General features: G+C 42.3%; 2 protein-coding genes and 1 long non-coding RNA gene across 17 annotated transcripts; 2 read left to right on the top strand and 1 right to left on the bottom strand.

Annotated features, from left to right (window-relative positions):
- The first annotated feature begins 14,969 nt into the window (after window positions 1-14,969).
- LOC308460014 (uncharacterized protein) lies at window positions 14,970-49,566 on the top strand. Of its 9 annotated transcripts, XR_013978384.1 has the most exons (7): window positions 14,970-15,978; window positions 16,282-16,392; window positions 24,028-24,099; window positions 25,974-26,036; window positions 38,224-38,261; window positions 43,991-44,180; window positions 46,353-49,566. XR_013978384.1 is itself a non-coding variant. In XM_080976038.1 (6 exons), the coding sequence occupies exons 1-6, from the start codon at window positions 15,835-15,837 to the stop codon at window positions 46,534-46,536; spliced, it is 612 nt and encodes a 203-aa protein (XP_080832164.1). In that variant the 5' UTR covers window positions 14,970-15,834; the 3' UTR covers window positions 46,537-49,566. The 9 variants fall into 9 exon arrangements, 5 of the variants coding, with proteins under 5 accessions (XP_080832164.1, XP_080832165.1, XP_080832163.1 ...); XR_013978385.1 differs by lacking the exons at window positions 38,224-38,261; window positions 43,991-44,180; window positions 46,353-49,566 and adding exons at window positions 27,820-27,980; window positions 28,560-28,717; XM_080976038.1 differs by lacking the exon at window positions 43,991-44,180.
- Window positions 37,114-38,216, bottom strand: LOC308460080. Its single transcript, XR_013978461.1, has 2 exons — window positions 37,286-38,216; window positions 37,114-37,255 (listed from the first exon to the last, which is right to left on the bottom strand). It is a non-coding gene; the product is annotated as an uncharacterized lncRNA (long non-coding RNA).
- A 12,385-nt stretch (window positions 49,567-61,951) lies between the features above and the next one.
- On the top strand, window positions 61,952-206,840 carry MYRIP (myosin VIIA and Rab interacting protein). Of its 7 annotated transcripts, none has more exons than XM_080975782.1 (18): window positions 61,952-62,343; window positions 82,566-82,716; window positions 129,153-129,374; window positions 160,990-161,126; window positions 164,935-165,018; window positions 165,809-165,906; window positions 167,022-167,102; window positions 169,578-169,730; window positions 180,142-180,319; window positions 183,002-183,648; window positions 187,734-187,967; window positions 190,153-190,215; window positions 197,431-197,625; window positions 199,791-199,952; window positions 200,368-200,472; window positions 200,802-200,862; window positions 203,605-203,726; window positions 205,125-206,840. In XM_080975782.1, exons 2-18 carry the CDS (start codon window positions 82,607-82,609, stop codon window positions 205,155-205,157), a joined length of 2,685 nt encoding a protein of 894 aa, XP_080831908.1. In that variant the 5' UTR covers window positions 61,952-62,343; window positions 82,566-82,606; the 3' UTR covers window positions 205,158-206,840. The 7 variants fall into 7 exon arrangements, with proteins under 7 accessions (XP_080831908.1, XP_080831913.1, XP_080831907.1 ...); XM_080975781.1 differs by lacking the exon at window positions 61,952-62,343 and adding an exon at window positions 67,190-67,365; XM_080975783.1 differs by lacking the exon at window positions 61,952-62,343 and adding an exon at window positions 67,190-67,417.
- The last annotated feature ends 828 nt before the right edge of the window (window positions 206,841-207,668 follow it).

The raw sequence follows: 207,668 nt of genomic DNA, 5'->3' as shown, positions 1-207,668 counted from the left end.
GCATATCACAGGAAGAAATGTAGTCTGCAGTTGATTTTTGCAGGGAAGTATCTTGACGTAAACATTGCTGTGAACCTTGACGCCTATCCTTTCCATTGGTGATATTTGTTGATTGTTTAAACCTTGCTTGACTTTGAAAATGAATATAACATGTGTTGTTGAAGTTTCTGGTGCGTTATTCAGTTACTGGTAGCGCTCACCATAACGAACGTTTTATAAAGGCTGCAATATTCAAGTTCCAGTTGCAGCAGTGCAGATGGCTTGTCTGAGGTCTTGTCCTGGTGCTTCAGATAAGAAGCTGCTTCCCATGCAGAAATTCTTGAGCTTCAACCCGCCCCCTCCCCCCAGAGCCCATTCTTAATGCTAATAGTTTCTTGGGTACGATAATGTGCACACTAATGACCTACAGCAAAAGACTACGGCTTTAAATGGCTGAACAAAAATTTTAGCTTGGCTTTCAGACAGTGCGATTTCGCCGGAGGGTATTTTTCTAATGAACAAGCCAAACAAATTGCTATTCAGACAGAGTAGCAAGAGGTCGCAAAATGCGGTGCACTTGCTTGAAAATCTGAGAGGAGCTCTGGCAGTAACAGAAGCAGCAAAGGTGGCGGCAGAGGTGTTTGTGTGTGTGTCCTGTCACTGCCCAGTTGGGCACAGCTTAAAATATGGAAATAATCTGTTGAGTGACCCCATGTGGACTTATAGGCAGGTTGATGTACACAGGAGTGTAAAATCAGTGTAGGATGTGGCAAGAATGCAGAATTCAGCCACCAGAGTATCTCAGCTCTCTCTCTCTCTCTCTCTCTCTCTCTCTCTCTCTCTCTCTCTTTCTCTCTCTCTCTCTTTAAATCATGCTTCTATGTAGCTCTGAAGATTTCCTCAAAAGGAACCTCAGGTTTAGTGGCAATATGGTTTCTAGTGGTTTAGGTCCTTCATAGTCACCCTGGGAATTTATTGGAAGCGTGGGTATAAATTCCGAATAATAATCTCCCTATAATGGATGCTTCAGCCTTCCTCCGAGTGGGCGGCTGTTGCAGATACTGGCACTCGCTTGCCATCCCCAGGCAGCTGGAACGGAATGCACATGACCAGCTGGCCACTGGGGGAATTCCCCCTGGCTGCCTGGGTAGCTGGCCGAAGTTCACCTGCCAGCTGTTGGATTACAAATTGGCCAGTGAGTGGCCTCTTCCAGGAGGTGTGCCTTACCAGCTGAAAGGGCATTGGCTCCTCATATGCCCAGGCAGCCAGCAAGGTATAAATTCCTAATGATAATCTCCCTTTAATATATCTATGCTAGTCCATCATTGCATAGCTCCTTTTGGAGGATTTCTAGCACCATGTTGCAATTCCGGATTTGCATAAAGTCAGAGTTCTGGCCCCATCGGAAGGGAAAGGGTGTGAAGGTGAAAATGGAGAACTGCAGTTTTAAAAGAGTATATATTTAAAGCAGATGGATAAATGAGTAAATCAAGTTAATTTGGAATATGCGGGGGGGGGGTTAAAAAAAATTAAGGAACCACAGAATAAGGGAGAAGGAAGTCGAGTTTTGAAATGTTCAAATGATTGTAAAATTACTGAAATGTATAAAACTGAAAATCATTAACAACAACAGCAGCAGCAGCAACAACAACAACAAACCTTTTAGTCCTAAAAAGAAAAGAAGAGAGAGAGAGAGAGAGAGAGAGAGAGAAAGAAAGAAAGAAAGAAAGAAAGAAAGAAAGAAAGAAGTGCAAAGAGGGTTGCAAGAAGCAGGTCCTTTTTTCAGCCAGAACTCACTAGAATGCCATTCCAGCAGCTCTCCAGTGGGTGCCATTGCCATTACAGTGGTACCTTGGGTTACATACGCTTCAGGTTACAGACTCCGCTAACCCAGAAATAGTACCTCAGGTTAAGAACTTTGCTTCAGGATGAGAACAGAAATCATGAGGCGGCAGTGGGAGGCCCCATTAGCTAAAGTGGTGCTTCAGGTTAAGAACAGTTTCAGGTTAAGAACGGACCTTTGGAATGAATTAAGTACTTAACCTGAGGTACCACTGTATAAGAGAACAAGGGAGGCATTCATGGTGAGTTATGGCACCTTTTTTCCTAGGAAAAAAATAGCCCAGGAGAAGGAATGAGTAGAAGTCATGAAAAGAGGTGAAGGAGAAAGTGGGCTTCAGAAGAGAAGGGGATGGTGGCTTCATAACTGGACGGAATGTGAAAAGGGTGCCTAGTAGCTGCTGTGGGGAAGGGGGGAGGGAAGGATGCAGGGATTTGCCATGATGGTTGTCTGTATGCAAGGGGTGCTGCAGAATAGGAAGTGAGAGAAGAGGGCATCAGCGTGGGGGTGAAGGTGAAAACGGGTGCAAAATGGTTCTGCAGAACAGAACAGGGAAGCTGGGGTGATTTCTTGAAACAGAATGTCTTGTAGCTGGTGCAGTTGCAAGTTGGTGGCTGACTGAACAGGGGGGCAGAGCCCCACAAGTAATTACAATATTAATACTAGCACTAACATCTTTCATTGCAGCTGGTGATGTGATTTTATCCATTTCTAAGCTTTCTGGTCACTTTGAAGAGCTGCAAGTGAAGAGCAGTGGGGGAAATTCGCATGTGCCTTTCAGTTGACACGACCTACCTTTGTCTTTAGATCTGCAGAGAATTAAAATAGAGCCTGAGCTAAGGTTCACTGTGTAAGGTTTATACTTCCGTTGTTGTGTATTTCCAAAATGCTTCCAAGATTTATTTTAAAATCAACAATGAGGAGGGGAGGGCAGTTCCCTGTACAGAGCAAGTAAATGATGGAGAATAAATTAAATTCCTCCTTAAAATAGAGGTGCTGTGATAGCTGCAATGCACCTTGAGTGAAAATCAAGAAGGGTGTTCTCCAGGGACAAATGAAAACAAATCTAGTTTCAGGCAATAAAAATAAACAAAGGGAAGTCCTAAACTCTTACCCAGGCACACTATGTGGTCTAACATCATCTTGTAAATTGTGCAACATAGGAAACTCGGCTAAAGCATCCATGAGAGATGGCCATCCAACCTCTGCTTAGAAATCTCCAAGGAAGGGGAGTCAGGAGCCTTCCAAGGGAGATCCATCTTCCATGTACAGTGGTACCTCGGGTTACAGACGCTTCAGGTTACAGACACTACAGGTTACAGACTCCGCTAACCCGGAAGTAGTGCCTCAGTTTAAGAACCTTGCTTCAGGATGAGAACAGAAATCGTGCGGCGGCAGTGGGAGGCCCCATTAGTTAAAGTGGTACCTCAGGTTAAGAACAGTTTCAGGTTAAGAACAGACCTCCAGAATGAATTAAGTTCTTAACCCGAGGTACCACTGTACAGTCATACCTCCGTGAATGTCCACCCCCTTGATCGTCCATTTTGGCGGACGTCCGCGGCAAACCCAAAAGTACCGGAACATGTAGTAGTAGTAGTAGTAGTAGTAGTAGTAATAATAATAATAATAATAATAATAATAATAATAATAATAATTTATTATTTATACCCCGCCCATCTGGCCGGGCTTCCCCAGCCACTCTGGGCGGCTTCCAAAAAATATTAAAATACTGTAATACATCAAACATTAAAAGGTTACTTCAGGGTTTGCCGCTTCGCGCATTCGCAGAAGCGCAAAACCACTCCACATGCATGTGTAGAGCGATGCTCTGTTGAGCGTCCGGGGCTCTGGAACAGATAAAAAGTAAACAATTATTTGACCCCAGTTATTTGACACAGAGGGGAAAACCTGCAGATACAGTCCAAAAGGTGCACAGGGAGTTCTGTATATATGGGAGAATTCTAAAAAGCAAGTGGTCTTCACTGACCTGGTGCAAAAAGATCTTGTCATCCAGAGGAGCCCTGGCTGCCTAGATAAAATACTATCGCCGCCCACGTGCTTTATTTTATTTATTTATTTAGTTTAAAATTATTTTTTTCTTCACTTCTCACATCCCTCTGTGCCCCCCTAGCCTTGTGTTGTTGTTGTTGTTGTTGTTGTTGTTGTTGTTGTTGTTGTGCCCTCAATCTTTCCCAACATCAGGGTCTTTTCCAGGGACGCCTTGTGTTATGACCCCCCCCCCCCCATTTATGCATTTTTCACCTGTGGCCCCCTTGGAATATTGGGAAACACTGCTTTACCTTTATAGCAGTGTTTCCCAATAAAGGTAAGGGTAAAGGTACCCCTAAAGCAATGACAAACCTAGACAGGATTTTAAAAAGCAGAGACATCACCTTGCCAACAAAGGTCCGTATAGTTAAAGCTATGGTTTCCCCAGTACTGATGTATGGAAGTGGGAGCTGGACCATAAAGAAGGCTGATCGCCGAAGAATTGATGCTTCTGAATTATGGTGCTGGAGGAGACTCTTGAGAGTCCCATGGACTGCAAGAAGATCAAACCTCTCCATTCTGAAGGAAATCAGCCCTGAGTGCTCACTGGAAGGACAGATCCTGAAGCTGAGGCTCCAATACTTTGGCCACCTCATGAGAAGAGAAGGATGAGGAGATTTCACCCCTCCCATATCCAAGAATCTCCTGAGGAGTCTGCTGATTCTCCAGAGAGGAGGAGGCGTGTTCTGCTCTCTACTTATTCTGCTCCAGCACAGAGTCAGTCAGTCAATCAGTCAGTGTCGGGGAGAGAGAGAGAGAGAGACTGAGTGTTAGAGATTGTGTGTAGAGATAAGGTTGCTGCTAAGAGCAGCTGCAGACACTCAGTGCAGTGCAGCATTCATTTATGCTTAGACCTATTTAGCTCTGTATATAGTTGTATAATAGTTGTAGATAGAATAAAGAAGATATTCTACAGAGCTGCTCTCCGAGTTGTTTATATACTCTGCTAGACTCTGCTGTACTCTGCTGTGCGACGACTGTCTTCTTGTTGGAGTGAATCCGGTGCTCACAACTCTAAGCTGTGAGTCCACAGCACTTTGACCTGTTCCTGTGCAGAAGGTGGTCTCTGGAAGTGCTACCCAGCTCGCCTAGCCCAGTCAGGGCTGAAGTGGATGAGTCCAGTTGGTGACACTGGCTCAAGGGCGATGCTGACAAAGACTCCCTGGAAAAGACCCTGATGTTGGGAAAGATTGATGGCACAAGGAGAAGGGGACGACAGAGGACGAGATGATTGGACAGTGTTCTCAAAGCTACTAATATGAGTTTGACCAACCTGCAGGAGGCAGTGGAAGACAGGAGTGCCTGACTTGCTCTGGTCCATGGGGTCATGAAGAGTCGGACACAACTAAACGACTAAACAGCAACATTCCATAATAATAATAATAACAACAACAACAATTTTATTATTTATATATTATTTCTATATTTCAGCACATAAATGTTGAATGCTTTACCATTCCAAAACTTAGCCAACAAATATTTTGAAAACTGGTTTGTTTGTTTGTTTGTTTGTTTGTTTTAAAAATCTGACATTCTATTAAATTGCACTGAGATTTCAACAAAGGCTTTAAAACCAATGAATGGGTTGTGTTTTGTGATCCTGCCTATACATCAGCATTTGATTTTGTGGTGCAGTTTTGATCCATGGCTAATTTCCAACATGCTCAGGGAAAATGGCAATTAACTTGCTTAATTGCTTCTATTACACCATAGACATTTGATTCATTCAGCACTTTCTTCTTGGCCTCCAATTTATCAGCACTGATTTTCAGAGTTAGTACTAATTTGTGGCTGTGCTTATGATGAACCAGAACCTCAGGTCTTCTCTGAAACAGTGCTGTTACACAGCTCAGAAGTTAACACCACAAAACTATAAGAACATGCCTTATCTGCTTGAGGTTCCAACATCAGACTTGCTGAGGAAGAGCTACAGAAAAGCTATTATAATCTGCTGCCCCCGTTATTGCAAAATAAAGTAAACAGAAGAAGACAAGTCAATTGCTATGGAGTAAAGGAACGTAACGATAGCTGATACATCAAAGTGCAACTTTTATGAATGGACTGAGCTCCTGGTGGCAATTGTACCTTGAAGCCTGAATCTAGGCAGAATATTCATTTGGGGTCCTTATAAGGAAAGATTTAGAAATGAACCTGTACCCCGTTGCTATGATAAAAGACCTCAACCTCACTTTGCACTGTTTCATTATTCTTTTCAAATACAAACACTCTGTTTCCACTGAAGTGAGAGGATTTATGAACCCATAAACCTCTTGATGAGAAGCAGAGAGAGAAGATTGATTTCTACCAGTAATAGGCCTTACGGGTTACATAACAAAACAACGAAAACAAAAACAAACCAATAACCAATATTCTTTATTAAATATCTAGCCCATACTGCCTCATAAAGGCACCCAGGGCAGCGAAAAACAAAGCAGTAAAAATAACACAGCAAAAGACCCTTAAACACATTAAGAACATTTAAAAATGTCTGAAAACATTTAAAAACAAGGACATACATTCACAGCTAAGAATGTCAAGGTTGCCAGCAACAACCTTGGTGAACAGGAATGTTTTGAAAATCCTCCTAAATGTTAATAATGAACCCACCTCACCAGTGAGGGTGTTCTGCAGCCATGGAGATGCTACTGATAAGGCTCTGTCACAGGTCCGGCCAAGGGTTCAGCACCTAGTAGGCAGCACCCATGTTAATGGGAGACGAACATGGAAATGAACAGGAGGCTTTGAATTAAATTTCTTTGGCAACGTGATTTAATTCCGCATCTTTCCGAGCATTTTTGGTTTTGTTCGTAAGCATGATTACTTAATTGGAGACAGACCCCCCCCCCCATATAATGACTTGTATACACAAACAGTGCTCGTTTCAGCGGCCTAGGACCCACGTACCTATGGGACCGCCTCTCCTGGTATGCCCTGCGGAGGACCTTAAGGTCCACAAATGACAACACTTTGGAGGTCCCAAGTCGCAAGGTGGTTAGATTGGTCTCAACTAGGACCAGGGCCTTTTCAGTACTGGCCCCGACTTGGTAGAACACTCTGTCACAAGAGACTAGGGCCCTGCGGGACTTGACATCTTTCCGCAGGGCCTGCAAGACAGAGCTGTTCTGCCTGGCCTTTGGTTTGGACTCAGTCTGACCCTTACGTTTCCCTCCCCTTATGGTTTTGATCTATGGGCTACTTTTAAAATGAGGCTGCATTTTAATTTGCATTTTAACCTGTATTTTAAATTGTCCCCCCCCATAATGTTTTTCCTGTAATTTTACTGGTGTTAGCCGCCCTGAGCCTGGCTCTGGCCGGGGAGGGCGGGGTATAAATAAAATTTATTATTATTATTATTATTATTATTATTATTATTAACCTCCAAGGAAGGAGAGTCCATCACTTTCTGAGGGAGTCCATTCCACTGTCGTTTCGTTTTCTGAGAACAGCAGATATGATGGCGTGAATCGGAAATCAGTAATCTTCCTTAGAAGCATGTGCTTGAAAGATAATGGCAACCTGTTTGAACAAGTATCAAAATCCATATGATATCCAAAGTGTTACACACCAAAATTACATTGATTGCAGACTTGCATGATCAAGTGCTCCAAAGCAATGCTGAAAGGATTATATTAGATGAGAAGGGGAGAGACAGAGAGAGCGCAGTGCAAAGGTTTTGATAACCATACAGAATGGAATGTGAAACACTTGCCTGAAGTGTCTGCTTATTTTACTATAAATAACAGCAGCTTCAGCACAGTGCAGCAAAATGCTTAGAGAAAACTGAAAGGATAAGCAAGGGTGGCAGCCGGAAGGCAGGAAACATAATCTCCAGTTTGGAAAAGGTTCAAGGTCATGCATCCACCAGTTCACCATCATCACCCCACATTTCATTGGCAAAGTTTGTATAGGGCAGGGGTAGTCAACCTTTTTATACCTACCGCCCACTAATGCATCTTTCTTGATGGTAAAATTTCCTTACCACCCACCAGTGCTCAATGGAAGGAGGATTCAGTTTTTGATGTAGAACCCCCTACCGCCCACCTAGAACCCTGAAATGCCCACAAGTGGGCAGCAAGGACCAGGTTGACAACCTCTGATCTAGTGAGTCTGTAATTGAATTGGCCTCTATAGAGGTTTGACAAGATGTAGACTCCATTGATGTCCATAGTTCACATAGGGTTACCTTCAAACCTTTAACTGTTAACCAGAGATGATGTCAGTGCAGAAGAGATAAAGTTGTGCACCTGGGGCTTTCTGCCGGCTGGGTCATTCATGCAAGCTGAGAGATAGACAAATCCCAAGCAAGTCAGCTAGAAGCTGCTTCTGGGGGAAATGCTCAGTGCCTTCTGCTTACATTTGGGCTTCCAGTGGTGGCAGACAACTTTCTGAATGGGTGGGGATATGTTTCCCCAAGTAAACATGCACTAGTGGCCTTAAGATAAGCCACTATTTCTCAACCTCACCTGAGGGGTAAAGGAATGATCATACTGATGAAGTAATTTGTAGGATTGTTGTAACTAAAAATATGCTCTAATGTATAATTTTTTTTATTAAATTTGCGATCCCTGAGCCAAGGAGATAAGTAACTATACAACCTTTAGAAGAGATCTGAAGGCAGCCTTGTATAGGGAAGTTTTTAAATGTTTTATTATGTTTTTATAAATGTTGGAAGCTACCTCGTCAGACAGGCAGGATGTGGTGGTGGTGGTGGTGGTGGTGATGATGATGATGGAATAGGACGTCCCTATTTTCATCAGAGAAATGTTGCCGGGTATGTAACAAAATAGTTGCATGTGTCTTTCCCCCCACAAGGATTTGAAGTGAGACATGGCATTTCTCTCAGGGCTGTGGGTCTGGGTCTGAGGGCAGAGCGGCAGCGGTGGTGGGGACTCTTCCAACTTTACTATGAACCAGATCTGAAACTAGAGCTTGGTGTAGATTTTGCAAGATTGGATGGTATGGTATAGGTAGGCTGGGGTGGATCTACACACGGGGGGGGGGAACGATAAATAAATCAGAAATTAGATCGTTATAACAAAAGAGAAAAAAACCCCTATCTAAAACTGTGTAGAAAAGTTTTCTGCTCTACAGCACCATCTGGTGTTGCATGTTTATAACCCATTCAAAACACTGTTTGTTTTTACTTATGTAACTGAGTTCCTAGACTGTTTCTCATTCTGTTTTTATTGTGAACAGTTGTTGCACCCATTAGCTACAGGTGGAAACAAACTTGAGATTATCCTACACTCTCTCATGTAGCTATACACTGGAGCTATTCCCTCCCCACTATTTACTTCTGGATCAGCTCTCCCCCCCCCCCCCCATGCAAGATTAAACCTTGTAGAATGTACCTCTGTTCACCGCTACCATTTGCAGATTTCCCCTGCTTTTATTTAATCACCAACCAAATGATCTTTGTAAAAGTTCACAGAAGCTCAGTCACTAAGAAGATGTTCTGAGGCTTTATTATTCTACTGGTTATTGAAGTTTTCCCATTTCTTTTATATATGCATGTAGTGCCTGGGAACTATTGCCAATGGGTCTCCTTAGTAAATAAATTATTGTGATTATTGACTTGCGAGTGAGAAATGCTGGCTGAATTTTTATTGATGGAATATTCATGGTAGGTGGCAATTTTAGCACAGTTTGTGACTGGAATACAAATCAGAGCATTAGCATCCCATGCTCACTTCTGCCAGAAACCTCCTTCACAAACAAGCCTGGGTTTAAACAGCAGTTTGATGCTTCTAGGCAGGTGGAGGATGATGGTTTTATTATGCTGTTTAAAGTAATATGTTCATCAACTCCACCTCCCCATCAAATCTCCCTAAACAACCGTTCTTCTAGATTTCTTATGCAGATGGCAGCAAGAGATGATAAGACATGTGGCCATTGCGTGTGTGCAGGGGGGTATTTTTCAATTTGCTGTACAAAACAGAATGTGTGCATGCAGCAAACTGGTTCTGAGCATTGACCTGTCACAAACTGAAAGTGCCAGTATTTCTGTGATGAGTATTAGGGATTTTCTCATGGAGATTGTGGGCATGCTAGCTATTTGTATCGGTTCAGTATACCTGAAGGAGTGTCTTTACCCCCATTGTTCTGCCCAGACACTGAGGTCCAGTGCTGAGGGCCTTCTGGCAGTTCCCTCGCTGTGAGAAGCCAAGTTACAGGGAACCAGGCAGAGGGCCTTCTCGGTAGTGGCACCTGCCCTGTGGAATGCCCTCCCACCAGATGTCAAAGAGAAAACCAACTACCAGACTTTTAGAAGACATCTGAAGGCAGCCCTGTTTAGGGAAGCTTTTAATTTTAATAGGTCATTGTATTTTAGTGTTTTGTTGGAAGCCACCAAGAGTGGCTGGGGAAACCCAGCCAGATGGGTGGGGTATAAATAATAAATTAGTAGTAGTAGTAGTAGTAGTAGTAGTAGTATTCACTGCATACTGATGTGCATGATGCCCTATGTATTTTTCAGGTCATGCATGGGGGATGTAACAGCTGATGGACTGAATAAATCCCATCCCCTCAACAGTCTTAAGAAGTGGCTGAGAGTGCTTCATCATCCTGGATATTGACCATATTGGAGGTAGGGGTGGGCATTAAAGTCCAAAGAATCTGGAGGGGAAGACCACCTTACAGCTATAACTCAAGTATAGCTTAAATTGCAGGAGGCCAACTTTTCAAGTCCGCAGAACCGGATTATCCTTGGCCATGATGCTCAGAAACAAGACACCAGTTCTGATCTCCTTGGCCAGGCATCTCCAGGCTCATTGGCTTAAGAATCCAGCATCACTGCCAACCATTCTATTGTACTTCTTCAGCACTCCTCCCACTGTTGAAATGGAGAGAGGATGGTGATGACGACGACAACAACAACAACAACAACAGCGTATTATTTATATGCCACCAATATGACTGGGTTGCCTCAGCCACTCTGCTTCTAACAAATTAAAACATCAAACATGGGGTCAGGATGCTGCCAGGGCTCCCAGCTGGTTGCCCAGGAAAGTACAAAGACAAGGGAAAGTTTCTTACTGTCCTTTTTTATTTCAAACTTTACAGAGAGAGGTTATAGAACCCAGCCTCTTGGATAATGGAGTTGTCCCGAGTGAATCCCAACACCTCATCACTCCCACGTCCTCATTCGCCATCCTCATCACCTCCTCTATGGGTGCTGCTATGTGCCCTCTGTCTTTGAGCTCTTTGCTCACCCACTTTCAAGGCTCGCCGGGTTCTGGGAGATGGAAGGTCTGGAATGCTTTCTAATGACAACGTGTCAGCCTGGTATTGCTCTGGCTCTCCCACGATTTCCCAACTTCCCCCCTCATCTGCCTCTGAGCTGCCACTTCCCTCAAATCCCTGTTGTAAATCTATACTATCTTCCTTCTCCTCCTCCCTGGAAGGGTCAGGATGGGGGAGGTGGTCTCCACCATTCCTCCTCTGCCCAGTCCCTGACACACAGGAAAACATCAAATGTTAGAAAACTTCCCTTCAGATGACTTCTAAAAGTCATATAGTTATTTATTTGTTTGACATCTGTGGAGAGGATGTTCCACAGGGATGACACAATTACCGAGAAGGCCCTCTGCTTGGTTCCCTGTAACCTCACTTCTCTCAATGAGGGAACTGCCAGAATTTTATTATTTATACCCCGCCCATCTGGCTGGGTTGCCCCAACCACTCTGGGCAGCTTCCTATATATATATAAACATAATAAAACATCAAACATTAAAAACTTCCCAATTCAGGGCTGCCTTCAGACCCTCTGCCTGGTTCCCTGTAACTTCAGTTCTCTCAGTGAGGGAACCACCAGAAGGCCATTGGAGCTGGACCTCCCATCCCCTCCAACATTTCTCTGATGAAAATAGGGACACTGTATTCCATAATTTTACTCTTTATACCCCACACATCTTACTGGGTTGCCACGCTGGGCAGCTTCATACACACACACACACACACACACACACACACTTAATAAAACATTAAGCATTAAAAAAACCTTCCCCTTACAGGATTGCATTCAGACAGCTGGGGTGTCAGATAACTTCATACCCTCCAACATTTCTCCAATGAAAATAGGGACATCCTAAGGAAAAGTGGGACATTCAGGGATCAAATCAGAAACTGTGATGGCTTCTCTGAATCAAGGACATCCCTGGAAAATAGGGACACTTGGAGGGTCTGACCTCAATGTCCAGGCTGAACAATGGGGGTTGAGATGATCCTTTAGGTGTACAGGGCCAACGCCATTTAGGGCTTTAAAGGTCAGCACCAGCACTTTGAATTGTGCTCATTTAGCACCAGTGTTATATGGTCTCTGCGGCCGCTCCCAATCACCAGGCTAGCTGCTGCATTCTGGATTAGATGTAGTTTCCGAGTCACCTTCAAAGGTAGCCCCACCCAGAGTGCATTGCAGTAGTCCAAGCAGGAGATAACCAGAGCATGTACCACTCAGGTGAGACAGTCTACAGACAAGTAGGGTCTCAGCCAGAGTACCGGATGGAGATGGCAGATAGCTGCCCTGGACACAGCTGCAGAGCCGTCTTTCCCATCAGGCTTAGTGGTGCGTTGCGCCAGAGTGCCAGCCTCTCAGGGGTGCCCCAGCAAGTGGGGGAGCTGCTTGGCTTTGCCAGCGGCCTCCCCTTTCCATGCAGGCCCGCCAGCTGCGCCCCGCCAAGCATATGGCTGGTGGGTGTGCAGCTTGCCTCCCAAACCTCCACAGGAGGAGAGTGATCCCTGCAGAAGCTTAGGATGGAAGCTGCGCCCTGCCAACTATATGGCTGGCAGGCACGTGGCTTCCCTCCCAAGCCTCTGCGGGGATTGCTCTCCCACAACGGCATGGGGGAGAGTTGTGCCCCCCCCCCCATGGCTGGCAGTGTGCAGCTTCTGTTAGAATTCCTGCTTCGTGACTGCAGTCATGGGATTGTGGTCTTTGACATGACGGTATATGTTTTGACTCCACAGAGTGGGAAGTGACAGAGACAGGATGTTTGTGTTACTGTGTTCCGTGAAGTGGGACTGTTATCCTTTGTTCTTTTTCTCTTTGCTGTCTGATGCTAGAGAGAGAGAGGGAGCCATGTTGCAGTGCTCCGTGTGTATTTATATGTAAATAAAGTAGATTAGCCAAAATGCTGAGTTCTGTCACGCGAACTGCGCAGACTCCACAGATCCCTAAGTGTGCCAGTTGGCATCGGTTGCTGTGATATTCGGGCTGAAGAAAGCTTTTGAAGCTCCCGAACAATCAACCAGGAGGGAGAGAACATGCCAGTTGGGCATGTGTCTCTGCCAGGGTCCTATTCAAGTGTAGGCTGAGCTCCTGACAGCTTCGCCTCCCCATCCATGGTTATTTGGGGGCGCTGGGCAGATATTTGCACCCCGGCACCGCATCTGCCAAAGATGGCCCTGCACAGCTGCCTTGGGTAGTCTGCATCTGGATGGGGTACCATTTCTTGTTCCACCTTGGGCATCAACGTGTCATGGGCTGGCCCTGCTTCTCACTCAATATTGTTTTCAATCTCTTTTTCAAATAAAAGCCATTGGGGTGTTGGGGGAAGAATCTCCTTTGAATGGTAATCCAGTGGAACTGCGATAAAGTTCAGAGAATTACAAGTATCTTTAGTTTTATCGCTGAGGATCAAATAAGTTATATCTCTGGGTATACAGAGAGAAATGAGAGCTCAATTTCAAACTCAAAAGATATTAAATCATATTGAGAAGGAAAAAAATATAAAAAGAAAAGATAATTTATTTGAGCAGAGACATTCTTTTTCCTTCAAATATGCCCTAGTGTAAAAGCTCTTCTTTTGAAGTAATTTAAAGTTAAAATTAGCAGTGACACACACCTTTGTCTTTAATCAGTGTTAAAACCTCAAAAATAAAAAGACAGCCAGATAGACAGGGGAAATAATTGTGTAACTGGAGAAAGACCCATTATCTGAAGTAATAATATGGTATTGGGATTTGACAAAGTTTGCATGACTTTAGGTAGCAATGATATAAAAGTATTGCTGCTTTGCAGTCTGCCTGAATGATGGACATCTGGAGAGCTAATGGGCTGGAGGTTTCCCCTCCCATTCAAAAGGAGCAAGTAAAGGTAAAAGTAAAGGACCCCAGGATGGTTAAGTCCAGTCAAAGGCGAGTGTGGAGTTGTGGCACTCATCTCACTTTCAGGCTAAGGGAGCCGGCGTTTGTCCGCAGACAGCTTACCAGGTCATGTGGCCAGCATGACTAAACTGCTTCCGGTGCAACGGGACACCATGATGGAAAACAGAGCGCACGGAAACACTGTTTACCTTCCTGCCGCAGTGGTACCTATTTATCTACTTGCACTGCTGTGCTTTCGAACTGCTAGGTTGGCAGGAGCTGGGACAGAGCAATGGGATGCGGGTGGCCCTGTGGTCTAAACCACAGAGCCTCTTGGGCTTGCTGATTAGAAGGTTGATGGTTCGAATCCCCCTGATGGAGTGAACTCAAAAGGAACACAGTGATCAAGGAATCACAAATGCCTCAGGGCGTAATCCTGCACTCATCACCCACCAGCTGAAGGACGGAATCCCTCTCTCAATGCCAGAAGAACACCAGATACACTGCCACCATAACATGTACACAGGTGGAACTAAGAGGTGGCCATTGTAGCGGAGAGCTCCTCTCTGACAGCAACATCGCTGCCACTGTCAGGAGAGTAGTGGCATGGCAGGGCTCTACCACACTGGCTGCTTCTGAGTGAAATGCCTCATACACACTATCAGAATGGCTGGAAAGGGGTGGACTTATGTCTGGGGCTTGGGCCACACAAGGAAGGAAAACACTTACACTGTAACTCCTTCAAACAATGGCCATACCCTAGTCAGTGGAGTAATTTCATTGAAACTTCAGAACTGAGATTCGTTCAACCTTCAAATTCATTCAAGCTTTAGTGAAAGCATTTCCCTCCTCTTGACTTCTGTTTGTGTCTGTCCTTCTTCCTTCTTGCCTCAGCCGTGTAAAAAGGTAGAGGGACCCCTGACCATTAGGTCCAGTCGTGACTGACTCTGGGGTTGCGGTGCTCATCTCGCTTTATTGGCCGAGGGAGCCAGCGTACAGCTTCCGGGTCATGTGGCCAGCATGACTAAGCCGCTTCTGCTGAACCAGAGCAGCGCACGGAAACGCCGTTTACCTTCCCACCAGAGCGGTACCTATTTATCTACTTGCACTTTGACGTGCTTTCGAACTGCTAGGTTGGCAGGAGCAGGGACAGAGCAACTGGAGCTCACCCCGTCTCGGGGATTCGAACCGCCAACCTTCTGATCGGCAAGTCCTAGGCTCTGTGGGTTAACCCACAGCGCCACCCGCATCCCTCCTCAGCTGTGCATGACCCCTCAAAAAACTTTCCTAGTTTAGGATATACCCTGGGATTCAAATCAGGGACTTTCAGTCTAGCATGTAATATATAAGCCGCCCCTCCAGGCAAGTGTTCCCTGTGTGCGGTTCATGTGCTTCTGGTGCCTAGGACTGGATTTTTGCAGTTGGAAGATGTTGCTTTGCTACATTCACAGCAGTGCAGTCCTGGAGACCAAGGCATCTCTCCAAGCCAGTCTTTAGCCAGCCTGCCCAAGATGGATCTCTCCTTATTCTCCCCCCAAACCTATAACAGCTCTTTTACCCTCACTAATGATATCACCACCAGCCAGGGGAGGCCTAGTCCCTATAGACCAGCTTCTAGATGTTAAGGATAATGGCTTAATTTCCTGAAATGGGAAAGTGTGCTTATGCTGAATTGCTGTATATTTTTGGCATGGGGTTTTTCCTTTGGTAGTAGCTCTCTCATGTGATTGGCTGACTGTGAGTCACATGAGAAAGGCATTCCATTCTGTTGTGACTGTTATTCAAGCAACTGTCGTTTTTAACTGCTTTCTGCTCATGTGTGTGTGAGGGTGAGAGAGTGAGTGAGTGAGAGAGAGAATGGCTACTGAGAGAGGTTTTTCTGGATGCCGCTGAGGCAGTGTGTGTTGGTGTGGTCAGTCTGGGGTGAAGAAGAGGGAGGAAGTTCCCTAAATGTTAATAGGGAGAAACCTGTGCTCTCTATAAGGAACAAAGTGAATAAGCATGAGATTGTAGATATGCTCTTCTCAGTTATGTGTTTATGAAAGTAAAGCTGTTTTGAATATAAAGAGTCTGGACACTGTATAGCATCAAAAATTATTTTTACATATGTACACGACAATGGAAACATCTCCAGCTAGTACCTTCTGTGTCAACTAGTCACTAGAACTCTTTAGACCTGCAAAGAGACAGTTAACAGACTTGGCTTGAGCTATTAGTAAAGAGACTGTGTTGACCACTTTAGCAGTCTCTTTTCATACAAAACCTGTCTCACAGATAAAAAAACAGAGGCCACACCTGGGGAAAGCTGGCCTTTGGTCTAATGTTCATAGGTGCTGACCGACAATCTGAAGACTGCAAAACCGAGGACCCTTGGATTTTTCTGGTTGGACTCTATGTGCATACAGTTGTTGGTTAAGAACGGACCTCTGGAACGAATTACGGTAACCAGAGGTACCACTGTATTCAGAAGCATACTGCCTCCCACCATAGAGCAGAGTATAGCCATTGTAGCTAGTAGCCCCTGCTAGCCTTAACTTCCATAAATATGTGTTATATTCTTATAAAGCCATCACTTTAAGTTGGTGGTCATCATTTCCTTTTGTGGGAATGGATTCCATAGTTTAACTATGTACTCTGTGATGAAGAATTTTTTACACAAGGTGTTTGGCCCACACAAATTCCATTTACAAACTATGTAGGCAAAAATGCAAGTCTTTTATTTTTTGTTTAACAAGATGTCTGTACTGCTTAGTCTGTTCATTTTGATATAAAAGAATATCTATTAACCTCTCTTTGTAATGCTCTAATTAAGCCAAAGACCTTCATATTGATTGCTGATGGCAGATGAGAATGATTCGCCCCATGTAGATTGATTTAACTGGATGGCGCTATTTTGAAACGTTTATTATTTAACTAACCACAGGCTCTGAAACCACTGGTTCAAATAATTAAATCAAATCCAACATAACAAAGACGATCTAGAGGGAGAATCATATGTTCCATTTATCCCAGTGGACGGATGGCAAGCCGTTCTTCTGTACTGATCCGATTTCTGTTCCTGAGCTCTTAAATACATTTAACCTTTTCTTATAAGCTCCTGGATTCCAGAATTAGCATTCAGAACTCAGCAGCTGACACAATGGCTCTGCTAACCAGAAGCAGCATGTTTAGATTTGATCTTATAGCTAAAACAAAAATGTGATTAATTTGGATTTACCCTTCACAGTTGACAGTCCATTGTTGTCCGTTTTTTGCATTCAGGTTCTCACTGTCAAGGAACAGGGGTCCAGGATTGTTGGGTCTCAGTGCTTGGAGGATGCTCATCTACAAATGCCTAAAATGGACTCTTGTTCCAGGATAAATACTCAACCTTCTCCAACATTTCATGTATTTTAACTTGCAATAGCCTTGGACAAACTGTTGAGAACCTTCTGGGTAAAGCAGCTTAATGAATAATGGACAAGTGGAACTCATAACAGGACAGTTTAGTGTGAAAAATTCATGCTCAGGATTCCAGACTGCCTTGAGTCTTGCTGGAAATGTCAGGGACTGGGCAAAGGAGGAATGATAGAGACCACCTCCCCATCCTGACCCTTCCAGGGAGGAGAAAGAGGAAGAGGAAGAGGAAGACAGTATAGATTTACAACAGGGGTTTAAGGGAGGTAGCAGCTCAGAGGCAGATGAGGGGGAAAGGTGGGCAATCATGGGAGAGCCAGAGCAACACCTGGCTGACACGTTGTCATTTGAAAGCATTCCAGACCCTCCATCTCCCAGAACCCGGTGAGCCTTGAAAGTAGGAGAGTAAAGAGCTCAAAGACAGAGGGCACATAGCAGCACCCATAGAAGTGACGGATGAGCTACAATGTGGAAAAGTGGAAAAGTTCCCTCAAGACAAGAGCAGGTCGGAAAAAATGATTGATTATGCTGAATTAGATAGCCTATCCGAAAAATTAAAGAGCAAACCAAGGAAAGAATTCATTTCAAAATGGGAAGTATTTAAAATATATTTGAAAATCAATAATACTGACTTAGAATCCATAGCGGCGTTTGAATAATTCCAGCGATATCATTCACTAGTTATATGATTTAGCATATTTTGAAGTGATTTGAAGTAATCTGTAAAAATTGAAAGAAAAAAAGGACAGTAAGAAACTTTTCCTTGTCTTTATATTTTCCCGGGCAACCAGCCAGGAGCCACTGACAGCACCCTGACAGGAAAGAGCATTGGACAAGATGGATGCCACAACTGGAAAAAAGACAAACCTTTGCCAGAGGCAAAGGCAAGCTTCTTCAGTGGGATGTGAGAAACCAGCATGATAGGAAATGGTGACAAGGTTTGCTTCATTTGGGCTTCCATAGCTGGGAAGAAAGGAACATGCTCTTGCCCCCCAGACCTCTCCCCCTCCTGCCCTCCCTCTATGCAATAGCTGAAGAGTGGGCTGTAATAGACTTGGGTTCTTAGCTATCTAGCTGCTTTATTTCCAAATTAAAATAAAATGTAGCTCTCTGGAACAATCAGCACGCCATCTCTTTCGGTCAATGAGTCCTTAAGCTGTTATTTTCCCTTTGGTTAAGCAGATCAAAAGCTCCTTTGCTAAGTGGAATTAAGTGATATACAAGCCTGCAATATTCAGTGCTTTTTAAAATTGACAGGATTACTCAGTTCCTTAAATCAGAAGTGGGGGGAAAAATTGATATCAAAGGCTGTGTTTCTGCGGCTGAAAGTGTTCAAGGATCACATGAGGGCGGGTAGTGCTGGCAGTGGGTGAGGCCAAAGCTAGCCCTCCTCCCCTGCTCTCAATTCATATATATTTGTAAAATCTAGCCCCCTCTCTGTGCTTGATAGGCCTTGCTGTACCTGCACATTTTTCATACCTATTTGGTAAACTGCAATAAAAATTTAGCAATTTAGCACCTTGTGTGTCTTTCTGTGGGAGTTCCCTGGGAATTTTGTCCTTCCATGTTGGTTTGTACCCTTGGCCAGCACAGGACATTTAGCAAGTGATAGGTGGCAGAAAACTGCTTTGATTTCCTTATTAGTGGATTAGGTGAGAAATTGTTGGAGAAGGGGAAAGGAAGGTAAGGAGGGAGGGGAAGGAGTCTTCCTCTTTGTTTTCCTCTGCCCCCCTCCCCAATAAATTCTTTGGGGTTGAAATGTAAAAGATACAATGGAAAGAGCAGACATTATTTGTGAGCCTATCTCCACCTGAATAATAAAATAATATTCAAAATATATTGTCTTTACGAGTTTTTAATGCCATTTTAGCATGATTTTATGATGCTTGCATTGGCTTTGTGTGCATAGTTGCATTGCTTTTATTGTTTTGATTTCTTTGTTTATATTTGATTTAAAAAATAAAACCACACGGCTGTGTACCACCCAGATGGCATGGTTAATGGGTGGACTATGAATGTCAAGTAAACAATGTTGTTGTTGATGATGATGATGAAATAAATGCATCTCCCTGTTATTATCAAAGAGATCTCCCCTTCCCATCTTTGAACTTCTCTCTCTCTCTCTCTCTCTCTCTCTCTCTCTCCTTCCAAGTCTGAGAGAAAAGTCAGTAAAGGTCACACATATAAAAATGTGACATTTATAAAATCAGACAAGTTGAAAAGGGATTTGCCATTTAAGCAAAGCCCAATTAGTACTGCCCCCTAGTCTGTGAGAGTTTATGGGCCTCATCGGAGCAGACAGAAAATAACTGAGCTTCCCTTTGACAGAAAACTTAACTGTTATGCGCTCAGAGCTTTTAACAAATGGGGCGCCCACAGCCTAGCGTGCCGTTGCTTCTATATGCAACCTGTGGCCATGTAGCAGTTCCATTGTGCATGCACAACTCCACAGAACTTCCTTTTTCTGCTCTGGAGGCAAAGGAAGTCTTCTGATTTGAATGAGAATTAAACAACACAATACCAAGTACTGTAACCCTACAGTCAAGGTATATTTTGTGTTCACATTCGGAAAGGAAATAAAGAAAAGTTTGTTTTTAAAAAGTATTCTGCCTCATGGATGAAAAGCAAAAATCCCTATTTGCCTCAAGCTGTGTTCAGTATGTTTAAGAGAGGCACTGGAATAACTTTATTTCCATTGACCTTTCTCCAGGCTGTGCACATGGTCAGGTGTGTGTTTTAGTGGTTGAGAGTGCTGGGCCAGGACAGAGGGGAAGCCTAGTTTTAAATCCCCACTCAGCCAAGAGACTTAACAGGTGCATTTGAGCCAGACAGTTGGTTTTTTTTTTAGACTAACCTACCTCACAGGGTTGTTGTAGAGATGAATTTTTTTGGCGGGGGTGGGTGGAGCATGATGTGTGCCATGATGTTTCCTCGTTGGGGGGAAAGTGGGGCGTCAGTGAAGCAAATAAGAAGATGCATCCTTGGAAGTGGAAGAATTTTTTTTCCCCCAGCTGGAAGAAAAGGGTAGCAGTTTTTGGAAACCTGCCTTTTCCCAAACGCAATGTTTTCCCTCCCTCCAGAGAGAACAGACAAAAGGCGGCTTGCGAGCCTTTTTGAAATCAGAGGCAGGGATAAGTCTGTGATTCAGCTCGGTGTTTGGGGAAATGGGGAAAGGTGCATGGCTGACATTGGCAGCTGTCATATTGTTTGGAGATTGCGAAGAAGCGTGGCATATTTTCAGAACTGGCAGTGGCTAAAGCCACAAGCTGCCTGCGAAGAAGAGCTCTGGGGAGCCAGTCTCCGCAGCACACAAGCGCTCCAGACATTACTGCACTTTCTGCTGATTAGCTTGCCCTTGCTTGTTCTCTTACACGAATGCTGTGCCGGCACATTATCCCATTTGACAGTTCAGAGGAAGGCTGGGGGTCTGCGGCTGGGGAAGATTTATGCTTCTGGTAGCATCTAGGAACAGAGCACTTCATTAAATATTTACCAAATTGTCTGCTTCTGCATCTCGGTTTAAAATCCAAGGTGCTGCCTTGACATTGGGATGTTCTCTCGTGGAAGGTTGTTTTTCCTTTTCAGGTGTTCCCCATGGGGTCCTACTCACACTACGGTTTAGCAAGCATAAAATGACTCTTGCAGCTTTCTCCCATGTCTGCAGGTGCACTCAGAACATCTTAGTAGGAAGGTGTCAAACACTGATGGCGGGACAGCTCAGTTGGTAGAGCATGTACCTCATAATCTCAGGGTCATTGGGGCAAAAGATTCCTTCATCGCAGGGGGTAGGACTAGATGGCCCTTGTGGCCCCTTCCAACTCTTCAGATTCTATAATTATTCTTGCCCAGAAGAACTAAGCTGGATGTGATGTGGTGGAGGAGGGTCTGTCCTGATGACATAGAAAGTGAGTGGTGGAGCCTCTTTCTGCTTTTGCACAAAATGGACTGTTTGAGAGAAAGGGTGTAAAGCTAGCTCGTCTCTTCCACTTTCCCCAGCAGTGCTTTATTGTTTCAAGCTATGGCCTCCCTCATTCCCAGTATTAGAAATGGGTTGAGTAAACCTTGTTTGAAGCAATAAAGAATAAAGAAAGGAGATGCAGTCTTTCCTCTTCCCTGCTCATTCTATTACAGCCAAACCCTGGTTCCTGAACGCCTCCGTTTTGGAATGTTTCAGCTCCTGAACACCGAAAACCCGGAAGTGACTGCTCCGGTTTTTGAACAATTTTCGGAAGCCGAACGGTCTTCCGGAACATATTAAGTTTGAAAACCGAGGTTCCACTGCACATGTGAAAACTAGACCCCTGCCCTACATTTTATGGTTTTTAAATGGTGAAGGTGTGTGAATATGTAAGCATGGCTGCCTTGTTGCATTTTGTTTGGCGCAGACTCCACATGAATTAACAACCTTCATATTATACTTAATACCTATGACAGTCATTTGATAAACAAAGAGAATCTTCTTCTTCTTCCAATTAATGTATGGTAGTTGGACTGTTTCTCTGGGTGCCTGACACTGCCCACTGTTGGCAACGCTCTTGTGTCTTCATTTTTCCGCAGTTCGGAGAAGGAATCAGTGGACAGTTGCCCCATCTGCTGAACCACTGAACTGCCTTCTCAGTGAAGTTTTCTCAGTCAGCCCCGGACTGACTCTGCCTACCCAAGTTAGCCATTGGCTCCTCCTAGTTAGGTAGAGGTGTACCTGGACTTCATGTTCCAATGGAGCCTTGCTTGAGCAAAAACATCTTCCTTTTTACTGTTGAGTTCTGTATTCTTAGTTGTCTTTGGTCCACAGACTCCTGGCTAGCTCCTCAAACACGCCTCCTGCTTTGGTCTTTCATCCGGACTGCAAGAATGCTTCTCAGCCCCTGGCTCATGTCAGACTCTTGCCAATGGCTGAGCCATTGAAAGATACCTCCAGCTTATGTATCAAGGGTGGTATTCATCTGCTATCATAATCGTCATGTGCCTCTTCCATGAAAGGTCTGGAGGGTGGCAACATGAGAATGTGCCTTTTCTGTGGTGGCTCCCTGCCTGTGGAATGCTCTCCCCAGAGAGGCTCACTTGGCCCCTTCATTACATATCTTAGGCGCCAAGCAAAAAACATTCTTCTTCTCCCAGGCCTTTGGCTAATTAAACAATCTATGGTCTTTTAAGCTGTGGGAGGGATGGTTATTGTTTGTTACTATGGCATATATTTTTGTGTCTCTATATTGTAAACCCCCCTGTGATCCTTAAGTGAAGAGAAGTATAGAAATAATAATTCAACTAAGTTTTACTTAGAGTAAGGTAAAGGGACCCCTGACCATTAGGTCCAGTCGTGGCCGACTCTGGGTTTGCGGTGCTCATCTCGCTTTACTGGCCGAGGGAGCCGGCGTTTGTCCGCAGACAGCTTCCGGGTCATGTGGCCAACATGACTAAGCCGCTTCTGGCGAACAGACCTATGCAAATCAAGAAAGAGGGTATCATTAGGGCCATTAATTTCAGTGAGTCTTCTTTGAGTAAAACTCAGTTGAATACCACCCCCTGAACTTACACTTGAGCCATGATCTTGCAAAAATGCTCGATAGACTTGCTTTTGACACCTGCCCACTTCACAGTTTGCAACTATTAAAGGTAGAAGGTAGAATATTTTGCGTACCCCCCACATCCGCTCTGACAGTTTCCAGCTGAATGGAAAAAGTCTGTTTTTGCATCATTAATGGACATGTTTGGAAGGAAGAAGAGTCACATGGTCCCATGTTGTCCCTCACTTAAGGCGAGGCAACTTAAGTGTGACAGATTGTTTGATGGGCGATGCACATTGATCACGAGGCGGTGCGCCCTAGCAGCAAAATGACAGCATGTGCAAATTCATTACTGGGAACCTTGCCAAAATGTCATTAGAAATGTTGGTCCAGGAAATTAAAGTTGATATACTGTGATGATGGGTGCAAAAATGAGCCAAAGTGTGGAAAACAAGCATTTAGGTTGCAAGATCTGAAGAGCCCCCAGCCTAGTTATCCTGGAGGGTTATTGATTATTAAGTGTGAAGAATTGACATACCTAAATTGTGTCTGACGGTGGACTGTTTCATCTTATAGATGTGTGCATAGATTTGGCACCTGGGGACCAAAGATAGGCAAACCATTTGCAAGAAGGGCCTCATTTTCTCAGATGTGAAGATATCGCAACACGCACAAACACTAAGAGAAGTTTCACAGCTTAGTTGACGGGAGAGAAAATAGCAGAGCAAAGAAAACCTTCTCAGACCCGGAACTTGAAATCACTTGAAATCATGGGATGAACAGAAGTGTGGAAGGGCTCTTAGTTTATCTCCATATGATCCTGGTTTGCAGCAGTTCAGGTTTTCCGTTATTTTTGCTCTTGCTCCACTTCAGTTTGCTGTGGCTTCAGAAAGCTTCAGGTTGTTTTCATTTCATATCGTATCGTATTAAGGAGAAATAGGAATGCCTGTTCCGGTACAATTGCCTGCAATTACCCCCCTGCCCTTAGGGTTATTGCTTTGAATGCTTGTCTTGGTTAATGGAAGGGGGTGGGAATCTTCAAATTTGAAGACTACGAATAATTATGCTGCCCACAGAAGCCCTTCTGAATAAAATGGATGTGGCAGAATTTGGCTGATTTCATCTAGAACATTAATGTAGTCTCAACTTTTCCTCTTTCTTTCTTTTTTTTTTAAGCAAATCAGGTTAGCAATGTTGACTACACTCCTGCTGCACTTCTTACATCATATAAATCAATTGAATTTACTTGTGAGTAGGCATGCACAGCCTTGCACTGTTATAAATCTTTTTTTATGAATGCTTGTTACTTAGTGTCACCAAAGTCATATTTACACTTTTGGGAATTATTTGACCTCCTGTCCCAGGTTATGAGCAGGGGGCAATGACAGAAGGGGTGTGTGTTTGTGTGTGTGTAAAGTTCAAGTAGAAGCACTGTAGAAGTTCTTCCCCTTCTACAGTGGTACCTCGGGTTAAGTACTTAATTTGTTCTGAAGGTCCATACTTAACCTGAAACTGTTCTTAACCTGAAGCACCACTTTAGCTAATGGGGCCTCCTGCTGCCGCTGTGCCGCCAGAGCATGATTTCTGTTCTCAACCTGAAGCAAAGTTCTTAACCTGAAGCACTATTTCTGGGTTAGCGGAGTCTGTAACCTGAAGCGTATGTAACCTGAAGCGTATGTAACCTGAGGTACCACTGTAGAAGTAAACTAGTGCTTATAATGCTTGATCCATCTGCACAGTAAGGAACTGTTCGGAAATATACAAAGATACACAAAGCAGGAAAGTTAGATGCTTTTCAGACTGATATGAAAGTAGCCTAGCCCTTGTGGAAATAACCACCAAGTACAACAGAGTCTTTCAAAATCATCAACAGGAGAAAGAGGTTTGTGAAAGAGCAATTGATTAACTACTCAAACATTTTTGGAGTCATCTCTTCTCCCTGCTGCCCCAAAGCCCTAATTTATTGATTTTCCATGTTATTCTTGACTTTCTATATTCTCTGTCAGCCATTCCTTGAAACCAGTCATAGCTTCCTTCTATGGTGTGCCTTTCTTTTTAAAAGTTATGTCAGCTTTACTCAACCTGCCCCTCCTCCCATATTTTGGACTACAACTGCCATAGTCAGCATGACCAGTGGTGAGAGATGCTGGGAATTGTAGTCAAAATATCCAGAGGGCACCAGGCTGGGAAGGCTAGGCTATATAATTTCATGTAGAGACAAGCAAGCTTTCTCAACAAAAAAGTGAGAGATTTTTTTAAAAAATTTGCTTTGTAAGGTCCTGTGCCACAATCCACCAGAAAGGTTTTCCGAACAAGCCCCATTGAAATGATTGGTAGTTGTGCGAGAACATGGTGTTATTATTCAGTGGAGACTGCTCTGGATAACTTACCGTTTGCTTCTAAATGTGGAAGAGCCTTGGCCAAGCCACATTGTCTCATATTTGAGGATTTCAATCTTTTCAAATTCCTAGATGAAACAACCTGATACTGGACCAATCTGTTGACTGGAACTCAGCTATCCCCCTGGTTTCGCACATCTCTCAATGTTCTTGGCAGTATAAACATATCAAAGCATGCATTTAAACATTGCTTTTGAGAGAAATATAATACATTTTGAGAGGTGTGGTGTTTTTTTTTATAAAAAAAAATACACCTATTAATGTGGAGAAAGAATGAGCAAAAATATGTGAAGCTGCAAAGGATCACCGAAAGACAGATTTCCCTCAATTAACCTTGTGCTCAGTGTGGGCAGTATTTGATCTGCAACATAGGCATATGTTGCAGGCAATCACAATACAGATTGTAAAGGAACTTGTAAATCGAAAGTATTTTATAAAGGATAAATAGAAGAAGCACCACTTTCACTTTATTCATTGAACGCATTGATGTCATTTGGAAGAATCTGGTTTTTCAAGATTGGTGATGGGTCATTACCAATGGTTGTTCATTGTTCATTGGTTCATTGTTTTTTCCTCTATCCCTCCCACCCTCACCTCAGTCCTCTGCTACTTCATATTAAATTGGTAAATTTATTGGCTCTGGTGAAGGACTGCTGTTCCAGTAACTCTGAATAACAGACTGATTCCCTCCCCTCAACCACCTCTTCTCCCTTCTCCCCCTAGACAAATGTGCCCTGCATTGGGAAGAGGAAGGCTATGGCCAGTGCTCACCATGAAGTTGTTACAGTAAGTGTCACACTTTTCAACACCAACCACAACAAAAGAGGTGCCTGCACTGCGTATCCTTGAGTACCCCCTGAAAAAAAAGAGAACTGGTTATGATGAGCCTATCAGAAGCAATGCTACACTGCAGTCTCTGAAGATGCTTTTGCACTTTGGCTTCTGCATCCAAGCTCCCCAAAACAACTGTGCATGGAGTTAGAGCCAGGAGATTTATACTTCAAGACAAAAGGTGAAACAAAAACTCAGCATCAGCAAACTGTTGTGAGCCAGGCAGCAGCCATACCCCCACAGGGGTCTCTTGAAGAGAAACAGTATTCCATCTAAGCTACTGAAGAGCAAAGGCGAAAGGAAGCAAATAGTTCGTTGAAGTTCTGGTGTCCAACAGGGATTGCGATGTGAGCTGTACGCTGACAAAAGTTGAAAGGCTTTATTTTATTTTAATCATACCAATGGGCGATGTTCAACAGTATCATTTTATTTTATTTTACTACCAGTTCAAGAGATACTATAGTCAACATTTTTAAAAAAATCTTACTAGTTTATTAACTGAAACCATTTTGAAGTCCATCTTCTGGGTATGTGCTGAATATACTCTGAATGGTGAATAATCATTTCTGCACCATGGAGCTCTAAATTCTGTGGAAATGGTACTGCAGGGATCACCAGACCACTTGCCTGTGCATGAGTGCGCACACTTTGTTTTTCAATTAAACTGGGTCCTCCTGAATTTGCACGATTTTACACAGGGTCCTTCCACACCCACCCCACCCTCAAACACCACGAAATTAATGCTTGCTTTAGAAGACCGCACAATTAAAATTGTAAATCTGGTGCTTGCCAGCTCCACAAAAATATTGAGCTAAGACATGGATCATCATGGAACTTCATGATTTTTACACAGAATGACAACAAAACCATCAACAAATCACAGAACGCACCTGATGTTTCGAAGGCATCCCTTGTGAAAATTATGAGGATCCATAAGGATCTGTGCCTCAGATCTACGTTTTTGTATCACATCACCACTGGAAAGTGCCAGATCAATGATTTTTTTACAGTTCAGTCAATGGAGACATATGTTATGTGTATTTTGATTGGGGGCAGGGGGAAACCTGTGAAAAAATACACAATTTCAAGAAGTACCATTTTACTGGAACAATGTGCATGCACTTATCTCTCTTTCTCTTTCTTGCACATCATTCTCCACCACTCCCCTGACACCCACAGCTGCCCTTTGTCCACTGTCTTGTTCTCTCTCCCTGCCCCCCAGTCTCCCAGATCACTCCTTTAAACTTCCAGTCTTCTCAGTTGCTCTATTCAGCTGCTCAGGTGCTTATCAGAGCTTTGAAAAGCATAAAGGGCTGCATACAGAGAAGGCACCATTTTTCCAACCTCCTCATTCAGCTCCCCTTTTCAAGAGAAGGAGAAGAAGAAGGGTTTGGATTTGATATCCCGCTTTATCTCAAAGCAGCTAACATTCTCCTTTCCCTTCCTCCCCCACAACAAACACTCTGTGAAGTGAGTGGGGCTGAGAGACTTTAAAGAAGTGTGACTAGCCCAAGGTCACCCAGCAGCTGCATGTGGAGGAGCAGAGACGCAAATCTGGTTCACCAGATTACGAGTCTACTGCTCTTAACCACCCTCACTACTTCATGACAACGTAGACAGTAAATGAAAAGCTCCAGAGGCTTTTCAGGTGAAGTACTCAAGGACATTACAGCAACCACAGGCACCACCTTGACAATCCCATATGTGATGTTTGCTTGGTTTGGTTTTTCTTTTCTAGTTTTAATGCCTGGCTTTTGCTGAAATAGAACAATTGCGCCATGATAGATATAGCAAGGAAGTTGTCCTGTCTTCTCCTGGATTGGAGTCCCAGTGGAGCCCAACTTGAAGCCAGGATACTCATTGGAGGTGTACCATCTCAAAGAGCAGGGAGAGGACAAGGCATGTCCAGTAGTGTAGTTGAATCTAGTGGTAACATCAAACCCATTCATTCGTTCTAGGTAGCTGCTGTCCTATGCAGGGCAGGGCAAAAGATAGCTTGTTCAGGACCCTGGAGAGCTCCCTAGGGCTAGTGTTGCCTTAGCAGCATGCTGGAGCCTTTTTATAGCTGGCTGGTCATATACTTGGGGGTCCACCCCCTGCAAGGAGCTGTCTGTTCATTTAAAAGGTCTGTTCTGCTCTGCAGCACTGGCTCCTAAGCAAGGAGGTAATGATGGGTGCATTGGAGGGGTATCCTCTGAACCAGAGGGGTGTGACTAGACCACATTTTTTGGCTTGGATGGTTTGAGAGAGGGGAGGGTTGATGACTCCACAGGTGATGCCTCCTCTAAATCTGAGGATGCCTTTGAGCCTGATGGAGGATCATGACCAGAAAACATTCCAGAAGTGAGTAATGGTGACAGTCCAGTGACAATGGCAACAAGGCCTAAGATAGATGAAAAGGGGCAGGGAGCTGTGCAGGACGACCTTGATTACTCCTATTTCTTACTCCAGTGCATTCTTAATTTTCTGTGTTCTCAGCAGGCACATTCCAGCAAACTACCAAAGTACACCGATGCCAGAAACTAAAAGGAAGAGTCATGATTTTTCACCAGAATCTATACTGCATAGCGTAAAAACAGAGGACATTCAGTCGCAAGTGGATTTTAACCCATTTAATTAAATGGGTAAAAACAGAAGCCAGATTCACGTGTCCTTCATTTCCTTGCTATTGTCAGCATGTAGCCTTAACCCAAGCTATCTACAATTTGGATTTGTTTATTTGCCACAGGACTCTCTGGCTTCTATTGGAGCTAGCCATCTTTAACCTTGTCTTTATTTTAAGGTACCCCTGCCCGTACGGGCCAGTCGTGTCCGACTCTAGGGTTGTGCGCCCATCTCACTTAAGAGGCCGGGGGCCAGCGCTGTCCGGAGACACTTCCGGGTCACGTGGCCAGCGTGACAAAGCTGCTCTGGCGAGCCAGCACCAGCGCAGCACACGGAAATGCCATTTACCTTCCCGCCGGAGCGGTACCTATTTATCTACTTGCACTTAAGGGTGCTTTCGAACTGCTAGGTGGGCAGGAGCTGGGACCGAAGACGGGAGCTCACCCCGCCGCGGGGATTCGAACCGCCAACCATGCGATCGGCAAGCCCTAGACACTGAGGTTTTACCCACAGCGCCACCCGCCTCCTAACTGCCATCAGTATCCGTGAGCTATGTAGGTGCAGAAATGGCGAGGCTCTGTTGAACTAGGACTCAAGCAAGGGTAGCCAAGTGGTGCCCTCTGGATGTTGTTGAACTACAACTCCCATCACCCCAACTGTTGGCCAGGCTGACAAGGACTGATGGGACTTGGGAGTCCAACAACATCAGGAGGATACCATGCATTGGTGGACTCCAGTATTTTGTGCTTTGTCAAACGATATAAGGGGCTGGTTGGTTCTTGAGGCATGGTGGCTGGGCACTGATGAGTGGATACCAGGAGAAGTGGTGTTGGAGACTGACTTGGAAGAAGGGAACAGTGAACTAGGGGAACCTATAACAGCCAAGAGATGAGAGTCAGAGGCTGGAGAACCTGCAGGATTGGACGGTGTCAGGCTTGGGGAATTCTCTCCTTCCCCCGTAGCATCGAGGATCAAGGAAGAAACAAGAAAGTTTATATTTATGGCTTTATTCAGTTCCTGTGTTGCAAGACAAAGAATCCATTCCTAACTCCATAGCGACGTTGCTCAATCTGAGCTCCTCCCCTCCTTTCCCCAGCAATTGCCCTTGATTCTATGGGGGGCCTCGGGAATCAGTTGTCATTGAGCCCTTTGCTCTTGAATTCTGATTGAGCGACGAGTATGAGGGGATGGTGGTGCTTCTATGCTTTCTTTCCTTTCCAAGGACGTCTCTGCTGGCAGTTCTCCCCCTTCTTCTCCTAACAGCTCATAACTTGGCAGCTCTGCTTTCTGCTGTAATTCAGTCCTGTTTCTCTCTTCTCCTGAAACTACTGGGGAAGGGGGGGCAATTCCCCCCACCCCCTCCTCCTCTGAGGGAAGCAGAGGAGAGGGAGGGGGCGTTCCCCAGCCCTGACAGAGGGTGAATAATAGGTGGAGGAGAAAGGAGAGAGAGGTCTGGCTGGTGTAGAGTCATGGGTTTCCACCACTCCTCCTCCTGTCCTCTTCTCTCCCGGGACCAGGCAAGGATTGAAGTGGAAGGAGCAGGAGCAGGTCACGCACAGACAAAGTCTTAGACTGCTTGCACGCAGCTTGGCTTGGGAAATTACACAAGCTGAGGTCAGAACTTTGTTGCGGCAACCGCCTCCTCTTGTGCACACCTAGGAGAGTAGCTAAGAGACTTTGGTCTTGTGGACAGGCCTTTCTCTAACTTTTAGGTGTACTTTGGCAATAAAAAATCAATTCCTCACTCTGGACATTCTGTGCCTGACAGTCCAGTGAAAAACCACTGGAGAATTCCTGTAACTCTGGTATCTTCGGCCTGGATAAGAAAGAAACCTTGAAAAAAATGATGTTCCTGAAAGAAGACTACAACTTCCATTAGTAAGCAAGGACAACAGCAGAGCTTAGCTCTAATGGCGATAAACTGTTGTTGTTTGTGCTTGACCTTTATTGCTCTGTGCAGCAACTCTTTATACAATAAGTTCATTTATTACTAGAAGAATGCAAACAGTTAGGATTGGATTTATGATTCGGTCTCTTGATACCATGTGGCTAACTTAGTTAAAACCTTGTACAATGGCAGTATATTGAAATGGGATAATGTGGACATGGTTACAGTAGCAAAGACGTCTTTGCGATTTTCTAATGAATTACTGTAGCATGTGATTTAGAAATCCTGCTAAGAATGTGTTCTTGGCAGCATTTGGTGAAACTTGTTTCAGTTATAAATTACAATTTTTAACAGAAAAAGTTTTGTATTGGGTAGAGGGGGTGATTTCTCATTCCATGAAGAGGTTAGTAGAGGGTGAAAGCGATCCTGAAACCTATGCTTTATAATATTTAATGCAGTCTTAAGGAAAACATTTTCTGAGTAAGAGAATGTGAATATATTTCATTTATTTCCTTTAATAGTAAAAAAAAAATTGACATCTTTATTCCTATGCATTAATTATAGTTGAGGTTATATGTAAGAATATTGTTGGGATTCAATTTCTGTTATCAACTGTTTTCTTAAAACCTTTTTCTATCCCTCTACCCCTAGATTACCCAGATCTTTATGAAATGCTTATTTTGATTGTACATCTGTAAATTAGTGTTTTAAATACAAATAGCTGTTGATAAAGAGAGTAGGTGCAGTCTATATAAATCCCAACACATGAAACTGACAGTACAATAACCTGTATCAAATATTCAGCAATCAAATAATCTCCTCATTAAATGAATATATGGACCTGTGTGGCCTTAAAAATCAAATAACCCTCTGGCCTGAACCCCCCCCCCCAAAAAAAATAAGTCATTAAAAGCAGATTCCCCCAGCCTCAAAATTGTAGTAAATGAATGATATATGTCACTTTTCTAAAGTGGCATTTTTGGTAGGTAGGTCTCTGCTAATTTTTATTTAATTTGGCTTAGTAAAGGCCACTTATAACTGTGCAGTCTTTGTATAATATATTGTCCTATCTTGATCTGTGCTACGCTTAGACAGATGGATCATAGTTCCTCTTGTCTTTGTCATTGTCCAAGTCCACTTCTACCACCACATCTTTCAGATCTCTCTCTCTCTCTCTCTCTCTCTCTTTCAGCGTGGTCCATCAGTTTTCACAAACATCATCTCTTTCTGTCTACCTATTATTCTTCAATATCACATGGCTGTCACTTTGAAGTCCCTCAAGGATAAAAATGCCATAGCTGTCACTACACAGAAAAATGCTGTCGTAATCTTGGTGTAGCGGAATGGCTGAAAACGAGGTGGCCGTGCACCTTGCTTTACAGAAGAGAGTCCTCTATTTTGAAGGCATCTACTATTTGAAGAGCTGCGCTGTCCAAGACTGGTACAAAAATAGCAAGGGCCTTGGAACCTGCCCAACTCCAGTTAGCACCTAGACAGCCAGACTGAGCAGTAGCACAAATCACCTAGTCATTAGATAATAGTTTTGCGTGATCTTAGCAAAAGGCCAAGAAGCGGCACAAATTCTCAAGGAAATTGGCATCGTTATTGGCCGTTCACCACTCCTAGACTGCAAATTGTATATTCTTTCTGTTTTCCCAGGAGTTAAGGCTGACTACCCTTTAAAAACTTTGGTGATTTCCCTTTTAGTTGCAGCCAGACTGGTTGCAACACAGGGATGTTCCTGTTATTAATGTGGACTGTTGGTGTAACCCTCCTCCCCCCAAAACCCCCCACCTTTCTCAGAAAAATTAACCCATCATTTTCAGATTTTGAAGGGAACTGCTAAAGCCAGGGGTCAGCAACCTTTTTCAGCAGGGGGCCATTCCACCGTCCCTCAGACCATGTGGTGGGCCGGACTATATTTTGGAAAAAAATATGAACACATTCCTATGCCCCACAAATAACCCAGAGATGCATTTTAAATAAAAGCACACATTCTACTCATGTAAAAACACCAGGCAGGCCCCACAAATAACCCAGAGATGCATTTTAAATAAAAGGACACATTCTACTCATGTGGGCGGGCCGGATTGAGAAGGCGATTGGGCCGCATCTGGCCCCTGGGCCTTAGGTTGCCTACCCCTGTGCTAAACCAATGGACTTTGCTGCCACTTGGAGGGCTTTTGTGATGCACATGAACAAACACAGAAAGCTACTTATCCCTTTTTAAAATATATATATAAATCTTTATTAGTTTAAAATACAATCATACAGTAAATGTAAGTATAACAAAATTAAGCACAAAAGAGAACAAAAGAGAAAAAAAAGGGATTCGTCACCTCAAAAGGTCAAAAAAAGGTTTAAATATGACAAAAAAGAAAAAAAGACAATTAAAAGAACCACATATTTATACAACATCATGTTATACTTACCTTTACTGTATGATTGTATTTTAAACTAATAAAGATTTATATTTAAAAATAAAAAAGGAAGCTACTTATCCCATTGAAGTATCTTTATTTGGCAATGCCTATGAAATACAACACTGACTGATTGGTCCAAATCTTGCCTCTTTCACCCCAGTCTGTTTAACAAGACAACATTCGTCCTCTTCATTTATTGCCTCCTTCTCTGTGTTGTACTAACCTTGGCTTTTCCAAAAAGCCATTCCGGTGACAGTTTTGTATTGCGTTTCTATTTAAATTATAATTTCCAAATTACCAAAATTCCAAGTTATGCAAATTTTATGCAAATCTGCACCCTTGTCTATCCTCTTCCTTGGTGATGCATTTCTTTTTCTTTTTCTTTTTCTTTTTCTTTTTCTTTTTCGTGATGCCTAAGTGTCCTCTCTAGCTAAGAGTATGGAGTAGTATGAGCCAGAAAATCCCTGCTTTGAAACCTCTCAAATGTGGAAAAAAATCACAAGAAAAAAAATCACTTTGGGACTTTTTAAATTTTTGTTTCTTAATCCTGTGCCTTTTTTGTGTCATGGCTGATTTTGCTAGAAATAGTCTACCCGCCTCTAGTTTTTGTCTGGGTTCTCTCAATTCCATCCAACCTATATTAAGTACTGTACTAATAACTCTGTCCATGTATACTATTATTGTGAGGATTTTTTTTTCTGGGGAAAGGGGTAGACTATATATCTGCATCTCTTCTATTTCCTGGGCCCAACAAGGATCCAACTGCTGGAAAAGCCAGACAGGTTTCTTGGTGGTGGCCCCCTAAGTGTAGGTCATTAAAGTAATGAAGTGGCTCTATGGCAGAGAACAAATGGGAAGGCCCTGCTCCCTCAACTGTCTGGTAGAAAGACAAAAACCAGAGCTGAGGTGTGAGAGCTAGAAGCTAGAGGCTAGAAGCAGGCTGGGCAGCTGAGAGACAGAGCCATGCCTGATTTCTGCTGGAATCCAAGAGTGTGGCTCTGGGAGAAACACAACCTTCATGGGGTGTTGATGCTGTAAACCACCCTATCATAGACTCAGATTGTGTATACAGTGAGGAGGGGGAAGTATTTGATTCCCTGCTAAATTTGCCCGTTTGCCCTCTGATGAAGAAGTGAGCAGTCCATAATTTTAATGGTAGGTTTACTGTAGCCGTGGGAGACAGAATAATAACAGGAAAACACCCAGAAGACAAATGTCAGAGATTGATGTGCATTAATAAGTATTTGATCCCTTTGCAAAAGATGACTTAGTACTTGGTGGCAAAACCCTTCTTGGCAATTACAGAGGTCAGACGTTTCTTGTAGGTGGCCACCAGGTTTGCACACATCTCAGGAGGTATTTTGTCCCACTCCTCTTTGCAGATCTTCTCCAAGTCAGTAAGATTTTGAGGCTGATGTGTAGCTACTCAAACCTTCAGCTCCCTCCACAGATTTTCGATGGGATTAAGGTCTGGAGACTGGCTAAGCCACTCCAGGAGCTTAATGTGCTTCTTCTTGAGCCACTCCTTTGTTGCCTTGGCCATGTGTTTTGGGTCATTGTCATGCTGGAATACCCATCCGCGACCCATTTTCAATGCCCTGGCTGAGGGAAGGAGGTGCTCACCCAAAGTTTGACGATACATGGCCCCGTCCATCGTCCCTTCAATGCAATGGTGTCCTGTTCCCTTAGCAGAAAAACACCCCCAAAGCATAATATGTCCCCCTCCATGTTCAACGGTGGGGATGGTATTCTTGGGGTCGTAGGCAGCATTCCTCCTCCTCTAAACACGGCGAGTTGAATTGATGCCAAAGAGCTCAATTTTGGTCTCATCTGACCACAACACTTTCACCCAGTTCTCCTCTGGATCATTCAGATGTGCATTGGCAAACTGCAGACCGGCCTATACATGTACTGTCTTGAGCAAGGGGACCTTGCGGGCTCTGCAAGATATCAGTCCTCAACAGCATAGTGTGTTACCAACTGTTTTCATGGTGACTATGGTCCCAGCTGCCCTGAGATCATTGACAAGTTCCCCCCGTGTAGTTCTGGGCTGCTTCATCACCGTTCTCCTGATCATTGCAACTCCACAAGATGAGATCTTGCATGGAGCCTCAGACCGAGGGAGGTTGACAGTTATTTTGTGTTTCTTCCATTTGTGAATGATTGCACCAGCTGTTGTCACCTTCTCACCAAGCTGCTTGGCAATAGTCTTGTAGCCCAGTCCAGCTTTGTGCAGGTCTAGAATCTTGTCTCTGACATCCTTGGACAGCTCTTTGGTCTTGGTCATGGTGGCTACTTTGGAATCTGCTGGATTGATTGCTTCTGTCGACAGGTGTCTTTTGTAAAGGTGCTGTAACGAGCTGGGATCACAGGTAAGACCTCTCCCTTACAGCAGGTGCTTCTAATCTCAGCTCGTTACATACAGTGAAGATACCAGGTAGCCTGACATCTGACTGGTTGATCAAATACTTTCCCCCTCATGGGCCCTGAGCCCGGCCTTGGCTAGGGAGGGCGGGGTATAAATAAAAAATATTATTATTATTATTAGTAGTAGTAGTAGTAGTAGTAATAGTGTAAATAAACCATAGATTTACACAGTCTCTGCTGTCCCTCATGCTGAGGAAAGCAAACTTTTGGTAAGCACCCAGAACCCCTGGAATCTCATACTGCTGGGAGATTGGCGTGGCATGGAAGAATATTCATAGTATATACATAACTCAATGCAAATATTAACATAGAATATACTGTACAGTTTTGCAAAACTAGGGCAATCCTTGGAGAATTCGAGTTCCTTAAAATGACAAGATTATTTTTTGCATTTGTCGGCAAATGCAATTCTTCATCAAGATAATGCTATTATTGAGTAGGAGGGTTTATTATTGTTATTATAACAACGTAGCTGGTTGAACTGATTGTACAAATGTGAAAAGGGAATTGGAGTGGTTTGTGGCATAAGCTCGCAGGGACGGGCAAAATGAATTCGCAAGTGTTTGCATAGTGCCTAGTACAATGGAGGACTGATTCTAATTAAAGCCTTTGGGAGTTGCTCCAGTAGACATTTCCAATAATATTGCCAGAAAACCTAAAGGCATCTCTCTCTCTCTCTCTCTCTCTCTCTCTCAACATGCTCTGTTATCTGAGCACTATTAAAAGATAAGCAAGAGCGAGAAGTCTTGCTGTGGAACAGTCACAGCTGCTGCTGTTTCACCTGGAAGTTTTTCTCTCCACAGAAGCAAATAGATTTGATGAAGGATTTACTACTTGAGTGATTGTCTAGTGAAATCTAATGCTACTGAAAAAACACTGTACAATTGCTTCCTTTTTGGTAACAAGCCATCAGATGCTTTCAAAAACCCTTTTAAGGGGGAGAATAGAAAAAATGACCTATTTGTGAATCGGTTGTAATTGTTACATGGACTTTCATACCCCTCTCTTTAGTCTGAATTATGTTTGAGTGGCTTCCATCAGGCTAAAAACCCAATAAAAAACGATTCATATCTGCTTCTTTCATTTTATAAGCTCACTGCTGTGACTTTGCAATTGGTAGAATATATATGTGTGTGTGTGTGTTTGCTTTTGCTTTTCACCCTTAACTTTGTTTTTAATTTAATAACATTTCATTTCCACTGAGTTAGAAATGTAACAACTAAATATTTGTATCTTATCTATTTCTCTTCTCACAATTAACTTAAATTGGTAAGCTCTTCAAGCAAACATAACTTTTTCATAAGCTTACAGAGTTGAAGAAGAATCATTTGGTTTATCTCTTCTACTTTTCTGTTTCTTAAAGCTACACTGACTGCTAAGAATGGCTTCCTTTGCTTCTAAATGCTTGGAAAGTGATTGGTTGTCTGTTTCCTGTGTTGTTGTTCTTTATTAAATTTCTATTGCACCTTTAATTTCAAGGACTGCTGGGTGGCCAAAAACAAAGAAAAGGAAAAACAAAAGAAAAAACATTTTAAAAATATCTTCTGCAGCTAAAAATTTAAAGGTCAAATGCCTAGGTCAGAGGTTATCAACCTTTTTGTGTCCATGGCTCCCTTGACCAACTACAGTGGTACCTCGGGTTAAGAACTTAATTCATTCTGGAGGTCCGTTCTTAACCTGAAACTGTTCTTTTTAAAAAAAAAAATTAATTTAATTTTATTAAAATAATTCAACATTAATACATACATATTACGAATATACAGACAAACATACATTTCATACAATCCTTAAATATATTCATACATACCCATACTCAATCCCACACATACTTCCTTTTCCCACCACCATCCCTCACCCCTCACCCCACCCTTGTGTTAGACTTCCAATCTACTCAATTGCAATTTCTTTCCACTTCTATTACTTTCTTTCACACACTTTTAAACCAACTTTCTACTTCTTTTTCTGTTACACATTGTTATCCAACTTATTTAGTATTTCAGTATTTATAATGGAACTTAATTATTCTAATAGGAGTTCTGATTTTTCAATATGATTTTGCAAATACCTTCTCAGCCTGAAACTGTTCTTAACCTGAGGTACCACTTTAGCTAATGGGGCCTCCCACTGCCACCACGTGATTTCTGTTCTCATCCTGAAGCAAAGTTCTTAACCCGAGGTACTATTTCTGGGTTAGTACCAGAAGTCTGTAACCTGAAGCATCTGTAATCTGAAGCGCCTGTAACCCGAGGTACCACTGTATATGCTTTCTGCGGCAGCCCTGTGGGGCTCAGGAGTCCAGTTAGGTCACCCCTTGCTGCAGCTGCTGCCCCTGGTCTCTGAGCTGCCCCCCTGCCCCAAAGAGAGGTGCCTCCTCACACTGCCCCACAGGGGCCTGGGAAACACCCCCTGGCCAGCCCCAGAGGCACCATTCTCCTAGGGAGCTTGTAGCCAGGGCTGCAGCAACAAACAGCTGTGCAAGCCTTTGGGGGCCAGAGACATGAGTGGGCATTAGAGGAGGGAGGGAAGGAAAGAGGGACAGAGGCCAGTGTTGCCCACGGCACCCCTGACCATCATTCAAGGCACCCCAGGGTGTCACGGCACACCTTGAAAACCACTGGCCTATGTGAAAAGGGATGTTTTAGAATTCAGTCTGAATGTTAATAATGAGGCAGACAGAAGCACATTACCTTCTTGTTTCCTTAAAAGTGCAACTCTATGCATGTGCAAGATGATTAATGCTTAGAATTCAATGGGATTTATTGCCAGGTAATGATGTATGTCTACTCTCTTGTCTACGCAGGAATGCATCCCTCTAAATTCAGTGCGGTTTACTTCCAGGTAAGAGGGGCTAGAATTGCAGCCTAACTTCTTTGCTACATTAGGTTAGAATGCTGCAGAAACTTACCTGGGAGTACACCCAGTTGAACTTAATGGACATTACTTCTGAGTAGACACAGATAGGATTGTACTGTTAGCTCCCCCCCCCCTTCCCTTTTAGTTAAGGTCATTACTTCACATGTCTTCTGTTCATTTTAATATTTGTTCACAGAAATAATTTTCGCAATATTGGCAATTCATTTAAACATTTGCTGAGTGTACACATACCCCATTTGTAACACAGACGTCTGCTTTCTAATAAGCAACACAAGACATAATTGATGTTTGTCATGATTACTGAGCGAAGCTATGTGAACATTGCAACCAAATTGCAAAGTCTTATGTTCATTCTCCAGTAAAAATGAAATATCATTGTAGAGCATGTGCTTGAACCATGAAATTAACAACTTGTTTTTAATTGACCTGCTTCGTCTGCAAGCAAATAATTTGTTTACTAATCTGGCTTTTTAACTCTCATTTTGTTTGGTTTTTACAGACTAAAATGCATCACACATAGATATTTATTTCAATAATGGCTTTTATAGAGTTGATATATGTGTGGTGTTTTACACGGTTTTTGAAAACACTCTGTGCAAAAAGTAAAGATAGTCATCTTGTCCCATAATGAAAATTCCAAAATCCACACCAGGGCCATCCAAAAGATCACAAAATAATGTGCATGTTTTCATGGTCTCCAGAACTCTTCCTTCAGGTGGAATAAAATTTTTGACTTGTGGTGACAAGGCCGCGAGCTCATCCACACTTACATTTTGCCCCCCTCTTTCCAGACAGAGGCCCGTCCTTAAAGCTCCATGTCCCAAGTGTGTTTGGTTGGTTGTTTTCCCCCAAGCTTTCCTCGTGAAAATCTGCTCTTTAAAGCAGAATCGGAGTAAACGTCTATTTGGGTTTTCTGTTGATTGACATTTGCTCCAATTGAGCTTTAAAGAGTGGGTTTTTGCAGGGAAAGTTCTGGAGCAAAAAAATAAGGAAATAAAGTTGGGGGTGCTCAGACACAGAGCTTTAAATTGGTTTATGCTTGGAAAGAGCAGAGGAAAAGTAAGTGTGGATAAGCCCCATTAGTATGCATCTGGTAAGAGCCTTAAGGCAAATGTGACAGCAGACATTCAAATGAGGCTCTTAGGTGCTGTGCATAGACCCTCCAAATATCTCTATTTTCTAGGGACATTCCCAGACTTACAGAAGCTGTCCAGTTTCTGATTTGATCACAGAATATCCTGCTTTTCCTTAGATGTCCCTATTTTCATCAGAGAAATGTTGAAAGGTATGGACTTATGCTACCCCCAAGGGCATAAGTAACTATGCAACCTTTAGAAGACATCTGAAAGCAACCCTGTATATGGAAGTTTTACTTAATGTTTAATGTTTTATTAGGTTTTTCAATTTGTTAAGGCAACCCAGTCAGATGGATGGGGTATAAATAATAATAATAATAGAATGGCAGATGAAACTTATGGACTATATGGAATTGGCGGAAATGACTGGCAGAATCCGTGACCAGGGAGAAGAGTCGATGGAGGAAGACTGGAAGAAATTCAAAGACTATCTTCAGAAACACTGCAAAATTAAGGAATGTTAGAGTGATGTTGGATTGAAAATAAGTGGTTTCCAGCTGTACAGGTTAAAGTTAAGGATAGATTAAGATTAAAGATCAAGATTAAAGATGTTTAAAGAAATGGAAATTTGATAATAAAAGGGGAAAATTTAAAGGTATATGACATTAAGAACAAGGATTATGTTTAAAAAAGTTGAAGCTATATATTTTAATATTTTATTAAATTAAAGATTGGGTTTAAAAAAGTGGAAAAGAAACTGCTGGACAAATAATGCAGATTGGAATACAAAAGAGGGAGGTATGAGGAAGTCCAGAAAATAAGTAATTTAAAATTGGGAATGGAAAAGAGAGTTTGTTTTTAATTGTTATGTTTTGTGTTTTTATTGTTAAACTTTGTATTGTTTTTTTTCTGTGTGTTGTTTTTCTTTTTCTTTGTTTAAAACCTTAATAAAAAATTATTTAAAAATAAATAAATAATAATAATAATAATAATAATAATAATCCTCATCATTGAATAGGATGTCCCTATTTTCATCAGATAAATGTTGGAGGGTATGTGTACAGATATCTGGTTGCACCAAGGACTACACAGGGAGGAACAAACATAACAAATGGCTATTTCTATGCCTTCTTTATTTGGCAAATGATGGAACCTATGAATGGCCTATTTCTCTTTGAGGTGGTAAATCTGTGTCTTGGCCACTTCTGACTGCAGGTGTGAAGTGATGCTGCCCAGCTATATCTTCACTGCCTCTCTGAGAAATGGACCTATACAAATAAGATCCAATGTATATGCTGAATTCATATAGACTCAAATAATTACTGAATGGCAGCGGCATGTTTCAAAATTTGGATTTTGTGATGGCATTTTTGTCAGCATCGCCCTAGAGCCAGTGCACCAACTGGACTCTTGCACCTCAACCCCGACTGGGCTAGGCGAGCTGGGTAGCACCGCCAGAGACCTCCTTTCTCACAGGAACAGGTCAAAGTGCTGTGGACTCACAGCTCAGAGCTGAGAGCACCGGATTCACTGTCTCAATAATACAGTCGTTGCGCAGCAGAGTTTTGCAGAGTCTTGCAGAGTATAAACCACTCGGAGAGCAGCTCTGTAGAATATCTTCCTTTTATTCTATAACTACAACTATGATACAAAACTATATACAGAGCTGAATATTCTAAGCATAAATCAATGCTACACTGAGAGTCTGCAGCTGCTCTAACAGCAATCTTATCTCTAGGATCTCTAACACTCTCACTTTCTCCGATACACTGACTGACTGACTCTCTCTCTCACACACACACACAGATATGTTGCTGGGCAGAATAAGTAGATAGGCAGGACACGCCTCCTTCTCTCTGGAGAGTCAGCAGAGACCATCAGGAGATCATCAGGAGATTCTTGGGTATGGGAGGGGTGAAATCTCCTCAATTTTTGTCTACATGTTCTAGCACAGGATAAGGCTAAAAAGGTAAAGGTAAAGGACCCCTGAGAGTTAAGTCCAATTGCGAGCGACTCTGGGGTTGCGGTGCTCATCTCGCTTTCCTGGCCGACAGTTTTTCCGGGTCATATGGCCAGCATGACTAAGCCATTTCCGGCAAAACCAGAGCAGCGCACGCAAATGCCGTTTACCTTCCTGCCAGAGCAGAACCTATTTATCTACCGGTACTTGCACTTTGACATGCTTTTGAACTGCTAGGTTGGCAAGAGCAGGGACCGAGCAACAACTCACTTAAATGGGAACTTTATGCCAGAAAACTGTAATGGGACTCAGACTGGAGTAATTCTTATTTACGTGTGGGATGCGATTTGTCATTCAGCAGCATCCTACTACATCATTTAAAGATTCTGCAGACTCCCAACGGATGTTTCAATGCTTTTCTTTATTTTGCTTTGCTTTGTTTTCATCATTTGCTTATCCCCTCCTTGTATTGAATGAGTTGTGTTGAATGACTGAAAATAGTTACCATAGTTGCATGGTGAATACGAGTGATTGGATTTTGTATCAACATCTTTTAGTATATCTTGTATATAATAAAAATAATAATTTATTATTTATTTTTTTAAAAAAAATAATATTTATTAGTTTTCCAACAAATTAAACACAACACTACAAAACACCAAAAAAGAAAAAACATACAATACAATACAAAAAAAGAAACAAACAAAACAAAACAAAACAAAAACCATTTAAAACACAATCCAATTTCAACATCTTATCTTTCTTTCCCTTATTTCCTCGACCGCCTCACACCTCCCTTTTTGTATTCCACTTCTATTAATTGTTTCAGCAATTCCTTTCCATCTTCCTCTGTTTTCTATCCTATAATTGTCTTAACACATTCTAACCATATTTTCCCCTTTAAAGCTCTATTAATCTAGTTATACTTAATTCCTTGTAACATTTCTACTAAAGCCATATAACTTCATTCCAACATTTTTCTGACATTCATTTATTTTACAGTATTTCTGTAAATAGTCTTTAAACTTTTTCCAGTCTTCTTCCACCGACTCTTCCCCCTGGTCTCGGATTCTGCCAGTCATTTCCGCCAATTCCATGTAGTCCATCAACTTCATCTGCCATTCTTCCCTGGTGGGTAAATCTTGTGTCTTCCAATATTTCGCGATGAGTATTCTTGCTGCTGTTGTTGCATACATAAAAAAAGTTCTATCCTTCTTTAACACCAATTGGCCGACCATGCCCAGGAGAAAGGCAATAATAATTTATTATTTATACCCCGCCCATCTGGCTGGGTTTCCCCAGACACTCTGGGCGGCTTCCAACCAAATATTAAAAACAATACAGCATCAGACATTAAAAACTTCCCTAAACTTCAGATGTCTTCTAAAAGTAAAATAGTTGTTTATTGCCTTGACATCTGCCGGGAGGGTGTTCCACAGGGCAGGCGCCACTACCGAGAAGACCTTCTGCCTGCTTCCCTGTAACCTCACTTCTCGCAGTGAGGGAACCGCCAGAAGGCCCTCGGCGCTGGACCTCAGTGTCCGGGCTAGATGGTGGGGGTGGAGACGCTCCTTCAGATGAACAGGACCGAGGCCGTTTAGGGCTTTAAAGGTCAGCACCAACACTTTGAATTGTGCTCAGAAACGTACTGTATGTCCAAATTATGCATTACACCAACTAAACATTCAATATAGCTGGTACCTTTGCAAGTGCATATTTAACAACAACAACACCATATTATGTTATTGTTTTATTATTTTGCTTTATTGTTTTATTTAGTTTCCCCAGGCACTCTGTGTGGCTTCCAGCACATATAAAAACATAATAACACTTCAAACATCAAAAGCCTCCCAATACAGGGCTGCCTTCAGATGTCTTCTAAAGGTTGTATAGTTCTTTATTTCCTTGACATCTGAAGGGAGGGCATTCCACAGGGCGAGTGCCACTGCCGAGAAGGCCCTCTTGCCTGGTTCCCTGTAACTGCAACTGCATTTGAAATCCTGAAAATTATACTAGGAATGATACGCAGCACAATAGCATGTATCACTTTGTTCTATTTATGAGTTCTTTGAGTGTCAAATAGTTCCCCCCAAAATCCTTTTTGATAGTATCTGTCAGCCAGGTTCAATGGAAATGTGTTAAGATTCTTTAGGCTTGGCAATGTTGTCCCGGACTATCTCTTATTTTGAACTTTGACTTAGCATCTTTGACTGAGCATCTTACACTTGAGACTCTGTTCTATACTTAACACTTTGCTAAGCCAGAGCAACTCTTTGAACATTGGTATGGATGGATCTATCATATTGCATCCTTTATACCTTAGCAGCGAAACAGAACAATGTTTATATCCCAGGCATGAGCAGAAAGCCCTTGTGTGATGCAGCTCTTTCAGTTTTGCAAGAATTATATGGCTATGTAGAGTTAGCTCTATTGCCCTTTATATCTGATATCGTTCAGTTCATATGAGATGTTTAATAGGTTCGAAAACTTATTTCTTCCTGAGCAAGAACAACTAGCTAGAAGTACAAGTTCTTTTGATGGCTCTCTGGGAAAGAAACCCACCCCCTGCTTTCAAACAAATTTGAGGATTTTTAAAAAAACAAATGTTGTTCTAATAGAGGCAAATAATTGATTTTTATACTTTGCCTGCCTTGCAGGTTTTCCAGATTCATTTTCTACCGGGCCATGTTTTGTGTGAACAATGCTGCAACTGAGTATGACTAACCTTTTCCCTAAGAAAATGAGAAAAACGAGATGTTTTACATTTTTGAAACAGGGCTACTAATGCATGAAAAATGCCTCCAGAGATTTTGCACAGAGACAATTTAAGAACAATTGTGTGTGTAGGTAAGGTGTTAGCATCCTGCATATGTAACTTCCATTATTCAAATTCATAAAAGGAAATTTTGCTGTATAGCTTTGTGAATACATTATCCATATTTTCCAAAACAAAAATACCTAGGGTTTAACTTGGAAAGCCAACAAGAAAAATCAATCAACAACGTATCTTGCTGCAGTTTTCAGGGCAGAGAGAAGGAAGCAGTGTGGACCCCCAAGGATATGTATTGGGAATGATCTCAGCAGCCAATTCTGCAGATGATACCAACTTGTTCAGGGTGGTAATATTCAAAGCAGACTGTAAAGAACACCAGAAGGCTTTCTTGGACCTAGGTAGACAGGTCTGTTGATGAGCATTACCCAATATAGCTAAATGGAACCGCCAGATTCAAAGGCAGTATATCTCAGAATACCATTTGCCGGACACCGTGGAAAACAGGATGGTGTACAGATAGACCTTTGAATCTGATTCGGCAGGGCTCTTACGTTTTCAGGCCAACACGAAAAGGAAGTTACCCCTTTGCAGCAGATTCTGGCTAAGGGTTGCATGCTTCGGATTTTGCATGACTCGGTGACAGCTGAAATTACTAACCACACCACAATTTCATTATCAGAGCATGGTGTTCTCAGCATACACATTACGGGAACTTTTGGCAATCTTTCCAAAAAGACTAATCACAATTTCCAATTACTGAATGATGTTTATCTACATGCGTACCAATATTATCGCCAGGAAAAAACCTGAGTAAGCTTTTGTTTGGGCCAGGGAAGCTGGGAAATTAAGGCATTGGAAATTGTGCTTGTGTTCGGTCCTGGAACAAATGAGGATGACATCTCAATATACTTTAAAAGCAAAATGCCTGCAGATGAGGATTAAGGAGTTAAGGGGAGAAACCTACAAGGAAAAAAATGATTATTGGCAAGGAATATGGAGGAAGAGAGTGAACTGGCATTGTGTAAAAGCTCTATAGTGTGCCAGGCATAGGAGGAAGCAAAGGAGATTAGGTGGAGTCATTTAAGAGAACAGGACCTAACAAAGAGATTAAGAGAGCAGTTTGTGACAAAAAGACAAAACTTTTAGATGAATGGTTGTCTCTTTGTACATTTAGTCAAGGATGCCCAGGATTTGGTTCATGATGTGTTTTTTAATCACTCGGGACAGTTCTGTTAAATTCAAGAAGTATGAAAACTTGTCCAGAAAGTCTAACACAGTCATATTTAATTTTCAGGAGAGAAAACTCTTAAAAATCATGATGGGATTAGTTTGAAGGAAGTTGGAAGGGACAGTCAGGAGTCTCAGATATCTTCCGGAAGCTTGGATATTATCAAAGGCTGTGTACACAGTATGTAGGGACGCGGGTGGCACTGTGGTCTAAACCACTGAGCCTCTTGGGCTTGCCAATCAGAAGGTCGGTGGTTTGAATCCCTGTGATGGAGTGAGCTCCCGTTGCTCTGTCCCAGCCCCTGCCAACCTAGCAGTTCAAAAGCACACCAGTGCAAGTAGATAAATAGGTACCACTGCGACAAGAAGGTAAACGGCGTTTCTGTGCACCCTGGTTTTGGTCACTGAGTTCTGTTGTGCCAGAAGTGGTTTAGTCATGCTGGCCACATAATCCGGAAAGCTATTTATGGACAAACGCCGGCTCCCTTGCCCTGAAAGCAGAGATGAGCGCCGCAATCCCATAGTTGCCTTTCTCTGGACGTAACTGTCCACAGGTCCTTTACCTTTTTTTTTTAACACAGTATACATTTAAAGCACATGGCTTAGTCCAAAGAATCCTGGGAACTTTAGTTTACACCTCACAGAGCTATAAATGGCAGCAACTTAAACTACAGTTCCCATGATTTTTTTGAGGGGGCACCATGTGTTTTAAGTGTGTACAGAGCCTTAAACTACTATGATAGAAGCAGAATAATGTTTGTGCCGATTCAGCAGTAAAGAATGGGTTTTCATGGGGGAAGCACTGGGCAAAAGAAAGAAAGAAAGAAAGAAAGAAAGAAAGAAAGAAAGAAAGAACTCCAACATGGCACTTGAAAGCACAGACCTTTGGCCTCTGGCTTTCTAGGCACAGATAAGTGTGGCTCCTCCTAGACCGGAAGGAGGATAAGACTTCCTGCCTCACTGGAGCTTTGCTTGAGAAACAAGTTCTATCTGAGCTCTGCTGTGTTTGGTACTTCCAGGTTTGGTCTTCTGGTTTGCCCTCTTCTTCTGATTTCTGTTTGGTCTTCACCCGCTCCAGACTTCAGCTCAGAGCACAGCCATGGCGAAAAGGTACAAACAAGCCGAAGAACAAACAAGGAAATGAGGAAAGGCAAAAAGCTTCTTGTAAATGGTGGAGGCTTTACCAAAATGAGAAAACTATAAGAGGAGCACAACTCTGTAAAAAGCACAATAATTTGAGGATTATATTGCTTAAAACAAACAGTGCACATTTCTTCAAATGCATTCGAATCAAGAAATTGGCCAGAGAGGCAATTCTAGCGCTAGATGACAAACCTGAGAAAGAATGACTGGGAAATGATAGTGAATCTGCAGAAAAGCTAAATTAATTCCTTGCATCTGTCATCGCTGAAAAGGCTGCTGGAAAGACTATCATGATGGGCCAAGCAATTTTGTACTCCAGTTATGTTGGGTCTGAAGATGCACTACCACTGCTTGAGTGGAAAGGCTGCCATATGCGATACACAGGCGGGAGGAGAGAGGAAACAAGTTGTTTGGGAAATCTGAAAATGGAAGAAAAACACTTACAATTGCCAACTGTGGTAGAGGTGAGGATGATGCCAACCTATCACACACAGAAGGAACTAATCTGTGGAGATTGAGCTGGAGGCATGTCTGTCACGTTGCAATGCTCCCCCAATGCAAGAGACAAAGAGAACCGAGCAGAGGCAGCAGCCACCATCAAGAGAACTCCATGATCTGGTTTGCCAAAGCCCCTAGGCTTCCAAACATATTGCTATGTTTGGAAGAATCAGGGCACAGGGTAAGAAGTTAGAAAGGTGTCTTGAATTTTGCATTCTCTGTCCAGAATTTGGAGAATTCTCTGGACCATTATTCTCACTGTGGTTTGAATAAAAACTGAATAATTTCCATGCACTGCTGTCTTCTTTTGACCTGGAGAACCAGTGTGAACTAGCCACCCCCTGTAAGGTAACAATACCACGCAGGTGGCGCTGTGATCTAAACCACAGTGCCACTTATGCAAACCAGCCTGGCTGGCCGAGCGAAGAGCAAATCTGTTAACATGACAGAAGGGGTTGGTGGGCCATCAGAGAGGGATCCTTTGGCCTGGGGAGACAGATGGTGTCAGGGTAACTGGGTGTGAGGTGCCACAAAAAGGAGTCTTTTAGCAAGGTGTTATGGGGAGAAGAAATACTAGTATCCATCTTGGGCAGGTTGGCTGCAGGCTGGCTGGGAGAGATGCCTTGGACTCTAGGGCTGCACTGCTGTGGCTTACAAGCCCCTCTTGAAAGAACCATGCTGTAAGAGCTGGACTCCCTCCATGCAGGCTGAAGGTGTAAATAGGTGAAAAAACCACATTTCGTAAAACTATTACAATCTCTGTCGTGTCTCAGTTCTCCAAAGGAACACAGACCCTGGGTGAGTGCTTGGAACCCTCTGGGATCTTACTATTGCTTGGCAGAGAGTGGGGGTGGCACCCAACTTTTGCAACAATACACTCCTGGCACTGGCGTGGAAGATTCGGGTCAAAAGCAAAGGCCACAACTGGAGGAAGTAGATGACGATCACAGTTATCAAGCAGAAGCAGCATTGCCAATGAAAAGAATCCTGCTCCCTAGGTTGGGAAGCCCAGAGGTGAAATGAGTGCGCACTCTCTTCCTCAGCTTTTCAGGGGTGTCGTTCTTACATCTCTTGTGGAAATCCAGAACAAACACCTTCCTCCCCACTTTTGCATAACAGGCTTGACAGCCTTGGTCCTTGGCTGCAGTCCAAGAGCAATTTCCTTGTTTAAAGCCACCTACTTGTAGAGCAAGTGTTTTTCTTTGCTCTCTTTCAGTTCCTTTTTCATTTCTTGATCCCTGGGTGGGTGGCCTGGCTGGCTTGTTGTCCACACCTTCTGCAGCTTGTGGAAGGCTTGTGCGGATGCGCAGCCCAAAGTTCAACTGTAGTCAAAGAGAAAAGGCAGAACCAAGAAGCACGGCAAGAGGCAAAGCAAGTTGCAGAGTCAAGAAATGGCCTAACTGCAAAGGGAGTTACCAAGAACAACACCTCTGTCTGGGGAGCTTTACACCTTATGAGGATTGGAATTCACACAATGGCGGCACCAGGTCCTGGAGGGGACAAGCAACTGGGGAGGGTGTTGGCTTTTGTGCCCAAATTGCAGACTTCCTAGAAGCTTTTGGGCTTTCCATCGTCTGCACCCTACTGTAGGCAGGATGCTGGGTTCATCCTTGGCCTGATTCTGCATGGGGTCAGGAAGATGAATGCTACTGAAGAATCACATCCATCTATCCATCATGTGATTTACCATCCTAGTCCACATAGTGACCAGAAGCAGCTATTTACAGAAAAACTGAATTAAGTGGAAATTTGACTCTAGGCCTCAAGTGCATAATAAGTCTGTAAATAGTGTCTGTATTTTTAGGACTGCACATTAAATATTTTAAGCCCTTTAAATATTTATAGGCACGGCTGTTGTATTACTATGTGCCTAGTGATGCAGCAAATTAGTTTTGACCTTTGTTGTTTACAACACAGTGATGCCGATTTGTATTACCATTTGTTACAAACCCGTTTTAGAAATACACATAATAGCACTCCTTGGGTGATCAAAGATCAGGTTGAAGAACTCCCACTCCCAATGGTTGATCATATATTATGAGCGAACAATATTGCTAATGTTCTCCTTTCAAGATGAATCTGCAGGTCACCACATGGACAAACTGGGGAAGAATTGTGAGGATGCTAAGTCCACTGGGAGGCAATTTATTTTGATAAGATATGCCCAGTTAGGCCAAAGGAGAGGAAAGTTATGGGATTTATCATATACTTGAAATGAGGTCAAGAAGAATGGTCTTTCCTGCCTAATGAAACAAGAAGCAGTGGATTTTAGAATTAGGTTGAAATTTTGGATAAACTTTAATGGCTTTGAGTTGGATCCTAACTTTCCTTTCCTGAATGGCAATTCGTATTCATAGAACATGACCGTTCCACGTCATACTTACAGGCTCTGAAGCATCCTGTGCCATTCATAATATGACCTTGGGGATCTTTAAGGAATAGTGTAAGATTAGTGGCTCTAAGTTCTAGTTTCAGAAAGCAAAATGCTAATGGGTCCATAATCCTAGCAGCCACCTTGTCAGCTTACGGGGAGTGGCCCATTAGGCTCTCCTAGGCCTCTGCTGCTGTCATGGAACAAAATACATTGCTCACCAGGCCTAATAATAATAATAATAATAATAATAATTTATTTATATCTAGCCCATCTGGCTGGCTTTTCCCAACTACACTGGGCAGCTTCCAACCGAATATTAAAAACAATACAGCATCAAACATTAAAAGCTTCCCTCTTCCAACAGTCACCTCTATGACTGACTGAGGGCAGGAAGGAGAGAGCACAAAGTACTTTCCTCTCCACATATCATTCTGATGGGCATTTTGCTAGTTTTTAATAAAGGCGGTCTGATGGCAGTTGCTATTTGGGAAATATAGCCAATATTGAGGAATGAAAATAGAATGCTTCAGGTTGAAGATAGCATGCTTTCTTCATAAATCAATATCTTGGGTTCTTTTGCAATTACTACAATGAAGCTCCAGAGAATACTGTTCATTTTATCACTATGGGAGAGTTATGGCCGGACTGTTTGTTACAGCAAATGAAACATAAGTATAGGTCATAACATATGATCGGTCCAAATGCCATGGAAAACAGGTAGCTGTGAGATTTTAAAATAGAAACTTCAACATCTTTAACCTCTTGGCTAGGATTTTCTTTTCTAGAAATATTTGTGGCCGACAGATGCAACTCCCCCCTCCCAGTCTGAGGGATTTTCATGGACATTTGACTGATTTCCACCCGGACACTGCTGCAAACTGCAGTATTCCAGATATGTCCGGGAAATTCTGGACATACGCCAACCCAGTTTTTTCCTTGGTCTTTCATTTCTCTTTTTATATCTAGTATTCATGGCACAATTTTCCAGTAGATTATTCAACATTTAAAATACACTACAGTATGCTTTTGCTTTAAAGAAAAATGGTTGCAAACATTGGGACCTTTGTAACTCCATCACACTCAGCCATGTTTTCCCCATCAGATGTTTCTGAAAAATGGTCAGATTATGAAGTAGACAATTCATGACAAATTTAATAACAATAGGACAGATCTTCTTGATTTCATGATGAATAGAAGTTTTACCACTGGCCAGAGGTTGCAACAAATAAGAAAGCCTATCAAGATTTTCTTTTTTCTAGGTCTTCTGCTGAGAAATATTACAGAACGTCCTGTCCTAAGGAGATATGTTCTCCTCCTGATTCTGTCCTTTTCCTTCTGTCAAGCACTTGACTTTCTCATAAATCTGCCATTTGCTTTGTCTTGTTTCTGTTCTCCCTGCTTGCTCATAATGCAAAGTACGGTAAACATAATAAAGGAGAAGAGAGCTTTGAGATATTAGGGCAGGAGTGCAAACCTCAGTCGTAACTCCAGCTTGCTGTGCAAAGCATTCAGATGCAAGAGCTCCACAGCACAAAATGTGGATCTTCGCCTTCTGCTTGTTACCTAATTAGGTACTATCTGTCCAGCGAGGACTCATTATCCAAAGACACAATGGAGCTTTCAATCAGTTGAAGAAAGAAAATGGAAACTTTGGCTTTTAACTGCTTCCATGAACTTATTGAGTTGCTCAGTTGGTAGAGAATGAGATGGTTGTCACCAATGGAAGCAAAGGCTCAGAAAAAACTCAATATGGAGGCCAAATGGCCGAAGTATTGGGAAATTTTGGAACAAGAGGGTGACAGATTAAAACTGCAGAGTTTTGAAAAATTAAAAAACAGAGTACAAGATTGGCTCCATTATTATCAAATAATGGAGGCGTATAATTTGGATAAAAAAATTGGCTTCCAGATGGAAAAATCAAAGTTGGAAACAGAATTGTTAGACCCTAAAGTTAAGAATTTGTCAAGAATGTATAACTTGCTGTTGAACTGGAATACTCAAGATGAAATGGTGAAATCTGCTATGATTAAATGGGCACAAGATGTTGGACATAATATTATGATGGCTGACTGGGAACAGTTATGGACCACTGGTATGAAGTTTACGGCATGCAATGCCTTAAAAGAGAATTTAATGAAAATGATTTATAGGTGGTACATAACACCAGTCAAGCTTGCAAAAATCTATCATTTGCCCGATAATAAATGTTGGAAATGTAATGAAACTGAAGGTACATTCTTTCACCTTTGGTGGACATGCCCAAAGATTAAGGCATTCTGGGAGATGATCTATAACGAAATGAAAAAGGTATATAAATATACCTTCCTGAAGAAACCAGAGGCCTTTCTCCTGGGCATGGTCGGCCAATTGGTGCCAAAGAAAAATAGAACTTTCTTTATGTACGCTACAACAGCAGCAAGAATACTCATTGCAAAGTATTGGAAGACACAAGACCTACCCACCAGGGAAGAATGGCAGATGAAGCTGATGGACTATATGGAACTGGCGGAAATGGCTGGCAGAATTCGAGACCAGGGAGAAGAGTCGGTGGAAGAAGATTGGAAAAAATTTAAAGTATACTTACAGAAACATTGTAAAATTAATGAGTGTTAGAAGGATGCGGGAATGAAGTTACATGGTTTTAGTAGAAATGCAACAAAGAATTAAGTAAAAGTTGATTGATAATGGGTTAAATTGAAAAAATTCAAGGTTAGACCGTTAAGATAAACTATAGAATAAAAATTGAGAAAGATGGGAAGAACTTGCTGAAATAGTGAATTGAATTAGAATACAAAAAAAGGGAGGTGTGAGGAGGTCGATGAAACAAGTAAAGGAAAGGTAAAGACATGGAATACTGGATGTGTGTTTTAGTTTCTTTAGTTTCTTTTTTGTCTGTCTTTTTTGCTGTATTGATATGTTTTGTTATTGTTCTTTTTCTTTTTTATTGTTATTTTTTTCTTCTTTTTTCTGTAATTTTTAAACTTTTAATAAATATCACTTTAAAAAAAAAAGAGAATGAGACTTCTTACTTTCTGGGTTGTGGGTTTGAGCCCCACATTGGGCAAAATATTCCTGCATTGCAGGGGGTTGGACTAGATGACCCCCAGGGTCCCTTTGAACTCTACAATTCTATGATTCTAAGTTTAAAGACATCTGCATATGAACACACACAACATGAAGGAGCTTTTCTTAGGATCCTGAAGGAATTGAATTGTAACTGTTGGCATTCTATTTGTGTATCATAACTTGATTAAATTTGATATGGTCCACTAAGGGGCCAGATAAAGCTGTTTGGAGGCCTAGAGGCAATCTGTGAGCTACTGTTCCTGACAACTGCTCAACTGAAATTTGAAACAGCAAACAAACAACACATCTTCAGACTAACCCGCCTACCAGCAATTATATTTTTATGTCCGAGACTTGCCACTTGAGCAGATGCGAATGCAGGATGACCTACATAAAAAAAACAAAAAAACCAACCACCCCAAGAATACTGCAATCTCCACAAAATATTTTCCCCACAGCAGGCTCTCAAGTTTGGCTAGAATCTACAACACAGCATAATGGTAAATCTAGCCTGCAGAAGAAGGGTGTTGAAGGTTGTCTCCCACTTTACAGTGATAGCAAGAAAACCAGCGTGAGTCCAATGCACACAGAAGGGAACTTGGGAATTACATTCCTATATACGCTCCTACAGAACTCAGCGGGGCAAACATCTAGGTTAAGTGTGTATAGGACTGTATTCGAAACGATGTCCTATGAGGAGCAGTTGAAAGAGCTGGATGTGTTTAGCCTGGAGAATGAAAGAACGAAAGAATAAGGGGAGACATGATAACGCTCTTAAAATATTTGAAAGCTGTCATGCAGAAGATGGAACAGACTTGTTCTTTGTTTTTTTCAGAATTTTTCAATTTTTCAAAATTGTTTTTTATTGCACATTTATAAAGAAAAAGAAAAGAGAAGAGGGAAAAGGAGGGGAAAGAACTCCCCCTTAGCTCGCATTAACTGTACAATGAACATCACCATATCCATCTTAATGTACACTGTGATGGGACGATGAGCTGCTTGTGTGTAAAATCCTAGTCCCTCAGAGTTTGGTCAAGTTTGCAAACCTCTGTCTGTAACGGAGCCCCTTAAACATGGCTCCGTCAGTCGCTGGCAGATTCCGACAGTGGTTGCTTTCGGAATCGCTTCCAACATAAAAGCTCCTTAACGGAAACACGTCTTCTGGACTCTCTGCGTGACAGTTTCCGGCGAGGAGTGGGTGTCCCTACAGGAGGTCCTGAAACCTCCCCACTGTTTTCGCTGGAAGTGTCTCTGAGCCATCCCTCCAGCTCCCTTTCCCTCAGCTCAGCTCCTCTCCCCCTACTGGTTCCCTCTTCAGCTGCTGAGTCTCTCCCAACCTGTGTGAGCCCTTTCACTTCCCTTCCTTCCGATGGCAGTTCCCTGACATCCACCTCCCCTCCAGGGCCCCCTTCATCCCCTCTCGCCCCCTCCTCTACGGGCGGTGAGGAGGCAAAACCCCGGAATGAACTTCCTTCATCTTCCGATGTCCCGAACACTTCTCTCCACCTGTTGCGGTTCCTGGTCTCGAAGTACTCCTCCTCCTCAGAGTCCATCTCCCCTTCCCCTTCCGATTCCGAGAATCCTTCCAACTCCTCCTCCTCATCGGTGGTCCCAAAGTATTCCCTCCGGAACCTCTCCACAGGCTGAGGTTTCCTTGGGAACCTTTGATGGAACGTTTCTATCAATACCTCGTCATTGATATCTTCTGCCATTACCCAAGTGTTTTCTGACTCCGGTTCTCCTTCCCACGCTACCAAATACTCCACCTGATCCCCCTTCCATCTGGCGTCGAGGATTTCTGCCACATGGCTGCTGCATTCCCTTTCTTCTATGACCGGTCCCCGAGTGGCCATCCCTTCTCGTCCCCCCTCATACGGTGACAGTAACGACCTGTGAAATACTGGGTGCAGTTTCATGTGGTTGGGTAACCGGAGCCTGAAAGCCACTGGGTTGACCTGTTGAATGACCTCAAAGGGACCCAATCTCCTGGGTCTTAATTTCTTACAACCTCCTTTGAACGGCAACCCTTGGGTTGACAGCCACACCCTATCTCCCACCCTTATGGTTTCACCTTCCCTTCGGTTCTTGTCTGCCTGCCTCTTGTATTCTTCCTTCGCCCTTTCTAAGATGAGTTGGAGCTGACAATGGATTGCTTCCATTTCTTCTACAAAATGCTCGGCTGCCGGGACACCCCATCTCTCCCCTTCTCCCCCTGGGAAAGCCCTGGGATGACACCCATAATTAGCCAAGAAGGGGCTCATCCCTGTGGACACATTCTCGGCATTGTTGTAGGCAAATTCCGCCAGCGCCAACTTTTCTACCCAGTCATTCTCTCTGTCATTGACATAACACCTCAGGTATTGCTGGAGGACCCCGTTTGCTCTTTCCGCCTGCCCGTTGGTTTCAGGGTGCCGGGCAGTCGAAAAGTTGACCTCCACCTGCAGTAAGCTCATGAGCTTCCTCCAGAACCTGGAAGTAAATTGTTTTCCTCGGTCTGAGACCACCCTCAATGGCACCCCGTGCAACCTAAAAATGTGTTCTACAAATAACTTCGCTGTCTCTTCCGCCGTGACTGCATGCGAGCAGGCTACAAAGTGGCACATCTTTGTTAGTAGGTCTACCACCACCATGATGGCTGTTTTCCCCTTGGACTTCGGCAGATCAGTCATAAAATCTATCGACACTGCCTCCCAAGGTCGTTCTGGGGTTGGTAAGGGTTCTAATAGCCCCGCCGGTGCCCGCCTCTCCCCTTTGGCTCGCTGGCATTGCTCACACCCTCTTACATACTCCCGTACATCTTCCCTCACCTTAGGCCACCAAAATTCCCTGGTGACCAACCACATGGTTTTGTGTTGTCCAAAATGCCCCGCCGTGGGGCTGTCGTGCAACTGCTTGAGTACCCTCCCCCTTAAGTCTCCTTCAGGGATATACAGTGCCCCTTTGTAATACAAAGCTCCATTTCTTTCCTCGAAACCCCCTGGTTCCTCTCCCTCACCCCTAAGACCTCTGAGCTTATTCTGGGCGTATTCATCATTCTCTGTTTCCTCTACCAGTTCTCTTTGTCCCACCAATGCCGCCCCACACACCCAGCGGTCCTCTGGAATGACATGTCTCTCTTCGGGTGCTCCCTCCCCCTCCAAATATTCAGGTTTGCGTGAGAGAGCGTCCGCCCTAATGTTCTCTGGGCCTGGCACGTAACAAATCTCAAAGTTAAATTTGGAGAACTCCTGGGCCCATCTCACTTGCCGTTGGTTGAGCACTCGTGCCGTCCTCCAATACTCTAGGTTCTTGTGGTCAGTGCACACTTGCACCTTATGTTGTGCGCCAATTAGCAGGTGCCTCCATCTCCGGAACGCCTCATGAATGGCTAGTAGTTCTCGGTCATACACCGTGTAGTTCCTCTCGGATTTGTTCAGCTTTCGCGAAAAAAAGGCACACGGTCTCCACTCTGACTCCTCCTTCCCTGGCTGCAGAAGCACCGCCCCAATAGCTCTGTCTGATGCGTCAGTTTCCACTCTCATCGGTTTTTGTAAATCCACATGCAGGAGTTGTTGTTCCGAGGCGAAGGCCCTTTTTAGTTCCTCAAATGCTCGCTCCGCCTCCTCAGTCCAAACGAACTTCTTCTTACTGCTGAGACAGTCCGTAATGGGCGCCGTCAGGTGGGCAAAGTTTCGGATGAACTTACGATAGAAGTTCCCAAATCCTAGGAACCTCTGCACATCCTTCCTTGTTTTGGGTGTTTTCCATTCCAGCACCGCCTGGACCTTGCCGGGATCCATGGCCAATCCCTTGTCTGACAGGCGATACCCCAGGAATTCCACCTCCTTGGTATGAAACTGACACTTCTCCAGTTTCACCCACAGCTGGTTGGCTTGCAGCCTGCTCAACACTTCTCTGACGTCTCTCACATGCTGCTCCTCATTCTCAGAATACACCAACACGTCGTCTAAGAAGGCCACACAATTCTTGTAAAGCAAAGGCCCCAGGACGTGGTTCATAAACGATTGAAAGCACGCGGAGCCTCCTTGTAGGCCGAAGGGCATAACTAAATATTCAAATGCCCCCAAAGGGGTGAACATGGTGGTTTTCCATTCATCCCCCTTCCTTATTCGTATCAGGTTGTACGCCCCCCTTAGGTCCAGTTTAGTAAAAATCTTTCCCTTCCTGACCCTTGTCAAAATGTCGTCAATCCTGGGCATAGGGAAAGCCACTGGTTCTGACACTGCATTTAAGGCCCTGAAGTCACACACAAGCCTCGGCTTGTTCGTGTTTTTTTTATCCACAAAAAACACTGGGCTGCCCCCCACCGCCCTGGACTCTCTGATGAACCCTCTCTTCAGGTTCTTGTCAATGAACTCTCTTAGCTCCTGCATCTCTCTGTCTGACATGGCGTACAGCTTGCCTACAGGGAGCTGTGCCCCAGGGAGTAAATTGATTTGACAGTCAAAGGGTCTATGCGGGGGTAGTTGGTCAGCTTCCCTTTCGCTGAAGACGTCGCGGAGATCTGCGTATTGTCGTGGTACCTTCACGTTCTCCGTTACTTCAGTCCCTGCTAGGGTGGCTTGGGCCCCTGCCAAACCCTTTCCCTCTTTGCAGTGTTCTAAGCAATGTGCTGAACCAAAAGAAACCACTCTCTGATGCCAGCCCACCAGCGGATCATGTAACGCTAGCCAGCTCATCCCCAATATAATGGGAGCTCCTCCCAAGGTGGCCACATTAAACGCTATCAGTTCGGTGTGCCTTGCCACCTTCATTATCATTGGGACGGTCTGCAAGCTGACTTCTCCTCCCAACAGCTCCCTGCCATCGATCGTGGTCACCTGCAGGGGGTTGCTTAAAGGGATCGTCTGTATCTGGTGTTCAGCTGCAAACTCTTTGCTCATGAAATTGCAGGAGCTGCCTGAGTCCAACAGCGCCTTTATCTTTAGAGGGTGTCCGTTTGGCAGCTCTAGCGCCACTTCTATCACTAGGGCGGGTTTAGGAGGTTCTGGCGTGGGCACTTTCACTGCTCTTTGGCCTGGCTGCTGTGCCCCGACGGTGGCAGCCAGGCGTTGGCTTTTACTTGCTTCGGTATTTCTTCCTCTCTTCCCTCCACAGCTCCTACCATCCCTTGCCATTCCTTCCTCTGGGGGCAGACTCTGGCAAAGTGACCTGGCTGTTGGCAGAGATAGCATTTCCGGGCGCCTTTTCCCTCCTTCTTTCCCCCCTCACTGGGCTTTGAAACTGCGCGCGCGCGCGCTGTTCCGATTTCCATCGGCTCTGCCGGCGGGAAAGTTGGCTCTGGAATGTCTGGAATGCGGAACTCCTTCCAACGTTCCCCCTTCCCTTCCCGCCTCTCCAATGCTCTCGCCTCCTGGCGCGCTCCTATGGTCAGCGCTGATTTGGTCAGCTGGTCCATAGACTCCGCCCTGGGCGCCCGGGAAAGTTCGTCTTTCACAGCCGAAGAAAGCCCTTCTTCAAAGAGCATTTGAATGGGTTCCGCCGATAGATCCCACCCCAATTTATGGATCAACATGGTGAACTCAGTCCAGTACTCACGGACAGATCGGCTCCCCTGTTTGCAAGCCATTAACTGTCTGCGGACCACTCCCTGTTCAATATCGCTGGAAAACATCAGATCCATGGCGCGAAAGAACTTCATCGTGTCCTTTAGGATGTCACTATTCGCTGCCATCAGGGGTCTAACCCAGTCTCTCGCCCCCTTTTCAAGATGCCCAATCACGAAAGCCACTCGTGATTCCTCGTCAGGGAATTCATCAAACTGCAGATTGAGGGCATATTGCATCTCTGTCCGAAAGCCATGATAGTCTTTGGGCTCCCCCCCAAACTTCTGCACCAATCCTGGTACCTTTCTGACGAGCTGGGTGTCTTTCCCCTTTTTGTCTGCATCCTGAGCCCTCCTCTCCTCAAGCCTCGCCGTCTGCAGCGCTAGCTGGACCTCCAACACCCGGTACCTTTCTTCCAGGCTTGGACCCGCTCCAGCTCCTGCTTCTCCGGTTCCGGCTGGGTTGCTCATGATGCCTTCTCCTGCACAAGCTGCTCACGAAGACTGTCGGAATGCTGTGATGGGACGATGAGCTGCTTGTGTGTAAAATCCTAGTCCCTCAGAGTTTGGTCAAGTTTGCAAACCTCTGTCTGTAACGGAGCCCCTTAAACATGGCTCCGTCAGTCGCTGGCAGATTCCGACAGTGGTTGCTTTCGGAATCGCTTCCAACATAAAAGCTCCTTAACGGAAACACGTCTTCTGGACTCTCTGCGTGACAGTTTCCGGCGAGGAGTGGGTGTCCCTACAGGAGGTCCTGAAACCTCCCCACTGTTTTCGCTGGAAGTGTCTCTGAGCCATCCCTCCAGCTCCCTTTCCCTCAGCTCAGCTCCTCTCCCCCTACTGGTTCCCTCTTCAGCTGCTGAGTCTCTCCCAACCTGTGTGAGCCCTTTCACTTCCCTTCCTTCCGATGGCAGTTCCCTGACATCCACATACAAATGAATATGTGCCATTCAAATGTCCGAATAGATATCTAAACAAAATCAATGTTTATAAAAGTATGTTCTAATGTAGCAAGGGCATTGTCTTCATTGCACAATAGAGGGTGAATATTTATGCTTCCAGGCTCAAAGTGTATATGTATCTTAGCAACCATTAAGGCTCATAAAGTCCATTTTTGTTGCCCTGTTTTTAATCGTCATATGACAGGGATATAATTCAAAAGTACTTGGACAGCCACAAATATCAAGGTTTTTGCCAATACAAAATTAATATGGGCAACAAAAGGCGATATCACTGGAAAACCCACATCATGTGCCTCAATGAGCCACTTCCAGCATTACATCTCCAGAATCTATCTAAATTAAACAATGCCGTCATAAAGAGATGTGGAGTCCAGCACACCCAAAGCAACAATTTTTGCTCAACAAATTTTAAATCTAGAAAAACGTTTCATATGGATCCTACAACCACTTCCCATTTTTTAAGGTTGATTAGTACATTCTAACTCCCTGTTCCACTCTTCCCTAATGTGATCTGCTTTACAGGCTTCCCATAAACCTTTAGAAACAATAGTGATGGATTTAGTTTTTTGCAAGGATACAGTTATTCTAGCAATTCAGGAAACGCTGAAGCACTCAGCTAAACCTCCTGCTGCAGTTGCAAGATTCCTGCACTGAACAGGGAGCTGGACTAGCTCCAGGGATCATCTCAACTCTAAAAGTATTAAATTATAATAAATACTTTAGAGTATTTGGTAGCCCACCCTTCAGCCAAAAATGCTCCAAGTGTGGTGGCCTACATACACTTAGAACAAGACAGTCCCTGCCCGCAGGCTTACAATCTAAAAAACCACAACACACGAGGAAAATGGGACGGGGAGAGAGGGGGGAATTAAACTCAAGAACCAATTATTAAAAGTGATTCTACAGGATTTTTTAAAAGGAGTTTTATTATAATAATAAAAAGGAGATGGGGGAAACACAATACAATGGGAAGAGAAAAACACGGGGAAACCCTAGAGAGCATAGCATGTGATTCCCACACTTATGATTCTATGGTTGTATTGTTAATCTGAGAGCTGAGTATTCTAGACCCACTTCTACAGATTCATTTAAAAATAATAATTTCTATTACATTTTCTATTTCACAATTTCAAATAAACATTTTACAAACTTTAAAACATCTAGTGACTTCCCTCCTTCTCTTTCCATGGTTCATTTTGCAATTCTTACATCCCTGCGTATTTTACAATAACCATTCCAATCAGTTTTCCGCTATTACATCCATCAAAAATTATTTACTCTGTTGAATTTATCTTAATGCTGCCAGCATTTTCAGCCCTACAGAGTTATTTTCCATATATTCAATAAAGATTTTTCAGTCTTCTTTAAACGTATGTTCTTCTTGCTCTCTGATTCTGTATGTTAAATCTGCAAGTTGTGCATAGTCTGTCAACTAAAGTTGCCAGTTCTCATTAGCTGGGACCTCGCTCACTTTCCAAATTCTACAGATTCATTTTACAGTTTAGGCAACTGCTTTCTTCCTTGCTCTCTCTTCCCTCCATATTTTGGTATGAAAGCTACACAAAAGCTGTGATGTGCTTTATAAACTAATCATAAGCAGTCCATCCAGCCATTGGCCCCTGGCAAAATATAGTGCCAGACTCTCTTATTTTTGGCCGCTGCAGTTTCATCTTGTCTTCAGCTGAGAATAAAACAAACTTTACAGCACACGATCCATGCCCTTCTTCTTAGAAATCCACAATTCGATTCTAAGCCTTTCAAGAATAAATGTTGCAGGCGCCACCTTCCCCTTCTTTGCAAAGTGTCTCCTTTGCCAACTCTGGTGCTAGGAGTCGGCCCCTAGCCAGCTCCGCTGAATACTAACTTCTCCACAGTCTGCAGTATATTTCGCAAACACTGAAGGTTGAAGATGCAGAAATGCTTCTGGAATGATAAACATAAGCCCTTTGAGTTCTAAAATACAAAAATCAACCACCACTTCCCGCCTCTCTCCTTTTCCTATGTGGAGCACACTGGTTTTACTAATGCTATTACTATATGGCATTTGTTTTGGCGTTTTTAAAAATACCTTTTCTTAATGCTGGACTATAAAACGCACTTGAGCTGTGGGGAAAATAATAAACAATGCAATAAACTGACAAGCCCCCTCTTTCCATGTATCATCTCAGAAAGGGAAAGATGCCGTGGCAGAGGCCTGCATGCAGACGAGAGCCTTTGCCAAGGAAACCCCTTTTCCTAGAACGGGCAAAAATAACAGCAAACTCAAGAGAAACTAAGGGTGAGATGCCCTTTTTCGGACTACTTAAATAAATATTAAGGTATGACAAACTCACACGCAGGATTTGAGCTACGAGAAACAGAAGTAATTAGATTATAATATTGGGGTTATGATTTAATAGGTAGAAGAAGATAGGGTGCGGCAGAAGGGGAGAAACGACGACTCCATGGAAAACGGGGAGGCAAGTCGACAAAAATAAGAGAAAAATCGAAATTGTGCTTGGATCGTGTATGTTAAAAAGGTAGGAACTTAATAAAATATAATTGGAAACCTTTTCCCTGAACCCACATGGGAGCTGGGTGCTCCCTGCGGTCCCCCAGTGCACTCTGCCCATGCTCAAGAGCCCTCTCCTCTATGTTATAACATTCCTACATTCCAAGACTTTTTTTGGGGGGGGGATGTTTTAACTTAAAAGCCCCTCCCTGGCTGCTGCTTTCTGCTGAGGGGCAGCAGCTGCCTCCCTCCCTGCCGCTCCTTTGACGAAACTCCCCTCAACTGCTGCAACGTGGGCGCGCGCCACGGCCGGGCATTCGCAGCGCGCGCAAACGGGGAAGCGGTGCGCGCGCGCGCCTTCCACCCCACCCCAACGGAGAGGCCAGAACAGCTCGTTGGCGAGATCCGGAAAGCGCGGCCGCGGCGCGCGCGCGCGCCCGCGTTCCCTTAACCGCCCGCCTCAGCCTCTCCTCCTCCCTCAGGAGCCGCCGCTTCCCTCTGATTGGCCGCCTGGCGTCCCGGCCAGGTGTCGGCGGCGGGAGGCAGCGGAGAGGGCAACGAGGGCGGGAACGGCTTGGCCGGGGTCGTTGCCGTCGCCGTCGCTGCCGCCGCCGCCGTTACGACCCGACGCTTTGGCTCCGCCGCGGCCGCCCCGTCCGCGCTCTCTGAGGAGAAGGAGGAGCCCCTGTCGGGAGAGCGAGCCGGCGAAGGTGGAAAGCCGTCACTCTCCCGTGACAGCCGGCGGGGTAGCGCCGAGGAAGCAGCAGCAGCAGCGGCAGCGCCGCTCTCTTTCTCGACGGACCGGTCTCCTCATGGGACGCCCGCCTCGCGCCCGGGAGACTCGCGCCTCATAGCTGGACACGCCGCCGACGCCTCTGCGGGTCCGGGATATCGGGGAGCCGCTCGGCGCGCGCAGCTGCCCAGCCTGAAGGTGGGCTTCTTTCCTTCCTTCCTTCCTTCCTTCTCCTTCTGGGCGCGAAAAAGAACCGGCGCCTCAAGGTGTCCCGCACCGTGACAACCTATGCATGCGGGGTGGGGTTAGGGGGGGTGTAATGGGGGGGGGAGACGCGGTTTGAAGGACTTGTGGACCCGCCTTTGGCTCTGGGGACGTCGTTTTTTGGGGGGGACTCTTGCCCGAGATGGGGGTGGGGGTCGGTGGGTGGGTGGGCAGAATCGATGGGGGAAGTTGCCCGCCAGCTTCCATTTTGGTGCATCTCTCTCTGGCGTTCTGCGAGGACTGATAATTGTCCACCTCTTTTTTTCCCCTCCCGGTTTCCTTTATCGCAGTGCTTGCTGCTGCAGGGGAAGGGAGAATGTGTCTGGTGCTGCTGCTGCTGCTCTCAAGGCGATTGCTCGCTTGGACACACGCTGCTAATATGCCCACAATTTCCCAGCTGGGTCATGCGGGGAAGGCAGATCCCGGCTGACTTTGACGTTAGGACGGCGCCAGGGTGGCATAGAGGGAAAACAGGGCTGGGATTCCTTGGGATATATATATTCTTGAAGATCAGCTCTCTCTCCACCCCTTGGCTCCCTGAGTTTGGGCTCCAGTGTGGCGTTTGTGCTGCTCCTTAACTGCCTTTGCAGGTAATTCCAACGCTAGGGGCCGAATGGCACACAACTGGCTTGGCATTAAGTGAAGAGACCGTGTTAAGGGAAAGGGGGCAGGCAGAGGAAGATGGAGCAAGCAGGGAGGATGAACGAAATGGGAAAGGCTGCTATTGCTTTGAATGATGTGAAGCCCCAAGCTATGCATGTTTAGTGGGAAGTAAGTCCCATAGAGATCAACAGGGATTGCTCTCTAGGCTTGTACCCTTCAGCTGATCCCTCTCTGCTAGCCTAGAAGTCAATATGTTGGTACACTGCTTTGAATAAGTTATTGTGTTGCTAGCTACTGTACCCGGCTTTTGGGTTTGTTTGAAAAATAATTTATGATGGCCTTTCTTCTATGCTGGTGAATCAACCAAAGGTGTCTGTGTATATGGGTGTGTGCTACTTGTTCTGTGCCAAAGATAAACTTCTCTTGAGGGCGTAGTAAAAGTTGGTTTTATGTCTGTGTTTGACGTCATTAAAAAGGTGAATTTGTAACAGTCTGGAAATCACAGTTCCATCATACCTGAAATCATCTTTTTAAAAAAAATAATAATGAAAAAAAAGCCCCGAGCAGTGTCAACTGCTTGAAGCCATTGTCCCTTTCTGCTCATTTCATTTATTTACATTAAAACACTAATCAGATTTATTTAGTTTGGATTGGTGGCCAGCTGCTCAAATAACTTGGCAGATTTATTAAAACATCATTATCTGATCACAAATAATTGCTCCTATTATTTCTTATTAGAAAGCAACACAATGTTTTGCTCTGCAGTAACTTCCAATAGATTTTGGAAACCGTAGTGTACAGTATTATACATGCAATATTGTGACTGCATTGTTTCTGCTAGTATATACAGCAGCACCTTTCAAAATCACAGGAAAGAGCATGTGTTACTATAACATTAATGTGAGGACAGCACATTGCAATTATGCAAGAAAATGCCATCTGGTCAAAGTTAACTTGTCTTAAGCAAATTAATTAAAATGATCAGTGCTGTTGTGCTGAGCTGTATTTTTAAATTAATGTAACCAAATTGGAACAAAAAATGAAGCAAAACGCTTTAAAATGTGGCTGTGCTGTTAAGTATATCCTAGGGAATACAACCATGCCTAAGGGAATTATATTGATGAAAATGCTGCATGTGCATTAAAAAGCTTACATATTTTCCTTTTCCAAATTGGCTGTTGGAGCCAAGAACTCTTGATTTCTACAGAAATAGGGGTGCAAGGCTAAAGCTGAGCCCCTTTAACTCCATTAATTATGTGCTTATCTTTAACTAACATTGCAAGGCTTAAAGATGCATAACCTGTCTTGTGTTGGTCAGGCTTCCCATCCCTACTCTTCCTTTGAAAATGCTCTTCCAGATATTGGGAAGAAATTTTGGTTTTTGCACCCAGGAAGATACCTGCTTCTATTAACTGCCAGGAAGTGACTTGTCTAATTATTCCATACTAGGGTCACAGTTCTGTCCATGAGTTTTGCCTGTTGAGGGGCTACAGGGTTTGTCAGGAACTGGTGGAATGAGGGAGATGCCATCACTGTGGTGGCTACACTGACACAACACTACAAATACGCTGGCAGAATGCCTAAAATGAACAGTGTCATGGGAGGGTTGGGGTGGCACAGATTTAGGCCGTAGCGCATGTCATACTTTCACAGTGTCTCCCTTTGCCACAAGTAGGGGAACCATCTTGCAACCAACTCTATGCATATCATGAGGCACAACCATTGACCAGCACTATTGGCCAGGATACTTCCTTTTTTTTTTTTTTTAATGATATTTATTGAATTATTTTTTTTTTTAAAATTACACAAAAAAAGACAGGACAGAAAAATAAAAATAAAAAATAAAACCATCATTCTCGAATTCTCCCCTTTCAATACCTTCTTTCTTTGACCTCCTCCTCCTCCCTTTTCTTGTATCCTGATTAATAATAATCGCAGCAAATCCTTTCCATAATTCATAACATTCTTACCAAATTCTTTAGACATTTTTACAAGAGCCAAGTAATTTCATTTCAACATTTTTCTAGCATTCATCAATTTTATAGAACAATCCTAATGATAATAATAATAATAAAAAGAAATAAACAATCCAATCTTCATCCAGCGTCCCTTCCTCCTGGTCCCGGGTTTTGTCAGTCCTTTTTATCCTATTAATTTAGCACATTAACCTGGTAATCTTATATCTGAGGCCCTCAAGTCTCTTCCATGTCCCTTCCGCAGCTCTTCTTCATATTTTCCTTTCATTCGTGGGAACTCCAGCTTGGTAATATTTTTGACCCTTTTCAACAAACCAGCCCCTTTTCCATAGTCCAGACTAGACTCTATGTGGTATTTAAAAACATGTTTCAGATTCCCTCCAAAATTGAGAGCCCCCACAGCTCCAAACATCTGACGGCCCGTTGCCAGACTCGAAAAGTCCAAATCTCCCTGTATAGGGGGGTCTGTCCAACCCCCCATTTCCAAACCAAACCAAACTTTATCTTTCCATGTCTGGTTTTTTCCAAGTTCATTTGTCAAATCCAAAAATTTATGTTCCTGCTGGGCCGCAGCTCCCTCCGTCTCTGGCGCCCAAGATTCAGCAGCATCCTCTTCTCTCAGCTGTTCTGTCATGGCACACTCCTGTTTTAGCTCCTGGGTGGGCTCCATATAATTTCCCACTACCTGTTCAAAGGTTCTGGCAGCATTAGTCATCAAATCCGTCTTCTGGCTTAACTGATCCAATAGGGCATTTATTTTGCAGAGAGCACCCAACAGTGCTTCTGAAGACATTGTCCTGCAAGGTCACAAATCCTTTCCCACGGTTGTAATCTGTGGCAGCTGCAAGCTCCCAGGAATTAGTTACAATTTCACAGTCCCCCTCTAGGGGGAAATCTTCTGATTGTTCTTTCTTTTAAAAACAATAGCAACAAAGTTTCTTTTTTAAGGTATTTTGTCCATATTTGTTCTTTTTAAAATGCGAAAGGAAACAATGGAATCACTATGTTTCTCTTCTTTTAACTATCTGTCAAAGACATTTGTTTCTGGTCAATGAGCTTCAAACGTCAATTCTGACACCCCGCTCCAGGATCAGGACGGTGGAAAATTACTTTGCTTTAAACTCACTTCTGCAGGTTTAAACAGCCCAAAAAAGATCCCCCTTCTTCTCCTGCTGCCGAAGGGGGGTTCAGCGATTTTAAATGATGAAAACCAATCCTTTGAAAGTGATTTTTAAAGCTCTAGTTTATGTTGTCTTTGCTTTATTCTGGCTACAAGGAAACGGAAGGCTGACTTCCTGTTTAGACCTTACCGTTTCAGTACCAAATTAAGGTAAATTTTTAAGTCCAAATTCCTTTCTATTTCGCCAGTTCTTATTTAAAGTCCAAATGTTCAATGTTCCAGTACTCACGGGTGGTTATTTTAGATGCCAAATTGTCCCAGGAAAAAGGCAGCGCTCTCCGGCAACGGCTATGCGGCTTTGCTCCGCAGAAAAAGCAATTGACTCACAGCACCGCGCCACTTCCCCCTCTTCGCTTCGGAGCCCGTTAGTGGGCTCCTTTGCGGGTTGGGGGGGCGCTAAGGGTGCCCGCCGAGTCCCACGGTCACAGGCTTCATCCGCCTGTGATTTCCAGAAGGGTCCCCCCTTCGCCGTAGCGGAAAAGACCCGTTTCATGCGGAGCTGGTCCCTCCAGTTCAGAGGGAGTCCGCCATTACCGATGGCGCCACCCCGGAAGTCTTGGCCAGGATACTTCCTACTCCTTCTCCTGCTCCCTGTAGACAGGCTACTGTGCCCTGGCAAGCTCCATGGTAGTTATACAACACATGAAGGCATTTTTTGATGTGGAGCTGGTGTCATACAGGACGCTACACCTCCCACCCTGCAAAGCACCTACTGGAGTGACTGGTTGGCAATCCCAGATGTGTGTCATTTCCTTTCGGGGTCTCCTCCATCCCAGAAGATATTCAATAAAATATTTCACACTGCCATATGATTTGTTTTGCTGTTGTTTCTGGGACCTTGCTCCAGCTGACCCCATTGGGATGGAACTCCCGAGACAAGACTGACTTTTCAGGGTCCACAAGTGGGATGGGAGCTAATGTCAGGGTACATGAGGCAGTCATCTGGCATGGTGTGGTGAGGGTAGAACAATGAGGTGTGATGTCATAATAAAGCACCGGTTAGCTCATGTAGGGAGCAGCCTACAGACCCTGTAGTGCCCTTCCTGGTTGGTTTAAGTGGAAAGGTGTACAGTCCCACCTTTACCAGTGTGGGGGCTGTATACTTCCTGAATGTAAGATCTGAGTTGCTCCCCCTGGCAAGGGCTTCTCCTGCAGTCCGGTGCTCCTGGTATAGATGACTTGGTGTGCAGATTGTGGGTAAGAGAAGAGGCGAATGCCCTGTGATGTATCTGCTTCCTGTGGCTGAGTGGTAGGGAACTGCCCTGTGTCATTTGCAGTGTGAGTTTGAGTTTGAGGCAGAGGGCCTTCTCAGTAGTGGTGCCCACCCTGTGAAATGTCCTCCCATCAGATGTCAAGGAAATAAACAACTATCTGACTTTTAGAAGACATCTGAAGGCAACCCTGTATCGGGAAATTTTTAATGTCTAATGCTTTACAATTTTTTATGTGCTGTAAGCTGCCCAGAGTGGCTGGGGAAACCCAGCCAGATGGGTGGGGTAAAATTATTATTATTATTATTATTATTATTATTATTGGGAGTTTCCTGACAGTTGCTCCTCTCAGGGTTTTTGCTTCTGTTATTGTTAGGCTTGCTAAAAGTGAGTGGTGCCAAACTCCCACCTCCAGCTTCCTAACTTTGTCCCCTGTATACAGAGCCACTGGAGGTTGTTGCTGTCACTTTCTGTCTCTGCCACTACTCTGTATTATGAAATCTGGTCCCTCCCTTCTACTTCTTGAACCCTTGCCTTAGGCAGGGTTTTGGTACGCACTGCAAATATCCTGCTCCAAGGATGGGGTGGGGGAGGGCTGTGCTGTGTGAGCTCTCCTGGTGCATTGTGATGTAAAACAGCAGTTGTGAGTAGTATAGGAGCATTAACTGGAGAGATTCCTGGGGACTTGCAGTAATGTATTCCCGAGGCTCTGTCTCTGCAACTGTACATGACTGCTGCTTAGGATTGCTCTGTAAGTGCTGTTGTTATGCATATGACCTTGGTATCAACATTTATTGATAACTGAATAGGAACATATAATTATAACAGAGAAGAATTATGGAACGCACGCACACACGCATGCACGCGCGCGCACACACACACACACACACACACACAAATTTTCCATTAAAAACAATTTAGAGTCCAGGAGTAGTTTTTGCTATCATTGTATTGGACTTTAGTAAAACAGGGTCATTGACCCCTTCTAGGTTGCATGCCTAGAAGTACCTGAAATAATTAGATTCATAAGGTAAAGGTAAAGGTACCCCTGCCCGTACGGGCCAGTCTAGACAGACTCTAGGGTTGTGCGCTCATCTCACTCTAGAGGCCGGGAGCCAGCGCTGTCCGCAGACACTTCTGGGTCACGTGGCCAGCGTGACGAAGCTGCTCTGGTGAGCCGGCACCAGCGCAGCACACGGAAACGCCGTTTACCTTCCCACTATAAAGCGGTACCTATTTATCTACTTGCACTTAAGGGTGCTTTCGAACTGCTAGGTGGGCAGGAGCTGGGACCGAACGACGGGAGCTCACCCCGCCATGGGGATTCGAACCGCCGACCATGCAATCGGCAAGTCCTAGGCGCTGAGGTTTTACCCACAGCGCCACCCACGTCCCTTAATTAGATTCATAGAGGGTTGTAACTGATTGTGAGCACATCTAAACATTAAAGAAACGTTTGGGGAGTTTTGTAGCCCTCTTCATGTGTAGTAGAAAGCAACTTCTATTGCATTAAAGTGGATTTGACTTTGACTTGCATTGACAATAACATGTTGAAAGATCCTGCTTTTGTACACACGCAGCTAGGGAAGCAGTTTCCACACCGTAACAATGTATGAACAAATAAGGATGTTTAAGAAGGCTATGGGATTTGCAGTAGATGAAAAAGGACAGAACAGGCATTCATTACTGATGCTGAAGAAAAGTGTTATGCGCTCAATATATTTTTGTTCAAATAAATCATCATAGGGAAAACCTTGACTTCAAAAAGCACAATTGATGTATAAGTAAAATATAATCGCAGTCACATGAGTATGTATGCTGGTTATTCAAAGTTTGTAAACTACAAGTGTATTTTTTTCTGATGACTGGAAGAAAGAGAACCTTAAGGGTCAAAATACAGACTTGGAGAATCAAAGGTATACAGATTACACGTAATTAGGTAGCTAGTAGAAATCAAAGATAGTTGTTATGTACTCTTCTTAATCAAATATATCATCTGCTTCTATTGACCAATATGGGATATTTTCTTATTATATTTGGGTATTCTCAGACCCAATTGTCATTGTCATTCAGAAAATTTATGAATAAATAATAGATGTCCATTTCTTTTATCTTTAATGTTACAGCAAGTTAAATTTGGCATCCCTCCATTACACCATTCATTAAAATGGTCTAAAATGATCAATGGAATATTATACAAGATAAGAAATTAATCCAAATTTTAAAGGTTTTTTTCCTTCAAGCTGTATCAATGGAAATTCTGTTTAACAAGCAGAAGCAGCAGTGATTGAAACTTTTCAGTGTGTTTTGAGTTTTTGTGTTTGTGTAAAGGTCAACTGTTACTGAAGTATATCTTATGCTAAGAGTACCTGCAAACAAGAACTGCTTAGCATATTAGCAACTGTCAGTCTAAATGCTGGTTTCAGGCACTCTTCACCTGTCTTCCTTTCTTGGTGACTTCATCAAAAGCTTGTTAATTGTTCTGACAGCACCCCTTTCCTATTTAACGTGTGCGTGTGTGTTTCTGTTGGGTTTTGTTTTTGCTGATTTATTTAGTGGTCTTTTGGCTGACGGTTTGCTTTACTATATTCAGGAATGGGAAATCGTTGCTTTTTATTTACCTTGTAAAGTGAGCCTGCTCCTAAGCGTTTGTGCTGGGTTAGCTGCAAGTGACTCTGATGTAATTTCACTGCAGTTCTGGGATAATATGATTTTTATTATGCATACACATTCCAAAAACACAAGCACCGATGCAGACAGTCTTTGGTTGGCATGTGAGAAATGAAAGTCAACCATATGAAGAAAGTTTGTTTACGCTTTAAAGAGCCATGGCACGCTCTTTTGATTTTGGGATGTTCTGCTAATGTTAGCAACAAAATAGTAATCTATTTGGCTTCACAGCTATATTTGATGACAGCACATTTTAAGCCTTACTCTTTACTTGCTATTCTTTAAAAATAGTTTGCAAACTTGATTAGCAAAAGCATTTTCTTTACTCAATTAGTTCTGCACATGCATTTCCAAGAAATTACAGTTTTAGTGCAACAAAGCAATTGTTCTGCAGGCATCCAGAGCCTAGATTCTAGTTGGAGATAGGTTTTTTATACTGAATTGAGAATTAGATATTCTAGAAGAGTCAGAGGAAAAGCTTTGTGATTTTGAAGAAGGGTAAAAGCCATAGAAAAGTTGGTCTTTTACAGTTATCATAACTGATGTGGACAACTTCATGATACCAAAACATTATATTATTATGAAGAATATCCAGTTACAGTACTAAAGTGTGTATATGTGTTATACACACACACACACACACACACACACACGTATATACACACACACACTATATATAAATCTGTGATTTATTAATAAAACAGACTATGCATTATTTGAAAGATATTGCTGGAGTTAAGTCCTACAGAACAGTATCTCAAAGGTCCAACTGCTTCAGCTGCAAGGTGGCATTAAATTAATTGATACTGTTAATCCAACAATTCAATAATTTTAAACCTATGTAACCTATTGGATTTGTTATTGGATTTTTTTGGGGCAGACCAATAGCGGTCGCTTTGCTTTAAGGCCATACCTGGCCAGAATCTGGGATTTGACATTCAACAGCTGTGAGCATTTAAGTGATGTCTCTCAATGGCAGCTAATGGTTTGAAGTTTGCAAAGTAGTCCTACATCAAGAAGCAATGTTCTGAACTTAAAAAAAAATAAAAAATGGAGAAGGGGATATGTGGCTTACCTTCCCCCACACCCCAGTTAAGGATGATGTACCGTATTTTTCGCCCTATAGGACGCACTTTTTCCCCTCCAAAAATGAAGGGGAAATGTGTGTGCGTCCTATGGGGCGAATGCAGGCTTTCGCTGAAGCCTGGAGAGCGAGAGGGGTCGGTGCGCACTGACCCCTCTCGCTCTCCAGGCTTCAGGAAGCTATCCCCCCAGCCCGGCAAGCTCCCAGAGCGATGCCGAAGCTGCGCTCTGGGACCCGTTCTGGGGGCTGGGGTAGGGGGAAGCTCAGGCTCTCCTCGCCCCAGCCCCGCGCCTGGGGAAAAAAATAATTCCCCCCCCTTTATTCCCCCCCCCCAAATCTAGGTGTGTCCTATGGGCCGGTGCGTCCTATAGGGCGAAAAATACGATAATCTATGTCAGTGTGAGAAAAGAAGAAATATATAAACTGCAGTTTTGAGACATGGAGTAAGAGACTAGGAGAGCTATAAGGGAGGGCTGAGCTCAGGCTGTGTAAATATTTTAGGGTACTAGCTGCCTTCCTCTGCATACCTGTTGTGGGGCAGTGGTGTTTGCTGTTGGAGCGTTTAAACTGCATGCTTTGCAATCTCAAATTGTTTATTTTAAATAATCTTAAAATATTACAAAATTCCATAAGCCTCCAACTGCCTCATTTCAAAAGAAACCACATTCCACTAACATTGTACCACCTGGAGAAATGGGGTGAGCATATCGATATATTTCATTTATGACACCTAAACTTTTAATTTATTTATTTAGAAATATACAATGCTTGATTGTAAAAAAAACAACAGCAACCCAAAGTGGTTTACAAAAACATTATGTATGAATAGAGCTAGCAAAACAATGCTGGTATGTGTCTCATGATCAGACGAGTGATTCAATATATTTTACTGCCCTGCGTTAGTTCCTTGAAAGCTTTTAAAAATGGATATAGCTTATTACCAAGGCAAGAGGCCAATTTTACCTTAATGTGTTTCCATAAAGAAATATACAAATAAGTTTGCCAGCTTTCTAGTGATGAAGCACAGCTGATTCAGTGGAAGCCAGTTTGGCACTAAATTAAAATAAGCTTGTAGTTGTGTCCTGCAATTAACTCCTAGTAATAAAATGATTTAGAGAAATCTGTTCAAAGAATTATGGCTATTGATGATGCTTCAATTGTAGGCCAGAAGGCCAGGGAGGGAGTGTTTTCTGGGTATATGATTTAAGTTTTGCTTTTAAACAAACAAACACAAACAAACAAACATTTTATGGGATACCAGGGCCTGCAAGCCCCCCCCCCCCCCCCCCGGCAAGACAAAAGATTCAAAATGATGCTTGAACTTGAGAAGTTTATGCAAAAGTATAACATTTCAAATTCATTTTGGCATCTTGTCTTTTTAGGTCTGAGGCAGCATGCTTTGAATGAATAACAATTTATTTGCCTCTGAAGAATGTGGCACACCAAATCACACAAGCATATATTTTCTAATAAATTTATTTATTTTGAGTATCATTTTGAGGTTTTGGATTTTTGCTTGTAGTCCTTTTGGTGCTGCCCCTTCCTTTTCCTACCACAAGCAAAGATCAGGTGATGAGTGGGTTGGACTTGCATGCATTGCTTAAGGGTGGCTGGGTAGCTCTTTGGTCATGATCTCAAGTTGTTGCCATATTTTATTTTTGGAAGACACACTTTCTCTAGATAAGATTGGGTAAATAAGGTTTGGGTCAGGGATGCCAACTTGAATATTGAGGGAGGGATGTAAGCCCCGCCCCAGATAATTGATCTCATGACACAGTGCACGTACACCATTTGAATGGCAATGCCCATCAACTTTGGGGAGGCCCCTGCCCCCTCATATAATTTATGGGGGGGGCTGTGTGAAGCCCCCAAGCTCCTAAGAGTTGGCGCCTATGGACCAGGTAGTGAAGTAATAACCAATAGTAATTGTGGCTCCAAAATTAGGCAGATCTCTCTCCCGCAACCCCAAACTGTGAATGTCTTTCTTTTACAGTAAGGAAAACTGATTTATTTCTTAGTTGCACTAGCAATGGAAATTTATTGCCATATTTGCGTGCACTATCATGTTTAGCTGCTTTGGGATGCTGTTTCGAGGCTGCAACTAGCAGAGCTGTCAGGAGGGAACAGATTATACTGTGTTCTATTGTTTGTGTATATTTCACAGAGTTTTGTTATATGCCACTCTGATTTACATGGGGGCAGGGAGTGAGATAGAAATAATTTTACACTTGAAAAATTGTGATGTAGTTTAGGCCATGACTATATTCTTCAGTCATCTGGACCACTTGCCCTACAGCCAGCTTCCCTAGCATAGCTTTTCTCACCCTGTGCTATTCTGTATCCTGGACTGCCGCATTTGATCAGATTGGATGGGTCTAGTGAATGGATAGCCTTGCTGTACTTGCAGGTAGCTAAGATAGATGGATTTCTGGAACTCTTTCAGCCCTAGGATGATTATTAGGTAGTTTTGGTAGTGTTTGTATTTTTGGCCCTTTTCCTTCTGCATTTTGGTTGCTACTTTCTCCTTCCCCTCTCTCTGCTTATAACAGTGGACATGCATCTTTATGTGCCAGTCTTGAACTGGAAGTGAGGGACTGGAGCCAATCTAATTTGCCATTGGTCCTTCACACTTTTGTATGAAAAGAAAAGAAAACGAGAGAAAGAAAGGAAAGAGGAAAAAGAAGCCTACAAAAGCCTGTACCTTCCTTAGCTGCTTCTGGCTGAGCACTCCTACATATAAATTCTGCTCATTTGCAATTGCAGACCTTGGCTACCTCCCAAGGTAACCTTTTCACCAGAAAGCTACTCTGCATTGATCTCAGCTTATAAAAATTCTTGTTCCAGCCTGGTTAGTTCTTGACCATGCCTCTCTCTGTGCTGTCCTCAGAAACCTCATCTGGATCTAACTCTTGATTGACTGTCGACTTCTCCTGAACAGTTAGCAGATCATGCTAGAACACTGTCTTGTTCAACCCCCTGCTAAATTAAAGCATGTTTTCTTTTAGACAACTGTCTAAAGTGAGAAAATGGATGGGACTGAGACTAATGTTGTGCTACTGCCAGCCTGGTGTTTGTTGCACATGCAGGAACTGCGATGTTGAGCATCACTGTACACCCCACATTCCAAGCGGCATTGTTGCAGTCAATTTCAGGGCCAGCTTTAATATGCAAATCATGAAGAAATATTACCTTTGAATATCTGCAGAGGGATTCATTACTACTTGGAATGTGGGACTTTAAAATGGCCTTTCAAATCCAGACTACTTCTCTACTCTGGGAACTGATTCCTTAGTACTAAACCATAGACTATTTGTTGGCAAAAGAACTATCTTTAGTATTTGGGGAACCTCTGGAGCAAAGGCAAACACAACAATAAATGTATTAAATTGCTTCAGCAGAATAACTATTTTTAAAAAAGAATAAATAAAAGATGTGAACCAAAGGAGCTAAAATAGTATATTATGGACTCAGCTATACAGCTGCAAATAAAACCTTTTAAATGTTCTGTACAGTGCATTATACAAATGTGGCACTAGATGATGACAGTGAGCTATGCAAAATTCAACGTCTTTTTCAAAACGCTTTTTAAAAAGCATTTTCACAGCGTTTTTTATATGTGTGTAGATTCCACCTATGTCTCAGATTTTATTATTCTTTGAAAATTTCAGCAACAAGAGTAATATTTAGTCTTCATTTGGCACTCTCTCAAGTGCTCAAAGCTTATAATAGCTGGTAAGCAGTCTTTTTACTGCAGGCTGCAGGTGAAGCTGAGAGACAGTAACTTGTCCTGCCCAGAGGTTTATAGCTGAAAACAATATTATAAGAATAATTTATTATTAGGGTATGCGGACTAGGGACTTCTGAGAGCATAGCTGCTGCTCTTAGCTGCTGCATAGCATCACCTGTCTCTAATTCCTATTTTAAAAGGGTCAAATCTGTGCTTATACTTAGGCTGCTGTCCTGTACACATTTACTTGGGCTAAGTATCAGTAAACAAGTGAGGTTTTGCTGCATAAGATCAGGTCACGATTCTGCACACATTTGCCATCATGTGAGTCCTGTTAATGTAAGCGGAGAATACAGATGGGTAATGAATAGTAAATGTCATTATTTAACAGGTGGGATATAAACCAAGACACCCTATAATTAGCCATCAGGATCAATTTTAGTTATCAAAAAAGTAATGTTGACAGGGCTTGATCTACTGTCTCTTTTAAGAACGATTTTTGCCTGTTCCTATGGCACCTGAAAGGTTGTGTTAGAAATATAAAGATGATTTCCCCAAAACCATGAGCAGTCCCAATAAAAATACAACCTGAAGTGTGTTTTCTCCTTAGAAAGAAGCTCTGAAACAATTTTGAGAGTCTCTTTGTTCTGCTAAGGTTAACTCTTCTGTGATTCCCCAGACCTGAACAAAGATATGCACCCTCCTGAGTTGCTCTAGAGATAAGCCAGAATAAATCCAGATTCCAAACTGGTTTGAGGACATGCTCAAAAGGGCAAAGAAACATTGCTTAAACTAAGCAGGTCTAAGTCTGGTTGGGTCACCTTGTAGTTACACAATGAAATAAAGGCAAGCTATGAATGTCATGGTTCAACAAATAAACTTGCTTGTGTTGACTCCACTTTCATGCCCATGGCCCACTCTTTGCTTGTGGTGAATGGGATGGCTGATTTATCATTGCCAAAAGCAGAAAGTGAGCCAGTGTGGTGTAGTGGTTGAGAGCGGTAGTCTTGTAATCTGGGGAACCGGGTTTGCGTCGCCGCTCCTCCACATGCAGCTGCTGGGTGACCTTGGGCCAGTCACACTTCCTTGAAGTCTCTCAGCCCCACTCACCTCACAGAGTGTTTGTTGTGGGGGAGGAAGGGAAAGGAGAATGTTAGCCACTTTGAGATTCCTTAAAGGGAGTGAAAGGCGGGATATCAAATCCAAACTCCTCTTCTTCTTCTTCTAAAGTGAAGTTTTGCAAGTTAACTCCAGGTTTATGTGGTTTATGAATTAGATAACTGGTTTCCCTTGAGAAGGCAAATGCTATGAAAACAGTTGTCACGAGTAGTGTAAGGGACTTGTCTGAAATTGACATCAGTTCTAAACTGGTGGTTTTCCAGCATATATTGAAATGCCAGTTCCATGCTGATTGGTTTGCTTAACAGCCTTTACTGTAGAACTCTTATGTGCTGCAAGAGATCCTGGGCTGCACGTTAAGGTCAGGTAGGATCCTGCTGGTCTTACTAGTTCTCTGTTTGAGCTATGATTTAACCCTAGAACCCAGTCATCCCTCTCCTGTGTCTCTACACTGCTGGAGAAGGTCAGCAAAGTTGGAAAAAATGTGAAGTTTCAATCCAGGTTAATTCTCTGGGTCCATCTTTCTGTACAGAACTACATCAGGGATTTAAAGGGAAGGTACAAATAGTTTTTGATAGCATCGGCATAATTTTGGAGGAATTAAAAATGCAATGGCTTCTGCAAGTTAAAAAAATATCTTTGTGCAAATAATAGGTTTTTAGAACAGTTGTTTGATAACGTTGTCCAACTGTTAAAAAAAAAGTGGTATGGTATGGTTAGCTGATCTCTATAATAAAGAAAATGATGTTGTGTTAATAAGGAACAATATGCTATTTGTTGCTCTCTTTCGCAGGCAGTTCTCAGTGAAAGCACTGTCTCGTGTTTATTTCATGTGACCATTTCAACAGGCACTGTTTCATTCATGTGGCTGCTTAGTTAGATACTGCACATTTTTCTGTCTTGACTGCTAACACTATCAGCTTGTTTTCTTGGATAATTATACTCTTTTGAAAGTTCAGGTCTTAAGGAAAGAATTACAACATTTTCCTGAATTTTGCGTGCCACATTTTGCTGATAAAATAATGTGAGACTGCTACAGTTTGGATCCTATTCAACTCAGTACATAACAGAAACTATTTACCCAATAATTTTATTCATAGCACTTTTCTTAGACTGCACATAAAGGTATGCAATCTTTGTAATAATAAAACTATATGTTGCTTGCGCCTAGCCTCTAAAACAATCCCTGAAATTCGATCAATTGCTAAAATTACTTAGAACTGTTCCTGCCAATCCACTGGTAGTAAATCTAAACAAAGAGTGGCATACGTTTTGGGGGATGGGGAAGCAACAACTGGCATGGATTTCTCAGGACCATCAGTGCTTTTGCAGCATAGTTCATATATCACCAGCAGTTACTTTGCTAGATTGTTTAGAATGAACAGAAATCGTTATGAAGATCACCAAAGCTCCCACCCTATGTGAATTGCAGGTGTTGATGCATCAATTTATGCATCAACTCAATTTAGTACACACCAAATCAATGAATGTCAATTTAAAAAAAAATACATATGAATGTGTATCAATATTTCGGGGCACTGGGCAGGTGCTCCAAGGATTGCCAACTCCCCCTGTGACTGTCAACTGTTTTTGCATTGTGGACATTATATCATTAGGTTCTGGGTTCCAATTCTAGTACAGTGGTACCTTGGGTTACAGACACTTCAGGTTACAGACTCCACTAACCCAGAAATAGTACCTCGGGTTAAGAACTTTGCTTCAGGATGAGAACAGAAATTGCGCGCTGGCGGCACGGCGGCAGCGGGAGGCCCCATTAACTAAAGTGGTACCTCAGGTTAAGAACAGTTTCAGGTTAAGGACGGCCCTCTGGAACGAATTAAGTTCCTAACCCAAGGTACCACTGTACTGTGAAGCTCTAATTCAACCCTTCATAGACGTAAGGAACAATTACTTGGTATTTCTTAAAGGGCTTATTCATTTAAGGGCTGAACTGGAATGAGAGGAAGTGTGGGTGGCCTCATGGTCAACCTGGCAAGAGCAGATAACAGTACTTCCTTTACAAGATGTCTTAATCTTATTGAAAATACGTTGACTTCCTTCAATTATAAATTTGCTTTGACTGAAATTCAGTAGCAACTGTACTCATCATATTTATGGGGTGTTGCCTTAGCTCCAGTAGCTCAGACTTCTGTTCTGTGTCATAGCCATTAATGGCAATCCTGATGATCTGACTTTCCCCAAGTCCATGTATTGATCATCAACTCTTTACTGGCCAAATACTGCACCAGCAGCAGGTTGTTTTGGTAAAGCTTAATGACTATTTGCAGTTGCAAAGTTGTTCCGTGCTGTTCAGAAACCCCTGAGTCAATTACCTGTTTTTAATGTGTCTCTTCCAGTAAATTTGCCATTGCAAAACCTGGGAAACATTCTGCAGAATTAAGTCACAATGGTTTTGAAGCAGAATTAATACCTGTAAACTGTTTTGACATATTGGAATCAAAGGCTAGAAAAGTACATACACCTGTTGTTTTCTGCAAAACTACACTACATTTTATTGTTTTGGCAGATCATGATCTTCTGCAGTGTTCCCCAACCTGATGCTCTCCAGATGTTTTGGCCTGAGTCTGAAACATCTGGAGGGCACCAGATAGGGGAAGTCTTGCCTTGTGGGTGGAGTCCAATGTGAGTTATTCAAGTGCAGCAGCAATAGTAAAGTGGTAGTATTAAGGTAGGAACTGCCTGTTGTCTCTGTGAAGCCATAATGGGTGTATTGGGACAAGTGATTTTTAACTTAGTCAGAAATGATTCAGAGCTAAGGGTGAGCAGAGAAGATAGTCAGATTTGCAAATGACACTAAATCATTCAGGATAGTAAAAACTAAAAGGGATTGCAGAAAGCTCCAAAATAATCTCTCTTGCCTGGGTGAATGAGCATTAACATTTACTTCAATGTAAGTATGTGCAAAGTCAGGACATTCCACCCCCCCAGCTGGAACTCGCTGGGACTCAGTTCCGGCACCTCTCAGGTGGGTGCCATTGCCATTATAAGAGAACAAGGGAGGTGTTCATGGTGAGTTCTGGCACCTCTTTTTCTAGAAAAATAGCACTGTTAAAGTGATGCTTATTGGGGCAAACAAATTACATATAGGATGATGAGGGCTGAACTAGTGGCTGACTGACCAGGAAATGGATCTTGTAGTCATAGTGGATCTCAGTGAAAACATTAACCCAGTGTGTTGCAGCTGTGAAAAAGATAGATTCCTTTGGGGTTCAGAAATAAAACTGCCAGTAGCATAATGCCTTATGGTGCAGTCATACTTGGAATACCATGTACAGTTCTGATTACTGCATCCCAATGAGTATATTGTGGAGCTGGAAAAGGTGCAGAAAAGAACATGTCTAGATTAAAGTTCTGGAGAGTGTTCCTTTAGAGCTTCACTTCAGGAACTGGAGTTGTAGGAGCAAAGCAGCCAGATTAAAAGATTTCGAGAGAATATAAGGGGCAAAGCAGTTATCCAGATTCCATTTCCTTCAGTTACTGGCAGCTAGCAGTGTTTTATAATATTTGAGTTTATCTGCAAACAAACAATTATTTTACAAATATATAGGTAGAGCATAGGTGGTGGAGGCACAGCTTGGAAGAGCAGGCAGCTGAATCCAGTGTCTCACATCAGATCTCCAGAGAGAGGCAGCTCCCTATTAAAATCTTACTGTCCTCCAAATGCTGAGGTCCTGCTTCTGGGCTCCCAATAGGCATTTTGTTGGTCACTGTGAGAACAGGAAGCTGAATTAGGCATGCCTTTGTTCTGATCCAACTGGGCTCTTCTTATGTTTCCTTTTAAGTCTTTCCTCCCAAGCCAGTCCATCCAGCCATCTTCTTGCAGTCCATGGGACTCTCAAGAGTCTCCTCCAGCACCATAATTCAAAAGCATCAATTCTTCAGCGATCAGCCTTCTTTATGGTCCAGCTCTCATTTCCATACATCGTTACTGGGAAAACCATATACTTCCTGTATAGGGAAGTTTTTAAATGTTTAATGTTTTATTGTATTTTTATATATGCTGGAAGCTGCTCAGTGTGGCTGGGGCAACTCAGATGGGTGGGGTATAAATACACTACTACTACTACTACTACTACTACTGTTAAATAGGGTGTGGTTGCAGGTACATGGCCAGTAAGCTAGGAGACTTTTGAAAAAGATGACTCACTTATTCTCCCATATCCTAGCCCAGTGGTTCCCAATTAGCTACGTACTGCAGACCCCCTGTTTTTCAAAAGCCAAACTTCTGAAAATGTTGATACCACTGTGGTAGTTTTTGTTATGTGAATGGTGCCACAGACCCCCTGGGTGGGTTACACAGACCCCCAATTGGGAACCACTGTCCTAGCCTATTAGCCATTTACCTCACATGATCAGCTCTGCATCTCATTATCTTCTGACCCATAAGCAGCTGCATCAGTCCTGGTCTGGCCCTGCAAACATGAGCCGAAGCTGAATAATGTTCATGGAACTTAAATGATGATGGCTGGCAGAACTGTTGACCTAGGTGGACCAAATTATCTGGTCACTCCCATTTTCACCAGCTAAACTTAGTATTTGCGTGATGTGTCTGTTCTTTTGTTTTCATGCTTTTTTGTGTGTAGATCTGATTCACAACAGTGGAACACTGTATTGCCAGTAATACTGAAATCCACCCCCCCCCCCTTTGCTAATTTCACTCATGGTGCCTTCTTCTGTTGGCTATGTACATAAATTAATAGCCAGTACTGTGGGGAAAATAAAAATGGGAACTGAGAATTTGGTTTGGGTTTTTTCCATAGTAATTAAACAACTCATGCCCATTTCCGTGTGTGTGTGTGTGTGTGTGTGTGTGTGCGCGCACACACACACACACACACACATTTTTACTGGAGTTGTGTGTGTGGTTCATTAGTTCTAGCTTTATGGACAGGCTTATTATTGGATTGCCTTGAGGATCAAAGGCTAAGGCAGCACTACTCAAAGTGCTTGAGCAGTCTCAGTTTCTTGTTCAGAATTAAGTAGCTTTGATTACTTCTGTCCTCCAAATCTTGCATGTAATAACTTGCATTTGGCATCTAGAATCTGATTGTAAGGAAATTTCAAAGCCACTTTCCAAATGTAGCATTTCCTGTTTACTAACAGCAAACTCATTCTTTTGAGTGTGGATCTCTTCATAGTTGAAACAGGTCCATCCACCTGCAAGGCGGAGGTCTCAGTAGGCTTGGAGGAACCCCCAAATCGTGCATTTGTTACACTTTAAAACTGCCCTTCATCTCAAAGGATTCAAGGTGGTATACAATTATTCAATAAAACACAACATGCGTAAGTATTTAAACCACATGCTCATAACTAAATAATAATTTCCAACAAAATATATAAGGTTTGCAGCTGGGTAATTTTTTTTTTTAAAGGATTCCCCCCCCCCCCAAAAAAATGAAGACTGAGCATGCTTAGTGAATACAGACTGCTGATTGAGTTGGGTGGTAGTACAGTGGTACCTCGGGTTACATACGCTTCAGGTTACAGACTCTGCTAACCCAGAAATTGTACCTCAGCTTAAGAACTTGGCTTCAGGATGAGAACAGAAATTGTGCTCCGGCGGCGTGGCAGCAGCAGGAGGCCCCATTAACTAAAGTGGTGCTTCAGGTTAAGAACAGTTTCAGGTTAAGAACGGACCTCCGGAACGAGTTAAGTACTTAACCTGAGGTACCACTGTACAGTATAACTGAATATCTTGGGAAATGGTTGCCTATAATCCTGAACATAATCCTAACATACTAGTTTTCTATGTGAAGGTTTTTTGTTTTTGTTTTAGAGGGAGAGAGGAGCATTAGACATTTTGAACTATAACATTTCAGAAACAGATTCAGCAGGGCAGTTCTAGACTGTGCCAGATCTCGGTTTCACAGTTAAAGTGGATTGGGAGCTTTTGCACAGCAAACCCTTTAGGCGAAAAGATTGGACTTTTTAGGATAAGCAGAATGGCAGGAAAATGCACTGGAAAGTGACGGATAACACTCAATGCAATGCCATCTAAGCTCTCTGCAAAAAAACCCAAGATGAATGCTCAATAAACAGGTTGTATGGAAGGGACCTTGGTGAGAACAAAAGAGGTTTAAAAAATATTGTCTTTGCCATACATTTTGCTCCCCACCCCCATGCTGGCACACACTTCAAACTACTTTTTGCTCTTGGTATGAAAAAGGACAGTTATCTGTACCTTTTTACCACACCATGGGGAGAAAAGCAGCTTGAAGGGGTAAGAAAACAAAACTGCAGAGAAAGAGATGAGCATCTACCTGCCATTGCCATGCAAACTTCTCTAAATTGCAGCTCCCTGAAACTGCTTTGAGGTACATTTTGTTTTGTTGATCAATCTGGTGAATATTTTCCTTGAGCTGGAAGTTGACATGCAGTTTGACTTGTAAGAACTGTAGGCCTGAGATGTACATTGATTCTACATATATAAAAAAGATTCACCCTCTTGTGAATTATACCAGTTTTTAAATGAGTATTCTTTTTTTAATTTTTAGGAGCTCAACTGGAGACCTGCAGTGAGTTTTTAGTTTTTACATTCTTTATCTTGTTTCCTTTTGTGGTTTAGGTTCCTTTCGTTAATTGATTGCATTGAAGATAGAACTAACCATGGGGAGGAAGCTAGACTTGTCTGGCTTGACTGATGATGAAGCGGAGCATGTCTTGCAGGTGGTCCAGCGAGATTTCACCCTCCGCAAGAAAGAAGAAGATAGACTGAGGTAAGACCCATGAAAGTGGAACATGCAAGAATTTAGATAAGAAAACTGTTGAGTGCTATACATTTTGCACCATCTGTAATCTGAATTCATTCTATTTTGATGTGATTGAATTAAGAATCCAACACTTTTGTTTTACAAAACTTAAGCAAATTTTTCGTGGCAGGTGAGAATTCTACCACTGAACCACCAATGCAATTTTTTAGTGGAAGGTGAGACTGACTTGGGGCACCTTGCTCTAGTTGGGGGAGGGAGGAGGGTAAGGTACTTGCTAGAGAAATCCCTCTGTAACTTTTTGCATAATGTCTCATTAAGAGTATGGAGGTATATACTTGCCTGAGATGTGGCCAAGGCTATGCATTCTGGTCAAGGTGTGGAAGATATTTGGTAGGCACCTGATACTTAGATTGGGCTATTCTGGATTCCTCTGATTCCTTGTAATAGTAACATTGCTCATTGCCAGAGGCGGAGCTAGTTGCTCCAGCACCCGGAGCGACGCACAGGCTGTGCACCCGGGGGCGGGGCTAACCCCCCCTCAGGGATGACACCCAGGGCGGACCACACCCCCTTGCACCCCACTTCCTCCGCCAGTGCTTATTGCTCAGAGTTGAGACAAAGGGCAAGAGTTCCAGAGAACCGAGGTTACAAATGCCCAGGCCTGTTATAACTATTTTGCTTCAGATAGTTATTTAAGCATAAAGTAATAAGTGAAATGATAGCCGATGAAGAAAAATAAGGCAGGAAACCATAAGTTAAGCGATCTTCTCTATTAGTGGCTGTTAATACTCCTCATTCGCTGTGGATTTCTACCAAGCACCTAGCCTGCCATTCATGTTAACTAAAAATTAAATTATAGTTACTTAATCAGAATTCATCATTTTTTTGTCCAAGTGTGGAAGTCCACCTGAGAGATGAGAGCATTAAACCATACCACCTTAATCTAAAACTCAGTAATTGCCATGCCATTGCTACATACTTTATGCAAGACTATTGCAACACTATCCATCTCCGTGTTAGAGATTGGCAATGAGCAACATTTCATGTATTTCATTTGTTCGGTGGTTTAGAGCTGTGTTGAAAGAGCAAAACGTACTGTTGTCGTAACTGAAATTCCTTTGGTTCTTTTCTGCCAGCAGCACGTGAAAATGTAGCTAAAACTCGGTTGAACTCTGTGATAGGGCAATTTTTCTAAAGCTTGTTTCTCAAGTATGTTGTAAGGTCAGCTTTGGAGTGTTTTGATGAGCTGTCAACAGATTTGGAATATATTAAAACATGTGTTATGTTAATTAATGCAACATTTGAGTTTGGAACTTTAGATGTCACTGATGACATGAATTACTCCCACATGCCTCCTATATAATACTAGTTTATATTCAACCTACAGTAAGAAGCTGAAAGTGTTTCCTTTAAGCACTCCTGCTAGAGAAGGGGTGGGAATATTCCCATGGCTCTGTGTTTACCAAGTGACTCATTTCTGTGTCCATACATAAGACGCTTAATAGACAGAGGTGAGCTCAAAGAGGCTAGGAAAAAATGGACCTGGAACTGTTGTTTTGTACTTCCATTTGATGATAACCTGAAACAACAAGTTAGAATGATGGGCACCTTAACAACTTCACATTGGATGGCAGGATGTGGCAGCTGCTGATTACAATTGAGAGTAATTGCAGTTTTCATCATAATTCAGTGCCTAATCGTATGCCAAAGAATAAGTGATGCACCTAGAAACAAGTCTGACATTATTTCATAGCAGTTCTGGCCTCACTTTTCATCACAACAGTAGTTCTTGGTTCTGGTTCTCACTGAATGGTGAGCTTGCATCTGGCTTCTCCCTCTTCAGACTGGGCAGGGGGAGCTCTCACAACTGAATTATACTCCCCACAAAAAAAAAAAAAGGTATGCTAGAAAATCGGCAAGCCAGGAAGAAGCATTCTTTGATTACAGTTGAAAAATTTGAATTGGGTTTTCCAAGATTGGCCTCTAGAGGTTATCAGATGAATCTGTTGGCGCTTTGAAGTTTATTTGAAGACTATTTCATTGCTGTTGTTTACTGAAATATAAAATATAAATATTTTAATACTGTTGTTCTCCATCTTGAATACTGTATCAGATGGCCATTAAATATTTCTGGAATTTCGATTTTATTTCCACTACGCGCAGCAGAATTCCAGGTATACTATGGAGCATTGATTTGTATTGATCATTCAGATTATAGAATCAAAGATAATTTTAGAGTTGTAAGAGAGTCATCTAGTCCAACCCCCTCCCATGCAGGAATCCTGCCCACAGCCATTTCTGGGTGGGCTCGAACCACCAACCTTCTGCTTAACAGCTAGATGCACTGACCCACTGTGCCATCTGCTCCTGTATAGTATCTACATTATAATCTTATATCTGTGTTCCTGGTTCTTGAGAAAGGTGGGTTCCTGACTGCAGGGGAAAATAGTTGAAAAACAGAAAAAAGGTAAAGAACAGAAAAGGGGTGAATTGGAAGTAGGCAGTAGGTAGCGGGAGACTATTCTATTATTTCACTTATTGGAACATTGTGCATTCAGTACCAGTATAGTATTCTGTCAGGGAAAAAAATCCCATAAAGGCTGAATCAAAACCACATGTTTCTACATGCCCAGAACATCAGGTTGTGTAAACTAATACAATGTTTGCACAAAACATTTTGAAGTTTGTTCTAAGATCTCTTGAGTTAACCTGGTTTAAGTTTGTAGGTCAACACCCTATCCGCTAGACAAATTAATAATTATTGTTTAGCTCACAGGATGTGGCATACTATGAGATAATGAGTAGCTGGAATGTAAAATCAATATTTAATTATGGATATCTTGTGTATTCAGAAGCTGGGCCTGATAGCCTTATAGAAGGAGTATTATTCATTTTCCTAGGCTGGTAACACAAATGAGATTATGTAAAATAAGTTTTCTTGACTTACGCATTGGAGACCTTTGATATAGCATTTTGGAAACAGGATTCCGGGCCAGATGGACCAGGTTCCACTAAAGTTCCTATGTTCCATTTATTCCAATGGGACTTGTTTCCAAAAAACAAAGGAAGAATCATGCCTTGGATTGTAGCCCCTCTCTAACATGGTTTTATTTCTGTGTTTTATGAAGGTCAGGGATATTGTTTGGAGGAGTTTGTTGAGTGCGGTTGTTGCCTTTTTTCTTTTGTATCTTTATTTTAGATTTTGTTGTGATTTATGTGGAAATTTTTCGGTTTGGTTTATATATATATATACAATTAAAAATGTTTAATTTATTGCTTATGACCACTTTTGTTACATTGTAGTGATGTATTTGTTCATGTTGCAAGCTGCCTTGAGTGTGCTTTGAACTGTGGAAAGGCAGCATACAAATAAGATTATTCACATGCATCCTTTAAATAAATAAAATAAATGTTATGCATTAGAGGGCTACAACCAAAGGTTCACATTGCCTTCTTTACCATCACAATTTTTCTTGCCTCCTCAGGCCTCTTCCTTCTGGTGGCCTTTCCCCAACTAATCACCCTGCCATAGCTCTCCCTTGGCTTGCTGCCTTTGAAGGCACTGGCCTCCTCCTCTCATAAACTGGGTTGCAATTTTTTTGTTGCCTACAAGATGTTCCAGATCAAGAAGGGTCAAACCAGATTAGCACAGGACTTAAATGTTTTAAGGAAATGTAGGGCTGCATCAAGGGATTGTTTCTGTTTATGATGCACATTGTGTTCCCATTTAGCATTTTTATGTTGTGAACCACCCTGTGATCTTTGGATTAAGGGCAATATACAAATTTAATAAATAAGGAGCCTGGAAGACGTGGCAACACAACCTTGTATTACATTTTTTTCTGGTGACTGATGAGAGCCGTAACCTTCCTAGTTTCTATAGCAATAAAGAGCTAATCTTGAAGAGGAAGGAAAACCTTTACGAACAAAAATTATGGAAATTCTCATTAATGCTTTTACAGAGCTTTTATTAACATCGCAATCTCTAGGCAGATCTGCATAGGGCAGCTGCAGCTAGGCCTAATTTTGCTTGGATGCTTGTTATAGTCTATAGTGCTCAATAGCAGGTCTGAACAAAAAGGTTCCAGCAATGGTGCTCTGATTTTTGGAGCTCCAAATCCCATTATATCCTGTATTGATGCTTTACTTTTCCACTCTGGCAAACGCTCTTAGCAGGCCAAATTTATGTCTTTGACACGATGCAGCTACATTTCCTTATGCATTGATGCCTATGCTAACTGGGGTCCACGGACTAGGTATCCAAACAGAAACACTCATCAAATCTGTAAACGAACTTCTGAATTGTTTGCATTCTTTATCTTACGAAAAAGCAGAATTATTGAAGACCTATAGCAATCAGCTATATGACATACACTTTTCAGTGAGACAAGCTCCAAAAATTTAAAACGCTATTTTCCCTTTTTAACTTCCCTCCGAGAATCCTCAGTGTAAAATGTTAAGTATTAGACGCATTATTATTGACCCATTTTCTCTGAACCTCCCCTCCTACTGGGGATGCATGACAAGGAGGATCTTATGCAAGAAAAACGTGTTCAGCCCATTTTTCACTCCTATACATTATTAATTGTTGTATAATAAAAAATGGACGTTCCACAAAACAGGATGAATATTTGGGGGGGGGGGGGAATTCAGCATAGTAGAAGACAGCACATCATCATCATCATCATCATTATATTTATTTTAAAAATACATTTTTTATTACATGAGCTGGGCTGCTGGAACAAGGAAGGTGGAAAGGAGGAAAAACCAGGAGGGAGGATACTATAGGCTTGGCCCTTGAATAAACTGAGCTAGCAAGTGTTCAGAGGCAACCTGCTCCTCTGTTCTAAGTGTAAAACGGAAGAACAGATTATAGGGTAGTATTATCTATCTATCTATCTATCTATCTATCTATCTATCTATCTATCTATCCTGTCTTGCACATGGCTTAAAGCCCCAGCACCCTTCTCTTTAAATATGTTAAGCACTGACTGCATCTCCATTGCCAGAAAACGGCTACATTTTTAAAACACACCCTCTGCTTTGCTTCTCACAATGGTTTACATCCGGTTTTCGTATCCTCTTTCCTTCTAGAAAATTTTCCACAAATGGCTCGCACCCCCACATTCCCTTTTTTTGGTCTGTGTAATCTTCCTTCATCCTCCACATGCCAAGGATCACCAGAGTTCAAACCATGAGTCCATTTTCAAAAGCAGGATGGAATCCTGGGATGTATCACATAGTAGTGGGTACCTCTGGATATTGGTCTGGTTGAATTCAATAGGACTTAGGTGTGGGTCGACATGGTTAGGATTGTGCTGTGGGGCCATGAAGGGAGACAAATGGTATGCACAATGAACAAGAGCATATTTTCCATTTCTCTTCCACAGAGTCTATCAGAAATTGTAATCTTCTGTCTGACATCACAATCAGGTGTCCCTTTCTGATAAATGAAGAACTCAGTCTTCTTAATGCAGTTACTTTCATTGGGAAAGGATTCTGCACATACTTATAATGAGTCTATTATTTATTTCTGCTTAAGAATTATTTTCTATAGATGCACTAATTGACCTTAGGCTAGCCGCTGATTGCAGTGCCACAGTGCCCCCCCCCCCCCAGTTTTCAAATGGGACGTATATCGTCAGAATGCATAAACTGGTTCACACATGATGCTATGCCAAACCATGGCTTAGTGGAAATGCATGAGTGTGAGGATTCCAAGGAAGGAGATTGTGGTTTGTGGCATGTGGTTTGCCTCACTCCAGACAAACCATGGATTGCAAACCCCCAACCAAACCTTGCTTACGGCTTGTACTCGCAGCTACAGTTGTGCTGGTAGAGATTCTTTGGGCTGTTTACTTTTGTAGAGGTTAAGTTCAGTAAAGTTTAAGTTGTGTAGAATTGATATTTCTGTTTTTCTGCAACAAGTTCCAGTATGAAAGATACATGAAACAGGTTTGAGACAATAGCTACACCTAGACATCTTTATACAAACTAAAAAGGTTATTGTACTGCTGTTTCCTAAGATCCCATGATCAAAGAATTCCAGGGTGTTTCAGCTTCCATGATTTCTCTTTCCTGACCGTAGATAATACCACTGCTGTTTATCCTGGGGTGAAATGAAATGAGTCAGAAATTCCTAATCTTGCCAAATAAGGTTGTTCCCCATCTCCTGTGAGAAGTACTTTATGTAAGATGTCTGAAATTGAGAAATAAGATCACTAAGAGACCCTGCATGTTCTGAGAAGAGAAGCTAAGAAAACTGCCAATGGTGAAAGTATACAACTTCTGTGTGAGCTTGATAATTTCATGAATGTTGTGCTTGGCTGTAATAACCTTTGCCCCCATGTTTTAAATGCCTAGTTTTCAGTCTGCAAAGCGTTCTTGATCCGTTATAATTAGTTGTTTTCCCCCAAATCTTTCTTAAATCATAATACCCAAAGCATGAGATATTACTTAGTATAAGACCTAAAGAAACCAAGTGAATGAGTTTTCCAGTTAACAATATCACATTTGCATAGAATTCTCTGGAATAGTTCTTCTAGCTCCAGAACTCTAGAAAATTGAATGGCTGTAGTCTTTTCTTTTTTCTTTTTAATCAACTTCACATATAGAAAAGGGCAATACGGAAATGGCACATACTTCATGGGTTTTCTCCCCTGACACAGTTGTTCCTTTTATAGCAAACCTATTAAAAGGAACATAAGGATTCATGCATATCTGTATGTATAGCACATCTCTAAATGCTATTATTTGATATGTTGCACCAAACATGGTGGTGTTTGGAAGCACTGCGTTCTGGAGGTAAATTCTATTTAATTGCATGGCAATGAAACAAAACAAAACAGCAGTTAGAACCAGCATGTTTTTGGTTCCAAGAAAACAAAATTATTTCAGTCACTATCTCTTGAGCCAAATATTATTACATTGCCCTCATATAAACAAACCTACCATTTTGCTCCTTCCTCTTCTGTAATTTTAAATTAGATTAAGCGACATTAGCTGAAGAACAACACATTTTACATGTGTGAAATTAATTTATTTTTGAGTTAGTGCTGTTAATCAGAACGTTATAAAACACTTAACAGAATAAAGCATTAAGTTCTCTCTTCATTGACCATGTCTGGATGTTTGAATCTCAGCTTAATATTTACATCCACCTCACTTGGGCAAATCAGTATTTCTCAGCCTATCCTAATTCACAGGGCTCTTATGAGGCAAAATCTGAAAATCATGGAGGATGGGTAGGAATGGGATAACTTTCAAAGGAGTCTTGAGCAGCTGCTTCAGTACATAATGGGACAATATCTCCCCCACCCCAATTTTCTTCACCCATTGCTGAGCAGAGTACAGCAGAAACATTATCACTGCACAACAGCAAGCTTCAATGGGGGAGATTTATTTTTGTTTGTGAGAATGTCTCCCAAGTGATGAATTACCGTATTTTTCGCTCTATAAGACGCACCAGGCCACAAGACGCACCTAGTTTTTGGAGGAGGAAAACAAGAAAAAAAATATTCCGAATCTCAGAAGCTAGAACAGCAAGAGGGATCTCTGCGCAGTGAAAGCAGCAATCCCTCTTGCTGTTCTGGCTTCTGGGATAGCTGCGCAGCCTGCATTCGCCCCATAAGACGCACACACATTTCCCCTTACTTTTTAGGAGGAAAAAAGTGAGTCTTATAGAGCAAAAAATACGGTAAGTTAGCGGAGTCCCAAGGGGAATGTGTGATTGCCACAGACAGCAGCAGACTCATCAGAATGATGCTGTCAAGCCCCCTGGGTAATTTTAATGCAAGAGTTTGGCAAGATTTCGATCTGTGGCCTGTGACTATTGGGAAGAAGAAGAATAATTTGGTTTTGATATCCCGCTTTATCACTACCCGAAGGAGTCTCAAAGCAGCTAACATTCTCCTTTCCCTTCCTCCCCCACAACAAACACTTTGTGAGGTGAGTGGGGCTGAGAAACTTCAAAGAAGTGTGACTAGCCCAAGGTCACCCAGCAGCTGCATGTGGAGGAGCGGAGACGCGAACCCAGTTCACCAGATTACAAGTCTACCGCTCTTAAACACTACACCACACTGGTTCTCAGGGAAAGAAGGAACTGGCAACAGCAACCAGAACGGAATCTTACTTTTGACTATATATGCAGTGCACAACCTTGTTATTACCAACTCTTTCGACAAAATAAATGAATTAAAAACATAATGGAGGCACCGTCAGTTGAACCACTGGCACCTCTTAAAGGTAAAGGAACCCCTGACCATTAGGTCCAGTCGCGGACGACTCTGGGGTTGCAGCGCTCATCTCGCTTTATTGGCCGAGAGAGCTGGCGTACAGCTTCCGGGTCATGTTGCCAGCATGGCGAACCAGAGGAGCGCATGGAAACGCCGTTTACCTTCCCGCCGGAGCAGTACCTATTTATCTGTTTGCACTTCGATGTGCTTTCAAACTGCTAGGCAGCTCTTAGACTATGTAATTGTCCTAGCTGAATATTGCCGTGATGTGCTCCTTACCAGAGCTATGACGAGTGCCAATGACTGCTGAACAGATCACCGATTAATATGTTCCATGATGGCTGTCAATATTATACCTAAACACACGCTTCAAGGAAGGAAACCAAGGCACAAAATCAACTCTCAAGCCCTTCAAAGATCCTATTAAGCAGGATTGCTTCCAAACAACTCTTAAGGACCATCTGCTTTCGGAGTTCCCTGATAACATCAAGGAATACTGGACCAAGCTAAAAACATCCATTATTGTAGCCTGTGAACAAACTATTGGGTACCAAACCAAGAAACACCAGGACTGGTTTGATGATAATGATAGTGAGATTCAACACATTATTGACAAGAAAAGGAAGGCCTTTCAGATTTGGCAAAGAGATAGAAACTGCACCACTAAGAAAAAAATGTATGCCAATGTTAAGGATGAGCTTCAAAGAAGAACCAGAGAACTAAAGAATACCTAGTGGATAAAAAAGCTCAAGAGATCCAGCACTTAGCCAACACTCAAGATGCAAAGAATTTATTTAAAGTCACAGAGACCATCTATGGGCCAATAAATCATGGCATACGCCCCCTATGCCTAAACAGATGGTAACACACTTCTGTAACATAAAGAAGCTATTGCATTGTGCTGGAAAGAACACTACCAGCATCTCCTTAACCACAACTCCCCCGTAGCTGCTGAGGTCCTCTCATAAATTCTGCAAAAACAAATTAGAAATGAGCTTGCAGTACCCCCAAATCCGGGACAGTTGTGTACAGGAACTTATAAGAACAAACAGTCAGAACATATAAGAAAAAAAGAAGTGTATTAATATTGGAATTAGCCTCATAGGTTATACACTGTACATATGAATCGTTTATGTTGCACATACTGGGCTACACCTTTACGATAGGAAATAACCAGTAAAATTTTCACAGTTATTATCATTCAGCCTGTTGCGCTTTGTGTATGGTGTACTGAATGAAGCATAGATCACCAGTGTTGAAGCAATGATTTTTCAACATCAACTTTGTTGGACTGGTTATTTTATTCAGATACCTGATTATCGTCTTCCAAAGCAAGTAATCTATTCCAAACTTAAAAATGGAAAGTGTAATGCTGGTGGTCAACAAAAGAGGTTAAAAGACTCTCTCAAGGCAAATCCAAAAAAATGTAGTACGTATAAACACTGACAGTTGGGAAACACTGACCTGCAAGTGCTCCAGTTGGAGAACAGGCTTTACCAAAGGTGTCATGGGCTTTGAAGATGCCCATGGCAAAAGGACAAAAGGGAGAAACATGCTAAGAGGAAGGCATGTTTGGCAAACACCATGATCAACTCCCGTCCGGAAACCTATGTTCCCACTGTAGAAGGATGTGTGGATCCAGAATTGGCCTTCACAGTCACCTACAGACACACTGTTAAGACTGTGTTCATGGAAGACAATCTTACTTGGCTACAAGTGATCGCCAAAGAAGAAGAAATCTTGAGGTTTCTTGAGGAAATCTTGAGAAGCAGCTTGAGGTTCTCTTAAAATCCCTGTTCTTTCCTTGCTTCAAACAAAACCAAATGTTTTCATCTCCTTTTGTTTTCAGAGGCCAAAGAAAATGATGAAAGCAGGATGAGTGGAGGCAAGGACAAGTGCAGGGCAGAGAAGGCAGTGCATTAATATGTGAAATAGGGCAGAAGAAATAAAAGAATAGAACTCTGGATGGCCCCTGAAAAAAAAGGGAACAGCTGGACTATGACAGAAAGAAGGGATGGTGAAAACCAAGGGCAATAAGGAATGCTGGTGATGTACAGATATAATTCTGGCCAGAAGCAGGTGCACTTATAACTTGAAATACATAGATATGGCACGACACCCTACACAGCACCTCCTGATTCAGATATAGCTGTGTGTCATTAACTTACTGATTATACCATGCTCCATATCCCAGTGGTTTCGTATAGCTGTAGGAAACAGAATGGACTTTTATAGGACCCCACAGTTCAAAAGCCATGGGATTGAGGAACAGCCCCCTAGTGCTGCTTTCTGGCAATGACCCTGTAGGTAGGAGCAGAGCATTATCTCCCTCCCACCCCAGAGTCCTTCCAGAAGGGCACTATGGCCAATGCTTAGTGCAGTCAGATATAATTTCCACCTTGGGCCCTTCACCTTGGGCCTATATTTGCCTGGACTGGCATTCTGAAACTTGCTTCTCCCGGCTGCACATCACACCCTGGCTCCCATTCTCTGACTCCAGATTGGAGCCAAGCACAGCTTCATTGGCCTGGAAGATCTGGGCCTGTTAGCATAAATATTTTATCTGTTTATTCCAAGTCATTTGGCAAGACTGCGGCATTCAATTCCTAATATCAGCTGTTTAAAATTGTTTAATGGCAATCAGCAAAACACGCACATGCTGCTCTTCCAGGGGATAGGAGAAGGAAACAACTGTGCACAATTCTGTTTTATTTAGTTCTGTTCATAAACAAATACAACTATTGGCCTGATCCAGCAGGTTCTTATGTACTTTTCCATTGCCCTCTGAAGTGAGGCGCCTTCTGCACTCATTTGCCCCCACATGTGTGATTTTGCAAGTGTAGAAAGCCTGAAGGTGGGGCTTTAAAAATTGCTTACTTAACCTAATGTGTAATATGTCTTCTGAATAGCTGCAGGTATCAAGGACATCTGGCAAGACCCCTTTCCGTCTGTGTTATGTGAAAAGCTTTCAGCTTGAAATTCCAGAAGCAACCCATGTACCCCTTCCTACCTGTAGCACATCTGCTTCGCCATTAAGCTATATCTTGTTTGTAAAATAAGTTCTGGGACTCCTGGTATTCCTGAACCGTTTGAATGTTCTATGAGTCTGCTGGTTCCAGTACCCTGTGGTTTTTCCATGGTGTCTTCAGTGTTTCAAATAGTGGACAATATAAGTTTAGGTGTAAAGAAACCCTGTTCAGATCATTGGCATTATTTCGCTTTTCCCATACTTTTATGCAATAGAGGTGCTGTGGTCTAAACCACGGAGCCTAGGGCTTGCCAATCGGAAGGTCGGTGTTTTGAATCCCCGTGATGGGTGAGCTCCTGTTGTTCGGTCCCCACTTCTGTCAACTTAGCAGTTTGAAAGCACGTCAAAGTGCAAGTAGATAAATAGGTACCGCTCCGGCAGGAAGGTAGACGGCGTTTCCATGCGCTGCTCTGGTTCGCCAGAAGCGGCTAAGTCATGCTGGCCACATGACCTGGAAGCTGTACGCCGGCTCCCTCGGCCTATAAAGCGAGATGAGCGCACAACCCCAGAGTCGTCTGCAACTGAACCTAATGGTCAGGTGTACCTTTACCTTTACCTTTGGTTGTCCTTTTCAGTGTTTCTCTCTCAATTTATCTTTGTTTAGAACTATATTTTTCTAGGGCTGAAAGCATTAATCAGATTAATTTCTAGATTAATCAAACCAGTTTATATCAGATCAAAAATGTTGCTTTTAATTGGATTTTTAATTGGCTTTAATGAGCATTGTTTCCCCATGGATGGATGTGTAGCAATGATGGAATTACTATAAATTATCTGTGACAGACACTCCTCCTCACCCCATGGTTGAACCAATTTGAACACCCCTTGGAAAGGGATTTGCACTCCCCCCCCCATTTATTTTCAGGGTACAACCCCTGCCCCTCTATAACACTGCCTAGCCGTTTTAATGATACTTTTTATTGCTGTTTTAAAAGTTAGCGTCTGGTTATATAGCTCCATTCCTCACAGTCGGAGAGCAGATGTACCCTTTAAAAAGAAACAGGCTGAACATGTCAAGGTGATACCCACAGTGCAGCTATTGATCTACTGAAAAACTACACTCACATTTGTGCTGGCACAATATATTGTGAGCAGGAGGGAGAAGTGGGAAATTGATTTGCATTTTACTAAGTGATGTCATCAAGGCTCTTTGTTTGCGGGTCCTGTGTTTTTTAACTAGGCAGATTGGCCTTCTTTAGTGCCTCCTATTAAATCTTAAAGTTTTGGAGGCATTTCCTCTGGAATCTCCCTCGGTATTTATAGCTTATCTGGAACTGAAATTAAACTGCTTGGGATATGACAGTATGGCATTGTTTGTCCCAGACGATAAACCTCCAAGATTCCAAGGTAAAGTTAACATTTCCATGGACAACTTCTATCCTCTAGTAGTAAATTAGGAAATGAGTACAAATGAGTACTTTTTTTTTTACCTGCAAGTGAAAAACAGTACTCTGACAAATTCAGTATGCAGTATACAGATAGTGGGCATTTTAAAAATAGTTTGACAAGTGTCAAGCTGTCTGTTGGGATTAGGATCTGCTCCCCTCCCGCTTTGATGCAAGCTAGGAACATATTTTTTAAAATAAAGAAATAAACCCAATGGTTTTGGCGTCAGTCCCATGTTGCAAAGAAAACAAAGAGTACACTGTGCATCTGATTCCTATATTCACTGAAGTTATAAACTGTTTTATATACAGAGGCTCATCTTGTAAATTCCAGTTCTTTTCTGTCTTGAAGTTTAAATATTTTGTAATTTAAACAAACATAAAGAGAATTACTTGGCTGATGCTCGTTGAACCTCAACAACCTCGAAATTCCTGTTAATTTTTAATCTCATTTTCTTTTAGGACAGTAACATTGTTGCCTGCTGTTGATGGTGGTACTTCTGGGTCTTTTGCTGTCGCTTGGGGCTCAGTGGCCTCAGTGGCGTGGAGTGCCTTCCATCAGCTAGCTTCCTTCCTTCCTTCCTTCCTTCCTTCCTTCCTTCCTTCCTTCCTTCCTTTCTCTAGCTTCTGTTGTCTGTGCTCTGGTAACCTCTAAGTTAGATTACTGCAATGCATTATTCACAGGACTGTCTCTAAAGATGGTTCAGAAACTTCAGCTGGTGCAGAAATCAGTGGCCAGGTTGTTCATCAGGGCAAGAAAGTTCAAGCATATTACACCGATCCAGGTCCAACTGCACTGGCTACAATTAGTTTCCGGGCTCAATTCAAAGTGCTGGTTTTGATGTATGAAGCCTTAAATGGCTCAGGACCTCAATGCCTCTCTCCATATGAACCTACCCGAATCCTGAAATCATCATCTGAGGCCCTTATTCATGTGCTTCTTTGTACTTTTGTCCTTCCGGGCTCTGGTGCTTTTATGCTTTACATTTTTTTTCTTTATTTTACTTCTTTTTATCATGTTTGCACTTTTTAAAAAAATCAGTAAAATATTAAATGTTAAATATATACGTTATCAGATATTATACTGGTTGATCTCCCATAATTCTTCTCTAGCTCACCTCCCTGAGCACCTCCGTAGGATCTTGGCCAGGTCCTGATTGGCACTGCTTTAAGCTACCTCATTGAATATTTGCTTTGAATTTCTTAGAAGCCTGCTGTCACAATCAGCTGTTGCAACCTGTTTTTAAAGTTTTTGTATCTTTAACATAACATAGATTTCAGCCGTGTCTTACAAACTTGATGCAAACAGAGCAAAACGAAACACCGGAGTGACATGCCCACAAACTGATTTTTTTTTTCAAGTAATGAAGTTCTTGCCCTGTTTTCAGTTCATAAATTCTTTTGTGACTTGGCAACACGTTCTGTCTGTGCCCAAAGGATTTCCTCTTTCCTGACTTGCAGCTCTAAAAGAAAAAGGGCCCTTCCATTGTTTTGTATTTGTTTGTTCTAAAACATAGTAACCAGGCAAAAAAGCTTGCAAGAGTACATATACAGGACACTGATATAATTCAATGTGTGTGTATGTGTGTGCTGTGGCGGATGGGGTGGGGATGTCCAAATTATGGACCTGATCAAGTCTCCTTTCATCTGCCTTTCTCCCCTCTTGCAGCTTTCCATGATCCTTTTTTTTTTTTTGTAGTTGCCTCAGGGATTTGAGTTAGCGCTGGCCCCTTCTCCCTGTATCACTTTTATCATTGGGAGATCAGTGCCATGGGTATTATTAGGGGGTGTCCCAGAGTGACCAAGGTCTTTTGCTCAGGCACTTGTTCTTTTGCCTCTTCCCCATTGTTTTTTTTTTTTTGCAGGATGGCTGGGCACACTATAATGCATCGTGCTGGTATCTCAGGTGGACTCTACACACATATTAACAAACGCTGTGAAAATGCTTTATTTTAAAACGTTTTGAAAAAATACATTGACTTTTGCATAGCTCACTTTTGCCCTCTAATGTCACATTTGTATATTGCACTTTACAACACATGTAAAACATTTTATTTGTATCTGATTCCCCAGTCACCCAACGTCTTAATTTGCTTTCCAGTTTCAACACAGATAGTGCTGACTTGTGGTTGCTGGATATTGTGTGAGGATATCATTGACTGGTGACGGGAGTGATGCATGCAGTCGCTGGGTGAGAAAGATGTATGGGGCGAGGGAGAGAGAGGTGGGGGTTACATTAGATGGTGGTGCAAGGTTTGTTTTAGTGTACATAAGCAGCATCTCTTGCCAAAAGATTATGGGTGGGGTGGAGGGACCAATCCACATATCCCGAACATCCTCTTGGCAAACCATAGCCCAGAATAAGTCTTAACAGTAAGAGCCAGCACTTGTTTTTCTCCTCTGAAAGTTGACCTAAATATGCATCATGATATATCAGTGCAGCGCATGCAAATTTATACCATTGCCCTGTGACCTAGTCTTTTAAGTACATAGCTTTGGCCCTGGTGAGTGACTTATGAGAATACATGACAAGTGAGCCATTCTCTTCCATTAGTAATAACAGATATTTTCTAGTAAATAATCAAGCTGATTTAGCTATTGTACTAGTACAGAACCTGCAGTCTTCTAGATGATGTTGGACTACACCTCCTATCATTCCTGCATGGGGGTGATGGGAGTTGGAGTCCAACAACATCTGGAAGGCCACAATCCCCCCCCCCCCCGGGAAGGGCAAAAGGCAGGCAGGAGGGTCTTTCCTCAGAAACTCACTTCTGTTGTGCTAGCTTCAGCATTGGGGGTGGGGAGAAACAGAAGAAATTGTTTTTGTCCATATGAAAATGGAAATCTGAACCCAAGGTAGCGTTTTCCCCCTTCCCAAGCAGGTCTCTATTGCTACATTCACATTTATTTCATCTCTCCTGTGGCTTGATGTGCAGCTGAAACTGGTTCAACAGCTCCGTTGACAAAGTGAGCCAGGAAGTACAGTCTATTTGTCTGAGTGCGCTGTTTTTGCCAAACTGACAGAAGTGAATAAAAATCATATTTGTCATTAAGTTAGTAGCTATGAGTCTGAGTACACGTTCACATGGAGCTAAGCTACTATATAGGATTCTTCTTACAGACGCCCAATTTTTTTAACTGAAAAAGTGGTGCTTCCTGGATGTGTGACATCCTAATATATATTATTCATAAGGGCTATATTGGTTTTCTTAAAAGATAATTGTCTTTAGACAGGAAAGTAAGACTCCTCCATTTATCATGGAAGCGTTTTAAGGATTTTGGAACCATCCTTCTTACTATAGACATGAATAAAATACTGTTGGTGGCATGACCTCTCAGTTGCTTCGATTATATATTTTCCCCTCTTTTGTGGCACATCATACTCTTGTATCCTGTCATACGAAAAATGTATTTTGTATTGCAGAGACATAACTACATAAAAGTTCAAGGACAGCAGCCAGACAGGATAAAAGTGAGCAGATTAATTACTGTGGTGTGTGTTTGCAATGGCAACAGGTCTCAAAGTCAGATACAAAGTGATTTCTCCACTCTGGGGCCATTACTTGTAATGTCCATAAGCTGTCGTCAGGAACGCCATAAAGTGATGTGGAGCCTCTGCAGTATGTGGTGCTACATATTAAGACCCGTGTGCAGAGTTCACAATACAGATTTTATTTGTAGTGGTCCTCTTATGGAGACCATTTTCTGTACAGGGGTCCATAGTGTTGAGTCAGTTCTTAGCCACCTCATGCTATCTTTAAAACTGCTCAGGTTAACAGTGGGTGCCTCCAGTCTGTAAATATTTTGTGGAAGGGATTCAAGCACAGACTGTAAATTTAGGCTTGTGGAATTGAAGTGGATTAAAGCACTAAGCTGCCCTAGCACAATGAATCCACTTTTAAAAAAACAACAGACCTATTGTGTTTTGGAAAATGCATTTAAAAACATGCTATGAACAAATGATTAATGAGAAGACATATACTGTAAACACCCCACCGGTAAGGCAGTATAAACCACCCCACAAAAGAAATCAGAGCAGATGCTCAGTAAAGACAAGACATAGTCTAACCTCCATGTAAGCTTTGTGCAAGCAAATCAGGATGAATGCTCAATATAAACAGGACATCTGGAGAAGGCGGTGTTTTTCTCTTTGCTTTCCGATAGACATTCTTTTTCTCATTACCAAGTAGCTGGGTACCACAATTATGTGCCATCACATTCCACTGACATTATCTCTTAATTAACCTTGCTAGATCTTATTAATGAGTCTTATTTAATATCAAAAATTGGGGATGTGTGCAAGGGTTGTTTTTCTTTTGCCAGTAATAGGTAAGGTCCCTTGACACTTAATTCAATCTCCTTTAATTAAAGTATTGATTTAGTTGTTTGAATTCTTTAAGGCACTTTGCAACCTTTAGATGACATTGAGCTGCATTTCTAATGAGTTTTATAAGAGAGTTGCTTGATAGTTTAACAATTCATCACATCATAGATGTACAGCCATTGCCAGCTTGATTTAAAGCCCTGTTGGGACATATTCACACAATCAAAAGCTGAATCCTGTGCATAACTGAAGGTGCATGGCTTACCAGAAGCTGAATTGGCTAAGACCAAGAAGGTTTTTCCAGTATCTACCACCATAATCATCCTGTCCTCCCCTTCCAATAGATGCTTCATAACTGCACAAGGGTAAATTTGCAATCTTCCTCTGAAAACTCTGTAACAAAAAAAGACTTCATATTTTGCAAGCGTTCTCAGAGAAGGTTCAGGAAAAGCCAACCAAGTATGAGGAGAGTTGGGGAACTATAAAAGGTATGATATCCCCATGCTGTTAATTCTCAAATTCTTGTGATGATCTGCCTATCTAGTGAATCGTTTTTCACGGTTATTAATGATTTCATCAACTTTATCTAATGTGTTTTAACAGAATGCATAATAATAATAATAATTAGTAATAATAATTTATTTATACCCCGCCCATCTAGCTGAGTTTCCCCATCCACTCTGGGTGGCTCCCAACCAAATATTAAAAACACAATACAGCATTAAACATTAAAAACTTCCCTAAACAGGGCTGCCTTCAGTTGTATCTTGCAAAAGGAGTATCTTGTAATTTCTGGAGATTACAAATCATAATTTCTATAAAGATTATATACAGTTCCTGAACTGAAGGGCAGAAATCAAATATTTGCTTAATTCAAATGGCGCTTGTTACAATAATTAATGGATTGTCTAATATTTAAACAGGTGGCTGACTTGTTTTACTTTCTTACATTCATTTTGGCGAGCCTATCCTTTGAATTGTCAGAAGAGGACTGCCTAGCATGCTTGTTTTGCTAAGAGCATGATAAGATATTATGTATGTCTTGCCCTTTGGTAGATATCAGGTTATGCTTTACAACTCTCCCCTCTCCCACCACATCCCTGGGTTTCTCCTTCTTTGCAGAGATCCGCGTTTTCTGTATCTTACAGCCATCATATGGGATTATATCTAAAAGATTTATGAGGTTGAAATCCTCTACACACTTTCCTGGAAGTAAGTTGTATTGAAGTCAGCAGGACTTACTGTGTAGACATGCCTAGGAAAGATGCTGCACTTCTTCCCTTTGGCTACAATCCATGCACACAGGATAGAAAACTCTGCACCCAGTAGAGGAACCAAATGCACTTTGGCTTGCCACCTCCTTTTTAAAAAACCTTTCTATGGAGTCACATAAATGCAAGGCAGCAAGTCCTAATCTTTCTGATTATTTTGAAGATGTTTAAGATATCTGGTATGGTCTTCTTCTTTGGCGATTGCTTGTGGCCAAGTAAGATTGTCTTCCATGAACACGGTATCTGGTATGGTAGACTCTGTTCAAGTATTTCTAAGGTTAAATGGAAATTTCCATAGAAAAGGTCATCTGTGAGGGGTGGGAGAAGAGACTTGGCAATTCTGAGTTGAACACATTTCCCACAGGAACAAAATGGCATGACAAAACCTGTGAGATTTCTTGCACATTCACGGTTCGTTTCTTGGGCATTTAATATGTTTACAGAACTGATCAGAAACAAAGCAGATGCTTTCTGGCTTCTCACAAAGAAGGCAACATATGACCATTTCCACACCTCCTAGTAACTGAATTTGAGATTGCAGTCATTATTAGTAATGGAAAACCCTACTAAAAGGGACATCAAGGAATGTTTGATGCAGGCTTTCTTACTCTCACATTTTGTAAGGCCAAATGTAATTAAAAAGCAAAATTACTTAGAAATCCAGTGTTTCCGATGATGATCCCCCCACTTGACTTTTCTCTTAACTTAATTATAAACAGAATACGTTGCTAATATTATTAATTTATGGTGCTGTTCTTAATTTACAAAATATCCAAAGTAGTGTAAATAAAACTGTGGAAAAATAATTGGCTTAGCATGTCCAAATCAGGGCTCGTGGTTAAGCCCACCATGAACTGTAACCAAGAACAAACCAAGGGAAGAGATAGCTTAACCATGATTCAGTGAGCTCTGGATCAAACAACTTAGCTCAGCATGGAATGGAAGCAGAAAGGACCGAGAAGAAGCAAAGTGACTGCAGGCTTTTCTCTGGGAGCTACATACCATATACCTCCTTTACTAAATTCAAGTGTTAGTAATATCACTGATTTGTTTACAAGGGTTATGTACATCTCTCTGGAGAGCTCCTAGGCTAGATGTTCTTTTCCACCTTTTGTATCTCGTCCCAAACATTTCAACGGTACTAACTCCCACAGTATTGAGTGGGGCTTACTTCCAGATAAATGTTTTTGGGATTTCAGCCTTACATTGTAAGAATTACATTGATTATTAGCTTTTATTTTAAACTGTGCCTTGGGCACTTTGCAAAAAAAGGCAAAATATAGATGTAGTAAGTAAACAAATGACAACAACGTCAAATAAACATCCTGCTTTTCTTTTATTGTATACTCAGTTTTCATGTCAACCCCTTATATGTAAGACATCACATTATGCTGCAGTCAAGCTACTTCCTGAAATATGATATTAAGTAAAAGTGTTATATAGCAAGTCTGAATTGCTTCTGGCTAGTAGAGAATTCTGAGGAACTCAATACATTTTGAATTCTCTTTCATAGTGAGTTCTCATTATCATCATATAAGCCCCAACTTCTTGTTTTCAGTAAAAAAAACCAACATGGTTTTTTTCCTCTCTCTTCTGCCATTGTACCCTAAGAATGTAACTGGTTTAGTAGCCATTCCATCTTGCCTGCGAACCTAGGGGTTTGTAATTCTGCAAAGCAGGATAGGAATAGTTGAAGGAATTTGTGTCACCAATGCCAAACTATAGTTTATCCAACTTTTGGGGGGAAAGCATCATGGTTAAATGGTTATAAAAAGGACAGGATTACGGCAAAGATGAATGCTGTAATGGTGACATCTGCCAAACCTTGTATAGTCAATTCTGGTTTCAAATATTTTAATTTTTTCTTATTGCTAAAGTCCACTTCAGACTTTTCATGGTGGCCCAGTTATATGAATAGATGCACAATGGGAAGGTAAACTTGGCAATAGCTCCCTGGACTTTGTCTACTTTTCTTCACACTTTTTATGTTTCAGACACTACAGTACTTATGCTGCCATGTAAAGGGGGAAAAACCATTTTTCAAAAAATAAAATTGATAAATTGTATCTAAAAATCTGGTTATCAATAGGGCTGCTTTTAGCTTTATATATCTAGGAATGCTTTCATTTTCTATGCTAGTAACCTGCCTTTTCTTTTTACAGTTTTGTTCTTTTTGTCTCTAGGCTGTATTTCACCTTCTGACATTTTCGAACCCTTTGACCTTCTTTTGAATGTGTTTTCTTGGCTGACTTCTTTTTGAAAACAACTTGTGATTACTATTCCCCCCCCCCATGCACTTCCTTCCTGCATTTCTAATACTGCTTTGAAAACTGCAAATGGGAACTTAGGCCCTGCAGATAGCCATAACAGTAGTTAGGCAGAATATACCATGAATGAGATTTAGAGTGGTTGGAGCCTATGGATGATTGTGGTGTCAAATGGTTGTGTGAATCTGGCAGCATGTGTCACTGTAAACATTTAGTGCACTAACATCTAATATTGTACAACCTGATAGTTAACCTAGGAGTTGGGAACCTCTAGTCAACAGGTCAGACTTGGCACACTAGGCCCATTCATTTGGCCCATCAGACCATTTTGAGGCAACCAAACCCACCTGCCCTACACCTGACATCATAAAAAGCTTAGCATGAACCTGTTGTGAGAGAAGGTTGCGGTGGGGGTCTGAATGAAATGCTGGCTGGAGTGAGAGCAAGTGTCAGGCAGAAAGGAACAGAAAAGGATGTGGGGGAAGGAGAATAGAGGTATATGAACGTTTAAATATATTATATTATACAGCCCCACTTGTAACCTTATTGATAAGGGGAGTTGGTTGAATCAAATTCTGCCATAATAATGACAATTTTGAAGCAGAAGTAGGTTTTATAGGTTAAAACCTATTTTTTAGAAAAGCAGTGAAAAAAGCTAATGCTATTCTAGGCTCTATCGGCAGAAGTACAGTGTCTAGATCAAGGGAAGTAATAGTACCAATCTATTCTGCCTTAGACAGACCACACTTGGAATACTTTGTCCAATTCTGGGTGCCACAATTTAAGAAGGATGCTGACAAGCTGGAACGTGTGCAGCGGGGGGCAACCAAGATGATCAAAGGTCTGGAAACCAAGGCTTATGGGGAATGCTTGAAGGAGCTAGGTATGTTTAGCTTGGAAAAGAGGAGACTGAGAGGAGACATGATAGCCGTCTTCAAGTATCTTAAGGGCAGTCACATGGAAGGGAGGGGAACATGCTTGTTTTCTCCTGCTCTGGAAGGTAGGACTCGAACCAATGGCTTCAAGTTGCAAGAAAGGAGATTCTGACAGTAAGAGCTGTTCAGCAGTGGAACAGATTCCCACGAGAGGTCTCTCCTTCCTTGGAGGTTTTTAAACAGGTTGGTTTTGGTTGGTCATCTGTCATGTATGCTTTAGCTGAGATTCCTATATTGCAGGGGGCTGGACTAGATGCCTTCCATCTCTAAGATTCTGTGATTCTGTGATTCTATATAGCTGGAAAATGGCTCAGTGAATTGACTTGAAACTTGGTAGTGTAGAAGGTTTGAGAATAGTTCATGCTAAATGAGGGTAGAAAGGATCAAACAGATTACTTCAGGGACATTAAATGTTTTGACTGGAGACTGGCATATTGACAAGGTATTGTGCATTTTTCTCCCCAAGTTTTTACTGTGGTGGTTTTTCTGGAAAGATTTTTCCATTTGTACTGCGTGTTTTGAGAAATGGGCTGTTGTTCTTGGTCAAGGGGAATGTCTAGTGTGTGATTTTGCCCATGGGTTCTAAAACATGTTTATAGTCTTTATTTAAAATGTTAGCCAATGGACTAGACCTTCAGATGTTTTGAACTTCAAGTTCCATCAGCCATGAGTAGCTTGGCTGGGCTGACTGGGGCAGATGGAAGTTGCAGTCCAGAATAGCTCCTCAGAAAAAGGACCTCATTTGTATTCCGTTTCCATCAGTGGTACTATTTAAGTTGACTATTAAAAACCTTCCCGCTCTCCCGGCACTCTTTAAGACCACCCAAGAAAAATACCCTGTGCATACAATTTGCTGGAGCCATGTGGCAAGAACATATAAAGAGATGTTCTTATTGGCTCTACAGAGTTTGTAGACTCACAAAAATGGAAGGCAAAATATTCCTGCATTGCAGGGGGTTGGACTAGATGACACTTGTGCTCCCTTCCAACTCTGCAGTTCTGTGATTCTATTTGTCCCTCAAAACACTGGAAAAATCACTGGGAAGTCTGCATAGACTTCAGCTGGCTTTGGTGAGTTGGTCTGAGTTGGGATTTAATGTGATATTTTGATACTTCGTAGAGTCAAGTTGTTACAAATTTCTTTTTGCAGCTCTAGTTCTTAAAATGCTGTAACCTTCACTGAGCCTTTTGTATGCTTATGAACAGTGTTCTAGTATATTTTTAGTGTTCAGTGCACCAGCACAGCTTTACGCCTATCCCTAGTTGCAAAGTAATGGAGAGCAAATACAGCTGGGAACATTTACATGCTATTAAGTTGATGTGCGATCAATTATGCTCTGGTGGTTATAAGTTCGATGCGTTCCTGTTTTATGATCACAAGACGCTGACAGCTATTGAGTATGCCTATGGATATTAATGTTTTTATGTATTATACTGTAGATTCTAAAAATACCAGTGTATGCTAAATTGAACCTAATTTAGAATCCTAGGTAGACGAAGAGATTCATTAGCCTGCTGCACGCTACCCCCATCTCTGAGCAGTGTGAGATTCCAGGAGTTTCTGGTGCTTTGTCCTTCTAACTAACTGCGAACTGGAGGAGGGGCCTCACCCATTTGCTGTCTCACACAGAGCCCATTTCTTGGGTTTCCCTTAATGGCCCATCGCCCAGGCTTTCACCTCAACACAGGAAAATTCTATTTTAACCCTTGATGGAACCAGGAATTAGAAGGATCTTACACACAACTTACTTCCCCCCTCTCCCCCACCATAACAAGCCACACTAAGGATCATCAGCTGCTGCTGTTGCCTGTATTTTGTGAAATTGAGCATTAATAGACATTTATAGAAATACTTGTTCGTTAAGAATTAACGTCCTCTGGTTGCATAAATGCCCTCTTTGTCTTATTTATTACGTATTTTATTTACTGAAACAATTTCTATTCTGCTTAACTACAATTGTCTCAAAGCAGTTTACGAAGATGCAATATGGAAAGTAAAAATGAGTTAAACCTATGAAATCAAACTTCAATTAAATGCCTGTTGGAATAAAAAAAGTTTTCAATAGGCAGCAGAAATTCAATAGGGAGATGACCTATGTGAACTCAACTGGAAGGGGAGTTCCATAAAATTGGGCCCACAATATTAAATACACAACTCCTGGTAGATATGAGCTATGCATCCAAGCCATGGAGGACCACTAACAGTGACTCTTCCAAAGTCCAGTGTTCAGGCACGGATACAAGAGATTAGGTGGTCCTTGGGGTATCATGGACACAAATTGTTAAGGGCCTTGTAAATAAATACAAAAACCTTCAATCTAACCCAGCAATGTATGGGCAGCCAGTTCAAGCTTTCGGTTATGTAGTGGTGATGATCTGTCCCTATCAACAGTCTATCCACTGCATTTTGCACCAGCAGGAACCCCCAGACTAGGCTCAAGAGTAGCCCCACACACTGCAGTAATCAGGTCTTGAGGTTACCAATGCATGGATCACCAGGACCAGACTGTCTCTAGCCACTGAATCTACCTGAGCTTCCAGTGACAAAGTTGGATGCAGGAGCACACCCAAACTCTAAAGCTGTTCTTTCAGAGGGAGTGCAAACCCATCCAAAACAGGCGAGTGACCTGTTCTCCCAGTGCATGTGAACCACCAACCCACAGTGCCTCTGTATTCCCAGGATTTGAGCCTGCATCTAGTCCACCACTGCACCTAGACCATGCATAGCCATTTCATGCATAGCCTCCCCTGACTCAGATGTTATGGAGAAGTCGAGCTGTGTGTCATCAGTGTATTGATGACACTTTGCCTCAGAACTCATAATGACCAAACCCCGTGGCTTCATTTAGATGTTGAACAGTGTTAGGGACAAGGTTGTACCTTGTGGTACCCCATACTTTCAAACCCAGCGGAGCTGAAACATAGTCTCCCAACTATACTCTCTCTCGATATGGCCCTCTAGGTAGGAGCAGAACCACAGTAAAAAAGTGTCCCCCAATGTCCATCCCACAGATCAAGTTCAGCAGGATACAGTGGATATTGTGGATGGATCCAGAAGCAGCAGCAAAGTCTCACTTTTCCTGCTGTTGATACAGGTCATACATCGGGGCAACTAAGACTGATTCAGTCCCAAAACCGCATCGGAACCCAAATCGAAATGGTGCCAAGTAATCTATATCCTCCAAGAACGTTGTGTGCTACCTAAAGGCACCTTTGAGCTGGTTTAGGTGTCATGATAAACCATTGTTCGTTGTGCCTGGACCAAGCCACAGTATGGACCTCCAGTGTGACTCCGAGGAAGAGTTGGGAAGCATTTTTCTTCCATCTTTGATTAAATGCAGCTTATTGTTTATCCTGAATCCAGCCACCTATGGCTTATTTGAAGTTGGCTTCTTTCAACAAATATTAATTAAGATTAACCACAACTTCGTGTTAATGTTAGAACTAAATTGTGGTTAATCTAAAGTCGAAGTGGATGCCAGTGTGGTGAAGTTGTTAGGAGTGGTAGACTCGTAATCTGGTGAACCGGGTTTGCGTCCCCGCTCCTCCACATGCAGCTGCTGGGTGACCTTGGGCTAGTCACACTTCTCTGAAGTCTCTCAGCCTCACTCACCTCACAGAGTGTTTGTTGTGGGGGAGGAAGGGAAAGGAGATTGTTAGCCGCCTTGAGACTCCTTAGGGTAGTGATAAAGCAGGATATCAAATCCAAACTCTTCTTCTTCTTCTTTTTCTTCTTCTTCTTCTTACGATCTCCTTGTGGAGAAGAGGAAGCAAGGGCGGGGAGGCTGCACAAAGGCTTGTTGCAGTTTATTCCCACCATGATAAGCCATGGTTTAGTGTGACAGATGGAGCTCACTGCTTAGTAAGTTTTATTTGGATTGCAGCCTAAATCATTTTGCCTGGGAGTTGCCATTCCCTTGCAGTGGTTATACTGGGAAAGGCTTGCAAATTCCAAATCATGAGATCCATCCAGTTTGGCTTAATCTGGAAAATTCTGACTCTGCAGATTGCATTGATTCCCCCCTCCCCAAAAAACAGGCCTTTTGTGTATATTGTACTGCACTTTGAAATGAATCTACCCAATCAAGAGTCCAAAATTTATATTAAACATGGTTTTTCTAGACAGCCACTTACTATCACTTACATCTTTATAAATAATGATGGGGAAAACATAAAAAACATAATAAGTTTAACATTCGTGGCGGGGGGGAGGACTCTTAAACCTGATTCTGATCATGTGTCTTTCATTAGTTTTCAAACTATAATTGCTTGCAATATCATAAATAACACTGGTCAACAACAAATTTGTTGTCTGCGTTTTTTTCAGTTGATTTAGGACGAATCTGATGCGCTGAATCCAAAAATCACATTGGTTTTGCTCAGTCAGGTCAAGTTTTTGAGCTATGGTCACATGTCTTTTTTTACGTTTTTGTTCACATGTACGCTTGTGTGGAGCATTTTAGAAGAAGTTGGTGGGGGTAAAATGCCATGTCGAATAATTGTTTTGATTGGAAATGATTATTTTAATGACAAGAAGTATTCAGGTCCGATAGTTCTGGGTGATTATGTCGAAAAGGGATCAGTTTGAAGTCATAAAACCTCCATTTTTTCTTGGAAGAGAAGGACTTGGTGTACTGTGCAGATATTGCGCAGCTTCTGCTCAAGCTTGGAGTGCCACAGTACGAACCCAAAGACTGGAGACTGTTCATTGACAGCAGCAAGCGATCACTGAAATGTGTTCTGCTACACAACGGCAACCAGTTTGCCTCTATACCCCTGGCTCACTCGAGTACGCTGAAGGAGAACTATGAAGCGGTGAAGTATGTGCTGGAGAAAATTGGTTAGGATCAGCATAAGTGGTTTATTTGTGTTGACCTGAAGATGGTGAACTTTTTGTTGGGACAACAGTCTGGCTTCACCAAGTACCCATGTTTTCTGTGCATGTGGGATAGTAGGGACCGTGCTCAGCATTACACGAAGAAGGGCTAGCCTGTGCGGGAGGAATTGGTGCCTTGCAAAAAAAGGAACGTCATCAACGACCCTCTGGTGGACAGAGAAAGAATACTCTTCCCTCCGCTGCACATCAAGCTCGGCTTAATCAAGCAGTTCACCAAGGCTCTGGACAAGGATGGTGACTGCTTCACTTACTTGTGCCAGGCTTTTCCAAGATTGACCATGGAGAAGTTGAAAGCTGGCATCTTTGACGGTCCTCAGATCCGTCAGCTCATCAGAGATCCAGAGTTCGGAAAGTCAATGAACGAAGTGGAACTGGAAGCGTGGAAGGCATTTGTTCTGGTAGTGAAGAACTTTCTTGGCAACAATAAGGCCAACTACGCAGAACTTGTCAACAACATGCTGACTGCTTTCAGAAACCTGGGCTGCAACATGAGCGTCAAGATGCACTACCTTTTCTCACATATGGACCGGTTTGCTGAGAACCTGGGTTCAATGAGTGACGAGCAGGGGGAGAGATTCCATCAGGACATGAAAGAGATGGAGACCAGGTATCAGGGTCGCTGGGACGCAGTCATGATGGCTGACTACTGTTGGACTCTGAAGAGAGACCTCCCTGCCGCTGAGCATTCCAGGAGTTCCAAGAAACGGATGTTCAAGCCCTGAAGTTTGAAAAATGGTGAAGCAACATGCAATTTACGTGTACTTACCTTTATCAATGCCCACCATTGAGTTTACAGTAAACCTGACCTGATGGAGAGAAACGGATGCCATTTCCTGATTCAGCAGTGCAAAAATACCCTAAATCAGTTGTAGAAATCTAGACAACATTCAAAAAGTAAAAAATTGTTGCCCAGTGTAATGAATGGTGCATTTAGTAATTTTAGTATACATACAATGCTGCCCTCTGGTGGGTGTTGTTTTGGACACTTCTTTCAAGTGGTATTGCCATACATCTGGCTATTGCCTTTTCAAGTCTTGTTTACGTACTGGATATCAGCATCAAGCGTCCAGCTGTAAATATGATTCGTGCTAGCCTGAATTCTGATCTCATGGTGTCATGGTCTTCCATAGAGCATGGAGAGTGAGTTGCTTTATGACTCTTTCTTAATATAGCTAGCTAATAATACAAAAAAGTAGCTGTCGCCCTTTATTATACTAGATTTGTCATCTCATTTGAAAAATCTGTGTAAAATGTTAATCCAACTATAGGAAAATAGCTCAATGCCATTTTTTAATTTCACTTTTCTTTAAAGAAATGCCATAGCAGAGATTGTCTCCTTAAATGTCCTTCTCATCCTCTGTCTCCTTTGGCTTGTTCATGCAAAAATGAAAGCTGACAGTAGAACAGTGTAGCTACTTTACCTGTATCAATCCCTTTTATCTCTTTTCTGCACAGGTACTGCAGCTTCCCTGTAGTGTGGGAAAGCATGCATGGAACAAGAAAGCCACACTCTTGCATTTTATGAAGCTGCAGGGTCTTCCTGCATCATTTGGTTGAGGGAGGAAATATAGATAGACTCAATACAAATTTTCATATAAGTGGGTGGAAATTATGTTGGGGTGTTTGCACATGCACACCTCCCTGTCTACGTGTGTGTGTGTGTGTGTGTGTGTGTGTGTGTGTGTGTGCCTGCCTATTTACACAGGCATTCCTCTGTTCTCTTGACCCGAGTCTCCTTTTTTAGTCACCATTTTAATCAGATAGTGTTATCACATATTTCAGTCATGGATGCTTATATTTTAATATTTAAATGAGATTGTATTATTGCATATTTTAATTATGGTGTATTAAGAACACACATGGTGTTGTGCAGTTTTTGTATGTTGTGCAAACCACTTAGATGCCAGCTGCACATTAAGCAGTATATAAATAAATGAATAATATTTTTTTCGTGTGTATACCTATGAATTTTTTTCCGCATGCATACCTATGAATTTAAACTTTAGCCACAGTCATCACTGGCATGTGGCCCCCAGAGAGTTGGCCAACAGCAAATGAGGCCCTTAGGACAAAAAAGTGGCTCAGCCACCTGCCTTATCCAGTAGCTGCTGCAAAGTGCATAAGAAATTTCTCACGAGCAAGGACTGCCTTACAGCTTCACTTCAGTGTCAGTTAGATATATCCCTCTGCAGAGGTGAAGCTGCAATGGAAGTAAATAGGAAAGCCTTGGTCCCTTGTTTGGGACCAACTTTCTAACTAAATTGTCTGGTGCAGCCACAAACTATTTAATGCATACCACAGCTAGGCCAGTTTCAGAATTAAGGAGGGCACACAAAAATTTTCTCCACTGTGTAATTTTTGAACAGTGTCCTTAGAGTGGATATTCATTTTCAATAAGCCCACACACCTTATCATTATTGGCCCGGAAGGCAGAAACAAAAACCTGCACCTATCTGAGGCTGATGGAGGAGTTTAGCAGCATCCCGACTGCCGTAGCTTATCCATTCCACTTATGCAGAATAACGGCAGTTACAAGGATTGGTGAGGTAATAGCTTTGACCCATTTTAAACGCTGCTGCTGTGTCCCTCTGCATTGGGAGAGAAGGGGGGTTGGATGCAAAGAGACAAAAATATGTCATTAGAGGGCTAATTTGCTACTGTTCTCTTTGTATACAACTGTTGCTGCTGATCTGCGGCTTCTCTGAGTGAGACTTAATCGGATACAAGCCAGTAAAGTTCTAAAAACAAAGCCATTTATACAGAATGTCTAAAGGCAACGTACAAGATTCACTAAAAACAGTTAAAAAATGGTGCAGGAAATAAGAGCAGATAAATTTAAAAGCAATACCATGACGGAGGTCTATTCATTCAGCTGGAAAACCTTGTCAGAAGAAAAAACATGCTGTTTCCAGAAAATGTAGATCAGACATCCTCAACCTGCGGCCCTCCAGATGTTTTGGCCTACAACTCCCATGATCCCTAGCTAACAGGACCAGTGGTCAGGGATGATGGGAATTGTAGTCCAAAACATCTGGAGGGCCGAAGTTTGGGGATGCCTGATGTAGATCATGGGTGCCTGTTGTGTCTTAGCAGGAATGCTCTTTCAGTTATTCCTAATATGACTGAGTTGCACCTCAGGGGTTGTGGGTTCAAGCCCCACATTGGGCAAAAGATTTCTGCATTGCAGGGGGTTGGACTAGATGATCCCTGTGGTCCCTTCCAGCTCTACAACTCTATGATTCTATAAACCTTGTAATGAGCCCATTGACAGAGGTTTCATGTGGTTTTCTATTGGAGGTGTCTGTTTTGCGGAAATCATGTCTGACAACTGTTTTTGTAAAAACTCACTACAAGCTGACTTAATGGTTAATACACTTTGTTTCTGGAGCCTGCGAGAGCAGTGACAAATGTCTCCAGCCAGGGCTTCCGTGTGAGTCACCTCTCCAGGAGCTGCCCTCCTGGGTGATAGCTTTTTCCCAAAGGGGCCATGTGTCAGATATTTAGTTGATAATGCATATGTTTCATTATCTGGGAGGCTTCTCATGCTGCTATGTATTGGGTGTATATCTATGTATCTATCTACAGTGGTACCTCAGTACTTAATTCGTTCCGGAGGTCCGTTCTTAACCTGAAACTGTTCTTAACCTGAAGCACCACTTTAGCTAATGGGGCCTTCAGCTGCTGCCGCGCCACCGGAGCCCGATTTCTGTTCTCATCCTGAAGCAAAGTTCTTAACCTGAAGCACTATTTCTGGGTTAGCGGAGTCTGTAACCTGAAGCGTATGTAACCTGAAGCATATGTAACCCGAGGTACCACTGTATATCTATATCTATATCTATATCTATATCTATATCTATATATCAATGTTTTCCAACCTTTTTTTGGCCATGCCCCGCCTAAGCATTTCTAAAATCCTGATGCCGCCCCCGACATATAATTCTTAGTATTCAAAAAGTGAACTCCTATTCACTTGGAGGAAGCCTAAAAGGCCAATAACTTGGTCTAACTCATTCTTGAATTGCCCCCCTTAAAAATCAAATTGCCCCCTGTGGGGTGTGTGCCCCACGTTGGGAACCACGAATCTATATAGATATATCACAAATATGCTTAGGGCATGCTATTGGGAATGGTGAATATCTGTAAAGTTACTTATTTTTCTCTTTGAAATGTATGAATAGTCGTCAATAAATTATAAAATACTTTAAAGCAAGGGTTGGCAAGGTTTACCTTGCCTGGGCCGGTTCAGTCCAGCGGAGATCTTTTTGTGGGCCGGAGCGCGTGGCCACGATTTCCTTCATCTGCACAATTTCCAGTGTCTGAGCATGCACAGACGCGATTTCCGGCACCACGGAAGTGAGTCCTCACGTCACGCTGTGCCAGTTTAGTGCAGCGCACAGGGACTCGCTGAGCGGGTGGCTTGGTACGGGGGCGGCTTGTGGGCCAGTTAAACGACCCCTGTGGGCTGCTTGTGGCCCATGGGTCTTAGGTTGCCTACTCCTGCTTTAAAGGAATATACCACAAGTTTTGTACATCCCCTTTTCTCAGCTGATATGTTGTGGTACAGATACTTTGGTATCTGTAAGTTTGGAAGATGGACCCAGAAGAGTATTCAGAAAGGTTTTATTATGATTAATATCAATAATGTCACTTTGAAATGATAGTTTTTATTAAAATAGAGGAAATTCTGCCCAAGCATTCATTATTTTCACTATTTGGTCTGTATGAGATGCAGCTGATTATTTATAATGTGCATCAATAATGTGGCTGGTTCATTTTCAGTAGTATTGATATCACTTGACATTTGTAGAACAATTTCCTGACTGGATTAATGAATCATAAATTAGAGTCTGCTTAATAATTTGGATTCTATGAAATTAGAACACAGGTTTTTTAAAGCAGCTATTGGGGACAATGTTGGGAGCAGGCTAGAAGATTGAAGCAATGGTTGTTTATTTACTGTGTTTGATTAAAAAGCAACAACCCCCTTTTGTAATTTTCTACATCAGATCCAGCTATTTAGTTATGATTGCAAATATTTTTAATTTTGTCATTTGAGCCAGTGTTTAAAGGGCTCTAGCTTTCTAACTGTTGAAAATCGGAAGATTGAGTACTGTACATCTTGAGCTCAACCCACCACCAGTTATGAAATGAAATAAAAAATAAGCTACATTTTAATGCTGCGTTAATCCACTCTAATTCATAAATCTTTCTCCCACCAAACAGATGATTGGTAGCATGAATTAGTTTTCCCTCTTGAAGTGGGAGAAGCAAGCGGATCTCCACAAACATAGCAGTGGGGCATGGATATAGCCTTTGATTGTGCTTGGAAATCTTCTAACTAGCAGCACAGGAGAGAGAAGAAATGTCTGGACTGTGTCAAGCAGAGGCAAAAGCAGACTTCCAAGAATGTAGCAGTGAGCACACTTCCTGCTGCTATGCTTGCAGATTGCTGTTGTGTTCATAGATCTGCCCTCTTTCCAACAGAATGGGAACGCAGAGGAGTGCAGCTCCAGGGCGTTTTTCAGAGCAGGAGCAATCCCATCTTCTGTAGCCACGAAACTGGGCCTGAATTTTCTGTTTCCTCCTTCCTTCCTTCCTTTTCTTTTTGTGTCCCGTCTTTCAGAGTGTAAGCCTGATGGCTGTCTTATCCATGACCTTTATAAACCTCTCCGGGAGCCTTTTTTTAAGCTGAAGAGCAGGATAAAAATTCGTTACATAAATAAAATAAAACTATTTGCCTTAGCACCAGGTTAATGGACAGAGCCTCCTGCCTCTCACAACTCAGTGAGGAGATCCTGAGGCTTTCAAGTTTGGTTGTGACGGATTAGCAAGGAGGAAGCCAGAGAATGGAGAAATAGTCTGGCAAAGGGTAGAGAGTTTTTCTTTTCTTAGACCGGGTTCCTACTTCATACTGGTAACACTTCTTTACAAGAAATATATTTTGTTAAATGTCAAGTTGAACCTACGTGGTCTGAAGAAAGAATCACTAAGTAAGCACAACTGGAAGTCACCCATAGCCAACTGTGCATAGAATCTCAGTCATGCTGATCTTCATAAATTAGGCATGTACCATTATGTACAGTATATGCACTGCCGACACTTTTTATTCTCCTGCGACAGGCTGTCCTGATAAGACCAAACTTCAAATTTTCCCTCAGCTCCATTGCTTTCTTCGCACTGTTCAGCAGATAATAGGAAAGAAGAAAGGGGATACCTGATTTGCCCTCCATTGTGGGTGGGAAGAGCATGGAAGGAACCCATTAATGCAGCAGTAAACACCCAGCCTGTAAGGCACTTGCCAATTTCCAGATCAGTGTCCTCTTCATATGCAACCCTAGCCAGTGGAAGATTTCTCCAATCCCACGCAGCCAGAGTCCTGCACACTCACTCAGGTTGTGAGATTACGGGAAGAGCTGAGAAATTGCTGCTTCAAAGAATATGTGAATAAGCTGTGTGACGATGTGAAGACATAATATGCTGTCTAGTGCTTTGAATAGCAGTTTACGTCTATCAACGTACATGTACCTTGGAAAGCCGAGTAGTGAAAAAGTGTGATAATAAAAGGCTAAGTACTTTGGCACAGCACAGGTCTCAATTCTACTTTGGTTGCACAGAACATTTTCTAAAAGCAGTTGCATAATCTGATGAAGTTTCTTTACTAAATTAGTAGAAGATAGGTAATTCTTGTAGGTTACTCCTTTGCAACATTATTTCTGAGAGGCCTGTAAGTAACCTTGACAGAGTTAGGCGCAGAATTAAAATGGAGTGGAACAAGAACTATAGAAAGGTATGACTTGGAATGAAAATTCCAAGGCTACCTTAATGGTTTGCAGTGGGAAAAGAGCATGTGGGTGTTTCCTGAACACCATTAGCTTATCTGCAGCACTTACTGATTGCAAATGCGTGGTAATCTATTTAGTTTTCCAGCATCTACCAGCTGGGTAGAAAGCCACTGCCAGCAGTTCTTCTACTGGGGAATAACCTACAGATAGTCCCAAAATGGGCATTTTAGGGTAGCACTGGGGCTCCAACAGCTTCAGATCTACGGGATCCTTTGGATCTTCAGCCAAAAGATGAAAAGCACACTAAAGTCTATATGCTTAAACATAGCAATAATCTTTTGTGTAAAGGTCTTGAGTACAAAATGCCTCCCCCCCCCCCCCACAGAAAAGAAGACAAATGCTGAAGCTACTGAGTCAGTTGAATTCTATGCATGTCTACTTACAGGGGTGGACCTTGGTAATATAGTGCCCTGTGTGAGAGCATGACTCTCCCCAACCCTCATGGTGCCTTCCCAAAGCTGGTTAAGGGAGGGAAGGAGCCTGAGGTTCCCTATTCTTGATGCATGTGATGATCAACTTATCTGCACAGGAAGTCTCTGCATGTGTGCACCACAGCTACCAGACGGAAGCTACCAGAATCCAGTCTGTGGGAAGGAGAAGTGGATTTCAGATGGCATCCCAAATGTTTGTTGGTATCTGGATGAAGGTTCCGCTGAGCTATTTCCATAATGGCGCTGGATAAGCTCTGCACCTCTAGCTAATAAAAGTTAATAGAATTAATAATTGGAAGCAAATTAAAAAGTAACTTGGATGGGCGACAGTAGCATCTGTGCTTAGAATGTGTGAAAGATCCACGAAAAGCTTCATTTAAATGGTTCTCCACAGAAGGAAGGTTAGCGCATATATATTCAGTTTCATAATAGTGCTTGGATATTTATGCATTTATACTTTGGATACCTGCATTTCTAGAAGAAAATTTTGGGATCGCTCATAAGGGAATGGTGCTACAGAAACTGAGATAGTACCACAGATTAATTGCTGCACTGCATGGGTGTGATGGCCTGGGAATCTGATTCAGAAGCTGAATCTGAGGAGTCGCAGCCTGCACAGGAGTCCCCGCCTCCAGGGCCGTCTGAGCCGGGGCAGGGGCTTGAATCTGAAGGGCCTGCACCTGTGCCGGGTCCTCAGGAGCAGACACCAGATGTATCCACTCTGGCTCGGGAGGTGATTGAGGACCCATTGCCTGCAGGTGCGCCTCTCCCAGCCCTGTCAGGGGAAGGTGAAGCTGCCCCTGGGTCCAGTAACCCTCCAGCCTCTCCTGAGCTGCAGAGGCTCAGGGCAGAGAGGCGGAGGGAACTAAGTGCTCTCAGGAGGAGTGCTCGCCTTAAGGCCAGGAGAGGCGGGTCACCTGTGGGCCGGGACTGCCCCTGGCCTCAGAGGAGATAAAGGTCAGTCAGCCCAGTCCCAGGTTGCGGGAGCAACGACGTTGGAAACCTGTTTCTGCCATCACCCAGACCTGTTTTTCCGGAGTTCCCGACCACGCCCGGCTTCTTGCTTTGGACCCCGCTTCCCCCTTGGTGGACAGTCTCCAGGCCCTCGGCCCAGGACCGGACTTTGACCATGCCTCACGGTAACCCCCCCCCGGACCAGCACAATGGGATTGTAATCTCTTGACCTAATAGAATTGGCAATGGTTTTCAAGGGAGAAACCTTGACTTGCCTTAGTCAATTGTTTCTTATTAAGCATTACTCTTGCAAAAAAATTGCTTTGGTTCTTAATGCCTGTCATTGGCAATTCCGTACTGATCATGGCATCCAGTGGAGTCCAAGAAGAGAGAACTCAGTCCCTGTTTACCATAACAGTTGAAGAAGACTCGTCCCCTTTGCACCCTCTGTGTGTATGTAGGCATAGAGCATTTGGCAGAATGGCACGTCTCTTCCCACCTTCCAAATCTCCACCCAGCACTTCCCTGCTGCCTGATGTAAGTTACTTTTGCTCCAGAGCAAAAACAACTTGTATCTAGACATACATTACTATTTATTCTCCATTAAATTTTGCAGACATTTATTGATTACATTTGCAGATGTCTCCTACATAACTAATACCAGGGTAGTTTGCAGACAATATAGAATATACAAAGGATTAAAACAGAACAATGACAAGACAGAAATCAAGCCATAGCCTATTAAAACCACAACAGCCCACAGACTATCTAAAGCATCACTGATACAAAGACAACCAATACTAAATGCCCATCAGAATTAATAGTCAAACTCTCATACCATTACCATTACAGTATGTAAAGCAGGTCACCTTCCTACCTTCAGTATTTTGAGTTTCTCTTTCTCTGAGGACTCTGAACTTCTCAGGACCCAGAACCTAAGAACTAGGAGAGTGGTGGTGAACCTTTTCAAGACCGAGTGCCCAAACCGCAGCCCAAAACCTCTTTATTTATTGCAAAGTGCCAACACAATGTGCCCAGAGTTGTTGAGCTTTTTTTGGGGGGGGGGGTTCCCCAGGGTTGTTGTTTGGGGGAGACTTCTCATAGGCGCAGCCACCGTTTACTGCGTCCCCACCAGTGAAGCTGAAGACCAGCCCCAGCTAGGGACCACGCTCCAAGCATGCTGCCCAAAGTTCTACCGTGTGGGCCAGCTGGGCTTTTGAGGTATCTCGCTTCCCAGGAGGAGGCCCTGGACCCTGTATAGGCGCCGCTGTTTCGCTGCGGTGGCAAGACGTGGCTCAGGCAAGGGGCTGGGTGGTGCTCCGGTGGGGCCCCGGAACTTGGATGGGAGCCACGTCTTTGCAGCGTCCCAAAGGACAGGTTGTGCTCCAGGCAGGTTCCCAGGCATGGCACAGCCCCACTCTCTGGCTTGCTGCCTCTCAGTAAAGATGGCGCACAGCAGTCAATGGCGCTTCCTGACTTGGCACGGCAGCTGGGGCTGGGGTCGCCGGGGGCCGGCTGCGCGCAGCCTACTTGGGGAGCTGCCCCAAGAGCGCCCAGCTGGTGGAGGAGCGGCCGCGCCGGCAGGAAACAGTGGCGGAGGGGGCAGGGCTCTTCTTTGGCAGTGGCTGCCTCCACCCAGATGTGTCAATAGTGCGTGTGCCACCAGAGAGGGCTCTGTGTGCCCACCCTGGCACATGTGCACATGTGCCATAGGTTCACCACCACTGAACTAGGATAATCAGTTTCCTTGGGCAAAGAACTCCTGGCTAACTAACTTGCAGTGGAATTCTATACATGCCTTCTCAGAAGTAAGCCTCACTGGGGTTAGTGGAGCTAAGTGCCTGAATTGAATTGGCCCTATATTGATATGAATGGGATTGTGTTGTTAATAGTCTCTATATAACCATGGAGGTGTTCACTTGTTTAGAAACTCTTGACACCCCCCAGCACCTCTGCATAACTAAGCTGTTAGCATTTCCTGAGTTTCCTTCCTCTAAGCAGATGTTCAGAATAAGAAACAACAGAAGGTACCTAAAAAGCACAGAGCCTTCTGGAAAATAAACTGCAATTAAGAAGCAGCTTTACCGTTTGTTTTGTTTTATGTTACTTGCTTGGGGCAGTAAAAGGTAGAAGTGTGCAAATCAGTTGCTGTGCTGGTAGAACTCACTTGTGCTTCCACCCAGCTTTTTAAACAGCAGTGGTTTGCTTCCATATTAACTGGCAGTAAAGCCACTGGTGACTTATGTGAAGCAATATCATTGTCACAGTCACCCCAATTCTCAATAGTGAGATTTCACAGGTTCCAGTGCATTCCCAGAGTTCAATTTCCTAGGAATGAATGGCAGTGGAGACTGTGGTGTCTTTAGAATATGTGGTTTTATTTACACATATATACAACCTGAGCATTTTCTATTGTCACATTCCAAAGCACTTTAGATTCAACCAAAGGCTTACACATGCCAATTAAATTGGTTTTTTTTATTGAACATCAGCCCCATCCTCTCTGTGCTGCATAGCAAACTTATTTTGAAACTTTAGGAAGATTTGAAAAACAAAACAAAAAAACACATTTGCTATGCAGATTTTGATTTGAGAAATTAAAGTGTAAAGTACCTTTGGGCAAGAAACTAGCGCAATGTGATTATTTGCATCCTGGTCTACATCTTTTATTTATGTATTTATTTACTTCTTCACCCTTCAAATCATTTCCCGCAGCGACTTTTAATGCACTTCAGAGCGGAATTTACAGCAGTATTGATGGCAACTCTCATTATCCTGCCTTCTTAACTATGTCATTTATATAACTTTGTACTTCTATAAGTTGGTGTAATTTATAAAGTAAAAAAGGCCTGCATATGGTGATGGTCACATATGCTCCAACTATCCCTGTTAGACTACAGGTCATTCTATCCCATTATTGTCTACACTAACTGTAGAGAATATTTTAAGGTGTTGAGACCATGGCAATCTTGACATGTTTAAAGATACTGTTTTGTTTATAAATGTTGGCCAATCTTTGTTTGGGGAAGGGAGAGAAGTATTGTTGTTGTTTATTTTTTTATTTTTTTTAAAAAAACCAATCCTACACATTAAAAAAGTCACCGACTGGCAGTGGCTCTGCAGAGAATATCGCCAGTCCTACCTACAGATGCTGTGGATTAAACCTAGCCAACTACATCAGCGTAACTCTACTTGTTAATAAAATGTGGCGATAGTATTGCAGCTTAGACAAAGCAGAGTGGGACAGGTCTATGCAGCACAATGATAAGAGGTTTGCTGTGTCACTGAGCACCAACTATACTTGGCTGTTACTGTATCTTTTGCAATATGGTCTGCCACCATCACGTCTGCGAGAATAATGATTTGGTAGAGCAAGGTCTTTTTGGTTGTGGCTCTGACCTTGTGAAATGTACTTCCTAATGAAGCTCATGACTGCCTTTCCTGGAATAATTTGGAAAGGCATTCTAGATGAGCAACCACTTCTGAACGTTTTATGGAGGAGTTCTGCTGCAATCCTGTTCTCATTTACTTGGGAGTGAGTTTCATGGTATTCGATGGGTCTTACTACTGGGTAGACATTGTTAAGCTTGCAGCCTTAATCTATTTTATTCCTTCTTGTTAATTCAGTACATTTCCAGTATTACTAAATGTGTGAGCTGCTTTCAATGCGGAGAGAAGGCAGGGGTGATTTTTTAAAAAGAGGTCATTATCACCACAACTGACCATTTAAATGTTGCTATTTTCCTGCATTCATTTTAAGTTCTGCATAATGCCCATTCTTTGTATGGTGATTTCTTTGGTGAGGATGACCACTGGTACCTGTCTTCTAGCCTTGCTTGCATGATGTATAATGTAACTTTCTTGGCATTTCTTGGATGACCTAATTTGTTCGGAGGCTGACCAAGCAGGAAAGCTGGGTTTTTACCTTATTTAGTTCATATCATGTGCCTGTTAATCCCTTTCTGCAGTTCATTTTTTGTTTTGTTTTGTAACAAGCCCAGCATTGAGTTTTGAAAGGAAAAATAGTATTGTATACACTGTCATAATTCAGTGAAAAGTATTAGTCATTAATCCAGGCTTTATATGCTAGTTACTTTGTCTTGCTCAAGTGGAGTTTTGTGTAAGGGGTCAAAATGCAAAACTATCCTATATGTTTAGTGGTTCTGCTGTTGGATTTTCAGCATCTAACAATGTATATCATTTAGCCCCCAAAACTGCTGAAACCTATCCTGCAATGTATTTTCGTTTGTTTCTGTGTCAAGGCACATCTTCAGCCATAAATTGCCAAAGGCCAGGTGAGATCTGAGCTGAAAGGCAGCTGAATGTAAACTGAAATGTCCACTCTTGCATTTGATTGTAGAAGAAATCTCTAAGGCAATTGATGAAAAAGCTTAGCTGAGAATTCCCATAGAACATTTCCACCTCCCCTTAACATTAAGCCATTAGGGTTGCTCATATGGGAGTAGCAGTATGGAATCTGAGAGTGATCTCAAACTTTGATTCCTTAGTAATGTATCTTAGGAGGAAAAGGGTGTCTGCCCATGGTTCCCAAATTGCACCTAGCTCCCCTTCTCTCACTGCACTAATGGCAGTGGGGCTGCTAATAGAGAGGCGTAAAATTGTATTTCTCAAACAAGATAATCCAGTTTGAAACACAAGCGCAGGAAATACATCTAATCATTCACAGCAGAGATGAATATTCCATTAAATACATCACCCTGAGAACTAGTTTGGCATTGTTCAAACCATATGATTAATGTACAGATGTTATTTTCCTTAATTACTCTACAACCAGCTTTGTCTTAGAAGTAGAATATAAACTTTCCAATAAGGATAGTATTAGAGGCCAGAATGTAGCACTCAGAAGAAGTAGATGGTTCTGTTCTGGAGAGTGGAGTTGATTTCAAAAAGAAAACACTTATTTTAGCAGGTATCTTTGCCTGGACTAACATTAATATCAGCTTGGCATATCCAAGTCCCTACAGAATGCATTTTGAACATTAGTGTTAGCATAGTGGGTATCTGTGCTGCATGCCATATACCCTAGTTTATAGGTTTCTAAGGAGCCGTTTGTGGATTAGCTATATACCTCACCAATGTTTCTGGATCAAATACCATAAACCTAGAGATGTCCACCCAAAAGTTGGGGACAGGTTTAAGTCACCCTACCCTACTTCTCTACAGTTCTTATCAGTAGTAGAACTGTGATAAACACTGCAGAAGCCTGCAGCCACTGGGCATAATAGTGACCATTATAGGATCACCTACTTCTGGACTATTTGATTAAGCATTTATCAGGAAGATATATAATGGTTGCACCAAACAAATAATAACTTGGCTTCTTGGAAATCAGTTCTGTGATGAACCTTGGGATTGTAAATCTTGCAGAGGCTCTGATTAGAAATAAGTTACTTGACTTCTGTGCATCAAGAAGAAACTGAATATTTTTATTCTCTTTTCTGGAGGCTGCATTAAAGTTTATCTCTCTCGGTACTGAGCCATATGGAATCTGTAAGGCTTGGCACCTGCCCAGCCAATTTGCTGGTATATTGCACTCAGACTATCAGAGTAGCTCTAGAGATCTCTGTTCCTTTCTATTTGCAAGAAACATGCCAAACCCGAAAGCTATATTTGACAGTGGTTGCTCTCATGTTTCCCCTTCATTTATTTTCAGTTTTAAAGGATGCTTTAATCATTACTCAAATCATGAGATTCACATAATGTCTGTACATTACATAATAAATGCTTTTAGTCTACCACATCACTTGAAATGTTAAACCACTGCTGCAGGGCAATTTTATGCTATGAAATGATATAAAAATTCTTGTGTGGCACATCCACTGTGACTCACTATTGTACCATTGCAAATTATTGGACAAACCTGAACAATTATTGTCCCACCAAATTCACTTATGAATATTTATAGAAATGAATACTTACATAATGCTGCTGGTGGTACCAAGTGTGGCAGCAACCAAACCTGGCTGCAACAGAGGGTGGGTTCTTATCAAATTTTGCACAAGTTGAAAACCCAGGAAAGTTTTGAAAAGCAGTCTTCCCCATTTGCAATATTGGCAGTATTTGCCCAGAGCATTCAGCCTGATTAGTTTGCAGAAGCTTTGTTGGGAGATTATACGATGTCCACTGTCTACTGAGCATTCATTCTGATTTGTTTCTGAGGGGAGGTTGTACAACATCATGTCAAGCAATTGTTATTCCATACTTCCTAGTGCATTCCCAATCATTTTCCTTAATGCAAATAGTCTGATTTTTTATTTTGGAAATAATAATAATAGTTGTTGTTAAACTTATTACAGCAGTCTGCTTCCCCAGTGTGCTCCTTGTGGGTAACATGTTGGTGACTAAGACCCCTGCAGCCACCAATATTGTACCCTCTGCTCATTAGCTGAAAGTCTTCAGCCCAAGCCTGGATCTACCCAAATCTGCCCAATTTGGTTCAGAAGTAAGGCTTTATCTGAATATGGTACACAACCCTATTAGATTACTGTCAAATTTGATTAAAATCAGCACAGTTTTGAAAAGTTCAGCCCACAATCTTGATTCAAAATGGCATCCAGTGCTATCTCAGTCCTTCTCTATCTTTGGAAATTGGCTTATCGATGCCAAATTGGGTGACAATATCTTCAGAGATGTCCAAATCATTAGAGTTTGGAACTGTTCGGTTCGTCATCTTGATTCAAAGTGGTCTCCAACCATTGCCACGTTTCCAAATGTAGACGAAAAATGGCTGCTCCACCTCTGGAACCCTTGTGACAGATTGGATGGCAATATTGTGAAAGGCATTTGGATATCTACATATGGGGAGGCAGATGGGTGGGAATATGGACCAACAGACAAACCCCTTTCCAAAACAGAGTAGATCATGCATTCAGCATACAAAGGAAGAGGCCTAAGGGCTATCATACACCATTATTTCCTAACAATATCCTCTACTTCTATGGAAAAGCACCAGCCAAAGGAAAAAGGAAAAAATGATGGGGAAAGGAACCTTTTGCATATTGAATTCTTCATAGCCCTATCTATCATTGAACAAAGAGATCCTCAAATCAATATTTCAAACCATAACTAGAAATAAGGAGCAGAGAAAGGGAGCAAAGGAGAAAGAGGAAAAGAAGACAAAGAGGAAGAAGAAATCAAAATTCTATAACTTTAATCCAATGATATGTTGGAGGCCACTTAGCACAAATTAACTTCCCATGTGAACTGCACTCTTTCCACGAACCATGTAACGTTTGAGCAGCACACTTGGCTCCGTACATGATGACTGAAAAATCTTTTAACAGAATGAGAGCTGCAGTCTTGTGTGAGATTGAGGCTAGTCTGTAGCCCAGGCATATTGTTGGAAGCCAAACTTGGACCATGAGATATTTTAGCCATGGGCATTCAAATAAAACTATAAATCTAAATAAATACTTGTACTTGATTCCATACTAGATGCTCATGATAAATACCAACATTTTCTAGAAAATGAAGTTGCTGAAGATGTGTGGCTATGGCTTTATTACTTTTTTGAAACTTTTTATTGTATGATAGCAATTTCATTTTCAGCTTTGTATGCTGCCCCGCTGCCAGAGGGTTCCACAAGGCAACGGAAAGCAAACACCAGTTTTGACAGTAAATCATAACGAAATGTTGAGGCTCAAGGGAAAATGCATTAAGAGCTATTTGCTTTTAAAATTGTACATCTAATGGGGCATTTTAAACCAGTTGCTGCCTCATATAAGAAATAGCCCAAAGATTAGATATATTTATTTTCTCATGCATTTTGTCAGACTGTGTACTCTGTGTATGCATACAGTGCCAGCAAATACTACTATTAGGTTCTGTGTGTTAAGGTGAATTGAACCACCCTGTATTTTGCTTATTCCTAACTCTGGGTTCAAGCCCCACAAACAATTCCTGCATTGCAGGGGGTTAAACTAGATGATCCTAGTGGTCCGAGACCTCACAGGCTATATGATTAGTTTTAACTCTTAGTAGTTGCAAACCCTTTTAAATTTAGCCTATTGTTAGTGTGTAGCTTATGAAGTCTGTGTTTATTGATCCCATGTTACATCTTTTAATAAGTATGGTATTTCCCTTTTGATAGGATAAAATTACTTTTGATTTATCTTGGTTGTCACCCTTGAGGTGCCACATTCTGGAGGTTCAAGGTCAAAAGATCTGAAATTGGGTGTCAGGGTTGCATGTGTGAATTACCCACTTTATGAGAACAGGAAATATTTCTCCTGGGAAAACATTCAATCATGCAATTTCCCATCTCCCTTTGAAGTGGAGTCATCCAGGCACAGTTTTAACACCTCATCTGTTGTTTATGTGAACTAGACTTCAGTGTGAATTAATCTCACATGCCATCTCAACATGCAATAAATTACATTAATTTTTGCCCCTGTTGATTTTAAAGGTGAGCTTAATTTAGCAATGTGAAATTAAAAAGCAAACTTTGATCAGTTCATGAAACCAGATGAGACAAATATAAAATCAATATTCGGGGGGGGGGGCATTTTTATTTGTGCAGTCTTTTTAAAACTGAGTAGCGGCAATCACAGTGCGTAATTTGAAATGTTTGTCCAATTTGCATAACTTACCACTTTCCTTGATGCATCTGTTATTCTTTGAACTTTAACAAATATCCCCTCTGTTCTGCTGATTAAATAATAAATCTGGGGAGTTTTAGAAGTAGAGGAAATAAATATTTTATCATTTCAAATGTTGAAGACTTATCTTCTGTTTTATTCCTACAATTCCAACTCTGCACTGTCTAGGGATGTTTTCTAGAAAGTGAGTTTCCACTGTTCATTATTCATTAGAATGCAAGTTGTGTTCCTCTGTTAGAATAAATCCAAATTATGAATAGTGTCATAATGTAACCATAAAACAGCATTGTTATTTCCTTACATTTATTTCCCACCTTTCTTCAGTAGGGAGACCCAAGCACCATACATGTGATTCCATGGCAGTCATCCAAGCACTGAACAGAACTACTTAACTTCTGTTCAGGTGGTAGCTTCTCACTCAGGTGCCTTCAGACTATATTACCTGGGTCCATGAATTCTATTGCTGCTATGCTCAGTGCATCACCAATGCCAGATTTCCTTCCATGTTTTTCTTAGTGCAATTAGTGCCAGAGAGAGATGCAAATAACTTCCGGCTTTTATATTCTCAAAGGGTGCATTGTGTTTTTTTCTCAATTAGCTGGCAACGGAATTAGAACATGGGTTCCTCAGAGTATTTAATACACTGAATTAACAACTAGCAGTGCCCTTGCCAGTTGCAACGATATTTCTGTAAAGCCTACTCACAGAAAAGTTCTATTCAGTAAACGTTTCTGGCACGTTTAATTAAAGTGTATTTCTCTTAGTCTATTTATCCTAAAAGTTTTTTTAGTTTTTTTTAAGTGTAGTTCTTTCAGAATCAGCCGATTCCAAAATCCATATTGGAGCAATACTGTCATTAAGCCAACCAAAATGACACAAAATAATGTGCAAGCTTTTGAGTTATTCAGAACTCTTCATTGGGCTAGATGGTAACCAAAGCGGTGGTAAGGTGGGAGCTGGCTGGACTCTACATCTTGTAAAAGACTTAAGTAGGAATGTGGAAGGAGTTAGCAGACATTCAAATGAGACCATGTAGGTGTTATGCAGCTTCCAGACTACACCAAATCTGCTTGGGAAGAAGAAACAGACAAAATGGCTGATTCCCCATGTCTGGAAACACCAGCCGCAGCTGTTACCCTGGTTTGTATCTTTAGGCAAAAGACACAGGTTCCTTGGTGGGGGCAGGGGGGAGGCTTGCTTAAGTCATGCGGTCTAAGCTTGGAGCATTCATCTTAGACCTCCTTACTGGTAAGGTTCACATGGGTAGAACAAAGGCTTGATAACCCATCCACCCAAGGTGGGGGAGAGAGACATAACTATGCTGGGCACACCAACTTACTCTATGGTCTTAACCCCTTCATGCATTAATTAGAACTTAGCATGTTGGTTATAATGCGGATGGTTTATCTCATATTGATTTGTTATCGCCTCCTGTTTTATGGTATTGTTATGCATTTAAATGTGTTTGTATCCTGGTCTGGAATTTGGCCAAGTGTAGACAGACAGACAGATAGCATTACACTAGAAACTTTTAGGTAAAGATTTGGCAGGATAGCAGGTAGCATTCTCAGACTAGCTCTCTCCCGTTGTTTGTTGACCTAATGCAGCAAATGGTTGAAATGTTCTGAGAAGGAAAGAGCAGAGGTGTGAACAGATTCTGAGGATATGAAGATGAAATCAATAATGTAATCAAGGTCATTAAAAAAGAGTGGATGGGGAAACCCAGCCAGATGGGCGGGGTATAAATAATAAGTTATGATGATGATGATGATGATGATGATGATTACTACTACTACTACTGCTACTACATTAGAGAGACCAGTTGCTACTTTGTCCCCTTACTGCATTACTTTTCTCAGGGCTTCAGGATGCTTGCTTTAGCAGAGAAGACAGTCCTTTGTTAATCAGCAAGGAGGAGAGTGACTGCCATGTGTAACACAGACTGATAGTGTGGTTTATTAGGCTAGTACTGTGGGAAATATAAAATACAAATTTTGGAAATTATAAAAGTAGGGGCCACTCAAATGGAAATGAAGGACACCACTCAAAGGTTCTAGTTAACATTAAACAGAAGAGCAATAATATATGACATTATATAAACATTACATAAACTGGCATTAAACCTTTATAACTTCTTTAGAGAATGTAGTTAGGCTGTTTAAAGTTTAATGGCTCACTGCTCCTAGGCTTCTGGAATCTTCAAAGCACATTGCAGTAGACCTCATTTATCCCTCCTCAAGGCATGGGGTGGGGGAGTGTTGACTAAAAATAACTTTTCAGATGGGCAGCGGACAGCCAGCCTGTTGCCTAGATGGGTAAGCCAACAAGCTTGGGTTGATGAATACTTGGACTAGAACATTCAGGTGAGACAACAATAAGAAGCCTGCGACAGGAAGGGTGATCCTGCCCTTGGGTGGATGGCAGTGCAGCGCAGGAGTGTGGGGCTGCCAAGCAAGCAAAGGAGCAGACATGGCATTGGCAGGGTAGAGAACCTGGGAATGGCCACCAGGGCAGCATGAACTGGAGAGCCCCCTCAATGACAGCTTGCCCCAGGGGTCCCTCAAACCTGCAGTACTCGCAGGGCCGTCTTAACCGTAGGGCCCAGGGGTGCCAGGTGCCAGGCTTTCAGGGGTGCCAGGCCAAGAGTCCAGGGCCCGAGAGTCCGGGGAGGAGCCCGCCCATCGGTCAGAGCACCACGTCAAGCTCTTCTGCTGCAGGCAGCTCTGCGCCGTGAGTTCAGGGGTGAGTGAGTGAGCAAGCAAGGCGCTGAGGTGGCCGGCTAGCTCCGACCTCCTGCGCGCCTGGGATTGGCATAGGGCCATGGAGAGGCCCACCCAGCGCACACTGCTTACACCACGAGGTGCCCGGCTACGCTCAGTTGCCAATGCTGATGCCTCAGGCTGGTTTGTTGAGCTGGGCTCCTTATGTTTCCTGTTTTCTTTTCCTGAGCAGAGATAAGCGTGGTGATTACTACTACTACTCGGGAGCCTCGGGTGGATCTTTGCACCCCGGCAGTGCATATGCTTAACATGGCCCTGAGTACTCATGCCATACCCTCTGATGAAAATAGGGACATCCTAAGGAAAAGCGGGACTTTCCGGGCTCAAATCAGAAATCAGGATGGCTTCTGTTAATCTTAGGAAATAGGGACACTTGGAGGGCCTGTCCCTGTGCTTTTGAAGACTGGTCCGATTGCTGAATGGAAACAGCATTATTTTGATTCTCTCTCTTTCATTTCTTTCTTCTGGGGTTCTAGTGAAATGAAGCAGAAGCTCGATGAAGAGGGTAACAAGTGCAGCATTCTCTCCAAGCAGCAGAGGTTTAACGAGCGCTGCTGCATGCGTTGCTGCTCCCCTTTTACGTTTCTCATCAACACCAAGCGGCAGTGCCAGGATTGCAAATACAACATCTGCAAGAACTGCAGCTCCTATCAAAGGAAGGAGAAAGGTTGGCTCTGCAGTGTTTGCCAGCAAGCTAGGTGAGTGCATTTTGTGATACTAATAAATAACAGGGTTGGTGCCTTCTTCTTACCTTTTTTATTTTAAATTGCAAGCTGTTGACACAGATGAGACAAAGAGAGACAAAAAAATTACTCCCATTAAAACAACATTTTGCTGTGTGACTTGTTAGTCCATTGCTTCTCTGGAGAGTCCTACTCATTCTTCTATTAATCTTGCTTCATTCATGAAACATATGGCTCATCTCCTTTCTTTTCTTTTTACCAAGCTTTGTTTTCAAGTTGCTTTGACCAAATGTCAAATCAGCATAACAGGGTTTTAGAGAGACATATGAAACCTCTGTATTGGCAACTGTGATAAAAAAAAATCCTTCCAGTAGCACCTTAGAGACCAACTAAGTTTGTTATTGGTATGAGCTTTCGTGTGCATGCACACGTCTTCAGATACTTCTTCGTGCAAAGTCCCATACAAGTTCTACAAAGTGTGATGCCCTATGTGCATAATGAACAGGTAGCATTATTTGAATACCTGAAGGAACCGCCTTGACCCATGCTAGCCTGCCTTTGCCAGAGGATCTTTGTTCCAACTACCCTCTTTAGCAGATGTTCACTATATGACTGCATCCGCAATCTGAATCACTACTATTTAACTCTGCCATTCTGGGAACTGGAAGCAGCAAACACAAGGGTTTGGTGTGTGAAGCAAGTTCATGGTTTGTTTCTCTCCAAGCAAACCATGGTCTGAAGCCGAACTTCGGTATTGGCTTCCTGATCATGGTTTAAGCGAATCAAACTGTAAGTATTGTGATTCTCTTCTTCTGGCTCCAGGGTGAAGTGAATCAGGAGCAGTTCAGCAGTGTGTAATAGTATAGTGCTTGTTCACAGTAAAATGTGGTTTTCTGGCTTGCTGTGACATGTGAACTAGGCTTTTACTTTAACAAAGGAAAGAAGTTTTTCACTGTTGCTGCCACAATTTTGGAATTCTCTCCCTAAGGAAGCATGCATGATACCAACATTACGAGTTTTTTAGTACCAATTGAAATCCTTCCTGTTTGCCCAGACATTTAAATTGTAGATTTTTAAAGGGAAATGGTATTATTTCCTGCTTTTAGCTTTGGGGTTTTTTAGGGGGTTTTTTTGTCTTGTATTTTGTTAAGTATATTTGTTGGCTTTAAGTTAGACTTCTGTGTGAATTTTACCTGTGCTGTCATATACCTCCCTGAAATATTTTGATGAAGGGCATTTAAGAAATACCGTATTTTTCGCTCTATAAGACGCACCAGACCACAAGACGCACCTAGTTTTTGGAGGAAGAAAACAAGAAAAAATATATTCTGAATCCCAGAAGCCAGAACAGCAAGAGGGATCGCTCCCTCTTGCTGTTCTGGCTTCTGGGATAGCTGCGCAGCCTGCATTCGCTCCATAAGACGCACACACATTTCCCCTTACTTTTTAGGAGGGAAAAAGTGAGTCTTATAGAGCAAAAAATACGGTACTTTAAATACATTCAAAGGAATACAGTAATGCTATTTCCTCTTTGAGCAGCTTCCCAGTGTCATTCTAAAGCATCCCCACAATCGTACAAATACTTGGAGATAGGAGACCTGTGCTCTGTTAATAGTCAGATCTTCCATCATTCCATTCTGACTTGATGTATCCCTTTTTAAGAGCTGATTCTCACGATCATTTAAAGCATTATTTCTGTGATGTGCTGTGACTGAAGGGAGCCATGAGCGGGTCATTCTGCCATGGCATGCACAGAACACTGTATGCCTATTATCACTGCAGCACCCCTAACACTGTGGTTTGAAGGGTAGTGCTCTCTCTAAAGATGGGGGAAGAGAGAAAAATACAATTAAATATAACTGCATCATTGTGCTTATTGATTTTGGTTATCCAAGCTAATCTTCAGTGCTAACTCAAATCAGCAGAGGCATTGGTGAGGTGAGACTGTCACTTGATGCCTTGTTTCTTTTTGGAACGTAGGACTGAGCCACACCATTGGAAATAGTGGAAAGCGCTAAGGAGCTCAGGCCCATATTAAACTCCTACATTTGTGTAGCTGAAAGATATATTTTTTCAGTTTAGTGAAAGATGTAGTTTGGGTTTATATGTTGATTAAAAAAAAAAAATTAAACCAGATTGCATGCAACTAGAAGCAAACATTCCCAGATGTTTCAAAAACTTTGATGTATTTCTTGCTTTATTTGTCATGACAATGCGTGCACATTCCCTTAAAATGCATGGATTCAATGGGAGGTGCTGGAACTTTGACTGGAAGTCAAGCTTACCTTACTCTCTCGCACAGGGTCCCTTCCTTTTATCCATGCGTGCGTAGAGAGAATGGCTGATATTTCTCAGTGGGGTGAACCATGGCATGGTTAAAGTTACATTTTCTTTTTTAAGTGCTTTAAAAGCAGGGATGCAGCACGTGAAAGCAACCACTTCAGGTGCTGTTGGTGGGGAAGTGGTCTCTCAGTGGTACAGGAAGACTTTTAAAAGCGCTTGACCCTTGCATTTGGGTGCTGCACCGGGCTGCAATGTGCCGTGGTGTGAAAGGGAGGCAACCTCACCTACTCAAAAGATGACGTGCTGTCACTGGTGCAGAGGACTGTCTCTTTGCACAGCTGGCACTCAGCATAAAAATGGGTCTTAAAACACGAACTACCAGCCTCGGGCAAAACACTCTATTCAGTATACCTTCTCACAGCTCCAAGTGCGTTGTCATATGCAGGCATAAATTGTTGTACAGTTGAGTCAAGATTTTTCCATGAAGGATCAACTCTTTGTTATTTTGTGATTTAAAAACAGTTAATTTTTATCTGTTTGCTCAAGACAACATAAATAGAACAAGATAATTTAAATTTCATGAATAATTTCAAGTAATTGTTCCCCTTACTGAATGTTCCATTGCTTCTGACATTTTAGCTGCTTCTTATTACACACAAACCAGAAGGAACCAAGTACTTTAAATACACTGTTCTTCAGACACTGGGCAGAATCTTGGGTAGATGCTTTCTCAGCTCCATCTCTTTTGTTATTTATTAATGTCTTTCTTGATTTGTTTTGCTTGTTCTTTTATACACTTCTCTCACTTGGCTTAAATGGTGTGAACTGGCCTATCAAAAATGAGGAAAAGTTTAGAATGTATTAGAACTGAAACATGACAGCCAGTTGATGAATCTGAGAAGAAGCGATTAATCTCTAGACAAATGACATTTGGATGGGTGTTATTCCCACTCCCATTTTTTAAAAAAATATACTGGGATTAAGTCAGTTACAGTTTGCTGTAATAGAAGCTTCCAGTAAGAAGAGGCACTGCTATTTACTACTGGTTTATTTTGATATAAAACACAACTGAGACCTGGAGACAGTCAGCCTGCCTTATCAATAACACAAAGTGTATCAGTTCTTCTTCCCAGGCTGCCTGTGGAAAGCTTTGTCTTCAGTTATTCACTCTTCGCTCTCCCAGGGACTGTTGTGCACTTAGCACAAAGTCATATGGGGGGAAAAAACAATAGGAAAAAGTTGGCCTCTTGGTGCTTTAGAAAACCTTGTAAATGTACTGCTTGCAGTATTCTCTGCTGAAACTGCACAGTCATTATCCACCTTTATTGTGTCTTGCAAAGTTCTGGAAAAAAATGTTTGAACATATGCAGAATCTGTGTTTAAATTATGCATGTTGCACTGTTACGGTCTTGCAATGGAAGATACATTCATAGACGTTTTGTGATAAGCAGATTGTTTTCTTTCAGATAAGATAATTGTTATTCTCCTTAGCTGCACTCAGTATGTTGTGATCCAGAGTGATTTCGTTTGCTTGTTTTTGCATTGGAGTTGTATTGATTAAGGACTTACCTATGTAAAATAGTTACCTTTCCTTGACTGCCTTTTTCAAATGTTACTTTAATTGCTTAATCCATTAGGTAATCATCTAGATTTGGCTTCAATAATGGAAATTTAAAATGCTTTTCTCTGCTTTCCTCTCAGGCCTTTTCTCCTGCATTGCAGAGGGTTGTAGTTGGGGTCCCTTCCAGCTATAAAATTCTATGATTCTATGATTCGGGGTCATGGCAAATGACCTTTTATTCAAGAGCACCCCTAACATACTTCAATAAAAAAGAAACCCCGATTTACACTAAAACAGCATATAAGATTGAAGTGGGAGAAGCAAAAAGGAGACATTAAAACCAATTTAAAATTGGACTGAAGAAAGCTACTTTTATTAGTTACCTATGTTGCAGTGCAAGTGCACCGATGTCTACCTAGTTCAATGAGACTTACTCTCAAGTTTTTGTGTTTAGGAATTGCAGTCTAAGTGGACTTAGTGCCCTCTTGTCTGCAATGTAATCTACTTCAAATCATCAACGTATTTGTATTATTAGTTCTGAAGCCCTACTCCTAAGTGAAAATAGGAGCTCTTCAAAAATTAGTTGGGAAACTCACTTTGCCTGCTTTAAAAAGAATAAAAAATTAGGAGAAACACGCATTCCACACCTGAAAAGGTGAAAGATTAGTCTCTGGGGATTGAGGCACAATTAAATGGTGACAGAATAAAGCAGAAAGTCTACCTACTGAAAGAGGGTTGTTGTTAGATATGGGGAGGGCAGGGAGAGAAGGTAGCAGAGGCGTATTTAGGGCAGTGCAACGAGTTCCCACCACACTGGACTCTGAGCCTCAGAGGTGCCGCAGGTTGTTGCAACTATGACAGTGAATTGAACAGAACAGAAAGCGGGAGGCAGGGGTGGTGGTGCCAATTTTTTGCCTCGTAAAGGGCAAGAAGAGTCCAAAGTCCACCCTTGAAGGTAGCCTTTTGTTACAAAAGTATTCTGGCACTTCAGGAGGACAGTAGGAGAATGTTCTGTGTGCCGGTTAAAATAAAAGGTCAGAAATAGCACACATGGCTATCACTAATGGTTTCAGAAGTCACCAGTACAAAGATGTGTCACTGTATCCTCTCGTACTTCAGTTTCTCTTCAGATGCTTAAATGATGTATGAAATGTCCTTACATGTAACATTTATAGACAATTCCACTGTATATGTCTAAAAGCAGTAGATGAGAGTATGCCTTATATGGGATTTTTTTTTTAGGTTCCTAGCAATACTTTGCTGCCCAACTGAATAAGCATATTCTCCATATGGCAAAACCATACACTTAAAACAATTAGTATCCCATTAGGTAGCAGGAAGCAATATTTCTGTAACTTCTTTAGACCAAATATTGAGGGCTCGTGTACACTGAATGGATGAAACGTTGAGACTGTGTTAAATTGCTTCCCATGGGGCCTGTGTCTACATGGTGAGCTGTTTATGTGCAACAGCTCGCTAAGTAGATGGAGTGGCTTTTCTCCATGGCCCTGCCTTGAAGCAGCGTGGAGAAAATAGGCCATTCGATGTGATGCACAGCAGTTGCTGGTCACATGCAAACAGCCGCCATGGGCAGAGTAATTTCAAACAGGGTTGGCGCATCCTTGTGCCCTGATACTGTGTGGTGTGCAGATAATATTCTTCTGAAAATGGAAATCATGGGCAGGGAATATTGCAGTCTGATTTCAGAGGGAGCAGGTCAAAACCCACACCTTTTAATATACAAAGCTCTAGTAGTAGTAGAATGCAAAATTAAAACGGCAAAAGATGTTTAGCTTTTAAAATGCAGGTTTAAATGAGGTAGTTTAAAGTAACCTCTAAAGTGAGGGGGCTTATCTCTTCCCTCCCACCGCTCTCTCTGATATATCCCTCATGACTGATTCAAATAACTTCTCTCTGTGTTGCGGCAGTTAGAAATCCACATGGCTGTACTAATTGGCTTCCTGCCCGTGGTGATCTGGGCTTAATCAGGAGCTCCTATAAAGAGAACTTGCCACTGAAAACTGAAAACATAGGTTAGCACTTCGCAGTGATGTGCCAGAAATGTTATTCTGTCCCTTGGTTGTCGAGCAAACTTTGTAGTTCAGCTTTGTGGACACATGGAATGGCCTCTTGTTCCTCAACACACGGCCATCAGACCACAAAGGATGACTTATATCAATTAGTTGCAAAAAACACCCTGCACATGCTCATGAGCACTTACTGTAAATTTCAGTAGGTATGTGGAGGAGCCTATTCAAAGGTTTGTGCTTTTATTTTCATATTTTATTGTCTGTGGCTGAATATTGGCATTATAAATATATCCTGGAGTTAAGGCTTGGTGAATTGTGATCCAGACTAAGGGCTACTTTTACCAATAATAGATTTTTATCCAGCCCTTTCTCACAAAGGAGTTTTTTTAAAATCTATGTCTTCTAAGGTGGTGAATGAAAATGTTCTATTGTGCTCATTTTCTGCTTGCAAGCTTCCTATAAACCTCTGGCTGGCCACTGTGAGAACTTGATGCTGCACCAGGCAGATTTGGTCTGCTCCAACAGTCCCTTGTTATGCTTCCTTTCAAGCCTTTGGTCCAAAACTATATTTATCCTTCTTTAGAAATAAACTGAAATGTTATGACTGGCATTGGTATCTTATTAATGGAGATAATTAACACTGGAAATATTCCAGACTTGGAGACATTGCTGGCTGTGAATAGCAACAGTAAACGAACACCTCCTTTGTTATTAATGTGCTTTAGCAATCAGGGGCAGCAACATCAATTAAAAACTCCTGTTTTTTCCACAGGAATCAAAATGGGCATTTTATATTGTAATTTTGGAGAGTTTAACCACAAACCTCGCTATTTTCTTCCAAACCATTCCTTGTATTTCAGTATATAATGCAGCACAAATGGATTGTGTAACTTGGATGAAAAACAGTGAATCCATGATTGGTACTCTTGGCATGAAACTCTGCATAGGCTCTGGCTAAAATAGAAAATCATTCCCTTTTCCTCCAGCGTCAAGGAAACGAGATCTATGAAGCAACTCAGCTTGCCTTCCTGCCAAGCTTGGTTTTATTTCAGATGAAATAAACTGAGCATATCAGCATATATGTTTCTGTTGGCAGCTGTCTATCTCAGGAGACAATGGAGGAGTGTGCCTTTGGGGGTGAAGTCAAACAGAGACTTACAGAGCCTGCTGTGGCTGCAGAGACCAATATAGGAGAGACATGTTTTGTTGCCAGTGGAGCAGATTAAGGCGTCCGGTTGTGCTGCTACAGGCGCACCATGGCGTTTCATCGCTCTGCAGTCCTCCCGGTGGTCATTTCTCCTCTGGTCACTGCTGTGGATACACAATCTGTCTGTCTCCAGGCGCTGCAGTCATCAGCAAGGGAATACTTAGTACATTTACACCAATGTACTTTCTTTTATAACTGAACATTGCAGAACATTGATGCAGTTTCTTGAAAAACCAGAGGGGGCGTATCTTGAGACAGCATCATGCAGTATTTATGAATTGTGTATATAACCAGGATTAGCTTTTAGTAAAAAATATATTATCAGAACAATGTTTCTTGAGTAAATGGGTACACAGGAGCAATGGTGCAAATTCTCCAATAACAAAATTAAGAAAAGATTCTAATACTTAGGGGCTACTGCCCCTACTTGTTTCTCTTGCCACCCTTCCAAAGCCGCCACTCCTTGCCAAATGACTTTACTTCTGCGCATCCCCGACCCTTACAGCTTTCCACCCCCATTCCCTTTATAGCTTACCAAACTCCTCTGGCTTAGATCAGGGTTTGGGAAACATTTATATGAGCCAGTATGGTGTAGTGGTTAAGAACGATAGACTCGTAATCTGGGGAACCGGGTTTGTGTCTCCGCTCCTCCCAATGCAGCTGCTGGGTGACCTTGAGCTAGTCACACTTCTTTGAAGTCTCTCAGCCCCACTCACCTCGCAGAGTGTTTGTTGTGGGGGAGGAAGGGAAAGGAGAATGTTAGCTGCTTTGAGACTCCTTTGGGTAGTGATAAAGCAGGATATCAAATCCAAACTCCTCCTCTTCTTCTTCTTATATCTGGAGGGCCAGCTCTTTATCTTTCTCCCACCCGAGGCAGACCAAAGTTGACCTGACAATTACCAGATACCGTAGTGATGTTCTATAGGGTCTGCACCCCCTGCTTTGGACATAATGCCAAACTGCGGTCAATTGAAAATGGAAGCAAAAGCTTTCAGTCCCCTGCTGTCCGAAATGTCAAAGTCCCACAGCTCATGCATAGCAGTGGCCCTGTTTGATTGAATTTTTTAATGGAATTTTAAGTAGTAAAAACTAAATAAATGAAGCTCTGTTTATTTTTCAAATAATTCAAAATTATTTATGAGCGTTAATAGCACATAAATAATATCATGAGCTCCAAGATGGGGGGAGGGGAGGGAAGGAAATCAAAAGAGTGAAGCTGCATAATGCAGAAGAAGAAGGTATAAATGGGAAAAAAGGCTGGGCTGCTGGCATTACTACATTCTTATATGCATTCTGTTATCACACATATTATTTGCTACTCTTTTTCTTCAGCAAGGTGCCCACACTTAAAGGAAAGATACTAGTAGACTGAGGTTTATTTCATTTAATGCACTGATATGATATATGCATGCTCTCTCACATGCACTCACTCACACCCCCACAAAATTTGGTAGCGTTATAATAGAGAATGTCCAGTTGCATATACAGTACATTCTAATATGAACTTTTGTGAGAGATTTGACTGAAGAGGAACAGTTATACATTTATACTTCTGCATTAATGAATTAATTCAGGCCCAATTCTTTAATGATGAAGTAAAAGTGACACCCTTGAATGCATGTTGAGGTATCACATGTTTTAACGTCTTCCCACATATTGAAAATCTTTTGCATGTGCAGTGTTATAACCTAATGCTCGAATAAACACAATAAACACAGGAAGCGTTTGATGTCAGGTTGCTTTCAAGCAAGCAATCTCACCTGTGCACCCTTGGAGCAGAGATGGCTCAAGATATTTTGATGCCTGAGATGCAAAACCAAAATCATGTTTTCCCCCTGGTACAGTCGTACCTTGGATCCTGAACGCCTTGCAAGTCAAACATTTTGGCCCCCGAATGCTGCAAACTCGGAAGTGATTGTTCCAGTTTGCAAACGTTCTTTGGAACCTGAACGTCTGACTTCCTGCAGCCAACCAGAAGCCGCGCTTTGGTATCTGAACGTTTTGGAAGTCAAACGGACTCCTGGAACGCATTCCGTTCGATTTCCAAGGTACGACTGTATAACCTAAATAATTGACAATTTTATGCTCTTTAATTGTATTTTAAAATCTGGTGCCCCACCCTACCTAATGATGGAACCAGCCTTACTCTGAGGTGGCATCGTATGCCATGGCTTGCTGAACATTTGGATCAGTTCATCGTGAACATGTGTTATGGGCTACATAAAATATTTTAGTGGTTTCAGAAACATATTGTGCAATTCCCACCTACCTTTATGTCTAGTTTCATACGCAGAAGTTGACATATCCTTTCAAACATATTTAGCATAGAGATACCTTGGCCATGGGGAGTTAAGTTGTTGTGATATTCCTAACACCTACGTTTTGGTTGTAAAGTGTCAACGTAGGAACAAAGAAGCCTTGCACTGTAGAGAAGGTTGAATTTTAAGCATTCTTCATAAGAGATTTCCTATGATCTGACAGGTTTAATGTTTAGAGCATTCATAGCGGTAATTTTAGAGCATTCGTGGCAGTGAATAATAAAATATTTCAGATGTTTTTCCTAGATATACAGGACAGCTGCTTGGCATAAACATGGCATGTGAAAGCACCCCAGTGTCCCAGTTTGCCATTCACTGATTAGACAAAAGGAGGAAAACACAGCTTACATTCTATAAAATCTGCAGGGTTCATGCATGTTGAAAGAATATACATTTTTCAGGGATCATATTAGTAGTATCTCCTGTAGTTTGATTCTGTACCTTACTTGTAAGCACTCTCAAACAACGTGTTTTTTTTCCTTTCCCCTTGATGTCCTTTCCATCCTTCACTCCATAGAATGACATGCAATTGGGAATGTGCAAACTTGCTCCTTTATTTCTGCAGCACTTTTACACAAAAAGCCTAAATATTCTTGCTTTTCAAACAACTTTTGTACAACTGGGTTCCCGCTGCCCCATTCTGAAGCAGTTGCACAAACTAATGTGTATTATATTGTGAACCAAGAGATGCCTGCTGACATTTTGCATTAGGGGTGGAGAAACCCATGGTCCTGGACTTACGGCTCCCCTCATACCTGAACACTGGTCATGCCAGCTGGGCTAATGGGACTTAAGGTCCAACACAGGTTCCTTATCCCTGCTTTACACTATCATATTCACTATCTTAATATGTACTATTACTGGTGTTGCAATTCCCATTCCATTTTGCTGTCTGATAAACAAGTGCATGCACAATGTGAGAAAAGGAGGAAAGCAGAATTAGTTGCATGCCCAGGTGCTGAGTCCCTGCCCCTGGGAGCCCAGCCAGCTAAGGGAAGGGAGGGACACAACAACAATCTGAGATTTAAAATGGCTACAACTTTTATTCGTTTCATATGTAGGTAAGCCTTGGCATAGGCATTGGGCATGTATCTCTCTCAGTCCACTGCCGGGGGTCTGAGGCATGACAGGGTCAATCTTGGGTTCATCACAACACGCAGGTCTACGCAGATGGACCCCCCACCTGCAAGCAGGGGCAGAGGAAGGGGAAGCAGTAGGGGCGGGTCACCCCAGGTGTCATCACTGAGGGGGGTGACATTCGGCCCGCCACCCACCCGCGACTCCTAAGCCTACCCTGAGCCTTCGGGGGAAGGTGCAGAGCTGCGCCGCCTTGCTGGCAGCCTTCCCCCTTTCCCCCTTCATTTTGACAGCTCAGGGGAGGCTTGGGAGTCACGGGTGGGCAGTGTGCCATTGCCCCCCCCCCCACTCCTGGGCTGCTTGGCGGGGGGAGGAGAGGCTCCCCCAAGCTGTCAGAAGGAAGAGGGGAGGGAGGAAGGCTGCTGGCAAAGTGGCGCGGCTCCCTCCCCCACCACCCAGGAAGCAGCTTGCCATGGGTGGCTCACCCTGCCCCCCATGGGATGCTTGCCACGCCCCCCATGGGACGCTCGTCCCGCCACACAGCATATGTGCCACTCCAGGTGCCGGAGCAGCTAGCTTTGCCTCTGCCTCCCAGGTGCCAAGGGAAGGTCTATGGTCTGCTAGCCACATGCTTTGACTCTTTGAACAGAGACTTCCCTCCAGACCCCTCTAATGGAGTACAGTGGTACCTCGGGTTACATACACTTCAGGTTACAGACTCCGCTAACCCAGAAATATTACCTCAGGTTAAGAACTTTGCTTCAGGTTGAGAACAGAAATCGTGCGGCAGCGGCGCAGCAGGAGCAGGAGATCCCATTAGCTAAAGTGGTGCTTCAGGTTAAGAACAGTTTCAGGTTAAGAACGGACCTCCAGAACAAATTAAATACTTAACCTGAGGTACCACTGTACTCTGTTATCACCGCTGAAAGAAGGGGTGTGCGTGTGAGTAACCACTTCACCCCCTGGTAGGTGTTAAACTAAAGGATTCTACCCAAAGCCTAAAGTTGTGATGGGGAAGGCAAAACCTGCAGTGCAGGGGAAATTCCTTCCTGGCTCTGAATATGGCAACCGTTATAAACCATAGCAAAGCCTGCACAATCTGAAAAGGGAAAGATTAGGACATAAAAAAACGCAACCCTATAATAGAGGGAGGGATGGGTGGGTGGCACTCCTGGGCCGACCGAGCTGCAGCATGCAGCGTTGGCCGGCTTTTATGGCCAGGGACCGGACCGGAATGAAGACTGCGGTCTCCAGGTCTGCTCCTGGTGCCCTGCTCCCACCCCCAGGCCACTGCGGATTGGCTTAGAATTCAAAAACGGGTCTGGGGGTAACCCGTGATGCTTTGCAGCAGCTGGGGGAGCAGCAAACAACCTCAAGCAACATGGCGGGGCTCTGGAGGGTGCCAGAGTAGCTGTGCCGGGTCACAACAGCCGATCACCCTTCAGACCAGGTAAGCGGCCATTTTGCTCGTGTTTCAATTTCCGTACACTAAATAGGAGAATTAAGCTATGTAAGTGTGCATGTGTGTATACAAGTGAGTGGAAAAGAAAACTTAGAAAACTCTTTCGAGGAGGAAAAAGCCTTCTTTTTTTTATGGGTGCCCTCTTGTGTATTGAAATTCCCAAAGGAATTTTAGATTGAAATATGCACTATTTCAAAGAGGTGCTCTTTTTGATCTCTCTCTCTCTCTCTCTCTCTCTCTCTCTCTCTCTCTCTCTCTGTGTGTGTGTGTTGCTCTTTAAAAAAACCTCTCTCTACCTTGATAGCACTGTTTTAATATAACTACTCAAAGCATTTCAAAAGACTGAGCTGAAGTAGCTTTTGCACCTACATTTCATGACCTCATTTATTTCGCCTATTCATTTTCAACACTGCATTGCCCCTTTAATTTGGTATTGACTCAGTCAGTTGAGGTGGTTTATTGAACAGTCCTCAGATGTAAAAGAGAGAGGCTTCAGCAGAGTCACTTTACTACCTCCCTTCAATGCTGCCACCTATTTTCTGATTAGCACTTCAGAAATCCTGCAGGATATTCTACAAAAGAGCATGGGGGTGAAGACTCACCCACGCCGTGGTCCTCTTCTAGTGACAATACTTTGCAGGATTGGGGTCATGAAGGAACACAGTTCAGCTTAGTGAGTAGCAGTGCAATCTTAATAATGTCTGTTCAGAAATAAGTCCTATTGAATTCAAGGAAGCTTCCTTCCAGGTAAGAGGGATGAGGACTGCAGCCTTAATCAGCAGGACAATGGAAAGCAAACCAATACAGGGGCAGGTTGATTACAGATGTTAATTAATTTAGTAATCCCTGAGTGTTCAATTTAAACTTTAATATAATCATAACAATCTGCATTTTTGTTTGCATTTCATATTTCCCTCTCTGGCACTTTTTCTTTCCATGTAAGCAAATATATGAGTGGTTAAGATGAGCATGCTATCTCTGTCCCCGTCACCACTGCAGGGTACTGAACAGTACTGGGAGCTTCCACAAGTATAGGAAACTCCCTACTTCACAAGCCTTCAAACATGTGGAGGTCAACAGATGGAACTGGTGCATTCATCTCCATGCCTCCCACCCCATACATGCTTACTTACATGCAAAGAAGTGTTGGGGTGTGTGTACACACACACAAACATACACATGGCTTTTAGACCTTTTAAAATATGCCCTGAGTTCTAAAATTTCACTCTTCCTCTAATGTAGTAAAAGTAACCACACGCTGAGTAAGTTAAAAAAAGAATGGTTTACTTACAAACTCTTCAAAGGTCAGATTCATGTGCTTCAGAAAAGTTGCACAGCCAGTAAAACTCACCGTATTTTTCCGTGTATAAGACTAGGTTTTTCCCCTAAAAAATAATGTCCAACATTTAGGGGCATCTTATATATGGGGGCCATCTCGCCCCATTTTCTTAAATCGGAGTCCCCCCAAATAAGGAGTGTCTTATACATGGGGGCGTCTTATAGACGGAAAAATACGGTACCTCAGTGACTGTGGAGATACAGTTCCCTTCCTCAACCTCGGCCCTCCAGATGTTTTTGGCCTACAACTCCCATGATCCCTAGCTAGCAGGACCAGTGGTCAAGGATGATGGGAATTGTAGTCTCAAAACATCTGGAGGACCAATTTTGAGGAAGCCTGCCTTTAAGGCTAGCTTGTGGGTTTGTGTGGGACGCTGTTAAAGATTCTAGAATGATGAGCTCAAATGCAAATATTCCTCGTTAAGGTCTCAAGGCCAGCCTAGGGAAAACAATAGGCTTGATAACCTATTTCTTCCCAAGGTAAGGGAAGTTACATAGCTAAGCCTTGCAGGACAGCTTACTCTATGGTATTAACCCCTTCATGCATTAATTAAACTTAAGCATATTGGTTATATGAGACTAGTTGTCCCACTACTTTGAAGAGATTGCAAATACTCTGCAACATCGCACCCGTTCACCTAATCTACACCAGAACATCTGCTTCCTGAGACACAGTACAGTATAGGCCAGCCTTTTAAGGCACTGAGAAACAGTATGGTGGACAGCTTTCAAATATTTTCATTGCAGAGCACCCGAAATCATCTTGCTGAATGCTATAGTGCTGCAAAATACAGATGTAATGTATTTCAGTGAACTGCAGGATTCATTGAATTTAATACAGCTAAATATATTCAATTTAGAAGATGTTTCCATGTGGACATTTTTGCACCAAATGAACATTTGCTTTATTTAAACAGAGAGTGTGAATGAAACGGAGAGGTTTCCAAGGCAATAATAATAGGCTTTAGGTTGGGTTTTAAAGTTGTTGGCTTTGTTTTGTTTTTTGCATTTGATAAATTTTTAAAACCAAGCTTAAACATTTTGGGGCAGTATTGAACTCCCAAACAATACCATATTATGCTTTTGGTACCTGGAGCAATCCTGAAAACATGTGAAAACATAAAGCCTTCAGTTGCTATATCATTTTGCCTAATGAAATATCTAAAGCAGGCATAAATGAACAAATAAATGAATGGCATTGCTGGCTTTAGGACCAGTGTTTATTGCACTATTACTAGCAACAGCAATTACAGTGTTCCATGGTGTCTGTTTGTTTCTACAGAGGGTCTTCCCTTCATCTGCTGTAAGCATAGTGCAAACCATGGGCATAGCGGGGGGGGGGAGCTGCCCCCCATCATGTAAATAAATAAAAATACTTACGGTAACTAACTGACCAATTGCATTGCAGATAACTCAGTTCTGCCCCTCCCCCCAACATAAAGCCTGCTCCACCAATAAATCCTGGCTATACTCATGGTGCAAAACCTTTTACAGTGGTACCTCTGGTTACGTACTTAATTCGTTCCGGAGGCCCGTTCTTAACCTGAAACTGTTCTTAACCTGAAGCAACACTTTAGCTAATGGGGCCTCCTGCTGCTGCCGTGCCGCCGGAGCACCATTTCTGTTCTCATCCTGAAGCAAAGTTCTTAACCCGAGGTGCTATTTCTTGGTTAGCGGCATCTGTAACCTGAATCATATGTAACCTGAAGCGTATGTAACCCAAAGTACCACTGTACTTCCTATTTTTGAATGTGACCTGTTTCCACAGTGTGGTGAATATTATGGCTAGGAGCCTGAGCAATAGTTATCAGGTGGGGAATTAGTAATGAGAAGGGGACAGCCTTTTAATTGACCTTTGAATAGCATCTCTTAGTGCCCAAGTGCCATCTTCATTTGTTCTTCTTTTTAGTTTTCCACCAGGCAGCCACCTTTTGCTATTAATGAATTGAAAAATTTCAACCTCAAGAGATCAACAGCAGGCGGGGAAGGAAAAAATTTAAATTGTCCATACATTGGATCCTGTAGCCTAGCTGCTGATCTTCCATAAAATGGTATAGCCAAGTTCCTTTAAACCAGATTTCCCCAGCCTAAATAAATAAACCTAAAATAAACCTTACCCCTCCCCGGCAAGATATTTTGGACTCCAACGCTCATCACTCCCAGCCAGCATGACCAATAATCGGGAATGATGGGGTCTGTAGTCGAAAACTTATTGATGGCCCCAGGTTGAGGAAGCCTGCTTTCAAAAAGTTGTGTTTGTCTTTTTAATTTGTAAGACACACAGTTTAAAACTAACTATATACAACCGTATAATTAAACGAAGACAACATAACAAGTATGTAATGCCTCAATCCTAATTACATGTAGATGAGGGTGAATTCCACCGTACCTTCTGCTGGGTAGAGTAGACGCATACATGCCTCAATTCACAGAGGTAGTAGAGTCTGTGAGCAGGAGCAGAGGACCTGGTGAGCATAAAGTCATCCTGTATCCCTTGCCAGCGCTTTTCTCTCCAGTAGACAAGAAACAAAGTAGAGGGGACTGAACATGTACTGTACTTTTACTCCACACTGGAGTTATTAAATACTTTGGTCACAATGAATATAAGCATGTTCCTTATTATTCAACACCCCCCTCTACTAACTCTTACTTTGAGTAATTAAAAAATGGCAAGTTTAGTGTAGCTGCATTTGCAAAAAGTATGACAAGGTTTTATAGCTGGGGGAATGTTTATTTCCACAATATGTACAAGTGCTTACCTAAGGATTATGTAATGTCTGAATATTTATTCTGCTGGAGGATAAGATCCATTACTGTCCACTTGATGGATTAATTTATATGAAATGTTGATAATCTTATGGATCTCTCCCAAGGCTGTGAGTGAGCTTTTGCTTTTGACTACTGGCTTTTTGCAATGATAAGCTCTAGTTAAGCACTTTGCAGCTGGTTTTCTCAACTACTCATGTATAGAGCTTGAATGAATAATAACGGAGCATAGAATCAATGGGATGCTGACAAAATATTAGCTATCAGATTTGAATTTAATGCTTTCTTTTATTCCTAGTGTAGGGAAGTAAAAGCAGAGGATAGCAACTTTTAACTTACTTGGCTACAGAACCTCTTTATTTCTGATTTCCTTCCATTCCTTTCATGGAACTCATACTCTGCTTTGTATAGTTTCTTTTCTGCTTGTCTTGTGATTTGTTTATGGTAAGCCATTTTGGCAAATATGGAAGTGCCAAATACAGTTTTGGTTATATATTGCCATTTGGGATGTTTAGGTTTTGAAATTCCCTCTCCCATGTTAGAGATTTTTTTAAAAAGACATCAAAGAGAAAAGATTGCAGATTGGAGACCATGGCATGTGGGTAGATGTCAAGCCCACAGCCTCTTTCGTCAGGGAGATTCACCTCTGGAATGAAGTAGGACTTCATTTGCAAGTGACATTCTAAGTTCCTTCCATGCTGCTTTGTAATCTGTCACATATGTGATAGTTTCCCCTTTCAGCAAAGGCAAAGTAACTCCTTAGGAATATAAGTATCCATAAAGCATAGGAAAATGCAAGAAGCTGACACGGAGCAGAAATATTTGCCCAGGAGCACATCGCAAATATCAGAAGCCCCTTCACATAAACTTTAAGCTGGACAGATGTTGAAAAATGGAAACTAGGAGGTGACGAAATCCACATTAAAACTTTAAATATGTTTGTAAATTGAACACAGTCTTCTTGTTTTATTGTCAAGTCTAAACTCCACATTTACAGATTTTTGGAAGACTAGTACTGAAGTAAACCTATGTATGTTAGTTTTGGCACTAGTCGTTCTGCTTATTGTACTATGCATGAGACAAGGACACTTCAAAAGAGAGAATGTGGCTACTTACTAGGAATGCCCATCAATCACATGTTTGGGATCAAAATCACAAAGCAGCCGGCCCTGATCCAAGGCACTTTATAGTCTGCCCAATTTGGTCCAGTTCAGGCTGCACCTGCTTTGTTCCCCACCCCCCACCCCTGCTAATTCAGTATTGAGAAACTTTAAAAGGCAATAACTAATTTCCTTTTGACAGAAATACAGTGGTACCTCTGGATACGCACACCTCTGGTTGCGTATCCTTTGGGTTACACACACGGCAAACCCGGAAGTATTTTTCCGGGTTTCACCGCATGCGCAGAAGCACTCTACTGTTCCGCGTGCATGTGCAGAACAGGCACCTCTGGTTGTGAATTCCTTGGGATCCGACCAGAGCTCCAGAACAGATCCCATGTGCAACTGGAGGTACCACTGTCGATGAAATTTGTAGGCATTATAGCTACACAGTTGTTGCTACAGCCTGCCAGATTACAGGCAAATAGGTGTAGGGTTTGTTGTGATGGGCGCCTTTAAAGTTTGATGATCTTTTTTCTTTTTCTTTTTTTAAGAAAACATTCATAACCTTTCATTTTGGGGCAGAATCTGATGAAGTTCATAGGGAAGGTGTTCCCTGCTGAGAGCATTAACCCTGCTCAATTTCAGAGTTGCAGTGGTTATGGAAAATTGGTTTGAAAATTTCAGACATGAGAGAGTACTCCTGAATAAGAAACCTACCAAATTGCACACAAATAGAATTAGGGGCTTTTATACTAGGCACCTTTAAAGTTGAATTTTAGGGCAGCGGGGAGGAACTAAAATAAATTAAACTAGCCTCCTGCCTTCAAACAAGACTTCAACAGCTAATCTGGTTCACTTGCGTATGTGGAATTGGGGTGCTTGTGCTTCCTCATCCTTTGCCTCAGGCAACAAATGATCATAGCTGTCAACGTTTCCCTTTTTTAAAGGGAAATTCCCTTATTCTGAATAGGATTCCTTGCAAGAAAAGGGAAAAGTTGACAGAAATGCAAATGACTTGAGCCAGCCCTGAGGAAAGCAGTTTGTGTTCTTGTCACAAAAGAAAGCCAGAAATTTGGAATACAATCCGTAGTATTTTCCCCACCCCCTGTAAGTGTCTCTTTGTAGAACACACAGGAAAACACCGCACCCTCTCTGAGGGCCTTTGCAAGCCCACACACCCCATCATAAAAATAACACTTAGGTGCTCTAATATAAAACCTTGTCTCCACCTTACGTTAAGCAAGACTTCCTCTGTGAATGTTGCTTTCTGTCCTTGCATTCTTTACTGCGTTTGAGCTTCAAGTTATCCCAGGCATAGATGTGAATATTGCAGTTCTGTTTATAAACTCTGAGATTTAAGCTAAAAGCTTCAAGCTGGTCACACAACCTAGCCTTCACTGACCACGTGAAGGTATTTTTGATCACATTAGCCAAAAGCATTTTTAAAAACTAAAAATGCAGCCTTAGCAATAAGAGGACAAACAGCAATCTGTGCAGCATCTGTGAGTTTCTGAAAAATAAAAAAGGATAAAATCCTAGCTAGGGAGCAAGCAGGTGTTGCCCAACAGCTCTTTATCTTTTCATAAAAGCAGCAGTCATTAAAAAAAAAAAATCAGCCACACTCCCAGTGTTTTGGCTAGAAGAGTCTAGCTTTTGTACAAAAGGAAAGGATTGCATGAGTTATGTACAATGTTGTGAACAGCTGGTGGTAGAGTAAGGATTTATTGTTTGCCCTACCACTGTTTCAGCTGAATTCAATTTAGCTGAATTAATCGGAATGAATACTAAGTATACTTAATGCAGATTATCACTATATTATATCAAACAGTTCAGCTCTCCTCGTATAGTCAGCTATTTAGAATGCTTGCCTTCATGGCTAACCAAAATATACAAAATCCTTGCATGCGAGTTGTTTACAAGCCCAAACAGATAACATCTCGAATAGATGTATCGCCCAGACCAAAAGGATTCCAGTGTGGTTAACAAGGAGAACCAAGAAACCTATTATTAAAGCTGTACCCCCACCCTTCCTCTTCAAGAGCTCCAATGTGAAAATGCTGATCTTCTAACATAAATGTTTGGCTCTTCTTAAGATTAGCTTCCTTATCTGAGGCTTCAAAAGACATTTAGACCAATTCACGGAGGATAACGCTATCAGTGGCTTCTTGCTATGATGTCTGTGTGTTACCACCAGTGTTGGGAGCAGTACGCTTCTGTATATACCAGTTGCTGGGGCAACCCAGTCAGACGAATAACAAATTGTTGTTGTTATTGTTGTTGTTGTCGCTATTATCACAGGTGGGGAAAGTGCTGTAGCACTCAACTCTTGCTTGCAGGCTTCCCATACGCATGCTGGTCACTGTGGATGCTAGACTAGATAGCCCTTTGGGCTGACCCAAGAGGGCTTTTCTTAAAGTTTTTTAATTTCTTACGTTAGATTTAAGTGAAGATTAAATTTTGGCATAATAATTTACTCCGTTGCTTAATGTCACAGAATTGAACATTAGGGATGTGTTTCCTGCCCCTGGTCCCACTTTGGGTCCTTTAACAACAGCATGACACACCAAAATGTAGCAGATGAGCAAGCATATAACAAAAGTATATGATACATGGGGCTGGTACCCCTGCTCGCTTTGGTCACCAACCCCCCTACCCCCCACCAACCTTGCTCAAAGCCCCCTTTCTCTTACTCTTTGCCCAAACCCCTTACTCCTCCCCAAACCTCCCCAGCTCACCTGTGCTTCTGCCCCTCCCCCTCCCTTAAGTCATCCCACTGGTGCAAGCTCAGCATGCCCCCTTCGCCCTATGATCATGCTACTCTCACTCAACCTCCCCACCACCACCAGCCCAGTTTGCTTACCCAGTTCTCTTCCCAGTTGTTCACATGCTCAACAACCGTCTGAGGTTTGATCATGGCTGATCTGAAATATCTATTTTGCCCATTCTTCTACTGACCTTTCAAGGTAAAGGGACCCCTGACCATTAGGTCCAATTGTGGATGACTCTGGGGTTGCGGCGCTCATCTCGCTTTACTGGCCGAGTAAGCCGGTGTACAGCTTCCGGGTCATGTGGCCAGCATGACTAAGCCGCTTCTGGCGAACCCGAGCAGCGCACGGAAACGCCGTTTACCTTCCCACCAGAGTGATACCTATTTATCTACTTGCACTTTGACGTGCTTTAGAACTGCTAGGTTGGCAGGAACAGGGGCCAAGCACCGGGAGCTCACCCTGTCGCGGGGATTCAAACCACTGACCTTCTGATCGGCAGGCCCTAGGCTCTGTGGTTTAACCCACAGCGCCACCCGCGTCCTTCCTACTGACCTTTAGGATCTGCTTAATTTAGGGGAGAGTGTTCTCGACTGAGTATTTGGCCCAGTTTATACGTATGATAATTGTAAAAGCTTTGTGGTGTGAAATATCTGAAGCGGGGACTTTTTTTTTTTGCAAGAATGCAGTGCCATCATTAGGCAAAGCAGCTCGTAATGTGATGAGCTTATTATGTGTGGACTATTTGTTTAAATTTCCTTGCTGATGTTTTAACTTTGCCCTTTATTGTTTTATTGATTGATGATGGGTTGATATTGTATTTTAACTTTTGGCGCTGTTCTTCAGCAGCACACCATGTACCTTAAATAAAGTCAGCACCTCTCAAAAACTGATGGCAGTAGGAAAGATTTGAGAGTCAGGAAGAGAGTAAAGGGCATGACAAGATGCCACCACACTTTTTTGTAAGCCGGTTGCTTCTTCTGCATTTTGCTGTGACCGTGTGAGGTCTCAGTGGACCTCACCCATAATTAAAACATAAAGAGATTTAACAGGTGGTGCAAGGGGAATTAGTTCTCTGAGGCAAGAAAAAGGTTTCAGCCAAACAGGGCTTTGGAATATTTGGTCTCATGAAGACTCGTATCGAAGTTTTTGTTGGTTTCACTTGTTGGCCAGCCTGGAAATTATGTGAAACATGCTAGATTTGACTGCCATACCTATGCATTGAAACTGAATTATTGTCCATTTCCCATAAATGTGTGTTGAGGGACAAATTAAATTATGATCCAGGGAGGGTGCTGTCCACATTGCCCCCCTAAGTACTGCTTATCCCCTGTTGCTCTCACTATACTGATCTCTGAAAACAGCTGCTGGGAAGAACCTGGCTTGGTTGGTTTGCTTGTTCTTTGGGAGAGGAGAAGTGTGGGTAGTGGAACAGTTTAGTACCCATCTCCTCCTCAGCCATGCCACACTTTAAATGCTCTCCCTTTATAGCAGTGATGGGGAACACGCCTATCACTTGATGTCACAGTCCACTCAGGCAACCTATTTTCCTTTATCTATGTGGTTTGAAATCAAACCACATGAGGAAAGACACAGGGCCTGCAATCCTTGCTTTCAGCAGGCAGCTGCATCCTTACATTACATCAGGTGCAGGAAAGATGGGCGTGGCTTGGCCAAAATGGCTTCCTAGGCCCAATGCCTGCATTCTGACACATGCCGAATGTCAAGTTTGCCCAAAATTTTCAAGGGAAAACAGTGTCATGGTCCGGTTTACAGGCTGTCAAAGTCCTGGCAGAGGATGTCGGGACCGGGGGCAAGACGGCGGGGTGGGAGCAGGAACGGGAGTCCAGAAGCCAAGGGTCCAAGGGTCAGAGAGCTGGGAGTCAAGAAGCCAAGGGTCCGAGGGTCAGGAAACCAGGAGTCAAGGGTCTGAGAGTCAGGAAACCAGGAGTCAAGGGTCCGAGAGTCAGGAAGCAAGTAGTCAAGAAGCCAAATGCAGCAAGGCAGGACGCGTGTTGCTGTGGCAAAGAGCCAAAGGGAAATGCTGACTTTATATCCCTTCCCGGCGCTTGCTGTGAGTTACCAATCGGCCTCACCTGTGCCTTGCCTCTTCAGAACAAACTTAGGAAAGCCCCAGTCCTGCGAAGCCCTACCGGTCACAGGGCTTGGCTCTTGCATGCACTCCTGACAGACAGACTCCAAATTAATGCTGTGCCGGGTAGCTGATAGACTTGTTTGCTTTACAATGTGGTCAGAAGAGCCAGGGAGTGAATTGCAAGTGGCAACGGAAGAGGCTTTGTTTTTCCAAATTCTCCAGTTTTTCAGATACGTGCCTATGGGCATCCAAAACTCATTGGCATTTGTGCTCAGATTTCTAACCCCTTTTGGCTAGGTAAACTTGGATTAAAAATCTCATTTGTATAATGTGTAGATTCTGTTTTTAGAGCGGGGAGTGGTTTCTTCTAATCTCCTAAACTGGCCTCTACCTTTTGGTAGGCTGCTGGACAGCTGGCAAAATTAACATTTCTAGCATCTGGTTCCTGGCTGAACATACTGTATGAACACAGCAGCACTGCTGGAAAAAGATGTGCATTTAAATGCATCACTTTTCCAATTAGTGGCTCATAGGAGGGAAAATAAATAAAGAAGCAAAAGTAACTGTTCCCAGGTGGTTTCAAATCATATTCCGCTTGCAAAGTGCATAAAACATTGAAGGCATTACTTTGCTGTGTTTCCTGGGAGCAAAACCAGAATTACTCTGGCTGCACAGAATGCTTAGATGTTTATTTGCATATAAAATGCATACCATAAAAAGTATAGCAGAATATATAGGCCACATGCAGTAGGAACTCTCCTCAGTCCATTTAAACTACCGTTAGCATTCCCTGGAGAAAGTATAAGGAAACCCATGTTGCTTCTTTAACCAGTCAAGCAAGGCTAGAAGTGGCTTCTAGTGTGTTAAGCAAGTCACATTTCTGCAGCTGTGGCCAGCTCAGATGACCCTGGATAGTAATTGAGGTTTTCTGGGCTATGATAGTATATTAACATATTATACTATGTTATAGTACATTATATAGTACATATATAGTATAAAGTATACTTTCCCATATCCTGGGAATCTTGCCCCAACAAGGCACCTTAGAGGTACCCAAATTCTCTTAAGAACTGCAATGTAACTAGGGGCTGAGACTTGCATTTGTAGAGCTAGTTGTTTATCTGATACCTCCTCTGTCCACACGTATGCAGTATGCTGCCTTGAACAGTTTGCACATCTCCAAATATCCACAGCTTCTCCGAGTGGGAGGATGAAATATGACGTACATGCTTTCTATAAGAAGGCTTCACATCTCTATTTTTTGCAAAGGCTAGACTTCCAGAGTGAAGGATTAACCATTTAGAGATAAAAGTTGAATCTGAGCAGATGTAGTATAAGAAATTCAAGGGGTGGGTGGGTAATAATGGGGTTTGTTAAGAGAGCTTCAAATGAATTTCAATTGCTTTTTTTGTTAATAGCGGTGAGTGCTTTCTTCCTCTCTGTAGCTCGGATTTTCCAGCTGTTTGTTTGCAACGTGTTCTTGAAGTGAGGAGCAGATCTCGGATCAGGTTGTTGACTTTTGCTGTTCGTATTGTAAATAAAAAGCTGTGCACATTTTTAATAATCAGGATTACAGAATTAATTTGCATGGTTCATCCTGTGTTATTTATTTTTTCAAATAGAGATGACCTTGTATCTCTTTTGCGAATATTTTTTATGCTTCAGCAACTGCAGATTTTTGTTCTGCTATTTTTCGAGAATCCTTGGACAGTTGTGAAGCTTGCAGAAACAGAAACCTCCTCTTAGGTAATTTTAAATAACTAATTTATGATTTATACATTGCTTTGTTTGATATCTGCTAGGTATCATAGAATGTTAGGTTTGTCTGTTAAACTGGAATCTTCTGAATGGCATGCAAGTCATTCCAGTTTGACAAAGCAGGATAGAAACACACAGTAACCACATTTCATAACCTTATGTTAGGTTTTGTGTACAGGTTATATTAGGACAAGTGGTATTTATCAATAATCTGCTTTGAAATGCAGCATTGCATGCCATTATTTAATGAAATATTTAATACTGCACAACACAATTCATGTGCTTTTGTACTTCTGTCATTTTTAACAGAAAATTGTTGTCATTTAAAATGTCTCCTGAAACAGATCAATTCAAAAGTTATTATACAGAAAGTCTATTGTGTTTCAGCTGCAGATTTCATATGCTGATACACTCATCAAAGGAACAGCTGCAGAAGTTTTACATTATCTTGCTATTATGATTACAATATTTTTATTTGGAATGTAAATGAACACAAATGGCCAGAAATGCACTGTTTTGATACTTTAACTGTCTATAACTGGTTCTGAGATTGCTATGAGAACATGCTGCATTACTCACATATCAAGAAACATTAAATGTGTCCCCAGGGTCTCATACATAGCCACTGACTCTTCGAACATAACACATGTCCTGCCTACCTGTTGAGTACCTAGCTAACTGTAAAATTTCCCGACTCTGATAGAGATTCCTTTCCTGCCTCATTTGCAATTTAGTAATTAACAGAACACCTACAAGGGCCATGAACAAAACTAGCTTCCTGCTTGGCTGGCCCCAAACTTGCAAATCACAATTCTCGTTCCTGGTTGGCCAACAGTTGCAAAGCAGAAGTCTGTTTCCAAAAGTTTCCCTTTAAAAAAAAAGAGAAAGAGAGAATGTCAGTGTCATAAATCACCCATTCTAGGGAAACACCATGGTTTATGACAACATAAGAGTATGCTAAATCTTAGATAGTTGCTAAGCTAAGTTTTAGAGCTAGTGAGTTATCAAACTTCCAAATAATGCATAGAATATGCATGAATAGATGTGAGAACATTTATCTTTCGGTTTCTTTTCTAAATAATAATAATGTCTTGCAAACAGGAATATATTAAGTAGATCCTTAGACACTAGGGTTTGCCTGGGGTAAGCCTTCTGGGAGCTACCACTGAAAAAGTTCACATCTGCCAGAGGAGACACACAGAGAAGAACCTCTGATAACAAACTCAGGCCCAGGCTGGAGAGGCGCTGGGTTCCTGAGCTGCTGGGTTCCTGAGCTGCATAAGGCTTTATAGATCCAAACCAGCAATGTGAGTTGAGCCTGGAAACCCATCAGTAGTCAGTGGAGCCAGGCCAGAACTGGTGTGACACAGTCAGGCCTTTCCCAAAGAGTGGTGGTGGCGCCCTGACGCAGTGCCTCCCTTGGCCCGCCCCACTGCGCCACGCCATGTTTTGACAGTGCCAGTACCCCCCTTGGCCACCGTAGAGGCTCACAGGTTCCTGCCAAACCGGGCAATTTAAATGGGCCAATCTGCAGCAGCCTGGAGGTGTGGCTTGGGGAATGGACCCAAAGGAAGCAGGCTTCACTCAGGTCCGCCCACCTGGCACTGCTGAGTGTCACCTACCCTGCCCCCTCCCTTCATTAATAGTTGCTTATTGCTTTCACTGTTTCCTTTTCAGCCAGGAGGGCTTTGCTGTGGTCATTGGACGGTTGTCGTATTCAGGGCCGGGAAGGAATTTTCCTTGCGTTGCAGGTTTCGCCTTCCCCATAGTCATAACTTTGGCTGTTTAGGCCTTGGGCAGAATCCTGTATTCTTTCATCCATTCGAGTGGGGGGGTTGAAGTGGAGACTTATTTCCCCCTTTTTTCCTGCGGTGGCAATAACAGGGCCCCCGTTAGAGGGATCTGGAGGGAAGTCTCTGTCCCAAGAGCCAGCTGCTTAGGGCTAGTGGGCCATAGAGCTTCCCTCAGCTTTTGGGGGGCCATCTGCGTAAACCTGTGTTTTGCGATGGACCCACCTCCCAAATAGACCCTGTCATGCCTCAGACCCCCAGGAGGGGGCTGAGAGGGATACATGCCCAATGCCTTTGGCTTCCTACATCTGAAATCAACACAAGTCGTGGTCAATTTAAATCCCAGACAATTGTCGTGTCCATTTGTTTTACCCCTTCCAGATCAGGTGCAGGGGTTCTGCGGCTGGGCATGCAACTGGCATTACACGGTCAGACCTTCTGGTCCCAGTCAGCAGCCTGGCCACTGAATTCTGCACTGGCTACAATTTCTGAACCATCTTCAAAGGCAGCCCCACATACCATGCATTGCAGTCATCTGACTTAGAGGCTACCATAGGATAGACAACAGAAGCTGGATTATCCCTGTCTGGATAGTGTCACTGCTGGGCCACCAGCTGAAGCTGATATGAGGCACTCTGCCTTATATCTCCAGTGAGAGCAGTGGAGCCAGATGTGTATCTGCTCCTTTAGGGTGTGTGCAATCCCATCCAGACAGGTTGAACCCCACTTATCCAGTCTAGGGAACTACCCACTAATAGTGCCTCAGTCTTATCTGCCTTGAGCTTGACTGTATTTGTTTATCCTTTTACTACTGCATGTTTACCAACAAATATGCCCTTGGGTTTAATTGCTCTAAATGAGTGTTATTGAGCAAGATCAGAAATAATTCCATGTGCCTAGAACTCAAGTGCTAGCCAGAAGAAGGACAGGCCCTAGGTGAGATTCAAAAGACAGTTCATAAAAAGGTATGTGTGTGTGTCATAGACCTGTTCCTAGGTTTTTACTCCTCTGTGTAATCCCTGTTTTGGAAGTGGAATAGCCATAGATGTCTAGTGGTAGCAAACTCAGGGCTTACTCACAACTTACCTTTTGCCCCACTCTTTCCAGGCACAGGTCTGCACTTTAAAACTCTGTGTCCAAAGACCTCCCCCCACCTTCCTTTTTGCTCCAGAGCTTTCCCTGCAGAAACCCGCTCTCTAAAGTTGAATCGGAGCAAACTGCTATCTGGGTTTTCTGTGGACTGCCATTTGCTCCAATTCAGCATTTTAGAGTGGGGTTTTTTGGGGGCCGGGGGGGGGAGCTCTGCAGCAAAAACAAAAGGGGGCACTCAGACACAGAGCTTTAAAAAGCTGGCCATGCCTGGAAAGTGTGGAAGAAAGGTAAGTGTGGCTAAGCCCTCACTGCAATAAATCCCAGAGCAGTTTTAGTTACAGTTCACAACACTCTGTGTAAAAGTCAGTAGTCAAAATTCTTCAGGTGAGTTGGTTTTAAGTCATACATATAATTGTAGCAATTGGGGGAGCTGCATATTTTTAGTTTAAAGTGTTTGTGCTAACTAAACAAATATGTGGAAACAGAGACCTGCTAATATTTAATAGTTATTGTGGACAGGTAACCCGAAAGCAATGTTCTCCTTTATTTATTCATGTCTAGTTCATTTTGGGGCGGGTGGGGGCAGGTCAGGCATGCAGAACATATGCCAGCTTTATATTCCAAATAATCTGTCAGATTCCAGATTTTAAATATAGCTGTTTTTCTGGTGTATACTTGCTACAAACATGTGCTACAAAGGTCCCTTAATCAACTTCCCTGCGCAGCAAAACAGAACATATGAGATAGGGCTGGTATATATTGTCTGCTCGCTAAAGCACCATGATGGAGGGGTGTCTCGTTGGGGGGGGGGGTATGTCTCCTGACTGTGTGACATCAAGCACTGAAATGGGAATGGAAGAAAAGTCCTTGGGGGTGTACCCCAAGAGCACTGGGGACCATGGATTAAGTCAAGACAGCATGATATGAATGATTGTTGAGAAGCATTCTGAAAGAGTAGCTGGCAACATCAGTGAAGAGAGGTTTTCACAGGGTTTTATAAGCAAAACGAGGAAAAACTGAACTTGGGAGACTGAAAACCATATATATTTAATTTTCCATTTGAAACCCATTTACTCATTTTGTCTAGAAAGCTGTTCCTTCACAGGTGAGAAAACCATAATGGGCAGATGTGTCTATTTTATGAAACTAATGAAACTGAGGTCTTTTAGCCCCTGGGACAAGACATCTTCCTTCCATCTGGTATCAGCATTAGTTCAGCATCTAGCACTGCACCAGCCAGAGTGGAAAGACTGCAGCTACAATACTGGTTTTCTGGCTTGCTCTTGACAGGTTTTTGCAGTGTTTCCAAAATCAGATGAATTATTGGATCACGGCTAGTGAAATGAATAGGGCTGTATGTTTGTCCTAGAACCTGAATATTCTCAGAATAATAAACTGGTCTTTAAAATGATGAGCTGGGGGAATTAAACTTGTTTTATATTTTGCTATATTTACAAATAAGCTTCTGATATAGGAGCATTTAAGGTTGATTCCACTCACTGCTGTTCTCCAGGTTTCCTCTGTAGGCTTGAGAGCTTAAAGGTTTTAAAAAAGAAACCTGGAATTTTTCAGAGTTTCTAAAGGGTTAGCCCTTGAGTGCTTGCTGCATGCATTCCAAGTGTTTAGCTAGCTTACCTGGTCCAGTCCTTGTTTTCACTTCTATGATAAATCACTGCCCTCATTTTCTCCCCTGTTTTTGCTTTCTGAGGATGCTTCACTAAAATAGTGTTAGTAAGCCATTTCCCGTTCCCAGAGAGATGACGTTGCGGGCTGGGAGCAAGCCCTCCCCACGTGCGCAGGGTGGGATCGCCCCTGCAAACATTGGATGGTCCTCGGCCACGTCATCCTTAGGCCGTCCAATTCGGATGGTCCGGCGGCGTGGCACGGGCTATTTAAACTGCCCACGGCCGAGGACTCGCCCCTGTTTTTCTCCCTACTCGGCTAGTTCTCCTGCCCTCCCTCCCTTAGGTTAGGCTCTTTTATTTCTTGACCTTGCTATGAACCTCGGTTGGTCGCCTTGGTTGTCCAAGGGGTCTGGTAGGAATTTTTCCACTTGGCAAATTGGCACCGGCCATTTGTTTTTTTCTCCTACCTCATAGCAAATCATCACAACTTTGTAAGACTAGGCGGTTAGGCATTGGAGTATTAGGTTGAAGGGGAGGGGCAGTAGTGGCCATCACCTACCCTTCCTAATTCAAGGGTAGTCCGTTAAAGGAATCTGGGGGCGTGGTCTCCGTCCGAAGCCCCAGACAGGGGGGCTAGGGCCATGGCACCACCCCTAGTGGTGACCCTGGGGGAGTCCCTAGTTGATGTGCATCGGCAGGGCTCCCCCTACTGGTGGTTAACCCTTCCAAGACTTCCTGCAGACAGGTAGGAGTCAGATATAGTCGTGTGGTTTCCAATGCCTAAGCCAATACCACTCACATTCTGTAACCAATAAAGTTGTGGCCTTTTTCGCCCACTAACCTAAAATACTATTTCGTGTGTCTTTATTCCACTTCCTGGGAGGGTTTGGGACCTTGCCATGCAATGAGCTGCTAGCATTGTCACTCTTCAGAGTTCCACTCCTTTCTCAGAATCTCTAGATGTTACATTATTGATTGGGTGGATGGATGGATGGATGGATGGATGGATGGATGCATTAAACCTCTAACACACATGCATACGTATTTGTACACTGAGGAATCACACGCTGCAGATGCTGAGATCTGTTTTCGACTGCTGATATAGCCTGGTGTAGGACAAGTATGTGATGGTAGATTTAAAAAAAATAAAAATGCACTACTGTGTTGGGATTTTTCAGTGAGTGGAAAATAGTGGAAGATATCAAAGGGCAAATGAATATAGCAGATGGAACAGAGCACTGAGCAATGTCTGATGCAGAGGGATGGTGCCTGAGCAGTCGTTTTTGAGGGGTGGGAAAGGTGCTATAAGCATATCATCTATTTTAATCTGTGAAATGTTAGAAGCTTGCAAGGAATGTTGCCAGTATCTTCAGATTCTCATGAATATCTTTCTCTGTGAAGGCTGGTCCACTAGGGCAGTTGGGGCACAGCGCTTCCAAGGAGAATGTCAAGCAACTATCACACACACACAAACACACACCACAAATCTCAAAGACACACATTCTTTCCTGTCCCGCACACATATTTTACACTTCTTGCCTGGAATTGCCATCACTCACTTTTTAAGGAGAATCCAGACAATGTTCTTGCCAATACATGTTGCACTCCAGTCTGCCTGTGCCATCCTATGGTCTTTTCCGGAGAAGATTTGGGGCCATTATTAAAATGCAACTGTGGCATCCATTGTGGTGCTGGCAAAGCGCTAAGAAGTCTTTTCAAGGTTTTCATACCTTAAATTAGTTGTTTCTTCATTGCAGCTTCTGCCTCTTTTACTGCTCAGTTTCAAGTGCATGGCTGATGAGTAGCTTCATCAGCCTCTAGAGACCCAGCCTCATATAACCAGAGTGCATGAGTCTAATTCAAGCATGAAGGGGTTAATGCCATAAAGTAAGCTGTCTTGCCAGGCTTAGCCTATGTCACTTCCTCTCACCTTGGAGGGAAATGGGCACCAGGTTCGACCCCACTTCAATTTTGCACCAGGTCATGGGCACCACTCAAGATTTAAGGCCAGGCTTGCTACCTACTGTTCTCATTTCAGAATGAAGAGCTTCTGTGGAAGCATCTTTCTTTCTTTCTTTCTTTCTTTCTTTCTTTCTTTCTTTCTTCCCTTACTTTTCTTGCCTCTACACTCTACTTTTGTGTGATCTCATCAGTTCATGGTTTGTAGTAACACTTTTACATTGGGTTCGTTCATTGAACCAGTCAGTTTTTCAGTACTTGACTATGGACTGAATCATCACATGACACATAATCCTGATACTCAGTCACAATATTGCTTTGTGGATTTTTTTTTTAAACCACCTGTTAATAGGATTTGACTTTACATAACACAATCTATGGCCTTGGGATTTCAGGCTGCAAACAATTAATATGGCTGTCCTTGTAGCACGGAAACTAGAAGAAAATAGCTATAGCCATTTTCCCCTTTAAAATGAGAGTGACAGTGTTCTTTAAATGAGCATTTGTATTTCATGGAGAGAATCGGCATACACTGCAATATAGGTAAGTGAAAGAAAATGATTCTATATATAGATCTGGAGGTAGAGTTTATTCAGTTTTCTACATACATTGAAAGGCTGCATTTGCAGAACACGGTTACTTGTGGTTTCCAAAATGCAGGTCAACATTAAAGGATTCTGAAACAAGCAGACTGTGTCCTTATTTATCTTTTGAATGGGCCCTTTATTGTAATACCTTCTAACAGGGATCACTCCTTCCCCTCCAGATCCTTTCTATACAGTAGGAATCAGGAGGGACATTTGTGACTTAACATAACGCTAAGAGGCTGAAAAGCTTTAGAAGATTCATCACAATCTGTTAGGGAATTCATGCAGAAAAGATACACAGATTTAGACTTCATGGTAGAAATTAATATATCGGACAAATGTCAGATTAAAAACTCACCAGAAGCATAGCAAAGTGAATTTCAAAATTGTTTTTGATCACCAGAGGAAGGGAGGAGGGGCAGGGGAAGATGTGATCAACATACCATGAATCCAATTGTTTGGTGGGTTCCATTGTTATGAAATGATTGTTTTCTCAAAACCTCTGCGAAACAGAGAGAAAAGAAGAATTCAAAGCACCTGAACAATGACTATAATTATTTGCTTGTGCAAACCTAAAACCATAATGTTATCTGTTGTAAGAGCATCAAAATGTGTTCAGTTTGCAGATTAGACAAATTACAACAAACAGCATGATAGAGAGCTGGGCTAAAACCAGGGGTGGTGATTAGAGTTTATATATTTTCCTTATTTTTACCCCAGCCCAGCCTTCCTAAAACTACTGAGAAATTGTTTTAAAAGAAACCCCAGCTTGGTTCTAAATTTTCTGAAATCTGTCTTTCTTCCTTTCTTCCAGACTTTTACGAGCTCAGTCGCTGGAATGGTACTACAATAATGTGAAAAGCCGCTTCAAGCGTTTTGGAAGTGCTAAAGTCCTGAAGAATTTATACAGAAAACATCGGCTGGAGACCGGAGCTTGTTCTGATATACTAGGTATAGAGGCAATGTCTTGTGGCACCTTAAAGGCTAACAGATTTATTGTAGCATAAATGTTCATGGGCACAAGTCCACTTTATCACATCTGTGCATACATGGGTATGGAGGGCAGGAATGCAAAGCATAAATCTGTGAGAATTCTGTGTAAAGCTTATGAATATTTATTTTGCTTTTCTTAACAGCAATAACTGGTGGCATTATCCTCATTTTCTTATGCTAGTTGCTACCTGTAGTGGGATTGTAAACTATTGTCTGCATTCAAGATTAAAGCAAATAGAATAAAAGTTATTGATTAGGTCTGATTTATAAATTTCAAACTGGTGTTTCCATTTGAAATTCCTCTGCTGGAGAATGACAACTTTCAGGTCAGCAATAGGGGTATTCCGGGAGACTGAAATGTTCTTCCGCTGCTGCAGTTTCTGATGTCAGATTTGTGTCCGTTTACAGGCAACGCTTAATTTGCGCTTGTTCGATGCATGCACAACTGTGCGTGCCGTGTTTGACACCGGAAAAGGGTGGGACGAGGCAGGGTGGGATGAGGCTTATGCCCACGATCACCCAGAACATAAATAGGGTGTGGGTGTGTTGCCTGTACTCACATGTGTAGAGACCAGCCTGCTCAGTCTATGCAGAAGAGCTTTGCTTGCAGATGAGAGCATGTATCACGTTGGAAGATGGGTGGAAACCTGGTATTGCAGCTGACTTTAGAACCTGTAATAGTGTTGCATGAGTGTATACAGGGACAGAAAGATGCATCTAGGCTTGTTGCAGGATCTAGCCCAGGGGTTGGGAACGTTTTTTGAGGCTGGGCCGGCCCACTCCCTGGCAGACCTCTCAGTGGGCTGGAGCATGCGCACCTGGGCATGCGCTGAAGCTATTTCCGGCGCTCTTCTGGGTCGGAAGAGCACCAGAAATAGTGTGTGTGCTGGAAATAGCATATATGCCGGAAGTCGGTCCCCGCAGTGAGAAAAAAAATGGCGCTGCGGGAAAAAAGAAGCACCGAATCCCCACGCCGATTCACGGATTCAGGAAGTCATGGGCTGGAACTGGCCCATGGGCCTTAGGTTGCCGACCTCTGATCTAGCCTCTGTGTTTATCTCTCTCTTATGTGTCCTGTTGCTGGTCACCAGCTGTTTTAAATTAGTGGGCTATCTCTAGGCAAAGGTCGGTTTGCTATCCAAGGCCTGTGGGAGAAAAGTGTTATTATCCAGGAAAATTGAAAATGCATTGGAGTGATTTTAGCTGTGAGCAGTATGGGACATGATATAGTATCCTGTCACTTTCTCTTCTGGATCTGTCTTGTAGTAAGTTATTACTGGCTCTTGATCTGTAATGTCTCATGTATATCAAGGCATGAATCTGTGTCCTAACAAAGCTGGGAGAAATGCAGTTGTATCATAAGACTTGGCAATAAACAATGGGCTTTGTGGTGTGTTCTGGGTGGAAGCTAGAATTGTGCAAATATGTGTCAGTGGTTTCTGGTCTAAGCAATGCTTATATATGTCCATTGTGTAGCTGCACAGTAGTGTCCAGAATATGAATGTGCAGAATGAACTAGTTGGGGTGGAAACTTATAGAAGCCTCCTTGCAATTCCTCAAGGATTTACTGCCCATGGGTGCTGATGATGAAGATGTCATCAGTGTGTTTCAGGAAGGGGAGAGGCATTTGACAGCAGAGTTAAGGAAGAAGTGTGCATAATGTGAAGACATGCAGGTGGTGCCCATGGCTGTGCCATTGCCCATAATTAGCACGTACAGAAAAATTGCTATCAATTCTTAAGGGTGCCTCTATTTTAGCTTTGTTCTAATCCAATTAAAATCCTTACATCTAATTTTTAACCGACAATTATTATTATTTTTTGCTTTTTGCAAGTACCATTCTTTATATGTTAGGTCATCTTAGCAAACTTCTGCTGGAACATTTTCCTCCTTTTGTATTAATTCCCATCAGGGAATGTCTTTACGGAGATGGAAAACATTATGTTGGTTAAAAAAAACAAAAAAGCATGGAAAGATCTCTGAGCCGAAGGTGGCAGAAACCTTGCAGTAAGAGGCTACTCATCATCTGTGCTTTCAGACTATAGACTGCCAGCATAATGCAGCCCAGAGGTACCCTTGCTTCCAAGCAACTCCAAGCAGCAGAGAACAGATAGAAATCAGTCTTCTATCCATCATATTTATTAGTACAATTACAACAAAAACAAGGACCTCAGTCTATTGTTTGTCTTTATATGAGCTTCCTCTGTAACCCAGGGGAAACCAATGGGGAGCCCTACAGAGGTTGTTGCAGTACAACTCCCATGATCCTTGATGGTCTGATCCCTGATCCAAAACATATAGAGGGGTACCATGTTGGCTACCCCTGATGTAACCCAATTGGCTGCAGGGGAATCTTACAGGATCCCAGAACTTATAATCGCCAGCATTCACGCCTGAAGCCTGGGCTGTTGGCAAGGAGAACACTAGCATGTCCAGAACCCCCTTTTGCTGCTTCCAAAGCACATTCCAGAATAAGCCTGAGCTGTCATTGCTGAGGAAGTTCTGGCCTCTGACCGCGCTGAACTGCGAAGTATCCTTTGTGTCTGGATAGAGCCCCTTCCAGGAAAGTGATGAACAGAAAAGGGGGACTCAAAGAGAAATAAAACATGAAAGTTTGAAATGATTTGGGGTGATGGATGAGTATCCCTCTTTGGTCAGAGTAATTCAGGAACATCTAAATTGTACCAGCCTTCCTGTGTCATGCCCAGTCTCCCCCTACCACCACCCCATCACCTCCCCAAAACTTCCTTTCAGTATCCTGCTCACAAATCACTCTGAAAAATCCATGTGGATTTCAATCTCTGTGCTGCAGTACCTCCATGGTACTTGTATATTAATAAACTATGGTTATTTCTCTCTCTTGAGTCTGCTGGCTGCCTAACCACTCCTGACTCAAGCCACTGCCTGCAACAGCAGTTTAGGTAGGGAGCTGCAGTTTGGGAAGAAGGGCTTGCAGGGGAAGAGCTACCTTCTCGTCCCAGGAACCAAGCCAATGCTGAGAGAGAAGGAGGAAGGGAATGACAAATGAGCCAAGAGCTGAGCAAGGCTGCCTCTTAGCTGCTTAGCATACTCTCCTCCTCTCCCATCAGGCACGATGGAAACGTTGCTACTAATTCTATTATAATGTCCGTGGCAGAAAACTGGCTTATTAACCATACTGATAAAACATCATTTTACCCCTCAGGGTTTGTGAGAGCTTATATCGGCTTCAGAGAAACAACTCTTCTCTTTTTCCATCACTGGCAACTGATGTTTGTCTCTTTCCACTGTGACTGTGAGATAGTCCTCTTGTTCCATTTGATACAGAAGCAGGATTAATTTTCCTTTTCTTATATGAAATGATGCCCTTTGGAATCCGTGATCTATTTCAAGTCCAAAATGTCACATTCAAAGCAAGTCCTCTGCACTGGCATTCTGTGTGCAATCTCTGCTTATTGTTAACTTCATAGTTCTCTCTCTTACTCCAGCAGCCATTGTCTGAATCCAGGGATTAGCCAGGTGTGATAATTTTTTCTCCTCTGGAAAGAAATATTTTTGAAAAACGAAGCACAATAACTTCTTTTTAAAAAGGATTTATTTTTCAGCCACATGTCTTTTGTGTTAAGGATATTTCACTTCCCCCTCCCCCGTTTGCTTGTTTTTGTAATGGTGGTGCATTTAGAAATAACGGCCACATTCTAGAGGGAACCCTTTTCTTCTGAAGTTATATATGGCATTAGTGAATGGCAGTGACAGTGACGATGACAATGATGTTCTTTTTGAGTAGAAGCAGGAAGCTTCTGTGAGGGAACGATAGAAAATGAAGGAAGCATTTGTGGCAGTGACTCTACTTTCTACAGACAGACAGAAGGTAATTACGTTCAAAAGTGCATGTGTTTTACTATAACTAAATTGTTGCAAATTGAGTTACTGGATGAAATGACCTGGACCATAGATGGATCTCCTCCATATGATAATAGTGCTGAAAGATGAAAAAACTCCACACATCCTGTCTATTGTGCATTCACCCTGATATGCTTTCAGAGTATTTATACATCTTCACACCAATCATTTGTTCATTCCCCACTTTTCACCCCGCACCTTTCCCCATCACTTTCCTAACTTTGTGTATCTTTAAGTATACTTCTTGCACTAGGGCAGGTGTGGGGAACCTCTGGCCCTCCAGCTGTTGCTGATCTGCAGCTCGCATCAGTCCCAGCAAACATCACCAATGGCCAGGGATGATGGGAGTTTTAGCTCAACAACAGTGTCCTACTGGCATATTTGTGGTATTCTATCCTCATATCTGTCTGTCATGTCTGTAACAGGGGTTTTGCCATACCCAACAGCCCTGCAGCTGGAGTAGTTCAGCCGTGGGATTGCTCTTGTAATATATCATATGTAAAGTATTTATTTGCCTTCCTTTGTAATCAATTGGAGTTATTTGCCCTGCAAGCAAATTCTGCTTCCTACCTGAAACACAGTGCAGTCTTAATTGCACAGACTGAGAATTTTTGGAAGGGAAATGGTGAATGGATGTATTTTTCCTAGAAAGAGAGGGGTTCTGGAAAACAGGCATTTCTCGCTGCCGCCCTGCTCCACTTCACTGCTCTCCTCCGTTCCATAAATGCTAAACATGCTTTAATGCATTCTTTGCTTAGGACACAGCATGATGGACACCCTTGCTGTGGCCTTGCGTGTTGCAGAAGAAGCAATAGAAGAAGCTATTTCTAAGGCAGAGATGTACGGAGACAGCTTGGTAAGAATATTGTAATTACATTCATTATTTTGATAATGATATTTCCACCCTCTTCCCCCCCCCCAAAAAAGATAGCTCCTGCTTAATTAGCAGGAGCAGTGTAGTCAGAGAAGACTCTGATCTTCACCATCATAGGATATTTTATTGCATTATTTAAAAGCTCTGCAGTGTAGTTATATCCTCATTATTGCACCAAGAAGGGGACACAAGTAGCATTGTGGTCTAAACCACTGAGCCTCTGGGACTTGCCAATTCGAAGGTTGGTGTTTCGAATCCGCAATGGGGTGAGCTGTTGCTCTGTCCCAGCTTCTGCCAATGTAGCAGTTTGAAAGCACACCAGTGCAAGTAGATAAATAGGTACTCTGGCACTTGTTGTGGTCCTCTATGTGCCAGAAGCAGTTTAGTCATTCTGGTCACATGATCTGGAAAGCTGTCTGTGGACAAACGCCGGCTCCCTCAACCTGAAAAGTGGGATGAGTGACGCACCCCATAGTCGCCTTTGACTGGATTTATCCGTCCAGGGGCCCTTTACCTTTACCTTTTGTTGTACCAAGAATGATGATAATAACTTACTTTTAAGTCTACCCCCAACCCACCCCCCAAGCAACAGATCACCATCTACTGACAACTCTCCCAGCCAACACACCTCTTCAAATGCCACCATAGGCAGCTTGGGTTGGCAAGCCCTGGGCTTGGCATGCCCTAGGCTTGCTTGAGTTTAGGAGATGGCAAAGGTGCTGGAGACTTTCCGCTGGCAACATTTCCTATTGCTTGTTTGGAGGGTTTGTGACTGGTTTGCCAAGTGATAACATAATCTTTGATCAAACCAAAGGCTGATCTAGTCTGTCGTCACCTTTCCTGCGACACCTAGCCAGATACGTTTGGGAAGTCCAGAGTATGAAAGCAGTCAGTCCACTCCCTGTAACCTTTCCAGAGGCTAATAAAATTAGTCCTCCTAAGTTCTAACCACACAGAAATTAATGAAAGGAGCAAAGTAGAAGGGCCATGGTATTTCTGAGCTTTGTGAACAGCTGTCAGTTTTTTTCTTTATTGGCATTCTGTGCATTTTTAGAGTTGCTTTATTCAATACTTACCCGTGCATGCCTTTTGTGCAGGACAAACAGAACGAAGCTTGTTACTTACGGGACCATAAGGAGGAGCTGATAGAAGAGCTTGCTACCACCATTGTCCAGAAGGTATGACTCAAGACTTCGCTACTAGGTGATTTGACTACTAGGAATGATAACGTATAGAAACTTTTGAACAGTTATCGGTATGTTTGTAGAATTTTCTAGCTGTCATGCCAGCATTTATTTTTTTAAAAATGTAATCCTAGGCATGGAAGGTGTAAGTTTTCATCAGGGCAACAATGCATGGGGAAGTGAGTTTTGACACTTGCCTCTCCAGCCATGATCCCAACAAAAAAGCACCCCACCTGTCTAAAGTTAGCTTAGGGGGGCTCCCATTGGCCCTAACTCTAGCTTTGTGGCAACTTTCATTAGGATCACAGCTTCAGAAAGAATGGTTAAGCCACACTCCCCACACGCTGGTGTCTCAGTGAAAATTGCCCCCACCCAACAGGTTGGATTACATTTCTAAAAACCCCTAACATGGCTCCTAGCCATGCAATTAATGTAACTCATAATTTGATCCACAGTGGCAGAATACTTGGGACAAGTCTGACTGAACACAGGCTGGAGCCTACTTGAAGACCTACTCTGTGGCAGTGCGGGCAGCAAAAAAATAAAAATAAAAATCCAACATTTTTCTCTGCCTCCATTGCATCAGCAAGCAGTCATCCAGCAGAGCTGTTTTGAGTGGTCAGGGATCTTTTATACTCTGGAGGAGAAATTTGACTACTCAACAGCCCTCTCTGAACAATTTGCTCAGCACTTTGCTGACAAAATCACTCGGATCCGTTCTGACTTGGATGCAATACTTGACACTGGTCAAGTGGGTGTAACTTTGGCCCCTGCTTGTCCAATGATAATGGATGGGTCCCCCCCAATTTGCATAGCCCAAGGGTGTGGACCAGATCCCTGGAATTATGAGAGCTACCAAAGGCGTGCTAGATCTTTGTCCTTCCTGGCTCATTAAAAAGGCCAGTGGGGGACTGGCTGAGTGGGTTAAGGGGTGGTCCATGCCTCCTTACAGCAAGGTAAGGTTCCAGCAAGCCATGTGGTGGTTCTAGGGGTTGTTTTCCCTGTCGTAAGCCTGACTACTTAAAGCTGCAGTAGTCAGAATAAATAGAATTCTGTTGCAACTCCATAGCTCTCTCTCCTCTAATGGAAATCCCCTTTACATAGTAAACTAAGTGTAAAGAATAGCTTTTGCTCAGAACTTTACAAAACTCAGAAGGAGGGGGTATGTTGTGTTATTTGTTGGGCAAACAAGGGTTTTCCCCACCTCACCCCATTATTCTGCCCAATGGTATGGTGGTGGTGCTTGTGGGTTGTTTTTTTGCATGAGTTGGTGTATCTATTTGATTACTTTCACTCCCGTGTTCTGATAGTAAAAAACCTATTTCCCTCTCTTGTCGTTTACACTGGGGACAACCAGTTTATTTTCGTACTGCAGGATCCCACCGTTCACTAGAACGTATTATTAGTTCAGAGTGTATTTTGCTGTGTTTCCCTAACCTCTTCATGGGCTGTTTGGTTCTATATATGAAATCAGTGCTGCATTGCAGTAAGGGCTTATAGCTGTGTAGATCAACATGCACTTGGATTTAGTAAGGCAGTATAAATGAAACCCAGTGAGAAATGTATCACTCAGCAGAGGGATAAGCCTCTTCGTTGCATGTGAAAACAAGTCTTCTCTTAACAAGAGAAGGCATGGGGAAAATACCAGTTTCTTAAACTGCTTCTTCATTCTCTTTCCCCAGGTAAAATGTAATATGCCATAGAGCACCATGATCTCTATTAAACTGAAGTGCTTAGGTCTGCTAAATTAGGGCCAGAGAAAAGCACTGAACATGCTGTACTAATAGCACTCCCTTATTTATATCATTCATATAACTTCAGTACCTTTAATACATCTTTGAAATGCCTCTACTAGATCTGTTTTAGTGGCTAAGGGCTTGTCCATACTTCTGCTTGTCCCTCTGCTTTCCCCCAGGGAAATCCCTCTCTTTCCTGCTGAATTGGAGCAAACGTTAATTGGGTTTCCCATGGATTGATGTTTGCTCCAATTCAGCAGTAAAGAGCAGGTTTTCCTGGGGAAAGCGGTTGGGCAAACGGAACCCAGACTTTCTAGGCATTGGACAAGTATGGGCAAGCCCTAAGACTGCACAGACATTGCACATAACGAGCACCTAATGTCTTAGCCCACTTCCTAAGTTTTGCTAATTTTCTATATGCACTGTGAGGTTAATTTCTAGAAGGATAAGATTTTTCAATGCAAATAGAAGTACTCGTGTGTGTGTCTGTGTGTACACACACCTTGTTGTTATGATTCACTCTTGGGCTTTTTATAAGTACAGTGAATTCAGATAACAGAACTGCACACAACCTGCCCAAACATCAACCTTTCGGGAGCTAGAGGAAAAGAAGAAGCCATGTTAAGGCTTCTGTCTCACATCTTGATGACTCAGTCCCAAGTCAGCTTGATATGGCTCCCGTGGCAATGCTCTGCACTGAACCCTTCTTTGTTTCCTTTTTGACGTGCTGCAGATCATAAGGAAGCAGAAAACCAAACGTGAACAGGTGGAAGCTGGTTTCGAATGGCCGCAGTCCAGGAGTAGCAGCGGCCTCACATCTGCTACTGTCTCAGATCAGAGCATGCTGACTTTCCCGGGGAGTCGCAGGGGCTCGTACACATTATGGGTGAGCTACCAGATCTGACCCATCACACTTTCTTCAGCTGCTTGAAAACTGATACATAGGAACAAGGAAGGTACATGGATGCTGGGATGTCAAGTAATATAACTATAGGAAGCTGGCATCAGAACTTAAGAGCTGTTTCGTACAAAGGGTAGCGAACTGGGTCCTGATTTTGCTCATAAACCAAGAGTCAAACCACTGGAAACAACAGAATTGGACAGGAGTACTTAATGGCAAGGAAAGTCGGGCAGCATTGGAAGCCTTTGTGTTCGTAGCTGAGGATATAGATTTTTCCTGGCATCAAGCCTCAATTTGGCTTTGAGAACAGTGAGGCTTAGTGTAAAGCACTTCCATTTTGCGAGCTGATGTGTTGTTGCAGTCCCTTTTCTCAGAACTTAAGGTGTCAGTTCAACATTCAATTTAAAATGCTGGCTTTTAAAATTGCTTCTTTGCTGTCTTTCCCCAGGTAAATTTAACAGCCACTTATATATCATGTTATATTTAAGACTGTTCCCACATCCCCTGGGTTCTTTTCTCAGCATAAAGCCTTTATAGCCTGCTAGACTGTTGCAGAAAATCTGACAAACAGCAGTAAAGTGTGATGTGATGCAGGATTGGCAAGGGAAAAGCAAAATAAAAGGAAGTCTTTTGTGGTGTATTTTACGTTGACAAAAAAATAATAATAATGACTGAATACTTTCATGGTTCCTCATGTTTATTTATAAATGACAAAATGTATAACCCATGTTTCCTTCTCCAAACTGAGATTGCAGTTGACCCTTTCTTCAGCAGAGCACAAGTTTGTCTTATAAACTGGTTATACCACAGCAATGCCTCAGAACATTTCAGTAACATTATTATCACTGGCAGATAATTATATAGACTCCGTTGAACATAGCAGGACCAAAGTACAGCTGTTCTGATAACTTCTGCCTCTTTCAGCCATTCATGGCAGGGAGGGGTGAAAAGCAATCTTTCCGCAGAACAGGGAGACTGGTGGAAGAATTTTGGTAAAATGTTCAGAGGGTGGCTCAGAGGGCACTGAAGGCTTATCTTAAGAATAAATGTTAGGGGTGTGGATGTTCTTTCTTTTCACTTTTTATAAAACTAGCATAGGAACATGAAAAGTGCTCTGCTGGCCCAAAGTCCATCTAGTCCAGTATCTTGTTCTCACAGTGTCTAAGCAAGTGCTCGTGGGAAGCCCACAAACAGCATAGGGGTACGACAAAAGTCTCCCCACTTCTGATTTCCAGCAAAAGATCCTAAGCATTTGCTTTTTCTCATGTAAATGGGACTTACTTCCACATAGTTCTACAGAACTTTGTTCCATGCGTGTGAATTTGCACATTCAGTGGCGACTGTTTATTCCTTCTGTCTAGAACCCTCTTGTTAAGTAGCCCATGGTATAAATGTTATGTGGGATAGCTCAGTTGGTTGGACATCTGGATCTCAGGGTTGAGGGTTCGAGCCCCATGTTGGGCAAAACGATCCCTGCATTGCAGGGGGTTGGACTAGATGACCCCCGTAGTCCCTGCCAGCTGTACAATTCCATAAGGAGAAAAATTAAAAGACCCAGTGTAATATAGTGGTAAAGTGTCAGACTAGGACCTGAGAAATCAGGGTTTAAATCCCTACTCAGTTATGAAGTTCACTGGGTGACCTGGGCCTGTCGGTGCCTCTCAGCATATCCTACCTTACAGCGCTGTTGTAGAGATTAAATTAAAAGTGAGAGAATGATGTATACCACCCTGAGCCCCTCCCCTTTTCCCTTTTTTGCTCCACTGCTTTCCTCAGGAAAACTTGCTTTTTAACTCTGAATCGGAACAAATGGCAATTTGGATTTCCTGTGGATTGCTGTTTGCTCCGATTCAGCAGTATAGAACAGGTTTTCACAGGGAAAGTGTTGTGTGGGGTGAGGGAAAGTATGCATCTGTGTCTAGGAATGCGGCACAAAAGGAAGTCTGGATGAGCCCTTAAACCAGGCTTTCCCAAACTTGGGTCTCCAGCTGTTTTTGGACTACAGTTCCCATCATCCCTGACCACTGGTCCTGCTAACTAGGGATGATGGGAGTTGTAGTCCAAAAACAGCTGGAGACCCAAGTTTGAAAAACACTGCCTTAGATGCAACAGCTAATGGAAAGCCAGAAGGTTGTGAAATGGCCGGAACATGGCAGAGAAAAATCAGTGATCTGCAGGGAAAGCCTTGATCTTCATAGGCCAAAAGAAGAAACAAGGCATGTTGTCAGTTTCTCCTACTCAAGCTTCAGTGTGTATTTACTTATTTCCGTGAAACAGCATGTTATCGCCACTCATTGTCAGAGATCTTAAAACTTTTAAGGCTTAATTAAAAATTTGTGATAACTGGAGCCTGCTGTACTGAAGTATTTAGCAAGGTATTTTTAGTTTGGTGCATTTGTGCCGTTGTTCACATTAAAGCATTTTTTATTTTTTATTTTTTAAAAAGGAAGCCTATAGGCTTTTTCTGTCAAAGAAGCAGGGAATATCCTCTGATTAGCTGTGATGGGTGCTGTTCTGAGTGCAACACATCAGGAAGGAGCAAGACTGGAAAGTGAAGGACTTTTAAAAGCACAGCAAGTGAGGAAACAAAAGCAAACCTAGTATTGTTAACAAGGGAAGTGCTGATTTGAAGGATGTGCCGAGCTGGTGTGTGATATCTACCGTATTTTTTGCTCTATAAGACTCACTTTTTCCCTCCTAAAAAGTAAGGGGAAATGTGTGTGCGTCTTATGGAGCGAATGCAGGCTGCGCAGCTATCCCAGAAGCCAGAACAGCAAGAGGGATCACTGCTTTCACTGCGCAGTGATCCCTCTTGTTGTTCTGGATTCTGAGATTCAGAATATTTTTTTTCTTGTTTTCCTCCTCCAAAAACTAGGTGCGTCTTGGGGTCTGGTGCGTCTTGTAGAGCGAAAAATACGGTAGTTTCACTGGAGCAATAGGTCAAGTTTTGGCCTGCTTATAAAGGTGGTACTCCAGTGAACACCTGGTGACAACTACTTTCTGTGAATATGGTATACTGTTATGACTGAGATCAAGTGATCTTAACATCTGTCTTGCCAACCGTGGAACATCCAATTTTTCTGGATTCACCAGTTCAGTCATTATTCCAAATTTTAATTGCCCCATTTACCACTGCAAAATAATTTCAATAACACAGTTCCTCGGTGTTTTGCAAAGCATAACTAATCATCATTAAGAAGCACTTAGCAGTCTTCTGTTGAGAGAGGTTATGTACATAGGTATAAAATGTTGCACACTATTCGCACTGAGAAGTCGTTCCTCTTCAAAACGCTCTGCCAATTAAAGCGTCAAATGTGCTGTTCAGAAACGGAAAACTCCTCAATAAGCCTGCATTTAATTCTGCCCTTGCATCACAATCCACAAATGAGTTCAGCCGAACTACTTGGTTGTAAGCTGATTAATGTCAACAGAGAAGTAGGCTTAAACATCAGCTTAGTTTAATTGCAGGGTGCTCAGATACATTATAGTACATGGGTTTATTGGGGGGCAGGATTTAAAATTAAGCAAATAAGCATTTTCAGATTTGAGTTGTAATACCATATGCATGAGATAATATTATTCAGAAGAACACCTGTCCACCTGCATTTAAAAGCAGAGGCCAGACCTCAAGCAGAAGCTTGTCCATAAACAATGTATTTGTTCCACACATTTATTTTCAATTGGAAACATACCATTAGATTTTTTTCATGAATAATTTTTAGCTTACAAATAAGTACATGCTGAGTTCATTACCAGAACTTTATTAGCATTTGATGTTCAAGCTATATTCATTAGCTGTGACTTCACACATAGGCTCCAGTGCTTCTAACCCTGACATCGCACACTTACTTAGCATGAAAAATTCTGTTGAGTAATAGGTTCATTTACATTAATGGCTATTTTAGTGCCATTGACTATGGAACAGAAACAAATATTCACAGCAAAGCCTGAATTCACAATGTGCATGCTGTGCATTCAGATGTGAATATTTGTAAATAGAAAGTAATATTTCAGTTATATATGCACATTTTAAAAGCATGATTAGTTTCAGCCTTGCTTGGTTTCCATGGAATTAGAATTTTAACCGATGAGATTAAAAGTGGATAAAATGCGGCAAATATGTTGCTTTTAAAATGTATGAAAATAAAATGTTTGTGCCACGTCGAGCTCCTTGGAGGAAACTTGTGATATAAATGCAATATTTTAGTACAGCATTCCAGGCTATTAATTTTTTATCTGATCTATTTACACTAATGCTAAACATTGCTTCCACAGAGTTTATAGATATAGAAAAAGTTAAAAAAAAAAAAAAGAGTATTTTCTAGAAAGGAGTGCTAAACTGCTGCCTGGGAAATTGTTCTTCAGATCTCTTCTCTTTAGTGGAGTCTTCTTTTATAACATTTTCTGTGTCAGAATAGAATGTATTTTGAAATACTTGAAATCAATGTCATTTGGGCTGCAAAGACATAGATCATGAAGAAATGGAATGTATCGTCAGCCTCATCCATGCAATGTGCATTTCATCATTGCCCCAACTCATTCTTTTATTAACAGGGAGATTAATGTGTCTGGGGGTGGTGCTAGTCTCTCCTAAACCACTGAGCCTCTTGGGCTTGCCAATCGGAAGGTCGGCGGTTCGAGTCCCCACAACGGAGTGAGCTCCCATTGCTCGGTCCCCGCTCCTGCCAACCTAGCAGTTCGAAAGCACACCAGTGCAAGTAGATAAATAGGTACCACTGCGGTGGGGAGGTAACTGCTGTTTCTGTGCACTCTGGCACTCGCCATGATCCTCCATGTAGCAGTAGCGGTTTAGTCATGCTGGTCACATGACCTGGAAGGCTGTCTGTGGACAAATGCCGGCTCCCTCGGCCTGAAAGCGAGATGAGTGCTGCATAGTCACCTTTGGCTGGACTTAACTGTCCAGGGGTCCTTTACCTTTTTACCTAGTCTATCCTGCTTTCCTCATAGAAAAAGTGATGCTTACATGCTGCTGGATCCAGACTAAGTTGAGTTTAAGTCTCATCACAATCAAATATTTGAAGTCCAGTGTATTTCAGTGGAAGCTAAGTTGAACTAACAGTCTGTGCCAAAGTGTTTACTCGAGGCTAGGAGGGTTCTACATTCTTGCATTTAAGAGGAATTGCTCATGTTTAACAGTAAAACAGGAAACATATTGCTAAATTTTACCAAAAGAAAAGTATTGATAATAATACATTAGATGTGCATAACGAATTTCGCTCTAATAGCATCATGTTATGCATGTGCCACTTTGTTTCTTGCAGTAATTATATGCATTTGGAGTATCTTGTACCTGTTTAATGAGCTAAAAATATATTGCCTGATTGCCTTGTTGGAAGTCAGATTGAAGTACTGCGATGAGAAATATTTCTTGCAGAGTTAGCTAAAGTGATATCCTCAATATTTATTATCATTATTATTAAAGATGTTGTTAGACTGCAGCTGCCATCAGCTCCTGCCAGCTTTTAGGTACAATGATTCATATTAAAATATGTTACAAGTGCCTGGAAGTATCCTTCAACTTTCATTTTCAGTACCCATAATTTTTGCAGTCATTTGGACCTAGGCTAGTCCTTCTCTGTCTGAAGCCCTCAGTTCTCCTTAGGGGGTAGTGGTGCTATTGATGATTCTCTAATGGAGCTGTGTCATGGCCCAGGAGAAAGTTCCAGCCACTTCTCAGTCACTAGAGCACGAGACTCTTAGTCTCAGGGTCGTGGGTTTGAGCCTCCTGTTGGGCAAAAGAGTCCTACATTGCAGGAGATTGGGCTGAATGACCCTTAGGTTCCCTTCCAAGGCTCTGATTCTATGTACTAATGTACTGATTAATTTTCAGGAGGACTGAATGCAAGATTGGAGAAATGAGAATGAGAGCAAAACCAGAATAGATATTCCATTCCTAAAAGGTAAAGGCAAAGGGACCTCTGACCGTTAGGTCCAGTCGTGGCCAACTCTGGGGTTGCGGCGCTCATCTCGCTTTATTGGCCGACGGAGCCGGCATTTGTCCACAGACAGCTTCGGGGTCATGACTAAGCTGCTTCTGCCGAACCAGAGCAGCACATGGAAACGCCGTTTACCTTCCCGCCAGAGCGGTACCTGTTTATCTACTTGCACTTTGACGTGCTTTCAAACTACTAGGTTGGCAGGAGCAGGAGCAGGGACTGAGCAAAGGGAGCTCACTCGGTCGCAGGGATTCGAACCACCGGCATTCCAATTGGCAAGCCCTAGGCTCTGTGGTTTAACCCACAGCGCCAGCCGCGTCTCATTCCATTCCTAGCAGTAGTCGAATGCACAAATGGTTGCCTAATAATGTTTGTCTACTTGTTTCACCTTATTTCTGTCCAGCAATACTCAAAATATTTTTACTTTCTTTTTCTTTTTTGTCTTGGGCAGGTCCACTGTGACATGGCTGGCTAGATTATAAATAGCTTGCATGGCTGGGTGGTGGGGAGAGTAATTTATTTGCTTCTGCTGCCACCTGCTGAGATAGCTTTTCACTGCAATGAACACTGAAATAAATGAATTGAGAGGAAATTGTTTGCAGAGTAGTTTGTGAGTAGATAATACTTTAGTTTCCTTACAAATTTAGAAAATATTTCCTGCAGATATATAAGTAATCTACTTCCTGACTTTTAAAAAATATGTTCAATTGTAATTCTGCCAAGAATAGCAGTACTGCAGATATAGCAGTAGTTCTCTTTATCGGCTGAAACAGACAAACCAACTGCATCTTACAGTTTGTTATATAAACTATAAAGAGGCTGTGGTTTAGACTGATCTTCAGATAATCTGTTTTTGCTAGATCTTTATTGCACTATGTAGACTTTTATTTGCTTGAAACAATTTTCAAACAACAGGCAAGTAGAACAGGCAAGGAATGTGCCCCTCCCCTCTAGCAGCCCCCCATCACCCCCTTAAAGTCTGTTCCGAAAGGTTGAGAAATAACATGGCAGATCGTGCAGGAAGCTTGTTGGGAGGGGTTGAATTGGCAAAAATAGCCTCCCTCCCCATTCCACCTATGGGAGTCTCCACTAGTTCGTAGAGTCTTTGGCCAGCAGAGGGACACCACTGGATAAAATCCATGATATATACTCAAAACTTGTCAAAAATGAAGCAGGCACACTGGAACCTTAAAATAAATGCTTAATTGTTTCCCCCTGCTGCCAGCTGACAGAGGCCTAATTTTACCATTAGCTTTTCAGCACCAGCCATCCTAATACCTTACGTTTTCAAGCTTAAAAGTTGCCTGTGGGTTACGTGTTCTGTGAGGGCACAGAGAAATGCACCTGTAAGGCTACTTGCACTGAAAATCCCTGGCGGGTTTAGCTGGCTCAAGTTGCAACCTTCTCTGGAGGGCTGCAGAATGAGGTGCGGTGGAGATAATGTTAACTGGCATTTCCTAAATGCAGCATTTAATTGCTCAAGAGCAGCTTCAATTGGCCTGCGCTTTACATTAGGTCACCTCGAGGCAATTTGCTCATGATTGTGTGGCCTCTGGCTATCCAGTGTGTCAGAACTAATAGAAATGTATCTCGGTTACCCTCCAACAATCGTTAACCTCCGTTTCTTTCAAGTTCACCTACTGTCACTATTCACCAACTGCATTTCTGCAGATGTCTTGTAGCTGCCCCAAGCAATCAGGTATCTTTGCAGGGGCCATAGCCACTGGGGTGTGTGTGTGTGGTGTCATTGGAGAATCAGTCTCTCCCAATATTACCCTATGCTTCTTTCCAAAGTGTTCAATTTTAATTAAACAGTGTCTCTGTTCTTTTGGGATGCGGGTGGCGCTGTGGGTTAAACCACAGAGCCTAGGACTTGCTGATCAGAAGGTCGGCTGTTCGAATCCCTGCGACGGGGTGAGCTCCCATTGCTCGGTCCCCGCTCCTGCCAACCTAGCAGTTCGAAAGCACGTCAAAGTGCAAGTAGATAAATAGGTACCACTCCGGTGGGAAGGTAAACGGCGTTTCCGTGTGCTGCTCTGGTTCGCCAGAAGCGGCTTAGTCATGCTGGCCACATGACCCGGAAGGTGTATGCCGGCTCCCTTGGCCAATAAAGCGAGATGAGCGCCGCGACCCCAGAGTCGGTCACGACTGGACCTAATGGTCAGGGGTCTCTTTACCTTTTACCTGTTCTTTTACAGAGGCAGAGGCATTGTTAACGGGAAATGTTATTCAGTAGCTCAGCAAGAACTAACTTCAATGTCAAATGTAACTTTATGCTATCAAAATTGATTAACTTTATTACAGTGCTTTATTGGGTTTAGATATTATATTTATTACTGGTTGTTTTGTTGTTGTTGACTTAACCAAAGCCCACCATTGCCACTACCACCAAAATGTAGCTTCATCACTTTCCCCGCCTTTTTTCACAAACTTATCCTGTGTGTATCTGAAGAAGTGTGCTTGCACACGAAAGCTCATACCAAGAACTAACTTAGTTGGTCTTAAAGGTGCTACTGGAAGAATTTTTTTTAATTTATCCTGTGATCCTGTGCGTGGTTACTCAGAAGTAATTGTCACTAAGCTCATCGAAACTTACTCCCAGCTGTGCACATATAAAATTTCAGGCATACTTATGGGATACGTTTGACCTACCACAAAATGTTGCAGTGGAGGGGTTCGCCCTCTTCAGAGTTCTAGCCACTCCAGTCCATTATACACCTCTTCCTGTCCCATAAGTCGTCTGATACAGTAAGCCTGCAACATACACAGGGGTTAAGTTTCAGGGATCATGCTTAAAGCCAAAATTGTGTATGGTCAAAACCCACTTGGTTCAGTGGCCGGTGGGAGTGGCAACAGCATTCTCCCACCCCCCAAGATAAAATTTGCGTAGGTTCCTCAATGAGCAAACCACCCATTGAATGAGAGCTTCAGATAGTCTTCTGGGCAGAATGAAAGTAATTAGCAGTTAACTGCCTCACATTAAATGATTGTCTGAGTAAGACTTCGAAATAACCGAACCCCCTGCGCTGACAGCAAAAGAGCACTCTCAGAAGTCAAATGTTGTAGCTAAATGCCTACCTTTTAAGAGGTCTGAATGCCTCAAGCTGTAAAGCCTCCCTAGCAAATTCAGCCCTTTCTCCTCCTATTTTCTTCCTACGGTATATTGAACATGATTGATTGCTTTCCTTTATGTCTACTGCTTTCTCACTTACTAGTGCTTGCACCAGTGATTCTGACTTTTAACAATTTCAATTACCCTGTGGGTTATCAGAATAAAACACAATCTGATTATCTAGCCTAAACCCCCAAGCAAAACTGACATCAGCAGTGAGAAATAGCCTTACAAGGGCTTTTTGAGGATGCAATCAGCACCATCTCATCTAAATCTCTCCAGGAACATGGAGTAAATGGAATTGTGGAGAGATTGTGGCGGGGTGGGGAGCGATGTGGGTTGATTTGGCAGGAAAATAATATTCAACTGCTTCTGACAATTTCTTTGCATTCAAATGCTGACATAATCATTTTGAGCATGGCAAATATAATTGCTTTCCTTTCAGTTTTGTATAGCTTCCTTCTTTCTTTTAGAACTTTTACCTACCACAGGGGGGGAGAGTGCTCTTGTGCTGAAATCCAGACCCTACAATTGTCCCTAGGGACAGTTTCAGATTTATAGAACCCATCCCAGTTTCTGATTTGATCCCAGAATGTCCCACTTTTCCTTAGGACGTCCCTATTTTCATCGGGAAAATGTTGGAGGGTATGGAGTTATGTGACCCCCCTCCCCCAAGCCATGGAGATAAGTAACTCTACAACTTTTCGAAGACATCTGAAGGCAGCCCCATATACAGAATTTTTTTTAATACTTAATGTTTTATTATGTTTTAATATGTGTTGAAAGATTTCCAGAGTGGCTGGGGCAACCCAGTCAGATGGATGGGGTATAAATAATAATATAGTTGTTGTTGTTATGGAATAGGAAGTCTCAATTTTATTCACTTTATGGGGATGAAAGGGAAGATAGGAAAAGGTTGTGTATGCTGATTATGATCAGAATGAACAACTACTTCATTAGAAAATACTGAAATAGAAAGCAGCAACACAGAGGCCATGTCAAGGGGAGGGATGTCTTCTATGTGTTTGGAAAAGCATAAAGCAGTACAGTCCTGAAATAAGTTTAGTTATCTTGTTGGTTTGTTTTCTGTTAATTATGTACTATTCCATATATAATGACATGACTTTAGTAATTAACTCACATGCATTTTTGAAAAGGAATTAGCAATGGAAGGATTAAAGCATTTACCTCTTGATATGGAAGTAACAAAATTCTGTTCTCTTTCCCTTCAGTGATTTGCAGTGCTGCTCTTGCAAGTAACTAACATTTAACATCTCCATAGCTGGCTTCTGCTAAATATATCGTTCTCCATATTTCCCCCTAACAGCGGTCTCAGTCTGCATTCTCTCTGACCAACGAAGACGCATCACGCAGAGACAGGGACCGTGCATCTTCTGTGCCCGAATCTCTCTGGAGACAACCCAAAGGCCCGAGTGGAAAGCAGAAAGAGGACAAGCTTTCTGCATTGCCCAGCTGGAAGAGTGCGGACCAACTAAACGAACCAAGTAAAGGACTGTGATGCCTGTATAACATTTCTGTGTTCTGTGTGAAAGTAGCTACTTCTCCCTAAGGTTTTAGGCTGAAACCAAGAAGAAGAACTTCTTAAAGGGGTACAATAAAGGAACAGTCACCCACAAATTGACTGAATGGGCTGTTGCTCTTGAAACTTCTGCTCATAATAACCACCTATCTTTGTTTAGGAAGAAAAAATATAGTAATTTGGCTAAAGATTCTGACTCACTGGCCTATTTCACACGACACAGGAAGCCAAACTTGGCATAGCAAAGACTGTGCAAATATGCAACCACGTGCCAAGGCAAAACCTTAGCTTGGTGTAACAGTAAAAAGAGCTGTAAAAGATGGCCGTGAGCTTTTCTCTGGGAACCTGCACATTTACAAAGCCTTACCAAGGTGTAGCTTGGCCTACCATGTTATATGAACCAATTTTGGACAATCAGAACCTGTAGCCTATATAAGAAGAGGTGTCTGACCTCTTGCCGTAGATGCAAACATATGATTCTAACAAAAAAATCAACAGTAAAATTACATTTCTAAGTACAAAATATATCACAAATCAGTGGATCAGCTTTATACATAAACATAGATGGATCACCCCTCAGCAAAAGACTGAGTGAAGAGATCAGTTTTAAATGCTAATATTATAGGCGCCTGCCTTATGTTTTACACACTTAGCTCCTTATCCAGCTAAGGATAAATCCATGAAAGGCAGTTTCCAAGCATGCATGACCCTGGCTGAATCAGGACAGCTGTAGCTAATGATAGTTTTTCTTAACTGGCTACCTAATGCACTGGTGACAGAAGCCACCAGGCAGAAACCCAAGAAGGTAATTTGTGCACACATTTTGTGTGAGGTCACTTGAATAAGCACTGGCAGATGATGCTTATGTGAACTTCACAAGTGAAGCACTGAATACTTCAAAAGATTCAGTCTTGGGAAAGACCTTGACCTCTTTAGCACGAAGGAATTATCTCCCAAGGCGTTTCACAGTGTCTTTGACATAAGCAGCAATTTGCAAGCATAAATAGGCTGTGGTAATTTAAATAAGAACCTGACAGTTCTGCTTATTCACATTTTGTGCTTTCCCTGCTTTTAGCCCTGTTTTGCTCCATCCGTCCCACAATCATTGCCGCTACTATATTGTAGATTTTATCTATTAATAATATATGTTGTGCTGAACAGATAGTGCTGCAAGTGAAATTATCTCAAGTTTCAGGAACTTATTTATGGTCATTAAACTACTGGGAACCCATGCTTTCACCTAACAAAACATAAAATCGCTACATTTAGCTGAATATGCACATAATAAGGCTATTTAAGGCTTGGACAGATAAAGCTTCTAGCTTTAGTATTTTCAAGGCCATCTAATCTGTCCACTTTGAAAGTCATTTATGGCAATGTGAAACTGCAGCCCAGATGGTTGGTTCTTATAAAGTGACATTATACAATAGATTTTTTTATTATTATTTTTTAATATATTTATTAATTTTATTAAGTACAAATTAGAAAAAATACAAATATTTAAAAAAAAAAAAGAAAATACAAAAGAGAAAGAAAATGCATGTAACCAAGGGAAAATTAGAAAACATTTTACCTCTTCTCATATTTACAGTTATTTACACCTCTATAAAACAATGTTCACAATAAAGAAGAAATGAAAGATAAAATATAAGAGAAAAGAACAAAAAGAAAATAAAGGAATAGAAGGGAAAAAAATCAAGAATAAGAATTTTAAAAGTAGATACGTATTCACTATACATAGCCATTTCCAATCTTTATTTATATTCAATTATGTAATTTCACCTTGTCCTTCTCTATCTTAATTAAAATGTTTTTTTAAAAAAAGACTTCCACCATTTGCCTCACGCGTTTTTAGTAGTCCAGATTTTCATACAGTTTGCTAGAAAGTTTATGTATATTCGGCGTGTTGCTTATTGTACAATGATCTAGCAATGGTCCTCCATGCCTGAAATTAATTTTCTGCACACATAATGCAAATCAGGGGTGCATCCTTTTATGAACTGGCACCTTGCATAGAGTCAGCACTGTCAGCAGGAACAGCTGGGCAAGAAGAAGTGTGAGTGCCAATCACACACATTTGTGATACTTCAAGCACACATTCCGGGAAGCCTTTTTTAAATCACAGATCCCAGCACATGTGCAGTGCTTATATGCACTAAAATGTTTGCTGTCAGCACTAATATAACTTTAAAACTTCAATATGCCACTAACTATATTGATAGATGGGATTTGATCTGCTTATGTCCCTTGCCCTCTAAACCAGGCACCCCCAAACTCGGCCCTCCATATGTTTTGGGACTACAATTCCCATCATCCCTGACCACTGGTCCTGTTAGCTAGGGGTGATGGGAGTTGTAGTTCCAAAACATCTGGAGGGCCGTGTTTGGGGGTGCCTGCTCTAATAAATTTCTAACAAATTCAGATGCATTGGGTCAAATCCTGATTGGTCCACTCCTCATTACCTTATCATGAAACCTTGGATTCAAGCCTCTTGCAAGCGTCTATTATTCCCACCCAAGACCTGTGACATGAAATACTGTGCAAATCTTTTCTTGTGGTGACACAGCAGACCCAGGTATGGTAGAACGCTTTAGGGTAAGGCAACACAATAATGATGGAATTGTATCTTCCTCTTGTGTTTCCTTAGCTTTCCCCCCTGTCTTGGAAAGCACAGATGGAAACTGGGTGGCCCTGCAAAACGTCAACTTGCCTCGCCCGCGAATGCTTGCCAAACCAAAGAGCCAAGTGTTCAAAGCCTTGGAGAGTGAATCCAGCGTTGTATCTGCTTATGATGAGATGGGCTCTGATAGCGAAGACGACTATGACTGGAACGTGGCTTTGAACAAGCTGCGACAGAGACCCAAGCAGCTGTCAAATTATGCTGGCTCTCAGTGCAATGCTGAATGGGAGTGTGGCAATGAACTGTACCAGCCTGTGGCCTCCCCATCATCTGGGCTGTTTACCAACGCGGAGGCAGTGTACTCTGATTCTGAAACATCCTCAGTCAGTTCTTCAAGGGAGGCTAGGGAGCCTAGCTGTCTTCCTTGGATACAGAGGAGAACTTGTAACAGTAAACCCAGAGAGGAAAAAGCACAATTCCAGGAGGAACTAGATGTGAACTTTAACCCACAAGCTACCAGTTTAGACTATTCAGATAGCAGTGAAAGCGAAGAAGCCTATCATGACTTGGAAAAGAGGTCCAGGAGGTGGAAAAAAGGCAAGACTCCATCAGAGGATTTATGCAAAGGCAAAAATCGCACAAAATCGCACATGAAGAAATTGAGCACAAGTCAGGTAATTAGGCTTCAATTAATGCAATGTATTGCCTGCAAGCATCAAATCTATCTCTGTTGTTCAGAGACACAAGAACACAATTTTAATTCTCATTGCTCAGGTTTTATGTCATGGTCAGGATTGTGCCAAAGACAATTGCAGTAAATAAACTAAGTTAACCGGGTACTTTTCCGTACAGGAGGGTTTGTAACCACATGATACATAAATTTCAAGGATGGCCTCCCTAGTAATGAGTACAGTATTTGTAGTCATGCTACATACAATGAATACCATATTTGCAGCCATGCTGCATAACAATGTCCATTTTGGCTTGCATACTTACAGTGATTCTGGCCTTCATTCTCATTCCCAAAATGGCACTCATAGGCTGTGGAAACTACTCTGAAAACAGGATGCCCCCCTGGTTTTGGTAACCTTGATCACAAAGAAGTGACCCATGTTGTCATATGTAACTGACTATGTGGCATATTGTAAAATTCAATGGCTTGGAGAGTGGGAATGTGGGGGTGGGTTTGGATGGCACTGCTTTTTGTTTGGTGAATGGCCAAGCTGATATGCCAATCTTGATATGATTTTCAATGTGTCTTTGTACTTAGCACTCAGGTTTTGTTTAAGGCAGACAGCATGAACTGTGTGTGTTTGTGGGTGACACTTATCAGAATAGCAGCTAATAGGAGGGGGATTCAACCCTTTTGCCCCCTGCTGTGGTCCTGGGGAAAATCCCTGAATCTGGTATTAGCGGCCCTACCTGCAGTGATCCTGATAATTTTCAGCCACTCCCACTGATGAAATGTGGAATTTAAAAACCTGCCTGTAATAGAAATATAGGGGTTGCTCGTGCGTAAGTTGCCGCCACTCCTGGCTATGTTGCCTTGTTAAACCTTTTCTGTCTGGACAGCCCTTCACTTCGTGGCTGCCTCAGTCGTTAGCAGAATCCGTCAGTGGGCGTTTCTTAAACCTTTTCCAGCATAAAAACTGTTTGACCCCAAGTCTCCTCCTACTCTCCCTGCGCGGAAGTCTTCTGCGCAGGGAGGGTATGGGTAGCGGAGGACCCGTGCTCTCCCCGCTGGTCTCCGGTGAGGAGTCCTGGAGCCCCCTCGCCGATTCCCCCATCTGCCCCCCTTTATCCCTGGTGTTACGCTGATTTCCTTCCCCAGCTGATGAGCTGCCTCTCTCCCTGCTGGGCCCTTCTCCAGCATCGCTTGAGAGCCTTGCCTCCGCCTCTGGCTCTGATGTCAGTTCCCTGACACTGCCCTTTAAATTCAATGGCACGTTTAGTTCGGCCCTTTGTAGCCCCTTGAGGCTAAAAGAGGCAGAGGGGATAGCATTACCCATAGAGCCATCATTGAGTGTTTGGCTGGGGGTAAGAACAAGGCTGCTTTAAGTTATTTAAATGTATACTAATTTAAAATAGTCTGCTGCTAACAGTGGAGCAGGGCCAACATATTCCAATGAGCCACCCAGCCACAGGCAAGCATAGTATGGAAAACTGATGTTATTAATACTTCACAGTATTACACCCATTCTGCATTATTATTTTTTACTACAAAGCAAAGTTTCGGTCCATTCTACTATTATTCATAAAAGGCTTGTTATGTTTAAAGAGAGAGAGGAGGGAGCGGGCACACATATTTTAATAATGCTTTTCCTTAGTAAGTAACAATATTGAGCTAATGGCCTCATCAGTTATTTTACACGTTAGCCTATTAGCAAGATTGCTACAATTAGGACACTCAATTTTTTTATTCCCCGGCTTCCACTAGATGGTGCTTTTAGCTAGTATACTGCGGGGAAATCAAATTTTAAACTGCAAGCCAATTCAGAGCTTTTTTCACTTTGTGCTTAGGATGTTGTTATGCTCAAGGCTAAGAGAGCTGCTGGCATCTCTTGCCCTATTGTTATCACATACAGGATGGTTGTTGCAGCGTCTAACAAGCAAGAGCCATTTAGTAAATCAAATGTACATTTTGTCAAAGTTCAGATCACATTTCAAGAGGTAGTTTTTTAAGAAAAAAATTAAACTTTTCATGTGACGATAACTTTAGCTGGTCCAGCTGGGAACAGGTCTATCTTTTCACTTACTAGATTTAAATGAAAGAGAGTGAAATTAGATGATGTAGTTTTGAAAAGTTTTATATGTAGATAAAAACATCACATTAATAGTCATAGGTACCATGAACGGATGCCATTATTGGGTGACTTGATTCTGTCTTGGGGTTTTCCTTTGTGCTCTTCACTACTCAGATCACAACTTTTTATTTCTCTGACTTGTTATTTTTCCTATGAAAGTGCAACTCAGAAGGACTTGAAGCCATGCATGTGGGCTAAATTTTGTGGGATTTCCTTCCACTTGAGGTCAGATAGCCCCTCTCCCTATTGAACTTACTTCCAGTGTTTGCTGAAGATTTTTTTATTCCAACAGGCGTTTTAATTTAATTCTGATTTTATAGTTTCAACTCATTTTTAGTCTTATTGCATTGGGTCTCCCATACACTGCTTAGAGATGGCTGTGATTAAGCAGCATGCAATTTTAAAGAAATAATTAATTAGATATATTCCCTTTGGGCAGTCAAAGAGAATAGATTGCTTTTAATGTTCATATCCCTTCAAACTCTACAATTCTATGATTCTAAGAAATGCACCATTCTATCTCTGGAGGAAAGAAGTTCACAGTTTTACAAAGACAAAAATTGTTTGGGGTGTGTGTGTGTGTGTGTGTGTGTGTGCGTGTGAAAGAGTTTTCTGAAAGAACAGAATATTCAAAACAGCACTGACACGGACAGGTGACATTCCTTGCACTGATGTCAAAAGATGCTATATAAAAAGCATTTCTGACACTAGCACAGCTGCAGTCCACAGGACAATACTTTCCTTTTTCAGAGTAATTTGATTTAGTGCTTGAGCAGAGATTCCCTAGCAGTCTGAACAAACCATGTCTTACCTCTGTCTGCAGTTAACTTGTTGAAAGCTGCTTTAAATTGTGTGTGTGTGTGTAATATCACAATAAGGAAATGTTTCCCATCCTAAGCCCTGGATGTATCCAACAGATTACTCACTGTACAAAATGCATTACACATATCTCAGAGGAGTATACAACATATACACAAATAAAACAATAATGTTCCTGTTCTGTCATGAAAAAATTGATATGTAAGATATCACATCAAGCTGAAAAGCTGTGGTGCAAGATCAAACATGAAGCTGGGGTTTGTTTTATTTATTTTAGAGAATGGATTTGTAGTGAGCACATGCTGTTCAGAAATGAAAACCTATTTCTCCATACAGTGGTACCTTGGTTCTCAAACTTAATCCGTTCCAGAAGTCTGTTCCAAAACCAAAGCATTCCAAAACCAAGGCTTGCTTTCCCATAGAAAGTAATGCAAAATGGATTGATCCATTCCAGATTTTAAAAACAACCCCCTAAAACAGCCATTTAACATGAATTTTACTATCTAACGAGACCATTGATCCATAAAATGAAAGCAATAATCAATGTACTGTACTATAAAATAAATAAGACAGTATTGTAGATGATAAAAATTACAATTATTTTTTTTCCTTACCTGCACTAATGATAGTCAGCCTTTATCCATTTCTGCAGTCACACAATCAATCAATCAATCAATCAATCAGCTAAACTGGATTCCACACAGTCACAAAAACAAATGAACCAAAAAAGCCTCAAAAACAAAAACACAAAATAAATAGCAAAAACAAAAGCGCCAAACTTAATCCATTCCGGAAGACCATTTGACTTCCAAAATGTTCGAAAACCAAGGCACAGCTTCTGATTGGCGCAGGTGCCCCGGAAACAATAGCCGACAGCCGCATCCGAAGTTTGGCTTCCGAAAAACGTTCGAAAACAGGAACACTTACTTTTCAATGTTTGGCAACCAAGGCGTTTGAGAACCAAGGTACCACTATATGTACTTACGTTGTTGTCATCAGAGTGATACGCTTATAGATCTCCTGTGGTATAAACAGCTTTTTTGAACAGCTTTTGTATATATATAACTTTGATTGTCTTCTCTTTGAGATGCTTTTTCTTTGTCCCTCTTTTTTTTAATTAAAAAAATATATTTAAGGCATCTGATGATTTATCAGAAACTGACATAAGCAGTGAAGACCATCAGACCAAGGCAGACCCTATGGAAGAAAAGCTGAAGTCAAGGTTATATGAACTGGCTGCAAAAATGAGTGACAATAGGGAAACCTCTTCAGAGGAACAGGTGTCAGAGCCAAGAACAGAATCTGAGAACCAGAAATCGTGCTTATCTTCAGAAGACAGTGGCAAATGCATTCAGGAGGAGCTAAAGAAGGTAGGTAGTGCCTGGTGGTTGAACGGTTTACAAACACGGGTGAATCTGCTACTGGGGCAGGAGACACGCTGTGTGTGCCTAGAAGCAGCGGTTGCCACAAGTACAAGTTGTGATTTGCCAGCATCCACATCCTAGCCAATGTAAATGCAGTCACCATGTGGCTGGTGGCATTACATTGTTAAGTCTCCACCTCATTTCCTTGTAGCTGCTATGAGTTTCCTTTTTCAGAGTAATTTGATTTAGTGCTTGAGCAGAGATTCCCTAGCAGTCTGAACAAACCATGTCTTACCTCTGTCTGACTGGGTGAGTGACTGCCAGTGTTTTGGGTGACGTCCCCATTTGATGGCAACATTATTCTTCAACTCAAGAAGGCGATTGGGAACATTTGTGTTCAGATTTGTGCTCTTTGTTCATTCTTTTGGATAGAAGCCTTTCTCAAAGATTTGTTTTTAATAGATAGATAGATAGATAGATAGATAGATAGATAGATAAAAACAAATATATTTCTGGTTCATTTTCAATGATCTGGGCAGTACAGTGCTTCAAAGGTATATACAAAAGCACAAGAATCAAATAAGACATAGAACTCCCATTGGTAACATAGATATATTTTAAGTGGTAAATGGTGGTGGTTTTAGAAGTGGTTCATACAGTTAGATGACAGGAGTAAACTCTATGATCTGTAGAAGTTCAAGCTTTGATGAATCATTTGCTGTGATTAAGCAAACAGCATTCAATTGGCTATTAAAGTTTAGTCACTAATTAGTTACCAAGACTGATGACAAGTAACAACTCTGGAACAGATGACTCATAAAGTTCCTGTCATCGTGCAGTGCACACAGATAGATCTGTTTCCTCTTTCCTGCTCCAGAGTTTATGAAACATGAAAATTCTGTTTTTATTCCTGGCTTGTTTGCAAAACTAGCACATGGTTTGCCTTTCAGGTTGGAACGACTGTGGCTTTAAGATACTAATGCTAATCATTTAATTTTTATTATTATTAAAATGTGTAACCCACCTTGCTAGGCAAAATACCAACTCAATGTGACTTTAAATATCTATCTGTCATCTATCAGATAGATAGATCTATCTATCTATCAGATAGATCTATCTATCTATCAGATAGATATCTATCTATCTGTCTGTCTGTCTATCATCTATCGATCTATCTATAATCAAACAAAAAACCAGCAATCAACAGAGGTGAAACGGAAAAGCAAAACCAATGATTTATTTTTTCTCTCAAAAATGCTTGCGAAAATAATAAGATTGTTAGTGCCTGCTTAAAAGTGATCAATGAGGCACCAACCAAACCACTCCGGGGAGGTTGTTTCATAAACTGGGTGCTACAGTGGAAAATCCAGTTACCTCACTCAGCAACTGAAATTCTGACACGTGACAAAAAGGGTCTTAATGACACTCAGACAACTGAAGCAAGCAGTGCTCATTTGAAATTGTGATCTTTTAGGCCTAGTTGTGCTGCAACTCTGCTTAACCTTGAGCTTGTTTATTTGAAAAACCATTTTGGTGTGATGTTGTGATGGAAAGTACTTCACTTTATAAAATTTGATTAACTACAAAGTATCCAAGTTAGGTGTTTCATCCTCGCCATGAATGAGCTTTTGCCTATTACATTTTACGCTTAAGAGAGAAAGTCCTCTTTTGCTGTAGAAACTTCAAAGAACTGCCTTCATAGATAGTGGTTTTTTAATCCAACATAGTCTAGTGATAAATTGTTCAGCTGGTTGAGAGCATTTCATCCACTATAAAAGTTGATTTGCTGTGTTAATGAGTGAACAAGTATTTCAAACAACAGCAGGGGAACCCTTTAAATGATCTTCCATTTTAATTACTTTTATTACTGTAATGGGGCAGCAAGTGACAATGTGAGGGGGGAGGGTAACAAGCAGATGGAGAAGACCCAAAAAACTACTCTACTTCCTGCCCACGATATACCTGCAACTGTGTGGGATAGCTCCATGGTGGAACAGCTCCCATTTCCCCAAACCATGTGCAGCTGAGGGCAGGATAGTAAGCTTTAATGGTAGGTTCAAACTAGTACACATTTTTAAAATCTTTTTATTCTGTCTTCCCTTCACTCCATAGCTCTTGCCCAGTGAATTGTGTCTATCACTATCTAATTTCTCTCTCCTCTTCTTTTCTAAACTGCTTTCCAACTACCTAGGAAAAACAAAAGGCTTTTGATCTCCATCTTAAACTCCAGTTTTTAACCTCAGCACTTCAGCAGGTGAGACTAGACGATTTTATGTGTGCTAGTGAGCTTCATCTGAAATAATCGCTCTTCCATGCATTTACTCGTATTCTGAGGTTTGCAGGCTTTGGATATGATAAAAAGCAATTCTAATAATGCATTTCTAAGTTGCTTCTTAACTGTTCTGCTCACCATTCAGATAAAACCTGTTGTAGCAAAAGAAAACAATAACAAAGGAGTCAAACTTTTGCTTTGTATGCTGCTGATAGTCAACCTGTTCATTTTTCCTAATCATAAAACATGAGCCAGACTTCTGGGCTTGAGGGCAGTCAGGGTCCTGTGTGAGTGTCTTGGGGCGATTGGTGGATGGATGGTGGCTAACAGATTGAGGTTGAATCCTGACAAGACAGAAGTACTGTTTGGCGGGGAGGGACAGGGTATGTGTGGGTGTGGGGGACTCCCTGGTCCTGAATGGGGTAACCTTGCCCCTGAAAGACCAGATGCACACCCTGGGAGTTATTTTGGACTCATAGCTGTCCATGGAGGCACAAGTCAATTCTGTGCCCAGGGCAGCTGTCTATCAGCTCCATCTGGTACGCAGGCTGTGACCCTACCTGCCCACAGACTGTCTCACCAGAGTGGTGCATGCCCTAGTTATCTCCCGCTTGGACTACTGCAATGCACTCCACGTGGGGCTACAACTAATCCAGAATGTGGCAGCTAGACTGGTGACTGAGAGTGGCTGCTGGGACCATATAACACCGGTCTTGAAAGACCTACACTGGCTCCCAGTATGTTTCTGAGCACAGTTCAAAGTGTTGGTGCTGACCTTTAAAGCCCTAAATGGCCTCGGCCCAGTACACCTGAAGGAGCGTCTCCACCCCCAGTGCTCAGCCCAGACACTGAGGTCCTCCCTTTGAGGGTCTTCTGCTGGTTCCCTCACTGCAAGAAGTGAAGTTACAGGGAACCAAACAGAGAGCCTTCTCAGCAGTGGCGCCCTCCCTGTGGAACGCCCTCCCTTTAGACGTCAAGGAGATAAAGAATTACACAACTTTTAGAAGACATCTGAAGGCAGCCCTGTATCGGGAGGTTTTTAATGCTTGATGTTTTATGTTTTTAGATATGCTGTAAGCCACCCAGAGTGGCTGGGGAAGCCCAGCCAGGTGGGTGGGGTATAAATAATAGAATTACTATTACTATTATTCTCCCCCTTCCCAAATATACTGGAATACCATCTTGTCCTTTGCTTTCAGCTAAATGGCTTAGGTCAGCCTGACTTCTGACCTAAGACAGTGACAGTGACAATGTTGGACTCTTCTGGGGGCAGCTTATTCTTGCTCCTACATAGTAAAAATAATATATATATATTTGGCTGGAGAAGAGAAGTGTGACTCCAATTTTAATTTGGAAAAAGTGTGCCTTGCAATCAGAAATTTGGAGAAAACTGCTTAGAACACACAATAATATAGATGTAGGAGGTTGCTTTATCCAAGGGCAGACTATTTGGGGTTCCCTAAAGCCTGTTGATACCTCCCTGTTGTGTTTCGATGGTACAATTTTGGCAGTATAAGCAGTGCTATTTTTCTAGAAAATGCCTCCTTAAACACCTCCTTTGTTCTCTTTGAATGGCAATGGCGCCCACCTGAGAGGCGCCAGAACAGGGTTCCAGTGAGTTCCGGCTGAAAAAATGCCCCAGAGTATTGGAATCAGCACTCAGAAAGTTTACTATTAGTTCTAAGAAACTAGTTGGCACAGCCATTTTTTACTGTGAGACTTAAAAGGAATGCAAATTGAAGGAATGAAAGAGAGTCAAAGGCATGGTATGAAGTACATTTCAGTTCTCCCCCTCAATATTTTTGTGAAGTCTGAAGTGAATTGCGTAACTCCAACAATGATGAATCAATGTACAACCTGTTACCACCCCTTAGATGAAGACAACAGATATTGACTGAAGAACAGCCACACGGCTGTGAGCATGATAAAGCACCTCAATAATGGAGCTTGTAATGTGTGCATGGTGATTTAAGGATGTGGTCAATACTGCCAAGAACCATTAGCGATGGAAAAGATTTTTATGCACTCATTCTGTGTGCCTCATGTTGATTTGACGTTTCCTCAGAGATAGCGTAAGTCACTGCATAAATCACCGTTGAATTCAGAGTCCAAGGTTCCTACTATCTCACTCAGCTATGACCAAACTTTAGAAGTAATGGCCCAGTCAAAGTTAAGCACTTTTCTGTCCAGTTTATTTAAATGGGTTAAATTTAAGCGCAAGTTTATTTCTCCCATTGAAATCAATCAGACTTAAAAGTGACAGCATCACTGACAGGTGCAAATGAAACCAAAAGTCTGTCCTCAGTTTAAATTGGTTTAGGGAGGGGGGAGAGACCATCAGTTTTCGGGAGGGGAGGGTGTTGAGGCCGCCATACTGGGGTGCCCACTATATTGCCATGAGACCGTTGCTTAGCAGTGCAGTGTGTCTAGATAGGAGGCATCCTGGATGTGAGTACAAAATAGTGCACATCTGAATGCGGATGCTGCTTATTCACATTGAATTGGTTTTTCAATGAGATTCACATACAAATGCACACCCCTATCCACATTCTGATACAACTGCATCTTAATTGGAGCTCAAGAACAGCAGCCCAACTGCTTTGGCAACAAAGATCCCCTTCCACTTGTTCCCTTTTTGAGCCTCATCTAAATTAAAAAAAAAAACCTGCTTAAAAGTAGGATATTTGGAGTGGAGCATGGAAATATTCATAGAATTCAAATACCCTTTAAAATCAGGTTCCAGTGCAATAATGTATGATGGAAGTTCAATATCAGGCATGCAAATACAATATACCAGTACCACAACCACTTAAATATTGGTAACTACATAAGTGAGGAAGTTAACAAGAACTAATGTAGGTTTTTAGTACAGAAAAAAAAAGTGCTGGTTTTCCCTTAAACTACCTCTCATATTCTACTTCTGTCCCATTCTTTGCTGGATCTCCTCCTGAATTTACTGGTTGCCATTCACAAATGTTATCACCCCGTAGTTTCAATGGAACCAATTTTAAGGGATCTCAGTGTTCAAATTGGCACCATTAACCTTTCAGCTGGCAAGTAACAAGAACAGACTGGGGGAAAGGATGTATGGGAAAGATCTCAGCCTAATGCAATTTGCTACATTCCTGTATTCATGAGCAGCCTCTTTGTCATTAGTGGAATTACCAGTAGGTAGGAACAGATGAATCGGTTTCTGCCTTCCCCAGGTCAGTTTCTCAATCATAGGGCCAGTCCCTTTTAAGCATAAAAAACCCCATCATTTAAATTGTCTGTGATCAGCAAATTAGGTTAGTTCACTTCAAAATGTCTCCTCCATCCCTACTGGCAGGTCATCAACAGTCGCTGAAGGTCTCCGAGTCAAAGCTAGTTCCAGAGGGGGGAAGGCTCTAGCTCAATGGAAAAGAGAAGGTTACAGGTTTAATCCCTAACTTCTCCAGGAGGGGCTGGAAAATCCCCTGCCTGAAACCCTGGATAGCCACTGCCAGTCAATGTTGACAATACTGAGCTAAATAGACCAATGATGCAAAGACACATTCCCATGTTCCTATCTCTGCAATGACAGCCAGTTCCTAGGACGCCCTCTGCATGGGTTTTAGAAAGATACGTGCTGCCAACCAATCCCCCATCCTGCTTTCCACCATGCTTGATGCTCACAGGGTGCCACAGCTGCCACTTGGATAGGTCGCCAAGCTATTGGCTCTTCGTTCCAGCCTATCAGTGGGCGATGCCAAGAATACTCGCCTTGCCCTGGACACTGGCAACCTATGCTATGCTACTGCAGTTAAATGTTAGTAATTGCCATTTGCTTAAAGTTAATGCTGGCAGAGCTGATGCAGAAGCTTTAGCTAATATTTTGGATTTCGGTTCTCTTTAGCTCTATAACTGCAACAGCACAGCTAGATTGCCTAAATGTCTGTCACTTCCCTAATAGTTGCTCAGCTGAGAAACAGAGTAGATTTGACAGCTATCTTTGAGAATTGCCTATTGTAGGTAAGGATGAGTTTTCAGCAGTATGAAGAGTCAGATACAGTAAATGCCAGTCAAAAGGGCTTTCCCCCCCAGTACCAGTTGTCCACCTGTTTACTTGACCTTTCTTTGTACATTCTTATGACTATAAGGGAACGCCTATTCCACCTAAACATTTCAACATTATTCTGATGGTTAGACCTACTTTATTTATAGTAGGAAAATCAGAGCCAGCCTCCTGATTCAGGGTTCTTCCATTACCTCCAAAAACCCACTTTCTCCTGGTGAGTCAAATCATCCAGGTGATTGAAATTATAGACTGGGCAGTTAGAGGCTGAATATAGGCCATGATTTAAAACAGCAACTCAGAGATATGATAGCACAGAAATCTGTTTGTAAAAGTGCTACAGCTTGATGGTGGTTTGTGGTTCTTGGTTCTCATGGCCATGTGCCCAGTTATTTCTCTTATGCCCTTTATCCCTGCTTTCTGCACAGGGGGCGGGGGGAGGGGGAGAGAGAGAGAGAGTTTGTGTCACTGCTTCCAAAATAGGTCTATCAGATAGAGCTATTCTTCTGGATAACCCTCACTAATGAGTCTCTTCTAATCCACTTTAATGCAATGGATTCTTTTTACAGTAGTTCTAATACTTGCCACAACTGGTGTTCTCATGATAGGAAGCAGTAGTAATTCATGGGAAATCAAATGTAATATTGCTGGTTAAGGAATGAGAGCATCCATGTCGGTAGTTGCCATTGAAGTTTTGCCACTGACCAATGATCCATTGTGGGATGCCCGTGATAGTCATCTTTTTGCTTGAGTCGGGCACTGGTACAGTCGTACTTTGGTTTTTGAACAGCTTAGTTCACGAACAACTCGGAACTCAAACATCACAAACCCGGACGAAGTTGTTCCAGTTTGCGAACTTTGCTTCAGAAGCCGAATGTCTGGCGTGGTTTTTCTACAGTTTCTGATTGGCTGCAGGACGCTCCTGCAGCCAATCGGAAGCCGCGCCTTGGTTTCTGAACGTTTCGGAAGTCAAACGGACTTCTGGAATGCATTCTGTTTGAAAACCAAGATACGATTGTACCTATTTTTGGAAGTGTTTACACAGTCAATAAAGTAAAACCATCATCACTGCTGGTCTATGTAACAACTGGTGATATTCGGGTTGTGTGCATAAGCTCTGAATGTTTCGCATCATTTGTGACCTGTTTATAAAGGATTGCAGCAAGACATAAAGATCTAAGACTTAATAAATATTTTTCAAGTGCTGTCTGGATTATGAAGAAGGAAGAACTCTGGGCACATTTCTTTGAAGACTGGAACATTTGTCAATATGTAGATACTTTGAAGAAAATGTAATAGCTCTGGCAGCTTTTTTTTTAATAAAAAAAATAATTAATGGAATAATGGGGCATGGAAAAGAGGCCAGTGAAAGCAAAATACCTAAAACATCTACCAAGCCCTCTACAGCATTGATTTCTCCCTAAATATTATTGATTTCCTTCAAACTAATTGGCACCTGCAAGAGTAAATGGGAAACTTGGAAACATCATGAGAGGTTGAACAGCTCTTCATGATTCAAGTATCTCCCAGTCTGTGAAGACAGGAAACATTTGGCTGCTTTAATTATCACTGTTATTCTTGCCAGACAGGCCAAAGACCTGATTCTATCTAACCTGCTGCCTGAGTGTCTCTCTAATCATGATGCTTCAACCATATGTTGGAAGATCAATGTATGAAGGCATTGAAAGAGCATTTATTCGGTAAACATCTTACTGACGAACTGGCATGTGAAGAATGTGAACATACAAATCTGCCTTGCGCTGAGTCAGATCACTGGCCTATCTTGCCAGGGCTAATTACTCTGAATGGCAGGAGCTGTCCAAGGTATCGAACTGAGATCTTTTCTAGACCTGCTACATACACACCTTCTGAGATGAAACCGGAAGCCTTCTGTGTACACAGCAAATGCAGTACCACCGAATTATGTCTACTTCCCAAATAGCTAAAGTACAACACTGCTTGTTCTGTGGATAGGAAACCATAACCTGCCAGGAAAGCAATTACAGCGTGGTCAGAGCCAGCAGAGCTTCCTCTTATCTGTACCCTGTTATAGTCTGCAAATAACCAAACTTGAAGCCGACTGTCTCAGGCGGCATGACAAAACGTTTACTTATTGTTGTCCTCGACAATAAGCAAACATTCTGTCATGTCAGTTCTCTTGCAGGAGAGCCAACTTGTTCCCTGTGCAGCTCAAAATACAATGGGATCTGATTCGTTGTAAAAGAATAAACCATTCTTGAAACTATTGGTTTTTATTATTATTTACATCAGATTTTTGTTTGTGAGTGCTGAATAACATTGCCAGTACAGTGGTGCCTCGGGTTACATATGCTTCAGGTTACATACGCTTCAGGTTACAGACTCTGCTAACCCAGAAATAGTGCTTCAGGTTAAGAACTTTGCTTCAGGATGAGAACAGAAATCGTGCTTTGGCGGCGCAGCGGCAGCAGGAGGCCCCATTAGCTAAAGTGGTGCTTCAGGTTAAGAACAGTTTCAGGTTAAGTACAGACCTCCGGAATGAATTAAGTACTTAACCCGAGATACCACTGTATAAACTATGAAGCTCATGCATGAGTAGATAAGGAGAATGGCAACATGTTCAAAAGCGCATTGGAGACCACGGTCTGGATTTGGTGTTTTATACCAACTGGACTGGTGGGAGATACAGATCACTGGTGAGAGTAGATTTCACCATGGCTTTGCCAATCTCCCTGTCTATTCTTCAAACCCCAATCAACTCCAAGACTAGGGAGATGGTGGGTATGATTCAGGATAGATAGATTATTCTATTTCACTCAATTTCACATGTGTTTGATTCATAAGCCCATTATGTTTAGTCGTAATCTGCTTTAAAAAAAAAAAAAAAAAGTCCATATGGAAAAATCTCTGCAACATTCAGCTTCATTATATAGATAGAGGGTGACTTGAAAAAGCAAGAGACCCAAACAGCTTTTTGTTTAGCTAGGCAAAGTGCAGGATGAGAAATAATAATAATAATAATAATTATTATTATTATTATGGTTTACCTGTTGTAAGCAGATTACGTGGCTAAACAGGAGCTTATAAAAAAAGGAAAGCGGGAGCCTTTGTGTATTCATGAAGCAAAACAATTTCACTACATTTGCCTCTTCCTTCTAACAAGAAACTTTCCTGTTTTACAACAGAAATATTCTGCAGTGTCTCTCTGCAACATATCTACTGAGGTCCTAAAAGTCATCAATGCAACAGAGGAGCTCATAGCAGAATCTACAGGTCCTTGTGATTTTGCAGCAGATGTCTCTGACAAAGGCAAAGGAGAATTCCCCCTGGGTGCAGACCCTATCAGACTTGATGAGCAGCTCACCACACTGGAAGAAAATGTAAGAGTGGCAGAAGACTTCATGTTATATCTATCTGTGCTGTGGGTAGTCCTGCTTAGATTACTCTTGTGGGAAAAGAGAGTCGCTGGTTTTGAATTGCAATTGTGTATACAAAAAACCCAAGCAAACTAAAAGACAAAAGCCCTGTTTAGGTATTCTTAATCAGAGCAAAGCCCCCCATTCTTATTGTTATCCCTGTGAAATTTAGAATCAGGGTTCTAAAATGCATCTGGCAGCATAATAATAATAATAATATTTATTTATACCCTGCCCTCCCCAGCCAAGGCCGGGCTCAGGGCGGCTAACAAGCAATAATAAAAACAAGTTGAATGAATACAACTTAAAAACAAGATTAAAATACAACAATTAAAATATTGAAACATTAAAATATTAAAATGCAGCCTCATCACAGGAGGAGAAAGGAAAAAGAAAAAAGAAAGAGGGGGAGGGAATCAAACTGGCTCCAAGCCAAAGGCCAGGCGGAACAACTCTGTCTTACAGGCCCTGCGGAAAGAAATCAGATCCTGCAGGGCCCTGGTCTCATGAAGCAGAGCATTCCACCAGTGTTGAAAAGGCCCTGGCTCTGGTTGAAGCTAATCTAACTTCCTTAGGGCCCGGGACCACTAGGGTGTTGCTATTTGCAGCAGATGTGTCTGACAAAGGCCAAGGAGATATAAGAATGGGATAGCAACAGACACAGAGCAACAGAGACAGAGCTGCGGGTATAGGGCAGCATAATAATAAATAATAATAATAATAATAATAATAATAATAATAATAATAATAAAAAAAAAAAATATCTGTCCCTCTGTGTGAATCACTTCTTTCATGCTTACTTATCTCTGATTCAGGAAAACATATTTATGCAGTAGTAGTAGTAAAGTTGAAGCCAGGTTTGGATGAGCTGTTGGGGCATTTTCCATAGTCAGGGAGAGATGAATGAGGTCTCGAACCAAAGCACGGAACAAGTAGATTAGCGAAGAAAATCAAGCACACACGTACACTCTCTAAGGTTAACTTACAAACAGAGCACGTCTGTGAATTTTCACTAGTCCTCATTAATATTCCAAAATCAATCCATGCATATTGCTTGTTAAATCGGAATGTTCATCTTTTATTCATCCATTTCTGTCTTAAGCTCCTCTGGGGACAAAATGAATGTAAAATCGCCTGGGGGAGGAAAGCATTTTTTAAAGGGCTGTATCCTTGCCAACCTCATGCCGACCTAGCAGTTCAAAAGCACGTCAAAGTGCAAGTAGATAAATAGGTACTGCTCCGGCGGGAAGGTAAACGGCATTTCCGTGCGCTGCTCTGGTTCGCCAGAAGCGGCTTAGTCATGTTGGCCACATGACCCGGAAGCTGTACGCCGGCTCCCTCGGCCAATAAAGCGAGATGAGCGCCGCAACCCCAGTGCCATGACTGGACCTAATGGTCAGGGGTCCCTTTACCTTTACCTTTATCCTTTGAGCTGAGACTTGTCATGTTGAAGATAGCCTCATGATCACACACAGACTCACCACTGTAGTTACATGAATGTAAACCAATTTGGAGTCATTGGCTTGGATCCAAATATACCACTGTGGGAGTGAAGAGCACACCTGCTTCTTGGTGGGGACTCTCAACACGCCCCCATCAAGATTCCTCTGGTATTTCCCTGAAATACTGGCTCTGGAACCACTTTTGGTAATGCAGGACCTGGGGCTAGAGAAGAGGGAAATCACTTCTCCCTTTCCCCACCTGCATGAGCAAAAGTGCCTCTTGCTTGTACAGTATGATCTTTGGCCAAAGCAATGTTTTGCAGACACTGGCATCCCAAATTGCAATGTTTCTACTTACGCATTTGTCTCTAAAGCACCTCTGCCAGACTGTTAGTGTTTTGCAGAAGGGAGGAAATTTAGGTTTGCTTAATTAAAGCGGCTTAAAGCGTGCCCTAGCACAACAAATCCACTTTAAACAAAAAAACAAAAAAAAGAGAAAAGAAACTGCCTTTTGCACTTCCAAATGTGATGGAGAAACACATTAAAATGTGGAATGAATGAATGATTAATGCAGTGTTGGTCAGTAGTGGTCAGTGGGGTGGCAACAGGAACCTCAGGCCCTAGTACTTAAAGAGGCCCCAAAGCTGTAGACTTACCTAACTGGATTCTGGCACATGTACTGCTTAGGTCTACCTAACAGCCGGCAGTGTGTATGGCTTGGAGAGTCAGCTCAATGACCTTGAGGATGCAGCACGCAGAATTAACAGCATTAGTTCAGAATCAGAGTTGGCTGACCTGGAAGACCAAGTGGCAACAGCAGCAGCACAGGTTCATCATGCAGAACTTCAGGTGAGATGAACAGCTAGCTCCCCGGTTGGTACCTGCCAATAATTTCGTATTCTTTCATTGTGTTGAACAACAACCTGTGAGATGGACTCAGCTACATTCATCACAATAGTGTATATAAAGCCCTTAGCAACTTGCAAGCATTTTTCCTGCAAGATTTTCTTTCCCCATACATTCCTGCTTGACCATTTCAATCTGTGGAACTGGTACTGCTACAAATGTCACATAATACTCATTCCACATTTGTAAGAAATCAATCCTTTAGTGTGGCAGCATGGGACTCCCTGCTTTTTGACACCAGGCAGACACCTTCCTACTAAAAACATTTCTGTTTGAACAAGTCTACCCGGATATGTGTTTTCATCTGTTTACAGCTTTATTGCTGATTTTAATTATTGTTTGAATGTTTCTTTTAAAGATTTCAGATATAGAGAGCAGAATTTCAGCGCTAACAGTGGCAGGCTTGAATGTAGCTCCGTGTGTTCATCTGACAAGGAAACGTGACCAACAGCAAACAAACCAGGTGAGAAAAATTAAACCAGTAGCCACCCCACTGATCCAACCAGACCTGTGTAGTGAAGCAGGCACACATCTGTATGGCAAAAGCTGGTATAGATGCCCATTGAAATGTGTGTCAACGTCTGCAACATAATGTTTACCTAGTCCTCATTAAGCTGGCCATGGGTCTGTAAGGCAGGTGGGGATGGATGTCCCTGGTCCACTGTGGTCCAGACTACTTGCCCTTGCATTTGACCAGCTGTATGTAGCCAGAGTTGGACTGGAGCCAGTATTGGTTCCCTGTTATGTGCTAATTATTTACTAATAAACTGTGGGGCATTTTTCATCCCATAGATGCACACGATAGACACATCAAGACAGCAGAGACGAAAGCTTCCAGCTCCACCAGTGACAGGTACTGAAAAACAGTGGAAAATAACAGTATGCTTGTTTTGATTCTGTAGTACATATTGACTTCCCCTGCACTTGAGCTCAGGCTTTGGCAGATTGAGTGGATAAAACCAAGAATGGGTCCAACCGGTCAAGAAGGCGGTTTCTGCATATGCTGTTAGAGGGAAGTGAGGGGTGGATGGGGCCTGTCAACCTGGGAAGGTAGCCCATCCAGAGAAGGAAAACTCTGATCCTAAATCTCTGCTGCCTTGTGGGGTATCCTCGGGAGAAGAAAAGGCTAAACCCTACACAAATCCAGAGTGGAGTCCCTAAGACAGTTGGATGGCACCTTCTATGTCTCCTTCCAGCAACTCCTGCAGCCAAGCTGGTGCCAAACACATTGCTCTGCTTTCCTTTGGAACACATCAGCGAGGCTGAGAGGGGGGTCTTGTCTGGGCAGCCCAGGACCTCCAGACACTCTGCCCAGGCTGGCACCCCAGGAAGATCACGTCAGTGCTGCTAACACAGTGGTTTGATTTCACCCCCAGGGGTGCACTCCATTGTCTCTCAAGAAAGATGGGTGCCAACAGCCAATATGACCAATTTAGGAACAATGGAAAATTATACTATGAGTAGTGATGTTAAATTCTTGAGAATATTCTCGATTAATGTGAATATTAGAGAATTTTCATTTGAAATAGGAGAATATTCATTTTAATGCATTGAAAATGATATAATTTTAATGCACTGAAAATGATATAGTTAGTTAATATACATGTTTATTCATGGGTAAACTTGTTCAGATGGCAACCAAAAACTGTACAGATACTTTTATGCAATGGGGCAATGCAGTGAATTCACATTCGTTGATTTTTTGCACCAAACCATTCTAAGATGATGGCACCAGTGATTGTCATGTTAAGGTTTGGTGTAATGAAACTCAGTAGTTAAATCGTATTTTATTCTTCCATTAGAACATGTACATATAGGACAAGTCAAAAAATACAATTGGCATGTTAAGGTTTGATACAAGTAAATTCAGTAATAGGCTATCTTATGTTTCCAATAGTTCTAACACTTAATAACTATTTTGGTGACTAAAACATAGTTTGATAAACAAAGCTATATGCATACATATAATAAAGAAGCCATTAACATTGAATATATTATCATTATATGATAATATATTTCAGTATGCCAATCTCTGGTAAATGGCACTGCAAAAACCAGCAACTGGCACTAAATAAAAATATAGAAACGTCAACTGTTTAAATCAAGGCCACCTCACATGTTGTTACACATAATTATATAGGCCTAGGTACTTTAAGTGTATAAAGCATTAAACGTGCTTTCTGTAAAAATAAAAATAAAAACACACACTGGCCAAGGGTATAGAATTGCAAAGAATAAGGTCACACCAAAATAGAAAAAAGGCTATTACATATAGTTGAAATACATACGAATACAAATGTTCATCAAATTAAATGAATAGCATTTTAAAAACTAAAAATAAATAAAAATGTTTTCTGTAGCTTACATTTCAGAACTACCAATGGCGAATGACACAATGCCCGTTAATGTAACTGGATGAAAAAATAATTATTCATTACTTACACTGGCAATATCATAACTTGACTTATTATTTACTAGATTTCTTTAAAATGTGGGTTGTAAAACTAGTTCTTACATTAGAATTTACAGTTTGTGAAGAATATTCTCCAGAGAATTCTCAAGAATTTTCTCCCCTCACATCACTTAACTATCATTTGATTATACATGTTAAAATTTTGGATATTTCAAAGCCAGATTAAAAACAAACAATCATAACGTTATCATAAATAAAATTGCTGCCTTAAAATATTTTCTGTGTACACTTACCTGGGAGTATCTCATGGAATTCACTGACCCTTCCATCTGAGAATATACAGCACTGCAAATGAATGGAAGTTAGCAGGAACAGTTTTATTTTAGAAAAGCATTTTAGAAACAATTTTGAGAGGGTGGGTTGCCAGCTACATTCCCCACCCTAATCTTCCCATTTTCTCCCATATCTGGGTAGAGCTGGGACAGGATTTTTTTCTGGGCTTTTTTGTCGTTAAAGCTGAATGAAATTGATATTAACTATCTTTTGCCATTTCTTCTTGAGGGTCATTATAACAAGCATGTCATTTGTATTGATTATTTGCATATGCACTATAACTGTATAGCACATTCTAAGCATATCTGCCCCTCCTCTAATAATTCTGAGCAGAGTACATTATCCCTTGCAGAGTTACAGTTCCTAACAACCCGTAACAAACTACAGTGCAGTACAGAGGGAAAGAACCTTCTTTGAATGTGCTTCAGATGTACACAACACAGCCTAAGAAATACTTGGTTGAAAGTCTCTTTCTACCACTTCCAAAATTTCCTACTTCAGAGGGAAGCCTGGGAAATTACGCGGTGCACTTTCAGCAAGAGATAACTCCACAGGAAAGAGGTAGTGTCGTCTCATGATTGGAAGACATACTGCAGCCTTCGCAAATGGGTGCATTCCAGCTTTGATGGACTACAACTTCCACAATCCATCATCATTGATGGATGATGGAGCTGATAGGCACTACAGTCATATAAACATCTGGAGGCCACCATGTTGAGAATGGCTCATACTGCATCTTCCAGATTTGAACCTTGCCCCCCTTCTTTTGTAGGAGCTTAGCTACACATGTTGCCTCCTCCATCATTCTCTTGAATTTATGCAGAACGCTGGTGATGACTCTTTTTTCAGGTGAAGACATGGACGCATCTCCGGTTACACCTGTTAGAACATTCAACAGGAATTTCATACTCCAAGGATCTCTTACACAGAGAACCAAAAAGGAGAGGAAAAGCACTGCCAAGGATAAGAAGGTAAGTACGAAGTAGAAGCTTACAGAGCAACCTGAAGCATAGGAAGCCGGCATAAGTTGATGCTGGTTTAAGTTACCCCAGTTCCAAACTCTTTTCAGGAGTGAGGTTATTGCTAGCTGATCCAGAACGAGCTTGGCAGGAAGAAAACAAGCCTTTAAAATACAGTCTGACTTACACCACCCCATTTGCTAGTATAACTTCTGCTGGGTTGCCAGGTCTTGTGACCGAGTGAAAAGAGGTTTGGAGTAGATGTAATACTCTACTCACCCTCCATAGCACCCCTTTGGGGGCTTATGCAAACATAGATAGATAGATAGATAGATAGATAGATAGATAGATAGATAATTTATTACAGTCTGAGACCAGCTTATAAAACACACTTGGGGGTACAGTCACAGAAGGAAAACAAACAATTAAAACAATGTACAACAATAAACTACCACAGGGAGCTGACCCACAGTCACCCATAAAACCGAGTTTGGGGATTTTCTTAATGAACCAATTTGAGTTGGGAGATGGTCTGCGCCTACAGATCTGTACACAGAATCTGGCGACCATCCGAGTCGTCTTCTGATCTTTGCCTAACAGGAAAAGGTTGAATTTTTGCTTTTCCGGGAGGTCAGCAAGCCTCACCAGTAGGGGATCAATGGTCTTACTACGTGCCTCTTCATAAAAGGGACATCTAAAGAACAGGTGCTCTGGGCTTCTTATATTCCCCAATGAACAGGCGCAAAGTCTCTGAGCGTATGGGACTTTTTAAAAGGCTCCTTCCAGGACCGGCGAGGGCAGAGCCGAGCTTCCAACATAAGCTGCTCGAGGGGGGCCAGCGTAGCCCTGAGATAGCCCAAGGTCCACCTCTCCCAAACTCACTCATCCCATTGGTCCTTGGGTTTGCTGTTTCTCTCCCAAAACCCAGATCTTAAGAGGGAAAAACCCCAAAACGTTCAAACTTCATTGCAAGTTTTGAATTCTAAAATTCGTTTACCAATGAAATGTATTGAATCAAGCAGGAACTTCATGCTGCGACTCAAAAAAACACGTGTGTATTTTTAACACCATCATTTTTGTGATACGTCATCCTGGTTATAAAATGACTTCAAAATCTCAGCTTCTAAATTAAAAATTTTCGAACTTCAAAGCCAAAATTGAGTTTTAGAAATGAGTAACCTGTTAAGCCTAAATTACAATTTTTGTTCAGCTTTGGGAAGAACAGCGAGGTCTAACTGACCAAGAGACCTTTGGAATAACCCTTTCGCCATTGTGGACTTTGGATCATTGAGCCTGTAAATAGTCTGATCCCATGAGTTAAATAATTGCCTGTTAGAAGTTTTGCTGTATATTTATATTATTTCGTTATCAAATTTAATGTTTCTTTAATTCTGTATTTCCCCTTTTTAGGAACCAACAATAGGGTCTGCTGTAATGTACTAGAATTCTAGAATTCTACTGCCATTAACACACTGCCTGAGGCTACACACGCGAGTGCCTTTATATAACAGCCATTGTATACATCCAATAAAAAAATGGACCCTCAAGAACCCACAATGCCTCCGTAATAGGGCTTTGCTTGGATACCTCACTGAGAAAGCTGTTCAAGTCTTCAGCATTGTGGTCTGCTGTTGGAAGCTCTGCCTTAAAGTTCTCATGAGACTCCAAAAAGGACGTCGAGTTTCATATAAGCAAGGCTCCATGTTTTAAGATGCACTCCCCCCCTCCCCACATTGTCAACTGTTCTAAAATTTGTTGTCTTTAAAATACAGTATGGTTTGTATTCCTAATTCATCCGTTAACGTCAGCCAATATCCCACGTGTAGATCAAGGAAAAACTCAAGCCATCCACCCCGTCATCCAGATTTGCTGGGACCTTACTGTTCACACAGTCATAGTCATGTATGTATTGTTGAGCAATAAGAGGAACTCCAAAAGTAACTGGGTAAATCACAAAGCAAATGCTGGAAAGGGATGGCCACTGGGGAGCTCAAATGGGAGGGAAGCATTTTTTCGTTTGTGATCTGTGCTTGCCTTCCATGAGTGTTGTAAGTGGAAGATATGGGTGCTTCCAGATATGAGCTTTATAAATCTAAAAGGTAGCTCAAATTCGTTTTTTTATGTGCACACTATTGTCAAATTAGCTTCCATTTCCCCCCAGTTATGGACATCTGTTGCTATTCAATTATTAGCCATTCACAGAGCTTGAAATAATGCATCTGTGCTGAGCCTTTTATGTCCCTGCCATCAAACCCCCTCCCCCACCACAGTTCCATTCTGAGCGTATGTGCAGGTACTTTTGTGCATTCATTTAAAAAAAAAATCACCAGAAGTGCTATTACCAGCCTTTATTTATCTTAATTCACAACAGGAAACAGAGGTTTGTACTTTCTTTTTCGGGGTGGGTGGGCTTGGGGGGCAGGAATCAATTTCCATTCATTTGTTTTTTCCATAATGATAATAATAATACTGAGGTCTTTTGCAAGAGTGATACTTAGCTAAATCAATCCGCTGTTTGATTTGGATGCAGCAGTATCCAAAACAATTAATAATGTAATACTTTGCAGACCCCTGTAACCATCAGCGGCATAAACAAACAGTCCCCCAACCAAAAGAACAGCAGCACATCAGCAACGAAGAACTGAAATGCTCATCCAAAGACCTCTGTGTGTTGAGTCAGTAATTCCCTGCATGTACTGTTTGAGGATCTTGAGAGAGCAGCTCCTCCAAACTGGGCTGTTGAAATTCGGACATGCCTTCCGCATGTGGCAATCTGCAGAAACAGGCACACTCGTATTGTTTGGGCCATGGCCACCAGAAACGAAATGGCTAGGTTGTGCTCATGTGAGGAGCACACTCAGAGGTAGGAGTGTGATGGTAGAGGCTGTTTACCAATACACCAACTCACACCTAACAAACCACTGGGCTAAAGAACTTTCACACCAGCAATGGCTGTGCATGTCATGTTCAATGAGGTATTTTACCTTCCATGTTAAGGAAATCGGGGTGTGTGTGTAGAAAAGGGTATGGACTGGCATTTTGATGACAACCGTGTCAGGCAGATGCTGGGCAAACCTTGTGTTCATGAGCAGTCCTGATTCCACAATAAATTCCTATCTCGAAGCACCCTATATTTGCTTGTTAAATGAACTTCCCCCTGGATGAATTATAAATCTCTCCCATTCTCAACAAAAGGCACGTGCAGCTGAAATCAGTCCTAGTCTTTCCACTGCTAGAACTGGTCTCCGAGTCTGTAACTTCAGAGCCTTTCCTAGAATATAAGATTCAGATTAATGCACATTCACTTCACCTTCAGTTACAAAAGTGAGCTAGCCATAAAGTGTAGGTGATCACCCTAGTATGAGACTATATATATATATAGGTACTTTTAGAAGTGTGTGTTTGCAGTTTAATGATCAGATTTTGATAGTCCCTCGATTGAGAGTCTATTATTGATTCCTTTGTTCCCACCAAAGTGTGCGGAAGGGGCTTTTGGAATCACTGGTCCTTTTTAGAAAGTCATAATTTCAGTGGATGGTTCTGTTTCAGGGCTCTCAACCCCCACAATCTAGACAAGTGAGGTCCATCAATCAGTCTGTACTGCTTACTATGTGCTCATTATGGCTGACTGGTGCTGGGACAGAATCATTTAGTGGCTTTAACAGTTGATTTGGTTGAGTATGTGAGCTAAAATCCAGGCAGCAACACTGGGCACATTAGAATGCGTCTGAACAGCAAATAGGTTTGTTGCTGCAAGCCCTACTGTGGTCAGGACACTGTGTACAAGATTGCAGCCTCGTGCTCTTTCTCTGATAATCTTCGTACAACTAGCAACCCAGGTTCTATGCGACAAATGCTAACACATTAGAACCCCCACGTCACTCATAAGCATGCATTAAAAGGCTAGACTTAATGCCTTTACCACTCTTTAATTGTAAGAATAGAAGATTGGTT

Source organism: Podarcis pityusensis (genome assembly GCF_964106645.2).
Source record: "Podarcis pityusensis genome assembly, chromosome: 12".
Lineage (NCBI taxonomy): Eukaryota > Metazoa > Chordata > Lepidosauria > Squamata > Lacertidae > Podarcis > Podarcis pityusensis.
This window is presented reverse-complemented; position numbering and strand designations above follow the sequence as displayed.

Bases quoted from the DNA above. Each gene is read 5' to 3' on its own strand.
- LOC308460014 (XM_080976037.1), top strand. From the start codon at position 15,835: ATGCCGCTGAGGCAGTGTGTGTTGGTGTGGTCAGTCTGGGGTGAAGAA. The intron at 15,943-16,281 runs GTGAATAAGCAT...TAATGTTCATAG, and splicing joins TGCTCTCTATAAGGAACAAA to GTGCTGACCGACAATCTGAA. The intron at 16,393-24,027 runs GTAACCAGAGGT...TTTTTTTTTAAG, and splicing joins GACCTCTGGAACGAATTACG to CAAATCAGGTTAGCAATGTT.
- MYRIP (XM_080975782.1), top strand. From the start codon at position 82,607: ATGGGGAGGAAGCTAGACTTGTCTGGCTTGACTGATGATGAAGCGGAG. The intron at 161,127-164,934 runs GTATAGAGGCAA...CTTTTTGAGTAG, and splicing joins AGCTTGTTCTGATATACTAG to AAGCAGGAAGCTTCTGTGAG. The intron at 183,649-187,733 runs GTAATTAGGCTT...AATATATTTAAG, and splicing joins AGAAATTGAGCACAAGTCAG to GCATCTGATGATTTATCAGA.